We start from the raw sequence: 288,358 nt of genomic DNA, 5'->3' as shown, positions 1-288,358 counted from the left end.
CACACACACACACACACACACACCTGCCTCATTCTCCTATCTTTAACAATCCTCGAAGCAACTGTATGTACATGAGGCTCACTCCTCGGCTGCCGCTGAGGGAGCAGTCATGACAAATGTTCTCTGCCTCCAGTTTATAGTCAACACTGAGGGATTAATACCAAAATAAAGATAATTATGGAAATAAATGTTTTAAGCAAATACCACGTGAGGAGTGGGCTCCTTTCTGGGGGAGAAGTGGGAGAGGAGGAGAAGGAGGAGAGCGGGTGGGACATCCTGAGGAAAGGAAGAGCGGGCAGCTGGAACCTGGAGTGAGGCAGGGCCAGGAAGAGGTTGCCAGCAGGCGTGTGTGGGGACAGATGTCTGTCAGCTACAAGGCACCTCCCAACCTGTCAACATCTATGCTGAGAATGTACACTTAAGTGACCACATGCGTTTGAGTCCCCACAACGGACAAGCACAGAGCTGAGAGCCCAGAGGCAGAGCCTGTGGCTTTAGTCTCAGCCTGGTCACTGTGTGTAAGGTAGGGTAAGTTCCTCGGCTTCGGTGCAAGGTGGGAGGCTGGTGAGGACACCCACCTCGTGGGATTGATCTGAGAAGTCAATGGATTAGCCAGTGCTGAGGGCTTACAATTGCAATGGTTTGTTGCCATGCTAAGGTCAAATTCACTCCCTCTACTCTGAGGGTGGGGGGTAGGGGAGCAGGAGTGTCCCCTCCTCTCCAGATTCTCTTTCCCAGAAGAAAACAGCCTTCTCCTAGCCTGGAGGGTGTGTCCTCTCAGAGCCCCTTACATGAATCTCAGAAAGCTCCCACCTTCTGCAGCGTGGCCTGTCCTCCTGCCCGGACACAGGGAATGGATCATTTCAATTCAAGAAATGGCTCCCTGTGTCCTTTCAATTCTTACACTGTTCTTTCTTGCAACCAGACGGTTTATCAGGAAGGGTATCAGCAGATACTCTGTGCTTTACTGCCGTTAGATGGCACTGGCATTGAATTGAAAAAGCCTTAAAAATAGCCATCAATCATTTGATGTACGGAGGCAGTGATCTATATTGATATGGCTCCGGCTACTATCTGAAATGGTTGTCTTTCATTTTACCTTTTATATGAGGGTTATTACAGTGCACACCACTTACAACAGACATGGTTATTATAGACAATTGGTTATAGTGGACAAAAACTGATTTCCCAAACCAAACATATTAAATCCAATACATTTTTCATAGGTTATAACCGACAGAAACCTTGGTTTCAGCTGACATTTTCCAGGGCTTTTAATGACATTACTATAGGACGCCAACAAGGGAAGGAGGGATGGCAGGTGTCAAAATGAGGCCAAGGAACACCAAAGGTTTCATTTCCCACAAAGTAATTATCCAAGGGTAGGAAACTACTTTGGAGTTAATCCCCAGAGTGCCCTTGGCTCAGGTGACAAGTCAGCTGGTCTCAGTTTCTCTGCCCACCCCCCACTCAGCCAAGGCCTCATTTGGGATAGCACTGGAAGGCTGGGGACATGGGAAGACAGCCTAGCCTAGTCTTTCTTAGTGCAAATCAGCCAGGGCACAAAACTTGTGGTCTCTCACCCACGCAGGTCATGGAACCTCTGAATGCTTCTCTGTTTTTGATACACTTAAACAAACAGCCCTCTTTTAGTCATGCTAAAGAGCTATTCACCAGAGGCAGGAATATGAACTAAACAATCTTTGGGATCCATGCCTTGATTTCTGTTTCTTTCACAGGAAATAGGTAGAAGCCGCCGTCTGTTTGCTTAATGTCCCCGTCCATTCCACTCCACCCAGACATCCCTCTTCTCCTACAGAGCTGGCTCAGTGTCTCCTAGCTACTTTGCATTGTGCAATGTGTCTATTTGCCTTTTGCTGGTATTCCAAGGCCACTGTCCCCTTCTCTACCCACCAGAACCACCTTTGGGTAGACACAGGAGAGAGCTGGGCCCAGAAGCCATTCATAGTTAAATAAAAGTGACAGAACCCTTTGGCCACTCAGGGCATGGACATCTCAAAGCTGTGAACTTTGGAGACAATCAAATATGCTCCCTTCCCCTCGACCCCTTCAACCACATCATCTCGACAGGGTTTCTCACTTGATCAAGCCTTCTTTACTGAACAGCTGCAGGCTTCTGAAGTAGCTAAGAGGAAATATCTAGAAGGTTCTAGAACAGAGTTGACCCACATAACAGGCACCCTTCTCTCCCCTCCAGTAGCATGCCTTTTGTTTACCAGGCACCGCCATAGGTTACCCCTTGCCTGTTTGTCTATCTGCCCATAGCCTAGTCACCAGGAGTTCCTTGAAGTGAGGAGAGCCTACTTCATCTCAGAGTCGCTGGTGCCAAGGTTACAGTAGGTGCCTGCTTAAGTCTTGTTGAATGAATCAAGCTTTGTTTTTCTTCCCCCACGTAGGCTCCTTCCTTCCAGGGTACAAAGGGTGGTGGGATACCTTAGTTCCTTTTCCCGTGGCTGTGATAAAAATCTGGCTCACAGTTCAAGAGTACAGTCCACCGTAGCAGGTAGTCAGTGCAACAGTCCTTGAAGTAGTGGATACATCTGATCCATAGTCAAGAAACGGAGAGTAACGAGTGAATGGAACGGAGCCCCTCCCTTTCTCCACTCGCCCAGCCCATGGTCGCAGTTGGGAAGGGCAGGGTTATTCCCCAGCCCTTCCACCCACTGTTCATCAATAAGGAGCAAAGCTTTTGCCTCTCTGCTCCAAACCCCTGCTAGCTCTGCTCTGTGCTCCTTCTCCAGCCTCCCACGGACAACACTGGTCATCCTGTTCCTGGGAAGACTCACCAGCTAGAGAGCGTGAGCTCTGCTTTTCCCAGTCTCTGATGACCCACGCCCTTCTGGTCAGAAAGCAAGGACAAGTGGGACAAGTGGGGCTGGAGAGGTGGTTCAGTAGTTAACATCACAGGCTGCTCTTCCAGAAGACCCCAGTTTGATTCCCAGCACCCACATGGAGATTCATACCCATCTGTAACTCCTATTCCAGGGACTTCAGCTCCCTCTTCTGCCCTCCCTGGGCATTGCATACATGTGGTGCACAAACATACATGCAGACAAGATACACAAAAACACACAGAGAGAGAGAGAGAGAGAGAGAGAGAGAGAGAGAGAGAGAGAGAGAGAGAGAGAGAGAGAGAGAGAGAGAGAGAGTTGAAAAATAAGGGCAGAGTCTCTGGAAAGCAAGAGCAGACACCAGGGCATGCATTCTCACTGCCTTGTGCCCTAGAGATGTCCTGTTCTTCCTCGAACCAATGGGATCCAGTGATCGATACATGGGAAGCTTCTTCAGAAACTTCGGGTTTCTTTCTCAAGTTTTGAGGACATTGCGCATCCTCACAATCAATTGATTCTGAGACCATGTGACTTAATGAAAAATCAAGATGAGGAGACAGAAAAGTGACCGGGGTGTGACAGTCCCTTATCCCCTGGACTAAACACATCCTCTTAGGCTCACTGCCTAGAATCCTCCACCACAATGCTGTGAGCAGCACTGCTTTGCACTGCTTTGAGAGGCCCAGAGACTCTCAGCACACTCACTTCTTGCCCCTCTGCACCCACAGGTTTCCCAAGGGGATTTGCCTGAAATTCACTCCCGTCTTCTGTCACTGTGCCCTTCCTGTTTATGTGGTTGTGACCAAAATACCTGGAAGACAGCTTAAGTTTGGAGGGATTTATGGTCCAGGGATATTTGAGGGGTTTCAGTCCATCATGGTCAGGAAGGCAACTGGGTGTGCAACAAACACACTTGGAACATATGCACACACATGTCAATACGTCTCAGCGTTCTTCATCTCAGTTGGGTAACTGCAGTTTACCACAGTCTAGTGTGCATTTTATAAGGAGCCAGATGAGAACTCAAAGCCTCCCAGAACCAGCATGTAAGAAACGCTTAGAGGAAATGCTATTGCCCTAATTTCATTGATACACACTGTATGTATCCACTGTGTCCCGTGGACACGTCAAGTTCTGTGTCCATTAAAGCTTCACTTTAAGAATGAAGGTTCCTGAGAGACAGTGATGACTCACAATCCCAGCTCTGTCCCCTGACCAGATGGACACATGGGACAGGTTGCATATCTCTCTGTAAGATGGGAACAATGTGGTGGCAGTGTCCTTTCCGTAGAGTTATTATGGCGGCTAAGAGACTCTGCTCACATAAAGCTCTCAGAAACATGACTTGCTCACACCTCCTCAATGCTACATTTGTCAGTCCTCTTGTCTGAGGGGACTTCATTGTCCCTCACTCGCTGGATCCTGTTGAAAATGCAGTAGGTGTTTGTAAAGTACTTAACAGAGTCCTCTACAAAAAGTAAGAACCCCCATACTGGAAATGCTGCACCCTGTCCCCGATGCCCTTACCCAACTCTGCTTGGCCATCCTTCCCGAACCTAGGCCCTGGTATGGCCCCATTTCCCCATTTCATGAAGCCCTTTCCCAAGGATCCCAGCTGAAAGCAAGCTTTCTCTCTCTGTTGGCTTTGCAAAGGCCTTGTCTGATCAGTGACTCACACATGGAACGTGTTATCCTCAGTTATTGCAACATCATACTTTGGGCACATGCCATCTCTCCATGAACTAGGAACTCCTAGAGAGTAAGGCCTTGCCATCCTGTGACACCCCTGCCCTTGTACCATGAGCCCTTCAAATGTTTTGGTTTATTTTGTGTGTGTATGTGTGAGAGGTGTGTGTGTGTGTGTGTGTGTGTGTGTGTGTGTGTATGTTTGCTTGTCTCTATGTGTACTCAATATATGCAGGTACCCAAGAGGTGAGAGGAGCCACTAGATATGCTGTAACTAGAGTTATAGATGGTTGTGAGTGCTAGGAACCAATCCTGGGTGTCCTGTGAAAGCAAGTTCTCTCCACTGCTAAGCCTAAGCGCTGTCCAGCCTGACCCAGCCTGACCTCCATCATGACCTCCAGCCTGACCTCCTAGCATGACCTCTGAGCCATGCTCCAGCCTTATCTGTGAGCTTTGTAAACCAAGGAGGAGAAGCTTTGAAGAAACTTGAATTGGATCATTGGTGAAAAGATAACTTCCTATGGGAAAACTTGTTTGATTCATATCCTTCTTTTGGTCCAGTGTTTTATAAAGTACCTTCCAGAGTGTGGACTTTTGAAACAGTTCAGAAAGTGAAAGTGCTGGCCACCAAGGTGGACAACCTGAGGCCAACTCACATGGTAGAGAGAAGCGATCCTGCAAGTTATCCTCTGACTTCCACACACTTGCTATGGTGTATGTGTGTGTGTGTGTGTGTGTGTGTGTGTGTGTGTGTGTGTGTGTGTGTTTGAGTGTGTGCACAAATTAATTAATTAATGTAATTTCAACTTAAAAGTTTATCTCGGCCTGATGGTAAGTGACTTTAATTCCAGCACTAAGGAGCTGGAGGCAGACAGGTCTCTGATTCTGAGGCTAGCTGGGTCTACCCAGGGCTACATAGTGAGACTGTTTTAAAAAAAAAGAACGAGGGGAGCTAACACCTCCTCAGCATGTCACTCTGCTTTGTGAGGAAGCTGACCGCTTTCTCCTTTCATTTCAGCTTGCTTTGGTTGAGGGCATGGTACAGGGAGAGAGGGGCAGCACCTGGTGTAGGGACTGACCAGAGAACCAGTTAAAGCCCTGGTTTAAACCTTCTGTCTCTGAAGTCTGGCCTTAAGTCTTCCTTGGCCATGCCATGAACAGCAGGACACCAAAAGCTCAACTGAGCATCCAGGTTTGTGGGTAAGAATCATGGCTTGGCATGAGGGGGTAACTGGATTTCAGGGTCCCAGCTGTGTCTCTGACCTTCTGCAGTCACCATGGAGAATTGAGAAGTCCTATTTCATCAGATGCACCCTTCAAACTTGGCCCACCTTGAGCAGTTTCCAGGACAAAATTAGTTTGTCTTCCTGGGACCCTAACTTTCCAGATGGGTTCTTCCAAGAGAGAAGCCAGAGCGATGAGATTCTGACCTAGGATTTCTCTCGATTTCTCTCTCGAACATTTACAAAAATCAATCTTTCAGCAAACTCCTCTAGTTCATTTTCAAAGTGTTGGGTGTTTGTGTTTGGTATTGCTGTCTTTGTATGAAAATCTTGCATACAGTAGCCCCTCCCATGAATACAAATGCTTGATAAATGAACAACCAATTGTTCTAAATATATCTAAATAAATAAATCGACTAAATAGAGCAAGCAGAAATCATCTCAAAATACCGGGGCCATTCTACATTCATTTAGCTATTAGTTTCTGCACCGCATCATCAGAGTGTTCTCATGTCCCTGGCCAGACAGAAAAGAGATGGATGACTCTGCTCTTCTCCAGTCTCCACCACTCGCTGCTGGGCTCAAGACCCAAAGGGTTACCCAATATATGCAAGAACTACTTCCAAAATTCACCCTGAACGGCCACCTCTGAATGCTCTGTTCTGTCGGGGTACAGGAATCCCTGGCAGAGGGCGCTCTGGAGAGCTGAGGCTGAGGCTGCTCTTGCTTGGCTTCTGAACTTGGTGTCGCAGAGAACAGCAGAGTTCATTCCTCCATGCACCAAGGCAAGTTTTGGATGCTTTTCCTCTGAAACCAGTCTTCAGCTGTTTAACCTTCTGCCCCAGCTCTGGTCCAGAAATTCCAGCCCTGAAGTTCAGCACATGAATCCCCTGGGGCCTCAGCATAGAACCCCCAGCATGCTGGAATGGCAGAAGAATAATTACTTAGTTGAAGAGATCAGCTTCCCATTAAGAATTTTGCCAACTGAAGGGCATATGACTGATTCCTTCGTACACTTGTATGTACCGACTTATTAATCCATTATTTAAGTGTTCCATAATTTAAAAACTTCCTTGCTTTGTACATAGTAAGAGTTTCCAGTTAAAGACAGTCATTGTCATCCTAACACCCACCATGTTCCTAATTAGCTCTGTAATTAAATTGCCAAAGAGAACTGAAAAAAAAAAAAACTCTTCATTGGATAAAGTAAAATGTCCTTAATTATGATGTCGTATCTTTGATGAGGAGAAATAGAAACACACACATACATGCACATGAAATTAAATAGAAATGTACCCATCTATAAATGTCATCCTTTCCACACCACAGCTTCAAATTCAAGCTATACACCCATGTTGTGGTTCTTTTTTTTTTTTTTCTTTTGAGAGGGTGGGAGGGAGAGAAAAAGGACAAAGAACAAACTTTATTAGTTCAAGTCTGCTTTATGAAAATAATGATATTGATCAATTTTTTAGAGTTTGATTCAACAGGAATTACTCAAGCCACTGCCAGCTGAGAGCAGTATAATAGTTGAAAGGAAATACATAAGATGCAGTGCTGGCCCCTGTGCCTTAGTGGTCCTGAGGACTGGACTCTGCAAAGCTGTTGTAGCTTTCCTTGTTCCTGATGTATATAACACAAAAGAGAGAGCAGAACAGCTGGGGAGATGATGGCTCAGCAGGTAAGAGAACTGGCTGCTCTTCCAGAGGACCTGGGTTCAGTTCCCAGCACCCACATGGCATCTCCCAACCATGGGTAACTCCAGATCCAGGGATTCAGTATCCTCTGCTGGCCTCTCTGGGCATGCAGATGGTGCATAGACATAATGTGAGCAAAACATTCATACACATAAAATAAATAAATCTTAAAAGAGAAGAAGAGGGAAATGGGGAAAGAGAAAGAGGGAGAGACAGAAAGACAGGGAGGGAGGGAGGGAGGAAGGAGGAAGGAGGGAGGGAGGGAGGGAGGGAGGGAGGGAGGGAGGGAGGGAGGGAGGGAGGGAGGGAGGGAAGGCGGGCGAGCTGTGAACAGGAAGAAAAGAGGTTCTTTTTTCTGTATTTACATTTTATAAAATTTACCCTTTTCCCCCTGAGGGTGCAGAATCACGAGTGTGCTAATTAAGTTCACAACTGCACACACAAATCCAGGAAATACCAAAAGGAAAAAAAAAAAACGCAACAACTTCCTTCAGCAAAGCCCCTTGCTGGGATTGCCCGTGGCATATAACGAAGGCACACGCTGTCCTGATGTTCAAGCCTTCCAAAAACCAAAGGAGCCACGCAAATTTAGGCTTAATTATTAGGATCTTAACTCCTTTTTTTTCCCTAAGTCTCTCTGCCTTCCTCAACCCAATGGCCCTTCCACACGTCTGTGTGTGTCTGCATCCCATGTGTTTGCTTTAATGTCTTGGGGCTGGATTTTATGTTGTATACTTCCATTAGGGAGAAAGGAATTTAGCACAAGCATTCCAGAGGAAATTCTAGTAGGGTGATGAGATTTAGTGTGGAAATCTGTATCTCAAAGAGGACATGAGCTTGGGGGAGTTCTTAGTGAGCAACCATTTTCCATAGGCAAGGGCTGCTACTGTAAGCATAATAAAAGCCACATTTGTAAATGTCTTCTGTGTGCACATGCACGTGTGCATGCATGTGTGTGTGTGTGTGTGTGCATGTGTGTGTGTGTTCAGACAGGTACAAGGATGGTACAGAGACACCAGAGGACAACCTCAGGTGTTACTATTCAGGCACCAGTTAGCTTTTTCGAGACAGAGTCTCTCATTGCTTGCAGCCTACCAGGTATCCACCTACCTATGCTTCCCTGGCACTAAGGTTACACCTGTATATCACAAAGCCCAACCTTCTTTATGTGGGTTCTAGGGGGTTGAACTTAGGTCCTGGTACTTGCTCGGCAAGCATTTTACCAATAAGTCATCTATCTCCCCGGTGCTGTAGGTTTCAATGTATCCCAGGAACTGAATCTTGAATCCTAGTAGGCATGCGCTGCTTGAAAGTTTGCGAAGAACAGACCACAGAGTGCCAGTAGCCTGCCTTAGTACTCCTTCTTTTCCCTCCTGGGCACGACTGAGCACTGTTCTGATCACAATTAAAACGCCCAAAGAGGATACAGATGCACAAAACATTTGTAACTCATAGCTGAAACCCACAGCCAGTTTCTTCGGCCAGCGCTGTCTTCCTCTGAGTTCTTGAAACAGAAGGAGAATTGTGACTTCTACTCCATCAATCCTGGGCCCCAAAACAGTGGCAGAAAATGCTGGGCTGTCCGGCCAAGCTCGGAGAAAGCAAAGTCAAAGCCGGCAAACCTAACCATTCGGACGTGGAAACTTCACATCCATCAGGCGATGCAGTCTGCTCTCCCGTCTCTGGAAAGTTTTCTTCTCCTCACAGAAGAAAGGCGTCACCTCTCCCAGAGCTCAGGATCCTGGGTTTGGCTGAAATCTGTTCTCCTGCACTGCACATCTCTCTACACAAGGCCCACCACACACAAGCTGCCACACGGCCTATGTTTCAAGAGACACTGGGTATGAATCCGTTTTTATCTTAGCAAGGACTCAGATCCGTTTGTCATTAATCCCCTCCCTTCTCGTCTCATCCTTCATCAGTCAAACGACATTTCAAGTACCACTGGATGTGGTTTAAAGGACAGAGCCTTCCTACCCTACCTGTGTTTCAGAGGAGAAATGACTCAGGGGCCTGAGGGACTTTCTGTTCAATGAGGGGTTTGTGTTCAGACTTCCACATGTGAGCAATTGACCAAGGGAACCTGTTAAAGAACTAGTCCAGTGGCCTCTAAGTGGAGCCTGGGGCAGTGATTCTCAGCTGCAATACTCTGACAGAACCCTGGGCCCCACTCCACCCAACTCGGTCACTTTGGGACCCAAAAGCCCATAGTTTCATAAGTTTATCAGGCAAGCCTGTGTCGGGTGTCTCTAAACTACACCTGAGCCATGAGTGTGTATCCACAACACCAAGATCATTTGCAGCGCAGGCTTGGGGAGAGCCTGGCTTCAGGATATTGGAATGTGAGGAGGTCAGGGCCAAAGGGCTGGACAAAGATGCTGGAGCCAGATGGGTCAAAGGTTTCGTGTCCATTCTTTTCCTTCTGAGTCCAAGGAATAACTGAGGCCCCCTTGTTTCCCTGCATCCAAATGCATCTGTCAGTAAGATAAAGAACGGCTTGTTCACTTCTTGCTGCATATTTCTCCCTGGGTCCCTTAAAAGCAGGCCTGTGCCCACCCCCCACCAGTCAGCAGTGTGTGTGTGTGTGTGTGTGTGTGTGTGTGTGTGTGTGTGTCTGCTCTCTCTCTCTCTCTCTCTCTCTCTCTCTCTCTCTCCCTCCCTCCCTCCCTCTCTCCCTCCCTCCCTCTCTCCCTCCCTCCCTCCCTCCCTCTCTCCTTCCTTCCTTCCTTCCTTCCTTCCCTCCCTTCTTTCTTCCCACCTACCAAGGTCTCACTTAGTAGTAGCATTCTCTGGCCTCAACTCACAGAGATCCCTCTGCCTCTGCTTTCCAAAGGCTAGGATTTTTTTCTGTTTTTTGCTCAATTGTCACAATCCAGTCTACCCAGTATGGTTTTCTTGTGTTTCCAGGCAATATCATAACTAGACTGGACTTCAAGGATCAAACCAAGCCACCTGGCATAGAACCTGCAGCAGTTCTTACTTCTGTCACTAGAAATCTTAATCCTTAATTTCACTTAATGGCTTAAGACGTCACCCATGGGCTCACTCTTTCTGCCCCTATTCAACTCCTACACAAGAGTAGAATTCACATAACCCTGCTTTAATTTTTAACATGTAAATAATTAATTCTCCATTTTAAGAACTCGCTAAAATGCTTCATTTCTTAATCAGCCCATTGGACTGGAAACAAAGGTGTCTGCTATTCAAGTTTTCGTTTGAGTCCTGTTACTGTGTTAAAAGTTCCCCCACATGATCTGGCCCTCACTTGCTACCTCTGCAGCTGCCAATTAGGTTCCGAAGCCTCTATTTCAAAAAAAAAAAAAAAAAGTTTCTCATTTTCTTTAAAAAAAGAAAAAAAATGTAATTAAATGTCTGCTCATCACAGGGCTTCTTGTGTTCAGGCCCAGGGTGTTAAACATTTTTAGGTTGACTTGGGTCAGCTTTGAAATTTCTCAGACAGTGAAACTCGAGAAGGGCCTGCATGTTCTAGTGTGCTCCTCGCTGCAGCCTGTTAAATATGGAGTGGATATTTAACATGGAGTTTTTGTGCTTCTCCGCTGACTTCAAGTGCACCAAATAGTTTACAAGACTATTAATTAAACGAGAGCGCTGCACGGATGCACATGCTTTTCAAAACCATTTGCATTGGCCCAATATTGCCCTTTAATTTTTCAGTCGCATTAAAGTAACACGCCGAACCGCAAAGGGTAGCTGGCTGCTTGCCGGCAGAGATGCTAACGCTGATGAACCCGGAATGCTGAATTCTTTTCAAAAGAAGGGGAAAGAGCAGGAGAAGAAAAGAATTTGCCGGAAAGGAACTGACTCCGTCCTGTTCATGCTCCGTATTAGTGCCACTTCTGGATCGAGGTTTTAATTTAACAGGATTTCACTGTGGGGGAAGGAGGGTCAGCCCCCATCTGTCTGGGGCCAGAGTGTGCTCCACCTGGTGGTGCGATTGATTTCTGAATGAACTGGGCTTTCTTTCAGTACAATAGAGCAATTGTTTGGTTGCTTTTAAGCACTCGCATTCTTGGAATCTGATGGGTAAATAAATAAATAAATAAATCGCACCGCAGCGTTGCAGCTCTCCGGGCTGCTAATTGCGTCTGACCCATTAAGCTCTGTAGCCCCGGCTCCAACTCTGACACGGCTGACTTGGAGTTTGAAACGTAAATGGAAGGGCTGCCTTTGCAGGTCATCACACCCCGCACAGCATCCTTTGCTGGAGCACTTTCCAAGACCTGGAAGGGAGGGGAAACAGATACAGGCAATTATTCCAGGGCTGCACAGCTGTCGGCATTTGGGGCTGCCAGACACTGTCACTGTCCCATCTCTATCCAAGTCCACCCAGGGAGGGAAGATGGGGTCTGACTGTCCCAGAGAACAGTGTGAGAGGTGTCACTCAACCTTATGTTCATTGCTCCCCTGGGGAGAGACCCAGAGGAGAGCTTCCCCTCCCGCACCTACCTTTAAAAGCAGGTCTCTAGCTCCATCCTCGCTACCCATAAAGCCTCTTTACAAAGAGAGCAAGGCGTATAAAGATTCTCTTTCTTTACAAAGGAAAGTTCGTCCCTCCACACCTAGGAAGCTCATCCAAAAGCAATAGTCTGCACTGCTCCTCTGCCAGGGGCTTATGGAGGTTACGACTATTCACCCTTAGCTCTGCATCCTCATGGCATGGTCTCTTGCCGAGGGCTTCTGCTCTGGGTATATTTAACGGTAACTTTGAAAACAACCGGGATGGTTTTTGTAAGGGATAGGAACAGGCCTGAGAGGAAGGAAGGGCAGACACTGGAGAACACTACTGTGGGAGGAGGGACTTGCCCGTCAAAGAGGCTTGGTGGGGAGGGTTGGGGAGAAGCTCAGAAGTAGATTGTAGCTGGGAGAGGAATTGAGGCCCAAGCCTCAGCTCTTGAAGCCAGAGAAGGTAGCTCAGAAAGGCAGGGGTGGAAACTCTCAGAGAGGAAGGCTGCATGCAGGGACCCCCTGTGTCAGAACTGTCCCACAGCCTACAGGTGCACCCAAGGCAGAAGTCAAATCCCAGAACTGTCACTGCTTCCTAGATCTGTGAGCTTGCCTAAGCTATATAACTCCTCTGCCTCAGTTTACAAAACCCTTGGATACAGCAGGCATAGTCAGTAACACAAAAATATCCTTGTTGGGGGAGGGGGGGAGGGATTCCTCACTGACGCGTGGCGTGACAAATCCCAAGGTTTATGATCATTAGACTCAAGACCAAGATTTGTTTCATTTGCTGACAGCATTTGAGCCTTCATAATCACCTGAGCTGCATGAGAGCACAGGGGCTTCCCAGAAAAGACAAAGTTAAGCATGAGTCCACAGCATCATAGTGAGGATCTGGCTTTGGCTAGGATGCCCTCCAGACTTTATACAGCTGACCGCTACTCCAGTATAAGACTCTAACTATAAGACAGCCAAGGCCTTGATGCTTTGTATGCCTCAGGGCCCCACTGGTTTTCTACAGGTCCAGCCTTGTCAAGCTGTCTTTTGCACACATTTGAGGTCCCTACAACACTCTGTGCCAAGGAGACAACACTTTGCTGTACACCAAGGTCAGGCTACAACGGGCTCTCTGCCATCTCTGTGCTTCTGATCTTACTGTTTGCACATGCAATGAACAATCCTATGTGTCAGCTTGACTGAGGGATGGCAATGGAAAGCCACTAGTTCTTCGAGGCCCTGTGAAGCTATTTCTGAGAAAGATCCGTATTTGATTGATAGACTAAGACCACCCTTGCCAAGCTGGTATGCACAATCCAATCCACTGAGTAGATTAGACAGGAGACAGAGGAAGAGTAAGCTCATTCTTTCTGATTGAACTGGCATATCTACCTTCTGCTGCCCAGAGGCATCGACCCCTGGACCACAAACCTTCTTCACACTCTGACTGGAACTAATACCTCCAGCTCCCTTGGTTCTGAGGTCTTCATGTATAGAACGAAAATATCTCCCAGGCTTCTGCTTCTCTGCCTTACCGACACTAGCTTCTGAATGTCCATAATCACATGAGCCAGTATCTCTTTTATACATCCACATTTGTATCTACGGATTTAGTGTCTCTGGAGAACAATGACTAGTACAGCTGGATTTGGCTCGGCTTTATTTTCTTATGGAAGATGATGCCTTTGTGAGGAAATCATTTTAATCCCATGCATATTTTTTAAACGTGACTTCGATGGTGTAGCAGAATCATTCCAACCAGGTTCTCAGCTCAGAGATAGAGAAACCCACTGAGTTAGAGTCTGGGTCTACACTGCACCTGGATGCCTATATTTGCCAGTAAATAGAAGCACATGGAGTTATTAATTAGCATTTATGAGTTAATTAGCATTCATAAGTTATGTCAACACAAGATGATGAACTAAGCTAGGTTGTTTGGGAAGGGGAGATGAAGGAGAAAAATTCTCCCTCTGCTTGGATTCATATAAATGTTGCTTCCCTGGAATGGACCCCCCACCCAGGAGTCAGAAGAAATGAACACAAAGATCCAGGGAAAGGCAGTTGATTTCCTGAATCTGAGGGTGGCCTTTCCAGGATTTCTGGTTCCTATTACTAATCTGCTTCATATTGAATGGATTTGAGACTCTGTTTAAAGAAAACATACAGTAGCAATATAGCCATCCAAGGTGGCCATGTGTGATTTCCCCTTCATGAAATCCTGAAGTCGAAAGGAAATTCGGAAATCATCGCGTCATCTCCACCCATCCCAACCCCCATGCTCCCACTACAGAAATGCTCATCCTAAAGTGACAATGGAACAGACCTGGCCCTGCATTTCCACCTCTTCTCTATGACTCAAAAAGTTGATAAGACCAGCATTTCAGACGAAGAGCCCAGAAGTCCATCTGCGTCCACCATGATTTCTCTTAGGTAATCATTGTGTCTACCAAGAAAGGGTGTGAAATGTCTTTGGGGAGCCAGAGGCCACTCACATCCTCTTTCAGTCAGTCTTTCAACCCAGTTCAAGAACCTCCATCGGCTGACATCTCTGCTTTGACCTCTTTTGAGCAGGACCATCCCACGAACCTCTATGGGAACCACTGGGCTTTAATGGAAGTTGTACTGCACTTAAAGAATCCATCTTATTAGAGATTAAAGGGGACTTTGGGGAGAGGGAAGGCGAAGGAGCAGCGGCTGGATGGATGAGAGGGAGGCTTGGTTAGAAAGCGGGGGATCCCAAGAGATTGAACAGTTCCCAGTTGGTCCATTTATGTGGAAATCTGACCGTTTTCACCCAGATCCATATAACATCTGAACTAAATTTCACAGTGGTTTTAACAGATTAAAGCAAACACCTTTTAAAGCTTTTCCCACATTCAGTCCGCCCCAGGTGTTCCACTCACCAAGGCTACTTACAGAGGATGGTTCCAAATGTTTGCTTCCAGTACTCCTCCCCTTTCTGACTGTCTCACATGGTCATTGCTCTTTAAAAAAAAAAAAAAAAAAGAAGTTTCTCTCACTTCTAAAGCACAGCCTCCACCTCTCAATTATGATGCACAGTTTCAAAGTCATCTCTCAAGAGCAGAGCATCTCTCAAGTCCCTTTATACAGTGTGCAGGTTGGCATCTTGGACTATGTTAAAGCAATATCCATGGGGGCCAAATGGGACCTAGGGGGAAACCAAGAGCTAAGCCATGATCCAACTGCCATCAGAAAGATTCGCTGAGAACACATTTCTGTAACAAGCATGTTTCCCATCCTATTGACCCATTATAAACTATGATAACTCACAATTGTGCATCTTCTATGGGTTGTTAATGCAGAAAACTGTTAGGAAGGCAAGAGTGGCTTCTAGCTCACATTTCAGTTCATCCACACCATATGTTGAATTGTCCTTAAAATTTAGTTTAAACCTGACCAGCAGTCAACCATTCTTCTTATCTGCAAGGCATGGTGACCTTAGGATTCAATGCTTTCTTTAATCTTTATATTGTGTGTGTGTGTGTGTGCTCTGAAGACATGGCAGTCTTATGGGGGTTATCTGCCTTCAGAATTACCCACAAGCTTAACTAATACAGTGAACTGATCCCCGCCAATGAGGCCTTCCCATGCATCGGCAATGTGCAGGGCCTTCTGGGTTAGTGTATCAAAGTGCTGGTGTTCTGGAGCTCTGGGTATACAAGACATTGTCAATTTCCTCTACCAAGCCTTTAGGTATTACTATCATAAATAATTTGGGAGAAATGATTAATTTCCAACCATATATAAAATGCCAAGTAGGCATTATCGGCCATCTATCGGAACCTACGGACAGGGGGTAGTAGTAACCTCAAGCATGTGTATTTAGCCACCAGCTCTGCTTGGTACCTGCCACATCTGAAGGTTTACGCTGGTATGAATGCATCATCTGCCTGGATACAGCAAGCTTCCCGTGTGGTTTGGTAAGCAGCATCTGTTGTAAGAGGATGCTCAACGTTCATACAACTACAAAAGAGGAGATTCAACTGCAATCAGGAAAGTAGAGAACACAAGACAAGCTCATCCCCACCAATGGCTCTGTGCCATCCATAGCACAAAACCTGTGACCCTTCCCCGGGGTTTGACCTATGCTACAGCAACATCTGCCTGTGGGATTCATCATCCAAACCTTTGCTCTCCTTGGAATACCCTTCACCCAGCTCTTCTGTCTCCCACCTACAGGTAAGCTCAGCCACTGCCTTTCCCACCCACAGCCATCTTTTATGAGTTCTCTAGCACCACGTGCACTGCTGTGTTTAATAGTAGTCCGGGTAGGTTTTTGTTAGGTTGGGTTTGTTTGTTTCACCCTCAAATTATGACTCTCCTAAAAGCAAGGGAAAGCATCCTATTTCTCTTAATCATTTTCTGATTTCCCATACTACAGACAAAAGCCCACCACATAGTAGCTCCTTAAGAAATGTGCAGCACCTTACCTGGGCAGCAAGATAGAGCTGGTTGTGGAGGTTGCAGGTGAGCCAACCCCACAGGCATGAGAGCAAAGAGCTGGTGGGTGAACCAGCTCAGATACCTCTCAGGCCCGGATCCAGGGCTTTGAGTTGGCCCACCCCAACATCTACCCCTTCAAGGAACAGCTGGAGTGTACAAAGGGGCTATAGATCCAAAACTACAGGATCTCCATGACACAAACAACAGGAAATCCAAGAGAAGTCCCAGTGAGGTTCCAGCATTGATAGAGTAGCAGAAGCCAGAGGCCTCCGACCAAGCCAACAAGTCATTGCAATGGATACGCTGTGGGCAAAGCGGTGCACTGTGGGACACACAGTGACACACTACAGCTTCTTCCACAAGGAGGTTTTTTTTTCCTCTGCTGGAGTGGAGGTTGCAATGGTGGAGGGTAGGTATGAGGGGATGGAGAGATGAGTGGGATTGGGCTGCATGATGTGAAACTCACAAAGAACCAATCAAAAGCTGAAGAAGGGAGAGGAAGAGGAGGAGGACGACGACGAACTGTGCGATGGGTAATAATCCTCAAACAACACACAGAGTCTGTGGGGAGATGCTAAATACCACCCAACAGCCTAACCTGCTAGAACTGAAGTGGAAATGCTAATGTGGTGCCAAATAGCCAGATAGCCTGGAAAACAAAGAGGATGTGAGCCACTGAGAGTACCAATCTCGGTTTGCCTGACTCAAACCCTGCAGGTTTAGCCCCTAACTGCAACTGGGGAAGAGGTCTGTCTTCAGGCAAGAGCAGCAGGGGACTTTCAGACTTAGTGAGGCCTATCACCCAACATATCTCAGGATTAGATATCTCAGAGTCTGGCTTGGCAATGCCAGCACCCTCACCTAGGTAGAGTGTTCAAATTCCTCTGGAACCCTGTCCATCTTAGGAGGAATTTATGTCTCTACTGCTAACTTTTCTGCCTCCTACTTATAAAGGATCCAGCTTGCTTTATATTTAATCAGTCAGGCCTTAAGGTTTTCATACTAATTGCTAAATTAATTACCTCCTTCTCCAAAGCACTTATGCCCCTCCCCCCTAGTAATAGGCACCCAGTACTATCGTTCTGACTGTTTCTCAGCACACCATTCCAGCTCCATGGTTGATCCGCTTCAGTTTCGAGAGCCTCCAGAGATGGGGTCCGCATTACTCATGGCCAGCACGGACACTGGCTCCGGAATCTGACTGCACATCCCCTTGCTCGGACTACTCCTGTACCAGCTCCTTATGGTGGCTTTCCTGAGAAGCAGCAGAGTGTGAATCAGATATTTGTGTACAAGAGCGTTATTAGTGTTTTCTCTCAGGGACTGCTATTTGTAGAAAGGAAAACAAGAAGGAAACCGGGCGGGAGGGGCTGCCATAGAGGTTGAGCTCTGGTGGAATCAGAGTAAACACCCCAGCGAACCTCACCAAGACCTCTGGAGCTGGTTTGAATTTAGAACTTGCCCCAGACCGGGGTCAGGGGACCAATATTTGTATCCCAGCAACACCAGTGTTTGAGACAGTCTTTCCCAGCAATGGAGGTATGGTATCAAGCAAAGAGGCCTCCTTCAGCAGAGGACAGCAGTGATGACTGACAGATGATGCTGCCCATCAGCAGCACGGACAACAGCTGGAGGAACAAGCCCTTCATTCCCAAAGTGGGATTAGAAAGGTACAAAGCAGGATACTGCCGAAGCCAGCACTGGCTTTTGGTTGCTTGCTGAACAACCTTGGGTGAATCAGACATGTTCGCAGGGCCTGAGCTTCCTTATCTGTAAAATGGAAATGGAGAGGGGAAAAAAAAAAAAAAAAAAAAAAAAAGGCCTACCTCATAGGGTTGTCATGGAGATTAAATGGAATAATAATGCAATGCACCTTAATACAGAGCATTGTACATAATAAGCACTGTAGCCTCTTTTAGCTATAAGAAGCTTAGGGCTTATATGGGAAGCTAAGACTAAATTATAGAGTACAATGAAAGAGTTGCTAAATTGTGGGCATTAGGAGCTTAGATGCAGTGAAAACCAAGGAAGCAAAGAACGGTTTCAACGAGGAAGTGATCAATCACACGGGGAGTTGGGAAAGGTGTAGTCCAAGAGGGGATGATCAATAACACGAGGAGTTTGGAAAGGTGGAGGAACATAACAGTCTTCAACGTGAGAGATAAGTCAGAGCAAAGGCCCCAGGAGCAAACACGGCGTTTCAGGACCGCGAGCCGTCAGCCTGATGCGCACAGGGCTTCTGATTCCGAACCGGAAGCTTGGAGATCTGTCCAGAAGCCGCTCGAGAGACCACTGCCGACTTCAGCTGAGTTAAGCCCTGAGGAAATTTGAGGGGTTTCCCGAGAAATGGGAGCTTGATGGAAAAGGGGGAAGAGGAGGGTGGTGAGGGGTGAGAGAAGAAGGAGAAGGAAAGGACAGAGTGGAGGGAGGTGAGCTGGGGGAGGTGAGCGAGCAGAGGGAGAAGGCTGAGAACCAACCTGAGAATAAACGCAGATCTGGAAAGGCTGGCATTGAGTGCGGTTTGCGCCTATAATCCCAACACCAGGCAGGCAGGAGCAAAGGGATCTACTGACGATTCTAAACCAGCTTGCTCTAAATATCAAATTTCAGGCTAAACAGGATAACACAGTGAGACCTTTTCTCAAAACGATGAAATAAACCAACAAACAAAAATTGAGCCAATGAAATGGCTTGGTGAGTGAGGGTGCTTGCAGCCAACGGCAAGCAGCTTGAGTTCAATTCCCCAGAACCCACATGGTAGAAAGCAAGGACCACCTCCAGCAAACTGTCCTCTCACCTCCACATGAGAGCTACGACACACACACACACACACACACACACACACACACACACACACACACACACGAACACGCACACTCATGCACGCACCCACACGTTTTGAAATGTAAACTATTTTAAAGCCAGTCCAGAAGGCACAGAAACATAGAAAAAGCAGAACATTAAGAAGAGACGGGCTGGTGAGATGGCTCAGTGGATAAGAGCACCCGACTGCTCTTCCAAAGGTCCGGAGTTCAAATCCCAGCAACCACATGGTGGCTCACAACCATCCTTAACGAGATCTGACTCCCTCTTCTGGAATGTCTGAAGACAGCTACAGTGTACTTACATATAATCAATAAATAAATCAAAAAAAAAAAAAGAGGCAATATTTGAGGCTCTCCTTCAAAGAGTTAAGTGTTCAGGTGAGACTGGGAGGGGGAGGCACTGTGATCAGGAGGTAAAGTGAATAAATAAATTAATTAATGAAAAGGAAATAAAAAGGACTTAAGAGTGTTCAGCTGGATTACCTCTTGGGGGAGCAACCCTCAAGTACTTACTAAGAAGCCAGTGTGCTTCCTTTATTATAAATAGTCCCAAATTAATGTTCCTTCCCAAAATGCCTACTTCTCCAACAGGTGTGATAGTCTACCATCTGCCCAACAAAAGAATCTAAATGTCACTAACTTCACCGAAAAAAAAAAAAAAGAGAAGCAGTGTAATTGCCTGCTTGGGACCCTTGTTAATTATGGTGATACCTAGTATTTTGTACTTATGTAATGCACGGGGCACAAACTGAGTTAGACATCTTACAGTCCATGTCCCACAACAGCTCCGGTAGACAGAAGGCGCGGCACACTCTTTTTCCAACAGGAACACTCACGTAACAAATATTTACTGGTACTTACATGCTGGGCATTGTAATGATGCTAAATTTGGCTACATGAAGTTTGATTCATCCTTTTGGGAAGCCAACTCTCTCAGCTTGACTGAAAACCCCTTCCCCATCCCTCAGGAGCAGGAACCATGACCTTTCCTCCCCAAAGGCCTAGGGCATCTGCAAGAAAAGGAGCTATCTTGTAAATGTATGTAGACTTTGAAAAAGAAGTCAACCCGGCAAATCAGCTCTCCGTCCATACTACTGTTACTACAGATGTTACCTCTGAGCAGTCGCTGGCTAAGGGCCGAGCTTCCTGGGGAAACCCCTAATCTAACTTCATGTCTGCTCTCTTGGATGATAAAACAGTCACTCAACATCCCAGCCCTGTGAGTTATGCAATTTCCCCAGTGCTTTGTATTTATTGGAAACACGGTCAAGGCTCAGGCTGGGCCCCACACTAAGACGGTGCTTTCTCCTTAAAGACTTTTGGCTACCTGGAAGATTTTTCTATTAAGCAGGAATAATAATAGTAATAATATTAATAGTAGTAGTAGTAGTAGAACTCAGGATCTAGAAACCACTCCAAGTCAATATCCTCCTGCTAGCCGGGGATGGGTATGGGGAAAGTTCTGTTTGGCAAGTCCGACGTCCTGACTGCTCTAATATCAAATAGCCGGACGAAAGGGAAATAAACTGGCTGTAGTTTCTCTGGCTCAGGCCTCAGGGTTCATGTGTGTGGGTGAGGCCACAGGCCATCGAGTATGCACATGCATGGCCATTTAACCCTCTGAGACAGACCCAAACCATCAGGCTCCATGGCTAAGTCCCAGGGAGCTGGAAGGAAGGCTGTCACAGTCTATGCCCTAACCCTGCACCTTCTCCACCCCGCTCCCCGACCCACACGCACCCAGTGTAGACACCGTTACACAGCTAAGTTGCTAGCATGTGAAGGTCTCCTTTGCTGTCAGAACTAAGGCAAGTCCCAGGACTTGAAGGACACACACACACACAAACAAACAACAACAACAACAAAACAAAAACAGGGGAACGCAGGCCTGAACCTGTTCCTTATAAAGGACAATTCTTTTTAACAAATGTCAAAAAATCAGGCCCTGGATACCACTTGGCAAGCCAGAGAACGCACTGAGCAAGTCGCTGGCCATTTCGGTTGCAGCAGTGATCATTTCTCTCTCCCTTTTGGTCCCTAGTGTGGTTCCATGGGTGACTATGTGCACACACCTGCTCTCGGAAGAGCTTCAGTCGAGTGACGTTTAAACAGGGAATCGGATGGCAGTTGAAAAGAGGACTTGGCTTCTCTCTTTGAAACATATAACTCCTACTCCTTGACTGAATGTCACAAGGAAAAAAAAAAAAAGAAAACATCTTAGAGGGCTTTTTTTTTCCCCCTTTTCTCACAGGAGGGCGGCAAAGGCTGTCCGCCACTGCCACAGCCGTACATGAAAGTTAATATTTCCAAGGCCCTGCATGGGACACCTTTCCCAGAATTCATGTTCTCCATGGGAAACCGAAATAGCACACGAGAGTTACCCTAAGTAGATTTAAATAATTAAATTCAAAAATTCTCAAACCACTTGCTGTTTCAAATTTATTTCTTTAATAACGACTCAGACTCAGCAACAGGCTGGATTAAGATTTCATTTATTTGAAATTTAAGGGATATCCAGCTCTGGGTGTTGTTTTTAAGTATTTAAGGGGAAATTTGTGCTTGGTGAAAATGAAGAGACGGCACCATTATAAATTCATTTCCTCTATTAGAAGCCCGGCCGGCCGTGCCTGCACGCTGCAGCTGTTCCGGGAGGCTGTCTCACAGGCTGGAGGGTGAGCTGCAAGCAGAAGACCCTTTGTTTCCCGCTAGGAAAGATTTGGCTAGCCCCACACCCTCCCCAAGCACTACTTCCTCAGTGGCGCCAGGCAGTTGGGCAGGATCATCTGGGGTGGTTTTCATGTGGCAGAGCAAGACATCCTCTGGGATTCCAGGGCAACTTGTAAGGATCCGTTTTCACGCTGACCTCAAACCATGCCTTGTCCCAGACCCCAGAGGCAGAGGCCACTGTGGCCTGAGCAGAGTTCACTGACCTCTGGAACCAGCCTTCCAGAGCATGCGCGAAAGCAGAACCGGACTGAGAGAGCAGGTGTTCAGTCCATCGCAGGTAACCGCTCCACGGTTCTTCCTATCCACACTAACAGTTTTTACAAACAAGTGAGTTTCTTATACATTCATCGCCACCCCGAGGCATTCATATTCTTTTTAAGTACAGAAACCTTAATTAGATTTTGACCACAGACCCGGGTTTGACTTTCCCTGACAGGGTTTCCATTAGTGTAATCTGTGGGGGAATTCAGTGTTTTAACATCTGTGTGCCTGAGGCCTATCTCACATTTACTGCAGAACTCTGAAAAGCCTCCCTTGTACGGATCCCCATTTCCTCCACTCCCAATTTCACAGAAGTCATTTCAGCACCAAACAGTAATTAGCAAAGGGATGGGCCTCAGCTGACACGAATGCAATTTATTGTTTTCCACGAGGCCTCGAACCAAGCAAACAAAGAACACAGTGTAGCTGTCTGGCATTTTATTAACTTGTATTGTGTGGTGCGCTCACTGAAGGGAGAACTTCGGGAGAAACCCAGCACTTTGTGTGTGGCAACATGCAGACTTGGGGGGAATGTTAATTCCACTTCAATTAGGCAAGTTTTGTGGTACCTCAGCCTGCAATATAGGACAGCCACTTTTATAATGATCTTCCACATTAACTTTATCATCACCAGACTTTTGCATAAATGCAACCTTTCATCTTTAAAATGCCAACACTTTTTCAATTTTGGCAACCGTACAGCGCTGCTAATTATTTGCTCATTATGTGTGGTTAACTGATGAATCATTAATAAATGAATGAATGGCTAATATATTTTTATGGTAATTGGGGATATAACTGATTGCAGACTTCCTTAGCTTCTCAAAATGGCACTGAATGAGCAGTGCAGCCTAATTGTATACAGATGAGAGCTATGCCCTGACCCAGCATTGCCCACAATTGTGGTTTGTCCCTGGCAAATTCTCATCAGCCCAGGGTGACAGTTTGCACCAGATCAGCCCTAGCAGAGGGGAGTCCGTGGCGGTATGACCATGCCTCCTCCATTGTATTTCTGTCACCTGGTCCACCGATGGACCTCATGGCCATTTGCTACCAACTCAAAGGCTGGACTGTGTTTGCTTGGGCATTGGCAAGGACGCAGCCACCAGTGGGTGCAGTGGGTACCCCTAATCAGCAACACATAAAAACTGACATTCACCCCATCCAACTGCTACTTGTCTTACTTGGCACGCAGCGCAGTCACAGCCAGTGGTCGCCAAGCCTGGCATCTCTGTGGTCCTAGAGTTTCAGAATAGCCTTGCACAAAGAAGGTCCAAGGACTAAAACCAGCCAAAGCTCCTGGACTCAGTGTGACTCAACCATTCCACGACTGGTCTGCAGGCTCAGAGACGAACCACTGGATTACCAAAATTATACCCACCGCGCTGTAAATCAGTCAACACCTACAGTTTCAAACAAGGCCTCTGCATTTGTTGACAACTCTGGAGAAAATGAAAGATGATAGAATGCTAGCCAAATAAGGCTTGTTTAGCCTCCTGCAAACAGACGGAAGATCAAGTTAAAAATGCAGAGGAGATCACCAGTTCTTAATTATAATTATTTAACCAGGTGGGTAGTTTCTCCTAATGAACATTTCCATGAAAACAGAATAACTAATGACAGTCTTAAAGAAGCCTTTGTCTTTCCATGTACTAATGATCACATTTATAAATATGCAGCAAGGCCCCCGTGTACACTGCTAATGATAAGTAATTAAGGACAGGCGTGGGAAGCCAGGGAAAGGGGTCACGGTAATGCAGGAGAGGAAATTAAAAATGCAATAAAAATAAGTTGCCTAGAAAAGATTAAATAAACTTGTGGCTTCTCCTCCTTCCAGAAAGAAAGAACTATGATTTCCTCATTCGCCAGAACACAGAGTCGGGCCAGTCAAGGGCTTACTGTGTCCCTTCACAGCCTTGGCCTCCCTGTTAGATTCTGTTTTCAGATACCATGCCCCGCCCCCACCTCCACACCAGCCCTACAAAGACGGAGTTCTCAGTAAAGATGGCTGGTTATATGACTGAAACGCCCATGATGGATCATCTCTAAACCAAGTGACTGTCATCAGAGAACCTTTGACATCATCCCCATTCCGAGGAACCCTGCCACCCAAGCACTTGGAGCCACTTGAAAGACACCAAACTTGTCTCTCAGGCGCCATTCAAACTCCCTTCAACATATCATCCCCAAATAGAACAGAAATCTGAGGCACTAAGGGGAAAAAGAAAAAAGAAAAACGGACTTCTCAAAAACAAATTATAAAGTTGTGTTTGGGGACCGAATAGGAACCCCAGTGTTCCCCGTAAGCATTAAAGGCACACCAAATGAGTGAGTGGCCTTCTTGGTGGAAAAAAAAAAAAGGCTTATATTTGGATCTCCAAAGCTCTTAAATAAGGGCAATTTTGATTCTCCTTTAAAGTGTCTCCGTAAAGCTCCCGAGCCACTGAGATTTTTTTTCCTTACAAACATTTTAGACTCCTTGATCTCAAGTCTCGGGAGACCTCACATTCCCTCACATTCCCTAACTGTTCGGTGTGGTTAATCCCTCGGTGGGAGACGTCCTCTTCTGAGGCTGCGTCCTGTCCCGGGTTAACAAGAAGGCAACCTCCATCTGAAGTCAACAGCGGCTCACAAACATCTTAACTTTGGAGGGGGGTGCGGGGGGGGGGGTGTTCTCTTTAATCCCTCTCTATGTCTTTCTGTGTCTCTCTGTCTCTCTGTGCCTCACTCCTTCACCCTCTGTATCTCTTTCCCTCCCTCCCCATCTCCCTTCCCCTCTGTATCTCCCCCCCCCCCTTTAAACAAGTTCTTAGAAAAGTTCTAAGACAAAACACTCAAGGCTTGGCTGTTTCTGCCTTAAGTCTCCGTATGAATGCAAATGAATTGTTCGCTGATTCATAAAATCTTCAATAAGGCCCATACTTCTTTTGTTATCAGGACGTGGACATCTGCACATAGCCGACTGCACTCTGGTAAAGGCCATTTGGTACCTGACTCTCCCGGCAACCAGGAAGGCCAACATGGCCTGGCTCACAGGCACCGCCTCCCCGGGGCAGAGCCTCGCTCCCCTCCCTCCGGACCGCACAGCCCGTCGAAGGGCCACTCTGTGAGCTTATCCTGACCCCCAGTGGCCGGCTCTGACATCCATCCCGCCCGCGCCGGGTTCCCTTTGGGCCAGCACCGCCCTAAGGCTCCTTAGATCCCAGCTTTAATTGACAATTAGAGCAAACTTCAGTTCTCACAGGCATCAGCGAGTGAAATTTCGCAACTTGCAAGTTTCACAATTCAATTCCCTTGAAGCAAAACCGACAGTTTCCCTGAGGTTTCACGCCACACCTCACCATTTGTTGTTTAACTTCCCCCTCAAGTTTCTCTCACCACCCCCCACCCCCCACCCCTCCACACACACTTTTATTTTCGAGTCAGCCGTGGAAACAGTTTAATTATGTTTCTAAGGTCCAGCATTCCCCCCCCCCCCCCCCCGGCTTGTCCGGATGCTGAGTCAGCAATTCATAGCCCCGGGGGGAGGGTGTTTAATAACTGCTGTAGTAGATCTTCCAGGGACCACCCCATCCCTAGGGAGCCATTAATGGCTTCCGCCCACCCTCTTGCTTAAATCCAGGCCACCCATAGGATGCAGCCAGCAAACCCTCCTGACCCAGGTATGGAAGGCCCGGTTCAGCAACCGAATACCGGATGACTTTGGCTTCCAGATACTGCCACACTCTAGTTTTAATATAAGTATGTCCCAAATGCTGGCTGGGATGCATTTGAACCAAAAAGGTATTTGTGGTTTATCTGAAATTCACATTTTTGGGCCCTCCGTTTTATTGGGTAACCGTACTAGCGGACAAAGGAGGGGCTGGCTTTTACCAGTTTTATAGTTCAGACTCATGGATAGATCAGAGGGCCTGGCTCCTTCGAGGATTAGTGAAAACTTTTGGTTTTTAAGTAGTAAAGAAACACAACGTTGATTACTGGACGCCCTAGAAGGGCTTAGTCTGTCTCCTCTGTCCATGCCTGCAGTGGTGGCCACCCTCCTCATCCCCCCCAGCAGTGGCTCCTACCACCTCATCCTCTCCCGCACAGCCAACTAACTCTCCAGGCTTCAGCTGGCTCCCCACCTACCACAGAAGTTAAAGCAAAAGTTAAAACCAAGATAACTACTTTTGGGGGCTGTGGATTGATTGCAGCAGTATCTTCAAGAGGTTCAAGAGGCAGCCTGTGTGCACTGACATGTTAAAGGTGTTTGAAAAGCAAGTTTTAAATTACAGTTATTTTCTTTAAAAAAAAAAAAGAAGAAGAAAAAAAGATGTCTACAGCCTTGAGAACAGTGTACAGATCTGTAAGCCACCTCTGCAAGTTTGTCAAATGTTAAATGGAAAATATTTGGCGGGATTTAAAATTAGCCTTGCACACATTACTTACAGATGTTTCCAACCAAGACATGAGACCGAACCACACCAAGTCATAAACCCCACAATGGTGTATTTTTTTATACCCCAAGTTAATTTTTATTATATAAGTAGCCATTTGAAGAAGGTATTGCAGACTGCTTAAATTAAATACAGGAGTCTGGAATCAGCAGCGTCCTCTTACGGTCTACAGCTCAGCAAATCACAGCACAGGGCTTTCCACATCTCCTTAACTACAATAAGGACAGTGAGTTTTGTAACCATGTGAGTGGCAAGCTGTGGCTTAAGGTAAGAACTCACTCCGGGCAGTGGTGGCACACGCCTTTAATCCTAGCACTTGGGAGGCAGAGGCAGGTGGATTTCTGAGTTTGAGGCCAACCTGGTCTACAAAGTGAGTTCCAGGACAGCCAGGGCTACACAGAGAAAACCTGTCTCGAAAAAAGAAAAGGAAAAAAAAAAAAAAAAAGAAGAAGAAGAAGAACTCACGGGGTGACCCCTGTGCTGAAATTAAGAGCTAATCTCAAATGGGCAGGGTCATCTGGACAAGGCTGATGGTGACACTTCTTCCTTATTGTTTCAGTTGGCACTGAAGCATATGTTTTTCCAGGGGGGAGCAGGGAGGGGACAACTGAAAAATGTCTTTGATAATTTCACTGACAGCAAATAACCCACACACTGTTATTTAATGAGTTCAGGCAGGATTAGCTGACAATAGGAAATAGAGTAAAGTGTTTTGATTAGAGCAGGATTTTTTTTCCTAAAGGGGGAAAGAATCCCTCAGGGCAATGCAGAAGCCACCTACCTACCCTGTGACTCTGCAGGTGAAAGGACAGGAGGTACTACAGAGCCCAGGGCTGGCCAAGACGCTGCCTTTGGGCTGCAAAGGGTGATAGGAACACACCACACTCAGATGTCTGGTTCGTCTTTTGCCAGCAAGAAAAAGAAATACTTCTACAACTGCTCATCATGTGGCCTTCGGTTGAGATGAATTACCAATTTACAACCTCTTGTGTTTGGAAGGAGCGAGCTGTGCTCTTTTGAGGCAAGAATCGGGAACCTAAGATCATTCAGGCTTTCTTGTTTATAAGGACAGACGGAGGCCAAAAATCCATTTCCCCCTCTGCCCTGAGCCCTTTCAATAGGGAGTTGGTTTGTCACCATCTGCACTAAATAGACATGGAATGGTGTGTGTGGGAGCACGTGCACACACACACATACACACACACACACACACACACACACACACACAGCGCGTGGGGAGTGGGGAGTGAGAGGGTCGTAAATGGTTGCAAATTGCTCTCCTGCTGAGATAACAGCCTTGCACAGTGAGCCTCAGTAGTCACACTTTGAGAATGGGCATTTGGCTTCTGCTCCCAGGGCTTGGAGGGCAAGGGTATGCTTCCAAACTGCCACAGAGAAAGAGACCAGCTTTGTTTTCTTACTCATCTTGCCTCAAAGCCCCAAGCCTGGGAACTGGAAGAAGCAGATCAGCCCAGGGAGTTAGGTGACAACAGGACCAACTGTGAAGCCCTGAGCTGGGGATCTTAAGCCCCAAGGTGCAGCAGAAGTCAGGGGCACCAAGGACAGAAGAACCAGACAGTGGAGAAGTTGTTGGACAACTGCGCCATAAGACTTGGGAATAAGTGGTCACAGGAAAGAGTTTGTCAGAAGACAAAGACACACATACAGGGACACACATACAGGGACTAGGAAGTTATCGGGCCTTGTGTGTGTGTGTGTGTGTGTGTGTGTGTGTGTGGGTGGGTGGGTGGGTGGGAGCGCGCGCGCACGCGCGCTCCCACACACACCGTTCCATGTCTATTTAGTGCAGTGGAGAGGGTAACATAGAAAAAATGAATCTAGCATAGCAATTGACAAGGATTCAGAGGTAACCGAGTCTATCTGGACTCAGAGGTCTCTTCCCAGAGGAAAAAACAACTATATTCTCAGAATGATGTCATATGGGATTGTGGGATCTTCAAAGAGACCATTCAAGGAAACAGGAAGAAGAGCAACCACAGTAAGTGGGGTGTCCAGGACATCAAAAGTACAGTTAGGACATTTTGAGGCTCATAGACATTTTCATCAGAAAACAGCCTGTCCCAAAACAGGGTCCCCTCAAGGGAGAAGAACAAAGACTCTGGAAAGCCAGAGGGAATGAGACGCAGAGACTGGGACAGGAAGGGTGGCCTGATGGATCCCGACAAATAGGAGCTCAGGCTTGGGAAACAGAGGCCAGCAAGGGTCCTGAAAAGGAATTATGCTTACACAGCACCCATGGGAGAAAAAGACCTTCAGCAATGCCAAAGGCAGAAGGAGGGTATCTGGATGTTTAAATAGAGGTGGAGGTCTAGGTGATTAAATAGGTGACCACTCTCGTAGGGTAGGAGAGAGAATCTCTCATTCACACCCTGGGAAACTGCCCACGAACAGTTTAGCTCTTTAAAACAGGAAGCTGTGTGAGAATCCTTATCACCCAGTTTTACCCGTCAGTTGTGCATAGACCCACCAAGCCATAGACTCTGGGTACTCATGTGGAATCTAGATACAGACAATGGCTAGATATTGCTGGATAACAGTCACCGACTAAACTGCACACCGCTTCAGAGTGTTGTTCAAAAGCCTTTGCCATATGCCCTTCATCACCAGGTTGTGAAGGAGACACACACAGCTAAGTAAAGACGCCCATGTCTTAGCCCCAAGCCTTCAGACTGCAAGCCAAGTATTTTTATTACAAAAAAAAAAAAAAAACCACCTTGTATAAGTTAGTCAGGCAGCATTCCAGGGTGCTGTGGCAGCTGAGGAAATACCCACACTACACTCATAAGGGCATGTATTGATGATACAAGGTACCCACTTGATAATATTCTTGTCTCTAAAGTACCTGGGATGGGCATCTGCCTATCTTTTTCCCTGGTGGTTGCAGCCAACCTGACTTCCTAAGAGGGTGTCTCGAATCCTCTGGACAGCTGCTCATGAGCGTGCTTAAAATTACAGCTCAATTTTCTTTTGGCAAAATCCAAGCTGGGTATCAAGGCACAGACCTTTAATCCCAGCAGAGGCAGGTGATCTCTCTGTTTGAGACCAGCCTGCTCTACATGGTGAGTTCCAGAGCAGTCAGGGCTATATAGAAAGAGTCTGTATCAAACAAAACAAAATATGACAAACAAATAAAACAACAAAAAAATCCCTTTAAGACCAAGGTGTCATTAGAGTCTTAAAAGAGTTCCTCAACCAGGGGAGCACCTAGCCCAAAGAAATAAGTAACAGATATCTCCCCCCTCCCCTCTCCCCTCTCCCCTCCCTTCCTGTCCCCTTTCTCCTTCCCTTCCCTTCCCTCCATATCTGCCCCTTTCTCTTTCTCTCTTTCCTATTTCTTTTACTTTTCAATATCTGTCCCTCGTGGTACTCAGGATATCCTTACTGTTAAAAGGAAACAGGAGACCTTCTCTCTGAATTCCTGGCCCCCAGGTCTAGCATATAAGCAGGACCATTAAATATGAGGAGGCTTCTTGTTGAAGAAATAAGGACTTCAGATGAAAGTTAAAGGTCGGTTCATGGAGACGGAGATAGTGGGTCCGTGGAAAAATGCATACTTATCATGGGTGAGGCCCTGGGTTCAATCTGCGGTGTAAAATAATAATAACAATAAAGCGAAAGGCCAAGACGTTCATAAGAATTCTGCCTGGGGCTAGAGAGATGGCTCGGTGGTTAAGAGCGCTGACTGCATCTGCAGAGGACCGAGGTTCAGTTCTCAGCACAGCACCCATGTGGCATTTTCCTAGACACCTGTGACTCTAGTTCCATGAGATCTGACATGGTCTTCTGGCCTCCACAGCACTCCAGACAAGTACACAGTAAACGTATGTGCGTGCAGGCAAAACAGTCAAATGCATAAAAATGTTTGAAATGTTTTAGAGGGATTCTGATTAAGAAGGTTTGGAGGTTTCTCTTCTAACCTGGTTTCCTATACATAACAATAGAGACTTTTCATCTGTTTATCCAAAGGGACCAAGCATAGCACAGAAGTCCAACATATTCTTGTGTAGAAAAATAACATGAACAGCAGATAAGGAAAGGGTTCACTCCTAAGGAAACACGTCTGTCTTCTTGCCTCTTCTGCTTCCCACCCCCCAAAAGGCTTCCTCTATTTCTTACAACCCTGCTTCATTTCAGCCAATTCTGACGCCAGAAGTCCCCGTCCAGGCTCACACTACCCCACCCCGAGCAGAGAACACGCCCTTCCGGTTGGCCATGTTGCTCTCTGCTCTTCCTTTGAGGCCCCCTTGCTGGCTCTGGGAAGCCTTCATGATACTCTGTTCTCAAACCTGCAGCTTGCCAAAGTCCTGAACATATGCTCTGGTTAAATATTGGGAAATTCAGCAATCATTTACAAGTCAAGATTGACAAGTCTTAGATAGAGATTGGAAGGGAATCACAGAGCTTGGCGGTTTTTAAATATTTCTCCAACTAGTGACAGCATTGTAAGCTCTGGCTTGTTCGTCTGCAGAGTGTTCAGGAGGTTTATTCCAAAGTTCTAGAAGTTCCTGGTGTGGCTAAGGTCAGACTGACATCCAGCAGAAGAGCCCCTCCCTTTATAAGGCTACACTCTTCTTTCCATTATGTGATGACCAAGAATACAAGCCAAGACAAGTTGCTGGCTTCCTTTCCTTACTTTAAATGTGTAGCAGTCTGAAGATAAGGAACAAAATCATGCTTCTCCAGGCCTTTTATTCTGGTGTGTGTGTGTGTGTGTGTGTGTGTGTGTGTGTGTGTGTGTGTGTGAAAGAGAGAGAGAGAGAGAGAGAGATCATTTGACTGCATGCATGAATATGCACCACATTCATGCCCAGTGTCTAAGATAAAGGCTGTTAAGATTCCCCAGAGCTAGACTTACCTGTTTTGCCACCATCTGGCTGCTGGGAACCAAACCCAGATTCTATGTAGAGCAACAAGTGCTCCTAACCACTGAGCTGTCTCTCCAGCAACTGCCTCAAGGCCCTTTAATGTAGAGTGGGTACTATAGTACCAAACTGTCTCGCCATCTCTGTATGCGCACACCTTTTAAGCACTGAAGGTACCGAGTAACTGCTCCTGAGTGAATGCGTGAGTAAGTGAATGAATGAGGTCTTCTGAGTTTGCGTGTGGTGGTTTGGGTGAGGATGGCCCCATAGGCTCATAGATTTGAATGTTTGGTTCCCAGTTGGTGGAGTGTTTAGGAAAGATTAGAAAGTGTGTCCTTGTTGGAGGAGGTGTGTCGCTTAGGTGGGTTCTGATGCTGCCATCTCCAGTCTCACTCTCTTTCCACCTCCATGCCAGTCTGCCTGCCACCATGCTCCCTGTCGTGATGGAAATGGACTCACCCTCTGATACTGTAAGCAAGCCTCCAGTGAAATGTTTTCTTCTATAAGTTGCCTTGGTTGCGATGTCTCTTCACAGCAAGGGAACAGTAACTGAGACATGCGTCTTCACACCGGATGTGCTCACTAATTGATTAAAATGGAATGCCCAAACACCCAACAAGGTTAACACTCCCAGATGTGCTTGCTCATAGTCTTGGGTCCGCTATTAAACAGCGGGGTCACTCAGGAACTATATCACTTTATGCTCTCACGTTCTCATCTGTGAGCTGGGATAAAATAGCATCTACCTGCCCCATAGGTCAGTTTCCTCTGTGTTTAACCAGAATTAAACAAAACAATTCATAGGGAGAACTGACGACTAATTCCTAGAGAAAAAATGCCTAATCAACACCATCGACTGCCATGCCACACTTCCATTTAATGTGGCCTCCATTACATATTCTTGTTTAACTTCTTGCCTTTCCAGGTGACTGGTAATCCTATGAGGCTGAGAACTGGGTCTTCTCCATCTTATCTCCAGAGCGATGGTCCATTAGATGGTGGGTGGTCAAGAAACATTCAGATGCATATATCCGGCTGTGAAGACAAAGTATCAGGTGACCAGTGCCTTGGATTGTGCAGAGGGGACAGGGATTGCCCACTCATTCTGTGAACAAAAGAATGGTCACAACCTTTGACCCCTTTGCTCATCACTTGGGCTTGTAATACAATGTCTTATAAGAGCAAATGGCATGTAAGCCGGGTGAAGTGGCACAAACTTTAAACCCAGCAATTGGAGGGCAGGGGCAGGCAGATCTCTGGGGGTTGAAGCTCAGCTTGAGTTCCAGGACAGCCAGAGCTACATAGTGAGACCCTGTATTGAAAACACAAAAACAATATCAAAAGGAGGAAGGAAGGAAGGAAGGAAGGAAGGAAGGAAGGAAGGAAGGAAGGAAGGAAGGAAGGAAGGAAGGAAGGAAGGGACAAATGTCCTAGAAACCCATTTATAAAATGATTATAGCACTGATCCCAACCTAGCTGTTCAGTTTTGAGTTCTGTTCCACCACACACCAGAGCACCATCTTGTGCTACTTAACTCCAGAGCCTCTGTTTCCATCTGTGAAGTAGAATAATTGTAGCATCTACCTTAGAAGGGTCTAGTCAAGAAGTCCTTGGTAAGCCGGGTGTGGTGGCGCACGCCTTTAATCCCAGCACTTGGGAGGCAGAGGCAGGTGGATTTCTGAGTTCGAGGCCAGCCTGGTCTACAAAGTGAGCTCCAGGACAGCCAGGGCTATACAGAGAAACCCTGTCTCGAAAAACCAAAAAAAAAAAAAAAAAAAAAAAAAAAGAAGTCCTTGGTGTTAGCCAATGAGATAGCTCAGTGAGTAAAGATGCTTGCCGCTTAGCACTTAGCCCAGTGACCTTTACTGGATCCCAGAACCGACACTATATAAGGAGAGGATCGACTTCTGGCCTACACACATACTGTGGCATGCAAGTGCTCCCCCAACAACACAGAGAGAGACAGAGAGAGAGTCAGAGAGAGAGAAAGAGAGAGAGACAAAGTTGGGAAGGGTATGTAGGATGAACCCAGGAGTTAGAAGGAGTGGGGAGTGAAATTTATAAAAATACACTGTATGCCAGTATAAAATTCTCAAAGCATAAATAAAATTAATAAAAAACAAACCCCTGTGCATGTGTGACACATGCTTTCAATCCCAGCACTCAGGAGGCAGAAGCAGGAGATCTCTGTGAGAACTAGGCTAGCCTGGGCTACGTAGAAGACCCTGTTTGAGAGAGAGAGAGACTGAGAGTCCTGCCATCACAATTACTTGTAAGAACACAAAAGGCAAGACTGAAACAACAGGTGACACAGTGGTCATAGGAAAACATTTGTCACTAATACAGAGAAGCAATTGGTGGCTCAAAGGCAGTGATCCAAATGACTACAATGTAGTTTCTCAATGTCTCCTTGTCTCCCTGTGACAACCATTCTCTATCTCACGGTCAGGTCATGGCCTGGATACCAGCATTTCATCCCTGGACCAGGATGCAGCCAGGCCCTGCGGCTGTCAAAGAATTCAGCACACCAGACCTCTTCCAAGCTTCTACCCACAGTGCCTACACAGATACATCAGGAAGCAGGAGAAACAACCCCACTGTTGAGTAGCGAAGGCAGCTCCCTGTAGCTATGGGCTTCTTCCTTCAGGAAAAAGGTGGCTGCAGTCTCATAGCCATGGAACTGAAGCAAAGAGGGGGCTGAGCTCTGTATCTCCTGTTCTAGACTCTACTTCACCACAATGGCTTTTCCAGCCACAACCCAAAGCAGTATGATGGCTTGTTAGCAGTTAGCCACAGGTTGATTTAAAAAGTGTTCATTAGCCTCTTCACTGCTATCTACCCACCTCAAGATTACATGTCACTACCTTACCATTCTGTTTCAAGGGGCCAAGATCAAAATCTCCCCCTGAATGGCACTTAGCTTACCCGTTATAAGGGTGCTCCAAGGTTTGCTATGAGGGCTCTTTAACCTAGTATTTGCTTAAGCTCCCTGTCCTATTGGTTAAATGCATCCATCTCTAGATTGCAAACTCTATTCTACATACAGGAAAACAAACAAACAAACAAGAAAACCCGACAAGCCCACCATGGCTCTGCTGCAGCCAGTGTCTGTCATACATCAAGATCCATTGAGGTTTAACAAGTTTCCATGCACACCAATCAAAATGGGTCCCTGAGGAAAAAATAGGTCAAATTTGCTTATAGTGCAAGGCTCTTCATTCAGCCAAGTTGTCAAATTGTGACTGAGGCATGAATACAAGTGCCTAAGTACCAACGAAAGTCAGAGAACTTGATATCAGGAAGGGACCAGAAAGGATGCAGACTTTGACAGGCCAGTTCATTGTTCCTAGAGAAAGCAGAACACCTCAGCTCTAACCTGCTCATTGTCTGACCCACATAGGTATATCCTATCCATGTTACAGTACAATTGTTTAAAGGTTTTAAAAATGCATGTGAGTGTGGGTGCATGCATGCAGAGGCCAGAAGAGAATATCAGATCCCCCGGAGGTGGCGTTCTAGGCCGTTGTACAGATGGTGCTGGGGACTCACCATGGGTCCTCCGCAAAAGGAGCAAGTGCTCATAGCCACTGGGCCATCTCTCCAGCCCCACAAAATACAATTTAAAAATTTGCTTTTCGAAAGCAATGGCATCCCTCTTTCAATGATGAAGTAACAATATAAAAACTAAATTCAAGATGTCTCATGGCCTCCCTACCCTGGAGAGAGATGCAAGGAGAGGGTGCCGGAATGGGCTAGGCTTGTGGCGTAGTTCCCGTGGAACACAAGATAGGCACAAACCTCTTGAAGCGGTCGGAGTCCAAGGTAAACTGCTTCACAAACACTCCGCCAATAATAAAATGTTTTGAAAAGCACTTAAGCTTAATGGGTTGAGGTGTTAACTCAGTGGAAGCGCCTGTTACTATGGAGAAGGACTTTTCAACAACACAAGGATGCCACAGGCCAGAAAAGAAAACGCCATTAGGAAGAGTCACACCGCTCAGAGCAAGCACACAACAAAGCCTGGTCAGGCCCAAAAGAATATTAAAGGGAGCAGAGAAGGACTGCCAGTAAGAACCAAGATGGTCTTCGCATTCAAAGATGCCTTGTGAGTTTCATGGGGCTTCCTGATTCCCAGTCCTCTGGGCAAACCCTCCAGCTTGCATGCCTAGTTATCAGATCAGGCCAGGTCCAGACCTCCTAGAGTGTATGGACCTGTGTGCGTGTTCCTCTGCTGACTTGTGGGTCTTCACAGCATGCTCTGCCGACTGACTCACTGACACATGGCAGGCTATAGAGGTGTCCTCAGGACCGGGAAACAACCTGTGAAAAAGGGCAACTTGGTTTTCCCTCAGGAAACAACCTGTGAAAAAGGGTGACTTGGTTTTCCCTCGTCTAAGTGGTGGTCTCCAGTGGTGTCATTCTGTCATTTCCTATGAGATGAAGTCTTTGAAAGGATTCCTGTCTCCCAACCGCCATCAACACTGCCATACTCTGAATGCCCATGTTCTACCATTTGTCGGTCTTCCTTGGGGCAGTGCACCTGGGAGCAAACTGGTTCATGCTAACACCATTAACACACACAAAGGTTTTCTATGATGTGAAACACTGGGAGGGGCCAAGATGTCATCCAGGTAAATGTCTTTGGCCCATGTTTTTCAGTCCTCTGAACCACTGCTTGTTGACTCAGCAATAATTTAATACTTTGAAATCCATCCTTCATCAGGAGCATCGTGGCTCCTGCCCCAAGACTTGTAATGATTCTTAAAACAGATTTCATGTTCTGTGTTTTGTTTTGTTTGGTTTGGTTTGGTTTTTAATGAAAGAACTAAACAGATCTTTGTCTGCCCAGGTGGAGATGAAGGTTCTAGGGTTTGATTTTTCGAATTACACGCATATGTATAGGACATTGGCTTAGTTTCTTTTTCTGTTGCTGTGATAAAATACCCTGACAAATGCAAAGGAAAGATGGCCTTGTTTTGTTTCATAGCCCATGCCCCGGTCCACTGCACCCAGTCCACAGCAGCAAGGGGATTGTTTTCATTGCACCCACAGACAAGGGGTAGAGATACACAATGCTAGCACTCAGCAGCTCACTTACTCCATTTTGTACAGGCTAAGATCCCTGGCCTAGGGAATGGTGCCACCCACAGTGGGCAAGTCTTCCCATCTCAATTAAAGCGATGAAGGATGCTCAGAGACCTGTCTCTCAGGTAATTTTAGATTATGTCAAATTGACAATAACATGACATCATAGTTTATTTCTCTCCCTACAGTCAGGAGTGCCTTGCTGATAAAACTCTAATTCATTAAAGGGAGATGAGAGGAGCTGGAGAGACAGCTCAGTCTATAAGTGCTTGCTACAAAACATCATCATTTGAATCTGATCCCTGGACCCATGTGAAAATCCATGAAGGTGGTGTCTAAGTTAGGGTTTCCATTGCTGTGAAGAGACACCAGAACCAAAGCAACTCTTATAAAGGACATTTAACTGGAGCTGGCTTCCAGGTTCAGAGGTTCAGTCCATTATCTTCATGGCAGGAAGCATGGCAGCATCCAGGGAGGCATCGTGCTGGAGAAGGAGCTGAGAGTTCTACATATTGTTCAAAAGGCACACAGGAGAAGACTGTCTCATGGGTAGCTAGGAGGAGTGTCTCATAGCCCACCCTCACAGTGACATACTTCCTCCAACAAGGCCACACCTCCTAATAGTGTCACTCCCCGGGCCAAGTCTATTCAAGCCACCACAGCAGGCATTTGTAACATCTGTAGTAGGAAAACTGAGACAAGAGGATATTGCAGTCTTACTGACCAGTCAGTTTAGCCTAATAAGTAAGCTCCAGGTACTAATAAGAGATTCTGTCTCAAAACACAGGTGATGCCAAAACACATTGCCTTTAACCCCAGCACCTGGAGGCAGAGCAGGTAGATTTCAGTTTTACATAATGAGTTCCAGACCAGTGAGGGCTACATTGTGAGATCCTGTCTCAAAGAAACAAAAACAAACAGACAAACAAACAAACAAACGTGATGTAGGTTGTTAGGTGTCAACCTCTGACCTCACACAGAGAAAGCCAGCAAGATAGACAGAATGTAAAAAAGTAAATAATGTCTGCCACTAACCCTTGACCCTAATGGAACTTCTGATTTAACTTCGTTCCTGGCCCCTACTCTGTGCTCCACGAGAAAGCAGAATACATCTGACCCCTTTACTAGTATGTCTCCAGCATCCACACAGGTACCTGTGTTAAATGAAAGGAGTCATGGCAGGATGATATCAAATGCCTTAGGTTGAGTTCCGAGTCTTCTGCTTACAGGAAGAATTTGGGGGGAAGACCTGGCGTCTCTGAGCTATTTACCCACCTTAAAGTGCAGCACCAACAATGTAAATAACCAACTCTACAGGTTACATGACAGAATAGGTGTCCGTATTCATGAGAAAGTATTGCATAGATAGAGGAGGGTGTGTTCCTCCATCCTACCTCAGTATTATTATTATTATTATATATTTTCTTTATTTACATTTCAAATGTTATCACCTTTCCTGGTTTCCCCTCCCAAAACCTCTTATCCTCTCCCCACTCCCCCTGCTCACCAACCCACCCACTCCCACTTCCTGGCCCAGGCATTCCCCTATACTGGGGCATAGAACCTTCACAGGACCAAGGGCCTCTCCTCCTATTGGTGACTGACTAGGCCATCCTCTGCTACATATACAGCTAGAACCATGAGTCCCACCATGTGTTTTCTTTGGTTGGTGGTTCAGTCCCAGAGAGCTCTGGGGGTGCTGCTTAGTTCATATTGTTGTCTACCTCATTCTTAAACCTCTAACTGACCCTCTTCCTAGCTTTTGAGTAAGAACCCCTGTTTTCACTTGGCTCTGTCCCCAGTAACCAGCTGTGGATGCTATGCTGATTAAGGTCAGGCCATGGTCCTATGGGGTTCCTTAGCATCACCCTACCATTGTGTACACCAGACTGGCCTCAAACTCACTGTGTAGCAGCTGAGTATAGAAGGTGGAAATTTCTAGGTTGAACCCCTAGCCCTTCTCACCTAACACAGGCTGATTCCCTCCCCTTTCTCCTCCCTTCCTGGTCATCCTTACCTTCTTCCAGGCCATCTTGAAGCAAGAGAAGCTCCTCAAGATACCTAATTCTCTATGCTCCTGGTTCCCCATATTCTTTCCTCTACTATCCTTTCCCGTCCCCACTTTTGTTGGGCATCAACACCAGCTTCACTTTCTTCCATGGCCCTTATCACTCTCCTTACCCAGTCTCACCCTTACCCGGACTCCCCCTCAGACCCACGCCCTGTGAGCACTTGGGAACTGCCCAAGGAGAATTGCCCAAGTCAAGATGTTTAAACCTACTGTGTGGCTCACTTGCTTCTGGTTTTGATTCACGGGGTTGCTTATTACTAACACTGCTGAAACCACAGGGAAACAGCGAACAACAAACAACAAAAACCCCAGACTTGTTTCCTTGGGAGAATAAACTTGGTTTCCCCTTCAACAGATTCGTGAAGCGTTAGCAATGTAATCCCAGGGCCGGGGTCTTCCCTTTATCGTTCCTGATGGAGACCAATATCTCAGTCAGAGATGTGTGACCACAGTCACAGCATCTAAATACAAGCCGTTTGATCATCCAGACCAGACTCTTCATCTTGCAACCAGACCCCACCGTCGGCCCTTGCTCTACCCCCTGCCCCATACAGCCTACTGAAACTTGGAATCTCGTTTCCAGGCTATTGATTCGCCCCCTTGTCCATTTCTCCTTGAAGACACAAGGTCACCCTTGCTCCTGGATTTCTTTTCCACAGGGTCTCTAGCTTACAATGCTATTCCATCAATTGCCTAGTAGTTTGATGTCCACGTCACCAGATGGGCCACATTCCTGATGTTTTCTATGGTGGCCTCTCACACCCATCTCCATCCCAAAATGTCAATTCAAAAATTGGCAAGAATGATAGCAGCCACAGTGGTGGGGAGGTGGAGAAAGATCCCTGGGATCCCTGGCCTAGCCTACTTGCAAATCCCAAGCCTGCAAGAGACCTTGTCTCAAAAAAGAGACCAAAACCCAAATGTATATCCTAAAGAAAGATACCTAAGTGCACATGTGCACATGCGCGTGCAAACACACCACACACACACACCACACACACACTCACACTCACATCCATACTACTTATGAGCCATCACTGATAGTACAATTTACTTCTTAGCTACAGTTCAGTAAATTGTGGAGAAGCCAGCGATGAAGAAATGGCCCTGGCTGATATGCCTTATTGACAGAGCAGCCACACAAACTGTGCTCAGTAGCTCTCCAAATCGCTGGTTTGTTTTAGGAGGTAGAGTAAGCTCTGCCACCCCACTTGTAAACAGCCCTCTCCTTACTCCACCCCCATTCACGGATTACTTAATAAGCTAGTAGGTTTCTCTTCCGGGCAGAGCGAAATCAGCAAATCAGAAGCCTTCCAAATAAACTGGAAGTGGGTGGTTTTATTGTCTGCATTCCCAGTCACCTTGCCAACAGCCCTCAGGATTCAGAAATGTCATTACAAATTCTGTTCAAGAAATGCAGGACCCCTAAACGTGGCCGAGGTCACCCCACACTGCCTCCATCCTTGAAGCGCACTCTGAACTTGGGGAAATGTGGCCAGGGGAGAGATCCTATTTTGTCTGATCCTGCACAGCCTGTTCAACTTTTGCATAGCAATTCGGCAAACACAGTTTTAAGCATTCAATTCTACTTCTACGGCTCCTTAAAATTCCCTGCAATATAATTGTGCTGATGGGAAATGCAGAAAGATAATTGCTTTTAGAGGAAAGTTTCTCCTTTGTTCCATGTTCATCTGGCTTCCAGAAATGGAACGAGAGCCCTTGAACGGCAGAAATACGCATCCATGTGTCTCTAGTTATCATTTATTTACAAAGATAGACCTTGACAAATGTAATTTGTTCAATAAAATTAAAAGGACGCACGATAATTCACTTAGACAAAGAGACTTGAAAGGAGACGTCATCGGCGGCCTCGCCGTCCGTCATCCCGAGTGATCAGCTGACTTTGAAGAAGTGGCAGGTGCTTGCCTTTTGGAATGCAGCATTGAAACAGTATTTAGAAGAGGGAAAGAAAGAAAGAGAGCTAGGAATTGGAGCAATTCTTTATTCAGGCAATAATTATACAAATTAGATCTATGAAAGCCAGAAGATGACTGTGCCTTGAACCCTGTCTGTATGCATAGAACAATGGGGAAATTAATAATTAAATCTATTACATATGCTCATAATTCAATACAAAAGATACCTCAGTAGTTCAAACACTCCTGTATTTTCATTTGAATAAGGCTTTCACACATTCTCCTCATTATATATGTATTATATTTTAAATTTAACAGCTTATTTTGTTGCCTTTATGTTTGAATTAATAAGGGCACACTTTAATGTACTAATGGGGAATTGCATTAGCTGGCTTCGCAGACATAACTTTGAAAAATCTCCGGTTTCCCAAGGGTGAAATCAATTTGGCCCGTAACGTGTTGTCTCACAGACACATCTGGAATCTTGGAAGAACAGCTCCCCTCTGTGCGCTTCTGATTTGGGCCTCAGTATTTGAAAGAAGATCCCCAGAGTAGAAACCTTTGCTGAATTAAACAGACCCACCAAGATCATCTGTGGCATTTGGCAGCCTTTTAGGGAGCTAACAGGATTCGCATGCTTGGCCCCTGTTATTTTTCCAGGAAGCAAAAATAATTTCCCTAGGAAAAAGTAAGGTTTGTTTTTTTAATCCAATAATTCACATTCAGACCCCACCGCAATTGCCTGTACTTCTGTCTCTCTTCATGGGATATTTCTTACTCTTCTCACCAGTGGAGCACGAAGAAGATGCGGAAGTCAGAAGGGACAGAGACAGACAGACAGACAGACAGACGGACAGACGGACCGCCTATGGTGGGTAATGGTGGTGGGAGAGTCCCCATAACTACAGAAATGACGATGAACCCCTGCCAAAATTACTGGTCCAGAACAGGAGGAATTGAGGTTGTACTGAAATCCTAGGGAGCAAAATAGCTCATAAAGTGGGCCCCAATTTCCTAGATAACAGAGTGAGTGGCTCTATTTGGAAGACTAGATCTCGAAGGTTACAATCAACCCTCCATCTAACCCCCCCCCCAACACACACACACATACACACACCTCAGGACCCAGAAAAGAGACAAAGAAGTCAACAGCTACACAAGCGAAAGGGTGGGAACCAAATTCCCGCTTCAGTCTTGGTGCGAAGGGGCTGCCAACATACCCAGGGTGGGCCGGGGCGCACGTGGGCCTGCTTGCCTCTTCTACCACCGCAGTACGACAAGGAGGTTTGTGCCTGCGGAGGAGAGCCAAATCCAATGACGCTAATTGCATTGCAGATTTCTAGCGTCATTAGCAATTCTTAAAATTGCGTTTACGCAGCTCAAGTTCCCTACTCCCAGCCTGATCGACGGAGGGGGCAGGTCTCTGAAGGGGCTCTGGGTTACTGAGAAATTCAATTGGACACGTTGGTTTCAGGTGTGCAGGTGGAGGCTGGCCGGCGGGGATTCACAGCCCGGGAAAAATGCTTGTTTGTCTTATTTTAAATGCTGATTGCCGGGAGAATAAACAAAACCCGCAGCTAAATGGGCCTTAAAGGAACGTTGGGAATTTTTGGAAGGAAAAAAAGCCTCACTGAGTAACAGTTGGAACTGGCCCTGTGGGTCTGTGGTGACAAGCACCATCCAAGCACCTCGAGCCATGAGGCAACTTGCATTGGAAATAGTTGGTGCAGGAACAACCACCCTCCTTTTGTTTGTTTGTATTTAAGACAAATGAAGAAAATCCAGATGAATTGGTGTTTTTGCTTTGTTTGTTTGTTTCCTTAAAGAGAACATATTCGCTCATTAGGAAGGCTAGACAACCAGCCCTGGAAACAGGAGCCTGAAGTCGATGTCTCTCTGGAGCTATGACAAGGACACTTGTCCCCGAGCTCCCCAACCCACATTGCACAATACAAAAGGGACATCCTGGGTGCACAGCAGAGGGCAGAATCAACTTGTGCCAAAGATGCCATCTCTTGACAGTGGGGCAGTGCTCTGTGCACTTGGGACGTCCACTGTGAAGTCATGGAGAAGCCAACAGCACCATCCCTTTCTGGCATGTCCTCTGCCCTGAATCTAGCCCCAGAAAAGGGGTCTCACTTCTGCATATTTCTTCTAGCAATTCAGTCCAGGTAATTAAGTTGCTAAGCACACACACACACATACACACACAACATGCATATACTTATAAATATGTATTTTATCTGAAGCGCTATGTATAAACACTTATGTCGAAGGAGTCTATAGCTTCTAATTGGGCCACCGTCTCAAAATAATCAAGCTGGTTTTAATAACACTGCTTAAGGCTGGCTAGCAAGCAAAGAGGCATCCTCAAGGAATGTATTACTAATCCGTGGCTTTCACACTTTCGGTCTCATTCATAGCATTAATAAACGTCCGAAGGACCAGAGGATAGGGAACCCAAATGAGCTGTGAGAACCATCTCTGTCCACCTGAGACAGGCAGCTCTTGGAGCTACAGAGTGCTCACAGTTCCAAGTTGAAGAAGGGTTTGCCCGTCTCGGAAAGGATCCCGATGGAAATTCAATCAAGTCCACCGGCTTCATCCATGGACCAGCGAGGCTCCCTGTAGCATTTGAAGGTTTGCCCATTTTGGCAGCTCTGAAGATCAAACCCTGCACCTGCTAGGCTGACAGTGTAGCACTGAGCTCCATTCCAGTCCTGCTATTTCAAGTCTTGAATCAAAAGCAGGCATTCCCTAATAGCACACGGATAATGCTGCAGAAGAAACCGGAAATTTAGATAGACTCTTTCTTCTTGTTTCAGCAGTAGAGGCTTTTATAGGTAAAGGGATATGTGGGTTTGAGCCGAAGGATGGTTGACCAGGTCTCCCACCGTTGCACTGATTTCCACACAAGGCAATGGTAGGAATGTGTCGCCACAGGCAGAGCCGCCCTAGTGGTATTACAGTGCAATTGCATCTGGTATCTCATCATTTCAGAAGGCAAGGATCTGGAGAAAATGCCATTGCGGGAATAAGGAAGCCAGTGTGCTCACATGTTTTATCTCCTATGCATGGCCACATCCTCTCTGATAGCCCTGGGATGCCCTCTCTTCCACCCTGGGGGCGAATAGAAAACATGGTATATAAAATATGCCTTTCAATTTTTCTGCAGTTTGGTAAAAGTCTGGGCCAAGGTCTTAGACTTGGTAGCCACTGGTACTGTTTACTGAGTCCTTTTGATTTGCCACTAGGGTATTTTAGTATAGATCAAACTTCCTGTGGGTTAGGTAGTGGCAGGGGACAGAGGCTGGAGACATTAAGCATGTGATTGGCCAGAAGGGTGAAGCAGAGGCCAGAAGATGGCTACATGGCATCCCTGGTCTTGTAACCCTTCCTTCCTTTTCTCTTTCTCTTCTGCCAACTCGACCCTTCGGTTTCTGCCTATCACGCCTTTGATCTCGCAGTCAAAGTACATGTTGGAATTCTGTCCCTGGGTCTGTGGTCCCAGCCAACAGCAACGCCCAGCCCTGCTCTAGCACCAATGACATAATATCCAGAAGAATTTCTAGGGAAGAAAAAAAAACTGTTCTGAAGTCGAGTTGCTACCATTTCGACATCCTGACAAGTGCGCCCTTGTTGTGTGCTTTCAGCTTAAAGGAGGCAGGAATGGACCAACCGCCCCAGAATTCATGTCATGTTCTCAAGAGTACAAAGGACAAGGCAGCATGGGGTGGGCTGGGAGACATCTCCACTCCAGTGTGTCCTCCATCAGCTCTCTGCAGGGAGGTATTCTGAAGGACCTATAGGCTCAATATGATTAGGGTTTCAAAGGTGGAGGATAGAGGACCGACGGTGAAGAGCAGGAGCTCTGTAGTAGAGGGCAGGGATCGATCGAGTCTGTGGGCCCAGGAGTCTAAGTAGCTGCCTGAATGGGGCAAAGGATGTGGTGATGCAGACAGGAAGACCACCCGGAGAAACCACCTTGTGATTTGAGATGTAACAGGGAATCCACGGTTCCCAGGAAAGAGAACCGAAGTGAACAGAAAGTTGAGAAAGCCCGACTCCAAGCGGTGTACTGGGCATCAGGGAGGGGTGGGACACACAGTGTCTGAAGCTAGTGGCAACGGGGCTGCTGTTACCCCCAACTACAGCATAGTCCCAGGCAGGCAGTGCGCAGGAGCCGTGGGGTTTTGAAAGCCTCTTGCTCAACACGCAAACCCTCTAGCTGATGCCAATCAAAGCAAATGAGTAATTAATAATGGGGCAGGGAGCAACTCCGGGGAGAGGAGGGGTAACGGAGGACAAAAGAGCTTAGCCCATTGGTGTTTCAAATGCTGGGTCGTAGCCACAGGGCGAATTCCCCCTCGCCCCGCAGTGCAACACATGAAGGTCCTAGGACAGGATGGAGGGAGGAATCTGGTAGAGGCAGCTGGTGGAAAGCCAAAGGATTTCCCAGGGCCACGCGCGTCCTAGCCAGTGGACAACGTGTCTCAAATGTTCCTGTGGCGCCACCTAGTGTCCAAGGCTCAGAGGATGCCCAGGCAAAGGCTTCAAACTCAGGCCAGATCTGGGACCTCAGAATCAGAACCTCAATCTTTAATGTCATGAGGCAGGTTGGGGTAGGAATGGGGTGTCTCCTGGCTGTGGACAGACCAGTGACACTCCCCAGCTGGGCAAACGCCCGTGTAAAACCTCTTCTGCTGCCACTAAATCTAAGTAGCACATTTGCCAGAAGGTATAGGAAAAATGACACTCCCTTTCTGAGACCATGAGGTGATGTCTGGTTTTTCCTCAATACAATGGCAAGCCGGTTATTAATTCATCCAGACAAAAAATATAGATGCTGTCATCGTATAAACACGAGTCCCTGAGCAGAATGGGGCCTCAGGCCATCTGGAGGTGCAGCATATGAAGTGTGCTCAACTTAGGGACAAAGGACAAGCTCACTTTGTTGGATGGAAAATGGGAGATGAGAGAAGACCCTGAAGTGGAAAGAATGAAACCTGGGAGCCAGGATGTGTGCTTCCAGAGTTCTGGCGTTTGCCCTGCTCGGTTATCTGTGTGACCTTGACCAAGGGAAACAGTGTTCCTCTCTCCCAACAATGCTGCGAGGTTCAGATTCTGGGTTTCCCTGAACAGACGAGGAAATAGCGGCTCCAGGAGTTTATCCAAGGTCAGGCCCAGGTCGGTGGCCACACCAAACTTCCAACCCACATCTGCCCAAAGTTCACAAACATGTTCCTCTGACAAGTGCCAGGCCCTCTGGGCTGTGATTCTCTCTCTATACCAGGAAGGGGTCCACTCCAGAAATAGCAAACTGTGATTATAGGGTTTCATCGGTCCCTTAAAACTCAGTTTTAGTGCACACAAGCCCCACAGTGATAACAAAAGGGCCTTTTAAAAGGATTTATCCACCTATAAAAGCTACTGAGTTTTATTTCCCAATATGGGCAAAGAACACCAAAACAAATGTGTTAGGACATCAAATCCCTTTTAAAATTTAGGGCAGGGAAAAAGGAGACTTGGAATACATTAGGGGGTAGCGATAGTGTGGTGTCCCCAGCAGTGGGACTGGGTCCTCAGCAGGGTCCAGCTGCAGGCATTGCTTATCGGGAGCCAGTGGCCTCCCAGGCTAATTGCATTCTGACGATTGTTTAGCCTCGATAAACACAGCAGTTTATCTGGCTACCGGTCCAGATCTGGACAGAAGCAGATGGAGCATACTTGCAACAACCTCAGAGATAAAACTTTCCTATCTCAGGCAGTTGATCTCTTCCTTCAAGGGTCATATTGTCCAGCAACGGCCACCTCTCAAAGAAGGAAGTGGGGGCAAGCCAAGTGTGCACAGTGGCAAGCCAAGTGGGCCTTGCTTGTCTATAACTATTCTCCCTGCTGACCTTACAGTTAACCTGCCCAAGACATCAGACGAGTCAGTAAATAAATGGAGGAAATGCGAAACGGGACCCCGAAGCCAAGATCCTCTAACACAGCTCGCTTTAAAATGAATCCTTCCTCAACTTGCTTTGGTAAAGGAAGGGAAAGTGAAAGCTTACCAACCAAGACAGGAAATGAACTATAGCTCAGAAGCTCCCAGGCACTGCTAGGCCTCAAACTCACCATGTGACCAAACTCAGCACCACAGTGGACTGAGCTAAATAATGTCTAAGACCTTCTGGACCTATTGCCTAGCCCTCAATTAAATGAGTCGGGCCCTTCCATGTCTCACATGTAAGGTAGCAACCAAAAGTTACAGTCTACCTACTCCAAAACCCTGGCTTGACACCATCCCACTATTTTGAAACCCTCCAGGAGAACTTGGGATGCCCAGTAGCTCGGCTACAGAAAGAACCTTCAAAGCACAAGAGAGAACAGATTCTCCGATCAGACTCTTCTACCTCAAGAAGTTCCAACTAGGAATTGCTGCCCTAATTTTCATTTTGGGGATGAGGAGAAGGAAAGGGGGGGGGGGGAGTTTCCTGGACAGAGTCCTCCAGGGTTGAGGTCATCCTTTTATTGGGGGTGGGTAGGAGCTCATCGCTCCTCTAAGCTCCAAGCTGGTTCTGGGCTGACAGTAGGTATTAATTAGGTCTGGCAAACTGAGTGGGTGCCGGTGCTGACAGATTTACACAGTGTGTGTAATCAGTTACGAAACTAGATACCAGCCAAGGCTAGCCCCCCAACCAACTCCACCCTTTAGGGGGGCTCTACTGCCTCCAATTTCCCACTCTACCCAGCCTCTGGTAACACTGTTGCCCGGTTCTGAGCCCCACCCCTGCCGCAGCTCTGATCCTCACCCCTACACCCCAGCCTGTTTTCTGTCTTCCTTTTGGGCTGTGATTCACGGCAGATACTAGAAAGGAAACGGCCCTCTTCATCCTTTCTACCACCGCTCTTATCTTTACAGGGTTCTTACAACTCATTTATGTGATGTCACACACGGACACGCTGTCGCCAATCTGCCACAAGCACCGCCTTCAGTATAGGAAAGCTCCAGACAAATGCCAGTCTCCATGAGGACTTCCGTGGGCACAACTAGGGACCATCTAATGGTAATGGGGGGTGGGGGAGGGGGGATATTTGCTTCCTGGGGCAGGTGGAAAGTTCTTTACCCTCCTGTCTGCTGATGTCATGGAAGTCAGCTTCCTGCTAGGCACAGCCCCAAGAGAAGCCAGCTCAGAAATGCAGAGTCCTGAAGGGGCTGTCCACAGCCAAAGCGTTAAATGGCCATCCTTCACTCCCCCCCCCCCCCAAAAAAAATTGAAAATGGAGTTATATGTAGCCCAGACTGGCCTCAAATTCACTATATATACAATGCTGATTTCCAACTTCTGATTTTTCTGCCTCTGGCTCCCAGGTACTAGGATTAGGTCATGAGCCACCATACCCAGTTTTAAAGTTCATTTTTGAGTGCCATAAAAGACACGTAGCAGAACTAGTCCTGTATTCCTGCTGAACGTAGAGGCCAGAGGATGGGAGGAGGGGAGAAGTTAGCACTGGAGCAAGGGCTGTTCACATCTCAGACAATTCACACCACCCTCTTCCTGCCTGCCCGCCTTCCCTCTCTCCTTCTTCCTTCCTTCCTTCCTTCCTTCCTTCCTTCCTTCCTTCCTTCCTTCCTTCCCTCACTCCCTCTTCCCTCCCTTTACCTTCCCTTCCCTTCCCTTCCCTTCCCTTCCCTTCCCTTCCCCTTCCCTTCCCCTTCCCTTCCCTTCCCTTCCCCTTCCCTTCCCTTCCCCTTCCCCTTCCCTTCCCTTCCCCTTCCCCTTCCCTTCCCCTTCCCTTCCCCTTCCCTTCCCCTTCCCTTCCCCTTCCCTTCCCCTTCCCCTCCCCTTCCCCTCCCCTTCCCCTCCCCTCCCCTCCCCTCCCCTCCTTCCCCTCCCCTCCTTCCCCTTCTCCTTCCCCTTCTCCTTCCCCTTCTCCTTCCCCTTCTCCTTCCCCTTCTCCTTCCCCTTCTCCTTCCCCTTCTCCTTCCCCTTCTCCTTCCCCTTCTCCTTCCCCTTCTCCTTCCCCTTCTTCCCCTTCCCCTTCTTCCCCTTCCCCTTCTTCCCCTTCCCCTTCTTCCCCTTCCCCTTCTTCCCCTTCCCCTTCTTCCCCTTCCCCTTCTTCCCCTTCCCCTTCTTCCCCTTCCCCTTCTTCCCCTTCCCCTTCTTCCCCTTCCCCTTCTTCCCCTTCCCCTTCTTCCCCTTCCCCTTCTTCCCCTTCCCCTTCTTCCCCTTCCCCTTCTTCCCCTTCCCCTTCTTCCCCTTCCCCTTCTTCCCCTTCCCCTTCTTCCCCTTCCCCTTCTTCCCCTTCCCCTTCTTCCCCTTCCCCTTCTTCCCCTTCCCCTTCTTCCCCTTCCCCTTCTTCCCCTTCCCCTTTCCCCTTCCCCTTCCCCTTTTCCCCTTCCCCTTTTCCCCTTCCCCTTCCCCTTTCCCCTTCCCCTTTCCCCTTCCCCTTTCCCCTTCCCCTTTCCCCTTCCCCCTTTCCCCTTCCCCCTTTTCCCCTTCCCCTTCCCCTTCCCCTTCTTCCCCTTCTTCCCCTTCTTCCCCTTCCCCTTCCCCTTCCCCTTCCCCTTCCCCTTCCCCTTCCCCTTCCCCTTCCCCTTCCCCTTCCCCTTCCCCTTCCCCTTCCCCTTCCCCTTCCCCTTCCCCTTCCCCTTCCCCTTCCCCTTCCCCTTCCCCTTCCCCTTCCCCTTCCCCTTCCCCTTCCCCTTCCCCTTCCCCTTCCCCTTCCCCTTCCCCTTCCCCTTCCCCTTCCCCTTCCCCTTCCCCTTCCCCTTCCCCTTCCCCTTCCCCTTCCCCTTCCCCTTCCCCTTCCCCTTCCCCTTCCCCTTCCCCTTCCCCTTCCCCTTCCCCTTCCCCTTCCCCTTCCTTCTTTTCTCTTTGTTTTTTAGACAGGGTCTCACTATGCAGCCCTAGATGGCCTGGAACTTCATCTCTAGACTAGGCTGTCCTTGAAATCAGAGATCCTTCTGCCTCCACCTCCTAAATGCTAGGATTAAAGGCCTTTGTGCTCAGCCAGCCTTTCTTCTCTTTGGTCAGACACCCTCTCCTCTTGTGCTACCCGTGTGCCCTCAATGGCCTCTCACTCCCGACATCCCATCCCCCACCCATTTATTTCTCAAGACTTGTTGAGTCAGTCAGCTTTCTGTTAGTGTAACACATGCCTGGGATAATCAACTTATAAAGAGAAACCTGCTTTGACTCATAGTTTGGGAGTTTTTGGGTCTATGTTTGCTTGTCCCTCTTTGGGCTTAGGATAGCACATCATAGTAGGTGGCCTAATAGGATCACTGTGGCTGTGATGAAATGCCAGGACCAAAAGCAACTTGGAGAGGAAAAGGGTTGTTTTGCTGACCCAGTGAGTGTCACAATCTATTGAGGGAAGCCATGGCAGGAGTTCCAGCTGGTCAGGACCTTGGAGGCAGGAGCTGAAGCTGAGGCCATGGAGGGGTGCTGCTTAATCAGGTTTGCTCAGCCTGCTTTCTTATAGAACTGAAGACCACCAGCCCGGGGATAGCACCACCCACAACAGGCTGGGCCCGCCCCCACCAATCACTAATTAAGAAAATGCCCTACAGCTGGATCTTATGGAGGCATTTTTCTCCCAGGTGACTCTAGCTTATGTCAGGGTGACATAAAACAAGCCACCACAGTGGGAGTGTGTGACAGATACTATGGCTAGCAAGAAAAGAGAGAGGAAGAGACTGGGTTCCCATGAACACCCCATTAAAGGATTCCCACTAGACCTGGTCTCTTAAAGTTCCTGCCACCTCCCAATAACTCCAAGCAGGAACCAAGCCTTTAGCACCTGGGCCTTGAAGGATACTCAAGGAACCAACCATAGACCTCGTCTCCATGGCTTCCTCAAGAAAGTCTGTTTTCCTGCTGCCCATCCCAAGGGTGTGGGTACCATGGAGATAGGTCTAAGACAGTACTTGCTACCAGTGTGGTAATACTAGACTTAATGGCTTCCCTTAGTTACAGACAGCACTTTGGTTGTGTCTGTCTGTATGTATGTCTGTCTGTCTCCCCTTTCTCTCTGTGAGTGTGTGTGTGTGTGTGTGTGTGTGTGTGTGTGTGATAAGTAAGTGTTGGTCAGAGGACAACTTTTAGAAATGGGTTCTCTCCTTCCATGAGATACATGGATTGGCCTCACTTCAGCAGGTTTGACCAGTGAGTGCCTTTACACATTGAACCACCTCATCAGCCTTCAAGAGCTTTTCAGTGGCCAGCATCTCTTGTTTGAAGTTCAGGCTGCCAAATCCCTCAACCCCCTCAGTGTTCAAACAAACAAAAAGACTCCCTTATTGGGAGAATGTGGAACCATCTCCCTACACATCCCTGTATGTTCTGTTGCTCCCCCCCCTACCCCCCAAGGAAGGCCTGAAGGGTCCTTTCTTCAAGAAGGGAATGGCGAAGGGTGTGGAAGCTGTATCCCCACATCTGTCCATGCACTTGCCTCCTAGCAACCGATGAAGCCATATTGGAGGGCCCTGTGGAATCAATCACTTGACTGGAGAGCTGTACCTGAACCCACTTGGCCTGCAGCTCACCTTCCAATTCACCAAGGTGATTCTCTTTCCTCCTGCTTACTCTCCCCTGCCCATTCACAGCTTCACTCAAAAAGCTCAAGTGTCTCTACAAGGCTAACACTACGTGGAACCCACGCACCAACCCCAACCCGAGTGTCTCCATAGACCAAAGTCACACAGTCCAGGAAGAGAGCAGCTGTGGCTAAGAAGGTCCTGTTTCTTCCAGGCCTCTTTCCAGCTCCATTCTGGCCGGGCATGTGGGCTCATTTACATGGCTGGTTTGGAGCCTCTTGGCGGATGAAAGTGCTGGAGTAGCTTCTATGTGTTGCTCATCATTAAACCTCCCTTCAGGCTTTCTCGCCGCCTTTGGTTTGTGTCTCAATCTGGAGCAAATTTAAGCAAAGGTTTGGGCCTCTGCATTTCCTTGGTTTAATTAATAATTCATAATAAAAATTTAATCAAGGCGTAAGCTTTTGTGAAAGGTTATAAAACACTCTTATTTGCCCTGGAGATCAGAATGACCACTTTTAAAATCTGTAAAATGATGGGGTTTCTTCCCCCCCCCCCAAATGAGGAAATTTTACTCTCAACTGTAAATCTCAGCTGTTTGCCATATGTAACCACAGAGAATCTGTTTATTGACTTAGTATATTAGAAGTAGTTAGGCAGGAAGAAAAATAAACCCAGACTCCAGATGGGAGAAAGTGTATGGAAGGAGTGAAGAGCCGGAGTCAGAGTTGCAGAAAACAAGAACCTCAGAGAATAGCAAGAAGCAGCAGATGAGAAGCCCAGATCTCAAAGAAGAGGTAGGCGATAGGAACCAGGGAGGTAGGAGACCCAGAAAGTGCGGAGGGGGGGGGGGGGGTAATCAGTCCCAATCTTTGCAGAGGGAAGAATGTGGCAGTAAGTGGAGATCAGACTTCGGGAGGGTTGCGTAGTTGGGTGGAGTCCTGGGTGAAGTCTGTAAACACAGATGCGTTCACACCTCCCTGGAACACCAGAAAGACCTTCTTGCTATGGCAGAGAGATGTCTAGACCAGGGCTCACCCAAACACCCACTATGAACAACGCCAAAGCACTAGGAAAGCTACCCAAAATAGACTCTAGCCTCCACTTGAAATGCCTGTGAAGCCCGGCCTGGTGTGGCACATGCCTGCAAACCTAGCGTTAAGGAAACTGAGGCAGGAGGATCGTGAAGTCAAGGCCAGCCTGAGTTACAAAGGATGATCCTGTCTCAAAAACACCAAAGCAATCAAAATTAAATGTCATTCAAAGTTCTTTATGTGCAGCCAGATTTCAGGGCCACTGGTCCTGACCACGTTTTGGGACCCCTCAGCACTAATTCTTTGGGCTTTCCTCCCCCCCTCCCATTAGGTGAAAAGAGACTCACAGAGCTGATGTAGAAGAACTGGGCACCACCCACATTCTCAGTGGATAAGGTAGACTAATCAGTTGATCTCCGTCTTAATCTCTGTTGTATCAGGTCATTAAGTGTGTGGTTACTTTACCCCACCCACTTCATCTGTCAGTTCTGAGAAAAAGGAGTCAGCAGTGCAAGGAAGAAGGGAACGAGGGGGGGGGGGATTAGCAGCCTGCGCACCACTAGTGACATCAAACATCAGTTTTCAGGTCTTCTGACCACAAATGACAAACACAACCCTTACAGCCCCCAGACCTGTCCTCCGTGACTGAGGACTAAATGAAACACTGGAGGAGTTAGACAGCGGAGGGTGGAGGAGAAGGAGAAGCCCAGAAAGCTCTCCTGCACATCCAGCTACCACGGGTTCATGGTTCTGAAGATGAACCAGGCCAGCACAGGTCAAAGGCATGGACTCCTCAGGGCCCAAAGCCACCACCAAATTCCCATGTGGAAGAATGGCTCCAAGAAAAGTAACTCCGATTCTGGCTTGCTAGCATTCTGTTTAAATTTAGAACTGTTCGGGCTCTGTCTGGCTCCAGCCGCTTCCCCCAACTATGACTCTGTCCTCAACCCTGGTGCGTCCCCACACATTCTGTGTTTCCCACACCCAGATGAAGAGCCATTGTGAGAACAGGTGTTGGGTGTGTGTTATCCCCAAAGGACCCACGAGTAACTTAATAGACATGTCCCTTTTAGAGACTTAATAGTTTACATCATAAAAGTTTATGGCTTTCCACACCAGGAAGACTGTGGTGGTTGGAAGGAGAATGGCCCCAAAGGTTCAAATAGAAAGCTTGTTCTCTAGTTGGTGAGTCGTTTTGGGAAGGATTAGGGGGTGTGGCCTTGTTGGAAGAAGTGTGTCATTAGGGCTGGGCTGTGTGGTTTCAAAAGCCCTCTCTACGCCAGTTGCCCTCCACCCATATCTCTCTGCCTGTCTCTCTTTGCGTGTCTCTCTCAGTATCTCGGTGAATCTTTCTGTGTGTCTCTCTGCCTTCAACTAGTGGGTCAGGACATAAGTTCTTAGCTACTGCTTCAGCACCATGCCTGCAGCTGTGTTCCCCACCACGATGACCCTGGACTCACCCTCTGAAACTCTAAACAAGCCCTCGGTTAAATGCTTTCTTCTATACATTGCTTTGGTCATGGTGTCTCTTCACAGCAACAGTAGTCCTAACTAAGACCGCAACCTCATTGGGGAGAGTGGCATCTAGAAGACAAGACTAGCTAGCAGTGATGGTACCTACTGCCTGAGCCAACCACGGTGAATCCGATGGTCATGATGACTCCAACAGGGGTAAACATGCCAGTAGCTTTGAGAACCACAGTCCCAAGCACTGGGTCCAATCCCGTAAGGATTGTAAACCCTCCTTCATTATGAAGAAGTAAAAACAAAATTCGAGGCTTTTGGGCCCAGGCTTGGGAGTGTAGCCTTTGTGGCTTAGTGCTCCAGGTGCTGGTCATAAAACAGATAGCGACATTCCTCCACCTACCCGCTTCCTGGGTTCAATTCAAAGAATGGCACCCTGACCATTACTGGAACCTACAATGCAAATGTGCTATCTTTAGGGGCTCTTAGATTGTTAGGGGTTCTTAGAAACTGTCTTGAGAGATAACCTGACACTTGTGACTTTATACTTCCTTGTGACTCTTAACTGGTATTTTTGGTATTTTCCAACAACGCCCTCCCCACCTCCTTGAGTTGTGGTTTCTTCCTTTAAATACCCCCTTACTCAGCTACTCGGGGCGCCATGGTCCTCTACCCCTGCGTGGTGTATGACCAGGGGCCCTAGAGCGCTCTTGAATAAAAATCCTCTTGCAGTTGTAGCAAGATCGTTTCTTGTGGGTGATTTTGGGGTGTCGCCTCTCCAGAGTCAGAACGTGGGGAAGTCCTCATGTTGTGGGTCTTTCAATTACAAGGGTTTGGAGATGCCGTACAGAAAGGACTGTGTGAGAAGTCACTGGTAGTTACAAGTTACAAAGAAACTGCCAGGCTTTGCACAGACTACAGAACTCGGAGCAAGACAGCAACAATATCTGCCCCCATGTTTGTTTTGGCTAAGGCGCAGGTCTGGTTTTGTTTTCTAGCTGAGGTTTCAAAATAAAAATGCTGGGGAGGGAAACACCTGACTCATGAGAGAACTCGGTAGCCATAAGGTTAAAAACATGGCAGGGCCATAAAATAAGCCAGTCAGCAAATTCTGTGTGTTGGCACCTACACGAGGCTCTAGAACAGTCAGATTCAGAGACAAAGTACAATGACGGCAATGGAGGCCCGGGCTAGAGTAAAAAATTTCAATCCTTATAAGCCTGTATAAACAACACAATCCAGATATTTTATTTATAAGCCATAAGCCTAGACTGGGCACATCTAGGGCTATGCTAACTTACTCCCCAGCTATACACCCCACCTTGTTCCTTGCTGCTTCTCCTAGCCAAGCGGTTCTCGTCCATGGCAGCTTTCTCTTCCTCCATCTTTCTCCTCTCATCTCTCTCTCTATCTACAACCCCCTCTTCCAAATTTCCAGTTCCACTTTCTCCTTCCACTGCCCAGTCACCGGCTCTAGCCTTACACTGACTAGTTAAGTTGGGGAGAAGGTTCACATGGCATCGGTTGAGTATGTGAGGGTACACTACGCACTGAGAAGAAACTACTGGAGGCCTTAAAGGACAAAAAAGGAGAAAAAGGCAGAGAGGGCTGAGGACACGACAGTGCCTGGCTTTAGAATTGGCCTTCTTACTCCCACCAGGGCATGGAGCTAGAGTAGGTGAATCTTCAGACTTCAAAGCTTCCAATGCCCTCTGGGTGGGCCTGGAATCAGGCCAGGAATTTGGCTAGGCTTGAAAATGTGGGGATCTCCCCCATTTCTTCTGCAGAGGGATGGTATTCTGTGGACCTGAGTTTGGAGTAGGTCAACTGCCCCAAGTTAGCAGAGAGCAGGAGAGGAAGAGTGGGAGGGAGGGAAGGAGGGAGGGAGGGGAGAGAGAGAGAGAGAGAGAGAGAGAGAAAATATCACATCTTGAGGGACCAGTATTACTTATTAAAATACAAGCAGCATCAGACTAACCCACTACCCACTCAGGAGCTCAGGGGAAGGCACTGGATTCCCAGTTTAAGAAGAGAACCTTGGGGGCTGGTGAGATGGCTCAGTGGGTAAGAGCACCCGACTGCTCTTCCGAAGGTCCAGAGTTCAACTCCCAACAACCACATGGTGGCTCACAACCATCCGTAACGAGATCTGGCGCCCTCTTCTGGAGTGTCTGAAGACAGCTACAGTGTACTTACATATAATAAATAAATAACTCTTAAAAAAAAAAAAAAAAAAAAAAAGAAGAGAACCTTGGGCTGGAGAGAGATGGCTCAGAGGTTAAGAGCACTGGCTGTTCTTCCAGAGGTTCCAGAGGTTCCAAGTTCGAGTCCCAGAACCCACATGCTGGCTCATAACCATTGATAATGAGATCTGGTGCCCTCTTCCAGCCTGCATACATACATGCAGGCAGGCAGAATACTGTGTACATAATAAAAAAAAATTAAAACTTAAAAAAGTCATTCTGAATGAGAAGAGAACCATGGAGGTAGGTGGGTAATGGTCAACAACAGTAACATTGTATTTAATGCAACTGAACTCTACGCAGGATGTCTAAGATTGCATACACCTGGGGAACCACCGTAAGATGACAAGTTAGGACCTTGGGAGCCACCATAAAATGAGAAGTTTCTCCTCAGAGCCCAAGGAGATTTGAATTATCAAATGACAGCTCAGCTCCTGCTGAGAGTCACCTGCTCCTTGGCCTTAGCACATGCCTATAGCCTTGTACCGGCATGTGCACAGAGTACAGCTGGGACAAAGGACGTAACACACTGGTCCCTTATGGATGCTGACAAGGCCATTATCTCACGAGGTTTCGAAAAGTAGCTTACCTATCTCCTGGTTTGGTTCAACTCAGGGTGTCTTGTGTCAGGTCACCCATGTGCAGGCCCTACATGAGTGTTGCTAGTGTCCTCACGGGCCACAGTGAGCGCTAACAAGGATATCATGCCAGTATCCTGGCTCTCCCCCAAAGGCTCAAATAACTAGATACATACTGAGAAGCCGACCTGAGAACGTGCTGTTCCAAACACAATTGAGGACCCCTGAGGTCTCATCCACAGAGCAGAGATGGGGCCTCCTAGCCTTGTGTCACATTCATTGCCCTGGGTGGTCCAATGCCTGCTTCAAGTCTCTGACTCCTCTGGGTTACTGGAGGGCAGAATAATCAAAACCGAACAGCTGATACTGACAGATACAGAATTTATCTGTGGCTAGCAAGATGGCTCATTGTGTGATGGTATTTGCCACCAAGCTTGATGTCTCTGGTTCAATTCCTGGGACCAGCATGGTGGAGAGACCCACTTCCTGAAATTTGACCTCTGACCTCCATAGGCATGCCATGGAGCATACACACACACACACACACAGACACACACACACACACACGATGAATAAATAAAAAGCATTTTTAAATTTAATGCAAATAAAAAGTATTAAATATAGAAGCAGATCTTTAAGCCCTGGCTGTGATGCACCAGGAACCATTCCTTCCCCATGAATGTGTCAATGTTTCCTCTGCTGAGGACATGTTTCCCTGATACCTTTCAGGGTCTAAAAAGCAATAGACATGTGAAATTAACATCCGAGATGAACCTACGCATCAAGAAGTCAATGTCAAATCAGTTCATTCTTTGTCCCAATTACATCCAAGGTTGACTTGTGCTTGCCCTAACCCCAACTAAGTACTTTCCCCTCCAGGGTGCATGCCCAAAATGCAGTGTGTCTGTCCCCAGTCCAGTTCTGTTTTCAGAGCTCCAGGCACCTTCTGAACGTAAGCAGTCTAACTACCCACTTCCACTGGGGGGGGGGGGGCACTGAGTCACTCCTCCCATGCTACCCAATCCTTCCAGCACCGGGCAGGACGGCTTTAAATGGTTGTGGTTTAGTAATTTGGGGGCTCATTTGCAAGGCAAATGCAAACTACCTAAAATTAGGGCTCAGTGGTGTAGAGCACTCACTGAAGGCTGCTTTTGTTTTGTTTGAAAACCACAGTCTTGCTTGACAAGATGTTATCACCAATCTTGCAGGAGAATCGGAGAATTGGATCTCTTTGTTCACTGTAGAAAATCTATTCCATTCTTCTGAGTGACAGGATCCTATGGGAAGAGACAATGGAGGCAGGTCACTGGCCAGTTGCAGCGGAGAACAGGGCTGAGAGGGAAAGGGTTAGACAAGAAAGCTACTCCCTGGGAGCTGGTGTCAACAATGGTGCAGCTCCCAGCAGGGATGCCTTGGGCTCCAATTCCTCTTAGAGAAGTATGCAGTAGTGTTTGGTCAACTTCAAACACGGCTTCTTTAGATCTTTATTTCAGATTCAACCTGAGTCTATTCCAACTGGGGGGGGGGGCATAGACGGGAGGGCCAGTAGGGTGGTTCAACTTTTATTCTTGGCAAAACAGATCTTGCTGAGCCTCAGAGGTGGGGGGAAGCAGCTTAGACAGATGTAAACAGACTCTAAGGCCCTTTGGACATCAAATAACACTAGCAAAGCAACGTTTAGATGAGTTAAGTGTAAATCAATCAGAAACATATGGACTCCATTTCCCTGAAAATACACCGAGGTTTACAAATTGCAGGCACAGGGGGTGGGGTGGGGTGGGGGTTGGCAAGACACAAGACTCATTTTGCCAAACCTAAAGTGTTTGGAGAAGACTTAAAGAAAGCAGACTGACCCAGAGTGCCTTCAAGTCTGCCATCCCTGACGCTGGTCACATCCCACAGGACCACAAATATTTAAGGGCACGGGTTTTAAGAGATTTGTATGTTGGATAAACTTAACTGCTCGGAACATGCAGTGATTCCTTACCAGATAAATGTTCACAGAAAGGTGAAACTGTCAAGTACCATGCTGCAAAAAGTGAGGGCATCTACCTGAGTCGGACTGAGCAGGCCGAGGCACCTGGGCTTGAACAGAGTGGGACACACTGGGACACGCTGAGGTTCCATGCCTGCAGTTGTGGTTCACTGGGGAGAAGAAAGAGGCCGGCCATGAGTACGTGGAGAGAGGGGGGGAGGGGAGAGAGGGGACAGAGTGGGAGCAAGAAGGGAAGAGGAGAGGAGAGAGGAGGGGGCTACTGAGTCAGGCATACCTGGCTGTTGCCAGGTAACTGTGGGCGGAGCTTAGACAAAATGCTAACTGATGTGGCTTGTGGTTTAGGCTATGCTCTAAAGCAAAGAGTTTCCTTACCTCATTCTATCCCAAGGGGGTTGGGGGAACAACCTAGACGGGATCGTCAGGAGTCGGCTGGTGTTTGAGAGAGAAAGGGTAGAGACGTGCAGATTTGAAAGGAAGGAGCAAAGACACTGGACCGGGCAAGTAGAACGGCTTACACCTGTGAATGACTGACAACAGGCAAAGGGTGGGTCCAGAGACACCGCAGGCAACCAACCCTCTGTCCATATGCAAAGAGGATAGCATAGCCCCTGGTGTTCCCGCCTGCAAGCACCCCCTGCTCCCTTCTGGGCTTGGCATCTGGTTGTCAGAGCCTAAGAGGCCTTTTGTACCACACAAAGTGTGAGGGGGCAGGCAACTGCGGGCAGCTGGAGTGAGACAGGAGCTTAGTAGTTCCTGTGACAGGGCACTGTTTGCTTTCTAAGCAAAGACATGCAAATAAAGACAATGAAAAATGCAAGGGATGTAAACTTGTCTAAGAAGGAAGCAGAGGTTTTCTTTGTTCTAGAGATTTCCTTCAGTGACTCCCCTGTCAAGCAGATGTGTGTTAAGTGTCTCATCCAGGTCCTGAATTTGGTGAAGCTAGCTAGCTGTCCATATGCAAAGAGGATAGCAAAGACCCTGGTGTTCCCCACCGAAAGTCTTCTTTATTTAATTCTTGTACGGGACACTTCAAATGGCTCCATTTTATAATAAACAGGTGGCAGAAAAGGTATGAACTTGACATTATGAGGCAAAAAAAAATCATATAGTTGAGCGTTTTAGGTTTTATATTTAATGTAGTTTAAGTCATCATTATAAACATGCATTAATTTTTTAGTTTGAACAAAGAAATACATCATTTGCTTTGGAAATTTTTAATCACATGATTGCAGAACAGCATCTCAGTCTTTGCTTTCCCAGCCAACAGTACAAACAGAGCATTTAAAGTTTTTTTTTCTTTCAACTAATTAATTTTGTATGTGTAGTATGCTAGTGTGTATGTGTTCGTATGTGAGTGCACAGGTTATGTGTGTGTGTGCACATGTGTGTGCATGTGCAAGTGGAGACCAAAAGTCAGCTTCAAGTGTCTGCCTGGGTCATTCTCTATCTTATTTTTTAAATGTGTCTATTTTTAAATGTGTATAAATACTTTGCCTATGTGTGTGTATATGCACCATGTGGATGCCAGAAGCTCACGGAGCTCAGAAGACATCAGATCCTCTAGGAGGAGAGTTAGGGATGGTCCTGAGCCACCAAGAGAACCCTGGGAACAGGACCTTGATCCTCTGCCAAGACAAGTGTCCTTGACCTCTCCACCTCGCCAGCCCTTACATCTGAGTTTTTGAGTTTCTCTCACTGAACCTGGAACCACAGGAATCCACCTGCCTCTGCCTCCCTAGACCTGGGGTTACAGCCAAAGGCCCCCTGCCCAGGTTTTACACAGGCCTCGGAGAGTTAAATACAGCTCCGCAGGTTTCCGTGGCAAGCTCTTTACTGACTAAATCCTCTCTCCAGCCCCGAAGGAGCATCTCATTGAATATTCAAGAGCTCTATGAATTTCCTTGACAGTGTCTCTTGTTTGATTCATCCATTTGTCTCAGGATCACTATCTATTTTAATTTCTTGTTTTTCCCATTGCCACCTGCCCTCCTCCTGCCGTGTCGCTACACTTACCAGTTGGCTGTGGTCGGAGCAATTCTACGACTTCGGTTGTCCATGCCATCGGGTTTCTGGAAGGTCTGAAATGGGACTTTGAAGTCATCCTGCCCGATGCTTACTGTATCCCCAAACTCACCGAACAGGAGATTGGTCTAGTGGGCTTCCTGAGGTGACTGAGGGGGGATGACCAGTGATTATAGATCCTGAGGTGACTGAGGGGGGATATCCAGTGATTATAGATCCTGAGGTGACTGACGGGGGATGACAAGTGATTATAGACCCTTGTAAGTATTTCCGTGAAATTGTGACTTTTGTTACAAAACTTTGAAACTATAAGGGTATGAATAATTAGTATTTGGGTAATCTCCATCATTTCATTCATTAAGATGGGGAAAGAATCAGAAGAGGAAGTTCTCTATTTTTACTAGACTCCCCCTTGTCGTCGTCCGCTCAGAGCTGCTCCTTTGGAGTTGTCCTGGGTAAGATGTAACAGTTTGAATATGGGGTGTTCCCTGTGATCCTGTGTAGAATGCTTGGGGCCAGAACAATGACACTATTCTGGAAAGCCCTAGGAACTTTAGAAGGTAGGTCTAACTGGCAGACAGAAGCATATCACTCTGTGTCCTCAGAGGCCGTCTCCTGTCCCCAGTGCGTCTGTGTTTGACTGCTTCCTCTCCACATTCCACCACGGCTGTAATGTTCTGCTTCATCGTGGACTCGGAATCAGAGCAACCAAGGACGATGGACTGAAATCTCTAAAACCATGAGCCAAAATAAATCCTTCCCATCCACTCTGACTTTCTTGGGTATTTGGAGACACGGCCTAGAGGATGAAGAATCTGCTGCTGGTATTGCCTTTCTGCCCTGTTCCTGATTCTCTGGCTATAAAAGTAGTATGACCCTTCAAAGATGGAGCCCTGAGGTTGACCTGCTCCGTGTTCCCAGATGCTCCTGACTAAGTCTGATCTCTTCCTAAGAACTCACATCTCCCACATGTTGAGCAGTTCAGACTAACTCTGCTAGTATGTTCTCTCTCTTCTCCTCCTCCTTTTTCTTTCTCTTCCTTCCTTCCTTCCTTCCTTCCTTCCTTCCTTCCTTCCTTCCTTCCTTCCTTCCTTTCTTCCTTCCTTCCTTCCTTCCTCCCCGCCCCCCATCTCTCTCTAGACCTGGCTGTCCTGGAACTCACTTTGTAGACCAGGCTAGCCACAAACTCAAAGAGATCTGCTTGCTTCTGCCTCATGGGTGCTGGGATTAAAGGTGTATACCATGTCCTGCTATTTGGGGTAGCAGGTGGGAGAAAGCTTGGTTTCTCACACACACACACTTTCTTTCTTTTGTTGTTTTGTTTTGTTTTTGTTTTTTGTTTGTTTTTTTGTTTTTGTTTTGCTTTAATACAGTTTCTCTGTGTAGCCTTGGCTACCACAGAACTTGCTCTGTAGACCCGAGTGCTGGGATTAAAGGCGTGCGCCACCACGCCCGGCACGAGGCCACAGTTCTTGTGAGAGATTCTGTTCATTTGTTTGGATGCCAGCATAGCCAAAACTACGGAGGAAGATGATGTAACAGCATAAACAGTGTCTCTGACCAGTCAGCAAGATAGGGTACCATCACATCATCACGCCTGACTGAGTGTGCCTGGAGCCCCTGCTACTCAGGCTGAGGCAGGAGAATCACTTGAACACAGGGGTTCAAGGCCAGCCCAGGCAACACAGCAGTGAGATTATCTGAGAGGAAAAGAGGGGTGGGAAAGGGAGGGAAGGAGAGAGGAAGTAACAAAGGGAGGAAGGAAGAGGGAAGGAAGGGAGGCAGGCAGGGGTGGGAAGGGCAGACTTTATTTGTTCTGCTCATACTGCCCATTCACACTGAATGTGGCCTATCATGGCCTATCAGCCATCAGCTGCGACTTCCAGGTAGAGAAAATGTTTGCTCAATTTGGATTATTTCATTTCTAACCACAGGAGCTAGTACATCAAATTAGAACAGTGATTCAAAATGAGAAGAAAAAAAGAAAGGAAGAAAGAAAAGAGAGAAGAGAAAAGCCAACTGTCTTTGCTTGTTTTCTGTTTCAGGGAAGTAGTTTATTGGCTCACAGTTCCATGTTGTAACCTGTCACTGAGGGACGTAGGGGCAAGAAATCAAGGTGGACCCTGGAGGAGGAGCACTGCGCACGGCACCACACTGCACCGCACCAGCTTGCTCCCATGTCGCTCAGCCTGCTTTCTTATTTCCCCAGGACTCCCCAGCCCAGGGTGGAACCACACACAAACTGGGCCCTTTTACATCATTCAAGAAAATGCCCTACAGACTTTCCGCAGGCCAATCTGATGGATGCAAGTCTTAAAGGATCCCCCTCCCACAAATCAGGGCTATAAAATAGACCCAAGGCTTTAAGAATTCTATTTATAGCCGGGCGTGGTTAAAGGCGCACGCCTTTAATCCCAGCACTCAGGAGGCAGAGGCAGGCAGATTTCTGAGTTCGAGGCCAGCCTGGTCTACAAAGTGAGTTCCAGGACAGCTAGGGCTATACAGAGAAACCCTGTCTCGAAAAACAAAAACAAAAAAACAAACAACAAAAAAAGATTTCTGTTTATACGGAATTATAGAAAGCAGCCACCCCCATCACACACCCTGGAGAACAGCGGGTCACAAAGTACAAAGCAGAGACTTTGACTTATCTTTGTCTGCAGTTTAAAAAGACAGTTTACCCCAAAAGCAGTGTCTGGGTCTCCGCCAGGCACTCGCCCTTCTTTATCTTCTGACTACAAACCCTTGAACCCTCAGATGTCCACCCACAGGGATTTTTGGGGGTGCCACTTCTTAGACCAATAAAAATCTGTCTCTTCTTTTTAGTTAATTAGTTTACTATTAATTATTAATGAATAAATAATTTATTTACTTTATATCCTAATGGCAGCTTCCCCTCTCTCCTCTCCCCCCCAGTCCCCCTCTCTCACTTCCCCTTCCCCTCACCCTCCAGCCCTTCCTTTCTCCTCAGAAAAGGGGAGACCCCCCATGGATATCAGCCCGCCTTGGCCCATCAAGTTGCAGTAGGACTAGGTACCTCTTCCTGGACAGGGCAGCCCAGTTAGGGGAACGGGACCAAGGGCAGGCAACAGAGTCAGAGGCAGCCCTGCTCCTGCTTTGGGAGTCCCACATGAAGATGGAGGTGCACACTTGTTACACTAGTGCAGACGGCCTAGGTCCTTCTCATGCAGGCTCTCTGTTGGCAGTTCAGTCTCTGTGAGCCAAGATGGACCCAGGTTAGTTAAAAATCTGCCTCTTCTTGCTGTCTGAGGTTGAACAGGGTCTATTTCCCCCTCCCCCAAGCCCCTTGACTGACTTGTTAGGACTCTAGGTTGTATTGAAAAGGTCAGCTCAGGAACTTTGGGAAGGTCATGGAACACGTGCCCCTCTGGAAGGGTGAGGCTAATTAACATTCCTCAGACCACAGGACGGGGACCAACCTGTGGAAGGGGACACATTCCTCAGGACTGACCATTGCCCACCTTCAGACAAGGGAAGTCCTTGCCACCTCATTCCCTAAAGATCAATCAGTTTAAAGGGTGCACTGTTCTGCCAATCATATTGTGCCTAGTTGCTGATGCTCTATTCTGTCCCTGGAAACCATATAAAAACTCGCTGAACGGGTGCTGGTGGTCATAGCCTCTCCTTCGGGTCTGGGACGACCCCAGTGCACTGGAGCAATAAATTCCTCTTACTTTTTGCATCGATCCAGCTCCACGTGGTTCACTCAGGGGGTCCCCAGTAAGCTGAGTCTTACAGTATCAGGTTAACCAACACACCAATTTATGTCTCCGTCCGTCCTCCAACTAAAGCAAGTTTCAAGCAGTGGCAAAAGGTAGAGGATGTGTTAACCTTTCCTGCTTTCCACACCGGGACCCACATTCCTATCCCCCCCTTTCCCTCACTCACCAAAGCCCATCTGGGGTGAATGCAGCAGGAGAGAGGGAAGAGGGTGGAAATGAGATTTAAGTCAGCACATTCTGCCATTGCCTCTTGGTCACCACCGAGGCAGAGTCTATAATTTACTATCTAAACCCAGACAGTCTTGAGAACTTGACTAGGCTTCATAAACACATCAGAACAAAACAGACAGCAATAAATCCAGGGCAACGGACATATCTAGTCGTTGCCCCAATTAACCATAACTTGTCCAGGACCCACTTCCTCTGCAACCTGGCTGCTCATACCCCTCCCTCCTCCACACTCAGAGTTATACAGCCACCACCTGACTCAGGTTCCCAGACACACAGACTCATTCTGGGCCACCCACCCACACAGTTCTATAAGAGCATCCACTGTCCTGTACGTTAGGTCTGAAGGAAAGCCCAAAGCACCCCAAAAAGACACTATGTTGAAGATGACAAACTTAGCTCCCCCATGTTTGTGAACGCTGACAGAAAAAGCACAGGGATTACTGCTGGATACTTTCAGCATCCCCGAGGGAGTGTGAAACTTCTCTCCTGGGGAGACCCGCTTCCTTATCCCTTTCCTCTGGAGGAGGGGCATCTGGCTCCCTATTGAAGTAAACCTATGGTGGATACCAAAGCCAATGCGAACTTCCAAGCTTCTCAGATCCCTACCAGGCTGCCCCAGAACCCTGGAGCTACTGGCTTTTCCTCTATAACCCAAAAGATTTTTCCCTTACTCCCTCCCACTCTTCCCCCTGCTCTTGGGAGAGGTATGTCTGACCCTTCCCAGTCTGCCTCTCCTCTTTGCCAGGAGAGGTAGTCATGGCTGCTTTGGACATCCCTGAAGCCTCTGGTATTCCTTCATTCTCATTCTCTATAATAAAAGCCGTCTCCCACCCATGCTAATCCCGTGGATCAGTCAGTTCCAAGTCATCTCCCTGTCCCCTTGCTTACATGACACAGAAGGGAACGGGTGCAGCAGAGCAGGTTGTTTTCAGACTTACCTGATTCAGAATCTACCTGATTCTGGCTCCCCAGGGCTGGGATAAAGGCAAGGTACCACCATACCCTGCCAGTTCCTGCTTGTAACCTACTGAGCCACCCCTCCAGTCTGCCTCGCCCTCTTTTTCTGAAGCTTCTTGACTGAGGTTGCATTCTTTGCCTGGAAACCTTGCCTTACATCCTAATCGGCCAGTCATGGGGCAAGCGGCCAGAATTTAATTTCGATCACATTAAGACTCCAGTTGAAAGTAGGGCCACAGGGTCCGTCTTACTGGTGTTTGTTAACAACACAACTAGAAACCATGGGAGCTGCTCCTCCTTTTCCGTGATGTAGCAAATAGGCAAGGAACTCACCAAAGAGCCTCGATTGGTCCTTAGGGCAACACCAGGAGGCAGACACTATTCTACCCATATTTTAAAGATGCAACCCAAGTTTGGAGTAGTCAGTCAGTAAGATGCCCATGAAAACTGTAGGGGTAAATTAATTATACCCCTCCACAGTGTATGCTTAGAACCAGTCAAGGGCCAAACATCTGCTAGTCCTGAAAGCTAGGTTGGAAAGTAAAATGAACAAACCCATGGTTCTGCCTTTGTCCTCTGAGTCAACTGGACCCAATTACATCTCTACCAGCTAGAGGCCCACTAACAGAGAAGACAGGGCTCAAACGTACTGGCTACATGGGGTAGCTAGCATACAGGAGGGAAGCCAGGTGCAGGGGTATGTCTTAAATCAGGACAGCATTCCACTGTCTCTCACTGGACTCCCGCTCCTGGCCAGCCAGCTTACAGCATATACCAGGGGCAGAGAGACTTGGGTTCTGAACCAGTTGGTCAGTGAGAACTGGAAGGGGCTGAGGGGTGAGGAAGGTCCAACACTGCAGGGAGGATCGTGGGGTAGCTCAGAGGCGCCGTTGACTCTAAGGAGCTTCCCTGCAATCAGAACGTTACCTGGAAGAGGAGTCATCTAGTCAGGAGAACCCGGGCTTTTCCCTGCTTTTGTGGCTCAGAAGAAGGTTTGAGGGCCAGTCCACACTCTTCTTACTCTCTGATTCTTGCCTGGGCATTAAGAATGGGGGTTTAGGTTCACAGGGCCTGAAGCATTTCTGAAATTGTGTCCAGGTTCAGAGGTACATTTTTGAGGTAAGATCTCACTCTTCTTCCTTTGAAACAGGGTTTCTTGATGTAGCCCAGGCTGTCTTGGAACTTACTATATAGATTAAGCTGGCTTTGAACCTACAGAGATCCCCCTGCATCTGCCTCCAAGTTCTGGGACTAAAAGTGTGTGCCACCACACCCAGGCTTCTTAAACTCTTAAAATAGTGCCAACCACTTGGGAGCAAATCAACACTTGGAAGATCTAGATCCAAAACCTGACACAGCCAAAGCCCGATCCACATGATATCACCTGGAAACATTTGTTTCATTCCATCTTTTAAAAATGTGTATGTGCATGCAAGAGCATGTGGAGAGCTGAGGACAGCCTTGGGTGTCCTGAGAAATTCCATCCGCCTCCTCTGAGACGGGATCTCTCATTGGCCTGGCGCTCAACAGGCTGTTGTTGAACACAGGCTGTTCAATGAGCCCCAGGGATCCTCTCTGGCTTCCACAGTGATTCATTTTGGGGTATCCTGGGGCTCAAATTCAGGTTTTCTTGTTTGCAGGACCTCTTCAAGACTCCTGTGGTGATACTGTGTGAGTCAGGCCCATCTGGATAATCTAAGATACAATCACCATATTTTAGGGTCAGATGCTCAGTAAGTTTAATCCCATCCACTGTCTTCATCCACCCTCAGCAATATCAGAGTATTTGCAGATCTTAGAGATTAGCTATTGAGTGTACATTTTGGGGATGCGGTTATTCTGACCAGCACATTCCCTGCAACATAGCCAGGCAAGTGCTGTTTCACACACACACACACACACACACACACACACACACACACACACGCACACGCGCGCATATACATCCTCAGTGCGCTCCTAGACCCAAAAGTGGGCCAAGGGGCTTACTCATTTCTTTTGCCTTCTGTAGCTGTTGGAATTTTGTCTCTCTTCTCTATATAAGGCTTTATACAGACATCAGAGATCCCCTACCTACTGATTTTAATCTTCCATTAACTTGGAAATCACTTTATTTAGCCTCATTTTGGAGCATAATATAGTGCGTTTGGAAGCAACCTTGAACCAGGTATTTGTTTCTGCAGGCAACAGCTGACAGCATAGCTCCCCTAGCCTGTCCACCACTCATCCCTATAGCTGTGCTCAGGCCACCACCACCCCCCACCTCCAGTCCCCATCCCCGCTCCTCCTCTCCCTCCCCCCCTCCCTCATCCCCCGCTCCACGCCTCCTGGCTCAGCAGCAGCTGTAGCTTTCAGAGAGGCTTCCTAGCACAGGAAGTGTTAACTGCACAACTGAGATGATGAGAATAATTATTTTGTATTTTTAAAATCCCACAGTTATCGATCTTTATTATAGAAAACATATGTGCTCCTTCTGTAATAGACTGCTCCTGACTGGGTATATGTAAATCAAAATCTTTGTAAATTGAGTCATATTTTAAGTGCACCAGGGGAGCTGGCTATTTAAAGGGATCCTGCTGTGAATCTTTTTGTCAAGCCTAGAGGCTGCTTGTGAGGCTAATTTTCACCCTTAATTTGCCTGTTTGGTAGGTTCAGATTTTCATCCCCAAATTCACGAGTCAAGGCAAAGCACACCTGGATGCTGGATTTCAAGGGTAGCTTTCTCGGGGGAGCTTAAAAAGCTGTCAGGTGTATTGTCTCATTTATCTCCCCTAAAGCATTGGGGCAGTCACTACTGTCCTCAAAGGAGGTGTAACTGTCTCCCAACCCACCTCACAGGAGGGTCCCTGAGAGAAGGAGGGAGCTCAAGGGAGAGCTATTTATTTTCCAATTAGCAATCGGTCCTGTCCCAGGAGCTCTCTTCAAAGCCTAGACTGTTCTTTTTTGTTTGCTTTTAAATTACTGTCCAGATAGAGAAACTGAGGAACCAAGGCATTCAGTGCTTCCACGCATCACGTGACTGGGGAGTGGGCACCTACACACAGAGATGAGGTTCAATGAGGAACTTATCAATATGGCCCACACTGGCCCACTGCTGAGCTGGCCATCAGTGAGAAAGACAGGCAGACATGATCCAGCAGGTGCGTGGAACCCGCAGCCACAGGTCACCTCAGATGAGATCCAACACACAACCATAAACTTACTAAAAACATTGTTGGTAGGCTGATATCTGAGTTGGAGGCCAGACTGGCATATGTAGCAAGTTCCAGGACAGCCAGAGCTATATAGAGATACCCTATGTCAAACAACAGAACAATTAAAAAACAAAACAAACAAAAGTACATTGTGTGTGTGTGTCCTGCTTTGTGTGTGGTTGGACTGGTGGTTCTGTTCGCTTGTTTTGAGACAGGGTCTCACTATATCACTATGTAGCCAAGGCTAGCCTGGAAGGCAGATCGACCTGCCTCTGCTTCCCGTGTGCTGAGGTTAAAGGTGTGCGCCACCACGCCGGGATGCTTGAGTGGTTCTTGAGCTTGAACCTTGTAGGCGATGACATCATGTCACAGTATCAGAAGGTTTGACACCCTTGACAAGGGAAGCATGAGGAGACACCAATGTCATTAACTTCTTCAGCTCATCTTATATGTGACATCATTCAGTCCTTACATCACGACAAGTAGAGTTTGGTCCTGACTTTTTGTAGGAGAAGCAAACAAATGAGTGCTTTCCCAAAAGCGACATGGCCGGTGAGGGGCAGAACAGGGTGATGAGCCAAGTTTGCCTCTTTCAATACTTGTGACATGTAAGAATTTGTAACATGTAACATCGTGTGTGTGTGTTCAAATACATTTTCTTTCTTTTTTTTTCCTCTTTTGGTTTTTTTCGAGGCAGGGTTTCTCTGTGTAGCCCTGGCTGTCCTGGAACTCACTTTGTGGACCAGGCTGGCCTCAAACTCAGAAATCCGCCTGCCTCTGCCTCCTGAGTGCTGGGATTAAAGGAGTGTGCCACTATGCCTGGCTGTCAAATACATTTTCAATGATGAATTGTTTTCAAGCTTGGTTTTCCGATTAGGGATGCTCAGCCTATGTGTAAATGGCACTCTCTCCCAACAGAAAGAAAACAAAGCTTTGTGGCGCTGTCCAAGCATGGCTCCAGCATCTCCTTCTCCCCCTGGACCAGCATGGCCAGGCACAGAAGAAAGGGAGGTTGGTTTATATCACCCCTGATGTCTTCACTGATGTAAATGAAGCATGGAGTCCAAATGTCACTCTTGCCTTTTAGAATGCCACTGTCCTTCAAGGCATCTGCCATTCTAGTCTATCCCGAGCCACATGACAAAAAGCTGGGCTAGCACTTGCTAGACCTCTATGTGAGCAGGCTGGTGACATGTGTGCCCATCAAACTGCCTTCTAACTATGTGTTTGTGATGATAGATCAGCACTACTGTCAGCTTTGGTCAGAGGAATTGTGTGTGTGTGTGTGTGTGTGTGTGTGTGTGTGTGTGTGTGTGATGGTGACTATTACTTTAGAGACCTATAACCTGTCAACTTGTTGAGAACTGACTGATGAGGGCACAGCCCTCTACAGAATGCACAAGTGGACATGGAAGTAGAAGCCAAGTCTAGTTGGGAAGAGGTATAGTATCAGTCACAGTCAGAGGGAGACAAGAGAGGGTAATGGGGTGTGAACAGACTGTAAATGTGTGTGAAAATGTCATGAAAAAGCAAATTATATAAAACTAATACAAGGAGCAGAGATGGCTTAGAAACTGTTCGTTGTGCAGGCACAAGGACCTGGGCTCAAATTCCCAGAAGCCATGTTTAAAAACCCCAAAACACTGTGTCTGGTAACATGCTTGCCTGTAAGCCCCACACCGTTAGACGGTGGAAACAGTGGATCACCCGGTTAGCTCCAGGTCCAGTGAGAGGCTCTGCCTTGAGAGAATGAGGCAGATAGTGACAGAGTGGGACACAGGCATCCTCCTCTTGCCCCTGTGCATATATCCTCAGACACACATGTTGAACTCAGCTTCCCAGATGCAGCCATTAGCTCATCCAGATGCAGCACCGAAGATGCTCAGCTGCAACGTCACACAAAGAAGATGCTAGAAGCTGCGAGGCAGCATGAAGCAATAAGAAAAGCTCTGGTCTCCTTTTACCCACCCCACACACCACCCAGGTTTATACATTTTTAAAGATCCAGTCTTAAAAGCAAGTAGGCCAAGCCGTTGAAAAGACTAGACTTGGAACGAGGTGTCTATTTTCCTTCAGTTTCTAATTTTGGGGCCTGCAACATCATTCCTGCATTTGTTAAAGACCTTGGGGCTCCTGGAAGAAGAGAAATTTAAGTATAAAAGCCACTATAATAGTACTGCTATTAGCAGAAGTAGAGTTTGGCAGGAAGCCTTGGCCACCCAGACTCCAGAGGCCTAAGTGACTAAATGGGAGGCTCTGTGTGACTCAGAGGGACCCAATCTGTCAGCCAGAAAGAAGCTGGGAAACTGCCCTAAACTCATAAAGATTTCTGGGGCAGCATCCTTCCTACCCACTGTCCACTGAGCCACCCTTCCCTGTTCTAGGATGCTTGGACTCCCCAAAGGCAAATGTGTCTGATTCCTATACACTGTTATAGTCTTCTCTTCCTGCCTTCCTTGTAGAGCTTAGGTGGTGAGAGTCTCTCAGGACTTCTCTTTTGAAAGACTTGTGGGCATATGATGAGAGACCGAATCTGAGCGGTAAGCCTCAGAGGAGAGTGGAGAGGTCCCAAGGAGATTCCTGGGGCCACAAGCACTCTGATGGGTACCCACATTGAAGCTGGGCCCAGTCTACTTCATACAGTTCCCAGGTTCTCAGCATCTCTAAGCTCTAAGAGTAGCCTGGACATCCTCCTACCGTCATGACTGCTGTGCAAAAGGTAAGTTCTGAATGTAGAGACCATAATAAAACTGAATGGAGAATTCATAAACTGATCCTGGGAATGAAGGGCTTGGACCTGCCCCCTTCACCCTGAGGTAGCCAAGGGCACAGAGCCATTTTCCAGCCCCGAATCTCAGTATCAGATGGCAACAAGAATAATGCTATCATATACTCACTGGAGAATGATGCGTGATGTTAGGAAGAGACAAGAAGGGCGATAAGGAAACACAAAGGGCCCCCATATTCTCCTCCAGGTTTCTTTCTGTTGAAGGACACCTCTGAGGTACAGCCCCAGCTGGAAGCCATACAAGTGCCACAGCACCAGGCCCCACATCTGTTACCAAGCCCTACCAAAGACACATGGGAAGACTTTCAAAGCCAACTGTCCCCTCTGCTACTCACAGCTCCCACAGCCTGCATGGCTCTACCTCTTTCTAGCCATATGTCTGAGAAAGTGTCCGGCCTTGCAAGACCCTGGTTTTCCTCACCTGCCAAATGCAGCAGATGGCTCTATCTTTCTCAGAAGATAGAGACTGAAGCTAAAGGCATAGCGCTTACATGTGAGAAGCGGTACATGGTCAAATAGCTTTTCTCTCCTTTTCTTTCTAAGTTTTATTTATTTTATATATGAGTACACTGTTGTTTTCACATACCCCAGAAGAGGGCATCAGATCTCATTACAGATGGTTGTCAGTCACCATGTGGTTGCTGGGAATTGAACTCAGGACCTCTGGAAGAGCAGTCAATGTTCTTAACCACTGAGCCATCTCTCTAGCCCAGCTTTTCTCTTTCAAGAACGTGCATGCTTGGGAGACATGCTGGCCAAGGTGGCCTGCCTCTCTGTGATCTCTCCTGAGAACAGGTGGAAGGGAGCCTGTTGGTGGGATGGGGACGCTTTGAGTTACCTGGTCCATCCTTGAGGTATGGACTAAAATTCAGGTTGTAGGCTTTCATTTAAAATAAAAATAAAACAAAACAAACACAAAAAACCAAGGCAGGTGAGACTTGTGATAACCAAGTGAGTAAATTCCGTGTAAGCCACTCAGCTGTTCACTCCACTGTGATCATTGGCTGTAAATCACTACCGGTGAGACAGCACCGAGCAGCTCAGAGCTCTAAGGAGATGGCCAAGGCCAGGCTGTACATTCCTTAGCCACACAATTCATCAGAGTCAAACATCAGGTACAACAAGGAACATCAGACTGAAACCCATCCACCACAAGGAAGACACAGATGCAGCGTTCTTTCAATGGATGGTTGGTTTGGGGCCTCAGCTATCTATCTGACCTTTCACAGACATTCCAGAAACTGTTTGGGGGAGTCTAACTCCTAAGAAAAAGAACTTATACATCCAGAAGAACAGAGACATCTTCTTCTAATTCCTTGCTTTCTTCTTCCCCAACTAGTGTTTTAGAAAGCAAGTACCAAGAATGAGATGGAAAATGGACTGTAGCCTATACTGCAGTCCCATGTAGGTACCAGAGAATACCGAGGCCAGGCAGATCGGGGTTCAAGTCACAGTCGCGTTGCTATGAGTAGTCTTAGTTATCTATCCAGCTAGGTTAAACTTGCTGGACTTCAAGTTTTCACACTGAATTGCCGCTTTCAACCAGTAGTTCTTGGGCTTCACCCCGGATCAGAACCACCTGGCTGGCTGGGACTTATGTCTGGGAATGAGTTCCCAAGGGATGCCGATGTGGCCAGGAACAAAGTCCTTGCCCTCTTAAAGGGATGACTAGAACAAACAGGACAGAAATCATCTTCTGTCTGCCAGCAGTTGTCCAATGAGGAGAGTGGCGGTCTCCTCTCATGGGAATAGATTGCAAAGTACCCTGTGAGGTCATAAAGTTCTAGGCCAGCAATACTGGAGTAAAGAGGAGTATAATAAATGTTAAGAGGCAATGGAGCGGAGTCTGTACTGCAGCGCTCAGCACATAGTAGGGTTATTTTAAAAAACAAAAACAGAAAAGCCCACCAATAATGAAAAATAGCCATTTGCTTTAGGTTGGAGACACCAGCCTTTGTCACACATTACAACAAGAAATGGAAATTAAGTTATAACATATGAAGCTCATATTGCAATCGTGGGTGGCAGGGACCTCCTTCTTGGCTTCCCATCTAATTCATTATTCAAATCCTTTTACCACGGTCTGCTCCACCGCTCAATGTGGAACCAGCTGTGGATCTTGATAAGAGGAGAAAGCTGGGCTGTTTCCACTTTGCTCCTGGCAGTCCTCAGGCCTCCAACAGAACTTTCTTACAAAATGAATAGTGCTGGCTCCCAGAGAGACCAATCTAATCTCATCTTGTCCACTCAGAAGATCCATATCAAACGCTACAGACTGTCTGACTGCAGGACTGCAACAGAGGGCATCTAACTCCATCTGGATCTGCATCCATCTCAGTGCCCGTGCATGGAGCCATCAGGGCGGTGGAAGCAGAATATAACTGGCTGGCATTTAAACTGCTCCTGTCTATGGTGTTCTTTGAAGAGCCCCACCAGGAAATACAACAGAAACAGAATGAGCATCAGAGTTTAATATCCGCAGCCTCCTCTAAACAGGCCCTGGATGGATCCAAAAACCCAAGTATTACTGTTTATAGGTTCCATAATCTGATCAGATTACCACAGTATGTCTAGAGACCTAATTTACTAATCCTCTGGAGAATTTTAAATTAATTTAAAAGGAGGAGAAATAAGTCTCTGGTTACACTTGTTGGAATAACATGTGACTTATTCCCTCTCTGCCAGTTTCTGAAGGTTTGGCCTACTTCAAACGAAATTACAGGAGAGGCTGGTTATCCAGAAAGAAAAATATGTAGCCCTCCCTCCGCCCCTGTGAGTATTAAGAGGAGGACCCAAGCTCCATTACCAGCATCTCCATGGCAACCTAAAACTATCTGTAAGCTTCAGCTTGGGGAAATCACACACACACACACACACACACACACACACACACACACACACACTCTTTCTCTCTCTCTCTCACGCACGCACGCACACACACACACACACACACACACACACGCACATACATTCACAAAGGAAAATTAAAAAAAAAAAAGAAATCTTATTATTTTTAAATATAAAGACAAAGTATCAGGGCTGGAGAGCTGGCGTAGCTTGGTCTTGCAGAGGACGCTGGTTCTGTTCTCAGCACACACATGGTGGCTTACAATCGTCCATGATACCAGGTCCAGGGACCCTGATGTCATTTTCTGACCTTTGTCGGCACCAGGCATGCACACAGTGCATATACATACATTCAGGCAAAATATTCATACATATAAAATAAAACAAGTCTTATTTAGTCCTGCTATTCTGAAATTAAATGAAATTAAAGGTGCATACTACTACACCAGACAAAATTAGTAAAATCTATTTCTTGGTTATGATTTTCTTAAAGACAGGGTTTCACTATGTAGTCCTGGAACTTACTCTACAGACCAGAATGGCTTCAGACCCAGAGAAAGTCTAAAGTTAGTAAGTCTTTAAAAAACTAACAAAATGCTGAACTTGTGGCGATCTCTGTGGTGGCACTGCTGCTGGTCTCGCGATGTGAGGGCCATGGGCTGCCCTGAAGACAGAGAGCTGCAAGTGCTAACCAGACCCACACACCCCATCCTCTTATCCCAACAGCCTGCTCCATTTTATTCCTTCCTCTTGCTAACTGAATGCCTAAGTATACCTTATAGATCTCTAATTTGAAATGTCAACACCGATTACTAATAAACACAAGGCAACCGAAGACAAAAACGCATACAAACTCGTCAAAAATTAAGCTAGCAAAGCTCTGTAGATGGGTGATGACGCTGGGCTTTCTGGTGACAGTATCTGAGCTCTCAGGTGACACCAAACACCAAGTCACCTTAGCATCAAAGCAGCAGAGGAAAACGTTCCTCGAGGACACGCAACCATGGAGCCACAGTTCCTCTTCCTGCAGTATTGACTGGATAGCTTTTCTTCCAGGTATCAGACAGGAACACTTACGCGGCACAGCGTTGTAAGAATGCTGAGGAAAGGGGGTGATTGTCTCTCCAAGGGATGTGACAAAGTCGTTTCAAGTTGGACTGTGTAGCATAAATGACAGTGGTGGGTAGAGAGGGCAGGGAGAGGGGAGGAGAGGGGGAAGGGGACAGAGGGCAGGGAAGGGGTGGGCATGATTAGCTAAAGCCGCCATTCACCATGTGTGTGTCTCTAAGTTACACTGGACCCTGACTTAGAGCTGCTCCCATGACCTCACTCTGGACAGGCTGTAACAGCATGTCTACACGGCTCGAGAGCTCACCTTTAACAGGTCATAACAATCAGGGTCCATTCCATAAATAGCACTGCAAAGGTCACCAAGCCACATGGCATTAAAGTATAGGATGAATGTGACCAAATGGCCACCCAGCCCCTCGAATGTCTTTCCTCTCAGAAGACTGCCTGCAGAGCAGTCTGTCCATACTCCCCCACCCACGCCCCCTGCATATAGCAACTCTGTCCCAGGTACAACGATGCGAAGACTTGACAGCAATGGCACTAGTATGTCACGAAGCAGAAGCATTCGAGCTCCTAAAACACAAGTTTCGTAGAAGTCTTAGGTTCCAGATACTCCCGTAATAGAGGCTCCTGGGACCACAGCTATGTTTGAAAATGATGGCTGGCAAAGCTGGCAAGATGACTTACACAGATGGTCTCTGAGCAGAATTTTAACATAAATTAAAACACTAGCTATGCATTAGGGAACTGGGCTTTAGATACGTTCTCTAGTACTTTTAGAGTTTTCAAAAATTTCATTTTATTCAAAAAAGAGAATTGTCATCTATAAACTATTTCATATCCATCTATGCAAATACAACGTCAAATTACTCTGGTAAGGCCCCTGACGGAGCAGGCGATTGTAGGGGTTTCCAACAGGACACATAATGAGGAAGATCAGTAGAGTCCAAATTATAGGTGCTGTCTGGATTTTCAGAACAGAAGGAAAAAGCAAGTGTTTAAAAGGCTGGCAACTTGGAGCTTTGTAGGTTTTGGCTATTTAAATCCAATGCTCAGGAGGCCAGAAGCAGCGGATGTTAGGGACTGTGTGACTATCAGGGGACACAGGAGCAGCATCTATGCGGTGCTTCAAGGTTTGCTACCAGACATATTTAAGTGACACTCTAGAAATTAAAGCCAGAGGAGATCAAAATATACCCTCCCCACTACGTTTTAAAACATAAAGGTTTATCAATAGTGGCCATTTCTCAGCAATAAGAAGACGGCTGGTACAAGCGGAACACAAAAAAGCTACCTCTTCTTCTGTAGGAAATAAACAGAGATACATACACACATTGACATTATCTTTAAAATTCAAAGTGGTTATTTTCCTTTACTATCATATAAAAACCATTTTTCTAAGGTCAAATTACTGAAAAAGCACAAAGGTCAAAAAAAGAAAAGCATTTGCCACATGTAAAAAATACACATTGTCTCAGTGGTTCTATTCATATGTTTACACAGTTATATGTTCTAAAGACCCAGGCTCCCAGGACTCTTAGAGAAGCAAGCCGACCCTTTTCTTAGTCTCCAGAAAGGAAACTTGGAATCCATTCACTCCAAAAGCGATAAAAGAAATGTCCTGAATCTGTACAGGTGAGCAAGGAAAACGGGTCATCTGACAGCAAGGTAAGACAGAAGGAAGCGGGGGAGAGACTGAGTCAGAAAGCAGTCCTTGGGGTCATGATCTGGGAGATATGGGAGGTAGAGGAACTCTTTGGAGAACGTGGTCCGGACACAGACACGGCCTCTCCATGACAATCCCTCACAGGGTGAGCGAGGGCTTGTGGCTCTTGGTTCATATCTAATATGTCTTCTGTTCTGTAAATAAAGGTTTTACTAAGCTCTAACCACAGCCCTTTGCCTCTCCTGTCTGTGACAGCTCCTTTCCAACAGTAAGAGCTGCAGAGAGACCATACGTATTACTCGGGTCTTTTATGAGGACAGTTTAGGGAAAGTCCCAGTTAGTGTTCTAAGTGCTACCCTAACTACCTAAGAGTTTAGTGCGAACTCTCAAGAATAACCTCAGATTTACTCAACAGCCAGATGCCTGCCTGGACAAGAAAACAACTTGTTTTTAGCAGGACCTAGAAACTTTCACTGGAAAGGAGGGAGGGGGAGGGAAATGCTGCTATGTTCCCCTAATACTTTCATCCTGGTGGGACCTGTGATTCAGTCATTCCTTTAATCTTCCTAAGTGCTTCTGATCTGAGTGTCCTTCACTCCTCCTATTACACGAGAAATACTTTAAAGTCTTCTGTTGAAAATGCTTTGTTTGATGAGGTCCTGTTTAGAAACATTTAAAGATACAAATAATTACTCCTTTAGAAAAGTGTCTGAGAGGAATCCGAATTCTGGCTGTAAAGAGGGAGTAGGTGAAGAATTAATAGAGAAATTAAATTCTACAAAATACACGTTAACAAGCACAAGTGTAAAATAGCCACCATTTTCGGATGACAAAGTTAGATACAAACAAGAACATCCTTCAAGCTTATAGAAGGCTTTCCTGCTCCTCAGCTAGTGACAGTCTGAGTCTCTCGCGTGCATAAGCAGTTCACACTTCAATAGTTGCTGAAGCACAGAAGATAAAACACTGAGAAGATATTTATCAAACACAAATTTATATCAAGAGGAAGGTTTTTTTTTTCTCATAAAGCTTAAAAGTGGATTTTCCCTTTTTGTTGTTAAAAGAATGGAGACTGTGAAACTATCAGCTAGAGATACTTCTGTGAAAACACCTCACATTTGAACACCACGCCACACTTTTAAAGTGCTCTTCACCATGCCATCTTCCTTAGTCCTCACAACATCCCTGTGAGGCAGGGAGAGAAGGTCTTAGTGTCCTGATCTCAAGATGAGGAAGCTGAGGCAGAGAGGTCAGGTGACTTCCTAACATCACACAGCAGGAAGGTACAGAGCTGGAACCAGAGATCAAACCCTCAGACTCTATGACCTTTTGTATGATCACTTCTGCCTCAGGGATGAGCACTGTTCTCTATCAAACCTGAAAGGCTACGTTAGCTCATTTTAGTGACATCCTAACAGTAACGTTAAACGAGAAATACCAGACTAGGATAGGAGGTCTGACGACTTTACTCGACATAATAAAACGGGTGCAACTCCACTGTTGTCTACTTACTTGTAACTTTTTGGTCCAAATACATAAAATATGCAATTATTTACAGCATTTTCCTTTTGTAAATGCAATGCTTTAAAACACATTATAAAGCACCGTAGTAAAAATAGTCTACAGGTAAAAGTACAGAGTAGGCAAATCCTACCCACATCACAGCTCACTGATGGAGTTGCCATGTGCGATCACCAATATGCCAGTGTTCAGGGGTACAGATACGCCATGAAGGAACAAGTATTAAACTCACTTTTTTGATATTGATATGTGGAAATCCTTAAGAAAGCCTCAGATAATGTCCACATTCTTAGAAATATCATCCCAATATTGGATACTGGGGTGACAGGAGTCAGGAATACTGCTTTAACTTTTTACCTTCTTACAGTATTATTCATGGTTTAAGTTGATTTCTTTAACACTAATGATCATCAAATAAAATAAAATAAAATAAAGTCTACATAAATATGGGCAAACCCAACTGTAGCAGAAATGTTCTGAGAAAACATGATCAAACATTCTAATAAACTTTGTGAGACATGATTCATACAAATAAATCAGATACTGCCAAACATATTTTAGCACTATCCAGCAGAGGTGGCGGCACAAACTCCAGAAGGGTAAGTGGCAAACGGACTCCTCTTCATTCAAGGAGAGGCAACGAAATGCTTTGCAAAGCACGAGCGTCAGAACCTCTTCTGAAATGGTACTCAGCCGTCTGACTAAACGTCCATGTGTGCATTTTAGGCAATGTAAGCCCCGCCCCTGCACCAGGACAAGATTATAACTAGCATGAAAACGAAAACGAAACAACAAAAAAGTAAAAATGCCTGAAAGTTGAAAACTCCACAGGACTCCGCCAGCCCGCCAGCATCTCACTCCTTGACATTCATGTCTGTCCCCAGCTCAGCGTGGCTCACAGCTCGCACACGCATCAGCAGGAGGCTGAGAAAGGTGGTGACACAGTCAAGCTCCGGGGCAGGAGTGCTCTGGCCACACCTGTGCTCAGTTCGACTTAGGGTAAATCTTTTCATAGAAAAAGTTCTGGGCCAGGATGTAGAGGTCTCCGTCTTTCTCTCGGACAGCGTGAGCTCGGATGAACTGGAACTGCTCCAGAGCAAACTCATAGAACTCGTTCTCCATCTTCCAAATGTCAGACTGCTGCAGCTTTGCGATAGTCTGCTTGGTGGGCAGCTTCTTCTCTGTGGTTTTCCTAAGGTGAGATTTCTTTCCTACTTACGATGGAAAAACAGGAAACATAAATAATTCTTACAGAACACACACAGACATGCCTCTTTACTTGAAGAAGTGGTTTCTGTTAATAAGACAATCTGAAGAGCAAGTAACACATTGCCCTATAACATTAATAACATAATCCAGCAAAATCCAGAAAGCTAACCTCATCCGAGGTAGCTCCATTACAAGGTGAATCCTTAAGAGACTCAACAAAATGCCCAAGTAGTAAATGCAAGACTCCACTCAGTAAGTGGAATCTCTCACCCTCTCCACTCTAAGAATCATTTATTTACTTTTTAACAACCACCACTGCCAGTGTGTGTGTGTGTGTGTGTGTGTGTGTGTCCCTGGAGTCAGTCCTTTTCTCCTATCACATATCTGGGCTCCTGCACCAAGTGCCCTCACACTGTTGAGCCAGCTTGCTGGCGCTTGCTTATTTAAAAAAAAAAAAAATTCCGATAAAGCCTATATCTAGTTTCCCACCACCTATATTTGCTACAATAGTGGAGAATCAATGGTAGATGCAAACTCTAGGGGAGTTTGAGGGATGGTACCTTGTCACACAAAACCATCAATATCGATGGACTCACAATGGTCTGGACATGCCCTTAGACAAGTGACTGCAGATATACAGCCCATGATAGCTGTTCTTGTGTTTAGCCCTCCCACCCCACCCCTATTCTAGAACCGTAGTCTACTTTATCACAGAGCAAGTCAGTGAGGGCCGTGGAAACCAACCTCCCATGCACATACCTGTACGGTAGAGGTCAGTAGCGCCCCGGAAGAATCGGGGCAAAGCTGCCTCGAGCAGCATGATGAAGTCCTCGAGCTCCTCGGTGACTCCCACCAGGAAGTACTCATTAATGAGGTTAGACTTAGCCTGGTCCATGGCCCATCTGCTCCCTACATTCCTGAGACCACAGAAAAGGAATAAAACTCGGTCATGAAATCTGCTAAGTGTTGTGGAGGAAATAGGGAGGCAGGTGCGCAGGCGAGCACAGTAGCAGCAGCACGCCCTTAGAGGGGCACCTCTGGGAAGGTGACCTGGATTCTAACTCTCCCCACTTCCACACAGACAGACGCTCCTGAAGGGTTCTGGCAATGAACCGACTTTAAGGACGGTTTGTTTGGATCGTACGTCCTTTATCTGACTTAGTGTGCACTATGTATTTTAAAACTACTCTAAAACTTTGCTCATTCTGAGAGCCCCTTTAGTAAAGTAGAAGCAATTTGTGTTTATTGTTTATCTTAATTTGTAAACTCCACGTCTTTTCTTTCCATAAGCTTTAGTGTTTCCTGAAATTCTGAGAAACAGAAAGTAGGTAAGAAGAGGCTCTGCTTACAATCTTTTTGTTTACAGTGTCAGCTAATGTTGTTAACGGGTTTCACCCTAAATAGACTGTACTTCTGGGATCTAATTAGCACCAACATTCTTTACGCTTAACTCTGGCTCTGCATTTTAAGTGCCAATGTGATCCCAAGGCTGTGGCTTCACTCTTTGTTTTCTCAACTATTAAAACAAAGTCAGAACCACAAGCCAAAAACCTGGGTGTGGTGGTACATTCCTGTTATCCTGGCACTGGGGAAGTGGAGGCAGGAGGGTTCCAAGTTCAAGGGCAGCCTGGGCTACAAGAGATTCTACCTCAAAAGAACATTCAAGGGAGGGAGGGAGAAGGGCTTGGCTGATTTCTAAGGTCTCCCCAAGATGTGTATGAACTATAGTAAGTATTCTCTCTATTTAAAACTCAATTAGGTAATACTTTTTATTATTCAAAAGCAGGGCCTGGCAAACTTTTTCTACAAAAGGCAGAGAGTAAATGTTTTAGGCTTTGTAGGCTATATGGTTTAAACCATATTGTTTAACTCTGCTAGCTTAGCAGATGGTAAATGCACCAGCATTAGTGGCTGTGCTCTATAAAGCTTTATTTACAAAAAGCAAGTTCTCTGCCATATCTGGGCCATTGAACTAGTTGCCTTTTCAGAGAAAGTGGCTAAATCCCGAAAGACTCTCCCAGTGTCTCCAATTCTCTTTCTATGACGATGCTTTGGAGCAGTCTACAGGCAGGACCTTAAACTTTCTGTCAATCTACATTGCTCAGATAATTTAGAAATCTCTTGAATTTCCTATTATAGTTTAAGAAATATACTAATTCAGAATGGATTTTGTTTCTGTATTCTCTATCAAAATGATTGAAAATAAACCAAGCATGGCTAAGTTCAGGAAACCAGAGAGCGGGCACACAGCCCGGTGATACATTCCTTGCCTCGCTTGTACAAGACTCCAGATCTCATCTTTAGAGCCCCCAAAATAAACGGTTGACTAGAATAAATAAATGTGTACAATTATTTAAAGAACTTGGACACAGAACATTCTGGGGATATAAGGTTTTTTTTAAAGTAAAATCTTTTCTGTACTTCGTGTTTACTAGCTGACTATATTACAACCACACGTTATAAGAGTATTGTTGGATACTTAAAAACTCAAAATAAGTTTAACAATAAAATCAGATGAATACTTCTTGGCTTTGTTTGATCTACTTGAAGCAGTAAACTTAGGACAAAATAAGGTTTCTGAAATGACCTCTGACCTCTAAGATCCTCTGCTGGAATTCAGCAAAACAGAACCCCAAAGCAAAAATAACAACTGCAGTTGATAAGCCACACCATGAGAGCGTTTGATAATGAACCTTTAAAACCATTTAGAGAAAACAAATCTAGATATTTACATGTCATGTGTGGTTCGGACTCTCATAATTCTCTATGCAGTCCTGGCTACCCCAGCCCTGCTCATGGGATGTGGGTTATGGAGGTAAAGAAGAAGAAGCCCGCCTTAGTTTCGTTTATTTTCCTACCAGCATTCTGAGCTGTGGCCACAGAAGAACGGGATCTGAAGCCAGAGCTTCTCTGGAGCACAGTCTGAGCCGCCCTCAGCCACACATTCATCGAAGGTCTGTAGCAAAGGGAAGAGCATGGGCAAGTCAAAAAAAACCAAAAAAACAAAAAGGAGGACTTACTCTCTGAATGTACGTGTGCTTGTAAGTATAGGATGCCATGGTGTGCAGGAAGGTCAGAACAACCCTGGGCATCCGCCCTTACCTTATGTCTTGTTTGAAACAGGGTCTTTTATTTGCTGCTGAGGGCATTGGGCTACCTGGCCCACAAGATTAAGGAATTCTCTTGTCCTCACAGTACCCGTCTCACCAAAAACCATTGCGAGTTTAGATGGTCACCATCGCACCCAGCTTTACACGTCGGAGGGAGCTGAACCCAGGTCTCCACATGGCAAGGCAAGTGCTCTACTCAGTGACTCATCTCTCCAGCTCTCAAATAGGTAACACAGTAAGTTAGGAAGGAACGAGTGCAAGTATGTGGGATGGGGGAGATGGCTCAGTGGTTAAGAGCACTTGTTCCTGCAGAGGAGCGAGCTAAGTTCCCAGTACAAACACATGGTTCCCAACCATCCACACATCTGACCTCTAGTGAGAAACACCAGTGAGGGCCCGCTCCCTGCCCTGCCCTTCAGCAGCACTGGTGTGCTTTCAGCACGCCAGTCCTGCTTACCTTTGACAAGGAGCATCTGCCCTTACCATATTAGTCTGTCCTATGGCTTCTTCAACGTATTATGGTACCCCAAATCTCTGTAACTCTGCTAAAATGCTCTTCCTTGGTAGACTGATTCTTCTAACAGAGGTTACATGAGGCCAGCCTTCTGGTGGAAAGGCGCTTTTCCTCTTTTGAGTTGTATATGCTGCCTTGCTAACAGCCAGCTCTGAGGAAGGGTACACACTTGTCTGCATGTGTCACCTTTATGTCCACAGGAAGCTTCATGGACCTGTGACATCATGTGTCCTGCTCCTCAACTATGGCCAGAGCCTGAAAAGATCATGCCATGTGCACACTGCATGCCGGAGCACACTGTACGGTGCCACACGACTGTAGGCAGAACTAGCACATGGAAGTACTGCTGCAAAAACCTCCTTTCGAATGACAGTACTAGAGGAAGTGTGGTGAGCTGGAGACAAGGCCACTCTTTTCACGACACATATGAGATCGCTCTCACCGTTTCCCTGGATTCGCATTATGTATGCGCAATCTGTCTAAGTGGAAAACGGTGCCCTTGGCCACTGCATTACTTAGGCCTTTCCTAGCCAGTCTGTGTGAGGGAGAGTTGTTGTTGTTGTTTTTTTTTTTTAAATACAGGATCTCATGACTTAGACCAGACTGTCCCTGAATTCAGCGACCTGCCTGCTCCTGCCTCCCCCGTGTTGGGTAAAATGTGTTTAAATTAGGTTGGTGTCTGGCTGTGCTTATGGGAGGTTATCTCAGATGCATAACTGAGGTAAGAAGACCTGCTTGAGTGTGCCGCAGGGAGGGGGCAGGTACATAAGAGGGCTTGGAGGGAGGAAAGGAAAGGGGGAAAATAAATTACTTATTGGAACTAGAATGTGAGCTGAACACAGCATGAATGCGTTGGTTAACTAACCGTCCTCTACAGCTGACTACAGACGCCACCCTACAACCCAAACTCCCGGGAAACGATGGCTCTGACCTGGAACTGGGAGCCAGCCCTTTCCTCTTAGGTTGCTTTTGTCAGCGTATTTTGTCACAGTAAGAGGACAAGAACCTAAGACAGTTCTGGTTTAGATCTCCTGCTGGAAGCCAACCCCCAAAGTGGTTTTTACCACAAGGCAAGTTAGCTTAAAAGAAAAAAAAAAAATCAAGCAAGCATATGTTTCGTCTCCACTTATCTCTATTGTGCCCCAATTTTCACAAAGAGTGTAGCTCAAGGAACTAAGTGTGACAGGTTAGGAAGTTTCTGATCCCATGACTGTTCCCTGTACCTCAGTACACAGACTCTGCTTCTTCATGACTGTACCAGGCTAGAGTACAAGGCAGGAGAGGAGTAACTTACTAACTAGCCTCACCATCCCCACACCCATCCCATGGGTGCCACACGGTTGTGTGTGTGACATCCAAGCACATTAAAAAGGTTGTGGCATGTTAAGGAGACTGCAATACTAAAAGCTTCCACACAATTAGTATGTAGACAGTGCAGACTATCTGCAGACAACTCTGGAGATTTCATGCATACTATTTTAATTAAACTGAATAATCATACTGGATGGCTATTTTAACTCAATTCTTTAATTAGCAAACTCCTAGTTCCTGTGTTCTTCAAGTATTTTAGTCCTCCAGGCAAAGAAAATTTAGAACATCTTCAAGTCTGTTTTTAGGCCGTGTTTTAAATCTGCTACCTGACTGGGGCAGACTAAAGTTACCTCCAAACCAAACCTTCTGTGGGCCTGAACTGTTAGCCTCTCTTGCATGGGATTCAGTGTGGCCATAGGGTCACAGGCCTGCTAGTGGACTGATGGCAAACATGGACAACTTCTGGGCCACCTGCTTTGGCAAAAACCACTTGCTTTCCCTTCCTTTTTCCCAGTGGACCACAGAGCAGATGTAATCATGCCCTGAATTCAACCAAGCATGAAGGTGTCCAGAGGAACAGTAGACAGCAATCTATGAGGACACTGGGCACTTGACGGACAGCGTGCCACAGAGCTTCCTCAAGAGTCTAGATCTTAACAGGAGTGCTAAGTACGTGCACACAGCCCCAGCACGTGGGAGCTGGAGGCCAGAAGTTCAAGACCATCCTTGAGGCTACAACGGCTGAGTTTGGTGCTAGTCCTAGCTATGAGAGACCCCACTGAATCACAAACACAAAACGACAAGCAAAACAATAACTTTTTTAAAAAAGAAAGTTAGCCAGGTGTAGTGGTACATGACTTTAACCCCAACACTAAGGAGGTGGAGGCAGTGGGGCAGAGAGGTGGAGGCAGGTGGATCTCTGTGAGTTTAAGGCTAGCCTAATATACAGTGAGTTCCAGGACAGCAGGGCTACCCCCAAGGCTTCTATGTGAGCATCTTATCTGAATTGTTTGCTTTATAGCATATGATGTAATTCACTCATCAAATGTGGAAATATGGTTAGGTTGTGCTCTCTGTGTTAGCTAGCTTTATGTCAACTTGACAAAAGCTAGAATCCTTTAGGTAGAGATCTTTTCCATCTCAATTGAGAAGATGCCCTTGGGTGGCCTGTGGGCAAGTCTGTGGTGCATTTTCTTGATTGATGATTGAAGTGGGAGGGTCCAATTTGCTGTGGGTAGTGCTACCCTTTAAGAAAGTAGGCTGAAGGGCTGGAGAGATGGCTCAGCAGTTAAGAACATTGACTGTTCTTCCCGAGATCCTGAGTTCAATTCCCGACAATCACATGATGGCTCACAACCATCTGTAATGGGATCTGATGCCCTCTTCTGGTGTGTCTGAAGACAGCTACAGCTACACATACATTCAATCAATCAATCAATCAATCAATCAATGAATGGGGGGCGGGCAGGAAACAAAGCAGGCTGAGTACCTCATGAGGAACAAGCCACTAAGCAGTACTTCATTGTCTCTTGCTCCAGTTCCTGCCTTCAGTTCCTGCCCAGCCTAGATCGTGCCCTGGCTTCTTTGGTTAATGTACTACAAGATCTAAGATGAAATTTCTTCCCCACGTTGCTTTTGGTCAGTGTTTTATCACAGAGACAGATGCAAGTACAGAGAAATCTAACAGGACTTTAAAGGAAATGCTCACAGAATATAAGGAGGATATGGTCTCCCAATGATAGTTTAATAATGCTTCATTGACTTTAATTCTTTTGGTTGCCAATGAAACAAGTAACAATTGCTAAAATACATTGGCTTATCAAAAAAAAATTGTTGAACTAAATCAGTCTGTTTATATGTGGAGGGAAGGAAATGTGTTATGCTGGGAAGAGGCTTTGTCTCTGTTTCCATAGGAAAAGAAAAGTTGTGGATTCCTTCCAAATTAATAAAAATAAAATAAAATAAAAACAAAACAAAACCCCAAACATCAGATTTACCAGTGGGGGAGACTCCCTGAAGACCTTGGCTGCAAACAGAAAAGAAAGAAACCATGAAGACCAACAAAGCAGGTAACTTGTATTGCTGATCCCTCTACATGGGAACAGCACTGAGAACGTCTGAGACATGACAATGTCTCAGACAGACTGAAACTATGGATATGTAGGCAATACATCTTGTTGGCTACAGAACTGTCAGGACATATCACACCATCTTTTCAAATGGCATAGACAGAAATTGATATTACAGCTTAGTTTTACAATCCAAACTAACTTATAAAGAAAACAGATGCCTTACCCAGAGCATCATCAGAGAGCAGAGAATCATCTTGAACAGAATTGTGTACATTGTACATTCCATACATATGTTATTGCAGAAATGTATGTACTACCTGTGAGAGTTCGTGTGTTTATAGGCACCAATCAAGTCAATGCTGCTCTGATAATATTTACCCTCAGAGATGCTGAGACATTGAGACATATTTATTCCAGCATCCTGCTTGAGCTGACCTCAGACTGCCTTAATGCTGTTTTCTTAAAATTCTGCATCCAGGACAATTTCGAAACGACTAGCAAAATCGTCCACCATCATAGACTGGCCCAGTCAGGACTTTAAACCCTGAATTTTCTCAGCATGCAAAGACTGGACAGCAAATGCTATAGCTAGCTTGAAGACTGACCAATATCATTTGGAGAGAGGGGACGAAAGGAAAGTGATGCCCTAAATCAGCAGGAAGCAATTTTTAGAGAGTGATGCCCCATTCTTAAAAGGCAGGCTGATGGCTTCTGATTGTTCAATGGGTTGTTGTCATTAAAGGCAGGCTGGTTACAAGTTGTTAATGGTCTTGACTCAGGGATTTCTCGCTTTCTCTTTCCTCTATCCTTCTTTCTTATGCTAAAGGGAAAGGGGGGAGAAGAGTTGAAAAGAAAAAAAGGGAGGCTATAGGAGTAACAAAGGGTTGATTATTGAATCTACTCATACAATACAGTGCTACCTCAAGCCAAAAATCTTACATTGGTATAGATCTTTGTAAACTCACACAAAGCTAAGGTTATATTTGGTTATAACACACTATGCATCAACTTATTTTAAGGTATTGTAATTCTCTGTACTTCTTAAAAAATGCAATGTTAAGTTGTAGTCCTTTTGAAAACTGCTATTGCAAACTGTTTAGGATATTAGGAAATGCAAGCTAATCATTAATCAAACTTACGGTCATGTTATATACTAGTCTAGTTTCTATTACAGAAATGTATTTCCAAGGTTGGACAGATAGTAAATAGCTAGACACAAGCAATATTTGCCTATTCAGGTATATGACAGACAGACAGACAGACAGACAGACAGACAGACAGATGGGCTTCAAAAACCCCAGAGATCTACACAATATGACATTTAAAGATTTTTTATTAATAAAAGGCCTTTTTTGACAACTAGACATGTCAGCTCCTGGAAGCACCCCACTCTACTTCAAAGAAGATGAGCATTGAAGAACCTCCAGATGGAGTTAGCTGCAAAATGGCCAACTAACCACTGGGCAAGGCCAACTGCTGACGGGTAGAGCAACTTTCTAAGTAGTCATTTTTCCTTTATCCTACTAGCTCCCAGATAAATAAGACTAATAAATAATAATAAAAAGAAACTACTAGATTTATTTAATAAAGATTCCAAGCACAATTAACTGAGCAATGTTATTAATCTGTTTTAATTCTCTAAATTAATCTGGCTACCTCCCAGCCAAAAATCCCTGAGATACTTGTATTTTAGTATTGATCTGGCTCTCTCTGCTCCAAATATGTTCTCATGGTGTCTTCCAGACCCTCTCCACATGGTGAATCCTCTTTTTTCTCTCTCCCCTTTTCTGATCCCCTCACTGGAATCAGAAGTCCGGCCCTGTTGTCTCCCCTGCTCAGTAACTGGCTGATCAGCTTTCAACTGACAAGTCAGAGAATAAATAAGTAGCACTGTTTCCACAACACTAGGGCAGGAGATTCTGAGAATAAGCATTACAAGGTCATGTCCAGATGCAGCCAGATAGGGGGTTGGGGGCAGAAAAACCAGCATTTGAATAATACAAGGATAGTCTTTACAGAGTGCATAGTAACATTACGCCAACAGCCGACAGTGTGCTGTGCAAACTGGACAGACAAGGCGCAGGGAAGTTGACTGCTGAGCCTTGCTACAACAGGGTAGGCAGTCCTTCATATTTCCTGCTTCACAGAAAGTCTGTCAGACATTCTGGGCCAGAAGGCTGAAGATGATGCTCCAACACACAGAGAAATGTGGGGGACCGTTCAGGAACTTCGTCATTCCTAGAGTTTTGGAAACTGCTTGCTTGTGTTTCCTGCATACTCAAGTAGTATTTATTCCTTCTCAGTTCTCTGATGGAAGTGAAGACTAGCTGGTTATAGTTTTACCATTAAGTTTACGTTGTTTGGGATTTAAGAAAATCTTTTTAAACCTAGGAAGATGTTTTAGGTTGATAATGCAAGCTTTGATAGAAATTGAAGGTACAGAACTCTGAACTCAAAAAGATAGGACAGAGAGTAGACTGCTTTGTCCAAGGTGTCCAAAGGTACATGGACTGGACATCATGAATGTAATCTGACCTGTTAGTTTTCATAATTGTTATTATTATATATGGTCTATTATTGTTAAGAGTAAGAGACTTTTATTGGACTAAAAGGGAAATGTGGAGAGAATCTTTTGTGTACTGTATGGAAGTACCACACATCAATTAGAAAGCTGTTGGCCTACTATCTTAGGCAGGAAAAAGGATGTGGGAATTCTGGCAGGGAGAGAGGATTCTGGGATAGAATCAGCTGTGGGAAGAAATTCACCCCAACAATGGAGATGGTCACATGAACCTGAGGAGATGAACTAGCCATGTGACAGGACCTATCCTAGAATAGAATAAACAGGTTAGGTTATGAGCTAGTTGGGGAACACTCCCAAGCTTATGGCCTAGGCAGTTATTCATTGACAGTAAGTATCAGTGTTAATACTTCAGGAATTGGGTGTAGTTGGAAAAGCCTGAGGCTACAGTAGCCTGAGGGCAATGCTGTGTAGAAATTATAAATGGCGAGAATTAGCAGTGCCAGATGTTTGGAAGCCACGCGAAGTTGCTAAAAACAGCTGAGACAATGGGACTCCAGCTTGAGTGTTTGACGAAGCTTTCTTTCTTTTTTTTTTTTTTTTGGTTTTTCGAGACAGGGTTTCTCTGTATAGCCCTGGCTGTCCTGGAACTCACTTTGTAGACCAGGCTGGCCTCGAACTCAGAAATCCGCCTGCCTCTGCCTCCCGAGTGCTGGGATTAAAGGCATGCGCCACCACGCCCGGCTGACGAAGCTTTCTTAAAAGGAGCCAATTGTGTCACTTGAAAGGAGACAGGCAAGACTGTATCAGTGCGTGGCCCTCACCTTGAGCTGTGCTGGTCTCTGGTGGCTTTGGCTATTCTCAGATGACATTGGCCATGCTTGGAGACATGCTGAGGTCTTATCTGAGATGTAGAAGATGCTACTAAGGAGAGGCCATACTCCTTAAAGCAGCCTACAATCTATAGGGCATTGAGCATCCCTGTCAGTAACAGATTTGCTGCTAATAACAGATTCTACACAGGCATTATCTGCAACAGCTTCCAGTGCTGGTGAACTGCAGGCTCATGGTGACAAGTACAAGTTTCCAAAATGCAGCTTCTCCCAGCTCTTGCTGATAGTGGTCTGCAGTGGGACTAACATGAACTTCTGACACTGTAATCAAATGCATTAACCCTTGGGAGCCCTGTGTATTACTGTATGGACAATGAAGGATGTTTGAAAACTGAGACCAATTCCAAGTACAACGTCAGACTGTAGCTTCATACTCTACACTCTGACCTTCCAGTTATCAAATTCACTGTAGTATTAAAAAGTAGCCTTAATTTTTGGGAAAGGCTATTAAAACTCTCTTTTCCAATTGCATACATGCATAAAGCTGGATTTTCTTTCTTTATGTACTTAACCAAAAGAAGTGCAAGTGAATGGCACTCTCTTCGCTTCTGTAGGGAGGAGGTTTCTTCACACCAGATGTTATGTGTTACCATGGGACAGGTGTCCTAAAATGACCCTTTAAGGAAGCCCTCTGGCTAGTGAGGTGGCTTGGCAGGTAAACGTGCTTGCCCCAAGCCTGAGGACTGAAGTCCGACTCCTGAAACCCACATGGTGAGAGGCCAAGTCCAACAAGCTGTCCTCTGTCATGTGCTCTGTGGCACACACACCCTTCTCAAAAATAATATAAAATAAATGGGGAAAATAAAACAAGCTAAAATTATCTATGAGTTTACTCGTACTGATAAACACTAACAGTTGGCTACATAAACAAAAGTTCTCTGGGGTCCTAATTTTCTTTAATATTTGTGTGTGCATGCATGAGTGTGCTTACACATGCATGCGTTCTCCCCCACCCACAGCATGCATACTGCACACACATGCACACGCTTGCCGAGGGCAATCCCCTGGGGCTGACATTACACACAGTTGTGAGCTATGAAGCATAAGTTCTGCAAACCAAACCAGGGCCCTCACAGGGCAGGAGGTGTTCTTAAGCACTGAGCCATCTCTCCAGTCCTGGGCCCTTTATTTTCAGGCAACAGAGCTAACACTTGACTTAGGAAACGCTGTACACGAGTTGTCACACTACGCCAATTCTGCAGCACTTTAATACGCACACACCCTGGCCGCTTGGGGATTCACCAGTAAACTAGGCTCTGTGACAAACTTTAGGGTTTAAGCGTCACAAACCTCACCACATTTATAATATATAATATATACACAGAGTCTGAATGCCATAAAGCAAATGCTTTAAAGTGGAGATCTGAACGGAAGTGAGTAACTCAGCTCAGGAGCCGCCACGGCAGAGGTAAGGTCAAAGTTCAATCTTAACTGTAAACAACGGGGATTTTACGGAGAAAAAGTATGAAGCAATAATAATAAGTTCCAAGGACATCTTCATTTCGAGTGGCTGAAACACTGGCTGAGCACATGGGATAAGTGAGCTACAGACAGGTGGGTGTAAGATCTTATTAGATTGGTCTCTTAAGCCTTAGGTAATTAAATACATTTACATTTAGTGTGTGTGTGTGTGTGTGTGTGCACATGCACCGCAGCAAGAGGCCAGTCCAGTCCTTCCACCGTATGGGCACCATAAAATGGACTCAGGTCATCAAGCACCTTCAGTGGCTAACCCACCTCTCTGCCCTTCCCCGGAAAACGTTTGAGCAAAGGAAGCTATAAAGGTGTCCCACTGAAAGAGAGCAAAACCACGGTGGTTCTGAGAGCTGGGCTCTGGTGAAACCCCAGGTCTGTACCTGAGATACTTGCTGTGCTTGTCACTTTCACACTGCCTGAAGCTGCCTTAGCAAAACAATTTCATAAACTCATGATTACAAGGAAATGGAGACGGCCATCTTAAGACTAAGAACCAAAGTATATGGAAACAGGTTCACCGATAATGGCCTCCTAGAAAATTGTTGGCAGGTGTAACGGTCAGTATTGATTATCAACTTTTATCACCTTGTAGACAAAGTTTTGGCTTTGTGACGGCATCTCCAGGGATTTATAACTGAACATGTGTAGCAGCACCTCACAGTGCGTGTGTGTGTGTGTGTGTGTGTGTGTGTGTGTGTGTGTGCATGCTCGGACACACGTGCCCTGGACTGAACAGAGGGGAGGAAGCAAGCAGAGCAGAGCTCTGCACTCATGGAGGCGCCTCCTCCCTCTCGTGTCTCTTCCACCACACATCTCCCCGCCCCATGCACTGTTTCAGACTGGGAACTGAAACAATCTCTCCACTCCGCAAGCTGCTTCTGTCACGGTGCTGAGAACAGTAACTTACACAGCAGGACTGTAAGAAGACAAACATGCAGTCACAGAATGCCGTTTCTGTACAGTCCTGAGCTCCTTCCAAAATGTCCACAGTAAAGGAAGAGTACACGTAGGAGCAGCAGCAAGCGCGTTACCTTTTTGTCTCCTTGTTTCCGTCTCCTTAGTCCTGGTCTGTAATCATCTCCAAACCTCAGGAAGTAATAGTAGGAAACTAGCCTCTCAATAGGGTCCCTGATGACATTGATATAAATCGGTTTCTTCTTCACACCGAATCTGAAAGAGCAGAATGCCAGGGATGAGGTTAGGACTCTCATTAGTTAAGGCACTCCCTGAAATTATATGCAAAAATCTAAAGTACTCGTGGTATACAGAAATAATAAAATAAATGAACTAAAATAAAATTGACTATGTGAAGACTGGGAAATATTTCATATTCAGGATGCAACAAAGCAAATAAAAATAATTCAAGAAACAATAGAGAATGTCTACCTATGCCCTCAAAGAGTAAGGAGGCGTCCTGTCCTGAGGGACTCGGCCTAGCAGACACGCTGGAGGTGAGTGCCGCCCTGGCAGCCCTGTCCAGCCACACTGTGCCTCAGCGGCATATTTATGCTGCTGTTTATTGAGGAGTTTAAGCAGCCACACAGCCTATGTTGAGACCAGATCCCAGGGAGCCTATCACTAGTTTCTCATTCATGAGCCCTGTGTGGCACTCAGACACGGACACATGTCCCACCCATCACTGTGCATCCCGTGAACAATTCAAACGCCATGCAGCATTTAGAAACCATGAGTGGGGTCACATTCGACGTGCCTGACTTGCCTCGGCGACCTCGGAGACCTCCTACCATGTAATCAGTAGGAACTGGCAGGTGTCCCGTGCCTGAAGCTGCATGTACTGTACCAGGTTCTTAAGAAAGCTGCCTTCTATCTGTCGATACTATCCCGCAAGCCCTGTGTGGCACTCAGACCATAGCAAACGTTCATTAGCTGAAATAGCACTATCAACACTACACTGAGAATCTTCTGAGAACCAACCAGCCTGAGACACACATCTTCGGACTCAATGCCAGGCAACTCTTTACCTGCAAAATGGGGAGGAGGATGACTTGCCCGATGCACAACAGCAGTGCAGAGAAGTGGAACAACCCCTGTCAAATCCCAAGGAAATGGACCTGACCTCTGCAGTGCCCGACAGAAGACAGCAATGAGCTGGGTGGCTGTCCTGTGTCCAGGGTCTCCCCTGTCTATTCACCTGGTAATTCAACTGTTTTCCTAAAACACCATCTGTTAGTCATCTGCTCTTCAGAAACCTGAAGTAAACCTTGTTGATAGCTGAAATCAAACCTAAATGTCGGGGATTTGGGATACAGCTTGACTAGCATGTCCAGGGCTCTAGACTGCATCCCTAGCACCATGAAAATAACAATGGTGCCAACCCCACCCCAACTCCTCAGTCATCGTACATTGGTTGGTCTTACATCTTAGATGCCACCTTATTGTTTTCTTGAACTCTACTCTAGGCAAGCTGCCCGTCCACCACATCACATAAGCCACTCTGCTCACCCGTATCTACGGTGCTGCTCTTAGCTGGCTTTTCCTCCTATTTCCTCACCCCTTGCTTTTCTGGAGCTAACATTTTCCTGGCGGCAGAGACAGTGCGTATCAGTGTGCTCTGATGGCTAAATACTAACGGCAGCATGTCAGGGAAACAAGAGGAGGGTACCAGGGCCGGGGCCAGAGGACGCACACAGCTCAGAGCCACTTTCCACCAAACCATCACTGATGTTACATACAAGGAACACATGCAGATATGTGGTGAGGAAAAGCATTCTGAGAAGAGGGAACCCCAAGAATGAAGGTCTTGAGGATTCTAGTGCCGGCTGCTTGGAGAAAAAAGAATTGGCGGAAGCATCAGGGAGAGTAAAAGGTGACATGGCGATGAGAGGTTGGAAGGCCTTGGGGAGTACAGGCTTGTGGGCCTTGCAGACCGCTGTAAGCATTCATTTTTGTGAGTCACGTGTGAGGTCACCGGAGGATTCCAGTAGAGAAGTCCGATGATTCATCTCTTCAGAGGTGGGTGGCTACTGTTTCAGAATGAAGAGGGTTGTGACACACTCTTGTGACCCTGATGACTGCTGTGTAACAGTGCTATTAGCCTTTGTCAGACACCTGTGGTACCTGTGAGCTATTAGGCTCAGGGAAAATCAACTCTGAGCTTATCTTGCTAACGCTTGCCCCAACTGCACGATGTCTTGTGGGTGTCCAGAGAGCAGCAACCATTAAAGAGGAAACGAATGTTGTAGACTGTGTAGCAAGTACTGTGACCTAAGGAGTAGGAGAGGCTACAGAATGGCTGTGGCTGTTGTGCATCTGTCTGGGACTTTATCACAAGTGTGGCCATGGCCAAGCACACAGGGGCTAGGAATTAATTAGCTGGGGGTGGACAGACTGTGGGATCTAACCACTCACACTGTTTTGTGAGAGAACACTCAGCAATACACAGGAACCATTTCGGCTTAGAGACAGTCACGTAAGAGAAGCTGCAAGGAGGGAGAACACAGGGCACGGTGGCATCCTTAGACGGGCACTCCTCTATGTCCCATTAGCTGTGAGCCAGACCTCACTCCAGAATGCTTGCACTCTTCCTTGTCTCCCTAGGCTTGGACACATGGACCAGGGGGTGTGGTAGCAAACAGGACATAGCATATTACAAACCTCTCCCTACCCAAAGTACAGCTGTCTGAGAACATTCTGGGTGTTATGTATGAAGCAAAACTTTCATGAGATGATCAGGGAACTCATTCTGAAAATAGGAAGGGACCATTACTTGTAACTGCGGAAGGGTTATATAGGCATAAAGGACTGGAGGCAAGAGTTGGAACAGAAAATGGGCACAGTAAAAATGGCACCTGGGACACACAGCACAGCCTAGTAAGAGACAAAGCTAACAGGGTTTACTGGCTTAACCGCTGCTGACTAGACAGCTTATATGGGGAGAAAAGCAAGTTCCATGGCTGGAGACTCTTCCGTCAATCCTGGCCAGGGAAGAAGGGTAGAAGGTATTTCTGTTCAAGGAGAGTAAACTACTGACTGGCAAGAATGATCCCCCTGGAAAGAGGAGTCTACTTGGTTGGTGTGAGGTGACAATTTTCTAACACATTTACACTTACATCTACCTGCCAGCCCAGCGGGCTCTCTAGAAGACACTTCAGAAATCTATGCATGTCGGCTATGTGCTGCACAAAAATGGCAACACTAGGATCATTTCCTTACCACCACACGTGCATAGCTGGAGGAAATAACCAAGAACAGCTTTAAAAGCCAGGGCACACGCAGGGCATCTGCAAGGAGCCTAACCTACTGGCTGGAGTCTCAAAGAGAGGCAATGAGGCTGGAAGGAGACAGCCTTTGGGAAAAAGTGCATTTCGAGACTTCTGCAGTGTAATACATTTAGTGCCAATCTTTAAAAAACATTATTGTTGTTGTTGTGCCGTGCGTGCCTGTGCATGTGTGAGGTCAGAGACTAACTTACAGAAAAAGCTTCTCTCCTGACACGTGGGTCATGGGGACAGGCGCCTTTATCCCGAGCCTTCTTGCTAGCCATTAATTTGGCTTAAGTCTGGCTAGGAACAGTCTTATGTCATATCTTGTGCTGTGCATATTTATGTGGGACGCTTGGCCATAAATGGCTCACACTAGTGGCAGACTGCCTTTGCTTAGTTTCAAAAAATGAGTGACCTGTTGGCATCTGCTCGTCTCACTGATAATGATGCTGTGGTATCAAGGACAACTGATCTGTTAGGGCGACTCCTATTCAGTAAATGCTACTGATACATGGACAACATACATCTATAGAGGACCGTTATAAATACTGTCTATTTTAGTAAGGCATAATCTCCACTCCAGAAAGAAAGGGGTTTGGATGAACCTATCCTTAGTCAAGAACTACAACTATTCAATTTGATATTAATCCTGGCATCTTGAAAATGCCCACCCTATATAATTTTAAAGTGGAATGTTAAAGTCAATGGCATTAATTTGTCATAGCTCAACTCTCTGAAGATTGCTCATCACTAGGAAGAAAACAAACAAGGACTGAGCACTTAGAGGGGAGATGCTTCAGAAAACCACAAGGTTAAAACAAAGGGCGCAAGATAGAACCCCAATCAAAGCTCTAGGTAAAAAGACATTTCTCTTCTTCTATCCTAATACTGTAGAGAAACTACAAAGGCAGGACTTGATCGAGACGTCTGTACTAGAGTGTACTCCTTAGAAGTCAGTCCAAACACAAAGGGTCTTTCACTTGTTTTTCCACATTCTTTTCCTGAGTCTCCAGAAAACTCAACTATGTTTCAATTTTTATTATCTGTCTAATATATTGAAAAATTAAACATCTTTCCCCCCACGAATTTACCATTTTTTCTAAAACAGCAAGTAACTTAGGGAATCCCACCGTGCCAAGGACGATTCCCACCACGGACGCTTCCTGCCAAGGACGCAGGAGCCTGTTCTTCCTTCTCTGTCCTTTTTTGAGACCTTGTTTATTTCATGTGTAAGGTGTTTTGCCTGAATGAATGTCTGTGTACCATGTCTGGCTGTGAGGCACAACGCGATGCTGGGAGCCTGACCCACATCCTCTGGAAGAGCAGCCAGTGCTCTTAACCACCCACATATAGTATTTTGTGTGTGGTAGTAACAGGGACTGAGTAAACCCAGGGCTTCTACCCTAACTAGGTGACTATTCTACTACAGAGCCACAGCTCAAGAGACATGTTTTTACTCTAAAAATCATTTAGCTGTGTTGTGCATTTGCTGTGCGTGTGAACACAGGAGTACACGTGTCATGGTCTACAGTGGTCAGAGGACGACCTTTCCTGTCATCCTTCCTTTCCCACTCCTTTGAGACAGGGTTTTACTGCTGCTGCCAGCAGGCTCACTGGCTGGTGAGCCGCCTCTGTCCCCCACATCTCTCCATGAGTGCTGGGACCACATGTAGATGCCTGAGCTACATACCTGTTTTCCACATGGGTTTGAGGGATTCAAACCTGGGTCCTCACACTTGTGATCCAAGCAATTTTACCCATGGAGCTGTCTTCCTAAACCCTCACTTTAAAATGTGAGATAGGATCTCGCTAAGTTGTCTGGGCTGGCTTCAAACATGTAATCCTCCTGTACCAATCTCCTTGGTAACTAAAATGACAGGTATATGCCACCATACTCAGTTCAATAATAGGTTTTGAAGAATAAGGTACTCTAAAATTGGCAAATGATGTTTCTCTCTTCCTTCCTCAATCATGGAGTTTATGACTATCAAGCTAAGGAATGGTCACATCTACAATATTTCTTGACTATATACATTAGAACACATCAAACAACTTCCTCTAATTGATTCCATTTAGCTATTTATTTAAAATTGTCATTCTATTAAAATTTTTACAATATATTATTATTTCCAGTAACATGAGCCACTATGAAAATATTCAAACCCAGTGTGGCTGTCAGTGTTTAATAAGATTATTCTTTAAAACGCTTTATCCGTTTCAAGTTCAAGTACCTCGGTGAACACCAGAGCTTTGTTCTACATACAAGACTGTGCCCAAAGCCAAGGCACTCAATATATAATTTTAATAATGAAAACCTACAATATTAGAATCCAGGCCACGTAGAGAGAAAAAAGCCCCAGATCACTAGTTGAAAGGTAAGACACACTGAGTGAAGGCTCGAGCAGCCCTCAGGGAACACTGCATGTGAATGAAGTCTAGGAAACTGTTCAGGGCCTCTGGAGAGAGAATTTTTAGTTTATTTTAAAGCTGCCTATAAAATGCTTTCAATATTGCACTATGAATTATTTATAGAAAACTGTATCTTTAACTTGAAAGTTACAATGTTACCGAAAGATCTTAGGGATTATGAGGGAAATCAAGATATATTACTTTATGTGTGTATTATTCAGGCAATTCTTTAATTATATGATTTCCAGAGAAGCTAGGATGTCCCCACTGTCTGGCCCTACGGCACGCTGTTCTGTCCTTTTCCCTTTCCAACCTCAAAAGTGAAACTGAGACAGAGCGAGCTTCACTTACAGCTGACACCGCTGCTAAGGTAGAATTGGGCTGTGCATGCCTACTGTGGACAGTCACTTTCTGTCGTCTCTGAAGTTAACAGAGGATTATCAGCAGGGCATTTGGATGTGGGCTTTTATTGTAACAGCGCCATGTGTTCCATGGAGAATGTTCAAACGGGTCTTATGTTTAGACTATTCCTTTTAACCAATTTTCTGATTACTCTTTAAAGATGCAAGGGCCCCCAAGGGGGCCACAGAATGCTTAAACACTGTGTACTCTGCAGTCTTTTGAACTTTTCTTTAAGAGCATTAAGACAAAATTACTGTGACTTATACAATCATATTCAAACATAAAAGAAAATTCTTAGTTTTTAAAACGTCTCCCCTTATATCTCATCATTTCAAAGCTGAAACACAGTGGTTTGAGGAAAAGCATATTAGGGTACCAGAAACTGAGGGGGGTTTCTTTGTTCTCCGTCAGTGACCTGGTGAGCCCATTTGACTGACCACACACTCGTGGAGTAATCAGCCGGCCTCCAGTACAGGTGAGAAACTGCCACAAGTCCCTAACATAACAGAATGTGAACTGTCGTAATTAGCTCGAGACGTGTCCTTTTATGAACACTAGAGGGCAGTAAAGCACTGGAAGGAATATTTAAATCATCAGTGTACAGGTGGCCTGTCAGTGTGTCTAACACTGCTCACAGGCAGAGGACAAACACAGCACTCGTCAGTACATCATTTTGGATGCTACTTACTTTGCAAAATCCAAGTAAGAAATGTGTCCGTGATAGAAGCCTGGCTTCATCTCGTTCCAGGTGGTTATATTCTTCACAAAGCGCACCTAAAAGAGGAGGACATTCTCATTACCTCACTGCAATGGAAAGAAAGCAGACTCTGTCATCAACAAACGACCTCCCACTCAGGAACGGGACCCAGTCCCCGCATTCATGGGGCTGGAAGGCCAGTTTGACGTAAGAGCAGTCAGTGCAGTCTGAATGCACTATTTTACCACGGCCATGAACGGTGCAGTGTACACAGTCTACACAGGGTGGGAGGTGGATGCAGGGGGTGTACTTCACCCCCACCAGGGCAAATCATCACTGCCAACTTCACTGCATTACAATCAATAAGAGATAAGCGGCTGGCACAGCTGCAAGGGACTTCGTGATGGGCTTGTCTGCAGTGGGACGAGCTGCACGAGGTGCAGATGGAAGGAGGGATGCACAGATGGGAGGAGGCCCGGGGAAAAGGTAGTATTTGCCCCTCTACCATTGCACCTTGACAAAGAGTTCATTTATCCTGTAGCTGTCTGCATCGCTGCAGCAGCTGCTGTTGCTCCATTAGAACCTGGGTTCTTTGGGCTTCAAAGTTGAACTGACGATAAGTTCTTCAGGAACCCTCCAGACCTTCAGAGCCAGACTGGGGCTCCTGAGGCCCTGAGCCTTGTGCACTAGGCAGTTTCAGGGTTCTCTGTGGCTCGAGTGTGAAGGCAGCCCTTGTTGGACTACCCAGACAGCACTGTGCGAGACATTCTAACACTCGCTCTCTTTTATAAGGTTATTTATATCGACGTGTGTGCATGTATCTGCATGCTTCTATACATATATGTACAGAAGCTGTAAGATATGAAACTAGAGATATGGGTGATATGAGCTGCCCACAGGGGGTGCTGGGAGCCAAACTCAGGTTATTTGAAGAACAAGTATTCTTAACCACTGATCCCTGATTCACTCCAAACCACTCCCCTTAACTATAATGCATATACATAATATAAATGTAAAATGTGTGTGTCTTCTTTCTTCCTACTCTGCTCCTCTAGAGGACCCTGCTGTCTTCCTTAGCCTTTCTATTGCTGTGAGAAAACACCATGACCAGAAGCAAACACAGGAGAGAGGGTTATTTCACTGACAGTCCAGCCTCAAGAAAAGTCACTGAGAGAACGAACAAGGGAGGCACTGATGCAGAGGCCTGAAGAATTCTGCTTCCTGGCTTGTTCCTCATGACATGTTGTTTGTTTTCTTAAACAGTCTGGACCACCTGCTCAAGGTGGGCCTTCCCTGCAGGCCAATCCTATGGAGGTGTTTTCTTGATTAAGATTTCTTCCCAGATGAGCCAATCTTATGTCAAGTTGACATACAAATAGCCAGCACACAGAAAAAATACATCCCCAATCAAAAATACACACTGAAAAAGCAAGCAACATTCCAATCTAAAGAATTCTTTCTCTGTGTGTATGAATACATGTATTGTACAAGCAGAGATTCATACCCCTGGCTAGCCTCACGCCCAGCACATCTAGGGTGATGTCACATTCTTCAGAGTTCCACCATACCAGCTCGTTCTATATATTACATATTTTCTCTGACACAGCATTCGAAAAGCAATGACTTACAGGACATTCTTCTTTATACCTCAGCAAATCAAAATATGACTAACAAAATGATTAAAGATGATCTTAAGATTTTTAAAGGTGAATATATAAGCTTGTTCAAATAAAAACATATAAACTAGTCAAATATCTAAAATTCTCTTTCAATTTTAATGTGTGGGTTTGTGCAATATAAGTGTGGCTGCAGGTATCAACAGGGTCCGCCCTCGTAGAGCTGGGATGAGACTGTTGCGAGCTGCCTGGTGTGGGTCAGGGAACTGAGCTGAGGTCCTATGAGAGAGCAGTGGGCCTCCTTGGCTGCTGCGGCAACGCTCCAGCTCCCAAGTGCTTATCCTAACTTACTGGAATTGGAAGTATACAAAAAGCTAACATGAGACATTCTGTAAGTGTCCATTAATTATTTTTTTTAAAAATCAATAAAGAATTTTAAAAAAGAAAACAAGTAGTTAATTTAAACTGTTTGTGTGCTAGCAGCTATACAATTTCTCTGAGGAGACCAAGTCTGTACAATAAACAACAACTGGTCAGGACTCTGTTCTGGAGACTAGACAGACACAGAGGGATGGCAGGGCCCACTCCTCTACACTGCAGGGAACCAAGCTGCAGCTTCAGTCCCGGGAGTCAGAGCCTACACTTACAGTGAGGTATCAGTCTTTCATCGACATTTAGATCTGAATTACACAGACGTACTCTACAGCACTGACCTCAGGCTACCGGCATTACAGCTGCTTCCTACAGAAGGCCTGGTGTGGGTTAGGGACAGGACAGATGCAGTCACGCATTAGTGTGTCTGCTGGGGAAATACAGTCCTGGGACAGTTTAGGTTTAAGGGGCTACATTATTGGCTGATACACTGATGTAAATGGTAGTGACACTATGAGCCAAATACATGCAAGTGTGTGTATGAGGTTCTTGTGTTCTTTCCTATTCATTCTTTCAATTAAGTACTAGGCAGAATAAAAATACAAAATAGCGAATGAAGAATAAACTGCACAATGACATGAAATGTACTTGTTATTGTTAATTATGTTGGGTCCTATGAAAACCAACTACAGTATTTCTAACCAAAAATAAAGAGTGGCTGGAGAGATGGTCCAGTGGTTGGAGCACAGGTTGCTCTTTCAGAGGAACCTGGTTGGGTCATCAGCACCTACATGTCAGCTCACAACCACCTGTACTTCCAGTTCCAGGGCATCTGATGCCCTCTCTGGCCTCTGCGGTCACCAGCCATGCATATGCCACATAGACATATATATGCAGGCAGCACATCCATACACACATGGGGTGTGGGTGGCAAAGAGGTGATCATCTTCAGAGCTGGAGGCATATTCAGAAACTCAGCTTTGTTTTCCAAAGCCGAGATTTCCTGTGGACGGGATGGTTCAGGAGGGAAATGAAAAAGGTGCTCGATTAAATTCTAAGGAAACGCTGCGGCAGACTGCAAATGTCAGACAGGACAGAGCATACAGACAGGGAGTGGATGGGAGAGAATCACAGAACTGGGAGTCAGGCGAACACTGCAGGCATCCTCTCTTTCCCCCGAACGTTCCTGAGGATGGTCCACATGGACCTGAAGCATCCTGAGGGTGACTGGCACATCCCACCTGTGTCCTTTAACAGGAGGGGAAGCCCAGGAGTCTGGGTTAGATTGCTGTAGGCCTTTCAAACTTCAAAGTGCAAAAAACAAACCACCTAGAATTCCTGTTGAGACAGATACCTACACAGCAGGTCTGAAGCAGTTAGTACCTGGAATTCTGAATTTCTAATAAGCCTTCAGGAAGTGGTATTACTCATTCCTGGACCAAATAAAGACCACTGTTTCAGAAGATGTGGGCTCAGGAGACAGCTCCTAACCTTATTAACACTAGGCTTCTTCTGTGGCACTTACAACAAAGGTCTGAGGGCTACAGAAACTCTTGGGCGCCTTTACCCTGGAATCCAGCAGGGTTTGCAATAGTCATCATCTGAGTACTACAGTACATAAAACAAAGAGGAGGGCTGAAGCAGTGACCCTGGCTTCTGCCACTTAGGAACTCCCACCGCTCCAGTGATGCCTGAAGCACACTAGATGCAAGCATTTCAAAAACGGTTCACAAATTAAAGTTACTTCCAGCTGGACAGAGGAAGAGTTTCTTAGAGATGAAGAAAAGGCAGACTATTATGCTATAAGCAATCTCGAGCTTACTAGCAGAATCAGAATTTTAGAGATGGAAGAGATCAAGGAAATCCTATAGCCTTTACTTTTATAAAGACACTGAAAACCATTAATCATTTGCCCATGCAACTAGCTAATTATACGGGTGTTTGTGTGTGTGTGTGTGTGGTTAAAGGGGGGACATTGGACCCACAGTCTTGCAGACACTAGGCAACTGTCCCATCAACTCAGCAACTCTATCCCCAGCCTCTCCACTTACCACAGAACAACTTCAACAGAAAAACAAACAAGAAGGACTTGAAGAAAAAAAAAAAAAAAACAAACAGACATCATTTCTCAAGGACTAAGACGGACTTAGTGACAGACTTCTTCCTAGCATATGCAAAGCCCTGGGTTTAATCCCTGGTACTATGAAATCAAAAGAACACCAATGGAACTTGGTTATAGAAAATGTCAGATTTTGCTCACTTCTATGGTAATTCCTCAGCAATCAAAGATTCGCCACTGGACTGGGAGTATAAATCAGGGAAGAGTGTGTCTTAGTTTGGGTTTGATTGCTGTGAATAGACACCATGACCAAAGCAACTCTTATATAGGCAAACATTTCATTAGGGCTGGCTTACAGTTTCAGAGATTTAATCCATTATCATCATAGTGGGAAGCACAGCGGCATACCTGCAGACATGAGAGGAGCTGAAGCAGATGTGGAGAAGGAGCTGAGGTTCTACATCTTGAAAAGAAAGGCAGCAGAAGGAGACTATGTGCCATACTGAGCATAGCTGGAGCATAGGAGACCTCAAAGCCCACCCCCAGTGACACACTTCCTCCACACTTCCTCCAACAAGACCACACATACTCCAACAAGGCCATACCTCCTAATGGTGCCACTCCCTATGGGCCAAGCATTCAAACATGAGAATCTATGGAGGCCATACCTATTCAAACTACCACAGATCACTAGCTAACCATGCGAGACACCTAGGTTTGACCCCTAGCATTCAAGTAGGTAATTTCCCCCCTCGACAGTCTCAAAGCACTGTCGCCATATTCTTGATTCCTTATGAGCTTACCCATCCCTTCCATCACAACATGGCTTCCAATCCCCTACGATCACCATGCCTCAGCCCCACAGACGGACACTTCAGCGCTCATCGGGGCTTGTTTCACTGTTTTCAGTCATTGAGCAGTGAAACCAAGAGACCAAGTCCAGGTATCTGTGTAGGACTCTAAGCTTTACCTAAACTTGACATTACAGTTCAGGCAATATCTGGTGGATTATTACTGCTTTTAAATTCCGCAGACTGTTACTGTTGAGCTCTTCCAGATACACAGGATCTCTTTTTCTATACAACGTGTTCTGGTCAGCTTTCTATTCCTTAACAGATAACTCAGTCACTTTCCAAGGGGGAAGTTTATTCCGCCTTCTAACTTGGAAGCTTTAGTTTATAATCAATCAGCCCTGTTGTTTTAGGCCTGAAGTGACCACAGCTCGCCCAGAGGGAACAACAGCTGTTCCTGTCACCAGAAGCAAAGAGAAAGAAAATCTGCAATAAAGAAAAGGGGCTGTGGCTTAGCTTCTCTACAGTGCAGAGGAAGTGTGAGTAAACGAAGTCTCAGCAGGGCTAAGCAGGGCTTCACTTTCTCCTCTGGAAAGAGTGCACCTGGAGCACGCAGGAGTGCCGTTTATGGCCAGACCTCTCATACACCCTTCCTCAAAGCCGGTTTCCATGGAGATGCTGTAAGTAAGCCTTTTCAGAATGGTGGTTCTGAAGGCTTCCCTTTTAAAATATCGATTGAGCCACTTTCCCTCTCAACCACGGTTAATGCTCAGCTTCTCTCTTAACTGTCTCCCTGTCTTCAGCCCACTTCCATCCGCTAACCCGTCCAGTCAGTTCCTGCATCTGTCATTTGCGGCCTGTCACTCCTGCTCTGCATGCTTTGTTTTCTTCTGGTGTTCTACTACAGGGATGCGGCCCACAGGAACCAGTGCACTTTACAGACTCTGCCTTACATGCCAGGTGAAGGGCAATAAAACCCAACAGCATCAAATGATTTTGAGGAGGCTGAAAGCACTGGACACTGGCAAAGACAGAAGAGAGAATTCAGAGTTTGGACGCTCTGATTGAAGCATGCTATCAAGAAGGACGGTTCAGAAGGAGTAGTTAGATACAGTACATGAAAATAACACTTTTATGGCTAGCCTGGAGCAGATGCTAAACTATGACTTCTGTCAGGTTTTATAACTCAAGCAGAGCTGGGCTAGCAAGTAATCACCACACACCTCTAGGGAAAACATAAGCCGCGGAGGAGGTGGGGGGACATGATTTATTTGCTTGCTGAATCAGACCTGAACCGACACTAAAGGAAAAAGCCAAGACAGCACCATTGCAAGAATGTTGGCCTCCACTCTCAGTAAGTTCAACTCTACATTCTGCTATCCGAGGTCACAAAGGACCTCATTTCCAGTATCTGAAGGAGTAGGAGCAGTCCTGAATGCCCTGGCCTACTTCCAACTCTGTAATTACTATCTATTGAGATGAAGACTATTATTAGTTTGAGTAATTACTATACACCAACTCCTACTGATAAATTTACTTTAAATAAATATTTCTTGTATAGCCACAGGCATATTTTTTGAGTCTAAAGCAGGGTGAAGATTTTCTATACTAAGGGGAAACGTAATGTGCGATAGAAAGGTAAGGAGTTGGCCTCTAGCACACAGCACTGGGACTGAGGTTCAGATCTGAGCTGCTTTGGGGGATGAGTTCTAAATCACTCAAGAGGGAGAGATAAAGTCTCACCAGCCAGAGGGTTTACTCTGCTTATAGCTGTAGCCATGGTACTGGGGACAGCTAAGGACCACTACCAAAATCTAGGGTGGCTGATTTGCTTTCACACTCACCAAGTAACAAAAATGTATCAAGTATCTTCCATGCCTTGGTCACTATTCAAGGCACGTGGCATGAGGCATACAGTGGACAAACAAGATGTCTGCCCTTAAGGGGCTTACACTACAATAGAGGAAAACAGGGAGAAGCCAAACTAATATGCAAGGTAACTGAATAAACTAACCAGTACTAGGAGTGATGTGGTCCCAATACCTTGGAAGTGGTATTTAACTTAACACAGGATAGCTAGGCCAGGTCCAAGAGCCTGTTACTGAACAAGAAACACCAAACACATAGCATGAAAACAACTGAAGAAGAAATGCACTCTACAAAATGGTCAGAACAGATGTGTAGGAAGGAGAACGGCTTGGCAGGGTCGATGAGCTCAAAGGCCGTTTCATCTACTGGGTGAGAGCTCGATGCAATAGTTAACAGCTTCCTTAGAACCGCTGTACTGGCCTGGATAAGAAACGTGAATACTGTAGGGAAAGCAAGAACATGAATTTAAAGGTAAGTGAAACTTTCCGGGAAGATCTTAACATGCAGGGTCTTTCCATGAACACCAAGTGCAAGTAGCTTCCTAAGGATGTACATCAAGCTCCATTTCAGTCCAGCACAGTAAGAGGCTGAATTTGAACCCATATTTAGCTTATATAGTATAGGTTGCAAAGGTTTAGCTAGCTTGTTGCTCTGAGATGTATCTGTAGCACATCACAGACTATAAGCTCTAATAAAAATGAATACAAGACAGCTTGAGAGTAAGTTAAAGAAACACACACACACATACACACACACACAGAGAATAGATTTATATTACTATGTGGCCCTATGGGGCTAGATACTTGGAATGTTTAAACCAAGACTGGTCACATATAATCAACTTAAAAATATGAGAACAGCACAGATTTAAGAAAGACCACATACCTACTAGGAACAGCCACAAAATGTTCTCTAAAGTAAAAATGGTTTTTAACTTCTTTAAAAAAAATCTATTTTATTTATGTGTGAATGTTTTGTCTGCATGTTTCTGTGTATCACATGTATGCCTGGTGCTCAGAGATGCAAGAAGAGGGACTGGGATCCCTTGAAACTAGAGTTACAGATGGGTGTGAGGCACCATGTGGGTGCTGGGAATCAAACTCGGGACCTCTGGAAGAACAGCCAGTGCTCTCAACCACTGAGCCACCTCTCTAACCCTTGACAATTCTTTTTATATCATTTAAATTAAGGGTCACCTCAAAAACCTAAGTAGCAAAAGTCACTTCATTGTAACTACTTGATTTCTTGTATTCTATTAATCTCCTTCAAAAACCCTTCTTCTTCCTCCGTCCCAGCTGCTTCATTCCAGAGAGGAGGCTGGGCAGACATCCCCGCATACACTGCGCCCATCCTGGGCAGTAAGGGCAGTCAGTAAACAGCCTTCCCACTACCCAAGTAGAAAGAGTACAGTGCCAGCACCCGCAAACCCTTACCTAGACTCTGACTGTTAGGACGGTGCAACTGCTGGGACATGGCTTCTCTCTCTACGTTCAGACATACTCACTGTTCTCGAGTATCTGAGGATGGCACACATCCACACTTGATTCTGAAATGCCACACCGTGTACAGTTTATGAACAAGGACAGTTACAGATCACACCGCATCTTTGCTGTCTGTACCTCTCAGTCTCCTGAAGTCTGACTTTTCAACCTAGCACTATGTCCTTTGGTTGTCACGCCACTGAAACTTTAGAAAAGACAAGGAGAGTTGTTTTGCAGGAAGTTCTACGATATGAATGTGTGCTTTCTTTGGGTTTCGTCACATAAAACATTTCAGTGAGATTATCATACACTGATGTTTTAATAATCCTCAATTTCTGACTCTCTGTCTTAGACTCCCAAGCAAATACTAGAAAGCTCCTTGAAAGGCATGTGCTAACCTTTTACTTTATTGACATCTCTCCCTCCCGAGGAATGGGGCACAAGTTTTGTATATATTCCCCTTGTGCAGTAAGGTGAATGAGACACTGCAAGTCTCATTTGAAAGCTGCCAACGCTGCCAGGATGGCTGCGAGGCACTGCTCTCATCTCGCTGGACAAGCTTTGTATCAGACTGGAACGTGGGGAGCGTTGCTGCTGAACTCTAAGTAGGCAAGTATGTAAGTAGTTTAGCACGGAATCCAGGAAGTGTAGTGCTGACAGGCCGCTGAATAGGAAGCTGACACATGAGGGCCCAAACAGACCAGGGTCTCCTATTGCAGCCCCGGCTTTCTTCATGAGAGGACTGGGCTGTAAACGGAGGCTCTGGACAGCAGCTCACTTAACAAAGCCAGGCATCAACCTGAAGCTATTTGCTCAGAGAATAGGGAAACCTTCCTAAGTTCCTATGACTCGGCTGAAAATTATACATCAGCACAGCAAAAACATGCCATCAAAGCAAAAGTGTAGTACAGAAGGTGGAGATATTGGAAAACTTTTCAGTTTACATTCAGACGAAGCTTCCTGGGTTGAATTAAAGACCCTCTACACACGTCGTGCTAAGGACGGGGAGCTGGACATGGCTTGTTTTCAGAAAGTGGCTTCTGTCCATGAGATCTGTATCAGAGGACACCTGTGTAAGCCATGCCTGATCAGGACCAGGTTCTGAACTGCCAGCTGACATTTGCAGTATGCCATCTAGTGCTTGAGACTACTTTCCTAGAGTGTTCCAGACAAGAAGGTCTCGCTCGGTGCTGTTCACTGTACAAAGCAACTGCTTTAGGGCTGCGAGTCTGCTTCTCGGCTGGGTTCTTCCAGTCTATAAATGCCAAGCCGCTGAAGGGAAAACAAGCTGAGTCCGCCCCATTTACATGTAACTGGAAATGCATCCACACGGTGCTGATAAATGTCATGTGTGCTGAGCGTCTCCACACTTACATTTCATGAAGGAAAAAACCACGGATGCCATTGCCAGATACCTTGTGGCTGCCAGAAAACTCTGGAAGGTTGGATACAAAAAAGTAAAAATTGAACAAACAAGTTAGCATTTAAAAAAAAAAAAGTACTGCTGAGGAAACCTGAAGTTATTCTTGAGGGTCAGGCCACGTTCCTTTGAAATCAAGGATTGACTGCAATGCACCAACACAGACCTACTACACCGTGGGCAAAGGTGACATTCAGTGTGCCGCCCCTTGAGATATACAGTGAATGGTTTTCTTCTTCTCTCTTTAAAGACTAACAGTTTTAAAAAGCTTGTGTTTCTTCTCATTTACAGAAGAATTACCTGGTCTGGCTAACAGACACATATTTTTGGTTCTATCCAAACATAATAAACGATCCCATAGATCCCAGGTAGTCAAAAGCAGATGGGTGGTAATCATCATTAGCCTTCAAAAGCAGCTCTCTGGCAAGAACATGCCAGCTTCATTCCCCGTGCAGTGTAAGTGCTGTCGACGAGCTAAGAGTTTATAACAGAGCAGCTTCCACCGCTTCCAAACAGCTCAAGACCTCGCTGCAGCAGGTCGGAGGGATACCTTCAGTGGGGCTTCGCCAATATGGCGTCTGCAGTTAACTCAGATTCCAGTGTCTTTTTAGGATGGTCATACCCATTGCCTTTAATATGTACAACGTGAACTTTACCACTGTAGTCACCATTCCAGGTTTTGGAAGAAATGGATAAACTAGATTTCACTTGACAGTATCCCCTATATTAAACTCCCGTTCGTTCATCTAGGACCCCTGACTATTAAAAGGTGAGGTTTTGCTGAAGCCACAGCCACCATCTGTTCTCCAGCAGGTTGATTTATGACTAGTATTGACACGAGTTACTGAAGATGGCACTCAGGAGGGTACAGAACGGGTACAGGTACTGAGCCAATACTTCCTTATCATAAAGTGAGACAATAAACAACTGCTGCAGTGGGAATCTTGTCAAGTGTTTTAAAAAACAAAAACAATGCTAAGCCGGGCATGATGTGGATGTCTGTGAGTTTGAGGCTAGCCTGGTCTACGTGGCAAGCTCCAGATAACCAGTTACTACCTAGAGAGACCTTGTCTCAACAAACAAACAAACAATAACAAAAAAGAGATTCCGAACTGAAGAATATCAAAACTGTCTAATACTTCTAGCTATCTATCAATTTACTTATTTCACAAATTTTTGACTACAGACTAGATGCAAGAAAATGTGTCAAGTGTAGGAAAGCTATAAATTCATATATATATATATATATATATATATATATATATATATATATATAAAGTTAGTTTTGCCCCCTACCTTCTCCCCGCCCCCAACACTTCATCCCTTGCAATACCAAATTTGAGGAGCTATCAGAAAGTATTTGTGTATTTCCTACATGGTAATTACCTGATCTTGCAATGACATAACTGGGTTATTTTTGGTAGTGTTGATGTGAAGAACATGGTATCTATTCTTTGCACACAAGTCGTAGGCTATATTGGTGAACGAGGTGCTTGCAGTTTTGGGCACTCTGTTATAAATGATGACTATGTCTTCCTCTTCATCCAGAGTCGTATCCTGCCGAGGGCCATCCATTGTATGGCGCTGTTCAATCTCTCGGACTTCGTGTCTTGCAATTGCCCTTTCTGCAAGAAAAGGAAAGCTGAAAGTTCTTTACCTTTTTAAAAATTTCATTTTTACAAACTTTACTATATATATATATATATATATATATATATATAAAACCCTTACAAATAAAAAACAAAACCCCACACCAAAATTAACCACCACACCCTAAGTCTATACATCCCAGCGAATGTCTATACACTTTGTATAGCCATTCTGAATGTGTTCTTGATAGTATTACGAAATTATGAACAGATAACTTCTGAATATCATAAGGTGAGAGAAAAATAAAATAAAATGAAAACAAAGAGCAGAAGAACAAGGCAGGCCGAGTTTGAGAAGACAATCTATAAGCTATAAATCTGATTTCTATAATCCTCAGCTCAGAACACTTTTCCTTCCCAAGGCCTGAGGGAGAATGGCTGTTAAAGGATTGCTTTTAAAGGATTCAGAACTTCCTCTGCAGGACAGAGAGATGCAAAATACGAACAAAAGAACAACTAGTTCAAAGTGCACTCCACAGTTCCAAAGTCACCATCTGTCCTAACAGAATTCTCATTGCCTCAAGTAATCCTCAAACACACAGCAGACTGTGTGCTGTGTGACTGGACTGGGAAATGTCCCCAGTGGGCTCCTGCCTTAGAACAGCCAGTGGCACTATTCTGAGAAGTTACAGGTTTAGGAGGTAGAACCTGGTTGAAGGTGGTAGACCTGGCTGAGTGGGTTTTTAGGGTTTCTACGGGCAGGCTTCACTTTATATTTCCTGAGGTAAGATGCTAATGTGAACAGGCTCTTATTCCAGCTGCTAAGGTCTTTTGTCTAGGTGGACTGTATCCTTCACACAGTAAGTCAAAACAAATCCTTTCTTAAATTGCTTCTTGTCAGGTGCTTGGTCACAGCAACAGGAAAAGTTTTTAAAAATGCAGAAATTTCACAAATAAAATATACTTAGAAAAGAAGTGATCTTATAGAAACCTCTTTAAAAATCTATTTAGGATTTACTTACTCCTTAGTTGATAAAATGTGCCAATACCCAGGCATGCTGGTGCATGCCTTTGATTTCGACTCAGACCTAGTCACCATGTATAAAGAAAGTGTCCTTCCCACTGTTTTCTTCTAGACCTCTCAGGCACCAGGACACATGTGGTACAGACATACATGCAGGCAAAATGTCCACACATGTAAGATAAACAATAAAAATTTAAACAAACCAAAAGAACCAAATGGAAGTTTTAGAGTTAACGTATAGTAATTGAAGTAAAAACCTTGTGAACGGGTTCAACAGCAGAAGGAGAAGCAGCAGCAGCTAGAGCAAGGAACAAGGGATGCCTGGAGCACCTGGGCTGTGATCTAACAGTGATGCCACAGTCTAAGAAAGGAGAAAGGGGGCAGCTAAAACAGAACTCAATAAACCACGGCTAAAACCAACATCTGGCAGGAGACAGACATTTAGAGTCAAGAAACCCCATAAGATAAAGCCCAAAGATATCCATCTAGTATAATTAACAAAAAATTTTGAAAGCAGCTTGAGGAGATGAACTCATATCCACAAAAGAATTGGAGAACCATCAACCACACGGTTCCTGTCGGGAACCACAATGTGGCCGTGCGCACACAGGAATGGGAAATGTGGCTGAAAACCCTGTGTCTGGAGAATACGGTTTTCAAGAATGAAGAGGAAGATAATTCTTGTAGATATGAAAGAAAAAAAAACACATTTAAAATGTTCACTGATAGAACTAGCTTAAAAGGCTGGCTCTAAAAGTCCTCTAACCCGGGCGGGCATCAGTGAAGAGGCTCCAGCAGAGGCACTGCTGCCACGCCTGAAGACCCGGTACAATGTCCAGGACACACACACGAGAACTAACTCCCGTAGGCTGTCTTCTGAAGCACGCATGTCCCCATGTCTACATACAATGGTTGGTTGGTTGAATGAATGAATGAATGCAGCACACAGGTGGTGGTCTGAGCCCTGACACATATTCTGCAGAGGACTGCCTGGTCTGGCCTCAGTGAGAGAAGATGCATCTAACCCTGGAGAGATTTGAGACCCCAGTAGGGGTTGGGGAGGCCTGGTGGGGTGGGAGGGTGAGGTGGAGACATCCTCTTGGAGATGGGGAGAAGGAATGGGATGAAGAACTGTCGGAGGGCAGACCCGGAGCGGGATAGCGACTGGAATGTAAAAAAAAGATTAAAGATAATTAAATAAATATGGATAGCACAATGAACTTTCCCCCTTTTGAGTTTTTGAAAGTGTATTTAAACAACTAAAGCAAAATTATAATATGGAATTTGGTTCAAAATTCATGCACAACAAATACTTAACAGGATGTTCTAAACAGAGACTACAAAGACCTAAGTGGAACAGTGGCTCCCACACTTCCTGTGACTTCGTAAATTCTAATTCTATCAGTGAAGGAAACATGATGTTTGTATAACGGAAGATATACTGGGAAGCAGCTATGCAAGGACACTAAACTCTAAATACTCTAGGATAAAATCATAAAAAAAAAGACATCAGAATGCAGAAGACAGAGACACATAACAAAGCCCACTGGAACGAAACCTAGAACAGAAAACAAAGTGTCAAAAAGAATTTTAAAAATACATTTAAAGTGGATAAAAGCGAAACAAAGTATCAATATTTGAGATATAGATAGAGCAGGAGCAGAGATCTAAAGCGCACACACACACACACACACACACACACACACGAGACTCACATTTAATAAAGATGACATGCAAATAATGATACACTTAAAGAGATGCTTGAAACAGTCACTGGAAAACGCAGATCAGAAGGACAGTGAAGCACCAACTTGTGTTCACTCGGACAGCTATTATTAAACAGTGTTCGTGGGAAAGTCGAGGCACCAGGGCCCTCTCATTATGGGAGGACAGGACTGGAAGTGCATTTACAATGGAAAACATTTTCACATTCCTAAAAATTGTAAGTACAAAGCATGACTTAGCAATTCCAGATAGATGCTTCAAGGAACTGAAGATGGCATTTAAGCAAATACGTACGTACAATAGCACTTTTCTCTACAGTCAAAAGACGAAAACATTCCAGAAATTCATCAACAGGTAAACACTCATGTATGTATATAGAACATACTATTCCTCCTTAAAGAGAGTAAAGCATGCATTGCAAAATCAGTGAAAAGGGGAAGACATTGAAAGTCATCGAACCAGAACGCAGACTGGTGGCTGCCACAGGAGGAGGAGGACCAGGGAGCACCTCTTTAGCTGTATGTCACCCCTTCAGGGGCATGAACATACTCTGGAAGTCAACAGAGGTAGTGCATGCAACACTGAACACACTAGATGCGGGCGGACTGCTCACTCTAACATAGCTAATTTATGTGAATTTCACTTTAAAACATATCAAAAATAACATACTACAGATCTTAAAGCATTAGTTCATTTTAATAATATAAAAAACTACTAAAAATTTATAAAATGTGTCTATTCATTTGTTTTGAGACAGGACTGCCATTGTAGCTCAGGTTGACCCTGAGTTTGCGATCTGCCTACTTGCCAGTGTGCATGCATCTCTGTCCTGTACCCATCTCACGTTTTATTCTTGAATGAACTTCAAAAGCCCATTGTTATCTCCATTTAGTCAGGAACTGAATGTCACAGATGTACCCACTGGCTGACTACCTGTGTGAGGACACAATTCCAGGTCAATCTGACCCCTGAGTCTGTGTTCCACTTTATACTGGTTGAAATTTAGTATTTTTTCTCATTGTAGTTAGAAGAAGGGGGCACGACTTTACAGCCAACTACTATGGGATATAGTTCAGAGGTCCACTCTTTAAAACCCACTTTCAGAAAGTGTTTTCTTTTGGGATTTGCCAAGCATTTTGTGGCTATTACAGTGAGACAGATGGACAGTACTCAGCTGTTTTCTAGGGACTAAAAAGCAAGGAATGCTGTATTATTTTTGGAACTTCTTGCTAGTGTATCATTAATTCAAAAAATTTGATGTTAAAAAAATCAAAGCCAAAGCAACATAATTCTTAAATTCCTACCACTTTAATAATCCATTAACTGCATAACTTTCTAATCACCACTCAGGAGCATTTAGGGAACGAGTCAGTGGTTTCTCTAGTGTGCGGTGCATTACTGCATGGACAGGAGAAGGGGCAGACACTGTACGTAGGGAGAGTCTTCCTGACCCTTCCTTGCCTCTTTACCAGTCAGTAACTGTGCCTCAGACATATTTTGTAAATGTAAAATACTGTAAAATTCAAGTGCTGACTTCAAGCACTGATCTTTCCTCATTCCAATGACCTGGATAAAGTCCAGTTCAGCTATTCTGTTTCTTTTTCATGAGCTTTAGCAAGCTCTCGTTTCTCAAATTATTTTTCCAATTTTAGGGATGTCTTAAGTGTTCCCACTTCAGTTACCATCTTGTACATAGCTGAATGAATGTGACTGTAACAAATGCTAGGAGAACAAAATACCATCAAATCCAAGAATGGGGAATGGGTGGTCTGAGAAACCCACTTTGTCAATTGAGCCTTCAAGGGTGGGAATTGTGGCAACGACAGAGGGGGAAGGCATAAAGCAAGGGTGGAGTTAATAAATAATCCTCGTTACTATTAATGCTCACAGGACTATAGGACAGCAGTAGTGGGAAGCAGCTGAGATGCATACTGCACTTAGACCATGGGCCAGGAACAATTCCACAGGTTAAGTGAACCCAAATTAGTTTAATTTTTAATAGAATTTTGTATGTGGTAATACTGTATAAAGCTGGACTCAATAGTAAGTTCAAAGTTGTTAGAAATCAGATCTTCACTGGACACTGAGGCCTACATCCCCATTAAAATGTGGCAATTGCTTTCTTAAATCACAAGAAGGGGCAGTTCTTATGAGGTCCGTTTTCAATGGCACAGGGATATGTGACACTTCAGACACACACTAACTGGCGTACATGTGGAATATGTGTGAACCAGATCGTCATGCTGCACACGAGAGAAGCCGTCAGGAAGTCTACAGTGGATGAACACATCGTGAGCTATCTGAAGTGACTGAAGTATGGGGAGCCTCCATCTCTGTAGTAGTATCCTAGGTAGACGGACTTGGCAGAAGGTCTTTAGTAAAGGCAAGCTTTCCAGGAGGCCAGGGTGGGGTCAGGCTGCTAGTTCCTGTTGGCACAGACACTGAGGACCAAAGGATAAAGCCAAAAGGAGCTTGAGCGGAGCTGAAATAGGGACTCTCTGGAAGTAAATAAACACTGAATTTCACAAAGCAAAGCAAGACAGAACCAGAAGTAAAAGTGGGCCCGTGACAGCTAACCAGGAGGGAGTGGGTGCAGAAATCACTGCACCGTCTTGGGACAATTCAGCTTGAGAAGCCGTCATGTCCACCCTCTTGTTCCCAATGTCCATGCTTACATCTATGTTAAATCCTTTTCTTAAACTCCAAATTTGCCTCATAAGATCTATCTGTGTATAGAAGACTGCTCTCATGATTACTTATGTTAAATCCTTTTCTTAAACTCCAAATTTGCCTCATAAGATCTATTTGTGTGTAGAAGACTGCTCTCATTGATTACTTTAGCAATTCCAGGAACTGGGCAGTCACGACACTCTGTGCCGCTTTAAGTGATGAGGACACTGTGACCATTTATAACAAGTCATTTTGTGCCAGGTTATTAACTAATTATTGCTTCAGATATTGGAGACAGACCTATCCTTGGGAAGTTTGATGAGGTTTTTATAATAAAAGTGTGAATGAGCCTCTCTGTAGGCCTAGAGCCAGGGAGGCTGAGGCAGGGAGCACCTCTGGAGCTCAGGGAGTTTGCCGTCAGCCTGGGGAACATCACACACTGTCCATGAGAAAGTCTACAGCACATGATGGAAGCTGCAAACACAGGAAGACTGCAAAAGGACAGGACTGAGAAGAGCAAGCAAAGGACACAGGGGTGGGTCAGGTTGGAGCAGGTTTGCAGTAACAGTGTAAGCATAAGGAACAGCCTGAGCAAAGCCCTGGAAGTGGCTGTCAGAAAGCCCAGGCATTGGGGAGCAGGCAAGAGGGAAGTGAGGTGTGAGGTGATAGCTGGGTCATTGTCATAACAGTGCTGGAAACAGCAAACCAGGAATATGTTTTGTTTCTCACTTTGTTGTTGTTGTTGTTTTTAAACAAGGTCTCACATTTGTAGCTTAGGTTGGCTGGAAACTCACTATGTAGCTCAGGCTGACCTTGAACTCAAAAGAACTCTCCTGATAGCACGCTGTGAGATGAAATGCATAGGTAGAATACAGTTACAGAATCTTCACAGGGGCACGCAAAGCAGTTTCAAAGCAGTGTCGATCACTGGTTCTGAAAGGAGTCCGAGAACAGGGCCGTTTCTCCAGAAAGCACAGCACCAGCGCTGGCAATGCGGGGCTGTGGCACTGACAGTTTTTCTCTTGGGGCAGCAGCAAGGATAATAATGCCTGATTAGAGATGGAAGCTTGTGGACAAACAGGTGACTAAGCAGATGCTTCGGTGCACAGGGAATTCTGCTCTTTCATTACTGAAAGCACACATGAGATTTGAGGACAGGGAAGATTCCACTAGAAAGGCGCTTTAATGGAGAAGGAGGCCCTATGCAAACATCTGTGCTCAAGACAAAAAAAAACAGCCTCTTAATGTCACATCAGACCCCACACACATTCTCTGGGTGAGCAGGGGGAAATGGGATTAAGGGGTTTAGATGAAGAAATGTCTGGATGGTAATATGTGAATGTCTGCAGCTAAACATCTCAGGATACATCTGACCTAAAGACAGACCACGAGAAGTCCCAACACAGCTCATGTCAAAGTTGTGAATGAGTTCCTGAAGGTGGGGTCGGAATGGAATGCTTCAAGGAGGGTTCTGAGAGCAACAGTTTCGGGGCCGAAGACCTCCACCTCCCTCACTACAACTGCTCATATCTGGATGCGAGTTTTACAATGCTGCCCACCATTAACACCTATATTTATTCTAGGATGGCAGAGAAGCACCTATGTAACATGGCTGTTCTATGTCTCAGGGATGCTGCTTGCACACTGCACATAGCCAACCTGAAGCTCCCGTGGTGAACCACCCCACTTGCAAGTAAAAATGAGGATAAATTACGCTGGGAAGAAACTTAGAAAGTTGTTACGACGCAAACACCAGTGGAAAGACACAACAGTGGGGATTCAATTAAATGTAAGCTTTGTAATCCAGCTAAAATATTAATTTTGATATTATATTGGCAAAAGGATTCAAAGATTTTTTTTTATATTTTTAGTATAAGTACAAATTCCCACTAAGTATATGTACTTTGATTGTTGCGATAAATACCACTGAAGATGAAAGCCTTTTCAAAGCTCAAGGAGGGAATGCCAGGACTGTCTCCAAAGTTGAATTCTTTTCACAGAGCAGCAGCTGCACCTGGGACTCCATTCTCTAGTAAATAACAAGAATAAGGAGTAACTGGGACTCAATTCCAGCTGGGCTTGGGCTCATTATCGAAAACTTAATGCTGCAGCTGTTTGGAAATTAGTGAGCATGTTGAAAGCTCTATATTTCACCAGAGTTTGAAACGCACCACACTCCAGGGCAGAGGTTCTCCATGTGAGCCTCCATCATGGTCACCTGAAGTGACTGTGGCAGACGCACGCCTCTCCAACTCAATAGCTACTCATGTATGGCCTAAGAAATGGCGTATCACACTCTCGGGAGCTGACTTGGTTTGATGGTCCAAGAATACCCAAGAATCAACGTTTCCAGGCAGTTACCTGTCAAAGAGTACACTCTCATTTCTTCCTTTCCTATAACTAGGAGATATTCCTATTAACTTCAAGCTAAATTTAAAACCGAGGCTACTCATGACATCGACTGCCTTCTAATACAAAGCTCTACTTTTGGAAGCTATCTTATTTTCAATTTATTTGTTTTTATTTCTATATATTTTATATTTAGGAGTATGTGTCTGCATACGTTTATGTGCACATGTGTGCAGGTGCCTGCAGAGGACAGAGGTTAGCAGACTAAAACTGGAATTACAGGGCTGTGGGATGCCCGGGGTAGGTGCGTAGGCCTGAACTCAGCTCTCTGCATGAGCAGTAGGTGCTCTTATCTGCTGAGTCGTCTCTCCAGTCTCTCATTTTATCTTTACTGTACTCCCAGTTTCTTAATTGTGGGTGGGTGGTCTAAGATAACCTAGAAATATGTCTAAGTATAACATAGTAACCTTAAATTAAATTTTAGAGATAGAATTATTTAATGAAATTACTCATACTTTCAAGTCTCATTTTACGAATACTAAACATGATAGTTTTATATTACGAGTAAAGGGCACAGGCTGGTGAGCTGTCTCAATGGGTAAGGGTGTTTGACACTTAAGCCTGAGCTTGGTCCCTGGAACCCATGCAGAGTTGAAGCAGAGAGAACCAGAACCAGGTTCTCCACGCTGACCTCTGACCTCTACAGCATGCACACTCACCACATAGACAGTTAAGTAAAAGATCAAACATGCTAATGAAAAGACATGACGGTAAAGGACTCATTTATATAATGCTATGAGAAAATCACGTTAAGGGAAAGAAACAAGTGAATTAAATACACTGGAAAGCAATCCACAAGTATGAGAGATTTCCCCATCATTTCATATATAAATTATCTTTGCGACAGTGTTTCCTCAGTGTTTACAGGTGGCCCCAGCTTCCCTAGCGCGGAAATGCTAAAGTATTTTTACAAGTGTATGCAATGAAGTCTCTCCCTTGTCTGGCCCCATCTGCCCATTTTGCAACCTCTACAATATATAACCATCATTATTCTTTTAAGATTTATTTATTTTGTGTATGTGAGTCCACTGTCACTGTCTTCAGTCACACAGAAGCAGGCATGGGATCCTGTTACAGATGGTTGTGAATCACCATGACAACCACTGTTATTAATTACCTACTGAGATTATTTCATACATATGTAAGCAAAGGAAGTAACTGCATAGCTTTCTAAAACATAATGTTAAGATAACACATTGCTCAGCTCCCTTATAAAGTTATTTATTGATTCTTCATATTAATTAAAGGGAGAAGCTTAATACGCATACCAGTACTGTATCAGTTTCTCAACATTTTAAACCTTGATTTCATTTCAAAATATGATTCTGGTTTCTAAGAGACTTGTACCACACTACAGTGATAGTTTAGAAACGAGAGTTCCTTGGATAGTCACATAGGTTGGCATGTTTGTAACTGAAGAATCGTACTCAACTTTAAATATTTAAAATTAGATTTAGATTTATTGCCTTTAATATATGAATGTCTTGCCTGCACGTGTACCACATGTATGCTTACGGGTGGTGTGAGGCACCATGTGGGTGCTAAGAACTAAGCCTGGTTCTCTGCAGGAACAGAAAGTGTTCTTAACCCCTATGCCACCCGGCCCCGCCTCAGACTTACAACTACAACCTTATAGTGAAAACGATTAATATAGCGTGTGCAACAGGGTTATCAATCTACTGTTAATTTATTTTCCTCACTATGAAATCTGAGAAAACCATTTGTAATAACCATCTTGATGGCTCTAGATCACAGAAATAGAAAAGGAAAATTAAAATATAATAATAAAAGGAAAATAAAACTCCTCACGCATACACTGCGCCCATGGGAAGGACTTCTGCGTGCTTCTCTTCCTTAGACGCTTGCAGGGCACTTGCTGGTACCATGAAAGCTGGTCCTCAGAGAGGATGCTACACAGAATCTTAGAACGGTTGCCAGGTGAGAGCCTGTGCACTCCACAGGAAAACTCGCTGCCTACAAAGACTGCCCAGTGCTTTGTGCTTGTGAGTATCCACAGGATTCTTAAACTTCATCTGCTCAGTTTCTTCCCTTGAGAAACAGTTGCAAACAAAATGGTATGAAGCCTGAGATATCCCACAAACAAGTAAAGATACAGGTAAAATATGGCCAAGTGTGAGCTGCTGACTGCATAGCTTGTGAGAGATAAGATAGGGATCCACTTTATAATCCTATTTATATCCTGAATATATCTGTAATGACTCTTAAGTACACAAAAAGCTCAGTCCCTAGTATTAATTAAACATTTGAACAATGTCATCATCGCCATTATTCTCCATTCTAGAGCCCCATCCTGACTATAAAATGAAGTTATAGTAAACAAAACAGATTAGGGAGGAAGACTAGCAATGAGTCAGATCAAAGGAAGAAAACTATTTTCACAAAGGACAGTAACCACAGATGGTCACGTGAAACCTCTGTGGGCACTGCTGTTTAATGACACGGGCCTTTCACACGTACTCCTCAGGTTGTTTCTGTGTTGTTGTGATGTGCCACTGGGTCCATCTTCACCAGACCAATAAGAGTGTGTCAAAAGTGGCTAAGAAAAGAGCATTGCACAGTCCTGTCACGGGGACACAGAAGCACAAGAATTTCGAGTTTGAGTCCACCCTGGTCTACAGAGTGAGTTCAAGGACAGCCAGGACTACACAGAGAAACCCTGTCTCAAAAAACAAAAACAACAGCAACAAAAAAAGTAGGTGAACTGTAAGGAGAATCATGGCTAAGAAAAATCCAAAGTACTTTGGACATTAACCTGAGAGCGAGGATCACAGACAATCTAGAATAACCTAAAATCACTTCCTGTGAGATAATTTCATATAATAACCCATATATGCTATATACTGATAAAATAAGGTCCCAAATGTATAATCATAGAAAGCTGAGCCAAATTAATTTTAACATAGAAAATTTAGAACGAACTTTCAGTTATAAGATCATTTTAATATTTAGGCCCAATTTTACTTGGAACAAATCAACGTACTCGCAGTTAAAAAACAGACGCCACATCACATAATTCCAAGACATACTGGTATCTTCAAATACAGAAGGGCTTACAAACCTAAAGTTTTATAACACAGTATCTATTTTAAATGTTACTCCACGACAGTGGACACATTGGTAGGAGTCTGATATTCTCATTCACTTGCAGGATGTTTGCAGGTTAATACAATTAAAACAATTTCCTGATTTGCTTCTTTTGTGCTTTTGGTCACTATTAAGTAAATAGGGTTTCCTGAACCCAAGCATGTCAATACCAGTTAGCTGCTATGATAAGGAGATAGGGTTCTATATTACAAAGGGCAGGTAACATGCACAGTGTTGCGATTTACACACAAGCGTGGTGGACTGGGATCTGTGAGACTCTCTCAGGTTACTCAATGGAGCCCAACTCAAAGTTTAAGAGTTATCTGTTCCTCTGGCGGGTCCTCAGAAAACTGGATATAGTACAACCAGAGGATCCAGCAATACCTCTCCTGGGCATATATCCAGAAGATGTTCCAACCGGTAAGAAGGACACATGCTCCACAATGTTCATAGCAGCCCTATTTATAATAGCCAGAAGCTGGAAAGAACCCAGATGCCCCTCAACAGAGGAATGGATACAGAAAATGTGGTACATTTACACAATGGAGTACTACTCAGCTATTAAAAAGAATGAATTTATGAAATTCCTAGCCAAATGGTTGGACCTGGAGGGCATCATCCTGAGTGAGGTAACACAATCACAAAGGAACTCACACAATATGTACTCACTGATAAGTGGATATTAGCCCAAAAACTTAGGATACCCAAGATATAAGATACAATTTGCTAAACGCATGAAACTCAAGAAGAATGAAGACCAAAGTGTGGACACTGTGCCCCTCCTTAGAATTGGGAACAAAACACCCATGGAAGGAGTTACACAGACAAAGTTTGGAGCTGTGACGAAAGGATGGACCATCTAGAGACTGCCATATCCAGGGATCCACCCCATAATCAGCTTCCAAACGCTGACACCATTGTATACACTATCAAGATTTTGCTGAAAGGACCCAGATATAGCTGTCTCTTGTGAGACTATGCCGGGGCCTAGCAAACACAGAAGTGGATGCTCACAGTCAGCTATTGGATGGATCACAGGGCTCCCAATGGAGAAGCTAGAGAAAGTACCCAAGGAGTTAAAGGGATCTGCAGCCCTGTAGGTGGAACAGCATTATGAACTAACCAGTACCCCGGAGCTCTTGACTCTAGCTGCATATGTATCAAAAGATGGCCTAGTCGGCCATCACTGGAGAGGCCCATTGGCCTTGCAAACTTTATATGCCCCAGTACAGGGGAACGCCAGGGCCAAAAAAATGGGAATGGGTGGGTAGGGAAGTGGGGGAGAGGGTATGGGGGACTTTTGGGATAGTATTGGAAATGTAATTGAGGAAAATACGTAATAAAAAAATATTAAAAAAAAAAAAGAATTATCTGTTCTTGGGACTTCCTATCTAACATTTTGGGACAAGATGACTACAGGTAACTGAAGTCCAGAAAAGCAAAACCTCAGCTAAAAGAGATTACTTATAGCAGATTAACATCACATGGAAAGATAGGGCCTTTTCCAATTTGCAAAGCTTCTGAAAACATAAAAGCCAAACAACTTGTATGCTTCTCTCCCTTGACTCAATAGTCACCATCAGTTAGCCAGTGCATCCTGGTCACAAAAAGGACCCCGTGGTTCTGCAATTCTTTCTGCAAACCCTTAACATGAGTCAAAACACAGCTGGAACAAACTGACCCTAGTACTTGTAACTGCTGGGTTACTCTGCTTCTTGTGCACCTACAAGGAAAACTGTACTAATTTACTTTCATTTTTTACTAAAATAGTTCTCTTTTGGGCATAAAACAAAAAGTAGTGGGTAGTCTAACTCAATTCTACTTATAAGATCATTATACTTAAACCTTGTTGTCTTAATCACTTTTCTATTGCTATGAAGAAACATCGTAACCAAGGAAACATATAAAGAAATACCACTGATTTGGGGCTTGCTTAAGAGTTTCAGAAGGTTAGTCTATCATCATCATGGTGGAAAGAACAGTGTTGAAGTAGTAGCTGAGGACTTACATCTGATCCACAAGCCCAAAGCAGAGAAGATCTCACTGAGAAGGGTGCAGGCTTTCGAAACCTCAAAGCCCATGCCCAGTGACATACCTCCGCCAACAAGGATATACCTTCTAGTCCTTCCCAAACAGTTCTACCGACTGGAAACCAAGCGTTCAAATATATGAGCCATCCTCATGCAAACCAGCACACTTGTCTCTCCCCAACTTCATAAGTCTGTGGATATGTCCTCACTACTGCCTGGGGCTGAGCCCCAGCTTCTTCATCTGAGTAAGCCTCTACTCACCATTCCTAATATCATCCCCTTAACCTGTCCCCTCCCAAACAGGCACTTCCTGATGCTCAGTATTCTATTTTAGTAAGGAATCTCTGATGTCCAAGAAGCATTTAGAGAAATGTTCAACATCCTTAGTTATCAGGGAAATGAAAGTCAAAATGACTCTATTTAGCTCTGTACCTCATTTTTAATTGGGCTACTTGGTTTGCTGATGTCTAATTTCTTGAGCTCTTTATAAATTTTGGACATCAGCCCTCTGTCAGATGTAGGGCTGGTGAAGATCTTTTCCCACTCTCTAGGCTGTATGGTGTGCTGTCGTATTGATGGTGTTCTTTGCCTTACAGAAGCTTTTCAATTTCATGAGGTCCCATTTAGCAGTTGTTGATCTTAGGGCCTGCACTGTTGGTGTTCTGTTCAGGAAGTTGTCTCTTATGCCAATGAATTCAAGGCTATTTTCCCTTCTATCAGATTTAGTGTACCCAGTTTTATGATGAGGTCTCTGATCCATTTGGACTTGAATTGTATGCAGGGTGATAGATAGGGATCTATTTGCATTCTTCTACATGCAGACATCCAGTTAGACCAGTGCCATTTCTTTTTTTCCACTGTATAGTTTTGGCTTCTTGGAAAAAAAAAAATCAAGTGCCTATAGGTGTATTTATTTCTGAGTCTTCGATTCAATTCCATCGATCAACCTGTCTGTCTTTATGGCCAATACAATGCCAATACTAACTATCACAAAAATAAAAGTACACACTGTTCCTAATTACAGCTGTAGCCTACTGGCCCGTAAGAACACAGCCTCTTTTTGTTTTTACTTTTAAAAATATCACCTTCTACATCACAGATGCAGCTCACTCTCTACAGGTCCATTCTGTTCTAACTTCAACAAAGTAAGTCCCACTTGCAACATTACTCAAATAATAAACTTACGGCAGCAAAAGTGAGTCATATTTCAAGATTGATTCGTTAAATTGAAAGTCTTATTTCCAGAAAGCTACTCTCTCAAATATGAGAATACCTGTTTTCTCTAACCACAGAAATTGTGTTGGTGACTGGAGTGGCTATTCCTAGTTGTCAACTTGACTATATCTGGAATGAACTATAATCCAGAATTGGAAGGCTCACCAGTGATCCTAATCTGGAGTCTTGGAGATAGAAGTTTCTGATCTGGATCTTGGTATGGAGATCTTGAGGCATAGTGGCTATGAATTCCAGATTAAGACAGGGAGACCTATGAGTTCAAGGTCATCTGGGAATAAAGGCGTGGTGGCGCACATCTTTAATCTGGGCTATACCTTCTGCTGGAGACAGAAGGACATTGGAAGGTGTAGACACAAGAGTGATGCCCTGTGGAAAGCACACTCTAATATCCCAACATAACACTCCATGGAGCATGACTGCCCCACCCCTGCATTCCTACAGTTTCAAGCCAACGAGATTGACACGACTAGAGTCATTTCTGATAATGGGAACTCCTTTTATTTGGTACATGTGAACCTTCTCTCACAAGAAAATCTGTCAAAAATTACAGTCACAGGCCAAAATAACATCTCCAACCCTACCTCCTCCAGAAAGAATGAAAGGCAATGTCTATGCTAATAAAACTGCAAGGTTATTCCCAGTGACTTTAACAATACTCTCTTCTCTGCCTACCCCACTCCCACTACAGGTTCCCAAGCGAGCAGCAAGATGATTGGTTTCTACTAAAGTCAGGCAGGTTTTCACTTTGACAGCACAAACACTGAAGAACAGATGCTGTCATCAAGCTGTGTGTTCAGTTATTCTCCTCTGAAATTAAGTGAAGCACTTGTTTAAAAATGTTTTCTCATTAGAACATACAATGATCATTTTAAATTCTATCTGCTATAATAGGATATTTCTATGACATTGCAATCTGGACTATGCCATAAACACCATTGTACTCGAACAGATGGAAATCATAAAGTGATATTTAGCTACAGATTTTCTGTCACACAGTTTTGCAAACTGAAAAGGAAAAATCAACATTTGCAACCAACTAGAAACACAATCCTATCTGGTAAGCTAAAGCGATGGTAATGTGACTCAGAATATAAATGCCTTCATTGTAATGCTTTGCAGCTTTCTGCAGGAAGAGGAAAATACTAAAGTGGAGCTTCCCAAGGTAAGCCACGGGGTGATGGAGCAGGCCTGGAGAACGGGCGATGCGAGGCATCTTAGTGCGGAAGTAGAGGCAGCCTGCTGTCTGGACAGGAGAAATCTGGGTGCAGAGGAAGCTAATGGTGAGCGCTGGTAACTCCCGGGCACCTCAGGGAACTGGGAGAGGCAGAAGCAGCACCCTCTGATCGGGAAGGACGGTCTCCCTCCGCCTGCAGTGGCGCACGCTCACGTCCTCTACCCCACAGTGAAGAAATGATGTTTTAAAGGTCCACTTCTACTTTCCTAAAGTGGGCAATGAGAGCTTAGTCAGATGGGGGCAGATGATAAACTGATGAGTGGCAAACTCAGCTAGGACTAGGAAAAACTAACCTTGAATTCATCTTAAAGACAAGTATGGAAAAACTTTAGCTAAAATGATTTCTTGGATCTTTGTTTCCCTAACTTTACAATGAAGGAAATCACTGTTAAGGCACCTTTGTTGGCCTTTAATATCACAAAAGTTAAAGATTTTGCCTGCAGTCTGTTTTTCTATGTTCTGAAACGTATTTTAAGGCAGGTGAGAGAGCATGGTACCCTTCTTGTTTCCCAACTGTGGGCACATCTTTGGGCGTCTGTGCGGTACTTCCAGAGAGAATAACACGGCTAAGACCTGGTCTGCATGTTCTGCATCTCTGTAAGCAGAGCCACCCCGTGTCATGGGCTAGGTCCTGAGATGGATGAGGTGGGGAGGGAACTGAGCTCAGTGCCTCTCTCTGCCTCCTGACCCCACTAACTGCAGCACCAACCTCATCTGCAGGCCACTCCTACTGCCACACTTTCCCTACCAGGACAGCCTGGGACAGCACAGGGAGCCAGAAGGAGCCCACTTTCTCCTAAGCTGCTCTTGGAAGTTATTCCCAACACTGTCTTACATCAGTTACTGTACAGATTCGTCACCAGCACCTTAAACATACATGTCAGCTCTTCTGGAATCCTGAGTGCCCTGGCACCTCCCTTCTGCTCCCATGCCTGCCCAGCATGCTAAGCCAATACTCACATCAGTTGTTTTATGAGTATAACAGAAAACCTACAGCACAATAAATGTAAGCAGAGGTGAGGGCTTCCGCGCTTCCTGGAAATTTTGTTCTTGGTGCCTTGTGCTCTTAGTTTTATAGCTTTAGCCTAAAGATCAAACTTCCTCTCATGCCGATGATCAATTCTTCATCTCCAAGTTAACCTCCCTTAAATGCTAGACTCTGAAGACATCTTAAATATACTTAAATATACGAAATTATACAAAATGACCAAATTCCTAGGAAAATGTTGTATATATCGATCCCCCTCAAGAGAGAATACTGGGAAAAAACAATCTCTACCAGCTGGGGCTGGAGAGATGGCTCAGTGGGTAAGAGCACTGACTGTTCTTCCAGAGGTCCTGAGTTCAATTCTCAGCAACCACATGGTGGCTCACTACCATCTGTAATGGGATACAATGCCCTCTTCTGGTGTGTCTGAAGACAGCTACAGTGTACTCATATACATGAAATAACTAAATAAGTAAATAAATCTTTAAAAAAAAAATCTATACCAGCCACAGCAGCTAATTCTTCTCTAAAGAGGTGATCCAGATTTAATACATGGATTCATGTCATCTATCTTTGAAAGAGTCAAACCATCTAAGGAGGGGTGTGTGTATTTTATGAGGAATAATGCCATATTCCAACATCAGTAACTAGACTCATATAGTACAATGAAAGACTTATTATAAATACTGATAAAATTCAATGAATGCAAACATACAAGTGCTTAGTGAAATTAGCAAATTAAATTCAATGTTAACAATAACAATAAGCCAAAATGAAGTAAATATCTTGGAATGATATTTACCCTAGGAATAATTTTCGCATTGGAAAGTTGGTATAATTTACTACATTAACAGGTTAAGAGAAAACAGAGCCTCAAATAACAGTTCGATGCATACTATAAATTTAGTCTGTATGAAACCAAATTTAGTAATGTTGTTTTCAGTTCTGTTCCTCATCCAGGTTTGAAAGAATCAGATACATAAATGTGGCGTGAGGACTTGAGGACATCTTCTCACAGCTGCAGCGTAGCTTCGTCCCTGGGGGTCCTCACCGCACAGACCCTGGCTCGCACTGCACAGTCTGCAGAGTCTCTCTGCCTCCAGCTCTGTTACCTCAAATACTCAGAGCCTTTTCGCACGCCTTCTCTTTCCAAAGAGCTGATTTCTAAAACATATTTCAATAGGTACAATAAAAAGGAAAAAAAAGTGAACCAGGAAAAAGAAAGTAAATGTCTATCCTAAAAGTCAACATATTTGCTATTAAACTCGAGGCTTGCAAGTGCCCAAGGCAGAAGAAAAACAAATCAATTTCCAGACACCTAAGTATCGATCTTTATAACCCAGATTGAGAAAATAGACCCTCAACATCTAAAAGGATTTTCCCAAAGAAAGCTCAGAGATTTTTTGTATGTGCAATTATATATAAAAATAAACAATGTCTTCAACGGGTTTACAGTAAATATAGTGCTTGCAATGACTGTAACTCTGAATAAGATGCACTGCTCATTTCCTTCAAATGTCCTAAAAATATTCCCACTGAGACATAGTGAAGAAATGCTCTGTTGAGTAATATAGATGTCATATAGATGTTCTGGAATGGTCATTTCACAAAATGGACAGTGACAGTGACAGAAAAGTCTGCTCTGAGTGAGGTGAAATACTGGTGGGAAGTGACCCAATAATTGAAGAAGCTGTGTGACACTGAACAGCATGGGGGTGGGAAAGCTATGAGGCACTGGGCAGCATGGAAGAGGGTAGAAGCTGTGAGAAACTAAGCAGCATGGGAAGGGGGAGAAGCTGTGAGACACTGAGAAGCATGGGAGTGGGGAGAAGCTGTGAGACACTGAGCAGCATGGGAGGGAGGAGAAGCTGTGAGACACTGAGAAGCATGGGAGGGGGGAGAAGCTGTGAGACACTGAGAAGCATGGGAGGGGGGAGAAGCTGTGAGACACTGAGAAGCATGGGAGGGGGGAGAAGCTGTGAGACACTGAGCAGTATGGGAGGGGGGAGAAGCTGTGAGACACTGAGAAGCATGGAAGAGGGGCAAGAAGCTGTGAGACTGAGCAGCATCACTGGCAGCTTCAAGCTCAGAGCACTGCAAGGTATACTGTGGTAGGAGGAATCAATTAGTTATGACTGAATGACTGAACACAACGAAGGAACACTCTGGTAATCATGTTACTATGCAGATTTAAAAATGATTGAGTCAGATTTCAGGCTGACCCTCCTCAGCTCCTCAGACAAATCCCTTCTAGGTATGCTTTCCTCTCCAATATCACACATAAGAAACTTAGACCATCAATTTGTAAGCACGCATCTTAGACCTAGATCTGTCATCCTGACAAACTACCTCTGGTTCTGAACAGCAGTCCTACTACAGAGAATTCTGTCTACTCACTTGGAGAGGGCGCTCAGCATGCTGCTAAGATTTAAACTGCGCTGATCCTGTTAGCTAAGACAGATGGCTGTCTTACGATGGAGCAGGATGCCAGGCCTTGACTCTATTCCCCATGAGCAAATGGAAGGATGGAAGGGAGAAGAGACAGACACACTCATACGGCCAAGCCTTTCAAGGAGTAGTAAGAATTCTGGGGCCACATTTTTGATAAAAAAGTAAATGCTTGCTAAACAGAAATCTGATTTCATATGAAGGAGGCCCAGGCTCTCTTTTGTATGTTCAGAAGGATTTTATGTTTATTAATAGGAATATTTGTCCCCCAGGGGTCATGTATGTGAACACTTAGTCCCACTTAGTGATGCTGCTTGGGAAGGTGTGTCTCTGAGGGTTCACAGCCTGGGTTGAGGTCCTGTCTGCTCTCTGTAACTGGACCTTTGGCTACTTTGTGGGTTCTTCTTTCTCCACCTTTCTCTGCACCTCTTCTTCCACCCTTTCAAGCCCCTAACACAAAGTGGAAAAGAAAAAAGGAGGGGTGTGTGTGAGAGGATAACCTTAGACAACTTTGTGCTGATTCGGGGTGTTAAGTTCTTTATGGCAAGTTTGATCTTTGCCATCAGGGTATCTAACTTCTTCTCATCTCTTCTTTGTGCACAACTGCTTAACAAGCCGGCCAACCTCTGTTGGGGGCTCCTGTATTTAGATATCCTCTGAAAAGCCCCCAGAATTCTAAATATCACATACACATAAAACTATCTGCAGCTGGCAAAATCGTGCCCCTGGTAGAGCAAAAGGCAAATCAGAGTCAGCTGCAGCTGACAATCTGAAGCAGCCCCATATCCCACACCTGAAATTAAACCAAAATATTTTTATATTTCTGTGTTTTTAAAGAAGCCAAAATTCTCACTACAGCTCTTCCTTCTTCCTGTGCGTGGATGCTGTGTAATTAGCTTCCTGCCACCTTCCTGGCTATGATGCACTCTTCCTGGGGAATCACAAGCCAAACAAACCTTTTCTTCTTTAAGTTGCTTTTGCTTGTGGTATTTTATCACAGTAACAGAAAAGTAACTACCAGGAGAAATGTCACTATTGCTACATCCTAAACATGGCTTTGCAAACAGTAATTTGATTTTTAGTTTCACTTGGCTACTATTAAGACTACCCGAAACTTTTTCTCAAAAGCCTGAATGAACATCCTTAAAGGTGGGCATCATCTCACTGGTGCTTCACTGATGAGGCAGTGCACCATGGAGATGTTTAGGACTTTGTTCAGCACGGCACAGCAGAGAAATAAGCGTTCTGGTTCTTTGTCTTTATCCAGTACCATGGCTTCAATAGCAGTCAGTTTTCTAGGAAAGGTGATAGATTGGTTAAGTGCAACTTTAGCAGTGAAACAGACTTTACATTATAAAGCGGTAGAAGATGTTGCAAGCCTTTCTTGTGCCACCTGGGAATCTTTCTGCAGGTCTGGTCTTCTCAGCTGGCTTGGATGTGCTGCTGGGTGTTTTGTAGGGGCTGGAGCAGAGCCAGTCAGGGCAACATGGAACTCCATTCATCTTGGCAATTCAGAGGTGACATCATTCTCTGCTTTCTTTCATTATGAAGGTTTACAAAATGAAAATTAGAGCAAATGACTGACATGTGCTACTTTCCTAAGGCTTCCTCCTCGATGTCTTCAGAGCTCTGCTGGACACTCTATGGTTGTATCTCCTGTTTTGCTGCCCCTATGCCTTCCCACAGTTCTGTTCTGCAGTCTGTAAGGACTGTATAAGCTTCTCATTCCTGCTTTTATTGTTAGCAATTCTTAGCCTAATCAATATTGTTTTGTCATATATAAGGTTGCTGTCACAGTGACAACTTTTTTCATACTTGATCTGAATTTTGCAAGTGCTTCACTGAGAAGCAGTGAATATTAGTCCTTCCCCATAAGAGTGGCGCACGCCTTTAATCCCAGCACTCGGGAGGCAGAGGAAGGCGGATTTCTGAGTTCGAGGCCAGCCTGGTCTACAAAGTGAGTTCCAGGCCAGCCAGAGCTACACAGAGAAACCCTGTCTCAAAAAACCAAGAGTGGCTAAGACTCTTCTTCTTCTGAGCACATATGGAGAGAAACAGCTGTGTTGTTTTCTATGTCCTATGTAAAAATCAACCAAACTCCCACCACACCCCCACTAGCACCACAAGATAAAGCTTAAATGCCTCTCTCAGCAAATGAATCTCTGCTGTTGTTTAAGACAGGGTTTCTCTGTGTAGCCCTGGTGTCCTGGAACTTGCTCTGTAGACCAGGGTGGCCTCAAACTCAGAGATCCTCCTGACTCTGCCTCCAACTGATTCTTTTTGGGATCTTACACGGATACTATTCTCACTTACTTGTTCTTGTTCCTTTGCCCTTGTAGGTTTCTCCCATCTCTTGTAGACACACGCATGAACTCTCACTCCCTCTCTCTGAACACCCTGACTCCTCTCTTTTATGGCATCCTTTCCCTATGAATGTGAGTAACAGCTGTGCCCCACTTAGATGGTAAAAGAAGTCATCTTACATGCAGTATTTCTATACCACAGTTGGTCCTTATGACAACACAAGTGCTTAGTTATCATTGTAACTCACGTGTCTAGTCTTGAGCCCAGCACATAGTAGGCACTTTATTAACCTTCACTGTTCAGGATTAACACTGCAGTGTCAGAGTGGACTCCATGGGAGTAGAACAGTAAATCCTGGTCCCTCCCCGACCCTTCCACCACCAGAAAGACTACTTTGAACATCAATAGATGCAGCAAGTGAAAATAAGATGCTGTAGTATCCTAGTTGAGTAAAAAGCCAAGGATTGTTGTAATGAAATAAAACTTCACTCTACACCACTATAGAAAACAGTATGGAGATTCTTTGAGAATATGGCACATAACATTCCCATATGACTTAGCAATGCCATATCTGGGCATTCAACGTAAAGACCATCACTAGCTTCAGAAGATACCCACTCTCAAGTTCACTACTGCAGCACTAATGATAGCCAAAACACAGAAGCCTTTAAAATCTCCACTAATGGGCCAATTGATAAAGAAAATGTGATATACTCATACAGCGTAATACTAAGTTATTTGTCGTCTGAGACAACATGAGTAGATTTGGAGACCATTACCCTACATAAAGCACACAGAGAAAGACAACTGCAGCATGACGCCAATGACATTATGAATCTAAACAGGCATCTCAGCTCTCAGAAGCAGGGGGTAGAAATGTGGGTGGCAGAGGCAGGTGCAAGGAGGAAATGGGGAGTTACTGCAGTCCGTGAGGAGAACGGCTCAGTCATGCAAGGGGAGAAACTTCTAGATCTCAGCAGCATACAACTCTGACTTAACGATCTCGCGCTTAGAGAGTAACGCGGACAGAGCTAGTGTGATCCTGTGCTGGAGATACACGCGGATTAAGCTTGGAAAAGGCAAAGACACTGTAAAAGAGGTGTCAGTGCGGGTGGTGCAGCGTACAACGACTGATTTATTACGTGAGATGGCACATACAAACATGTATTATAAACTATAAAGCCACAATTTACTTCTGAAGAACTACAATGAGGGCCAGCGAGCTCGTGCAACAGGGACAGGCGTGCTACACAAGCCTGGTGACCTGAGTCTATTCCTACAACCTAAAATGGAAGGAGATTGAGTGCCAAACACCTGTCCTCTGAACTCCACATGCGTGCCAGGGCACATGTGTGCACATGTGCACACACCCACAAAAATAGGGCAAAGATTATGATTTATAATTCTATGATAGACTGTAATATTCATATTCTACTGATTTCAAATGTAAACTTTAAACTCTATTATTTTGACCCTGATAATCTCAACCTTTCTAGAATCACATAAAATTTTCATACAATTCTCTCTTCCTGGGTAATAAGTACGGTAAAGTTCACCAGTCTAGTGTTACGTTCTAGTAAAACTGGCGCTTTATTTATCTAGCATTTATTCTCATATAGAATATGAATATACATTCTATACCACGCTTCCCACAAAAGCCAGTTAAAAGAAAACGGAGTACAAAGAGGCTAATAGAAGAGTCTATCACTCCGTCATTCTTCAGTGTCTCATATCACTCTGTCATTTTTAAATTCTAGAGCCTAAAACCTCCAAAGTCACTAGATGACAAATATTTACTGTGATATACTTGTAATTCTAGGCAGCATAATTGAAAACACAGTTGCAAAAAGCCATTTGCACAATTCTGGACTTGCTTCTGTTGTCTGACAAGTATCCACAATGACTGTTTTATGTAGGATATACACTGTTTCTGGCCTTTGCTTTCGTAGTATATTTTTCGCTTACTGTAGTATATTTTTATGATCTTCCTTCCTATACAAGTTGCTCTTTGCACATTTACTATAATACATTGAATAAATTAATTTCCGCAAGCAGTTTGGATTAATTGACAGTGTTCTGCAGTGAGGCAGAACAGGTAGGTTGGAATGGAGGAATTCTACTGCGGGCGAAAACTGACTGCATCAGGCACCACCCTGTGTCAACAACCCTGCAACAGAACCCAGCGCTATTATTTAATCAGAACATTTGAAATGTGTTTACATCATTTTAACTGAAATACCAACAAAAATCCCAATTATATTTTAAAATGTGATTTTCAAAGGTGACTCTGATGTTCCTGGCTTTGTTTTCAACACACTGCAATTATTTGAGATATTTTTCCTTCTGAAGAAACTGCCTGAAAGACAAAACGCATGAGCAGGATTCTCTCCTGTCACAGTGACTCCGGACACCACAGTTACATTCATCTGTGCACACATGAGAAGTGCTTTTCCCCTTTGCAGTGGGGAGACAACTGCACTGAAAACTTGCATGTGGTATTACTGTCTCAGACCTCAGTGGCCAACCTCTTAGTGAGGTAGCTTTGAGCAGCTCATGCTGAGGTGGAGCCTGGATTACTATATAAAGCACACAAACCTCCGGTGTAATCCTCACAGTGTGTGTTTACTACCTGACACTCTGACGACAGCCAAGTTCTCACAGGTAGGAACAATCTAGGAATCAAAACACCACAAACAGCAAAGACTGCTCAATGAATGAACAATTTTATACAAAGCACTTTTGAAAGAATCTACCATCCAAAGACAGACCACACAAAATCAAAAAATAATTGTTCAAATTACAAATAAACTCAGGATATCCAAACTAGATAAAGGAACATGATCAAAAAAAAAAAAAGGAAAAGAAAAGAAACAACAACAACAAAAAGCGGGGTAGAGAGCTTTTCTAGTGCTGGAGCTAAATCCACACTCCACAATAGAGCAGTCCCCTAATATACTGAGATGCCGCATAAAGTGTGCTTTCAAACAACGTAGTACAGTGATGCTCTGTGACTTCCAAGGAACAGTGGCTTGGATTCTCATCAGTTAGTCACTAGACCTGTGTGGCTGACACAGGCACTCCCTGAAATTAGAGTATCATCTTCTTACAGACAGTAAGAACAAATGCTTCGGTAACAAATACAGCCCACCTTAACCAAGAAGATGCACACAGCACCGTGACCTCAGTTCACAGTAGCTCAATGCTGTTCCTACAACAATATGTAATGACCACACAGTGCAGAGCAGCCTTTAAAGAATAGCACAAAAACAAAACAAGGCCCAATTCTCAGGAGAAAAACAATGTATACTCTCTATTATTTTATCGAAGTGAAAACATTTATGTCTGCTTTTATTTTTATGTTTTTCTGCACTTTAAGTGAATAAAACATCTTATTTTAGAAGCTTTGGCGCTTGGTATAGTGGTCCATGCTTGTGATCTCAACTCTTGAGAAGCTGAGGCAGGATGACTGGTGCAACGTTTAAGGACAGGCTGTTTGCGTAGTGAGAACATGTCTAGGGCAGGGATGTACATCACTGCCTCATAATATTTCAGATTCATAGCCAAATGAGCCCCACACCAGAACATGCTGGCTAGTTTATACCAACTTGATACAAGCTAGAGTCTCTGAATGAGAGAGAACACCCTGTTTGAGGTGTTCTGTCAGGTGCCTGCCCTGACTCCCTTCACCGACTGACTGTTACCAAAACTGTTTAGCTGAAATAAACCCTTCCAGTGCCCCCAACCACCCCTACACATACACACACTGCTTTTGCTCATGGTGTTTTATCTCAGCAACAGATACCCTGTGACACAGAGGCCTAGTTTTGGTCTCCTTATTACATACTGATTGTGAGATATAAACAATGTGCTATTTGAAATTTCTCTACTGATTCCTTAATCATCAGAAAGTCACTGCATACAAAAAAAGAAAGAAATATATCTTCTATATTTCTATCAACTTATTTTTGTAGTAACTACAACAGTATACCAGCATAGATATGAGTGGTGTCACTAACTATAATGGTCCTATTTCCTGTTCTAAAGAAACAATTACCAAGAAAACTGAGTGATATAAACAAACAAACAAACCCAACCTATTTCTCTGGCACAGACAGGTAAGGCAGGGCAGTGGGCAGCGGCCTTTGGGAGATGGACAGGCCTTTTACCACGGGATGGGCTCTATGAGCTTCCGAGCATCTGCCCTGCTGGGTCTACACTGCATTTCCCAATAGTATGCAAAAGTGCAGTGTGTTAGTTTCAAACAGAAAATCACACAGTTCTACCACCATAGTTTTTCTCTCCACATGTTCTCACGCTGTGGGGGCAGAAAAGACCATAGCAGATCCACGGAGTACTATACCCAGAATACGAAAATAAGTAAACCTCTGACATTTGAGTTATCCACTATTACTACAGCGACTGAGATAAAAGATTGGTATTACAAATAAAACAGACATCAAGAAAAGCTCTCTGTGTGTATATATCCAGGTTATTGAAAATAAAGTGTCTTTCTGTGTTGCCATGAGCAGATAAGTTACATGTGTCTAGTGGAATACTAAGGCCACTTAATTTCATTTTTTAGATGTCCCATGTCTGACAATGCAGCTAATTTGAGATCACTTATTTTTGCTCTTAACTACTTCCTAAGGAGCACACCTGCTGCACTGCTTGAAGGGATGCGGATGGGTACCCACAATGCACAGTGAGGATGGGTGGGTACCCACGATGCACACTGTGAACAGCAGTGGTACTTAGAGAGGTAGAAAATTCTTACCCAGGCTTAAGGTTTTTACATATTAGATGAAAAGGGTTAGCTGAATAGGACTTGCCAAGCCTTCTGCATCTACACAGAAGACTGTAAAGCCCTCATGCTCACTCAGAGATTAAGTCCTATCCATACTGCTTCCTACTCAGCTCACCTGCCTGCCACACAACTGTGACAACTAAGGACACCTGGGATGGACCCCGAGCCCTGCTCTACCACTCACTTCCCGCTCTCCTCACTCTTTAAGAGCTTGTAAGGCCTGAGTTCTAAGCTGTACTAAAGGTTCCGTGCCTGCTGATATGCAAACTTAAGACCTGACGGGAGCCTCTGGATAATGACCGTGGACAGATGAACTGCACAAGCTTTTACGTGTCACTTTGCCGATCAATTGTATTTCAGAATATTACAACATATACACGTTTTGTTAAAACATAGCACGAACAATAAGCTTTCATTCCTGGTGAAATGCTATATACAGTGTAATTATGAAATTTCCAATATGAGCTATTAACTAATAGGATATATATTTTGACATGTCATACATTATTTTGTTCTAAAATCATGAGCTGTGAAAAGAATATTAATAAGGCAGAATTCTGCATACAAGTTGTTGGAATAGTCTTATATGCTTTTGTCAATACACATATTTAGGGAAGAATTCAGGCAAGCTGGACTTGGCTTCTGTGATATCTGATACAGAAAACATTCTATTTAAATCACTGTCAGGAAGACTATAGCCAGAACAGTATCTGAAATTCCTGATGTAAGTAATGTTCTATTAATATTTGGTTTCTCTTCTACATAATTCAGAAATCTCAATACATTTCTAGCTGCCATGTTACAATCAAAAGTTGCAAACTTTTCCTTTAATTTTTAAATAATTTAATTAGATAGAAATGAGTTACACCATTCCATTCCATTGAAGGCTAAGATGGCTGCTGAGAATGTTACGAGTTTTTAAGATAGATATAAGAACCAGATAGAAAGCAGTAAACAGAATCCAATGCATGGTTTAACTAGGGTGATATGAGCATTGAGAGAGAGCAATGTATAAACTATGTCACACTAAAGCATGTGGCTTAAATACTCGAAAGCTGTGATTATTGAATAGACTTAGTAAGAAAAACCTAACTGTAAGGCTATGTCACACACACACACACACACACAGACACACACACCCCCCCACCCCAAACCAAACAACCCTAATATGAACTTAACTGTGTGTGGGGAGGGAAAGATGCAGGTATTTGCATCTCATTTAAACTACCCTGTTACAGTGGCAGGACATGGTATCATGTCCTGATGATGTCCAAAGCTTTCACAGTGCTTGATTTGATGTGCCTCTCCAATACCCACAGGCAAAATCTAACCATGGTGGGATGGTGGCAGGGCCCACAAATTAAATGTCTAGTGGCTATTTTTATACACAGTCAGGAATCGAAGTCCCATAGAATGTAAAGGCAGAAGCCAGATACAATGGCACATACCTGTACTCAGCATTTAGGTAGCCAAGGCACAGGACAGCAAGGAGAGCCAGTTACAAGCTAGCCAAGGGCACAAAGTCAGGCACGGTCTTGGGGTGGGGGACTAAAGGTGGATACAAAATATATACATAGAAACATACACAAATACATGCAGTTCTTAGGATCTTATCTGGCCAAGTGTTAGGATGTGTACATCAAAACGGTATTCTAGAATATAACTTATTTTTTTAGTATCTAGAAGTCATCTAACATATCAATGAGTCCAAATTTCTATGTGACTTTTAATATATTTCTTTGTAATCATAGGTCGAGTAGAAAGAGATTGCAAGATTATTCAACTGTGTCTTCCACAGAGCTTGACCAACAAGCTATTGTTGTTGTCAAAAAGCAAGTTCAACCCTTTTCCCCACAAATAACATCACCACTTTTTTTTTTTTTTAAGAACCAGTTCCAGGGACGGGAGAGACAGCTCACAGGGTAAAAGGCCCAGTTGTTCTTGTAGAAAATCCAAGTTCCATTCCCAGAACCCACATGACAGCTCACAACTGTCTGTAACTCCAGTTCCAGGGGCTCCAACACCTTCTGACCCCATGGGTACCAGGAACACAGGTGGTTTACAGGCATGCATGCATACCCATAAAAACAATGATAATACTTTAAAAAAAAAACCAGTCAAAATGCCGTCTCTTTTATAAGACTGCTGTTTTACTCAACCCATACTGAAGACAAAAGTTATTAGCAATAATAGGAAAAAGAAGAGTTATAAATACAATATTAACCATGACCTGTCTTTAACTCAGAAGTGAACAAAAGTATCTGCTAAGAAAAGAATAATAAGCATAGCAAACACTAGAAGATCAATTTTGATCACAGATTTTTAATACTGAGAATTAACTAGAGACTCAAACTATAGTTGGAATAATTATACCTTACTTTAAGCCGTGATCTTAATTAAGCTTTAATAGTTTCATATATAATAAATCATACAAAATTTGATTCATTTCAGTAAGAATTTTCACTTGAGTACGGATCAGGTAGCTGAGTGATTCTGGGATAGGAGCTAAAATGTCTGACTATTTTGCTATTAGTCATCTCTGTGTAGGATTACTTTTTTTTTTTTGGAGGGGGGGTGCTTTTTTCAGAGACAGGGTTTCTCTGTATAACCATGGCTGTCCTGGAACTCACTCTGTAGACCAGGCTGGCCTCGAACTCAGAAATCCACCTGCCTCTGCCTCCCAAGTGCTGGGATTAAACAAGTGCGCCACCGTGCCTGGCTCAGGATTACTTCTTGATCCCTCTAATGAATACAATCTCCGATAAAAGACCCACCAGCAGCCAATCTTCATGCTCCGCCTATATATGCAAACCAGGCCCCCTACACTACCAAAGGCTCTGTGCGCTCTTTATGTGGATACCTTTGCTTCACAGATTTGGCTTGTGCTGTGGACAGTGAGCCAGGTCAGCAACTTGTCCGGCTCACAGGACACCCAAGTGTCTGCTTCTGAATTAGGCAGAAAAATGTTAAAAAGCTAAGTAGTCACTCTAATGCTAAAGTTAAGTGGTTTGTTTGTCTGTTTGTTTTGTTAAATGCACTGTTCTTTCTAGGCATCAGTAGTGTGTTTTAACAAAATGGAAAACACAAAATTACAAAACAACCACAAAAACAAAACAAAACAAAGCTCAAACCAATAAAAATTTTTCTGGACCTCACTGGAATACTACATAGTCTATTACTTGCCAGTTTTGTTTGAAGAACTTTATTAAAATGTTCATACACAACTGTGTCTTCCTAGCAGAATTTAACAGGAGTAACACTTTGTGCCTAACACTAAATAGTATTAACTCCTATTTTTTTCATACTAAAGTCTTAAGGTTCTAAAACTGCATGTTTCTTTTTATTTAAGTGTGTACTGGAATTCTTTTGTCAACACTGAAAAAGCAGATAGACACAAGGTTAGGGTACTCATCACTGCTCTCCAAAATCACGAGTAAAAATGGAGCCCTTGCTGTAATTACACTCATTCCAGAGCATCCTACATAGGCTGCTTCACAACGTGCAAACACACTAAGACTGTGTAGTGGTGGGTGGAGGGCAGGAGCCAGCGTGCAAGGCTCCCCACAACCCCATCAGACCATCTCAGTTGACCTCAGAGACTTGAGTGGATGGCCACTGTTAGCCATGTGCATCTGACTCACACAACCCCAGTAAGAAGGCAGGAGGAGCAGCAGGGCAGGAACGCCATCACTCAGGCTTCTGTACAGCAGCTGCTCCTGGGGTGCAGACTCCCATCACTGTGTCTATGCATCTTCCTCAACTCCTCCTTACCCATAGTTTTCTCCAATTTACTAACGGATGCTAGAAAAATAAACTCTTCCCATCTCTACTGAGCCCACCACTGCTGCAGCAGCGTTGTTTTGTAATATCAGTATTTTATCAACAGTGCCAATCACTCACATCTACTTAATCTCTTGATTTGATATCACTCAACTTTTGTCTTCCTTTTTCCAATCACTACACCCCTGTGTAGCTTTGTTTACTGTGATACTATTCATAACAGCCAAGAATCAGCCTATATGCCTGTCAAAAGATGATGTGGACTGAAAAACATAAGCATGGTACGTATACACAACAAACAATGAAATAATGTAAGTTTCTGAAAAGGACATTGCTAGACACAGAAAAGTAAAAAACTGTATATTTTATCTCGTGTGTGGGAGTAAAGGACATGGAGTATACACACAGTATTGCATAGGTATGTATGGAATATCACTGCCTCACATTAATTTGTATGTATGTATGTAACAAATATGAATGACTATAGTTTTTACAAGGCATCAGGATTAACCTATTTCAACGTTCAAAAAAATTACAGAAGTAGGTTGTCCACAGGACTAGGTCTTCTAGAATTCCTCGAGCTATCATGACATAACACAAGAACAACTTAAGTAAGATAATAAACCAAGTGTGTGGCTAGTTTTATGTCAACGCAACACAAGTTAGAGTCATTTGGGAAAGAGGAAACTTCAATGGAGAAAATACCCCCACCACATGGGGTGTTTTCTTAAGTGGTGATTGATGTGGGAGGGCCTAGTTCACTGTGACAGGTGCCATCCTGGGATGGTGGCTCTGAGTGCTATACAAGCCAATACGCAGCATCCTTCCTTGGCCTGTACTTCAGCCCCTGCTTTCATTTCCCTCAGTAATGGAGTGTGTGACCTGACAGATGTAAGTGGAAATAAAGTCTTTCTTCCCCAAATTGCTTTTGGCCATGGTGTTTTATTACAGTGAAAGAAACCTTAACTAAGACACTGACATACACAGAAGGCAATTCCTCCTCTCAGCAGGCAAAAAGAATTCATAGTTTAAAAAAAAAAAATCCTTCTGAATTCGAGATTTATAGCGATTTGACATAGCAATATTAGTACAAAGAACAAAGCTTACTGGAGAGACATGACCAGTATCCTGAAAGATGCCAACTGCCATCCTGTGGAAAGTCAGATTCGATCAGACTGAAAGTTTGGCCCACAGTTCAAAACCAGGCCCACAATAGGCAGGGAGAGCTACAGTGGCCAGCTGATCATCCTCAGGTGTCATAAACTGAGACAGCCTGCTCTTCAGTAACAGTACCACCTCTAAGTGTTTAGAGGACGGCTGTTAGCCCTTAAAAGCACTATGAAATAGGCATCTGTGCTCGTGTGAAGGTACACGAGTCTGAAACAGGCATCTGTGCTCGTGTGACGGCACACGCTAAGCCTCAATCTGACTCTCAATATTCTCTCAAACGCCTGAGCTTGGAAGCACCCTCACTGTTTACCACTGACAAAATGGTGGTGCTGCCCGAAAGGATTATTTCCAATCCTATTGAATTAGTAGTATACACTGGCATCTAATTTTATTTCTTCATTCTCCAGGTGATGACACGATATTAGGTAAGTATTGATTTTGTAAAAGCTTACAAATTATATTGGAGGCCAGGGAGATGGCTGAAGGTAAAGCCTGGTGCCTGGAGTTCTATGCCTGAAACCCACCCAGCAAATAGGGAACCTGGACTCTTGGGTAGCTGCACACATGTGTGATGGCATGCATCCATCCAAATAAACACTCGAAAGTCAGAAGGCTTCTGAGTGAGTCATCCCATGGCAACCACCGCCTAAGCAAACAATGACAGACACCAAAAAACAATTCAGGAATTCTGCTCCGTAACATCAACACTCTCTTTAACCACGCCCTAGGAAGTCTACTGCTAAGAAACACAAAAGATTAGCTGCTGCTGAATAAAACAACTACAAATTCAACAAGGGTAACAGCAGTGAGCAAAATTCAAAAGTCTAAAAAGCAAGGTATCAGACTGGCAATTTCTGCTCCACAGCAAGCTGCACTCCTACGTGTGCTAGATAAAATGAATCAGTGATAATTTGCACATTTAAGTTCAGAAATCTCTAGAGAGCAGCTGAGGAGTCAGAGCCGTTGTTGCTCTGGCGGAGGGCTGTAATGTCTTCCCAGCACACAGGACGGGCATCTCACAGCCTCCTGGAAGGCCAGCTCCAGGGGAGTTCGAGGCTCTCCTCTGGTCTTTCTGAATAACCATACACGTGTACACATGCAAACATAAAATTAAAACAAACGTTTTAAAAACAAAAAATGCTATTTCAAAGAGAAGAAAATCGCAATGACTTTTGTTTATGAACTGTGTGAGATCAGAATGTTATCATTATTACTGCTGTGCTCAGAACTAAACCCAAGGTCTTATGGATATGCAGTTATTCCAACCCACATCACAGCCTCTCAATTTTTTTTTAAATTTGTAATCTGTCTATAAAATCTCATTTTCTGTGAATTCTAATAAGCTTTTATCACTGTCAAGGGTATATAAAATTGTTTTATCCTAAATCTTATCACAACTAATAGAAAACAGATAAAATGCATCTCAAACAGCTTTTGACTTAAAGATGGCGTTTCTAGGAAATCAAGTCTAACCAGTCAACAGTGGCTCCTTAGAAACTCGGAGGCAGTGTCACCAAGCTTCTATGTTCCAGGTCCTTCTTTTATCTGACCCACCCTTCCTAGGGAGCCATTCCAGGCTGGGCTAGAACAATGCCTGGGTCACACACTCCTTACTCACAACAGCAGACAAAGCCCGAACACCGCTTCTGCTTTAAAAGACTGGTAAGTATGTGTGCCATACATCTGTACATGCTAAACGCTAAGTTCCATCACCACAATGTTGATTACTGATCAGTCCACATGCCATGCTGAACAGTGATTCTGAAAGTACCTCGGATGACCCTTCTCCCAATCAGGGTCAAATAAGAATGTTGAGGGCTCAGGGCTGGAGATGGTTCAGAAGTTTAGAGCTCTTGCCAAAAGTGGACCCAAGTCCCAGCACCCACACGGCGGCTCACAGTTGCCTTAACCCCAGCTGTGGGGACTGGGATGGCCTCTGAGCTCCTCAGGCTCCTGCACACATGCAATGCGCACATACTCACCCAGGCACATACATATTAAAACATCATTTTAAAAAGAGAGTTTTAGGGCTGTTAGTGGCCAAACAAGTATACTAAACAAGGCCACGTAGTAGAAAAATATGATATTCGTTTTCTAAAAAGGAGAAGAGGAAGAATAAGAATTTTGTGTAGAAGCACTTGAGAGAGATTTGGTGAGTTGCACAGGTTTCAACATCTCAGAATCTAAACAGTAGTTATACGTAGATCATCATGTACAAGAGACTTAGAAGAAACTGTCCCACACGCACACTAACAGGAACTGGATGGGCAGTAGTCTCCTTCCCCGGCGTCTTTTATGGCACATCATATTGAAGGTTGGTTTTCTCAGCTCAAGTCCTTGAGCTGCAGAAGGCATTTCCTCCTCATCATCTTGAGCATCTCAAAGGTACACGGAGATCAGTTTCCTTACAGAGACCCCGTATCAGTACAAGGACAAGGTAAACCACCTCTCAAACGCTCTTCTCCTCAGAGGATTGACTCTTAATGATACTAATAAAGTGTAGCCTAGAGATGAATGAGCATTTTGCAGACAGATCTCCAAGGACTGTGTGCACGTGGTAAAGCCCAAAGTGCTTGCAGGTCGTGCTTCTCGGAGGCTCACCAATTACATCAGCATGAAGACGTGAAGACATTTAAGTAGTTTTGATTTCACTTTCCACAAATAACTTTACCTTTCCAGAGCAGTACAGCAGGACTATCAAGGTTCCGTCTATTTGAATAAATGCTAAGTTTTGCTAGGACCTGCAGAACAAAGGGGAAGTCCTGGAAACGAGTGTTGCAGAGAGTGATGATAAGTCAGTAGTCAGGTCCTGAGTGACTGGCAGTTTGAATACCTTTAAAATGACAGGACCATGGCTACTTTTCAACAGAAGCTGTTAGCAAATGTGTTAAAACTGCTGTGTAGCAATACTACAGTACAACAGGGTGGTATTTTCTCCATGGTAAAACCGAGTCCATTTCTACTGTGCTACAGGGCTGAGAACATCCCCACTGTGTATAGAGCTGCAGCACACGGAGCTCTGGAAGATGAAATGTTTCGCCATGCCTTTTAAAGAAAGATGTAGAAAATGCACCAAGTCAAACTTGGCAAACTCCCTTAGCTTTAAGGACGCAATTCTACACGTCCCCATTAATCTAGTGTAGCAAACTACTGCGTACACTGTACTTTTGGGGTTGTTTTTTGGAACATGAACTCTTGTTATATAAAAGCTACTCCACCTACTCTGATGCCAAGTGCCATTTAGTCCCAGCCCTGACTCTCACCCCAAGCTAGATTCCAACACAATCTGGACGCTTAGAGTCTTTACTACTGTGTGTGGGGGTGGGGGATAGCGGGGTCTCCATCCCCATGTAGGAGTCAGGGGACACATGGAGGATGCAGTAGGAAGCTCTCTCCCTTCACCGTGTGGGACCCAGGAATTGAACTTAAGTCTTCAAGCTTGGCATCAGCAAGCATCCTTACCCTGTCCCAGTGTGGACACGTTTGATCTTCACGTTTCTAAACTAAAGCTCAAAAGCTAGAAGGTGTGCTCTGCGTACAACACAGCAGGACACAGCAAAAAGACATGTAGCTGCTGCACACGGTTCTAGCACTTGAAAATGGCCTTAAACGTGTATAAATTAATGCATGTCATGAAATCATGGCCTAGAGAGGCAGACACAGTAGCTTATGACTGTAACTTAAATGGATTAGACTGGTAGTTATTATAGGTTGGGCCAGCCTGGGCCATACAGTGAGTTCCAGGCCAGCTTGAGCTACATTGCAAGACTGCCTCAAAAGACCAAGATAATAATGATAAAAACCTAGTTTACATTTAATATTATACCATTAAACATAATTCCCTTTCTTATGTACTTAAAGATGGAGAGGTTTCTACTTTATAGCAACTGTTCCATTGCTAGATTTTTTCATTCAGCTTTTGTTTCTTAATGAGCTAAACTTTATTAAAGGCTAATTATTACTTATGCCGGTTAAATTAACTGTAAAACACAGAAACATTAAAACTAATGTTTTAGTCAGACTATTAAATGGTGTGCTTGTTGGCATCACTATTTTCAACTTAGTGATTTAATATTTTACTTTTTTTGAGACAGAGTTTCTCTGTGTAGCCCTGGCTGTCCTGGAACTCACTCTATAGACCAGACTGGCCTCGAACTCAGAAATCCGCCAGCCTCTGCTTCCCAAGCGCTGGGATTAAAGGCGTGTGCCACCACTGCCCGGCAATATTTTACATTTATAAGATGCATTCCAATTACAGATGCGGCTCTCAGGAACCATCACTAGAAACAGAAACGGTGGGAGGAGAGCCGCCCTGGAAACATGAACCTGGCCATGTCATACAGAAGACGGAGGAGGTTATACAGGAGAGAAGGCGAGATGGCGGCAGAGAGGGAAAGGCTTTAGAAGACTCTTGGGGAATGGGACTTTATTAGGCCCAGCAGAGATGGAGTAATGATTACCAAGAGGGAGCTGGAGACGCCATAGTTGGAGAGACAACGTTATACATGACAAAATGTAAAGGCCCAAATAGAGACACAAAGTCTCCACATGGTTCCCATGAGTTTGCAGAAGTACACATGTGAGATCTGATGATATAAAAGCACATTAGATAAGCCAAAGCCAAGGGTGCAAATGCTGACGTGGCACAACCGTCAGGAGGAAAATGGGCAATGGAGAGTGCTCACACGAGCCCGAGAGAGTCCCTGGAAACTTGAACAAGATTCCACTTGTGACCACTGCCACACACTCCTTAGAGCAGGAGGCCCGTTACCTTTAAGGGGTGGAGGAATATACGCACTAGGGAACAGGGGGCCAGAGTTCAGATCAATGCTTCTCCAATTTTAATGTGTCCACGAGTCACTTGAGCTTATTGAAACACTGTATGGATAGTCTCCGGTGGGACTCAACGGGTCTGTATCTCTAATATCTCTCAAGATGACAAGCCAGAGAAGGCCAATCCAAAGTTGTACCTGAATTTTTAAACGCTGACTTGGATATTAAACTGAGTTTTGGTTAAAAAAAAAAGTAACAAAATACTAGTTTTTGTGAATTTTAACAAACAATTCAACAGATATGTTATAAACACAGGGAAAGTTAAAATCTGGCTTAAAGGGCATTAGTTTTTTCAAACATGTAGAATATTTGTGTGTGAGTGTGTGTGTGTGTGTGTGTTTGAGAGAGGGGGGAGGCAGGGAGGGAGGAAGGGAGGAGAGGAAGGAAGGTGAGGAAGAGAGAGGGAGAGGAAAGAGGGAGAGGGGGGGGGGAAAGAGGGAGAAGGAGAGGTATTTAAGAGGGCACACATGTGCCCTGGCATCTGTGCACATCCAACTAGTTTTTGGGTGTCTCTTTCTCTCCTCTCATCAAAGGTTCCAGGAAAGGAACTCAGGTTGTCGAGTTTGTGCAGCAAGCATTTTTATCCACTGAGCCATCTTGCAGGTCCCAATGGGCATTCGTTTAAAAACTAATTCAGTAGCTACACTGGATGTGTGAATGGAAACAGAAACATAAAAATAAACTGAATAACATACATCCCATTTAAAAAGATCCAGAGTTAATAATTCTCACAAAAAGCGACAACTTGTGCTTTCTTGATAAAATTACTGTGCACAGGCAAGAAAAATAGACACAGCATCCAACACAAGAGCAATTCGTCAGCTTTGCTTTGTTGGCTGCCCAGCCATTCTCTTGTGCAGTGCACTTACCGACTTAGACAAGCGTACTGAGACAGTACTTTAGAAGTGACTCTTGGCTTGGAAGGAAATTCAGTGACCTGTGTGAAGCATGCTCCAGGGCTGCGGCGTGTTCCCGTGGATACCAAATGTATCTAGGCAGGCATTAAGTGCAGGGGTCGATCCTGAAGACACTTTAGTACTTACATCACATTTCCCTAACCACTTAAAAGACTGATCCATATAAAAGCATAGATACTAGAAACCTTTAGCAAGATAAAAACACAGCTATGACTTAAAGAGCTATATGTAGACAAATACAAGGCTGTCTCCCACTTGTGAGAGATGTTAGCCTCCTGTATAAAAAAGCCCAAGTACTTAAGTCAGCAAGAACCATGTTCATTCTGGTAAGAGATGCAAGACGTATTCACTTGCATAAGCTCCAACACTTAGAACATTATTTCTGTTTCGGTAGCATCCTAACTCTTCCATGTATTTGTGAACAACACTACTCCCTGGCCTATACTGTATTTCTCTGAAGATTCTCTTTTAGCTTTAGCCCATAGGAACAAAATGTCTGTGTCTGTGTGTGTGTGTGTGATTATATCTGGAGATGTGTGTCTTGTGTCCTGAGATACACGCTGCAGTGTACCATGTGTTTCCTGCTAGATGTATATGCTATACGTCCACAGAAGCCAGAAGAGGGCATCAGCTCCCCTGAAACTGAAGGTATGAATAGGTGGTGAGCTGCCACTTAGGTGCTGGAAGCTGAACTCGGGTCCTCTGCAAGAGAAAAGTGTTCTTAACCTTGAGGCCACCTCTCAGCCCTGCTCACCGGTGGGCTTTGCACTTGGACTCTGTGCCTGGAGTTTTATCATGCTTGGGGAAGAATTTATATGTAGACATGTGTAAACTATTCCAAGCCCTGCAGCACAAAGCTTTGAGGCCTAACCTTCTGGACTTCTGAGATACATAAAACTACTTGTACTTAGGTTACGCCCAGCACTAAGAGTTCTAAAAATCTCTCAAAGAGAAAGTCAAAATGAATAGATAGCAAAATCACTTTAGAAGCTTCCCTTTCTCAAGATGCCAGGTCCCTCGTGTGTAGCTTATCCCAGTGGCTCTCCAAGCCTTTCACAGATCCACTCTATTAATAAGGGCTAGCCTTAATTACGCATAGGCAGGAATATTCATTTGCTATGCCCTCAGTACAGGCCAAGCCAGAAGGCTCTTTCAGTTTTAGTTATTATGGCTTCCATTTATATTTGTGTTACTAAACCTGTTACTTTTGATGACTACGACTCCCTTTGCAGATACTTCTGTGTGTCACGATTCCTCCATGTGTCTGTCTTGAATCCAGGTCTAATAACCAGCACCTGATGTCTGTGGAGTTGCTTTCACTACTTATTTTCCAAGTTCTTGATCACTTGTCTACGTCATTATATGCCTTGTTATTCTTATTAGACTATTTGGTTAAAAATAAACACTGTAGTCCAGGAGAGTGTGACTTATTTGTAGAGGCTTATATCTGTTTTAGGGGATACTTCAGACAGGATGATCTCTGGCCAAGATGGGTGTACTGGCTGGTTTTGTGTATCAACTTGACACAGGCTGGAGTTATCACAGAGAAAGGAGCTTCAGTTGAGGAAATGCTTCCACGAGATCCAGCTGCAAGGCATTTTCTTAATTAGTGATCAAGGTGGGGGGTCCCCTTGTGGTGGTGCCATCTCTGGGCTGGTAGTCTTGGTTCTATAAGAGAGCAGGCTGAGCAAGCCAGGGGAAGCAAGCTAGTAAAGAACATCCCTCCACGGCCTCTCTGCATCAGCTTCTGCTTCCTGACCTGCTTGAGTTCCAGTCCTGACTTCCTTTGGTGATGAACAGCAGTATGGAAGTGTAAGCTGAATAAACCCTTTCCTCTCCAACTTGCTTCTTGGTCATGATGTTTGTGCAGGAATAGAAACCCTGACTAAGACAGTGGGCTACACAGACCTGTGAAGCAGTTACATGTGAAAGGCAGTCTGTGGCCACACTTCTGTCATTTCTCCTAAACTTCTCCTTCCAGTTTGTCTTCCTGTGCTGCTCAGCATTACAGCCATCCCTCTTAGAAGCTCTCCTAGCATCTGGAGGTGCTCTGCAAGCTGCCCAGGAGGAAAGCAACTACCAGCCTAGCCAACTGTAAAGCCCATGGACCACAACAATGGGCAGCCCTCCCCAAAAGGTACAGCAAAGGCTCTTTTACCTCGGGGGTAAGCAACAGCTATCTAATCAGACTTAAGGCAGGCTCAACAGGAGAGGATTCTGGTCTAGTACTGTGAACCAAGGCTGCTAAAGTCATGGACTTTAGAGGAGGATCTACAAGTCCACTTTCCTAACTGCATTCTAAACACCTAGCTGGATAGCCAGAGATGAGTACAGCCCTTGCCCTTGTCACAGCAGCCTCTCTGCAGCAGATGGGAGATGGTTAAGGAGATTCTCAACAGGTCAGAATGCCGAGAACAAGGGACCATGGGGTGCCCAACCCCAGTTGGTACATCTGCAACCCAACTTCTACACATAAGGCTCAGAGAATAATGCAGAGGAGGGGGCAGAAAGGCTGTAAGAGCCAGAGACCCTGGTCTGCTGTTAGGTATCTATTTATCTTCAATAAATGACAGGGAAGCTACATGAGTTCTCAAAATAATATGGTCACTTTTAATAAGACCCTGCATAGTGACAACACCAGCTGATGTGATGAGAAAACCTCACAGGGTCCCACCTCTAGATAAAGAGCTACAGGATCAGTGGAGACAGAGGATGGGGTAGGGGAGGGAGGGAAGGAAACTAGGAGCGGGGGTGGCCCTCCTAAGTTATACAATCTCAACCAGTCACCTTTAAACACATACACATATAATCAACATTTAGACTCAGCAGATTTTACACACACACACACACACACACACCAATAACAATTAAAGAAGGGGAGGGAGGCACGGGCGGTGATGGGGAGGAGGACAGGTGGAAATGATGTACATGCAGCACACGCAGAAGAATCTTGAGAAGCACGGGCAGCTCCTCCTTTTAGTCTCTTTCAGGTCTCTTGTGTAAACACTGGCTATCTTTCAGGTTTGCTTTTAAAACACTAAAACAATATTTTCTTCTGTATGTTTCACTCGTTTCTAGGGGGAAAAGCTGACATAATTCTTCTTCACATTTCAAGGATCCACCATGGTGTCTCCTCATGGCCTTGGTGCTCACCTTTGCAGACCCTCCCTGTGCACAGAATCTGAAACAGCTCCCAGCCAGGCTGCACCACCTCTGCTCCCTCATTGCATCGCTACTGTGGGAGCCTGACCTGGGTCCTCGGTTACTATCCTGGATAAGCTGTAAGCCCCGATGAAGCAGGAGGCATGTCTGTATTTGTGGCTGTCATCTTCCTCTAGGATTTATCCAGCATGGTGATTGACATATTTAATTATTCCAATATAATGTTTAAAAATACACAAAACCCGTAAGATTATAAATCTGATATTGCCATAAGTACTTGTCTCCCCAAAACCTTTCATCTAATTTTCTCTCCTTAAACCTGTAGTTTCTAGCAGCTCAATCCCAAGGGGCTAAATCTAATTCCTGTCCTTGAGTCTTCTCGCTGTCTACATAATAGAAAAATTAAAATGTCAGTCTTTCTGCGCTGCATCCAGGAAAGCCATGGGGCGGCTGGAGATGAGGCCCCTAAGTTCAACCACTTCATAACTTCAGCCTCCCTAGTGCTGGGGAGCGAGGGGGCAGGATGCCTCCACCTCACCACTGTACCCTCTCACACGCCCCTTAGGACCAATGCACACCCCCTGGGCCATCCACAGCCTCAGACCAAACCATCTGCTTCTCCACCCTACTACTTCCTCCTTCGGTTCCTAAGGAGCCTCCTAGGTCCAGACTCCAGTATGGTAAATGGATGTTCCCTTGAACTGTTTATTTGTTGAAGCCATGAGAAATTCTCCTTGAGAGTACAAGCCTAGCAACAGGGTTGTTACTTCCCAGTCTGTCCTCTACTGTGGCCTGTATATCCCAGAGAGGGAATAGAGTGTCAAGAGACCTGACTTACATTAGGAGTTTGCCTGGCATCAAAGAACTCATGGGAGTGTCTGCTCTTCTTGGGGGTCTCTCACTACCTCCACCTGAGCCCTGACTTCAGGAAAAACAGAGTCAAAAACAGGCTGCCCATCACCGCATAGCACAACACACACACCACCATCTCTCAGACATACAGCCAAGTCTGACACCAAGCTTCCTCTAGAGTTGGATTCAGCAGCAAGACAGGGAGTGGCCAGGGTGAGGGACACGCTCCCCATGAGAGCTGTGCAGCTTTGTGCAGCCTGACCTGGGTCCTCGGTTACTACCCTGGATAAGCGAAGGAATTTATTGTCCACCTCGAATTCCTCTCTCTCCCTCTGAGCCTCTCTCTCCCCAGAAGGCTAGGAATCCCAGGTGGGCACCTGACATGAGGGATCTTTAGGCAAACATGACTTGACTCAGCATTAGCTCAGTCAGGGATAAACAATTTCCCTGTCTGGACTGGCCAGCTGTCGCTGGTGCTTTCCTTTGCTGGGCTCCTGAGTGTTAAAAATAAGCTGCAGTGAAATCTCAAACCAATGGGGCAGTGCCATTCATTCACTGATGCTTAGAATCCACCAAGTGACATACCAGCCACTATGTTAGGTTGGAGAGAGGCAAGAAAAAGACACTGTGACAATTCCTCTTTCAGTCCAAGGGCCTAGGGTTCATGAACAGTGATGCAGACTGCCCTGGTGTCCCTACTTAACGCTCCTGGAGCTTAACAACAGCTGTCACAGCCACCCTGGATACTCTCTGTCAGTAAGCACAGAGCCTGTACCTTGGCTTCTAGGCGGACACTATGCCATGTCTACCTGGAAACTTCAGGGGTAGCTGGCTTCCAGTCAGCATCTTTGAGAACTAAGTAATATCGGTTTGAGATCAATGTTGAGAAGATAGAGTCTGCAGTCTGCTGCCAAATGGCATCTCTGGGTTCTCAAAGTTACTCTTCTTGCTCAGTGTTTGTTTACCTTCTTTGTAGTACCCACACCCCACTAGTGGGTAACGGGAAGAAAACCAGCTTTTCCTTTTATTTTCAGTAAAGCAGCTTCTTTCCCTGGCAGGTGTACATCAAGGAGCTGGAAGACTCCCAGGCTGACCAAATGCCCAGCTCGCACCGAGACCCAGCTCTGGCGTTAGGTTACAGGAAGCCACTGTAAAAGCTGGTGCCACACAGCCATAGTCTTACTACCCTATGCCCCAAACAAGAAACCTGCTAGCTATTACAAATGAACCTTAAGAGGAGATCTACCAGAGACTTAAGAATGTATTCTCTGTCAAATATGCAGCATTATTCAAACTGCTCTGGGCTGGGCTGTTAACTCGGTGACAGAGTGTAAAAAACAGAATTGTTACAAGAATGTAGTTTGTTTTAGTCCCAGGTGTGGGACATGGGCTGCTTCAGATTGTCCACAGCAGCTGACTATGATTTATTTGCCGTGTGTTCTGGCAGGGACATGATTTTGCCAATCGCAGATAGTTTCTGCAAATGTATGACCCATGGAATTCCAGGGACTCTTGAAAGGGTAGAGAAAGAAATGCTGGCACCCAAGATGGGGCGGCCCTGCTGCACCTGCTGTCACTGCTGTTGTCACTAGTAGCTGGCTGGAGAGAGCCTGATGAAGACCAAAACTGCCCCAAGGAACTGACACCCCTACTCAGCAGGAAGTCGTCTTAACAATATTGACGCCCACTTTCCCCTCCAGCCTTTTCTCTCTCCTCCCTAGTTTTGTGGGACTGGAAGGGATAAAGTGGTAAAAATACGAACGGACAAAGCAGTCAAAAGTCCAGCTATCCCTGGGTTATCTTTAGCACTACAGTAAACAAATAGATAAGAACTAAATAAAAACTCTTTTGTACTGTTTGGTCAATTACAAGGGGGCCAGAAAAGACAACAAAGGTGTGTCCTGTCCTGCTCAAACAATGTGCTGGCTTGTTTTGGTTCGTAATGTCTGTGGTGGTTTTGAATGAAAAGGAGGCCTAGTGCCCAGCTGGTGCACGGTTTAGGAAGGATTAGGAGGTTTGAGGTGCATGGCTCTCAGCTAGTGAGCTGATGTGGAGGACTGTACATGTGCAGTGTGTTCTGGGCTTTGCGGTGTGTGTGTGTGTGTGTGTGTGTGTGTGTGTGTGTGTGTGTGTGTGTCTGCCTGCCTGCCTGCCTGCTGGCTGTAGATTAGGATGTCAATTAAGCTCTCAGCTCCTGCTCCAGCACCCTGACTGGCTTCTTCCCACCATGAGGATAGTAGACTAACCTCTGAAGCTGTAACCGAGCCCCCATTTACGAGTTCTCTTTTTTAAGAGTTGCCTTGGTCATGCAGTCTATTCACTGCAGTAGAGCAGTGACCACTCAGAGTCAAACCTCACCCTTAGCTCCTCTTCCACCCACTGTGGCAGAGCTGGACTCTGGGTAGTCCCCAGAGAGCAGTGTTTAACTCTGGCTAGTGACACCTGGGGGTGGCCTTTCCTCCCTCAATAAATGGCTACAAAACTGGTCAGTGGTCAACTATAAGAACTGATGCCTTCTGTCCGTGCTACACAGCCCTCCCCTCCATGGTGTCTGACTGACCTGGGGGCCCCTTCCTATGGGTACTCCAAGTACCATCCCAAGGATGTAGCTCTTGCATATCCCAGAACACACTGCATATATACAGTCCTCCACTGCAGTTCACTAGCCAAGAGCCATGCACCACATACATACGCTAAGGGAAGAACATTAAAACCCCAAATAGAGGGGAAAAAAAAAACACATTATCTGTGAAACATTATCATTCATTTCAACAATCATCCGTTTACCAAACTGCATCACGAGCAAATGCAATCATATTGAATAGATTATATGATTGTAAAATGATTCAATTAAGTTTTCCCTCTTGGTATAATTTGGCAAATGTGAATTTATGTAAATGTGTAATGATGCTTCAAAGATACAAATTCTCACAGAAATGGAAGGGACTTTTAAAACATCTTTTTTAGAACACCACATTTATTCAGTGTTAAGTGTCAATATAGTATTTTTTTTAGTACTGTTAGATTCAGTGACATTAGACTGGAGAGATGGCTAACCAGTTAAAAGTCCTTGTTGCTCTCCCAGAGGACCTCATTTTTCTCAGCACCTACACAGTGGCTCACAAACATCCTTTATTCCAGTTCCACAGAATCCAATGCCCTCTTCTGAACTCTGTTGGTACCAGGTACACACATGTACATACAGACAAGTAGGCAAAACTCCCATACAAATAAAATATCTCTTAAAAAATTAAAATTCTTTTAAAGACCCAGTGGCATTATCTATATAGAATCTAAATGGGTGATATAAAGTAAGCATTTATTTTAGTGATAAAACTATCTAGTATCTGTATGTTGTATCTGTATCCAAGAGGGTAGATTGTAATCAAAATTAAAATGACCTAAAACTAAACATAATAAAAACATGATAATGTATGTCCTGGCAGACAAATGAGTAAGAGTCCCCTAAAAAGCACTACTGTATTTCTTCAGAGGAAATACTGTTGACTATTAGCACTGGACAAGAACGTCATGGAGAGGAAGTCTCTTGCCTCCCAGTCATCTACCTGGGTTTTAGGTCTCTAAGGATGTCTACATTCTAGTCTGCTTTGTATTGCTGGGATAAAACATCTCAACCAAATCAACTGGCAGAGGAAAGGGTTTATTTTAGCTGACAGCTGCTACCCATCCTGAGGGAGTCAGGGCAGGCACTGATTCAGAGACCATGGAGGAGCATGGCTCACTGGCTTGCTCCTCGTGACTTGCTTGGCCTCCCTATAGCACCCTTGTTCAGAGGTGGCACCACCCACAGTGGACCGGACCCTCCCACATCATCGCTATCAAGACACTGTCCCATGAACTCGCCTACAGAACGATCTTCTCGAGGTGTTTTCCCAACCAAAGTCTCCTCTTCCCAGACCACTGTGGCTTGTGCCAACTTGACAACAAACAAACAAACAAACAAACAAACAATCCAGCACCAGACATGTTGGAGCTTGCCTTTAGTCTCAGCAATCAGGAAATGGAGAAAGGCAGATCTCTTCAAGTTCTGGGCCACACTGACCTACACTGTGAGACACTCTCTCAAAGAACCAAACCCTTACGCAACTACCACCAAATACAAAGAAGCTAACCAGTGCAGCCTGCATATGATAACAGGACCTCTCATCAAAGAGGTTAGACGAGTTTTGAAATGAAAGCCAGCTGAAACCATGACAACCGGTATGTAGGACACATAACCTGAAGGAATCCGAGAAACAGCACTGAGGCTCCTGACTCTCTCTGTAACAGGGTCCATAAGAGCACCTCACAGATATTCTACCCATGTGACAGATGAGATGACCTTCTCTGCCTTTTTTCAAGGGCATTTAGCTTGGGGCGGGGGGAGGCCTAGATAATGTTTCTGGTAAAGTGTGTACATTTTACATTAAATGTTAGTTACAGGCACTTTTTTTTGGTCATTTCTGTAAGTGATTAAAGCTGTCAAAGCTTGGCGAAGGTGGGCAAGCTACCTGCCTGAGAGCTGTCGAACCCAGTCACCACTGCTTAAGACCAGGCACAGGGGAAGTGCAAGCACACACATGTGTGTGTGTCATTAGACTTGGCTTTGGCCACACTGTGTGTGACACTGCCGCTGTCACTCTTTAGAGCCACTCAAGGTGGTGGCAATCACAATCCTGCTCCTTCTGCTAGCGCTCAAGGAGTTGTTGATGGAGCAGTCACTTCTTTGGTGATCCCATGAGCAGCTGTCTGCCAGCAGCTGTCTTTGCTACTTTCAGAGTCTCACAGCTGCTCAGCCACTGGGCTAGCTAAAGGCGCCCCAGGGAAGACTACACTAGATGGAAAACCTCCCTTTTAAGAGATCACTTCAGCCATAGATGTTGCAGAAGACCTAGCCCTCAACTGCCCTGGATGTACCTGCCCTCCTTGCATACATCACCACTCTATTGGGGAGGACTTCCCATGACCATAGACAGGCAAGATACTGAGAGAGTTAAGACAAAGTCTGTAGTGAGCCAGCAGAAGCCTGTACATGGCTGTCCAGACCAGGAGCCCTCTGCTCACACCCATCAGGTCAGTCTAGGAGACCACCCTCTGTGCACTTGGCACTGCCTCCCTTTATTCTACAGCTCAGGTTCCAATTAAACTTCTGTATCAGGTTGATTTTACTGTCTATGTGTCATTTATTTTAGGCAGAGTGATTTGAACCAGAGAATAACTAGGCTGCAGGCTGCAAGCAGACCAAGCATCCAGAGGGCAGCTGAAAAGTTCCTGAGGCCCAGGAGCAGCCTGCGAAGGTAATGAAAGGCTCTGGCTGCTGGAAGACCGAGACAACCATGGGCCACCAGCTGCCAATGAGCCACCTACCACAAGTGGCTGAGGCTGAGCTAACAGTGCCTTAGGAACTACTTTACCTACTTGTGATTTCTGCCTACATCAAGTAAATGACCCTCAGCTAAAGGGTGACACCTACACAGAGGACAGGAGTAGCCTTATCTCCACAGGCATGAATGTCAAGAGGAATGTAAACCAAGGGGACAAGGTAAATGACTATTTATGACACTCTGTACCTATTCTAGAGCAGCCTTCTATCCCCTTCTACCTAGTCAATCCTAGAACAGACACAGTTTCAGCTACAAAAAAGTCCCTGGGTCGCATTTTCTCTCCTGTATGCTTTTCTCTCATTAACTGTCTTTCAATCAATCTACATTACCACTAACGCAGCTTTTATTTGACACACATTTACAGAGAGATTCAATGTGTTTGTGGTGAGCTGGAAAGCTGATGCAAGCAGTCAAGGGTCTTGGTGCTTTTTTAGAGAACCCAGGCCCATTTTCCCAGCTCATGCATAATTCGTTTTTAACTCCAGTTCCAGAGGATCCAATACCCTCCTCTGACCTCCATAAGTACAAGGTATATATATGGTACACATGCATACACAAAATGTGTTGGTGATATGAAAATGCAAACTACAGCTATCTCTAACAAATTTGTATCCCAGAGAATTGTATCAATCTATTACCTGAATTGGAAGGACTAAGCAGAAATGTCAGGACAGGGTAAAGGAAACAAATCAGGAGTGGTAAAGGATACTCTACCATGTCTTTTTTTTAAAGACATATTTATTTATTTTATGTACATGAGTACACTGTATCTATCTTCAGACACACCAGAAGAGGGCATTGGATTCCATTACAGATGATTGTGAGTCACCAATTGGTTGGGAATTGAACTCAGGATCTCTGGAAGAGCAGTCAGTGCTCTTAACCACTGAGCCATCTCTCCAGCCCCACTCTACAGTTTTTAAAGGCTCTTTTTTTTCTTTTGTGCTGAGAAACAGGAAGAACTCTTTAGGTAAGGAAATCAGGACTCACACTAAAGACCAAAACCATTACAAAGTCATAGAACCTAGAACTCACTGAGATGTTCTAGCACTGGCCTTCTGAGATGCTGTTGGTAATTGCGCTGCAATTCTCTTAGAGAAAGTAAGGTAGGAAGTCTTAGCAGCAGTTACAAAGATGTCTGCTATCAACTCCGCATCATCCTTAACCACTTTTCAAATCTCAGCCATCAGAAGACTCAGAAGAATCGTTTTCTAAAAACCTCAGTTGTGGGTGTTGGAACGAGATGTCCAGCACAGACGGGGTGGGGGCGTTTGAACATTTGGTCCACAGTGATGGCAACGCTTGCGGAAGGCGGTGGGTGCAGTGATATACTTGCTAAGGAAGTATGTCACTGGTGGCTGGCTTTGGATTAAAAGCATCATGCTGCCTCCAGTTTCCTCCCTTTGTTTTGTGATTGATATTTAAGTGTGGGTTCTCATACTCTTCCCTCTACTGTAGATTCCAACACTCCAGAACTGTAAGCCTAAATAAACTCTTCTATGATCGCTTTTGTCAGGGTGTTTTATCACAGCAATAGAAAAGTAACTAATATAGAGTTACCAAGTGTCTTAAAGATCCTTGCTGTAAAGAGACACCATGACCATGGCAACTCTTACAAAGGAAAACATTTATAATTGGGACTGGCTTCCAGTTCAGAGGGTTAGTCCATTATCCTCACTCGGGAAATATAGTGGTCTATAGGCAGACATGTTGCTAAAGCAATAACTGAGAGTTCTATGTCTGGATAGCAGGCAGGAAGAGACAATGAGCCACAAAACCTGGCTTGAGCTTCTGAAACTTCAAAGCATCCCGAATGCCACCCTCCAGCAATGCTGTTCCTCCAACAAGGCCACTCCCTGTGAGTCTATGGGGGACATTTTCATTCAAACCACCATACCAAGTCTCAGTTATGAAAAGATTCAGAAAAGCCTTTTATAAAATGTTAATCTCCCTATGGCACGCGTTAACTCTTCTGGCTGGTGAGATGGATCAGCAGGCGAAGTCACTTGCCCTCAAGCCTAATAATCTATGTTTGATTCCCAGGACTCACATGGGACAAGGGAACTGCTCTCTGACCTCCATATGTAAACTACGTACAGAAACACATACACACACACACACACACACACACACGAGAGAGAGAGAGAGAGAGAGAGAGAGAGAGAGAGAGAGAGAGAGAGAGAGAGAGAGAATGCAAATGCAATGAAATAATGAAAATCGGATCTTCTCTTAGACTCTGACTTCCAGTGCAAGTGATGGAAACTGGCAACCTTTATTTGGGGCAGTATGAGAAGTGACTCTCTTCCTGGCAATCTGGATAATTAAAAAGGACTCAGTGGTCTCAGAATCAAAAGGGTGCACATGGAAGTGGCAAAAGTGGCAAGGCTGTGTGCGCTCATCTGAGTGACCACACACTCAGAAGCTGAGCCAATGAGTTACCTGTTGCAACAGCTGCAAGGATGGATCCCCAAGAATAATCTTTTAGGTCTCAGCAGAGAAGCAGCAGGGGTAGCACTGATATATCCCAGGGGAAAGGACGAGCAAGGTCTCCATAGGGAAGAGACCAACACTCACAGGCACACCAGCGCTGAGCCTGAGCAACGCGTGCTCTGTGCAAAGGAGCAAAGCTCTGCTTGAAAACGTGTCTGGAGAGGTTGGAGGAAGACTCGTGTTCACTGGGCTTGAAGCACATAAAGCAGAAGTATTACTTCTGAAATTCTTACTGCGTGAGACTCACCGCGACACCTTCTAAGACAGCTGCTTGGTGAAGCCAGACCGAAGTACAAACTTTTATTGGAAGCAGATAAAAGGAACTTGTCTTAGGCACTGCCTTGGACTTCAGACTCCATCTTACCCAAGCTGACCAACTCCCTCTCTAATCAACAATGGTTCCCCAAAACATAATGCCTTCTCCTATCCACAGAAAGAAAAAAATTAATTTGATTGATTGGGCACAAACATTTAGGTTCAATGTCAGCAGACAATGATCAAATACTTGGAAAAGCCCCCAATTCTCCATTTCTGGTCGGTAAAAATTCTAACTGTAACCTGGCCCAGGGGCTTGCAGGTTTTATGCTTATAAACCCTGCTTCAACCCCTACTAGGCTCCAGAGTCCCCGTCTGGTGGCTGGGATCGATCAGTGACCCTGCTTATGTGGTGGGAATAAAGAAAGACTTTGCTGCTTCACAAGGCCACTAGAGCTTTCTCCCCTTAGCCACACAATGAACACGGATGGTGTGACACCTCTTAACAAGGTGTTCAGCGCCAACCACATTCGCAGAGGCTGCAATACTGACCTCAGTCTTACCTGGCTTTGGAAGCAGTGGTGAGGGAGAGAGAACAGAGGTGCTCTTTCCTTTTCTGAACACAGCTCTCGGCAGTAAATGCTTCATCATTTGGTCAAGTGGCACTTCAGGGAGGCTTGGAACAAACCTGTTTCTGATCATTAATTCCATGGCTTACACAGATAGCATAGCTTCCAGGGCAAGCCGATTTTTAAGAAATAAAGAAGATAAGGCAAAGTGCTCCCTCAACTCTATACTATATAATTGGTGAAAGAAACTGAGATAGAATAAGACAAGCATTTCCTGCAACTAAATCAATCGATGCCAACCTTCCATCGGCAGTGCTTACAGGGTGTGAGGTTGAGATTTTTCCCAATATTATTCATTCTTGACCCCTGAAACAGCATGCAGATATTCGGCAGAGAACACAACTAAGAGTTTCTATTTTTAAAAGTCTACAATTTGGCCAAGCAGTCCTCAAATGAACAACGGTCTACTTAATTTGTCTATAAAATGAGTTGATATGGTTTATCATTATTCCAGAGTAAGCAAACACATTTTAAAGGATATCTGCATCTAATAGTGTACTTAAAAAAAAAATCTCTTGACATGTATGTTTAACTGCTCTATTTTTCGGCAATCGCTACTAAGAAACATTCCTATTCTCCACTGATGAAGAGAAATTGTAGGCTGTCTGTGTAACACATGCAGAGACTGAGATGGGACCCCACTCTGTTCAGCAGACAGACTTACCTGCAGAGGGTACATACACTCTGTTACTGCAGAAGTAAAACTTAAAGACCCTCTAGCATGAATATCATACAATATTCTGGGGAGCTATTTATATTAATAATCAATTATCTGGAGAGTAAAGTGATAGTGGGAATTATGCTTAGAATCTTAATAGATTTATAGACCTGGGCCACCCTAACATTTTCAGTTCTTGAAACACAAAGCACTTCCGGATGCTGTGCTCAGTCCTTCAGATTTTCACAGAACACAGAGGAGGTCCTGACACTGCTCTAAGCAACTGAAACGGCATGAAGGAATGAAAAGAATCCCCCTAGCAGATTGAGAGTTAATAACATTCCAAGTGAGAGACCTGCTTACTATGTTAAAAGACTAACAGTGGGAAGCACAATAAAGCCAGGGAATCCAATGTACTCTGATGGTACTAGTACTACAACTTAAATCCGGATAGTCAAGATTTCATCTCGATAGTGTCATCTGACTGATGTGCTGAAGGTAAGCAGCACACACCTTCCAGGTCCTGAGAGAGGGTACCAGATACAAGGTCAAGCGCTGCTTGCAAGAGCGTGACTCCTTTGCTAGAATCAGCTAGAGGACACGTCCCTATACTAAAGTTCATGTCCATTTTTAAAAATATTTTTCCTTCGAAGTCTTTCTCTTCTGCAGTTCCCTTGGAGTCCAGGAATGACAAGACTGATCTGTAACTGTCTTGAGGACAAGGGACTACTCCTGAGCAAGACCAGGCTAGCTTCCAGATGAGGACGATCAATCACCTGTGATGGACTGCACGTCAGAACAGAAGCAATCATCTCAGGGAAACATCCACTCCACAGTGGCCCAGCAATGCCACCTTCTCCAGCAGCCTTGCAGAACCAAAGCTGACCCGACATGAGCGTCAGACCCCTGGCCTGACCTCGATCACCTATGCAAACCACAAGCCTCCCTTGTTTCTGGTTTGGTTTTGTTTTGTTTTTTTAAATATTCTCAAACTTTCTCTCAGCCCCTTGGAAATAGACCTGGCACTACCAAAACCCTGATTAAGAACTTTAATCTCATCTGCTATTAATTTCTTTCAGGAGATAAAACATATCCGTAAATCCAAGGCTCACAGTTTGGGCACCTTTGGGGGTATTTTATTGTATCCCATGGATAAGGATCAAAACACTGGACTGTAGCAGGGGACACAACAATGTGTCACTGAGACACCAACCAGAAGGACTAACGGGCCTGAAATTAAGAAATTAAACAGAGCACAGCAAACAAGGTCCAGCAAACACCATTGGTTCTGTGCATTACAGAGCATTTACTGTACTGCTCTCTTAAGCAGCCATGCCAATATCTGCTTCTATGCTAGCACTCAGGAGGCTGGAGAAGGAAGGGGGGCTATACTTACAAACCCACTTTAATAAAACGATTTTCTAAAGTCAAAGAGTACTCACCAAACATACCAGAGAACGTATCCTTTATTTGGAGAAATTAGGTCTGCTGTTAAAAATAACAAATAAGCAAACAAAAACAAAACCCAAAGATCTTGGAAATGCACTTTTAAATTCTCTGAAAAGAATGAAACCAAACTCATTACTACATTACAAACAGTAAGGATAGGGGCTGGAGAGATGGCTCAGAGGTTAGAAGCACTGGATGTTCTTCCAAAGGTTCTGAGTTCAATTCCCAGCAACCGCATGGTGGCTTACAACCATCTATAATGTGGTCTGATGCCCTCTTCTGGTGTGTTTAAAAAAACAGCTACAGTGTAGTCATATAATAAATAAATATATCACACACACACAGTAAGGATCATCTCCCATGCCAGATGGAACTCCTAAACTTAGTGCCTGTCATAAAGCAAAAAGATTCTTGCTACTTTCTTTAAAACAAACGGACGAATGAACAAACAGTAAAACAGAAGCAGGTGCCAGCTCTTCCCTTCCTTGTGGTTGTCACAGACCCAAACTGTACCTGGTGTGTACTGAGGTAGACAGAAGTCAGGAGGTCTTATGTGTTGGAAGAAGATACCAAGGGCTAAGGCTTTGAAATCTTGAAACTTTAGCTCGATCCTGCCTTTCAATGACTGCTTCAAGAAGCACCTGCACAGCCCCAAGCTCCAATGTCTTTAGCTTGTAATTAATGAACACCAGTATTAAGTTGTAAAAAGGATGACAGGAGGCCAATATTTAGGACACTAGGGAGTTCTTGGCACCCTTTAATCTCTTGTAAATTCTTACAAGATACTTAAAATAGCTGTGTTCAATCAGATAAACTACTCCAAGTAAGAAATGGCACAGTATAACTATTTCTTCTAAGCATGCAGCTCATGGGAAGCTACTTAAATCCTCTAAGAAATAGGATCAGGCTGAATAAGCCTCCCCCGCCCCCCATCTCTCTCCTCTTATTGAATGATTACACATGGAAACCCCCAGATCCCCGCCCCCCTGCTGCACTGGGGGTGCTCTGGAGAAGTGTCTTCCTGGAGAATGCTGAGTGGGAAGATGAACACACACTGTAAAGCCATACTGTAAAGCAGGCACCTAGGTCAACATGCAGCTGTTAATTTTAAATAAAGCATTCATCCCCAGGCCTTCCTGGCATCGTCTGACATTCTTCTCGTAATAACTGCCTAATGTCACGTATCTGAGGTAGCTGGACCGATGAGGTGACTTCTGAGGCTGATTTTTGTTGTTGTTTTTGTTTTTCAAGACAGGGTTTCTCTGTGTAGTCCTAGTCCTGGCTGTCCTGGAACTCACTCTGTAGACCAGGCTGGCCTTGTACTCAGAAATCCACCTGCCTCTGCCTCCCGAGGGCTGGGATTAAAGGCGTGCGCCACCACGCCCGGCCTGAGGCTGATTCTTGTCTGTAATCTATCCACTTTACGAGGTTAGAAATGCTGCTGTTGGAACAATGGTAAACAAAATACAGCATGAACCCACAATCCAGCAGTGCTCAGCATTAAAACAATAAACTTCTACCAGGCATAGTGTCTTACACCTGTAATGCCAACACCTTGGAGGATAAGGCTGAGGTCCAGGTCATCCTGGGCTACCAAGTGCGATGCTGTCTCAAAATCATCCCCCACCCCCCGCCCAAAGTGTCAGAATTCTGATACACACTAGAACATGAATGAACCCTGCAAACGGTGTGCCAGTGTTAAGGTCAGGTGTTGCACGGTTGGTTTCTCCCCACAGAGTACCTGCAAACCTTAGGTCCACAGAGACACAGAATATAAGTATGTACCAAGAGTGGGAGCGGGAGCGGTCGGCCAATGGGTAGAGAGTTCTTGAGTGGCACAATGACACTTCCTGAGGAGACAAGTGGTAAAGGTTGCCAGGTCAAAGGACTCGATGTCACCAGTTAACAGTAGGTAATACACTCAACACAGCTCTCAAAACATAAAGTACAAATGAACAATACACATGAGAAAAATGTCCTAGCTAGCAGTGAAATGCAAAGTAGAACTATGTTGAGATTCCATCTTACTCTAGTCAGAATGGCCAATCACAGGGAAAAAAGAGAGAGAGAGAGGGGGGGGAGGGGGAGAGAGGGAGAGAGGGAGAGAGAGAGAGAGGGAGAGAGGGAGAGAGGGAGAGAGAGAAATAACAGCTCTGGAAACCATGTGGAACCAGGGGAATGAATCCTCATATACTCCTAGTAGAAAGAGAACTTAATCCAGCCATACGGAAATCAGTATGGATTTACAAAAGCAAGCAAGCAAACAAACAAAATCTAAAATTAGATCTATCATATGACTCAGCTGTAGCACCTTGGGTATTTCCCCAATGGACTTTAAGTCAGTATGTCACAGAAAGACTTACACATCAGTCAGTGTTTATTGCTGACAGTCACAATAGCTAAGTTATAGAACCAGCCTAGGAATAGATATAAAGTTAACAAAGAAATGGATAAAGAAAATATGATGTACACACATATACACACAGAAATTTTATTCAGCCATAGAGAACAATAAAAAATGTTGTTTGCAAGAGAATGGATAGAAATAGAGATTGACATAATAAGAATATCATCAGTCAGTCTCAGAAAGACAGATATTGCATGTTTTCTCTCATGTACGAATCTTAGACATAATAAAAGATACAGAAAATTATGTACATACATCTGACATAAATGTAGATGCCAAACTAGGAGAACAAAGGGGACTGGACGGAGGGGGGGGGGGGATAAAGGGAAAGAGAGAACTGTATGAGAGGAGTCCATTACATACTCACATGACAATGTTCCATGTAACACACTACCACATGCATGCAGTAAGTGCATGCCACTCTGCATCACTAGGATGAAATACCCAGTGGCTTCGCTACCTAGACGGGAAGTGATTTATAAACACTGAAAGCTATTACTGTGTTACTATGCAAACACATTAGTGAGATAAGTATCAGCACAGAGCTGTAGCCAGTGAATTCTTTAAGAAGGGAAGGGAAATAATTCACTATCTGTTCAGAGACCCCAAGAGTATGAATTACACCACAAGTAATGTAGGATGAAGGACTGGGAGTCAAGGACTAAAAGGTGTATTTTCTTTTCTTCACTAAAACCAATATCTGCCTTAAAAGCTAATTGAAAATAGTCAATTTTGCTATGAATCTTTTGCCACAATTTTAAAAAGGTACATACAGCTAAAAATTTTAAGTACAAACCCCTAAGAATTAGTATTTTCTAATGAAAACATTTCATCTTTTAGTGAAGTAAGATAAACTCATATATTTCATAACAGCTATTCACTATTACTATCAGTTTAAACAATTTATATTAATATGCATTTCTAACTATATAGTTGCTATTTAACTATAATAAAATATTCTTCAACATTTAAATACCCGGTAACGTGAAATTCCACAGCCACAAATTTTACTCAACATTTAACTACAATATATCTGATAATTTAGACACTAGTCTATTTAAATGCAGCAAATGTGACTCCTGGCCACAGATGCTAGGATGCTGATAGAAGAAGAACAGTTCTCATCAACGCCATGTCAAAGCCAGAGTTCAGAGCTAACAATCGGAGGATAGTGCCTGTTATTCATCTTCTGTAGTAAACGTGTCCAGCAGAGGCACATTGAAGGTTCTTTCCTCTTCTCTTTAACTGATGCAGTTTTTTGTTCACTAACTATAACAACAGAATCTGGACACATGAATGATAATCAATTAGGACAGATGACAGTCCTCTCCTCCATCGCTCCCATGTGCTGGAAGGTTTGTACTCTTCTGTGTTTGAGCTGTGTCTGGGACTGCTGGGAACTGTCTCCCGAGAACCAGTTTCTCCCATCTGTTTGCTCCTCTCTCGGTCCTTCCCACGACCCACTCCCCCAGTGTGTCATTCTGGAGTGATTTCTGCTTTCCCTCTATGAATGGAGCCTGTAGTTTCTTCCCACTAATGACTGCTGCTTTGTGGTATTTGCTGTCCAGTGTGTGGCTTCTTTAATTGAATACAGGATCTTGCAGTTCCACTTTCCCAGGCGTTGAAGGATTATCCCATTTTTATGGTTGACTAACATGCCACTGTGTTACATGCTATGTTAAAACTCCACTCACCGGGTGATGGACACTCTGGTTGACTCCACACCTTGGCTATTGTGAACACTCCTGCAGATGTCACAACTTCATTTCCTTTGACTGAATGCTTGCTCAGGTGATGGTGCTGCTGGGTCAGATGTGAGTTAGGACAGACACACTGCAGTGTGTTCTACCTTGAAACACTGATATTCAGTGAGATATCTTAGTGACATTGAACATAAGAATTGATAAACTCTTAAAATTCTCAAAAACTCTAATAATTTTGGTTTGCTATGATCTTTTTATTGGCTTTTGTGTGTTAGGGCCGGATGCATTAAGCGCGTTCTCTCAGCTCTGTTCTATTTCGTGCGTTCTCCACTCTGTACTTCGGCCTCACTGGAGGCCGAGAACTGTTGCTGAGGTGTTCAGGTGGAGCTCAGTGGAACAGCACTTGACTAGAAAAATAACAAGCCATAAAAACTTTACCAAATTGTTGGTAGATTAGAGAGATGCTGCTTACTAAGCGCTATAGTATTGTCTTGGAGAGGGACTGGGGTAAAAGACTCATCTCAACTGCAGGGCTGCTGAAACCTCAAGTCCGGATTACTAAGGACAAAGCTTCTCTTCCCATGCTCCCATGCTCAGGGATTCAGAGTGAGTCTCAGTAAATGTCACCACAATGTCTGTGCCATTCTAGGCTATGACATTGTAAATCTGTACTGTCTTAGCTCTGCCAAGTCAGTATGATCTGAAAATACCGAAAAGTAACCACAGATGTGCCAAGCCTTACAATACACACAAATACTGCACACAGCACACATTAATAGCTAACGGCACACAAAGTCAGGGTGTGTGGTAAACAGAAATAGTAATTTTTCAAGAGAGGTCTCCCAAGTAAAAGCATAAAAAAGTCAACTGATTACCATTCTCAGTACTAAGACAAGTCTCCTGTACTTGTGCACTGCGTAATGACAAAATCAAATACGGGAAGAGCCGGCTTTAGCGTGGGGTACTAAGCTTATCATGACTCCACCTTAGTCATGAGTCTGAGAAGAGCTGGCTCCATAGTTAGGAGCTGATGCTCCTGCAGAAGACTCCAGTCTGGTTTCTAAGTCAGGTGGCATACAACCTGTAAATCCAGCTCAGGGATCCAACCCTCTCCAGCCTCCACGGCACAAACGCTTGTGTGTGCATGCACAATACCCACATGAGCAAAATCAGTAAACACACACCGAAAAAGGTTTAAAGTAAATATGAATTAAATGTTTTCAAAATCACTTAGACCTAGCAGGCTGGCTCATCCCTATAATTCCAGCAATGAAGGCCAAGACAGAGATATACTGCAACATGTGAGACCAGCCCGGGCTACACAAATGGAACCTGCCGCCAACAGAAGTAGAAAAACTGAGGAGGGATAGCAACCAGATTATTACCATATGGTTTCCAAGAGGATGGGGGGGGGGTGTGGGTGTGGGGGTCAAAAGAACAGCAGAGAGACACTAAGCATGTTACTTAAAACAAAACAAAACACAATTTTATAAAAACAGGACCAATTCATCTGTAGGCACATACTGTCCAGGTAATGGAGTGAGCCTAATAAGGTTCTTCTCCCAGCATGTAATTTGGATATGCTACTCATCTGGTTTAGTAAAAGTACTGCTCACTTAGCTCATACTTTTCTTCTTTAAATTGTTCCTGCTTTATCATGTCTGCTTTTAATCAGGAAGAATTGATGCTATCCACAACTAGCTGAAGCCAGTGGTCTCAGAAAACTCTACTCCAGCTTGCGCGCGCGCGCGCACACACACACACACACACACACACACTGAAATATAAGGGGCTGGAAAAGTAACTCCCAGTTAAAAGCAATTGTTGCTCTTGCTTAAGACCTAGGTTCAGTCCCCTCCCCTACCCATAATGGTTAACAACTATGTCTAAGTTCAGTAGGTGATCCAATACCCTCTTCAGACCTCCACGGGCATCAGACATGTATGTGGCACATATGCACACATACAGGCAAAACTCAAAAGCCTAAAACAAAAAGCATTATTTGGAAAAGGTATAGAATAAGCAATTCCTTAGCAAGAAATTCCCTCAGGTTCAGGTTAAAGCACATATTTATAATTTATTTGGCACAGCTGAAGATTATCTTGAGGTCATAAACAAAGTTTTATTAAAAAGGGGCTAGTGTGTATCAAAAGCTCTGCCCTTGGCTTTAAAGAATCTACCTGACCAGCTTACCCATGATTCGGATGTATTATTATTGCTGTTATTATTATTAATGCCATTATCATTATTACTATTACGATTCTCTCTGAGAGCCCCTACTACATAGGCCAGAATGCCCTGAACTCAGTCTCCACATCACTGGCATGCGGCGGCATCGGGCCCCTCCAAGCTTCAGAATGTCTATCTAACACCGTCCTGCCACTGCTGTATTTTCTGCCTTTAGCCTTTGATCTTTCCAAAGCCAGACACAGCAACCAAGTTTATAATCATAGGAAAAAAATATATTCCTTTTTTATGTGGTCAATTAGTATTCTGAGAACTATAAATTATAGCATACTTCTCTGTCTAACATCAAGATAGGAAAACCCTTTTTAAAAACAAACCTGAAATTTGAAAACACTGCTCTCAATTCCACAGTGTGACTCTCAAATCACATGGGAAGTAAGATGATTTTAAAACGGTGCACAAGTGAAAGTCACTTCTCCCCTAAAGTCCTGAGAAACAAGAGGATTAACTAAGCGGAGAGTTACATAAATATGCAAGTAAGCCAACGGGACAGAGCTTAACTCTAATCTCTAGCTACTCGACTCCAAGATTCACATTTTGGGAACATAAATGGAAGAAAACAAGGTTCAAGGACAAGCATGCTGGCTTTAAAATCTACCCAGGTTGAGGTATAATGTATACATGATAAAAAGTGTACAAAAAGAGTTTGACAGAATATCTAAATTAGTAAAATAGGCAGTTTTTTAGTGGTTTGTTTTGTTTTTGTATGCATGTGTCTCTTTGCAAGTGTGTGGGCACATGCAGTATGTGTGGACGCGTGTGGAGGACAGCTCACTCTCCCTCATACATGGAGACATGGTCTCTCCTGGAACCAGGAGCCCACCATCATTAGGACTAGCTCGTTCTGGCTGGTAATGTTCTGGGGACTGGGTCCCAGTGTGCTGGGATTCAGGCAGGCTGCCACTGTCCTGGATGTTACATGGGCTCTGGGGACTGGAACTCTGGTCTTCAATGCTTTACTCACTGAGTGAGCCCTTTCTCCAGACTTAGAATATGGTATCTCCTTAATCTCAGAAAGGTCCTTTTAAATTAGCATCCCACGCAGGCCCCACTCAGATCCAGGCAACCAACACTGTGACGTCATCACAGACCAGAGTTTTCCTAATTTTGTGAAGGGTGACTGTATGTCTAACTTCATGGTAATTTGGGGCTCAGTGAAGTCAAGCAATGTGCACAACTTCAAAGACCTGAAGGATGCCGGGTTAGGATTTCCAGTCAGGCCTTCTGCATGCTACTGTTGGGTTAAACCAAAGCAGCCCCGCACAGAAGGGCAAGTGCGCTGTTCTCCCTCAGAAGCTGAGTCTGGGTCTTGCTCATTTCACATCTGTGTAGTGACATGAACTCAGGGAATGGAGCCTCCTTTTCTAAGGAATATGAACTCAAGAAACAGAGCCTCCACTCTAAGCTGCCGCAGCGGAATATTCTGTCACAGTCACAAAAACATTAATAGACATTCCAGTGTAGGTAATTCAGTGTAGGATTATCATTCTAGTCTCAATTTTTATAAAGCCACCCTTTCAGATTCTCCAATGTGAACACTAAGTGCCGTCTTGCTGAGTCTGGTCTATTCACTTAACATCTCTCTCTCTGGTTCTGTTCACATTGCTGTAATGACCATTTCATTCTCACTGCTCAACAGTACTCTATTGCGAGTGTACCACAACTTCATCAACCATGGCCACATGCTGTTCCCATCCCCCAGAGGTAGACAAGACAGTGCTTCTGTGGACACAGACGTGCAGGTGTCTACTTCACAAAAGCAATGAAGAATACTTACCGCTTCATGCCCAGGTCAGCATCAGGAGATTCAGGCAGTCTAACCAGTAGAGTGGCCTCTCACTGGTTTGAATTTCGTGTTCTCTAACGACCACTCCTGCCAGCATCTGGGTGACCTCTTAGGTGAACTGCTTGCCAGCATCTGGGTGACCTCTTAGGTGAACTGCTTCTTTGGGTGGTTTGCTTGTTTTTTGGGGGGCTGTTTGTTTTCTTATCACTGAGGCTTTGTTTGTTCTGGAGATAAGGTTTCCCCACACCATTTAGCTGTATTTGAACCCCTGACTTCTTTCTGAGTGCTTGTGTAAGCTGTATGTGCCACCATGCTTGCTTCTTACTGTGGATTCTTAGTGGTTCTTTCTATACTGTAGATAAAAGCGTTTTACAGATGTATTCATTTTTCCAAGATTTTCTGACACGCTGGCCTTTTTGCGCCTACATGGGTCCTCGCCTGGGAATAAGTAAATCTGACCCAGCAGAAAGTGTCTGGAAGACTCTCTCCCTCATCTACATTTTGGAATGAGGTAATAACTAACACTGGTTCTTCTTTAGACAGTGGATAGTCATCTTTGAATATTTTCTGACTCTCAAACACAACAATTCTGCAATAATGAACACATGTAAACCAACCCCAAAACAAAACTCTGAATGATTTAATTTTTGTTATTTTGTCAGGCCAGAGAAAAACTTTCTGCTATGAATAGTTCACTCCTCTACTGTAAGATTGGAATTGCAAAGAAAAACCATACATTCAAATCCTCCATCTTTACAGCCACACATCTAGTTAGGTCTAGGCATTGACACATGACCTAAGATGAATCCACTGTAAACCCCAGTCCTGATCTCAATCACACAGCCTCGTGGTTCAGTCTTCTTCATCTCTGCCAACAATTCTCCATCTGTCTTAGTCAGGGTTTCTATTCCTGTACAAACATCATGGCCAAGAAGCAAGTTGGGGAGGAAAGGGTTTATTCAGCTTACACTTCCACATTGCTGTTCATCACCAAGGAAGTCAGGACTGAAACTCAAGCAGGTCAGGAAGCAGGAGCTGATGCAGAGGCCATGGAGGGATGTTACTTACTGGCTTGCTTCCCCTGGCTCGCTCAGCCTGCTCTCTTATAGAACCCGAGACTACCAGCACAGAGATGGCACCACCCACAAGGGGCCTCCCCCTCTTGCTCACTAATTGAGAAAATGCCTTCCAGTTGGATCTCATAGAGGCATTTCCTCAACTGAAGCTCCTTCCTCCATGATAACTCCAGCTGTGTCAAGTTGACACAAAACTAGCCAGTACACATTCCCTTCCACTTTCTCCAGAAAGTTGACCACATCTTATCAATACTTACTTTTTAACTTCTTAAATTTGTTTCATGCCTAAAGATAATTAGTATGTGCCCCGAGTTCTAAAAACTTTCCATTCCATATTTCTGGGCCTTGTATCTCAGTGGCCACTGTTCCCACACCTTGTTACCATTGAGCTGGTTTCAAAAGAGTAGGTAGGTGTTCAACTCCATTTCCTGCCCACGTCCACAAGAACTGGAATAGTGACTAATATACGACTGACCATTAGTCAATACATCTGATGGAACAGACCTGAAAACCTCGTTAATAACGTCCTGGTGAGAAGCTCTCACTGGCCCTGCCTCCCACATGTGTCCATGCGGAGGATCAATCAGCTGAGCCAGCATTAGGTGAAGCTATTTATGGGAGCTTTGCTGAGGGAAAAAAAAATTAATGGTGCTAACTAGCATCTATTTGTGTGTAAATATTAAAATGTTTAATATACATATTATTCTAGTGCATAAAGGAGCTTTTATGAATATTGCAAAGGCTTCCAAATTTGTATATTTGTGCCATGTCTTAATTTACTTGTGTAATTTTCTTTTTTTCCAAAAATAACAGGCTAATGCCATCCATAGTAGACCAAAAAAATAATCAGGCTTAAAATGATTTGTTTGTATAGATGGGTTCATTTAGCATTTTGATTCACAACCAACATGTATTTCTTTCCAGCTCTTCTCATTATCATTAAATTGCTGACATGGGAAACTGTTTTAATCATGTTTATTTGCATTAAGACATTAATTGTAAAATGTGTACTGATAGAATAACCTAAACAAGATTTAATCATTCTGTTAGAAAATGTTGAAACTGTCTTTTTACCTATGATTTAAAGCAATTTTAATTAAAAGAACTGTCAGCAAATAAATTTAATCTGATTAACTATTAAATTAAAAAGCCAATTAAGTAGAGAATAATTTATCAAGCTGTTTTTTATAAATTTTAAGTTAACTACTCTGTTTCAAATAATAATTCTAAATTTCAAAAATATTAATGTAAAGGTATACTTGTAATACCCGACTTAACATATATTACTACAAAAGTCTAGCCCTTAGAAACCACTAGGTTATTCCAACATTTAAATGAGAAGGATTCTGTGGCCCGCCCTGAGAAGAGCTGTGCCGCATTCCATATACATACAGCTCAGGAGAGTGGAGAAGACAGAGGCACAGAATAGCTTTCCTTGGGAAGAAAACAGGATGCTTTCTTTGGAAAGGCATTTTGTTCCCTAAAAAACTACCTAGGTGAGGATGCAAAAACCTAGCAATGACTTATAAAACTAAGAAGTAAAAACTTAAATGGGTTTTAAGAAGGGACTTTTAGGAGGTAATCTATGGGAAAACTGTCTCAGTGTACCACTGTATACTCAGGATGTTCCACAGCACCACTGTATACTCAGGGTGTTCAATGGCACCACTGCATACTCAGGATGTTCTATAGCACCACTGTATACTCAGGATGTTCAATGGCACCACTGCATACTCAGGATGTTCTATGACACCACTGTATATTCAGGACTTCAGAAAGCAAATTGCCATCAAAGGCCGTTCACCTTATATTGCTTAGTTATACAACATAAGGGTAAATTACTAAAGTTACTTACTACCTTTGTGTTCTATCTGTTAGGTTAGACAAACCTGTTGGGTTGTAAATATCAACATAAAAATACATAAAGTTTGTAACTGTGTTGGAAGGCTAAGAGTTTTTAGCTAGTAGATAGGAAAGAGTTTATTTTCTTCATTACATTCCATAAGGACATTGCCTTGGCATTTCTCAGACAATCTTTCATTCCTGGAGAAGGCCACAAACTAACAAGACAACCCAAAGGCAGACAGCTGTAAAGTCCTTCATGCCAGCTCTAACTTTTGAAACACACTTGAATAACTAGTACCATGCCTAGTGATGGAAGAGACACGAGCATTTATGGAAGCAGGTCTTTATCTCAGTGTCATTTATCATACTGAGATGCTAGGTGTAATGTGTGAGGACAGAGTGCTGGCTAAAAGTAACCACCCGCTCGGATGCTTGCACCACCACCATTCCATGTGCCGCATCAGTGACTTCTGGATGCGTAATAGCTTGTAAGCACTAGGACTGCAAGATAAGTTTATAAGGAAGAAATTTTATTTCCTTAATTTTAGAAATTAAATGATAAAGAACCTTATTGTAAGCCTGTGGGAACGGGAGAACTGTGATCTGACTCCTATGCATGGTAGGTAGTATGCACTCTCTATGTATAGTAATATGTATAGCATAACCTGTGCTATACTGCTAGGCTCCCGTGCCCTCTGGACCAGGTGCTAGCTGACTGTGCACCGAGAGGAACAATGAACAGGTATCATCTGCAGAAGTAGGAGGCTGGGTCAGGAGATGAAAGACACACAGCCAAGTGCACAGTTAAATTAGTTAATCTGCTTTGGCTCCTAGCCGGACTCACACACTGCGCCCACCCAAGAGCTCTGGATTCACAAATGAAACACGCACACGCACACTCTCACTCACCAGCCAATTTTTATATGCCTTGAGTAGCTCAATGGCTGGACACTTCTAACTTCTCTGTAGCTAGCACACACACCCCTCCAGTATTCCTGGCATAACATCTTCTAAATCTATATTTTATCTTTGCCACCCTGTTATCTTCTGGGCACCCACCCTGCTCCAAATAGGGTCACTTTCCCTTTCCACCTCCATTGATGGATGATTTTTCTCCTGCAGCTCTGAAATCTGACCACTCTCCCTTCAAGTCATGACGATTCTCCTCTTCCTCCCATCTCCCAGTCCCCGCACAATCTCAAAGTCCTGCTCCATCTCCCTGCCCAGCCATTGGCTGTACAGCAATTCTTTATTACCAATTGAAGCCAGCTGGGGGCAGGGACCCTCAGGTCTGGAAGCTTAGCTTTTGGGAGCCAAAGTAAGACAAAACATTAGAACAGATTCCCAACAGCCCAGTCCCAGGTTCCCAAGCCCTGCGGCCTCAAACCACACAATCTGCATATGAAACAAGCAGGTGAAATGGCTCATGCCCAAAGACAGCCAGATGGGCACAGGGCAAGCAAGACCCCCTCAGTGGGATGTTATTTACAAATAAATTTTTAAGTAAAATGCCTGGCAACCCTGACAAGATACTTCAGAGTAGTTTAGGAATCAAAGAATACTAGACTCAGATTCAATGTGAAACCAAATGTTATCCTCCATGGGGCTTGGCTCAGTGGAAGAACATCTGAACAGCACATACAAGACCGGGGTTCAGTAGCCAGAGCCATAAGGGACAAAAAGGAAAGGAAAATGTCAGGAACCCCAGTTACTCCAATGCCCACCTTGGCCTCACCCAGCCTTGTCTGCATCAGATGCAGCTAACCACTGTTCACTCTGCCTCTGGAGTAGGACAGGCTAAACAGGCAGGCCGGGGATGGGAGGTGGGGAAGAGAGGTCTGTATTAACAACATTAAGGAAATAATCTCAGAGGGAGGAAGAATAGCAGGGAAAAGATGGCTTAAGATGAGAGAGAAGCAGGAGTTGTTTCCTAAGGAAAATGTATATATCTAAACACCACATATTTGGAACAAGTTTAAATGCAATTAGTACCAAAGTTTAAGAGAAAAAAATTATTACATTCCTTCAGTTTAAAACATTAACTTATAAACTGTTCAACTGGATAATACCTTTATATCCTTCATGCAAATAAAAGGGAATGAAATGAGTTCAACGGGGTTGCAATTAAATTTCCAAAAACCATGACCCTTGATGCTTGTGGTGCTGAGAGGAAACCCAGGGCGCCCTCTATACATGTCCAGCAGGTTTCTACACCAAGACGCATCATCAGCCCTGACCACATGACTGCCAACACAGAAGTTTTACATTACACACACAAGATGTGAATTTATCTATTTTAAAGCATACAGCAGATCAAAGGCATTTAAACAGTCTACAGACATAGACGAGTTTAGAAGAACCATATGCTTCAAAGGTTGGAGAATTAAAGTTAGTGAACCAAAGGTAAAGAGAAACAAAGAATCCAAAGCCATATAAACACCATTATCTCTGAGCCAGAACTTCAAAACAGAAACACAGGCTAGCTCGCTCGCTCTTGCACACACACAGAGTCTGTTTTTCTGTCTGTTATGTTTGTGCATGTTTTCATTAGGGTTTCTTTTTTAAAAAACACTGACTTCTCTCTTGAGTCACCAAGAGGACTTTTTAAAGGGCAATGAAGCCTAACATGACTGTTTTGTTAGGGTCTGTCTCCTTGGTCATCCAGAGTTCCATCCAGGAACTCCTGCTTCACTCTGCAAGAGCATCTCTCAAGGAGTGTCTACCAACCTATCTCATCCCCTTCCAAGGCTGAAGGTACAGCACAAGACCTGGATCCCGAGAATACCATATCCTCGAAGGACAGACTCTCCAACATGGAGGCAAATACCCCTAAGGACAAGAGAACAGAAGCGAGCGCCTTGTAGGAACCAACTGATCTTCCCATGCTGACAGTCAGTTGTAAAGAACTCTTTGGGCCATCCTGCAGAACCAGAACTAATAATCAACCAGCCCACAGCCCAGCCACAACTGCTTGAGTATGCAAGTGGGTCCCCCAAACTCCTCTCTATAGGAATGCAAAGCTCATGTTGGTACCCAGTGATTCTACTAGGGGCCCTGGGCCCTTCATCTGTTCCTCCTAACCTGTTAAATCTCAGGCCTCTACCTTTCAGCATCGCTCATCCTTTCAGCGGGTGAATCTGGAGGGTGGCTGGGCTGCTGGACCTGGGGCCTGTGCTCCCAAACTCCAGTTTGCTGGAGAACAGCCCCAGAAGCTGTTAGCATCAGTGGGCCTTTGTTTTGTTTTTGTTCTGTTTGTCTTTGCATTTCAAAAAACAAAACATAGTGGGTTAAGATTCCATAAAATTAGTGTCAACGTCCCATAGTCCTGGCTGCTATAAATATTGCTGAGAGTCCCCAAGAGTGTCACTAGAGTAGAATTATCAAACACAGGCAGGAGCAGGCCTTTTTTTCTGCCAAATTCATTTTTTCTTTTTTGTTTTTCTTTTTTTCTGATGAAGGTAAAGTCCTACATTCCTTGTCTATTTCTTTACCTGTGACAATTTAAAGTGTGAGGACTGCAGCTAAGCAGTACATCGCCAGGTGTCTAAGGACTACCTCCTTATCTTACGATCAGATTTTAATAACTGGCTGGAGACTTTTAACACCAAGTGTTGTTTGTTACTCTACCAATAACCATCCGCCTTCCCCCATACTTAATTAAATAAGAATCTCTAAAAATGGAAAACCATGTACTGCAAATTTAAAAGGAAAATTCTCCTAAGTGATTATCACAATCAAGTCAGTTTTGGGAAACCACGGGTCTATCCAAGACAATGACGGAATTCTAAGGATTAAAGATTAAACTTTACTTAAGGTCAGTCAACCTAATATGAAGCCAGAAGAGGGCAGCAGGTAGCTATTCTGCAAAGCTAAATATGCAAATATATAAATAACTATAAGGTACTAAGTAGAGAGTGTTCTCCGGGAAAGGCCCACAGAGACTCAGATGTTCTCAGAGAAATTGCCAGGCTCCAGTGAGAAGTAATGAGCGACTTGTAAGAAGCAAGCAGAGCTGGGCCAGCAAGCGAGTCAGCCAGGAAATGTCAGGACGTGCCTGGCAGGAGTGAGAGTGGTGAGAGTCCAAGAGCAGAGCCTCTACCTGTCAGGAGGTAACTACAAAAGAAGACAAGAGCTGGAGCAATTCCTGAAGCTCAACCCTCAGGAGCAACCCAGCTGCAGCGGGAAGTGTTGGAATCACAGAGTGAAATAACATTAGGGAACAGATTTTACAACAGAACAACACAAAGAAGCAATGTCTGATGTAAAAGAAAGATCCTCATTTTTAAATCAAAACTTCATGATGTTAGCAATGGAAAGGAACCTTAATAGTCTGGAGGGTGCTGGGTTGTGTGCGAGCGGCTGCTATAGCACAGGCACTTGCGGCAGGCACTGATCTGCAGCACAGCATGGGCTGGGGGCAAAAGCTGCTCCCCAAGCGCTGGCCACTGGGAATCCGGTGAGCGGTCTGACACACAGGTGAGTGTTACTCCTATTTGTAAATCTGCTTGTTCACTACCTTTCTATTCTTCCCGACTCCCTTAGTCATTATTCACCTCATTGCACTGAAATGAGGCTGAGATTTTAGAGAATCAATTAAAATATGGGACTGAAGAGATGGTTCTGGGGTTGAGAGAATTTGCTGCTCTTACAGAAGATCCAAGACAGGTTCCCAGAATCCTCACCATGCACCTTACAACTGTCAACTGTCTGTAATTCTAGCTCCATGGGACCTAACACCTCTGGTCTCTAAGGGTACGTGCACACACGGACACAGTTACATACATACATACATACACGTAATTAAAAATAAAAGAATACATCATTAAAATATGACCCAGAGTTTTCTAATCTTTGCTTTTAGATCACTTAGAAGTTTGCAACTGTGAGACAAAGATGTAATAGTGAAGAGTCAACCAGCACAGGAATAGCTGTGCAAACCTACCCTGACTTCCACGCACAGCTAACACAGCTAAAGCACACACTGTTCTACCATCCTTTGTATAATTCAGACGGTATTTCTACATCCTCCATTGTTACTGCTCCTCACCATCCAACAAAACCAAACTGCACTCTAGCTGGAGCTGTACATTTAGACTGCTGCATCCTCTTAAACTTATTCATTTAAAGTGAGTGTATGTGTGTGAGAGAGAGACTGTGTGCATGTGTGCGTGTGTATGTAAAGAATACTTATAGAAGATACTCTAAAATACACTTAGCCTTAAAGCTTGCTGAGCACATTATGTATTACTCCTTCCTCTCAACCTTTGGGAGACAGGGTTTACAAGCTGGTTTAGAATTTTCCATCCTTGCAGCTCAGCCTTCCTTGCGCTAGCTACCAACCATGTGCAGTAACACCAGGCTATGCTTTTTGGTAAAAAGAAAGAAAAGGGTTGAGATGGGAAGAAACTTTATATAACCCCTTTCCAACATAAAAAAGACCCCTTTCCATTGCACCAGGTTTTCCAGAGCTGAGCCCCAGAAGAGACTCACGACTTCAGAAGTCAGTTAGCCATCATCCGATATCTTCGATATCTAGCTGGCCACCACATCCTGGTCAGCCCAACTGCTAACCACTCATCATGTGAATCTGACACTTGGTATAGCACCATGGCTGGCTGTGTGCTCTGCGGGGTGCTGATCCTGGGCGAGCCTGGCCCTTCATGCAGGGTAAGCACTCACTGAGACTCCAGGGCACCACCACCTACAGCATCCCATGTGCAACTTCAAATGGCAGAACTGGGAATGATTTCAGTGTCTGATCTTACATTCCAGATAATCTAGGCCAAAGACTCAAGGATAGGAAAGGGTGTCCATTTGATAGAATCCAATATATTGTCAAATTCTGTAATTAGAAGGACCTCTGTAGGTAACTAGCAAAAAAAGAAGAAAAAAAAAGTTACCCAAAGTCTCAAGTGAGAAATACCTCTCCAAAACAAACTATTTTATGATAAAATACAGTAGCAGAGTATAATAGTTATGTTTTTCTGGTATAAGAGTCTTTTTCATAGGAGCCTATAAAACAAAATAAACAATCAATAGTTCTTTCTTACCACATAAGGTTGCTCTCCAACTTACAATGACTGAGTTACTATTTCTAAATATTACAGTGCTGCATCCAGAAAAAGTGCACTTTAAAATCTGTGATACATGGTGCAGATGACAAGCAATCCCCAGCAGGCTGACTCACAGGGGTAAACAACTGACATTCTACAGCTTGCTCTTGTGGTCCCTAGCAGGCCAATACTAGGTAGAGCTTTTTCTTACTTACAAAGGGTTTTTTCAGGATACAACTACATCAAAAGACAAGCGGCAATTACACAGCGTTTTCTAAGGAGCACCAGATCAAAGTAGCAAGCAACAAACGATCTGAAGAGGAAAGCGGGCCTCTTTCAGCTTCCTTCTGTGTACATTTGTATTGTTCAAACCAGGTTTGTCTGTCTGTCTTTCCTTTTTTCTTTTGAATTTTAAAAATTCCTCTTGGAATTTCTTTCTTACACATTAGATCCCTGCTGCAGTCGCCCTCTCTCCTCTCCACAGGTCTCCTCCTCCTCCTCCTCCTCCTTTTCCTCCTCCTCCCTCCCTCCCAGAGATAACACCCAGACATGGCACATCAAGTAGCAGTAAGAGAATGAACATGCCCTCATACTAAGACTGGACGAGGCAACCCAGGAAGAGAAAAGGGGACCCCAAAGCAGGCAGAGTCAGACACACCCTCACTCCCACTGTTAGGAGTCTCACAAGAACACCAAGCTACTCAACCGTAACGAATAACCAGAGGACCTAAGTCAGCCCCTTACAGGCTCCCTGGTAGGTAGCCCAGTTTCTGGGATGCCCTAGGATCCATGGTTATTTGATTCCGTGAACCATTTTCTTTTGGTGTCTTTGACCCCTCGGCTCTAACCTCTTCCTCACCCTCTTCTGAAAGACTCCCCTCCCTCCACCTAATGCCAAACCAGATTTTCAATACAGATATTTGTCTACGGCCAAAGTAGCCACATGGAAATATTTGTTTTAAACTTTGCAGCTCAAAATACGGAGACCTTAGTATGTTATAAAGAATTTTTAAGGACTTGATTCCTTTCCAGCCACTGAGTCAGACAAATTATTCCTTATGAAAACCTGAGTTAACCTAGGTTCCCTAGTGGCCCCTTTCCTCTGAAGGTGGGACAATCCTGCCAAGAATGGCGTACTCACCCCTGCAATCCCAGCTCTGACACTGGGGAAGGAGGGTTGCGGCAAGTTTCAAGTCAGTTTAGGCTTAAATTATAAAGTTACACTCTTGTCTATTCTCCTCCCACACACACACAAATAAAAGAAAACAAAAACAAAAATCCAACTAGGACAGAGGGAACAGGGCAGCTCCATGAGCATGTAGTTCATATACCCAAAGGCCAGACGCAGAGCTGTGGGCGAAGGATTCAGTACAGACATAGGCTAGCACCTCAAGCACTGGAACTGGACGGAGGGTGGGAACCTGGGTGCAATTCAAGGCACCATAAACAAAGCAGAAATCTCTGTGAGTGCAAACTTTCCAACAAGGAGTCAGCATTACCGCTTGTTTATTTCTCAAACAATGGATCTACCCTAGTAACTTGAGGCCTTTACCTGATCAGTTCTTATCGAAAAATACACTCAGGAGTCAGAGAGATGGACTGGATAAAGTCACTTGATGCTAAAATTGACAAATCAGAGACTGATCCCCACCCTGAGCTGGATCTGTGACCCACATGGTGTGAGAGAACCAGCCCACCAAACCATCTGACTACACACGCAAGCCCATACAGTATTTTAAACAAAAAAATGCATTCAAAGAAACGTGTCCATGTGTTCATGAATCATTAGCTATAACAGGACAGCTACATAAACATGTATGAAAATGGAACTAGGCTTCTTTTTTCCCTTTTATTTATTTACTGGATATTTTATTTATTTTATTTTATTTATTTTATTTTTATTTATTTATTTACATTTCAAATGTTATTCCCTTTCCCAGTTTCCCCTCCCCCTGCTTCCATGAGAGTGTTCCCCCACCCATGCATTCCTGCCTCCCCACCCTCGAATTCCCCTACACTGGGGCATGGAGCCTTCACAGGACCAAGGGCCTCTCCTCCCAGTGATGTCTGACATGGCCATCCTCTGCTACATATGCAGCTGGAGCCATGGGTCGCTGCCTGGCAACTAGGATTCTTTACAGATACACATCACTGAGCCCCCTATAAACTCTGCCTCTCCGTCCCCTGCTGCCCCACTAGAACTGCACCACTTCAAATGTCTTAAGGCAACATCTATGAAGCCACCTATGTCACTCAAGGCTCCACCAACAAGTCAGCACTAAGAAAATGTGGGTCCCTGTAAGAAAATGGCTAGCCAGGTTTACTTTTAGCTTCACACAGACAGAGATTCAGAACTGAATCCAAGCTGTACACTTAAAATATGTACATTTTCCTTAAGGCAAATTATAATTCAACTTAAAAATAAAAATATTCAACTTGTAAATGACTTAGCCATTCTAATCTTAACTCCAGTGCTTTATCATCTAACACATAGCTCAACCTGATCAGATTCTTTTTCTTGCTGAGATACTGAAGAAAAAAAATCAAACCAAACCGAAAAAAACAAAAACAAACAAACAAAAAAACCCAGAAAGGCTCTGCAATATACATAAGAAAAAGTAACAACCTGGAATTTTGCTTTAGTGGATCCTAAAAATTAGTTATCATCATTGACTTCCTAAACAAAGGAAGTCCTTGTGGGCCTCTTTCTGCTTGTTTGTTCTCAGTTAGCTTTTTGAGAAATGTTTACTTGCCCTGGGGACCAGGCTGGTCTCGAACTCAGAGATCTGCCTGCCTCTGCCTCCCAGAGCTAGGCATAAATGTGTGTGCATTGACGAGGCTTCTTAAACTCGTTTGCTTGGGAGACTTTTACACAACCTGGGTTTAAGTATAAAACAGTAATCAAATCAAGCATCTACAGATGATAAATTATTAAAAAATTAAAAGGAATTGTTTGATAAATATATAATCTTTCAACTTATTATACATGAAAACAAACTTGCATTCTAATGAAATGGATGAGTTTGTTTAGTTTTGCAACAAGAATGAAAACTTGGGTGTAGTGGCTATTCCTGGTTGTCAACTTGACTATATTTGGAATGAAGTACAATCCAGAGTTGGAAGGCTCACCAGTGACCCTTATCTGGAGGCTTGGAGATAGAAGTTTCTGATCTGGATCTTGGTATGGAGATCTTGAGCCATAGTGGCTATGGATTCCAGAAGATTAAATCTCCGAGTTCAAGGTCATCTGGGATTAAAGGTGTGGTGGAACACACCTTTCATCTGGGATACACCTTCTGCTGGAGACAATATAAGGACATTGGAAGAAGGGAGTCTCGCTCTTGCTCCCTTGCCTGCTTGCCGTGTGGGACTGAGTAACTGCTAGATCCTTGAACTTCCATTCACAGCTACGACTGAACCATTGTTGGGAATTTGACTGCAGACTGTAAGTCATCAATAAATTCCTTTACTATATAACTATCCATAAGTTCTGTACTCTAGAGAACCTTAAATAATACACTTGGGTTACACTGCAAGATGTGCAGCATCTTCAGGGCGGTGGCAGTGGTTCTTCCTTCCTTCCTTCCTTCTTTTCTTTTTTTAAGACTTATTTTCATGATACATGCCTGCATGTGTGCTTGCAGGCTAAAAGAGGGTATGTATGGTCTTGAGCCACTATGGAGTTGCTGCAACCAGTGCTCTTAAGCTCTGAGTCCCCTATAGCCCTTCCATGTTCTTCAAGTTGATCAATATGTTGATGTAAGTCTCTATGCTGAGAACATCATTTCACATAAATATGTAGTAAAAATAGCAGAAGTATGTTTAAGATAATTTTAGAAATTGCTGGACTACTTTAGAAGTCTTATTCCCAAGCCAAAATTTATTTAATGATTTTATTTTAAAAAATAAAAGCCAACAATACAAACAGCAATTTAACACTGTAACATTCTATTAAAACACAATTCATCTAATGATGTACTAATTTGATACTTAAATAATGACAATAGAAAACACTAACTTTCCATTTTCTGTAATCAAACCTTTAGTTTCTGTAAGAGCAAAAAATCTCATGTCCAGAAACTACACCGAGTTTTGTAATATGTAGCAGCCTTGAATCTGAGCCCCGTGTTTGAGGCACGTTCGTTGACACCATATGGTGCAATGGCTTGGGCACAGAAGAGCTAAGTGCATGCGCTGATGTGCTGTGTGCTCAGATCCAAGGCTGGAGCGGAGTCACGTGACCCGCACAGGTGTGCTGTCAGAAACATCCGACTCTTTACTCACTCCACTGTGAATCAACTCCTGGCTACTGTGTGTTCAGAAACAATCTCCTGCTGCCACAGTTCCCATGTCACAGTCAGTTAGAGCGCCTGCTGTGTAGAACTGTAACTACACTTAAGGAGCTATGTATAGAACACTGCAGTTCCTCCCAGTTTCACTCTCTGTGTTCAGTTAGCTAAGTTAGCCACTGCTGAGAAACCTTACATAGAAAAATCTTCAAGTCACTCATTAGTTTTAAACTGTAGCTGTTCAAAGTGACACCTCACCTTATAGCTTTATCTAATGCAAAGTATATGTCACCTTGTTAACTAGTGGTGTCCACACTGTGCGTGGTGCCTGCCTACTAAGTGACTCAGCAGTGTCCACACTATGTGTGCTGCCTGCCCACTAAGTGACTCAGCAGTGTCCACACTGCTCACTATGACTCTGTAGCTGCCTTGGTCACCAGATCCACATGGTGTCACACTGGTGCTTATGCCTTGGTAATCCTACTTTATCAAACCTGATAGTCACACTGAAGATTCAGAATTGTCAATGAAAACATTAAAATGGCTTTCTTTCAATAATTCAGGTAGAGTTCTCATTTAATGAAAGGGAAAGATGAACTAAGATTGGTAAATCTACAGGAATGACAAACCCACAAACTTGTGAAGAAGAAAGGAGAGATGTGTGCTGGTTTTCAAGTCTTCACCACAAACTGCAAACGTGATGGCTCAGTGCACAGTGACTGCTTGAGGGAAGATATTACCAGCATTACTGCAAGGCTTGGAACATACCTCTCAGATGAGGAGTTATTCATATGCTTATCGATAACTGAATTATGCCTTATTAAACCTGGTGAGCATATTAACAATATATTAATAACAGGCAAGGAGACAACTATTTTCAAAGAAATGTTTCATCTTAAAATCCCAACTCAAGAGCCTTAACAGAACTCTAAATCAATCTAGGTGTGCACAGAGAGTTACAAAGCAGAAACAATCCCTTACTGACAGGTTGCAGGACCAACCTTTGGCAGCACTGGAAGCCCTGTGGCTGGGGTAAGGGCTGTCAGAGAGTGTGCACATGTCCTCACACGCCTTCCAGCCTGTACAAAAGAACAAGTGTGAGCAGTCCACTACTGAAGTCTGACAGATAATCCGGAAACACAGACTAATGAGATGGCGTCACTCAGGTTCCCAGTCTATGCCTGTCTTCCCACTACCCAGCAGACCCAATTCACAGCATCATCAGATGCTCAACTCAACACAACCTGCTCCTTTGAAACTGCACAGATCCTTTCCTACAGCAGAGATAGAGGGATGCATCTCCAGGAACTTCTGCTGGGAACACAAGAGGCTACTTCTTCCCCTCCAACTTTTGTTTTGAAACTTTTCACACCTAAAATAAAAGTTAGGGGCAAAGAGGCACAATGAAATAGATCGTTCATGTAGAACATCTGGATCATCCAGTCTCAAAAGGAACAATAGTGCCGCCAATTGCTAATGCTCGGCCACTTTTGTGCCTCTCCTTACACTCAGAATTCTTTTTGTTTGAACTATCTGGAAATGACTTTCCAGTGTCTTGACACTGCATTAATATCAATAAGCACCATTTAAACATGTGAGCTTACATAATCACTACAATGTTCACATTGTAACAACTGTTTATATTCTTTTGTTAACAGAACACTGTTCACCAGACCCAGGTCTGCAAATAGACAGTTTCATTTAACTGATATTTCCTTTTTGTTTGCTTTATAATAACTAAAATACTTCTACAGAAAAGTTTCATGGTCAACTCTGTCTCATATTTTATGTTAGACGTTCAACCTATTATATCGCTGATGAAATTATCTTCCAACACTAAAATAAAGTACATCTAGTGTGTATTGAGTCAGAGTATAAGAGCATGCGGCCTTTCCTACCCAGATATGGAGACAGCACATAGTACCTGGAACTTGACAGCTGATACTTGCTGGAATTAAAATAACACAAGGGTAAGTGTTCTGGCTAAATCCCAGGTCCTGGATAAAAATTCAGTCAGCAGAATACTCCACCAGAACGAAACGAATTAGTCAGGAATGGGGCACAGATCTGTAATTTGAATGCTATGAAGCAGAGAACCTCCACAAGTTTGAGACTAGCCTAGTCTACACAGCAATTTCCAGGGGAAAGAGAAAAAATTAACTTCCGTGTTATCTGGACGTGTAATGTACAAACAGGAAATTTCTGGAACGAACAAAAAAGTACACCAGTGGAGCTGGAGAGACAGCTAAATGGTTAAGAACCCTGGATACTCTTGCCAAAGATCCTGGTTCAAGTCCTAGCAATCACATGGCAGCTCACAACCATCTGTAATGGAGTCTGATGCCCTCTTCTGGTGTGTCTGAAGACAGTTACAGTGTACTCATATATATAAAATAAATAAAATCTGTTTTTAAATAATGGGGTGTCTAGTGCCCTCTTCTGACCTCTCTCTGTAGGGCTCACAACCATCAGTAACTCTCGTCTGGGGTGTCTAGTGCCCTCTTCTGACCTCTCTCTGTAGGCACCAGGCACACCATGGTACAAAACACTCATACACAGAAAATAAATCTAAAAATAAAAATAACACAGAAGTGACTTTGGGTCAAGGGTTACTAGAGACTGAACCACAGAGCAAGGGCTCTGCCCCTGAGCTGTATCCCCAGCCTTCGTCTGGCTAATTTAAGTAAGGCGGTGTCTCATACAGGCTGTGCAGGCTGGTCTGGAACTTGCAATCCACCTGCCCGAGACCCCCACCCCCACCCCCCAGCTCAGATTATTGGCCTGCTCCACTAGGCCCAGCTCTTGACATCTTGTTTAAAAACTTTTTAAAATATGCCACTTGTGGGGATAAGGCAGGAAGACGGTGTGCGCTGGAGGCCCGCTGGAGCTAAAGAATGAGTTCCAAGTCAGCCTGAGGAAGAAAGAGGCCCTGGCTTTAAAAAAGTTTTTAAAAAGGTTTTCTTCGTATTATTTCATATAGACTAAAAGGAAAAAAAGATGACTTGGTTTATTTGTCATAATAAGATGCTTCCTGGAAAACAAACACATACTGGTCCCACATTTCTCCATGCCCTGAAAGCCAGGTACTGATGCTCTGTGTTCAAGTCTGCCTTGTCAGGGTAGTCAGACAGCAACAACACCGGAAATTACATGCCGCTGCAGAGCCAGAATGCAAGCTCCCTACACTCAAGTTATTCCTGAGTAATATGTATTATAGTGGTACAATGTGTTATAGGGGTACAGCGCTATCATGTGTTACAGGGGTAGTGTTGCTGTCACCCCATGGCTGGAGCTCAGGAAACTGGCACAACAGTGTTGACCTGTGTCTCCTTACCACAACTCATGAAAACGCTAGTAAGCTAATACAAAACTACCTCAGATCCTCGACAGTTCTTGAAAGGGGGAATTATCTCTAAAAAAAAAACCCAAGAATATAAAACCTATGGTTTCGGGCTGGAGAGATGGCTCAGAGGTTATTGCTGCTCTTCCAGAGGTCCTGAGTTCAATTCCCAGCAACCACATGATGGCTCACAACCATCTGTAATGGAGTCTGATGCCCTCTTCTGGTGTGTCTGAAGACAGCTACAGTGTACTCACATATATAAAATAAATAAAATCTGTTTTTAAATAAAAAGCTATGGTTTCATAAGCTTACCTTTTGGTAATAGATCCTAAGGATGCACACTGTAAGCTCTGCAGTGAGCACTGGGGAGCACCGATGATGCTATCTATGACCAGGCAGTCAGGTAGCACACTCTCCACACACCTGTCTCTAAGGTGCAGAAACAGTTTGCACATTGTTGTAAGTGCAGGGCTGTGCTTACTAACTAAACACTCTTGCTTTGATGGCCTCTCTGACTAAGTGGTTTTCAGGGAAGGGTTGGCATGTGCATGCTGCAAAAGAAAAATCTCCAGAGACTTGGTCTATCTCAGCCAACTATGACCAGAGCTTTAGGCAACCCAGCTTCATAACCAGTAAGCGACTTGTGTGCTATTAATTTTAAAAACACTGGAATTAATAGCTTGGTGACAGAGCATTCCAGGCTAGTCCTAACAGTTTAACTGAGAAACTGCAGTTATTGTCTTGTTCATCTAATTCAGGGCTGCATTTGATCGCACCTGACCTTAGCTTATTTGTACAAGACTTCACTAGACAATTACTAGAAGTCAATCAAAGCTCTTGTAAAAGCACATTCTTACTAATGTGTGAACTGTGTGGTTCCACACAAAGCACTGAACATCTGATACACAGACCTTAAAACAACAAACAAACACTGGTTCTAGACACTGATCCTGGGTTGTATTACTTACAATGAACCTACCACTGACTAAAACCACCATCCCTTAACACTGTTTTCAAGATCTTCATAGCGGGGGTGGGGGGGATGGGGGGGCGAGGGCGGTACACAGCACTTGCTCAGCATAAACAGAGCCTCAGACAGCAAAGTAAGTGGAACCTTCTTTTTCAGGCTTTTGATTCGTGCTACCATAATGACGGATTTACGGCTGAGGTTCTTCTGAAACCTAACATACTAATAATCATGTTCTCTGCTAATAAAACAATCCAATATTATAACAAGGACAAATCTAAGATTGTTTAAAGTTCGTCTGTAAAGTCCCGAGGTCAGGATACCAATACTGATTAGACAGAGCTATCTAGGATGGCAGCCAATTTTTAAAGAGATATGGGTTCCTTTAAGTCCCAAAATCGAGTCTTCTGAGACTATCCACCATACAAAACTGTTACTTGTAAAAATCAAATGAGACTTTTCCATAAAAGGCCTAATGAGGCTGGACATGCAGTAAGCATAGCTGTCTTACTACCTAACCTGGACTAGATTTCACAATCCTGCCTTCCTCTCTCTTTCCAACGGCACTCAATACATTAGCATGGCGACAGTCTGCACTCCTACTACATCCCAGCACATCTTGGACCCCGAACACACTGTGCACCCCATTTTCATACCTTTGTCATGCCATTCTCTCTACCTCAATTTCCCCTATCAAATCCCTACCCATTCTCAAAATCCATACTCAAATTCCATTTGCCTTCAAAAGCACTTCAGACACCAGCTCTTCTGAGATTCCTGCTGCTTGCCAGCGGTACTCCAAAGGGAAGCGCACTACACAGCCTCACAAGGACATTTTAAGGAGCTATAAAAACAGTAAGAACTGGCTTTGGAGAAAATAGAATGCAGCAGCTTGAATACCAGAAATACACCAAAGAAATAATCTTTAGCTAGAAGCTAAACTTAAAATGAAGGAAGGGCAAAGACAACAATGTCTAGTAAACATAGGCATTGCTTCATGATTATCAGAGTTAATGAAGAAAAGGACACAGATCTGGCTCCAAGCCTACGTGGGCTACAGTACACCCTACTCAAAAAGACAGTATCATCCTTCATGGTTTATGATGGATACAGACTCAGGACCTGGGATCGTCCTCGACTGCTGACACTGTTGGAGGGTCACCACAGCCTCAGCCTTCTAGCAATCATCTTTATTGCCATGAAGAAAAGTTAGCTCTTGTGCTCGCGCTCTCTCTCTCTCTCTCTCTCATGCTCTCGCTCTGTGTGTGTGTCTGTGTGAGTGTGTGAGTGCGTGTGTGTGAGAGTGTGTGTGTGTGTGTGTGTGTGAGCGTGGGAGGTTTAGGCAGGAGGATAATTAACTGGAGGACAGCCTAGTCTACACAGCAAATTCTGGAGCTAGAACCCTGGCCCACCCTGCTTGCTACACACATAAGTATGGACTCCCCAAGGAAAGGTATGGAAACATTAGGAAATCTCTGACTGAAGGAGAACTCCGACAGGGTGCTTATTTAGAAGCAGAAAGAATAAAGTAACAGTCTTCTTGCTGTTTTTAAATAAACTACAACACTAGCTTTACCTTATGAACAAGAGCTTATCTACGCTTAGGGGATGGGGGAGAGAGGTTATTAGTCACTGCCTCGCTTAGCACTGGGGCCTCTCATTCTCCACCCAGCACGTGGGTCCATCCTCTTTTTCTTTTTCTTAATATTTATTTATTTATTTATATGAGTACCCTGTAGTTGTCCTCAGACACACCAGAAGAGGGCATCGGATCCCATTACAGATGGTTGTGAGCCACCTTATGGTTGCTGGGAATTGAACTTGGGGCCTCTGGAAGAGCAGTCAGGGCTCTGAACCACTGAGCCATGCCACAAATAGTTAAACAGTATTCAAGAAAAGTGGAATCTCTCTCAAAGTTGATTTTTCTCTCAAAAAAATTCATTACTTCTCAAATTACTTTTATGGAAAGATTCTAAAACTGCTTCTGCCATCTTTACATCCTTCAGTATTACCTCAGCCCCTTGTTTACCTGCACCAAACACAACAGGATAAAGAACCAAGATAATCTAATCAATAACCTCATCTAAATAAATTCCATTCATTAACTAAAATGTAAAGGACTGCCATTTGAAGGGACAGAACGTTTATCACAGATGAAGGAGTCAGCTAGGTAAGTGAGGCTGGCAGTGCTAATCCTGCCCACCACTGAAATCCGTCCATCCAGTGGTCCCTTGTCAACAAGCCACAGCCACATTACAACACACGCTAGCAGACTGTGACAAAGCATAATAATCCATCTTCCGTGTCCCCTTAGTCTAGGATTGCAAACATTTACAATTTTTAACAGAAGAGTCTTCTTTTTTTTTCTCCCAAGACAGGGTTTCTCTGTGTATCCCTGGCTGACCTGGAACTCACTCTGTAGACCAGGCTGGCCTCAAACTCAGAAATCTGCCTGACTCTGCCTCCCAAGTGCTGGGATTAAAGGCGTGCGCCACCACTGCCCGGCCCCAGAAATAACCAGCACCCAACATTAAAATATAGAAGGAAAAATATCCAGATGCAAAACTGTTTACCAAGTATTTAAACTTCTGAATAAGGCCGTAAGTTTCTGCTTATAAAATTTTCTCTCAACTTCTCACTAATTTTGACTCATTACTAAAGAGTTTTTTGGCGGGGGAGGGGGACAGAGGTCTTCTGAAAGATAAATACAGTGGCTACCTGCGCAAGGAGAAGAAGGAATGGGGTCAATACTGACTATCTGGGCACACTTTCTATGTGGAGAAACACTTTAATAAAGCCATGGCACAGTACACAGGCTTACTGGGACCGCACAATTGAGAAGAAAATTGTGTAAGTCACCTTGTCCACCTCTTGACCCCAAACAACTCCCTGCCAAATGGAACTCCATGACTAACAAAAAAATTGAGTCAAAGGAGAAGAAATACTTTGGGCATATTATATATTTCACAAAAAGACAGACCTGGGTAGTTTTATACAAGGAATGTTATAGAGAACATATCACCACACTAGAAAAAGATAAGCAGGATTTCAGAAGTCAGGCAAACACCAAAAATGACCAAGGATATCTATCTCCCTTGATCACAAATTATAAAGTGATTATTCTAAAATTGTCCATGATGTCTTTTTACAGTCTATAGTATATCGCAGGAGTCAGGGCCATATACCTTTATTTAGGTCATTTGGAAATAGCTGTACTACTTCACGGTGAGTTCTAAAATCATTATTTTCCCAAATTATATGAGAATGTGGACTTTACTCATCTCTATATAAATATGATCAAATAAGATAACCATCAGATTCATCCCATCTGGCTTCAATTATTCTGAGTAGAATATTAAGTGTCATGTTAAATCTAACAGGACTTTCATCTATAGCCCAATGAATTTAAAAATAACATGAAGTCACCTAAATAGCAATTATTAGAATGAGTCTATTTTAATAACACATGCAATGCAACCTCAAAATTTTGTTTGTGAGAATGTGAGAGAAGAGGTATGGCAAATAATATGGTAGAGATTTTAAAATCCATATAAAAATGCCGCTAGCAGGAAACAAGGCAGCTGGGATTTTATTCATTTTCTAAAAATATCTCTCGAGCTAAGAAAGTAGTATTTCTTTACCTATCTTGTTATTTCTCCTTATATCTGGAAGAAAATGATAGCTCAGTAGCAAATTTAGGTTAATCGTTGCATTTCCCTATTGTCTAGTCTTTGAGTCAACTGTGGTAAAAATGTTCAATTATTTTTAGTTTGCACTATTTATTATTGTGTTGTAGGTGCTCACACACACACACGTGCATGTCAGTGCATGCCACAGTGGTCTCTCCTCCCACCTTTATGTGGGGTCCAGGGTTAGAACTGTGGTCATGAGGCTTGTATAATAAGCTCCGTAACCTTTGGCTGGCAAAGCTCCCAAGACTGTAACTCTAACTCAGCGCCCTAGCTTATGTGGGTAATTTTCAAAATCAACTTCCAGAGAGTGGAATAGTCCGTGCATCATGGCGGCCCACCTATAACATAGCTCCCAGACCAAAAAACCTTGAGAGAAAACTACAAACCCCTCCAATACTTGAAAAGATATATAAGCGTGATTTCTCATTTCACATTGGGAAGACAAGTCCACTTATAACACTTTACTCATCGGTATTTTTAAAAGTCCAAGTGATGACAATGAAAATGATTCATCCCTATCAATAAGCTAAGACAAGCCTCCAGTGAGTTTCCAGTGAACCTCCTGCACATTTTATGTGACAGGAAATTTAAACCATTTGCATAAATACTTCACATGCCTGGACCTCAGACATGCACTGAGAGTCAGAAGGAAAAGCTGAAATGGAAACTAGGACCCCACCTCCTTTCAAGAGCCCTCTCTTACCAATGAGTTTTAAAATTGGCGATCAGACAGTGATCTCTCTGCCTTTGTAGTATGACATTTTTCTGGGCTTCCTAACAACTCAGTAATGCGTCCAACACCTCTGCAGGGTGAAGGCTAATCAATTATTCACACTTTATCTCAAATCCGTTCATTTTCAAAGAGACCGTGTGAAAATTTTACTTGTAAGAAGTTACTACCGTGTGCACAAAGGAGTTAGTATCTGAACGCCTGCCAACATTCACTGGCTTATTTATGTTTTTCACTAATCCTACTCATCGAAGCCCCCCAAAAGAAAAGTTATAGCAATGTGAACATTTATCCCACTGTTTTTATAACAGGGCAATCACAAAAGCAGCACAGGGAGTTCTGCCTTCCAAAAGAAAGCAAAGTAATAATGCTGCCAAAGAGAGAGGGATAAATAATTAATTGGGAAGAAAATAAAGGGAGACATGAAGAATTATTCACAGCAACTTAATTTAATTGAAAGTGATTGGCATTTTAAGTACTAGAAAAAGACTCCATCATTTGAGAAAAAAAAAAAAGGTGAAACTGCTTTAATGGAACCCACAAAGTTCTTAGTCCTCACAGAAGAGCCACTGCACGCTTTCATTCAAAGCTTCACAAGGTGACTTCTGTAAGAAAATAAGCTCACATTCCCAACCTCTCTACTCAGAACCCTACCAGAGGATGCAGGTACCTCTACACAGCCATCTCCAACCACAGAGCAGAAACTGGACAGCTTACACACGCTCCTCTCCCAGTGAGCTGTGTCGGCTGTCACCCCATATGTAACGACTTCCCCTCTCCCGCCCCTTAGAGGAAACACCATGAATTCTTATCCTTCTGCAGAGGACTGCAGAGTGCCAATAGCCCATTAGCAGATGAGTGCAAGGTCTGCAAACTAAACAGGTTAACAGGGATGCCAGGGAATGACTGTTGTGCATCTACCTGTACCCACTGCATGTGTTGTGCATCTACCTGTACCCACTGCATGTGTTGTGCATCTACCTGTACCCACTACGTGTGTTGTGCATCTACCTGTACCTACTGGCATGCAAGGATAAATGTGACTCACTACACATTTTGTCAGTGACAAATGTAGACTACATTTGATAGGGTTGATTTTGAGGCTAAGCTCTGAGAGCAGAAACGTGTGTGGGTTTTAGGTTTTCTCTGATGTTACTGACATAAGGGTAGGACTAGGACAGGTAAAGCACAGCCTGGTATTACAGCCTTGTCATACAAGCCACGCGGGAAGCTGAGGCAGGAGGATTCAAAGTTCAACAAGAGAAGAAAGAAAGGAGGTGAGAGGGAGGGGGAAGACAGAAGAAAGGATGAGAAGGCTGAGAGGGCAGGTTTAGCACTGTAACAGCTCCAAGTTTAAGCATACACTCTGGCACATCTACTAAAACAATGAAGTTTTAGTCTGCAAGCAGTATATAGCCTGACTTACTCAGCTCCAGCATGCCGTTTCCATGGAACAGGTGGCTGCCCCAGACACAAATCCATCTAACTAGCATGAAAGAATGGGTAAATACAAAATTAATAAAATGTGGGTGTGGGCTGGAGGGGAGGTCCAGGTTGCTGTGGGACCTGGGGATGGGGAAGAGAGGAAGCCCTGGGGAAGTGAGATGGGAAGGTCACTGGCCAGCCAGTCTAGCCTAATTGGCAAGTTCCAAGGTATCAAAGACCTAACCTTAACCAACAAGTGAAGGCAGACAGTGCCCAAGAGACAACAAGATGATGGTTGTCTGTGCACATGCACACCTATGCATGTGTATGTGTGTGTGCAGGCTGTGTTGGATGCAAACACACAACTGCAGTGTGAATTAGTTCTGTGCCATGTAACCTTGTGCAACTAAATTAATGAAGTTAATCCCATTTATGCCCCTGTAAACAGAGACCATCCTGACCCCTCAGAAGATGATACAAACTAATGAAATGATTTATAATGCAAAGATGTATAAAACATAGTAAAAGAACTCACATAACTATATTATCTGTATTAACTAATACAGATATTAAAGAAATCAGCAAATACACACGGTAGCTAATTTTCCTGTTAAAGCCCAAAACCAATTATGTTCAAAATGATGCAATTTAGCACTGTAGCCAAAGAAATATGGCATGATCAAGAAAAATAAAACGGTATTAGCAAATACAATTATATTAATATAACTCGATGAAAATGACATGACCTCTGGAGCTTAGCCTCAAAATCAACCTTACCAAATGTATTATTTTTTTGTCACTGACAAAATGTGTAGTCAGTCACATCTGACTCATGTGGCACAACAGTCATTCCCTCCGCATCCAACAGCTGTTGTTAACCTGTCTGTTAACAAAGCACCTTGCTGAAGATGACCAACATTCCTTGGGGACACAGGGAAGAGGGAGGGACAACAGAGAGGACTGACACATGGGAATGTGATAAAGGCCACACAGTAATAATGGCTACTTCTCTGTTCTGTTGTTTGAGGAGCACATCATATGTCCCTCCCCTCAGAACTGTGTTCACAAGTCTTTATGGAGTCTCTAGGCTGCACACTCTTCTGTCTCCTTGCTTGAGGAGCTGGCCTTGGAAAGAGCTCTGCACGCCTGACAGGGCAAGTGCTTTAGCTTCTCTCCTGCTGACATCCTATCTCTATTATGACCCTCACTAATATGGGAAGAGGACAGGCAGGTGACATGATTTATTAAATCAGAAATCATAATTTCACAAACCACAGATGAGTATGTATCATGATCACCCTACCCTAAAATCAAGGTTCTGTGACTTTTTGGCGTCACTTTATTCAGAAAGAATAACGTGGGACCTGTCCCCACCACCTCACGAGCTGACCCACCGTCTAGCAGCACTCTCTTCCCACTAAATCTTAGTAGAGAGTCCAGCAAGGAGAAGCGGGTCACTAAGATGGGTCCTCTGAAAGCTGTGCCTGGCCCCATTCCTTCCTTTTCCTCTGCTTCATGCCCACTCTGTGGTGAAGAGCCTCCTAATCCACACGCTCTCCTCTCCACAGAATAAATAGCCAAGCACTGAGGAGAGAAATCTGAGACCATGAGCTAAAATAACTCTTCCCTTTCCAGTGCCATTGGCAGTAGCTATGCATAGGACACACACAAGGCAAGGTTTGGCTGCTAGCGCTCCGACGGTGAGTGTGCACACCTTATTAGCTGCTGAAAACCGATGCTAGATGCAGTGGCCACCGCTTCAGAAAGCTCTCCAAGTCATGGAGAGTTCCAGGCCAGTCAGGACTAGTGAGAACCTTTCTCAAATAAATAAATAAATAAATGAAAATTGTGCTCAGTATGCTATGGATGACTTGAGAAACAGTTAAAAGCCAACAACAGCCTCCCTAAAATATCTTTTATGCTTCAGCAATTTCCCTCTTTAGCCTTTAGTATTAATCTAACAGTGCATATTTTAAATATTTGAAAACTATGCCAACTTAAACCATATTTTTCTTAACAATCATGGCTATATAAACTATGAACTATGTAGAGAGATTTTTTTCCTAAAATTAAAAACTATCAAGAAGCAACTTTTCAGTGATCTACTGTTTTACTATTAGTCGGAAGGCAAGTGTGCTCTAAGAGAGTGTTTACATATCGCATTTTTCTAAGTAATCACACGGTCTTTTAAACTGTCAAAGGGTACTCAGTAGTTGTTACAGACATTATTCTGTATGCATGGAAGCTCCACTGGCAGTGGCTAATCCATAGTCCTCTGCATTCTAGCAAGAAGAGTGACATCACTAGTCACTAGTGCTACAGTTCCCACACTCACTCCTGATGGTCAGATAGCTGATCTTTCCATACTCAACACCATTTAACTCCGTGGCTCTCAGCCTGTCAGACTGCAAACCCTTTGGATCGAATAATCCTTTCACACAATCGCATATCAGATATTTAATTATGATTCATAACAGTAGCAAAATTACAGTTATGAAGTAGCAATGAGATAATTTTATGGTTGGGAGAGGATCAGCACAACATAAAGAGCTATATTAATGGGTCGCAGCATCAGGAAGGTTGAGACCCACTAATAGGTAAAAGGAGCTCTCTAAGTGTGCTGTGTGCCTAACATTGGATGACTGCACCTGCCCTCCCTTAGTGCTTCCTAACGACCTCTCCCTTCACAGAATGGTCTCTATGGAAACAAAAGTAGTATCTGCTCCACCAACCGCCTGGTGACTTTTTAGGAAGCATTCCTGAGCACGCTGGGACACTCTGGTCTTCTCACGCACTAAGTCCGAAGACTTCTCAGCTCTGCCTCGCGCACATCTGCCAAGTCCAACACTACCAAAACCACCTAGCTGAATAGAACATGGAACACACAACTCAACTTTTGGCCTTTGAGAGATTTTTTAATTCATTTAAGAACATAAAATCATACATGCTTGGTTATGCAGGAAGGTGAAAGCTTTCAAAGTAATCCAACATAGGGGAACAGGGAAGAACGGCTTCCTGTTCTTCACAAAGAAAGTTCTTCCTGTTTACACAAAGAAAGTAAGCCTACCCCCCCCCCAATAACATGCATACATTTAAGAAAATTATAAGGTCTCTTTGTTCTGGAGAAAAGATAATTGCCTAAAACCAGACTAATGATGCTTACATTTTCAGAACAGAAATAAATATTAAGACACAGTTTCAGCATACAGGTCTAGATTGCACATGGGGACAGGGAGGAGGGCCTGGAGAGATGGCGCAAGGGTTAAAAGCACTTGCTGCTCTCGAAACAACAACCACAACTCTGGTTCCTCTGCACTAACGCCCTCTTCTGACCTCTTTGGGCACCAGGCATGAATGTGACACACTCAGGCCAAATGCACACAGAGACACACAGACACATACACACAAAAAGGGAGGGGGCAGAAGAAGAGCAGAGGAAGGATAGGTGAAATGTAAAAGATTCATGTTGTTTTTAAATCCTGTCATCCTCAATTCTACAGTCTAAAGTCACTAAGAAAGCACCGTCACCACCACTGGGCTTAAGTCGGTTTACCCCAGTACCAACAAAAAGTCTTAAAATATGGCTAAAATTCAAGTATATGGAAAAAACAAGGATCTCTTCCACTGAGTTTTTACCATTAACTAGGGAAATTATACAAAGTATTAACCATAAAACATCACATACAAACCAAATAACATTCTACACACAAAACTATGTCCTGCAATCATCTATTAAATCTTCATTAAGGGGGTGACCTGTACCTCAGAATCATGCTATATTGACTTAAAGAGTAGCAACAAAATTCAAGAGGGGGTCACACAGCTCACCTCTCACAGTTTAGCGTTCTAACCTTCCCAAGTATTCTTTCTTGCTTTCCCCTTTTTCATGGAGCAATGGGTCATACTGTCTCTGCTCCCCAGCTAGTCACAAACTCTTAGAACCTATCTTCCTACCCCACCCGTCCTACAGCTGAAGCTAAAGCATGCCCAATTACAGCCAGCCAATCTCCCAAATTTTCTGACTTAAGACTGGCGAATAACTGTTGACCTGATGTGATAGTTTATTACAGTGCTTATGTTCTTCCTTGAGTTGAGTGTTGGACACATGACTGTATTTTGATTGCATTCACCTCCTACCTCATCCCAATTTTGTCACACACACACACACACACACACACCCTATGGATTCCAAGCTGTATTGTCCATATACTCCTAGATGGAAGACCATTCACAAGTGAATGGTGGGACAACCAGGGCCACACCCTTAAAGAAACTGCTGCCTTCCACAAAAGCCGCCAACTATCAACAGTTCTTCAGCTAGAGGTAGAGACTTACAGGCCCCTCGACTGAGTTGTTAACTTCTAAAACTGTAAGAGTAAAGAATTTTGTTTTGTTTTTTTTCTATAATTATGCTCATAATTTTGGCAATAAATATAATGGTACAACCTATGATATTCTGTATTTGTGAGAAAACAGGAAAAGTTGAACTTTCTAAACTTTAGACTTAAGGCACAGAGCATCCCTGCACATTTGTCTCTCTGTCAGACTGTGACAGTGAGTACCAGGAAACTGAGAGCCTGCTAATAGGACTCACTCAGGGAGCCCTTCTAAAGCGGGGTTTGGCTGGGCTTCTCCCTCCTTCTACTAACACAGCAATCATTAGGGAATCAGCTGGGCTTCTCCCTTCTTCCACTAATGCAGCTATCATTAGTGCTTAGGAACCAAACACTGTACACACATACACAACACTTCCCTCAGCTCAGCTCAATCTGTAATCTACAAAGCTCCATCCGGGAACTGCCAGGCTGGTGTGGATTAGGAGGAAGCAGTGATGGGAGTTGGGTACTAGCCTTTAAGGTATCCTATAACATGTGTGAAGTGGACTCCTATGTATCATTCGGAACAGGAGAGGATAGGACTCGCCCGGATCAGTGCTTCTGCCTTAGAGAAGAACAGCTAAGATTCTAGCTTAGAGCTCTGTGATCGGGACACTTGCATTGAGTTACACAGCCTGGGACTGAGGCACCAGACAGCCTACACTAGTAAGAAAGGTAAACTTTAAATTACTCTGAACCTCGGAGACAACAATAAGGAGAAAGTAGGGATGTTATTATGACTACATCTTTATATTTATTTATCTACTTAAAAGGAAAGAGAGCATGTTCCCCTTCAAGTATTTAGAGATTAGAGGACAGCTGAGGTCCTTAGACTCATAGCAATGTCCATATACATTGGGCCAGCTCACTAATATAACTATTAATAATAACACAAGTATATTGTTTAATATTTTCAAACATCTTCACATTCACTGCCTGATATTTGTAGCAACTTCAAAAAGTAATGCTTATGTATATTAAAATAAAAATATAATATATGATGACAGTGGACAACTTATTACTGTATAAAGATAAATCTTCAAAGGTCACAGTAAGGAAAACTGAAAACCACTTTTAAAAAAATGAGGTAGCGGTCAAAGAATGAAGAGTCATGACAAAGAAAAGGGGACCAAAGGGGAGTTAGGACAGTCATGAGGAAGAACAGACAATAAATAGTCTCGGGATTAATTAATCACACAGTTCCAGCCGTAGACAAAGAAAACGGGCATTTAGTGCCATCTAACCTATCAGTCACCACAGACAGGCTGATTACTAAATCTGACCGACACTCCACAACCAACTGCCAGCGTCCATCAGTAGCAAAGGTCACACACTCCTCTCATTTCCCACACTAGGAAACCTATCCCAGGAGCTGAACTATCAGCACACAGGGCTGTTTGCTTCTTCTATTTGTTTCAACCTTCAAAACATGAGCATAAGAATTTATGTCCTTGAGTGCAATGGTGAGTGGTTTTTATTCGAGCCAATTTTATAAAATGAAGAAGCTATTAAAACACACCTAAGATCATGTCAAGCCAGTCTTCCTAATTAGCTCTTCTATGGAAGAAACGATTAGCCTAACTTGGTGTTCTGCCAAGGATATACAATACACCAACAACATCCCACATTTTATGAAAGACCTGAGTATGTCCCATTAAAAAGCATTAAAACTGTGCTGCAGTTGAAAATGCTGGAAATTGGAGGCAGCTTCTTAGCATCCGAATGCAGGGTATCCACAAGTGTGGATCATCGGATCAAGAATCTTAGTGTCAAAGCTGACTGCAGAACCAGTGTCTTCTCAGGTAAAGCAGCAAGTGAAGAGCAAGGCTGAGGAAAGACTTTCCCCATGGTCTTTCCCCTTGTGGGGGCGGGGCCCTGCAGGTCTGAACTCACTGTCCTCCCCTCTCAGCTTCCTGGAGCATGGGCCCTGGGCACGCTGTCACGTCAGGCTCTAGGATTTATAGTTCAAGCTAATCATTCAATTTTACTCCAAGCTCCAAATCTCATGCCAATATCTCTCATCACTGAATATTTAAGAACTCAATATTTAAGAATATTTAGGAACTAAGTGTTTTTGCATTGTACCTTAGAACCCAAAGGAACAACAGAGAGCCTTAGGATGAGTGTAGAATTTAAGCTTTTTCAGATACTGAATAAAACTCATAAGTCAGCAGGATTTTTGATATGTGTACACTATATAGCTAGTTCTTTAAAAAAAGTTAAGGTCATTATGAAAGTACAAGGGATAGTACATCATGCACTCTTTGGAAAACACGATGCAAAGTCGTGTTTATCCCAGAGCTCCTGATAACAAAGCCAAAACCTATTCATCCGTTTAGCACAAAAAATACTAGACTGACTGACCCATTTCACACAGTGTTTTCCTCCAAAGCACTGAAAATACACACCAGAGTATAACACGCCTAAGTCATTCATTATCCCGACTCAAACAATGTACGCTCAGAGATTACTGTGCCAAGTTGGTTTGAAGCAGCACATGCAGGCCCCAGCCACAGGGTTGTAACAAGCCCTAACATGTTTGCCAACACAAGAGTCCCCCTTCCCAGCAGACACTTCCAGGGTCTCTAAAGTCCTCTTGGTGCTTACCATATTTTTAGCTATGTTGCTAACTTAGGGAAAAATAGGACAATACTAACGGACCCATTCCAAACTGTACTGGGATAGACAGGAAAGTAGACTTAACTTCCCCTATAAATGCAATTTTTTTTAAAGATTTATTTATTTATTTAATTCATGTATGTGAGTACACTGTCGCTGTCTTCAGACACACCAGAAGAGGGCATCGGATCCCATTAGAGATTGTTGTGAGCTACCATGTGGTTGCTGGGATTTGAACTCAGGACCTCTGGAAGAGCAAGCAGCCAGTGCTCTTAACTGCTGAGCCATCTCTCCAGCCCTATAAATGGAATGTTAAAACTGCCAAACCAATATACAACTTCAAACTCCACCTTCCAACAGAGAGACCCAACAATACCAGTTTAAAAAGCACCATCCCTGACACTATCATAATCACATGTTTGATACACTCTATCTTGGTCTAGAATTATGCCACAAGTGGAGCATCTGAGAACTATAATGATGTTTTCCTTAAGATAGCCCATGTGTGTTTTCTGTATGTCCAGCATATCAGCTACAATGGTCATTATACAGCACACACATTAACGCACATTGGCTGTAGCTGGCACCACCATCTTCTATGATTTCCTACTCTACTACTGAGTCTGGAATTACCATTACTAAAGGAAGGCAGAAACGCCATCTCTGAAGAAAACTAGTCACCTACCCATACCCTGCAATAAGCCACTCTCACAGGAAAAGCAGAAACCCTCCCCGACCCAAGTGCTTCACAGGCTAGTCTGAAAATCTCCATCCCGGATTCATCTGTGTCTAAGGAGTCCATTTAGCTGGTTCCTGAGATCAGAATAAAACTGATAGCACTTACATGAACTAACTCATGTTCCGTTCATACAAGAAGTGAAGTTGGGCTATGAGTAAGGCTCACCTCTGCCTTTGAGCTTGAAATTCACAAAGAGACTCAGCACACGGCTTAAAGGACCAAAGCAGGGCTCACTCTTCTTGAATGTATTACTTTGGCTTTGGTTGTAATTATAACAATGACTACCCTACTTTACTAGTTTATCCTGAGAGAACCTGGGAATACACCAAGATGTACCCAGCTCTCACCTCTCACCAAGACAGAAAAACAGGTTCTCTTACTTTAAAACAGTGTTTCAAACATAATAGACAATTTTCAGACACTAGATATTAAACAGAAAATCAGTGTAGGCTGGTGATTTCTCAGAGAAGGGAAATGAGGTGGATCCTCTGTGAAGCCTGAAAAGAGTTTTCAGACCGTAGGACATGAGGGAGAATTCAACTCCGAGTTTAATTAAGGAGTCCGAACTAGCCCACTGGGCTGCATCAGCAGGCAGGAGCAGCAGCCTCGGCTTACAAGAAGCCTACAGACAAAACAAAGGGAGAAGAGAGGCTGCTTTCCTTTGATCTTTGAGGGGGGTGGGATCTCTCAGTCTGTCTAAAGAAGCTCTAGGAGGGCTCCTCTCACCAAACGTTTGAGGACTCAACTTACCACATCGGCAGCATCTCCCTTACTGGGCTGGGTCACAAGGAGAGTCTGACTTCTGACTTACAGGTCATCATCTCCTGCCCAGGTTTCTTTCTATCTTTCCAGATTCCAGGGGTCCCACTCATTTCCTCTACAGGTACACCGGGAAAGCCATCTAGGTAAAAGCATGCAGTGCTTTGTGGCAAATCACTCCCGCTGAGTGACTTTTCAGCTAAAGAAGAAGCGGGAGGGGGTGGGAAGGGAGAAGGGGGGAGGGGTTGGCTGGAGGTGGAGTGCAGGGAAACCGTGGCAGTGAGTCTGCTGGCGAGAGTGCTAAGGAGGACCCAGTTCAGAATGAGCAGAAGGCCAGGCAATGTAAGGCTGAGAAGTAACTAACGAAGCATTCAAGACCCGGGTGAAGGTCTTAACCAATGCTCCTGTAGGCTACACGGGAAACTCTTGCAATGCACAGAACATTACAGAGAATTCTGAGGAGGTAACAAAGATACTGCCTTTGCTCAGGGCAGAGTCAGCTGTAAATTAAAGGCTACAGTAATCCCCTCTACACAACCAAATTAAACAAATAAACAAAAAATCAATTGTTTCTAGGTAACTTGAACATGCCCCCAAATGCAGCTTAGGAGTATTTACAAAAATATGAAAATATGCAATATATAACAGAATACAATTCACAATGCCAGGCTCCCAGTTAAAAATCCTTGCGATAGTTTGGATAGAGGTAAGAAAGTCTTGTTCATAAGAAACAGAAATGCCAGTCCATAAAAAGAACCTCAGAAATGACAGGGAAGACAGATTTAATAAACAAGGATACAGAAGAATGATAACAATGTTTCATTTGTTAAAGAAAAGACAGGAAAGTGAGCACATCTTAAGGATGTAGACAGAAAACAATTTATTAAACATCCAAACTGAACTTCTAGGATTGGTAGGGAGAAGGGTGTATTGACTGGGATTAAAGGCAGATTCTACAGTACAGAAGACAATACCAAAGCAATTTAAAAGAACAAATATTAAAACGCCCGGGGAAATGCGCAGACATCACTGAGCTCTGGACAAGCCCTCGCAACCTAACACACATATGAGTTTCTGAAGGAGAAGGAAAAGAACACAGAAAACCCATCTGAAGAATAACAGCCCTAATATGCAAGCATAATATCAACTATAAATCCATATGTCCAAAAAAGTCCAATAAACCCCAAGGGTCTTAGTCAACTTTGCATCCTTGTGAAAACATCTGAGAAAAACAAACTAGAAGAGACAATTTTTTTGGCTCAGGCTTTAGAGGTTGAAGCCTATGGCTGGCTGACTCCACTCTTCTGGGCCTGGACTGAAGCACATTAAAGTGCAGGCACGGGAAAGCAAGGCTGGGCACCTCACAATAGCCATGGAACAGAGATATAGAGGGGAGAGCCAGAACAAGGTCAACCTCTCAAGGCTCACACTAACTCCCCACCCCACAGTGCATATGCCCCAAGAAGCCTGGTGTCCTGGTTCCCAGCACCTCCAATGCGTCCATCAAACTGAAACCACCAGTGGACTAACCACTCTACTTGTCTGGTAGAGAACTCATGATCTAATCACTCCCCAGAAGCCACACCTCTAACTAAACTCAGCACTGGGTACCAAGTCCTCAACACATGGCTAGGGGAGAATATTTCATACCTGAACCACAGGAAGCAACAGCAAGGGCCATGATAATCAAATCACTTAAAATCGAGTGAGAAACCACACAAGCCACCAACAAGAGAAAGCAATGTATTACATACAGTGGAACAAAAACACAAATCATAGCCGAGACCGTGGAACCAAATCTTCAAAGCTCTGACAAAACATATTAATGTTGACCTCTGTACTCAGCAAAAATGTTTTCAACCATTAAGGCAGTGAATGCTTTTATAGACATACAAAAATGGAAAGAATTCAGACCAGATTCTTTGGTATAAGTAATGATATAGAAATCTCATAGGATGAAAGAAAAATGAAAATCTGCATGAACACAGAGGAATCAGAGACACCAGGGACAGTAAACACACATGTGAAACTTAAAACGCCTGAGAATGTTTGCATCTTCATAAAAGATAATCAGTTACATAAAGCAAAAATAATGTACTGCAGATATATTAACAATTTTAACAAACTTTATGGTACATATTATACCATAATTCATAAAGAAACCACATTCACACGCACAAAGCAGTGCTAGTGTCTCATTCAATGAGGAAAAAAATGGGGGAAGGGAGACCAGCTTTCAGCCTAAAAGCAGAAAAAGTAAAAGAACAGATGGAACAAAGAAAACAAAGGCAATTCATGGATTTAAAGGCAACAACATCAAGAATTACATCAAAAGCAAATGCTTTAAACATTCCACTTACAGAGGAGATTGTAAAATTAGATTCAAAATTCAACTATATGCTGCCTACAACCAATCTTTAAGTGTCTAAGATGTATCAAGGGAAAAGTGCTTACTGAGAAAGCATGAAGACCTGAGTTTGAATCCCAGTACCCAGATTAAAGGAGAGTGTAGCCACAGACATCTCAAGTGCCCAGAACTGGAAAGGAAGACAGGCAGAGCCCCAGGGCGTACTGGTTAGACAGTGTAGCAAAACATAAACCTACAAGTTCAGTGAGGCACCCTGTGATGTGTCATCTTGGTTGTCAGCTTGACCACATCTGGAGTCAACTAACCCACGCAGCTGGGCACCACCATGAGGGGGTGTCTTGATTGGATCATTTGTGGTAGAAGACCCACCCTAAATCTGGGCCACACTTTCTGGTAGCAGCCCACAAAAAAGACGTGATGAAGGAAGCTTCTAGAAGAAGCTTCTAGAAGGAAGCTTCTAGAGCATGACTGCTTGCCTCGCTCTGTCGGCAAGCTCATCTACCTTGCCGCTGAGGTATTCCTTTGCTGGTGTCAGAATCTACTTCATTAGAATTCCAAGATATACTGGACAACCATTGGATTCTTGTCCCTTCCATCGGGAGACAGCCATTGTTGCACTGGGGAGATCACAGCCTGTAAGCCACTCTAATATATCCCTTTTTAATACATGTGTATATGTATTATACATATCCATGTATCTGTATATATGCATGTATGTATGTGTATGTATATGTGTGTATACACACACACACACACACACACATTCTCTCAGTTCTGCTCCTCTAGAGAACCTTGACTACTACAAATCCTATCTCCAAAACTAAGGTGGAGGCACGGGGAAATGGCTCAAGCAAGCAGACCAGAGTTCAGATCACCAGAGCCCATGGAAATCCTGGGTAGACACCGTGGTCCACCTGGAATTCCAGCCTCCAAAGTGAAAAGATGGGGTGTTTTTACTGCTAGGTGGTAAAACCAGATGAATCTGTAAGCCCCAGGACTAAGAGAACCTGACTCAAAAGAAGCAATAGCCTATAGAAGGGCAGATCTTAATAGTAACCCTGGACGCCCACATGAACACACACACAACCTAAACATGCTCCTCTACACAAACATGCATGCACATGCATATGTGAATACACACAGGCTCGACACTACATACTCAAACATATGAAAAACTGTTGAGAAGCAAATGATACAGACGTCCCATGGCAGACGTCCCTCTGGCTTCCAATGACAAGACGGGGAAACACACCATACAGACATCCATCAAAAGAAAAGCATCTACATTAACATCACACAAAGCACGCGCCTGACTTGGACCAATTTGTGTTGTTACAACAAAACCCCCGAGATTGGATAATCTCTAAAGGGAATCTTACTTCCACAAACTCGTGAAGCCTGGGAAGCTCAAAATCCAGGAGCCAGCCTGGTGCCAGCCTGGTGAGGGGTAGCAGGAGCACACTACCCCCAATGCTGTTGCTTGGGAATGGCTTCTCCACCATGTACACTTGTCCCAGAGCAAAGGCTATTAACAAGGATGGAGTTACTCAGACTGAAAGAGGCTGGCTACAAAGACACAATCCTTAGACATTTACACTCCTCATCGCAGTACCTCAAAATAGATTAAGCAAAAATGAACTGAAAGAAGAGACAGCTATCCACAACCACCAAAAAGAATTCAAAATAGGACAGGGCAAATTAAGCAGCAAGAAAAACACAAGCCAAGGAGGCCTGAATAGCACACAGGCACGGAGAGCACACACCACTTGTAACAGAATAAACTTCCTCACACTCACTTGGACACCGAGAAAGTTTATCATTTTCTTTGAAATTGTTCTCATCTAATGCATTCTGAGTCAGAGTTTCTCTGGGTCACCCATGCTGGCCTTAAGCACATCTTAAGCAAGCCTACTGTGTCAGCATCCCGAGCAAAAGGGATTACAGATACACACTAACATATCTGGGGCTTATAGTACATTTTAAATTGTGCAACTCTACATTCTTTGTTCAAAGCATTGTTAAACTGCTAACTCAAGCCACCAAACCGCATGCCATACTTCACACTTATTTTCTGTTATGACCTACTTGGGTTATTAACAAATTTGTAAGTATACAATACACTGCCATTCACTATAGTCATAGGATCAAGAATCAGCAGGAGACAAGCCTGCCTCTAGGTATCAGATGAGGGGTCATGTAGATTAAATCAACCTCCACCAGGAGGGGCCGCCTGGATTATGCTAGTGTCTGAGCTGCCTGTGAGTGACTATGTAGATTAGGGCCATAGCTGTGAGGAATACTATTCCTTGAGGAACCCTGGACAGGGTGAGGAGAGGGCAACCTGAGCAACAGCATTCCTGGCTGTCTCCTGGCTGTGGGTGTGATCAGCTGCCTCCACGTCATGAGGAACGGTGCCTCGGACTGTGAGCCAGCACTGAATGTTTCCCTTGTGCTGCTTCTATCACAGCGACAGGAAAAGTAACTGACAGAGCTACCACGGGGTGAACAGAATTCTGAACTTAGTCTTCCAACTTACGCAATCACTTCTGTTCTCTAACTATATCCCCAACCCTTACCTCTCACACTCCAGTCCTGGGAACCTCCAATCCACCCTCTGCTCTCCTGGAGTTCAGCTTTCTCAGATTCCACACATTGTTGGGATCATGCAGTGCTTGCTTGCCGTGCTTGGCTTATCCAACCTAACCTCATTTCTTCCTGTGTGCAGTAGCAAACGCCACGCTTGCTTTCTTTTCGTGGCTAAGTAGCACTCAATTGTGCATGTGTGACAATGTGTTTTTATCTATCCATCCATGGACCCTAAGGTTGACTGCTTATGTCTGCTGCTGTAAATGACTCTACAATAGCCAGGATGATGCAGAAACCTTTTTGACACACTGACTTCATTTTCTAGGAACCTAGAAGCAATGGTGGACTGGATTGTGAGGCAGTTCCTGGTTTCATTCTTTGATGAGCCCATTTTCTTTTTCTCTTTTTTTTTCCTTTTTTTTTTTGGTTTTTCGAGACAGGGTTTCTCTATGTAGCCCTGGCTGTCCTGGAACTCACTCTGTAGACCAGGCTAGCCTCGAACTCAGAAATCTGCCTGCCTCTGCCTCCCAAGTGCTTGGATTAAAGGCGTGTGCCACCACACGCGGCTGAGCCCGTTTTCTATACTGGTATATTAATTTGCATTTCCATCACCAACATAAAGGTTTTCCTTTCTCCATGGTTTCCCAACACTTGTTGTTTTCCACCTTTCCATTAGCAGTCTTTCTAAGGGATGTGGGTAGCATCTCATTTCATATTTCCCTGGCAATTAATAATACTGAGTACTCTTGCATATGTTAAGAATTGGTAATTTTCTTTTGAGAAATATCTTTTCAGATCACTTAAATCTGATTTTTTCTTACTACTGAGCTGAGTTCCTTAAACATCTTAGACATTAACCCTTATCAGATATATGTTTTGCGAATATCTTCTCCTGTTCTGCATGACAAGATTTAACTCAGATTTCAGGCTGGGGATGGACTCAGTTGGTAGACTGCCTTGATCACAGGAAGCCCTAGGTCTGATTATTTGATTCCTGGTACTGTATAAATCTGGGCTTGGGGGACATTCTGCAATCCCTGGTGGAAGCAGGAGAATCCCAAGTTCAAGGCTATTCTTATATTTGGCTATATGATGAGTTTGATGCTGGGCTGGGCTACACGAGACCCTGCCTTTAAAAGGTAAAGATTTGTCTCATTTATTTATGTTACACTGAGCTGGGGAAGGCAAGTGTAAAGGCAGAGATGAGTGAAAACAGAGCAGTGATCCAAAGAAGAGATGGCAGCATCTTTAAATAGGGCGGAAATGGTAAAGTGACAGATATCAGGCTCAGTCTACAAATACTTTAAAGTGAAGCTAATGTGACATTTCTGATACATTAGATGCAGAGAAAAAGCAAAGGTCCCAGGAAACCTTAGAATCTTAAGGGATGGGGCTTTCGTCAAAATGAGAAGGAAAGAAACTGAGTTTGGGTGACACAGGGATAGAAAGATCATATGATCAGTTCTAGAGATAATGAATTTGAAAAGTCTGTTAACCCCCTTCCATTAAAATGTCAATGAAGCTGAATTATGTAAGTCTAATGCCTAGAAAATAGGCCTGAGCTAAGAACACTACTGTATTTATAAATTGTCAACATATAAAGCACCAGCTGAGAGAGAATCAGAAAACTCTCAAAACTGAGTATTTAGGAAGAAAGGGGGCCCAGAGACAGAAGTGGAGGCCCCCACAACTAACAGTGTGCGCTTGGGCCCCAATAAACAATGCCTATGAAGAAGTGAAGAGTTGTATCCAATTCTGTTGACATGCTAAGATGAAGACACAAACGGTAACAGCATTCAGGAAACGCCACGGTGACTACTGTTCCTAAAGAGAGTTCTACAGAGTTCTGGGAAGGGGAGCAGGGTTGTGGAACAAGGGTTAGCTGGGTGGTTTCTAATCTTGGGCTTGGAGAGAAATATGTTCACAAAGAATCCAGAAGAATTATGACAGTACAACAGAAAACTTCTAGAACTGTGTCTTGAGACACAGAGGGTAGGATCAGATGCACACGTGACCCAACTGGAGCACTGACTTGTAGTTAACAGGCAGAAAAGAGGGCGTTGACTGCGGGCGCTTGTGGGTGGAGAGAAAACAGTGAATAATGAAGTTATTGTGAACCCTATCAAATTCTTCTGAACATCCGCTCTTGTGAAGTGCTTCCCAGAGAACAGTGTTTGGATATTTGTTATCAACCTGATTTTACTACATGTTAAACAGAACTATTAGAAAGCTTACTGGGACGAGAAACAGACCACCTGGGATTACCTTGCAATCAGCTACTTCAAGTGGTGTCTCTACATCTCCGGACATCTTAAGCAAGATTCGGTAAGTGACTCGTCAAACTAGCATTTTTTTAATTTCCTGTTTCCCTGCTAACCCAATGACCAAGACCTCTCACCTGTAGCTGCTGCCTACAGGTGGCATCTGCGTAGTTTCAAGCATTTCTCAAAAACTACCAAATCCCCAAACAGCAGTCTCAGCGGTGACCCTGGAATTAGTTCTTCCGTAGAGTTTTGAGAAAACAATTTACTTAACAATTTTCACAATGGCAACAACTGTGTAACTTACATGGAACTCTGTTTAAGGGATCACACCCTAACACCTCCATAAGCCCACAGTGGCTTCATAAATGTGTCACTGACATATACTATTTAAAATGTTTACGCCCTATAGGAAGAAGGCCGCAACTCTATGACTCTGTAGGAAAAGCAGCTTTTGTGACCCTGTTCCATCAGTCAACACCAGCAATGGCCGCACTCCTGAGAGTCCTAGCTATACTTCACAAACAGCAACTTCTAATAGCTACAGTTCTGAGTCACAGCTACATTAATTTCCGCTTCTATTCCTTCACATTTGTTAGAAAATTAGTTACACGATCTACAACCACACCATCTTGAACACAGCCATCTAGCCAGACAATCAGGAATGCATTTTTTTTTTCAGAATAACGTTTTCAAGCGTAACTTCCCAGAGAAAGTTCTTCATAACTATGGTGCTTATCTTGCACATGTCAACAGTGAGCCAAAGGCTGTCAACACGACTATTAAAACTATGCTTGCTTTATTTACCACGCAATATCTACAGGCCGAAACACAAACTCCGAACCCCAAGTGTTTCTCTGGCTTTGGAATGTTTACAGAGGTAACTTAAGAGCTAGAACCCAAGTCTCCACCTAAATTCCTTACGGGTTCCTATGCACCCTGAGTAATCGCTTGGAGCTGAGCCTAGGCTTTCAGTGTGCTTGCATTCAGAAGGTGACCCATGGTGTGCAAGTGTTTATCACAGCAGCGTTATCAGCACCCAAGAGTCTGACCTGGAAGCTCATGGTTTTCAAAAGTTCTGTCTTGGGTTACTTAAACCATTAAATATTGGTGATTTATTTTTAAACCAGTATAGGGAATCACATCATCCCTTATAAATCTGATGAGACCTATATATAGTTTTAGAAAATTCACACATCTTGATGTATGTTTATGTATGTATATGTGTATATATGTATGCGTGAGCACACGCACGCACACACACACACACATGTTCCTGAAGTCTAAAGAACTTCAGGTTAATAAAAAGACTGGACTATGAAACCAACTGAGCTAAGAGAACACAAAACTTTAGCATAGGAATAACAGGATTTACATGAGAAAAGACAGATTATTTATGAATACATTTGCCGTAAATGATTATCAGAAAACATAGTAAATCTCTGTGCATAAACAAATGGTTTAAAGGGCAAATATAAAATAAAAACTATAAAGTATCCTACTCAAGTACAGAGACTATACTACCTTGGTTCAGCAAAGTCTTAAATGAAAGCTACTTGCCTACATTGTTAAGATTTGTGGAAAATTTAACCTTTCTGTATAAACTATACTACAGCTGAGAGACAAAGGCAGACTTAGAAAAGAGCAGATATAAAGAACAAATGATTTATTTACATTAACATTTAAAAACCCAAATAACTAAAAAGTCGTAAATTATCCAAATGAACAAGAACAAGTAGAAAGCAATAAACAACATAAAAAGCTTAACTACAAACTAAGGAACTACTAGTTGAGTTAACAGTATTGTTTCGCAGCCTCAGTGTCAGAAATGTAAACCTGAACACTTGCAGCGCTTGTGTGCCTGGCAACAAGCAGTGCCTTAACCTCTGGGGTAAGCACTGGTAAGGAACATGTTTCCTCTGACCCAAACATGCCCCCTATTCAAACATCACATAAAGATACTTGCAACACTGTTTATAATATCAAGAAAATAGATAACAAGACTTAAAAGTGGGGAAGTTGTGGAGACAAATTGACTATCACTGACATAATAATTTAAGATACATGCATAATTTGGAATACTATATGGCTATTAGAATAAGTCAGAAATGTCAGATATGACATGGAAAAAGATTTATAATATTAAATTAAAAAAAAGTTATAAGATAATATATAACAATAAGCTGCAGGAATATTTCCTTTAAGAAAAAAATAAACTATAAAGTAGAAAACTAATATTGGGAGCTTTAGGAATTCCTATTTAGATAATTTCCCAAGAGGCCAGTAACGATGCCTTATTTTTGAATATACCTATTGCTATATTGGAGATAGATCTCCCCATCTATATTGTTGACTTTAACCAGGTTGCATTACAGTCATTAACAGACATTACAACCCTTTGGAATCTCCTACAGTCAAAAAAATAAACTATAAAAACTATTTTTAAGGGTAAAATGTTCAATAGCCTTCCAATGCCAAAATAAAAATGCTTTTTAATGCTGCATCTTACAATTACACCAAACAACCAAAGGTTTTCTTCTTCAATAGCAGGAACAAGCTATTTCAGCCCATTTCGCTGAGTAATATAATTATGTTCATTACATGGATATAAGCAAAGGGCAAGGCATTATAGCAATTCCTTTGTGTCAGAAATTGAGTTTTCTCAGAACAATATTCATTCTCAGCAATATATGCATCGATAACACAATTTATAAATGCTATTCAAAGAGCTCAACTACAGTAGAATGGCAGTACAAAGTCTCAAGCCCCTTGTGTAATTACAGGAGTCGTCAATTAGGAAGCAAACATACCTGCCTTCCAATTCTGACTCCACCAGTTACTTACTGGTGATACAGCCCTGGCCTAATTATAGAATTTAAGGATTATTCTGTATTTGAAAAATAGTTATCTCTGGAGTTCTTGGAAGATTAGATAAGAATATCACAGACAACAGTTATCTAGTCACGGCCTGAGTCTTTTGTCTCTTCCTGGGGAGTCCGGATAACGGCCAGTGTCTCAGTACTGACTTTTAAGCAATACTGGTTTTATAAGGGGGTGGGAGTGGGAAGGAGGCAAGGTGGAGGGCATTTACAGTTTCTCTCAAGGATGAAGAAGGAAGAACACTTGAGGCCAGGAGTTCTGGCCCAGCCTGGGCAACACAACATAACACCTGTGTCTTTTAAAAATAAAAATATTTACAAAAAAAAAAAAAATCTAATCAGAAGAATAATGAGCTGACATAAAGTTATATTATCTATCATGCCGGCATCTCTGGGTTACTTTGAAAGCTATTTTTTTTCACTTTTTTTTTCTTTAAGACAGGATAGTGCTATGTATGCAGCAGCACATGCTGGTCTTGAACTCACCATCCTGGGGTGTCAGCTTTTAAAGTACTGGAACTACAGGCCTGGCCCACCGTGGTCAGCCCTGGCCTATCTCTCAGAGTTATTTATTCTGGCGCATAATTGCTGTTTCCCTCATAGATACTCATTCGGACGCACTTATTCCTGCCAGGACTTTTTTTTTCCTTTTATGAAAACCATGAGGATACGCATAGTTCTACCTGTGGTGTTCTCAGGTAACTTAACTGCTACAGCTATTCTGGTGGCAGACACAGCTTCCAGACGCTGGAGAGGAGACTGTCAGGTCAGGAAGACAATAAGTACATTCAATCAGGTTGAGCCTCTACAGCTAGAGAATTCCAAATGCCAACTGAAGAAATAGTAAATACAAGTGCTCATTTTAACAACTTTTAATTTATTGTAAGCTGAGTCACTTTTTTCCTGTAAAGCTGGAGCATGAATGAGGCCAGACTCTGACTGTAAATGTTGTACAGATGAGCCACGTGAAAGGCAAAGGGAGATACTGTTCAACCTTCAATATTTAAACTGAATAACTTTTACCATATAAAACCTTTTTAAATCCAGTACATACATTCAATCGTTCTTCAAATTTCACTCTAGAGAGGAGGACTGGAAGTACCTTTGGCTTCTCTTTCACACGGAGCTGGACATCAATTAAACGATTCTTGCTTTTATAACACTATTCTTTAAAATGCGTTCAAGGCTTCCTTAAAATCTACCCAAAACTTGGAAATATCTACTATATATAAAATTTAAATTCTTTTCTGGAACTTCTTTTCTTGAAAATTAATCCGCACCCCCAAGGTGCATCTAGCAAGGTCAAAGTGTATGCTGTTTCCCATATTCAAATTACATTCTCTGAGCTGATTTTCAAGTGCCCCGTACATTTTTAAATCAAAACGCGTCAATCATTAAGTCCCTGTCTCCAGAGCACTTCCAAACACCAAAGTTCTCCACTATCCGGAAGCACCGACTATCCGCGCTTTCGACTGCTGTTGCACAAGTTCGCACTCCAATTTTGTGTTTCAAGCACCCTTTCCCATTCCGGCACTGAGAGAGACGCTTTGAGAGACCCATATGGCGTTCGCTCTCCCCACTCTTCCTTTCACAAGGTAAACCCTGCAATTCTAAACCCTCAACGCTCCCCTCTTGTACATGCAATCAGCCTAAACGTACGACCCTACTCTGAAGCCCAAATCAACCAGTTTAGCGTCACTCATAAAGAACTTCAGTCCCCCAGATGTCTCCTTTCGGTGCCATCATCTGCTCCGCTGTCCCACACGGCCAGCCTACCAAAGCTGTCAATTCTAAGGTCCCTTACTGCCCTAGGCTCAGGCATGCCTGCCACTCACTACCGTGAGCCGCTTTCACTCCCCATCATTCCCGGAGTCTCCTTCCATTTCTACCCATCTCCCCGCGATGAATCTCCCCACGACCACCATCCCAAAGGATCCTGTGCCCAGGAGCCCCTAATTCAAATTCCAGTCCCCATCTCTGCACATGACTAGAGCTTTGCAGAACGATTTGGAAGAGATGAGAGAGAGAGTGTTCGTGTCCTCCAGCAGCACCAGCTCCAGGCAGACCTGGGTCCCCTCTCTCCGTGAAGGGCCGACGGGGCAGCCCTCTGGCCAGAGACCTCGCGCGTGCAGCTCATCAGCCCAGCTTCCCTCCCCGGTGGCGGGAGCTCGACGTGCCCGGGTCCCAGCTCTCGAGGTTCTCCGAGGCCCCCTGAGGAAGCCCACTTGCTAGAGCCGGCAATGCACACCCGCCAGCCCGGCCCCGGCGCACCGCTCGGTTGCCTCACCTAGCTTCGCCCGGGACTCCTCCAGCTTCTGGATCTGGTTCTCCAAGAAGAGCATCGCCACCGCGAAGGCCACCACCGCCAGCAGCTGCAACTTGGGCGGCATCATAATCCTGAGGAGCCCCATGAAACCCGCCGCTCGCGATCAAGACATACCGCGGGGGGCGGGGAGCGGGGCCCCGAGGGCGACCGAAGCGCCGGGAGGAGACCCCGACCCGGGAGCTGCGCGGACTGCCGCGCCGCAGCGACCCCCTCCTCCTCTCCGGTCTCCCGCCCGCGGGAGCCAGCGCCGGCCGCCTGGTGCACGCTTCTCCCCGGCCCACTCGACGGCCCGGGCGCCCTCCTGCCGCTGCCGCTGCCGCCTGACTTCGGGACCCCACGGCCGCACGCCCTCTTCCCTCGCTTCCTCCCTTCCCTCCCTCGGTCGCTCGCGGCCGCGCGCTCCTCCGGTGGCGCTGCGGCTGCGGCTGCGCCGCCCTCGGCCCGCCCCCTCCCCTCCCCCTCGGCCACCACGCGCACGCCTTGACGCACGCTGCCGGGCAACCAGAGGCTCCACCCCCATCCTCCGGTACAGTGGCGTTCATTGGTCGGAAGAGAGGCCGCTCCTCGCCCTTTAGGTTCGATTTACGGTTGGGTTCCTTGTCACGGGACTCAAACAAGGCGTTGTCTGATTGGGTAAGCTTGGAGGAGGCGGGGCTACTGATGGACGAGCTGGGGCTTCGTGGATAGCCGATGGAATGTCGTGAATAAGAAGCCCCTCTGTGGGGAGTTTAGGAAAATGCCTAATTTGAATCTCTAAAAGAACCTGAGGACTGTTTAACCATCGATCACTTACAGGCCCCCATGGTCGCCTAACTAACCCTCGTCTTTGTGGGATAATAGGCTCGTAGCAGTGGCCTTTCGCAGCGGGTTTCTCGTCAGGCAGTGCAGTAGACGTCCCCGGCACAGGGGTCCTCAGACACCTGAAGATTGACGGCAGAGCGCAGGGATGGCGGCAGGGCAGGGTGGGTGGCTGCGGCCCGCTCTGGGGCTGCGCTTGCTGCTGGCGACTGCGTTTCAAGCGGTGAGTGTGGACCGCCTCTGGGGCTGCCTCAAGGCCGGTCGGAGAGCGCGGATGTGGAAGGGCAAACCCGGGGCCACGCGTGGGAGCCGCCCGTGGAGCGGGCTGCCTTAGCGGCCGCTTCCATCCGGAAGGAAACGTGGCAGAATTCCAGCCGGAGCTCTGCAGACGATGGTTTCCTCGCTTCAGGCAGCTAGGATCGGTTTTTCAGAGCACAGAGGGTACATAGTCAGTAATGCTTAGAAAGGAGGGACGTTTCTTTGAGTGAGACACAAGTGAATGAAACTACCGCTGCTTACAAACTCCCAAACCTTAAAGGGTTTTTGGTCCAGACAAGCGTTTTTCTTCATTAACAAGACAACACGGGTTCTGAATCTCTGAAAGGAGTTAACCTAGTTTTGACTTACTTAGCTACTCATGAAGCAACTGTAATTTTTGGTAAATTCCTCTATGGGAGTTTTCCACCCATATTTACATGTCTTGTACTTCGGATACTTAAGTGATTTGTCCAAGATTTTGGAAAGTTAAAATTATAGCGTAGGTCTCTAAATACTCTGTTCTTCATAGATCTTATAGTTCGCAAACGTTGTCTCTGCTTTTCTTACTTTGTCCAAAGAGTGGATTCTTAGCGTCTTACATTGCAATACAGTGTTGTTTTGAAACATCTGGTACTTCAGAAAACACTTAAGGAACATCCCTTAAACGTTTATACTGGAAACATAAGTAAATTGTTGGCTTTTCCCTCCCATTGTAGTCGTTTGAATGTGTTACCACTACCGAAAGTAACAAAGGAGTAATATTTTCAAACTATCTTCAAAATCTCAGTAGGCAATGGCTTTGTAAATACCTGCCCCCACCCCCTTGCCAATCAATGTTTTTAGACAATTTAACCATCCTTTATGTTAGTGAAGCAGTTCCCTAGCTGATGCACTGTTTGAGCTAGTTGGTTTAATTAACTAAAAACCCAAAGCTACTGTAGTTCCTAGTCAGTGCCATTAACTGGGATCGCTCAGTTCTGCTGCTAACCTCAGCTCCCAGTAACTAGACTGACTTATTTTTCACAGCAGTCTCAGGACAATACTCCAAAAGAGCAGAAGCCTCTTAAGACCTTGCCATGGAAATCACAGATTCCCTCCTGGGAGACAAGGCTAAAAACAGAAAGCCAGATCCTCCCACTGTGTAAATAGTTCCAAACTCCATCACATTAGACTTGTCAGAGTCAGTCCCCAGACCACGCCACAGGTGAACAATTCTTCCCAACTCCACAGCCGAATGGGAAGAGTGACAGAATTGCATTGCAAAGAAATGTCTGTACATGCTAGGACTAGAATAGGAAGAACTTACGGCTACGAGTATGCCATGGTGGTTGTCCGCCCAGTCTAACTTCAAACTCAGATGTCCTGTTGACTCCTTCCTCCTTCCTTACTTTATGTACTGCGTAGCCTTTCTTATTCTTACTTCCTAAATATAGCTGAAACCCATTTCAATACTATGAGACCTTTCTTCTTGAAAATAACAGCCCACTGGCTTTTCTTTGAATTGCCTCTTTCTGCACTGAGACTCTTAAGTAAAAATTGCCTTTATCAACTTCCTTATTGCCCAAGCTAGAAACGAGTTCTCTGCAGTTCTGGATTGGGTTGAGTTTGGTTATCCAGGCCAGCATTTTGACTTGCCTATGATCCGTTAACTGGCTTCCACAGCTCATTTCTTTCTCATTCTGCCCTTACCATCTAGAGCAACATCTCTGCAATCTAAAGCTGTTGTGCTTAAACACTCCCGCTTGCTTTTAAGGTAGAGTTTGTCTTTAAAGTTGTCTACCAGGCTTATTTCCCCGTGTTTGCTTACTCTACTGAGAGAACAAACAGGCTGGGATTTGCAGTGAATTTCACGTACTTTGTTCTTTCAGAAGCTGTCTCCCCTACACCCATAAAAATGATTGTCATCTAGTTACCATCTGAACCTCCTTCCATCATGTGGTTCTAAGGATCAAACTCAGGTCCTCGGGCTTGGCGCCAAGCATCTTTACCCCCTGAGACATCTTGCCACTCCTCAGCCTTCAGTTTTCAGCTAAGAATTTATCTCCTCCAGGAAATCAGTCTCTCTGCTGGGGAACTAAAGCCATTCAGCGTCGGTGGTGGTCAGTACCTGATCTCTCAGGTACCTTTCAGTTGTCTATTGTTTCTTGAAACTTCATTTCCCCAGTGTGCTGACTGGATCTCACCTTAGAGAAGTGCCTGCTTCTGATTACCTTTTGTCTGTACTGACGTACACGGAGGGGAAGACAGTACCTCGTCATGTAAGTGCAATGTTTCCTGAGTGAACTAGGGCATCTACAAGCAAAGGTTGGATATCCTGGACAGATGGAGACTACTTGTAAGTCATTATTGACCCTCAAGTCCAGTTAACTTCTACGGGTCAGTTACAAGTGGTCCCAACTGGAAGCATCATTGACAGTTGATGGTACTGACGGAAGTGTTGATATTCAGATATTAGGTTCAACCTTAGTTGACACTCAGAAAACTTTGCTGGTAATTATTTGATTCTTGATTCTAAGTTCTAGAGTGAAACCTTTTTAGGGTAAGTGTCAACTTCATTCTGTTCTTTGTGAATGAGGACCACAAATAAATACATACTATCTTAGAAAAATAAAATACAGATAAGACCATAGGTCATTAGTCCGAACTATAGTATTTCATTTACGTATTCTCCAAAACATCTTCTATAATCTATCTATTTCTCTCTCTCTCTCTCTATTTCTCTCGCTCTCTCTCCATGACACTGTGCTGTTTAGTTTTAAATTTTAAAAAGAACATTGGGTAAATGTTTTCAGATGTTAACTTTTAATAACTATCATCTAAGTCAGATTGATTTACTCTGATTCTTAGTTTTCCAAGTTCCCTGTGATTACCCAGAATACAGTGCTTAACTTCATCTACTTCCCAGACTGAGAAAGTGAGAGCCAGGGGTGCTGGTGCCTCTTGTAATCTGAGCTGCTGTTTGTAATCACAGCATTCAGGGGGCTGAAATGGGAGGATCAGACATTTGAGGCTAACCTGGGCTACATGTCGCAAGTTACAATCCAGCCCAGGCTGTATAACAAGACTGTCGCAAAAGATGGACCAAAAAGCAGAACTTACGAAGTCTTAACTTCTCCCTTTCATATTCTCTCATGCTAGTTATAACCCCATGTTTCACTTATCCTGTGGTCTCAACCAGATCACAGTCCTGCAGCCTCCGTTTCTCCTGCCAATCAGGGTGCAGCCAAAGGGAACATAGGCACCATTTCCGTCGGTTTCCTCTCTGTCTTTGTTTGTTCACTTGTAGCCTGTGAAGTATAAACAGCCTCCCAGTTCCTCCCATCATTGTTAAAGATCCTGCAGCTTGTGTGAAGTGGTGATGAACCATGGTCAGTTCCCAAAATAAAGTGATGCCTGGTGAAGACCGTAGGTGGTCACCTCAAATGCCATGACTCCCTGTGGTGGTGCTTGCTGTTCGTAATGACTAGTGTTTATAAGAAACGAAACCCTTGGCAATGGAAAGGGGTGTGTAGAATTATTGGAAATACAAAAAACGTTAGGGAAATTCTTGGATTTTGCAATTGGGGAATAGACCACGTAAACTGGGCACTTGTCAGGGGTGAAAGTCACACAGTGCAGCTTTGGAACCGCAGGAAGGAATAAAGCCACTTCATGACGCCTTGAAGTGGAGACTTGGCTCATACTTCAGTTGAGAGTTGTTTCAGTGTCTGCACCTCTAAGTACCTCTAATTTCAAGTTAGTGGAAGTGCATACTTAACAGCATTTCCGTGAGATGACAGCTGGGATAATAGCAAATGACTTAACCTGGAAATAAATTCTGAGCATGTGTAGAGAGTAGAACAGTACTTTATAGTGTGACCTGAAGAAGCTCTTTAACGAAGGTCCTCAGAACTTGTCTGCAGGCCTTGTTCAGCTTGACTCTCTTCTCCATGTATCTTGTGAGCAGTGGATGGCACAGTTACAGTTGTTTGTATTTTTCTTATTAGTGACCTAACCGTGATGCATCATTGAATTCCAGAGGTTAGTCTGTTTGCTGTTGATTTAACAGTGACTGAAACCAGCTGATTTGTGTTGCCCAGTTCTGGAGGGTGCACAGTACAAGGCTGGACAACCACAGCTAGTAAGCACCCCGACTGTAATCCTAGTAGAGAAACAGAGAAAACTGCACATAGGTACTTCCCCACACAAGAACTACATGAATCAACTCGTAAGGGCCCCATGCCGATAACTAGACCCTGCCTTACTGCAGTGCACTGAGGACCTGGGCATCTGCCACCTGGGTTTGCTGAGGACATGCACAGTCAGACCTTTGCAGGAATTGTAAAGGCAGGCTAAGATTGAACTCTCATTGTTAATTTGTGTGTACTGTGTGTCTCTGTGTCTGTCTGTCTGTGATCGGAAAGATCGGAAGTTGATCATCAGGTATCCTACTCTAATAGTGCTCTGAATCAGGGTCTTTTACTGAGCCCAGAAATCAGTGTTTGGCTAGATTACATCACCAGCAGGCACCAGGGATCCATCTATTCCTCTGATTCTAGACTCACGTCCTCACATTTATGTGGCAGGCATTGTACCAGCCACAAAAAAAAGTCCCAGGATTTTGTTTGTTTGTTTGTTTTTCAAGACAGGGTTTCTCTGTGTACCCTGGCTGTCCTGGAACTCACTCTGTAGACCAGGCTGGCCTTGAACTCAGAAATCCACCTGCCTCTGCCTCCAAAGTGCTGGGATTAAAGGCAGGCACCACCACCGCCCGGCAGGATTAGAAACCTTAATGCTATTTCTTCTTGTGTAATCTTTGACACATTTCTTACTATCCTGTCTGTTTCCTCCTAAGCATAGTTATTTGTAAGCGATAGTTATTTGGAATGATAATGTAAAGTGCTTAGCAGAATACCTGGTGGTTTCTGCTGTAAGAACTTCAGTAGTGGCAGTGCTTCTGGCATTCAATGTGTTGGGATTCATTCTCTCTAACCCCATCTATTTGTCTCCAATTTTGAAATCTGTTCAGAATTACCTCCTCACCATTTAACCTAGACTCTAGTGAGGTCCTGGGATCCATCTGGCTTTGTACTCTCCATCCAGTGCTAGAGTTACAGGTATACCTTCCAGATGGTGGCTTTTTTTAGATGGATGCTGACAATCCAAATTCAGGTCTCAGCTTGTTCAGCAAGCACTTTTCCCTCTGAGCTATCTCCCCAGGCCCTGTTTTTGAAAGTTCTTAAGCAGTTGTAGTTTTCAAAGTGAGTTTGCTCTTAACATATTTTAGTTACTGGCTGCAGAACAAATTTCCCTGAATCTAGTGGTGTAAACAGTTTATTTTGCTTTCAGATTTAGTGGGCTATCAGTTTCTAGACTAGCACAGCAGATAATCATCTGTCCCATGATCCCTTCAGACCTCAGCTGAAAGGCTGGAGTCTGAAATCTGAAGGTTTTTTGCTCACGTGTTTGGCAGCTCATGATGATGTCAGCTGGGGGCCTCAGTTGCTCTCTGCATGGTTCTGTCCATGCTGTACCTCTAACTTGGGCTTTTTTGCAGCATGGTGAGCAAGTTCCAAAGTTGATGCTCTGTGTTGGAGGTGCAGCAGGAAGATACCCCTAACACACACACACACACATACACGCACTCCATGTTGGAAGACTGCCAGTCACATTGAAATAAGATGTGGGGTAATATGTACATTATTAATGCAGTTTTCCCCAATCTGCCATATTGCTGTCCCTAATTTCAATCTACTCTGTGTAATAATAGGTCTTATAGGTCACTTTACTGATGGGAAGTTGCAAGTGTCTTATAGCTAAACTATAAGAAAACTCACCAATAAGCTCATAGGCCCCTCCCACTTAGTTGGCATAGTTGATTGGACTTGAAGATAAAAGTCCATTCTCTACTACAGAGATGTTGGTAAAATATGTATGAGATACCAGATCAAAGCATTGACTGATAAAGACCATTGAGGTGGTCAGGATTCTGTGGAAATGTACTAATAATGTCAATGGTTTTAATCTTACATAATTCCTTTCAGGCCATTTTTTGAAGCTTATAGACCCTTCCTTGTTCTAGAAGACCAACCAGATACAGTCAGTCTGACATTTCCCCTATTAGAGACAGTTTTTTACCAGTCTGGTTTGGTTTTAACAAACAAGAGCTACATAGGTGCTAGAAATAAAAACACCTAATGCCTGTTACCAGAGTTATGTGTTGGTCACAAGTAAGAAAATCTTACATAGTGCAGTTGTTTGTTTTGAGACAGGGTTTCTCTGTGTAGCCCAGGCTGGCCTGGAACCCACTCTGTAGATCAGGCTGACCTTGAACTCAGAAATCTGCCTGCCTCTGCCTCCCAAGTGCTGGGATTAAAGGTGTGCGCCACCACTGAGTGGTTCTGTTTTACAGCTGGGCATAGGTTTTCTCAGTTACGGAACATACAGCATCTAAAGGTAAGTTCTCAGTTTTACAGACAGGGCTTCCTAGAAGATTGGCACTGTTAGGTTCTTGAAAAGAAGCAGAATTAACAGGGTAAAAATGGAAAGGGTTTTAGACACAGGGAAAAATATGAACAGTGGTGTGAGGACCACCCTTGGGGAGCACAGGGACTCATAGCTAGACAGAGGGAAAGCTGGGGAGTGAGGACAGGTGGAGCTGATGAGTAGGGTGAGCTACAGATACAGGAAAAGGCTTACAAGCTGGGAGGCCAGAGAGATGGCTCAGCAGTTAAGAGCTATGCTGCTCTTGCAGACGACGCCAGTTCAGTTTCCAGCACCCAGGTCTCACAGAGAACAATCAGCAGTGACTCCAGCTGTGGAGATCTAAAGCCTCCACAGACACCTGCACGTGTGCACACATCCTCGTACAGTACACATAATTAAAGTAGTTAAAATGTCTTAAAGATTATCAGAGACTTGAGAGCTCTTCAGGGAACAGAATTGTGAAACTACTAAATACCTGTGTCAGGTTAAGAGCCTGGAGGGCTTTGGCCTGGCAAGCCAGTTGACCAGGAAAGTAGTGCCATTTTCCTAAGAGTGCGTTTGGAGGGCTAGACATACAGAAACAAAGGTAGATTTCATCTTAGGAGACTGATTGTGTAGCATCTAATGAAAATCAAGAGAGCTGCTAGCTTTGCAAGCCAGAACTCAGGAAAAGGGAGAGTTCAAGAAAATGGTATTTGAAGGCCTGGATAAAATTGCAATCTCTCAAAAAGCAAGGAACAACACTTAAATGCACAGACCAGGCCTGTAAACCGTGGCACTTTGAAGACTGTCGGGGCTACAGGCTGAGCTCAGGACCAGTCCAGGCAGTGTAATGGGGGCCTGCCTGAGAAAGTAAAGAGGGACCTGGAGAGGTGGCTCAGTGGTCGGCTTACTTACTGTTCTGTTCTGTCACAGTGATAAAATAGCATAAACCAAGCAATTTAACAGAAGAGAGAGATTTTGAATTATGGTTCTAGGGTGTCCATAATGACAGGGACAGCATGGTAGCAGGCAGCCAGAGCAAGAAGTGGAGAGATCAAGCTTGGAAGTCTGGCCAGGCTGTGACCTCCTGGAGCCTGCCTACAGTCACGTACTTCTTTCAGCAAGGCTGTACCACCTCATCCCCCAGACATTTCCACCAACTAGGCAAATTTCAAATACCCAAGCCTTACAGGGGCAATTTCTCATTCAGACCACAAAGTGGTTAAGGTGGTGAGATACTCACACACAGGCACAGATGCATACACATAAAGTTAATCTTCCAACAGTGTAGTTGAATGTCATATTTTTGTTGTGCTAGGGATTGAACTTGGGCCTTCTTGAATTTCTGAAGCAGTCTGTTTTACCTAGACTATTGTTCCCTTTGTGTACCAGTGTAGATATTAAAGCTTGCGAAGGCTACTTCACCATCACACATCTGGTAAATGGTGGAGCTGATACCTAAAACCAAAGTTTGGTTTCTGGGGTCTCCTTTGACTCCCTGGTCCCATCCCTTTTCCGACCCTCCTGCATGGGTGTGTTTGCAGATAAGTTAATGCTTTCCATCAATCTACAGAAATAGGTACTAAGTTCTTAAAATAGAATTTCTTCCTTATAAGAAAATTCCTTTTTAGTAAGCTACTGGGTGCTAATAAGAGATGTGTAATACATGTATCATTAAAATTATATTTTGTACTTTTATTGTTGATCCACATTTTCACTGAAGTAAAAGCTGTCGGGTCCAGTATTGTGACACATGCCTGTAAGCCCAACCCTGAACTGGACAGGAGAATCAGGGTGAGGTCGTCTCCAGCACAGAGCTAGTTCAGGGCCAGCCTGGACCTGATAAGACTGTCTCAAAAGGCAAAGCATCAACAATAAAGCAAATAGATAAGTTCAAAAGTACCTAAGAATTTGTCTCTTTTAGGAAGACTTGTGTAAACCTGGCCGTTTCATTCCTAGTTGTCATTTCAGGTGTCTGCTCTGGGGGCAGAGTTCTCGTCAGAGGCGTGCAGGGAGTTGGGTTTCTCCAGCAACTTGCTCTGCAGCTCTTGCGATCTTCTTGGACAGTTTAATCTGCTTCCGCTGGATCCTGTTTGCAGAGGGTGCTGTCAGGAAGAAGCACAATTTGAAACCAAAAAGGTACTGTTTTTTTCTGTATATTTCTTCTCCATGTCTTAGTTGAGATAGGTAAAATACAAACTGCTTAATCAATTAGACCAGTAGTCTCTGACTTTACGAGTCTCAGTAAAATCCAGGTCACTTGCTTGCCTGGCTGCTAGATGAATCAAAAGAAAGTATGTTTACATACCAGGATTCATTCCACTGTGGCTGTCCAGCAAGGGGAGGGCAAGTCAGGACCACACCACAGAATCACCATTGCCCTAGGCTTCCTGGCATCTGGCCAAATAACGGCAACTAATTACTCTTTGGTGTATTTGTAGTAATAAGCCAGTTGTTCAAAGATACATAATATTGTGATAGCATGGTACATAATATTGGGCATAAATGTGATTAACAGAGCTGTCGATTTATAGATCCTTAACTGGAAATTCCTGTTACCTATAACCTTTACCTTTCCTATCTGGGAAGTAAGTCAAGGGAAAGTAGTTGTGCCAATAAAATCTGCTTTTTAAACCTACTGTTGAAATGAGTGCTGGGAGGACGAGTGGGCTGTCTGGAGGCAGGGTCTCACTGTAGAACTTGCCATGACCATGGACCAGGATGCACTTACCTCACACCCCTCTTGCCTCCGCCTCCTTGGTGCTGAGGTTACAGGTGTGTACCACTTGGCCTGAACTTACCCCTTTGTTTTTCAGTAACACTCTTAGATTTCTCTTCTACACTGTAAAGTGCCCGAGGCGAGTACTTGTATTCTGCAGTAAAAGGAGGGGCTGAGGTGCAGCTCAGTAACAGAGCACTCACCTAGTACATACAGGCTTCAGTGAGCAGCCCTCCCCACCAGCAGCAAGATGGATGCTACTGATAGACCTAGCGGGCTTTCACCATCTCACAGACCTTTGCTAAGCTCCCTTTTCTTCCTCCGTCACTTGTCTGCGCTGAGTTGTTTGATGTGTTGCTATTTGTAAAACTTTCAAATAGTAATGCTTTTCTGTGACTAGATAAAGTTTATTTCTAACTAACACCAAGTACATATTTACAAGTTTTAGAAGAAAAATAAAGTGGCACATTTTTAAGTCTACTACTTGGGGTAGCTAGCTTTCACGCTTGATCTCACAGTGCAGTGCCCTGAGTTCCCAGTGACCCAGATGAGCTTACAGAGCCCACCATCCTTTTTACTTTCTTGGTTGGCATAAGCCCACAGTGCATTTGTGTTTAGAGTCTCATGAGGTAGGCCTTGTGTATGTAAAAATCTAAGCAACAAGTTTTAAAAACTTGATTTGATTGGACATGGTTTAAGGCCAGATTTAGCTGGTTTGCTCTGACTCCCTTCTGCCTTTATGGTGAGATATTCACAAAGGACAGATTGCTGAAGGAATCGGATGAGTCATCTCTTCATCATCCACTGTGCATCCAGAAAAGATTATTCACAAATGCTCCAGACTTAGAAAGATGGATAAGAAGGGGTGATTGCAAGTGACAGTATTTCTCCCCCAAGCCCCCTTTGTGATTGTGGGTAAATTGAGAGATCCTGCCCTTTTTTTGATATAAAATAATTCTAAAATACAAAACAGCGCATATGTCAGTGCTTAAGAACAAAAAAGTAAAGTACTAAAAGAAAAATAGCTTGAGTTTTAGTGGTGTTTTGTGCAATTAGTGTTTAGTAAGCAATACAAAGGACTTTAGCTTTGCATAGAGAATCTTAAGGTGGAAGGAAAGGTACTGAAAATACGTTTTCCACTGAGTTAAGTTCTCCCCATTGGTGTTTTATTTCAATTTCCTTGGCCAATAGTCTTGCCCGCCAGGTAAGAAAGGAGTGAAGAATAAGTGGGGCCTATTTGTTTGTTTTAGTCATGTCCTCCCCAGTTAAAGTAAGAGTGTGAGTGGTATGTGGGGTGTCATCCAGAAATCATGGGAGTTCTTCTGGGTTCCTATCACTGGGCTAGTTTAAGGAAAGGCTTAACTAAATTCATGTTTGTCTGTACCGCATGTACACAGGCTGAGGAGGCCAAAATGCAAATCAGATCCCCTGGAACAGAGATTAGGTCAGTTGTTAGCCACCATGTGCTGCTGAAAATGGGACCTTGACCCCTCTAGAAGAGCAACAGTGCCATCGCTCCAGCCCCACTTTCTCCAAGGCATTGACTGGTGTGGTGACATAATGAAAGAAGCCGTTGGCTGCCAAGGTGGCCATGGGGAACAGTGTGTCGAAAGCAACAGATGGAGTTGTCTCGGGTAAAGACCCGAGGTAGAGCTGGATAGCATGGAACACACTTGGGTTGTAGTGCTCAGGCTGAGGCAACAGGATTGCTTTGGGTTTGAGGCCAACCAGGGATGATATAAATGAGACATTTTTCAGAGACTGGAGCGAGCAGGATATGATACTAAATAAGTCCCAAGTTTTTGTTCCCCGTTTTTTTACAGTCAACCACTTTTTCTAGAGCTGTCCTTTAAAGGAATTTAGCTCAACTCCCTCCCTTGTCTACTCTGTCACCACCCCCACATCAGGTTAGTGGTCTGTGTTATCCTGTCCCGTCCTGTCCTGTCCTGTCCTGTCCTGTCCCTGTCCGGTTGTATCCCCCATGCCCTTCCTAGTGTGTTCTGCATATTCGTAGACTTACTGTACGGCTTGTTTTGCCCTTTGGTCTGCCAGTAAATTGAGCTCCTTGCACTCTAGGTTATGGTGTATTTCTAAACCCCTAGCCTTCAGAACAGTTGCACGGGTCTCTGTACTCCAGTGAGGCCTTTTTCACTAAGAACAAATTGGATACGGTGCTTTTTTTTTTTTTTTTCAATTATTTTAAAAATAATTGAAAGTAGCACAGGCCTTAGATTTCAGCACTTGGGAGTCTAATACAGGAGGACTGAGTTTGAAGCCAGCCTAAAATATATAGTGATACCCTGCCTTTGAAGATACTAGAAGTTAAAAATACAATAGAGCCTTACCTTACAATTGCTTGATAGTTTTAAAAATAGGTTTATTTACATGCTCCGAAAAATAGTAAAGGCTTTCAAAGAAACAGGGACTTACTTCTGTGGTAGTCGGTTGCCCAGAGCAAACCTTTGGTACATTAGCCACAACTACAAATTTCTCATTTCTCTAATTTATTTTTAAGGCTATATCAGAACTAGTTGTGTTAATTATTTAGCACCGTTTGCTGACCATCAGTCTCATTGATAGTGCTTTGATTTGTTGGGGGGGTCTGTGACTCAGGCTGTCCTTAAGTTCATAGTCCACCACCTTAGTTAGACACCTGAGCCATAGGATTGCAGGCAGGCACCACCACTCCAGCCAAGGTTATTTTGAAAGTGAACATGAGCATCAGATTAAAAATAATCCGGTATATTAAATGATTTGATTAAAAATAATTGTAAAGCCGGGCGTGGTGGCGCACGCCTTTAATCCCAGCACTCGGGAGGCAGAGGCAGGCGGATTTCTGAGTTCGAGGCCAGCCTGGTCTACAAAGTGAGTGCCAGGACAGCCAGGGCTACACAGAGAAACCCTGTCTGGAAAAACAAAAAAAACAAACAAAAAAAAAAATTGTAAAAAAATTTTTGGACTATCCTGAGGATAAATGCAAATCAAGTATTTTATTGTTATTATCATTATCATTATTATTATTATTGTGTACTCTAGGATTTATAAAATTTATTTGTTTCTAAGATTTATAAAAATCAGTTGTTTTTAAATCGGTTTTCATCTCTCTACTGCTGGGCTGCCATCTTCATTCTCAGCTCAGCGCTTTAGCAGCCACTCAGCTTCCCAGGCGGGCGCTGCTGCGGAACCTGTGCAGCCCTCGGTGGCCTGCCCTGAGGTTTGCTGAAGTTTTAAAGCATGGTTTCTTTAAATAATTTTGGTTCCCCAGTTTTAGCACCTTACTCCTTTCAGCTTACTCTTGCATTCCATCTTTTGTTACTCCAGAAGCCATACTTAGCAATTCAGAGACCCTTCTAGAAAATAGGGTATGCTTAGCTAAATTACTCACAAACAATGCACAGATTGTTTTAAACTCATCTGCTGTGTGTTCTGTCTTGATTGATCTTAAAGGGAGCTTAGTTGTCAAGACCCTCGTCTAGCACCTGGTTGCTGCGGTCGGTCGGTCGGTCGGCCCTCAGCTGAACCTGATCACGCTGCTTCCCTCTTTCCCTCTGTGGGCTGATTCCTGCTTCAGGACTGAATGGGTTGGATTTGATCTGCAGACATTTGCCAGATACATAGTGCTAAAACACTAGCAGCATGTTCTAAAAGGGACATGTTTGGTGTTTAAGCAAGCAAGGAAACAGAAAATGTGGAGGACTCAGGAAATACCACAGCAATGATTGCTGTTGGCAGAGTACAGGAAATAGATAGCTATAACATAAAGTGTTAGATGGGCTAATGATAAAAATTTGCAACGGGGTGTTCTCATGTTCTCCTTCCAACTCCTCTATCAGTTGTTTCAGGAAGGAATAGATTATGATAACAAAATAGTGTTTGCAGCCGCTTGGTGTGCTGGGTGTGCTGGGGGTGGGGAGGGGCTTGTCTACAACCACCAGAGCCAGCAGAGTCACAGTCCACAGGCAGGAAGGCAGCGCTTGGATCCCTTGAGATCTTGTATGAAAGATTGTGAGGTGCTGCTAGGAAACTTCCTTAAGCTGATGCACTGGGGGTCAGTATTGCTATTTGATTTTTCCTTTTGAAGGTTTGTCCTTGTGTGTGTGTGTCTGTATGGGTGTATGCAAATGTGTCCAAGTGTCTAGAGAGGTCAGAAGAGGGAGTCAGATCCCCTAAAGCTGAAGGTACACATTGGTAGCTGTCCAGCATGATAGGTCCTCTGGTTCTTAACCTCCAACCTTCTTCTCTAGCCCTGTGCTTTTCTGTCTGTCTGTCTACCTGCCTTTCTTCCTTTATTTCTTTTTTTATTTGGTTGGTTTGGGTTTGGATTTTTCAAAACAGGGTTTTTCTGAGTAGCCTTGTCTCTCTTGGAATTCATCAGCAGGCTGGCCTTGAACTCAGTTTAGAAATCTGCCTGCCTCTGCCTCCCAAGTACTGGGATTGAAGAGGTGCACCACCACCACCACCACCACCACCACCACCACCACCCAGCCTGATTTTAAAACAAGCAACAACAAAAACCTGGACTGCATAGCCAAACTCACTAGGCAAGCACCACTAATAACCTACAGCCTCAGCACAAAGCTTAATCTTTAGAGGACAAACATATTTTGAAAATTGAAATTGAGTTCAGTTTAAAATAAAACACTGTTTTCAAATACTTTCAAATGGCAAAATAGGTGAGAACTATTTTTTTTTTAAACTACAAGTGGCATTTTGCACAAAAAAAATAAAAATAAATTTAGGTTTATAATCACAATGCAAAAACAATTAGTTTACAATAAAAGAAGTTAAACTAATCACAAATTTAGGTATATGATCACAATACAAAAATAACTAGTTAACAATAAAAGAAATCAAACTAACTACAGTGTCTAATTTTTCTTGCTATTTTTTTTAATATACTTGGTAACAGATTTTAGCAGTCTAAGAATAATTTGAATCCCTTTTTTCTTTAAGGGGAGGGACATTTTTGTTTTGTCTTTTGTCCTTTTGTGGTTGTCTTTTTTATGTTCTTTTTCTCGTTTCTTTTTGCTTTCCCCTCTCCTTTTGTCTCCTTTCCCTTTCCTGTGCTGGGGACCATCCCAGGTCTTTGCATAAACACACATTCAACTGTTGATCTAAATCTCCAGCCTCAACAGCGACTCAGTAGAGCATTTGTTTAATGAGTGACGTGTTATTTAATTACTCACTCATTTGAAAGAAGACTTTATTGGGTTAAGGTGAGGTAGAGTCCTTCTGTGTGAGCTTGGGAGAAAGATCCCGTTGTGGTTCGCAACTCTAGTAAAACCTCATAGCCAGCTCCTGAGCCTACCTGTCTCCTGTCTGGAACTTAGCTCCACCACTCAAATGTCTGATAAAGGGCTTTATTTTCACTTTAATATCTGTGTAGACTATAGAAAAGCAATTTAAAATGTTTATCTGCTGTTATTTTTATGTACTTTAATATTGTACATAGTAAATATGTCTATGAATGTAGTTGAATGTCCTCTTCTGTCTGCTTCACTGTGCTTTTGTGATTGGACTAACTTCAGCTCACCAGGTGTGCACATATTCTACCTTGAGAGTTACTGCATCCTAAGCAGACCAGAGATAAGACGGAGTAATGCTACCATATACCTGTTATCCCCTCCCCTGTATGATAGGGCTTTGAGAGAATTGAAGGTTCCTCCCTCCTCTTTCCCTCCTCCCTCCCACCTTTCTCACTTTCTCTGTACTGACTGTGACTTTGAGCTAGCACATTATTATCCCAGGTTCTTCAGTTTTGTCATGATTATTTTTATATATTCTCCCCCTGAGAATGTATATCTAATGTGTTTTCTCTACACTGTTGGTTTAATCCTCAGAAAAAGCCTGTAATGCACTCTGTATAACAAACAAACAAAACAAATTAGATCACAGGCTGCCCAAAAGTTGTAGGGCATTTAGGTGCCAGAGCCAGACTCATCCCAGTTTGACTGGCAAGTCTAAAGTTTTAAACCGTAACACTGTTTAATGTCATCTAGAAAATACTGATATTAAATCTTGCCACACAGAGCTTCTGTAAAAAAAATTGAATGATTTAAACATGAAAGGCCAAATGCCCTTCTTAAGGTCCCTGTTGAACCTTCAGTTAAGAAGACTAGTTAATATAATGGCAATTTCTGTTCCCTAATCTCCATCTTCCTCTTTACCACAGTGTGACTCCTGTTCCTTTTGATGGTTTTTCAAAACTATATTACCTGTTCTTAATTTAGCTAAGGTCCAAACAAAAGGTTTTAAATAAATTTTTTATTAATTTGGGAAAAAGTACATCAAAATAACTCTTAGGTTTATAAGAAGATATTCTGGGCAATTTCACCATGCTGCAGAAGTCCATTTGAACAGCATTGTCTAAGTGGCAAGTTTAAGTGCTGACCTGTCAGAGACACAATGCCGCAACAGTGGAGAAAACAGAAGGCTGAAGAGGAAGCTAAACTAACTGTATGACATTGTAGTCTCTAAAGAAATTTCATGCTGCTTAAAATAGCTTCACTTTTCTACCATCCAGAGCCTCCACAGAAACTGCCTTCTTCAAAGGAAACACAACATAAGTATCTTTAGCAGATGATTCTCAGTGCTACATAAAAGCATTCTTCTGAAAGGAATTTTAAAGTGGGAGCAATGGTGGCAATAGTTCAGATTCCCTGTAACCAAAGTACGGTGGAACTGACTAGTGGTGGCAACACTAATCAGTTCAGGTCCCGTGTAACCACTACTAACTGGTACTGACTAATGGCACACACAGGCACTTCATAACAAGGGCCACTTATATCGGATAACTTATTACTATTTAAGAGCACTCTTCCAGAAGAGTGGCAACCACAGGTGGCACAGAGGCAGGGAGTCAGAAAGCAGGTAGAAGCCATGATAGTACTCAGCTAGTGTCCTCCTCATGCAGTCCAACACCCCAACTGTGGAATAATCTCACCCACATTGAAGTTGTCTCTTCCTGCCTCAGTTAACCACCCATGTAAGTCACCCATCACAGACGTATTCTTCCATGGACTCTAGGTTCTGTCAAGTTAATATAATCACCATTAGCCATTATGTACTCTTGTAGATTTACAGGGAAATTCTGTTCATGTTTCTATAACTAAATTCTGTTCATGTTTCCCCTCCCTCTGTATGATAGGGTTTTGAGAGAATTGAAGAGATGAGATTCCTGCTCATCAAAGTATTGAAGGAGCCTAGGCCTCTTCCCCATAGCTTTCATAGTTAAAATGCAGTGAGGGAACATGATCTGTTAGTCTTATTGAGCTTTTTAGTGTAGTATTGATTCTATCATTTAGAACAGTTCTTCCTCTAGAGCCTAACTTAAGGTAAATGTTAGCCTCTCAATCCCAGTACAGGGCCTGAAGACACAGAAAGAAACAGTGTTTGCTCAGGGTCGGACAGTGCTTTAAACTTCGTGAGCTTCCTTAAACGGGAAGAATTCAGCAGACAGTTAAGATGCACATAGTTAATTTACAGGTATAGAAGGCTGTTTGCCCACTTTGCTAAGTGGTTTGCTAAAATCGCAGCCCGGCTGCTCTCCCTTGATCCTGTGTCAACAGATGTGGGGTACATATTTTCAGTGTGTTTTGTGGCATAAATGTACAACCTTAACAAGTTTCTATTACATTCAAGAATAGTGCCTTTATTATTTGTCCATGTATGACTAGCTTATTGTTCAGAATTGTAAAAGGGGGGAGGGGAATGTTGGAATGAGCAATGAAGTAAAATGTAAAACAGTACGTGTGGTGGAAACATTGTTTTCTAGTGGCAGTAACTATGGCAATGAACACAACTATAAGAAACCTTGAAATAAACTAATTATTTAAGCTGTACTGGACTAAGTCTTAAATTTCATACAACAAGGATTTGAAGCTATGAAGTCAAACCTTTGTGTTCTCTGACAGAAAACTGCCAAGTGACAGGGACAGGCCTGAGGTGACACAGGGACCACCCATCAGCTCGGCATTAAATCCACTGAGCACAGCGATGGTGTCGTGCCTTCTCTTTTGCTGGCTTTCTCTTGGGCCAGATGCTTCTCTCCAGTGAATCAAGCGTTATGTTCTAGAATTTCTGCAGTGGAAATTCCAAGACATTCCTTAGGCCTCAGCTTGAAATCAACCGCTTCAGCAAACTGCTCATCTTGATTCAGAGCCAGTGTTTGGTTTGCTGCATGTGTGGGTTTCACCCAAACTTCCGACTTTGGAAAATCTATGCTCCCTCCCCATTTTTTATTAGCTTGTTTTCCCAACTGACAGGATCTTGTACATACTTCTAGGGAGCCTCCCTTTCTCCCTAACATTCTGATCTTCTGACACTGAGCCCCCCCCACACACATACCCGTTAGTTACACAGGGACATTCTACCACTAGCTGGGCACTTGCCATCTAGCCTCGCCTCCCCGAGCTTCACTCTTTGCGGTTCACATGATGTTTTTCTTTGTGCTCGCCTTCAGTTTTTCTCTCAGGGTTTATTCCTCGTGCCACGGGTATTAGAGCTTCTTTTGAAAGCTGAGTAGTAGTCTGCTACTTGACACCTCATTTCCATCATGCCTTCATCTGAGATGTCTGTGGACACTTGAGTCACCTCTATCATAGACTGCTATGATCAGCGTACAATTAACCCTTGTGTCTCTTCTCCCCTCTTTGATTAAATACCTGAAAGTCATGGTGACAATGCTTGTAAGTTTTGGACACCACTGTTAGGTTTCCTTACATAGCAGCTGTGCACACTGCTCCAGTTCTCCACTATCTCAGCCACTGCTGATTTCCTGCTTCTTGGCAGTAGCCGTGCCCACAAGACAGTGCTGTCTCCTTGCTGCTGATGCTCCTTTTCCTGCCTGCCTGCTCACCGCCTCATTAGTAATACAGCCCATATTCCTAACCAGCACTAAGCCAATTGTGTTTAAAATGCATTTTATAAACTTAGATCCAATTAATCTTGAATGTTTTATTGATTGAAAGAACCAGAGAGATCATCCAGATTCTTCATTTAAAATCCATTGGTGGTTTGAGAATTCATAAACCGCTTACACAAAGCCCCTCAGTGTCTCAAGGGCCTGGGATAACCCAAAATATAAGGACTTTTACTATGACCTAGAATCATGGAAATGCTAATTACCTTTTGCTGTGTCTACATGATTTGTTAAAAAAAAAAAAAAAAACTTAAGTAGGTACTAATTTAGAGCTCTAACAATAAAATCTATTTGATTCTTGAATGACCATAAAAAAATAAATCTACAAACTAAGAAGAAGTAAAATGGATGTGATATAGTCTTAAGTTTGCTATCTTTCTCTTAGGACCCCTATATTTCCAAGATGATGCCTATGAAGAGAATAATTGGGGTGCTGGAGAGATGCTCAGTGGTTAAAAGCACTCACTGCTGTGATAGAGGGCCCAGGTTCAATTCCCAGCACCCACACAGTGGCTCACAACCATCCCTAAGTTCAGTTCTGGGGAATCTGAAGTCCTCTTCTGACCTGAGAGCACTAAGTACTGATGCGGTTTGTATACATACGCATCCGCTGGTTTAAGAGTCGCCATAGTTGTGATAAAACATAACCAAAAGCAGCCTAGGGAGGGATTATTGGCTTCTCCTTGGTCTGGAACTGTACCATCTTACTGCACTTTGGCCTTTTTTTTTTTTTTGTTTTTGGTAATGAGTTCTATACAGCTGCTCTACTCCAAGGTTTGCACTGTGTGCTTCTTCACAGTCCTGCCTGAGGTGAAACCCAGAAAAACACAAGCTTGACAATGGTTGTCTTCCCTGAGCCTTATCTTCCAGCTCCATGACGACTTTCCAATCTGTAACCTTCCATGTTTCCATTTTACAGCTGTATGCAGGAGCCATCCTTGAAGTCTGTGGATGAAAATTGGGGAGGTTCCCTCAAGTCCAAGGTATGTAGCAATCATTTAAAGTCATCATTTATAAGAATAATTTTACTAAATATTCCCAGGAATATGGATTTTCAGGACACACTCTGTAACAGTATATGAATGTTTTCCAATTCTTTTTTTCAGGAGGTAGTCTTAATAGGAATTGATACACACACTTTGTTATAAACAAATACAACATATGAAAGTTAGATGTAAAATAAAGAGCATGAAATCATTCTTCTACTCCTGTCGGGTATAAATTTTAGGAATGCTTTTCTTTTAGCAGATAGAAGTAGAATTCCTTTAGCACATCCTAATAGACTTTTTTACTGTAAGTTACAGAACGTTGGCCTAAGGCCTATGTAGCTTGACAAGAAGAGAATTAATTAACACAGAATTTAGAGTCATGCAATGTGTGTCATCAGAGGGAATTTTAGTGATAAATATGTTTAAAAGGTAATTCTCAAAGTCTGTTCTTGCAGTTAGCCATCAAACCATGATGGAGCCTCACATCTCCAGGAAGCCTTCACTAAGGGTTTCCCATTATCCTTGCACGCTTGCCTTGAGAATCAGCTTTATGAATGTGCAGGGGATGGTGGGACTTGAATTGACTCTCACCACTTGAAAAGCAGAACCAGGAAGGTCACTGTGAGTTTAAGGCCAGCCTGGTCTACAAAAGTGAGTTCTAGGACAGCCAAAACTACCTAGTGAGACCCTGTCTCATACACACAACAAACACACACACACACACACAGGAACAAAAGAAAATCAGGCTTATGAAATGAAATCCTTTTCAAACAACTCCTTTGGTTCTGGGCGGTGCTTTGCTAGGCCTCACAGTAGCCTTTTTAGTGGCTGGGTGGTTCCTGTGTGAGGTGGTAGAGTTGAGTCACAGGTAGCATCCCTCCCTTTGAGGTTGAAATACATATCTGTTCTTTTTGTACACCTAATCTGTTTTGATTTTTGACACAAATTCAAAGTCTTCAGCACCTGTCTCAGCCTCCTGAGTACAGAGCTTACAGTGTGCATGCCTGGTGTGTAAATTCGTGTAGCATCTCTCAGTTGCCCTTCATTACTATAAGATTTATTATGAAACTGCCTTAAAAGTACAAAGTAGGCTCACTGATCTCAGGGGGAAAGTGGTGGCCACTAGTGTTTTCCTGGTGTCCTAAAAGATTAAGATATTAGATGTCTTCTTCCAGAATCCAAAAAATAAAAATCTGCTTAAAAGGTTCCTGTTGTCCCGTCCTTTTCCTGCTTCACTTGCTTCTTGTGCATCTAACAGCTCTAGCACACAACACATGATTGTGATGTGCAGTGATCAACCCAGAGGATACAGCAAATAACAAGGTCACATTCAAATGCCAACCTTTATAAAAACTCACTGTCAGAATTTCGCCTGTAACTTGCAAAGCATCATAAGACTTCCCTCACTCCTGACTGACCAGGCACTTTTTTATGTTTTATATATCTTATATTGGTGAATTATGTACATTACTGCATTCAGAGCAGAGAGCATTGGACTTGATAAACTGTCATTTTTATTCCTGGCTGACTACAGGCTAACATCTGTTGCCTTTTTTAGCAGACTTTTTTGTCTGTGCCAAGGTTGGGGCTCGGGCCCTGCACGTGCTGTGGCCACACTCTGTGGCTGAGCTGTGTCCTGCACCCCTCAGCACACAGCACACAGTCAGTGTATCTGGTCAGTTTTCTTCCCATCCCAGCAGCTTTGACTGTTACTAAATGGCAGACTTTAGTAATGAATTATTTGACATGAGAAAAGTCCTTTGGAAACTTTAAATTATTTGTTATTTTTCTCTTGGTGGGGAGCTGTCAAGGTGGAGGGCAAGTACAGAGCTCAGGGAAATGGGTAGGATTGGGTGCATGATGGGAATATGAAGAATCAAAATGAAAGGTTACATTTAAAAATATATATTTATGCTAAAAAAAAAAAAAGGACATTTTATCTTCAAGTTGATCTTTAAATTTTGAGTTTCTGGGCTGGAAGAGATGGCTCAGCGGTTAAAAGCACCGACTGCTCTTCCAGAGGTCCCGAGTTCAATTCCCAGCAACCACATGGTGGCTCACAACCATCTGTAATGGGGTTCGTCTTCTGGTGTGTCTGAAGAGAGCAATGCATATGTGTAAAATAAATAAATAAATAGGTCTTTAAAATTTTTTTTTGAGTTCTTTTAGTTCCATTTTTTTTACACATATCTTTGTTACTTCAACATAGTAAAATTTTTCTCTGAACTCAAAAGTGCATATTACATATTATAACAGCATTTGGGCTGAGGTGCAGTTTAGTAGTAGAGTGGCAACCTAGAGTGCCAGCCTGGGGTCGTGCTGGGTTTGACCCCAGCTTCAGACAAGGTGGGGGGGACAGAGAGAATGAGAATATTAACATTATTTGTCTTGGTGCTGGGAACTAAATCCCAACCCTGCAACATGGGTTTGTTTGCTCTTTTTACATTTTCCTTGCACACAGCACTGCGTAGCATTTTCATACTAATGTAGAACATAGAGCACACCCAGCCCCGCCCTCTGCCCTCTGCCCCTCCCAGTGCTCCCTTGGTTCCCCTCGACAGATTTCCTTCTACTTCCTCGAACTCAGAAATCCGCCTGCGCCTGCCTCCCGAGTGCTGGGATTAAAGGCGTGCACCACCACGTCCAGCCAGTTCCTTCTACTTCTGTGTCCTGTCTGGACTCAGTTATGTGTTATCTACAAAATCTAGGAACAGTGTAAGCAAGCGGACAGAGTCTGTCTCCCTGGGGCCGGCCAGCTAATCAATCCAGTTAATGTGATTGGTTTTTATGGTCACCTTCATCTTCATTTCTTGGCGATCTAAGAAAGTCATAGCTTTCTTGTTCTTAAAGAGCTTATGCTGTCATATAGTCTGTGCGATACAGCATATATATAAATTCTCAGATGATTGTTGAAAGCTTCATTTACTGCCTGTGACGCATGACTGGCCTGTTAAAATGCTCTCCTCTTTCAGAATTACGCTTCTGGATATGTGCAGCACAAGAGAAGACTTGGTTGGAATGGTCATTAGTGATTCGTCATGGCATTCCCTTTAAGCCTGTTCACTCAGTCCAGCCATTAAAAGACATTTGAATGAATGGAATTATTAGATGTACTCATAGCTCTGCTGGGTGTATAGGGCAGATTTTAAATAGTCCATTTGCCACGGTGGTTTCTTACACAGTTGAAAAGTGGCTTGAATAGCTGGGAGTGTTTTGCAGACTTTCCAATAAGATTAAGCAGTCCAGAGTAAGATACAGTGTTTATTGGCCATATCACATCTTATTTTCTATCTACTTGGCTTTTCTCTTTATCTGTAAGATCTCTCTTAATTTTTTTTTTCATTTTTACTCTTGACTTTTGTTAATGGCAGTGCTTTGTTGCCCTGAAATTCTTTTTTTTTTATATAAACCTATCTAAAACATTTCCTTTAGGACCATGCAAAAAAGAATTTTATATTTCATATTCATTAAGTTCTTTGTATTATAAACTTTGATAGTGTTCCAAGCCCCTCCTTTTTAGTACTTAGCCAGAGTCTTGGGAATTTGTTTACTGTCCTTTTTTTTCTACACTAGATTAGAAATTTTATAAGGTGGGAATTATATGTTTCTGCATCTTTGCCTTTGCTGTGTGCCACATAGAAAGTATCCAATAAATATCTTTGCAAATTTACATAGTTATTTCATCTGTAATATGTTTAAATATACGACAATATAGGTCCCGTTTCTTTCTAAGTACTTGACAGTTGCCTCTGAATAGCGCACACAGGCACGTCCCTCCTTCCAGCGCACATGTCTGTCCTTCCAGCGCACGTGTCCCTCCAGTGCACGTGTCCCTCCAGTGTGCACGTGTCCCTCCAGTGCACGTGTCCTCCAAGTGCACGTGTCCTCCAGTGCACGTGTCCTCCAGTGCACGTGTCCCTCCAGTGCACATGTCCCTCCAGTGTACGTTTCCCTCCAGCGCACGTGTCCTCCAGTGCACGTGTCCTTCCAGCGCACACATCCCATCACTCCGCTCTTCTCTGCTTGGTACCTTCCTCACATACAGCTATTCTGTTGGGATTTCTGCTTTAGCGTAACAGTTGTAGGATGCGGGGCATGCATTGGTAAACTGATCTCTCGTGTTCCTTTGGAACTGCTTGAGCTCTTCACAGGGAGCTTTGCTGTCATTCTGTCAAGCCCACAAAACTGCCATTGAGATTTGGGCTGCTGGTTAATTTGAAACAGTGTCTTAAAAGTTTAGATAGGGATGCCTCTACATCTATTATCTCTGTTTAAATTCCCTTGGTTTTCAAGTAAGCTTGTTTGCTTTATTTCATAGCAAGCTTGGATTTAGACATGACCCATTTGTATATTTTTCTCTTTGAAGCTTTTGTCAGAAGCGATAAACCCAAACTCTTCAGAGGTCTACAGATCAAGGTAAGAGGCAATGCTGGGGTCCTCACGAAAAAGCTGAGTCACATGTTTCCCTAGCCTGGGAGCCCGTGCTCCCACACTAAGTTTCTCACTACACCGCGGTGGGTTGTACGGCAGAGTGAGTGTACATTGTCGGAAATTGAAAGCACCATTTTGTGCTACTTTAGAAATGCTGTTTTGTGGCACATTTTCATTTTTCATATAAGCTTGCTTTAGCCAAAATAGGGAAGTAGCTAGATGGCTTTAAGCTTACAACTTCTTGCTGTTGGCAGTAAATTGATCATTAATCTTTACCCACAGTTTTTGTCATGTGATATTTACAATTAAGTCTGCTTTTAAAGGCAGCCAGACAATGAATACAAACCTGAGCCTCAGCAAACAGATTGCCTTCACATGGGACTGGCCACAAGTTGTAGCTGAGCCCCAGCACACGTCCCATCTCTCACCTCAGAAGCCATGCCTGGTGACTGAGGGAAGAAGCCATTCTATTCTTAACGTTGCTGCATTTGGTTTTTGGGTTTTTTTTCTGGAGGGGGCAGTTAGGTGGGTTCTGTTTCTGTTTTGTCAAATGCTTTTTGTGTGTCTGTTGTGGTTCTTCTCGTCTTCCCTGTTTATTGTAAGGGGGTGTACAAATTAATTCCAAGTGTTACTTATACCAGCCGTGCATGTGCTAAGCAGTCAGCAATCCTACTTCCTCACACTTTACTGGTTTGAGCCCACTAATAATTTTGTTAAGAAATTCAGTAACTGAATTATAGTCTAGCTAACTTAGTTGGAGGGTTGGACAAAGACTAACTTAAAATAAATATGTAAAACTTTAGAAGTAGTTTATAGTAGCCTAATCAGAAATGTTTAGGCATTATTCTCAATATTGTTAGTATTGACTCTTGAGTCAAAACCCCATGAATAACTGGGAATAAGCAAAGTGCTTAGCACCTGCAAGGCTCTAGTACCACAAAAAGTAAGATGATGATAATACCAGAACTCACCTCATGCCTAGAGCTACAGCTTTAAAAACTGAAGCATGTGGGGACTAGAGAGTGGCTCCACAGTTCGGAGCACTCTCTCTGCTGTCGCGGAGGACCCAGGCTCAGTTCATAACACCTGCATCGCCACTCTCACCCACCTGTAATTGCAGCTCCAGGGAATTCAATGTCCTCCTCTGCCCTCCAGAAGCACTGCACAGACATGGCATGCGCTCACCCATACACTACCCAAATAAGTAAGGCCGGGTAGTGATGGCGCATGTCTTTAATCCTAGCGCTTGGGAGGCAGAGGCAGGTGGATTTCTGAGTTTGAGGCCAGCCTGGTCTACAGAGTTCCAGGATAGCCAGGGCTATACAGGGAAACCCTGTCTGGAAACCCCCCACCCCACCCCACCCCAAAAAACAAAATAATTCAGTAACTATTTAGAAACAAAAGCATAGTAGCTGGAAGGGGCTCTAGGAACTTATTCATCATTACTGCGTTTTAGTTGTGTTACATAATTTGGAAACAGATTTGATCTCACTAAGTGTGTTCAGTTTATTGTAATACATTGTTCTATATTGTCTGTCACTGCCGTTAAGTTTACGGGAACTGAGAGAGCCATATCCAACAATGGGCCTTAAGTCAGCTAAAATCTTCCCTGTACCAGCACATGCTCTTCTCTCTGAAGTAACATGGCGTTTTCTTCATTGTTATCCTTTATGAAATCACATTTGAGTCTTTGCTGAAAAAGACTGTTGACTGTAATATGTGTAAAAACTTAAATTATTAGCACAATTAATCCAGTATTTTGATCTTGGGTAAGAGTGAAAATCCTCATTCTAAGCAGACAGTGATGTTGCTATCTCTGGTCTTTGTAGTATGTTCGAGGCTCAGACCCTGTACTAAAGCTTTTGGACGACAACGGGAACATTGCTGAAGAACTAAGCATCCTCAAGTGGAACACAGACAGTGTGGAAGAGTTCCTGAGCGAGAAGTTGGAACGCATATAAACATGCTTACTAGCTTTTATACTAATCAAGTGAATTATCACAGCACCTAGACAATAACTTAGCTTTGCATGCTTACATTGGTCGTCCTTTTTATGTACATCAGTAATCTTCTGACAAGAAGCTGAAGTAGCACCACAGTCCATAATATACAAGGATCTGGCAAGCTTAAGGAACCCAGCTCTTAGAAATTTCTCTTCTTCTACACTTGTTGATATCACCAGTGAAATGCTTTGTAAAGAGGCATCTGGGTAATTATGCAAATAATAGTTTGTGATAATTGGTCCAGTTCTACAAACAACAGAATTTTAAATAGAGGAAGCGGATAAAGGAGACGCCTCCCTTTCTGTGTGCTCTTTGAAAGTAATTGACAGAATACTACAGACAGGATGCCCTGCGCCTCAGCAGCACCCACCCCAGAGCCTCTTGGCGTGCCCAGCTTTCTTTTCAGTACAAGTATTTGTAGTTTGTAATGAATGTGCCACATACAGGTTTGTAGCTTGTTATTATGGAACAGACTGGAGATCTGCAGTACCAATGTAATACTTATAAAGGTTTGCATTAATGAGGATTACACAGAAAACCTTTGTTAAGGACTTGTGTAGATCTGATAATTGGCAAATTTTTATTTTAAAAGTATTCTTAAAGAAGAGTTCCATTTAAGAATGTTCACTAATAGGACCAAAATATAAATAAAAACTTTCAAATATGTTTGATTTTAAATTAGTCTGCTTTGTCCTTTCATGTTTCTTGATATGTTCTTCATTTTCATACAAGCTCTTTTTTAAGCCAAAATATAAAAATGGCTATACTATTTGGAACTTAATAGCTTCTGTTATAAGCAGAGATTGGTTGTTAATTATCAGCTGTCCTTTGTCCTGTGACATCTAAAATCAAGTCTTTAAGAAGTCAGTAAGACAGTGCATATAAACCTGCATGGTTACGCTCCTGAGAACAGGGTAAGAAATTCTGGCAGAAGACGCTCCTTTTGATCAGTGTGGTAATGCCGAGGGCGGCGCTTTGACAGCTCCAGTCCTGGTGAATGTGCCCTCTCCTCAGTGGTTATTGCTATTTTAGAACAAGAGGGAGATTAAGCCGGTTGTGGACAGAGACTTTGCCACCACAGACAGAAGAATAGAGGTATTGAAGAATGAAACTTCAAAAAAGAACGTCTGGCATTGACATAGAAAATAAATTGGACTGGTTTCCGGGCAGGAAGAGCCAGTTAAATGAATATCTGACTGGGCAGGGGCCGAGGGGGGTTGAATTGCTAAAAAGAGGCCTGAGAAGTCTGTTGTCTTCAAGTGTAGAAAGATCACAGAAGCCGAACCCACAGTATCTGAGCTTCAAGCCTCTCAGGAGCTGTGGCTGATGGGTATCTGCTTAGTCCTACATGTTAATTACAAGTTTCAAGTTCGCCAGTTCGAAGTGGGTTTTGCCAGTTGAAATCAAAGAATGGCTTTTTTAAGAAAGAAACTACTGATTACCAAGGAGTATGTATTCTAAAAAGCACTGTTTTATACCCATTTCCTGGTGTGTGGTTGAGCTTATACAAGTTCACAGGCATTTGTGACTCTCCTCCCCTGTTAAAATTTTGTTACTAACTTTAACTGTTTTGTTATCTCCCCAAATTAGGCAGATTTTTTAATAAGGACCTGTGAGCAAAAACTGCCTTATCCTGTTGAGAAGATTGGAGCTGGAAGGCGATTCTAAACTCAAAAGCAGTGTGTTCTGAGTAGACAGGTGTGCATAGGCTGATAGATGTGAGGCCTGAGGCGCTACTCACTGACTGACACTGCAGAACACGGGAGTCAGCTGTGCTTCTAGGCAGTTTCACTGAAATGGAACTCCCTCAATAAAGTGCACCCATTACAGTGCACAATCCTCTGACCTCGTAACATGTTCAGAACTGCACAACCATGGGTGGATTGTCTATATTTCAACACTCCAGAAGGAAATCCTGTCCCATTACCAGTCATTCGCCATGCCTGTTCCACCATCCACACACCACTCCGGTGTCCCATCAGGGTTCATCTGTGCAAGAACAGTCTTGTGACTTTATAACCAGATAGAATCTGTATGTGCTCCACCATATACTGTTAGGTTCTGAGCGTGACGGATTTTATTTTCCTTACGTAAGTATGAGAGTAGAAATTTGTTTGTCTCTGTTACTGTTTGAGGCTATAACCCGGGACTTTGTGTATGCTAGGCAAGTCCCCTAACATCAAAATGTGACTCCAGCCTCCTGGCCTGATGTTTGACTTGTTGAGAAAGTGTCAACATTCCTAGTGTGGCTTGTTTCCATTTTGCATTCCCAGCTGGAAGGGCAGCAATACGTGCAGGTCCTGAGGCTGGGGAGGTGGGGAGGTCTGTTTCAAGTCAGGGTTTCTCAGTGTAGCCCTGGCTGTTCAGAATCTCACTCCAGACCAGGCTGGCCTTGAACTCAGAGATCCGCCTGCCTCACCTTCCAAGTTTGAGACCTGCCTAGCTTCCAGGCCTTTCTTGAAGGAAATACTCCTTGTTGTATGGTCATAGCACCGGGACCCATGGTTGAGTTAAGACCTTCCTTCCCGCTCTGTGGTAAAGATGTAAAGATGGCTTTCTTTACATCTTGAGTTCCCCTTTTCTGCGCTCTATTCTTTTCCTTTGCCCCAGCTTCAGAGACTGCACGGATTGCTTTCACTCTCTGCTCAGAGGCAACCTTTAAACAGCCCAAATCAAAGCACACAATTATGGTTAATAAAGTTAATAGAAGAAAAGGACTAAGGAGACAGATATGGCTAGGGATCTTTGAGAAGGGCAAACTGAAGCCTAAAAGAGTAAACCAAAGCTGTCAAGAAAAAGTAAATGGAAAATACCCTCTGGTCAGCACAAACAAGCCACCCCTCTGACCTGGGAGAAAGAGAGTGAGTGTGTGTGTGTGTGTGTGTGTGTGTGTGTGTGTGTGTGTGCACGCGTGCGTGCGTAAATGTATGCTGGTACAGACAGAGGTCACCTTTCCCCACCCCACCTTTTGTCCTTAACCTTTTGTTTATAGAGGCAGAGCCTCACTTGCTGTGAACTGACTGGCCTGTACAGCCCCTCACTGGGCTTGCAACCACACCACCACCACATCCAGGATTTTTGGGTTGTTTGGGTTTTTATTTTTTTGTTTCTGTTTTTGTTTGTTTGGCTGGGTTTGGTTTTTGGGTTTTTTTTTTTTCTGGTGGTTTGGTTTGGTTTGGTTTGGTTTGGTTTTTTAAGGTTACTTGGCATCCAGCTCAGGCCCCTGTGCTTGCCAGTGCTTTAACTGAGCAGTCTCCTCAGCCCAAGTCTGGCCTTTCCCATACCCTATAGATGGTTACCATGTCTGACAGCCCAGGAAGAAAAGTGATGGGAAATGACCTTGGAGAGGAGGCAAAGGTGACAGTGCGTGCCATGATAACAATTTAGCTGTATTCTAGTTCTTAAAACAAGAAGCCTTAAGTAAGGGAATGACAAAGCAAGTTCAATGTAAGGGTCATGGACAGGCAGCAGGTATCATCACTGACGCTCATTCATTGATCACTGATGCTCAGTCATTGATCAGAGATGCCTGGAAGGTAATCTCTTCAGTTAAGACCCTCAAATGTCCTGTGCATCCTTTTTCCAATTTGCTTTTTAAAACTACTCATTTTCCTTTGCAGGAAAACAAACCTAAGCATCAATGTTAAATTGAGTTTCCAGGGTTCATTTGTATAAGCTCAACCCTTGGAATACTTACTAGCTTGTGAAACAGAGGGAATTTCGCCTGTTCCCCCTCTTCCTTGGGCCCTCTGCTCTTTTGATAGGGTCTACCTTTGTTCTTCAGGCAGATTTTGAATTTCTGGGGTCAACTGATCTTTCTGCAACTGCCTCCTGAGTCACTCCAGACATTAGACATCTCACCAACATGAATCTCAAATCTAGATCTTCATAGAAGATCTGTAGCCCAGGCTGACCTAGAACTTGGAATCTCTCCTCAGCCCCTTGGGTGCTGGTTACAAGTGTGCACCAGTCGTCGCATCTACCACCCAGCCGGTGTTTCGACCCAGGATCCCAGGTCGTGTCTGATCTAAATCATGAACCCCTTTCTTTGCCATTCCACATCTGAGATCTCTTCTGGCCGCACTGCATTCTGGTCCCTTTCTTTCTTCCTGGCTTGAGCATCTCCAGGATGGCTACAGCCCAGACTGAAGGGCTTTTCCTGCCTTTCCCTGCCCAATGTGAGCTTATAAACAGTGACTTGAATCCCTAGCCAAACCCCCTACAGCCAAGTTTCTGTTGCAGCAGCATCTTAGTTAGGGTTTCCATGGCTGTGTCTGTCACTATGGATTGTAATGCTACATTCTGTACCCAAAGGCTAATAAATGAATTCTCACATTTACAAGATTTTGTTGTGCAAACCTTGTTCCTTGATCTAAAATTATTGGTTAAGTAAAGTTGGCTATAGCCAATTACTGGAGGGATTTGAAGGTAGGTGGGTTTTGAGTTACCTGGCTGGGAATAGAGAAGCCAGAGGAGTGAGGAGAGACCAAAAGGAGGAGGAAGAATGAGAGGAGAGGAGGAAGCCGCCATGAGGGGAGACAGACCGTGAGCACGTAGCCAGGAGAAACAGCAAGTTATCTGGGGTACAGTGCTGGGGAGGCAGCCAGGCCAGCAGTTAGAAGAGTGGATTAGGGGTTACCCCCTCCCTAGTAATTGTCAAAGCCAAATGAAATAACAGTAGTCTGAGCCTCATTTATTTTTAAGCTAGTCAAGGATAAACTCAAATTGGTTGTACTTCAAGGCAACTCTTATAAAAGAAAACATTTAATTGGGGCTGGTTTATAGTCTCAGGGGTTCAGTTCATTTTCATCATGGTGGGAAGTATGGCAATATTCAGACAGACATCTCACTAGAAGAGTTCTACATCTTGATCTGAAGGCAGCCAGGAGGAGGGTCTCTTGCACACTGGGCAAAGCTTGGGCACAGGAGCCCTCCAAGGCCACCTACACAGTGACACCCTCACTCCAACAAGGCCACACCTATTTCAGCAAGGCCACACCTCCTAATAGTGTTATTCACTGTGGGCCAACCATTCAAACCCATGAGTCTATGGGGGTCAAACCTATTCAAACCACTACAAGCAGTAACTCCAAAACCTACTCAAAATGATTGTCATGCTCACCCATCTGTCCTGTGAGTAGTGCTCTGTGAGAGCAGATCACCCTGTTTTATTAGGCCCCTCTTCAGAGAAAGAACCTTAATTTAACCCAGATAGCTATCAGTCTTTCCGTTAGGCAGCTTGAGTTTCCTCCCAGGTTGTCGAGTGGGCTCCCAAAATAAACACGTTATTTTGTAGGCCACTGCCCTTCTTTAATGCATGGGGGCAGAAATTCCACATCTCCCCCATAGGGTTATAAAACCCAGCTTCAAGGGAAAGAGCAGGGACTTATTGACGAAGCATGATTATTAGCATTCTGAAAGTCCCTGAGATGCTCCACTTCTAGGAGGAAAGAGACTTTGGCTCACGGTTTCCTGTGTTGTGAACCACAATGTTTGGCCTGTGGCTTTAGAGTCTGACACAGCAGTTCATCATGGCAGGAAACACCCAGCAAAGTGCTGCTCATCTCGTGGTTGCTGGGAGGGAAAGAAAAAAGGAAGCCTGGTATCCCAACATTCCTTTCCAGGCGTGCAGCCAATGGCCTAACTTATTACCACCAGGCCTCACCTAAAGGCTCCACCACCTCCCGAGAGCATCACAAGTCACAAAACAGCCTTCAGCACTGGGACTTTGAACATTCAAGATCCAAATGGTACAGTGGGTGCCAAATTTTGCAGGTATGTTTTAAAGATTTTTACTTAATTATGAATATATGTGGACAGGAATGTGGCACATCAGAGTCAGAAGAGGACGTTGGATCCCCTGGAACTGGAGTTATAGGGGGTCGTGAGCTGTCAGGTGGGTGCTAAGAACCTAACTTGGGTCCACTGCAAGATCAGTGAGACCTCTCAACCACTGAGCCACCTGTCCAGCTGTAGGATAGTTTCCTTTTTATGTGTTTGTGTATGGCTCTATGTTCACCCTATGCGTGTAGAAGCTCGTGCAGACCAAATGAGAGTGTCAGATCTTCCAAGTGGAGTTACGGGTAGTCATGAACTGCTCAGTATAGGTGCTGGAAACATCTGTCTCTCTGGGCCCATCAAGAACACTTTAAAACATAAACACTGCTCATCTCCCGGCCAGCACTACATTGCGGGTGGACAGCGTGATTGTTTGGTTTGGTTTTGCTCTCAGGATTTTTCTCCCATGGGGAACTTGAGAAACTCCAAGTCACTAACATGCAAGCCCAGATCAGTCCACTTGTTAGGCACTCTGATGACGCAAGAAGGAACAGAAATCACCTTTCAGAGATCTAATGTAAGCAAAGCAACCTAGTCAGCTATGAACTGCTAAGGAAACTCTAAAGAGAGCAAACTGCTAAAGAGAATCTCTGAAGCTCAGTACAAGGCCCTCAGGCTTATAGCAGGGCAAGTGTTGTGGGACACTCACTAACCCTTGCACAAGTCAGTAACTGTGCTTGTCTGGTCACTTTATCTATAATTCCTGTAAATGAACATTTTCAGGATACAATCTACATGTAACAATTTAACATCTCTTCTAATGCATCAACTTGGCTAGGCTATAGTGTCTACTTTCTTCAAACATTAGAAGCAGCTACTGAGGTCCCTTCTGGATGTGATTAGCATTTATAAAATGACCTCTGTAATGTAGGGAGTGACCTTAAGAATGGTTGATAGCCTTAGAACAAAGGTGAAGGCTTCTTTCTCTACATAGACAGAATTCTGTGTTGTCTGCAGCATTCCTGGGTTTCTAGACTACTAGTCTCCTCTGTAAATACCTGACTTAAGACAGCAATATTGTTCTGCTAGGCTACCCTGCTTGCAGTAGACTTCAGACTTCCCGACCCCTCCAGCTGCATGAGTCAGTTCCTTAAAATAGAAAAGAAGTCCGTAGAATTTACATAATATGTCCCATTGTTTCTGGTTCTCCGGAGGATACTGACTCACGCCTGCCGCGTTGTGCTGATGGATTAGCCTTCAAGTACAAGGGTTTACAGAGAAAAGCACAGCGCACATCTAAACTATTACTGTAGGTTCCGTGTGCAGTCTGTGTTCCAAGATTGGCCATCTGTGACTTCAGCTCTTCCTCAAAGCCACCTACCCAAGGTATCTTACCACGTTTGTGTTTTCCTCATTAGGAATAACACATGGGGTTGTGTTTATGTTTGGCTGTACATAGAATGTTCTGACAGCTAATTAGACAATCACTGAACACTTTACAAGGGAAGACAACAGATTATTTTTTAAAAGGAAGTCATCTTTTGTTTGAAAACAGTAATGTCAGTTGGCTCAGAAGTTTCTGTAAGTTGCACAGTGGTTGTAAAATATGTCTTCTGGTTGTTTTGCAAACAGACATGGAAAAGTTACTGGGTAATAAATGAGTCCTGAATGAAATACCTTTTCTTTTTTTTTTTTTTTTTTGAATTAAAGTAATTTTTTCGACAGTTATTGTGTTAGAACAGAAGGAAGTGATAGATGTAACGTGTCTTCAGTGTAGCTAGGTATTTTATTCTGCCTGACATTACAGAGTTAGTAAACTAGGGGGAAAAAAAAAACCCAAACCCATGATCTAACACCTCGGTTCTTATGTAGACACATTTGAGAATGCTGGGAGATTTGTTCTCAGTAACTTTCACTAGATCACTATTAATATAAACCAAGCAAGTGGCACCTCCAGGCCTCCATTATGATGTGGCTGTGGCTAGAATCAGCCAGGAGGAGAGATGAGGATGTCAGCCATGAAGAATTGTTATATTCATTTTCGCACTGGTGTGTCTGCTACTGCCATATTCTCAGTTGTGTTTGAGAGGGTCTCACTACATAGTGCTAGCTGGTCTGGAACTCAGACAGATTCTGCCTCTTCCTCCCAAGTGCTGGGATTAAAGACATGCACCACCACAACCAGGCCTATGCTTGAATTTGTTGCTTCCTGCCCTGCCATTTCTGGAATAGACTAGAAATTTGCTGGAGGTTCACATTTGTTACCAACCATCCACACAGGGCACCCCTCTGCCATCCAGTCTAGTATCTACTACATGGTGATTTTTCAAAAGGACATTAGTGCTTTGTCGCCCTATACCCTCCGAGAAAACCCTTAAAAGCTTCTCTAAGATGGAGCTGAAAGATTTCTCTGGGCTTTTCTGTTATCCTGAGTGATGCTCTGTTGCTGTTAGTCGGTGGCACATTACCATCACCACACACACTTTAAACAAAGAAACTAGACAGCAGTTACATTTTCTTTTACTTTGAGAGGGTTTTACTTTGAGGGTTTCACTGTATAGCCCTGGCTGTTCTGGAACTCACTCTGTAAACCAGACTGGCCTTGAACTCACAATAACCCACCTACACCTGCCTCCCGAGGGCTGGGATTAAAGGTGTGAGCACGCCAGGCTGAGCTTCCTTGTTACATTCTTAAGAGACTCTCTGACTGGAGAGATGGCTCAGTGGTGAAGAGCCCTGCCGTTCAGTCCTCAGCAACCACGTGGTGGCTCACAACCATCTGTAATGGGATCTGATGCCCTCTTCTGGTACCTGAAGAGAGCAACAGTGTACTCACATACATGAAATAAATAAATCTTTAAAAGAAAAAAAAGGAGAGAGACTCTTTATGGAAGGATATATCATCTTTGCAAGCCAAGGCATATTTAAATTATGGCATAGTTCACAAAAGTTTAGTTAAACAACAACTTTTTAAGAGCTAGTTAATTAATATTATTAATAATTAATAAAGTAATAAAGCAATGTTTAGCTTTACCCCTAGAGATCCATGATTCTCAGAATTTAGAGTATATTAGACTTCCCACTGGAAGTTGCTACAAAGTACAGAGCATGAGACTAAACTTCCCTCACCCCCTTAGCCCCACTTCTGCACATACACATTAACCCAATGTGTATGAGTGTTTTGCCAGCATGTGTATCTAGCCATGCACAATTGGGCCACTGTGACTGTGGAGGCCAGAAGAGGGCGCTAGATCCCTGGGGATTAGAGCCACCATGTGGGTCCTGTGAATCAAACCTGGGCCCTCTGAAAAGGAAGCCTGTGTTCTTAACAGCTGAGCCTTCTCTCAAGCCCCTGTAACTAGACTGTTAACAATCACTACAAAGTAACACATTGCAGGACTGCCCTGTGCAGGATCCTGAGCAAATGTTCAGCATTTTCACACCATCATATATGCGTGTTTTAAGTAACTTTGGCTGTGAGGATAGCCAGCTTGTCAGGTACTGAGCAAAGCACGAGAATCTTCAATAGGTGCTGCTCCAGATTAATAACAAGAAATACTCGGGTGGGTTTTTTTTTTTAACAGCCTGAGAGCAGTGACGGAATTAGAGCACGGCATTAGTAAGTAAAATATTAATATAATAATGTAATTAGTACATGTGTATAAAATGAATTGGAAGTTCACAGTTACAATAGCCATGGAAGCTGGTACAAGAAGTCGAATGTCTCTAATAGTGCCACATATGCAGAATATGGGCCATCTAAGGAAAATAGCTGCTCTCTCTGTAGCTCATGCCTATCTATACCTGAGCATAGATAGACTATTACCAAACAGCTAGTTTCTCAAGAGAATAAGACATTGGAATTTTAAATGTGAAACTGCCTCATTTTTCACATAGTGGCAACCAATTTCCTTTTCTTCTCCAGACTCGATAGAAGCCAATGTGATTTTAGGGCCACAGATGAGTTTGACCCAAAGCACCAGCCCCCCCCCCCCAACCCCCGGCCACAGACATGGTCTCACTATGTAGCTCTGGCTGTCCTGGAACTTACTACGTAGACCAGGCTGCCCTTGGACTCACAGAGATCCACCTGCCTCTGCCTCCCGAAGGCTGGGACTAAAGGTGTGCGCCACTACAACTGGCCCCCAAATCTCAGGATGGAGAGGAAATAGGACCAGGGGTGCAAGGAAGACGTGCCCGAGCCACAGATGCTGAAACCATTCCGGACTAGCCAGTGAAGAGGAAATAGAAAACAATCACTCTGATCTTGGGCTCAGGAGGAGGGGTGGGGGCCAAAGACATGGCTGTCGTTAAGGGCACTGACTGCTTTCACATTGGACCCAGCTTCAGTCCCCAGAAGCCACAGTGGAGACTCACAACCGGTTTTACTTCCAATTCCACAGAATCTGGGACACCTCTGGCCTCCATTGGCAGCAGGCACATAGGAGGTGCACACTCATACAGAGCATGCAGGCACTCACACAGGTCCGTTACATAAGTAACTGAGATGGGAGAGATGCTCAGGTGGAATGGGCTGTGTATGTTTGAAGCTCAGAAGGGGCTCTGAAAAGGAAAGGGTTAGAATCCTTACCAAACAGCTAGAACAATACAACTCACCATCCATACATCTAATGGTCCAAACACAACCACGCACACTTGGCACACTAGAGAGGGTGTGTAAGTAGAGTTGTGGATCCATCCGAAGTAGGTGAGAGGGGAAATGCCTGTCGTCGTCATTCTGTCTCAGTTCCCACACTAATGAATGTGCACCTTCTCCTGCCATGCCTGGTTCTAAGGCATTTTCAAGGATAAACTTTAGTATACAGTGTGCCATGCTGACTGATTTCCTTATTGTGTCTGTATTACTTTGGATTGCTCATAGGTTACTTCTTATCTCTCTCTTTCCCTCTCCCTCTCCCCTGCCCCACCCCCTCTCTCACACACACACAGTTACTATAGAGACTCCATCCATTTGATCTCACTGTATGAAACCATAAGGAGTGAGGGCATCCTAAGGAGGATTGTAGTGATGGGGGAAGTATTACAGCACTGGATCCATCCTGTCTGAGAGGGACAGCAAGGAGTGAGAGGCCAGTGAGGAAGAAAGGAAGCAAGAATATTCCTATATTCTCTTCCTAGAGGCCCAAGGGAGGAGCACAGAAAGGCAGGGGTTAATCCCTTACTTTATAAACCAGAAAGTCCCAAGTGTAATCCTAACACTTAGGTGGTAGAGACAGAAGATGGGCCAAGAGTTCAAGGCTAAACGGCCTTGGCTAAAAAACAAGTTAGAGCCTACCCTGGGCTATCTAAGAATTTACCTAAACCGTGTGTGTGTGTGTGTGTGTGTGTGTGTGTGTGTGAGAGAGAGAGAGAGAGAGAGAGAGAGAGAGAGAGAGAGAGAGAGAGAGAGAGAACTGAGAATTGAGTGAAAAATGTCCCCTCCTTACCATTTAGCTATCTCCCTACCCCCACATTGATTATAGAAGGCTCTGTCTATTTGATCTCTGAGAGAAAATCATAGGAAGGATGTATATGAACACTTCGTCCCCATCTGTTTGAGGAGAGTACAAAACCTTTAGGAAGTACAGCCTTGATGGAGGTCATACATCACTAGAATGGACTTTAGGATTCTAGTTCTCTCTGTCCCTCTCTGTCTGTCTCTCTGTCTCTCTCTCTGTCTCTCTCAGTCTCTCTCTCTCTCTTTCTCCCCTCCCCCCTCCTGATCTTTCCTCTTCCTGTGTGTGGATGAAGGGTGATCAGTCAACTTCCTGCCCCTGCTGCCATGCCTCTCTCTGTTATTGCGGACTCGAGCCTCCTGGGACTGTAAGCTAAAATAAACTTTCTTTCTTCCTTAAGTTGCTTTGTGTTATTTTACCACAGCAACAGAAAAATAACTAATACAAGGTGACCTTGGTAAGAACACCTTTGGACTGCCTCCATTATTAGCTTTTCTATGGCTGTCAGAACGAAGTACCACTGACTGGTTGTCTTACAAAATTTCCTATTTTCACAGCAGGAAACCAGCCATCAGAGATCTAAGTTTGTTGGTTCAGTTTCTTCTGAGACCTCTTCTCTTACTTGGAGGTGAGCTCGAGTCTGTACACTCTGTGTGTTCACAAGTCCAGTGTGGTAGTGGGTAGTGTGACTATTACCATGTGCTGTTTGAGCTCACTGAGCAACTAGTTCTGGAAGAAGCGTTCCCCCCCCCCCTACACACACACACACACACACACACACACACACACAAACACATACTTCAGATCCAAGAATATTTACTGGTCTCAAAGTGTCCTCTAAGGCTCTTCATCTGGGAATGGGCAATCCCCACAATTCTGTGAGGGAAAATAACAGTAAAACAAGAGAAAAGGCACTGTGTCCTTGAGAACAACTAGAAGGTAAGCTACTTCCAGTACGCTGAACTCTCCTTCCTCTGTAACAATGCCCACAGTGTCGGAGAAACCAGAAGCTCTGCCGTAGGAAATTCATTCACCAGGAGACCCTCCATCTCAGTTGACCACCTCAACTTCACAGTCAGTTTCTGCAAGATTGCAAAGCTCTTCCTATTGGGCCGCTGTGCTGGATGCTGAGGCCCTCGGTGATGCCCTTAGCCTTTCCACTCGTCTCTGTCAGATGTTCTCAACTTCTGTTTTGACAATACTTTGCTCTCTGGCTGCTTTTTCTGTCAGTTGCTGTTTGTTCTTTCTCTTTTGCTTGCTATGTGCTTGATAAGCTGATAGTGTGCTACCGTAGATTACTTTCTGGACCATATAGTCTCCCCTTTGGGCATAAAAAGATATCCAAATTATACCTTTTTATAACACACTGATCGTATTGATTATGGTTCACCATAATGACTGGATTTTAATTTAATTCTCTCACTCAAGTCTCCAAATGCAGTCATATGCTGGTTACTAGGGTTTAGGACTAATGCATATTACGATTCAACCCACAACAGTGCCACACAGTAGGATCCAAGAGGGTGACAGAGAAGTGAGCTGAAAAGAAATTGGGTGGAGGGAAGAAGGGACCGTTTTTTTGAGAAATGAGAACAATTCTAGGAAAGAGTAGATTGGATGTAAAGCCAAAGGAGGTGTGGCTTATCCAGAAGGAAGACTGAGGGTACTTACAAATGAGGAGGAGGAGGAGGAGGAAGAAGAAGAAGAGAAGGAAGAGGATGAGCAAGAGGAGGAGGGGGAGGAGGCAGAGATGGCCAGTGAGGCAGAAGTAAGTATGAGCGAGGGCTCATGGGTAAGAGCCATAGAGAAGCATGGCTGCAAACACAGGAGCGCTAGTCTGGAGGAGACGAAGGGAGATTGGCAAGAGCAGAGCCACACAGAGGGAGGATGGGGTGGTTTGAATAAGAATGGCCCCATAGGCTCTTATGATTGACTGTTTGTTGGTGGGAATGTTTGAAAAGGATAAGAAGGTATAGCCTTGTTAAAGGAGGTGTGTCACTGGGCTGGGCTCTGAGGTTTCAAAAGCTCAAAGCTCAGTACATAAGCTCCCAGCTGCTGCTCCATCCCCATACCTGCGCGTCTGCTGCCAGGCTCCCTGCCACGAAGGTCATGAATCCACCCTCTGAAACTCTAAGCTCCCAGTAAATGTCTATCACAGTGCTTCTCAGCCTTCCTGATGCTGGTGCCCCCCTTCCAACCATAAAGTTATTGCCTTGCTACTTTGTAACTGTAATTTTGCTACTGTTATGAATCCTAATTAAGTATCTGATATGCAGGATATCTGTTACCCCGGGGGTCGTGACCCACAGGTTGAGAACCGCCACTCTCTGGGTTGCCTTGGTTAGGTGTTTTGTCATAGCAATCCAAGATGAGTTAAAACAGAGGGTAGTTGGTGGCTGACGCAGTGACATCCTTCATCAGGATTGAAAAGCAGGCAGAGGCTAAGCTCTGCATGCATAAAGATCTGGCACAGTCGTGATACAGGAGGAGATAAGGAAGGAGCTGGAGATAGTTGGTCTTGCTATTTGAGGCTTTGGGCTTCCCTGATTTATGTGACTTTAGCTAAATTGACTTATTATTTTGTCATGTCACTGTCCTCTGTGACACCAAGGTTAGCAACAGTCACTTTGTACTGACCCCATGTTGCATGACCCACAGGACTATGACTACATTGTCAGCTGCATAGAGAAGCAGATGATTCCTGAATGGCCCACACCTGCGACTTTGTTCAGCAAACTGCTTCTAAGGTTTTTCTGGGCTTTTTATCCTTGTCTGTCTTCAAGGCCTCAGTGACCCGTGGGGACCTGACAGCAGTGCTCTACTCACCATTCCAGACCTGAGTGTTACGTTAACTCCTTGAGTCTTAACTCCTACAGCGCATCCCGAACAATGGTGATTTTTCCTCAAAGTGCATAAACCATGCACATACCAGTACACTTCCAAATTAAAATAGCACTAAACAGACATGTTTCTGGCCAGGGATGACCTAAAAACTGGTTGGCAGGAAATTGAGACCGGTCTTTGCTTCTTATTGTGTAGAAGTGACGAGTCAGGGTTTCATGAAATCAATCAATCATGTCGATGCATAGAGGCTTCTAGAACACCCAGGAATTAACATGATTTCAGCTCTGTCTCTGACATTCCCCAGGGCCTTGGTTAACATCCTTCCATCAGCCCCAGAGCCAGGATTACAACTTAGCTACAGTTCATTACTGAAAGTTTATTTTTTTTCTGGCAATGTTTAAGTCTGGATGCTTGCTATTTGTCAGTGGGAGGGTGGGATGGCTTCCCAGTCTGCATCACAATTATGCAGTGAAAACTGCGTTGTTGGTCCTGTTTTCCACTCTTTACTGCCTGGCCCAACTGTACTCTGGTTTCTGTTGCGGCTTTGCTGTAGAACCTCCCTTCTTCTGTGGGTGATTGCTAACCCTTCATTTTCACTCAGTGTAAACTTGTGGCACCACTGCCGCCCCTGTGCTGAAGCATCTTGTTTACATAGGCTCCATTTTCCCCGTCCCCTGATGACCTTACTGTCCACTCTGTTAGCACTTTGTCCAGGCTCCATCCCACAGTTACCTGGCAACAGCTAGGTGTGCCTGACTCACTATAAAAGGGGCTGCTCGCCCCCTCCACTCTCTCATGCCTCCTTGCTCTCCCTCTGACCTCTCATCCCTTCCTCTCCTCCCTCTCCCCTCTTCTCATTTCCCTCCTCCCTCTCTCTCCACGTGCTCATGGCCAGCCTCTATTCCTCTGCTCTCTCTCTGCCTTTCTCTGTCTCTACTACCCTCTCAACTCCCCTCTCCATGCCCTGAATAGACTCTATTCTATACTAGTCAGTTGTGTGGCTGGTACCTTACAGGGAAGGGGTACCTCAGCATGGGCCCGTGGAGGCACCCCCTTCCCCCACAACTGACTACACATCCACCAGACATATCGCTTCACTCCTTATCTTTTTTATAAAACACAACACACTCCTTCTGTGCCCACCCACTGATACTGCAGTTGCCACAAAGGTTAACTCACTGTTCAAAGTCCTATCTGTCCAAATGCCAGAAATCAAAGGGCCGCAGTGTCAGGTCAGCCAGGTAGAACTAACAGAATGTGATGATGGGACTTTGGCAAAGAGAAAAGACCCTCCTTGTGTGAAGAAACCATTATTTGAAAGACTTTAAGCCTTGTCCTGATCGTTTAATCCTTTCATGGACTGGGCTTCACTTACAAGGCGTGTGGTATACACTCAGTCCCATCATAACAAAATGATCGATGTTCCTGACTGAGCTCAGAGGTCTTAGTTAGGAAAGTTAGTTAGACACGATTTGCTTTCAGTCTAGAAAGAGTGTTTCCCTGGAGCCTCTCGTCTGCTTATTAACATCATACAAGCTTCCTTGTACAAAGTGACATCGCTTTTACCATCAAACTTTTCCAGGGAGTGCTTTTCGTTTTATATCATTTGTGTCCCCTCCACACCTTCCAGAGGTCTCTGCTACGTGCCATCTACCCTGAGTTTACTATGGCCTTTATTGGTCTGTGACTTGAAGGGACTGTCAGAGCTCACATGACAGGAAAACTCACTTTCTTCACAGAGACCCTAGGATGCTTTTGGGTGGGAGTGATTTGGCTTTAGGCTCCATTTTTGTTTGTTTGAGACGGCATCTCATCAAATGCCCTATTCTGGGCTTGAACTTGTAATCCTCCTGTCTCAGCATCCTGAGTGTTGATCATTAGGAGTGTGCGTTCTTTTTTTTTTTTTTTAAAGATTTATTTGTTTTATTTATTTATATGTTTTATGTATATGAGTACACTGTCGATGTCTTCAGACACACCAGAAGAGGGCATTGGATTCCATTACAGATGGTTGTGAGCCACTATGTGGTTGCTGGGGGTTGAACTTGGGACCTCTGGAAGAGCAGTCAGTGCTCTTAACCCCTGAGCCATCTCTCCAGCCCGGGAGCATGTGTTCTTGATAAAGTCCCTGAGCAGCATTCCATAGCAGTCTCAGGTCTGCTAAAGCCGACAACAGAGGAGTGATAGGGGACAGAGATTAGCAAGACCTCACCCTGTGCTTTGTTTTTATGTGTTGTTAGTAGGGCCAGTTCGGTTTGGTTCAAGAACAGCTCACTCTTAGGTCAGTGTCAGCAGGTGAAGGTGCTTGCACCAAACCTGACAGCCTGGGTAGCATCCCCGGGACTCTTAGAAGGAGAAAATTAAGTTACCGTCTGCCCTCACATCCTATGGCACCTGTAGTCTCCACCTCCCATGATAAATAAATAAAATGTCATCTAGAACAAGACCTACTGATTTTCTTCTAACAGGGACATGGACCTGGGTTGAATAAGTGAGGTCACAGGTTGTTAGGGCATCAGGCAGACACACAAGGGCTGACAACCAAAGCCTGAAGTTTACCTTTCCCTGACACACTCCCATACTCACTGGCCACCACTTCTCAGTTTCCATCTCTGATCCCTCCCACGGACCACATTTGAATGTGCTGTGCATCCCACACCAGGCTGTGCCATCATAAATTGCACCATCTCCATCTTCTTCCAGCTCACCGGCCTGCCTTTCCATCTAACTAACCTCTCACAATGGCTGCAAATATGTCTTCCTTCTTATTTGGTGTCGCCTGCATCGCCTGTTAAACTGCTGGTGTCACAAAGGCTGAACACTGCTCTTGCTACTGCTGTGTCTGTGGGACCCGGTGCAGTGTCTGGCACAAAGGAGCTTTATAAACACTCATCTAACGCAATGACTTATTCATCCTCAGGACCAGATCATTGTCCCTGTAATCCTTTCCAGTTGAAGTTTCCTTACTCTTCACCCTCCAGGGGCCTGCTCGATGCCTCTCACCCACATCAGCCCCCGTCTTGTAATGAAGACAGAATTCCAGATCGGTGCTGTGTAACTTAGCACGCCATTACACCCCACACCAGTGATGTTCTTTCCATCTTCTGGTAAAGATGCTGGTGGCTGTCCTCTGCCACTCCTAGGGCATCTGCTTGCTCTGTAAACATGTCGCTCCTTAGAAGCAGGTATTTAAATCTGATATCTGCAACTTGCCATCAGGAGCTCTGCTGAGCGCTAAGGATGAGGACTGCAGTGTTCGGCTTTCAAATAAATCAGCCTAATTCCAGGAAAGTCTGAGTAGCTGCAGGAAATTAGAGAGCTAGAACAAGCAGCCTTGATCCAAAGAACACAAAATCTTCCATACAGCAAAGTCATTTCTTAAGAAGGGTGATAAATCCCACCAACGGGAACATTTGGGCCCCATCTCTTCCACAGATCCCGTCCTTCCCCTGTCAGAACACCCCCACCCCAGCCCCTCATTTTATAATCACTAAAGATTCTGTCCAGTGACGGCTTCTGGGATCCTTTCATCTGCGGTGATTTACTATAGTCCCTTGTTGGACGGCCTGCTCAAGACTTTGCAGGTGCACCCCACCCCACCCCCGCTCTGCTTCTCTGGGGAGATTTAGTGGCAGTTATGTTTCAACTTCCTTGGCAGGAGCATGCGGCCTCAAACATGAACCACTGCAGAATAGGCTTAGAGCAAGAATGGCTGCCCCGAAAGTTTCCACTTGGTGATAGGAGTGATAAATTAGTTTCTTTACCATTAGGTAATCTGTGACATGCCAGATTAATTAAGGTCATATTTTATCAAATTGAAGCTTGTATCAGAGCCCTTTCCAATGTTGTGATATAAATCTCAAACTGGCCTAATCCGGAAAGGAAGTGAGCAGCAGCCCTAACTGAAGAGTCCAGTGGTCTCTGGCTTTCCATACAGCCTCAGAGAAGAGAGAACATTAGCCCATTGCCTGACTTTTTTATAAGATTAATTTTTATTTTTACTTATGAACATGTGTGTCTCCCACATGTATGTGGGTACCTGCAGAGGCCAGAAGGGGTGCAGTATTCCTTGGATATGGGATTATCAACTTCCTGATGTGGGTTCTGGGAACTGAACGCAGGCCTTATGGAAAAGCATTCGGTACTCTTCCGCCCTGAGCCATCTCTCCGGGCCCCATCATGTGCTTCTGTAAATAGTTTTAGTGGCACGAAGCCACGTATCTTCTTTACACAGTGTCTAGGGCCGCTCTCAAGCCATAATGCGTTGGGTCCTCGCAGGAATGATCTGATATATTTATGATCCTGCCTTTTCCAGTAAAAGCTTGCCAGCCCCTGGCTCCAGGGCTCGGATGATGTCATCGGGATTCTCAAGCCATCCATTGACTACATGCAGTCTTTCTCCCGGGTGACCTTGCTCTCAGCTTCTTTCGGTTCTGATATCTCTTCCTGCAAATAGCCTCAGTTGAAAGATCATCTCGTTTCTGGTAACTCTTTGAAAAGCCCTTGAAGTGACTCGCATTGGCTATTTGGATGAGATGCTCATCCTTCGATTGATGATCAACAGGGAGGAGGAATTATCCCACACGGCTTGCTCTGAGTTATCCGTCTAGCCCTGGTGGGGTTGAGGCCAGCCACATCCAGGACACATGGACAGAGAATGATGGAGTGACCCTCCCAAAGGCAAAACCAACAACAACAGCAACTAGCATCTCCGGGATGAAACCTCTCCCCCAACTCAAGGCTGGACACAGTCTAATCTTGGACAGTTCTCAGGGTGTGTTAATGAGACTTGCGTGTGTGTGATCTCGGACCCCAAAGCAGTCCTAGTAACGACAATGACCTGTTATTGATGAGTTTTGATGCCAGACTACAATAAGCACTTAGTTAGACATCATCTTATTTATTCTCCAGACAACTATAAACTAGGTGTTTTTAACTTCTACTTTACAAATGAGAGGCTTAATAAAGACCTGCTCGGAGGAAGCGGGGTGCCAAACAGCAAGCAATGGTGCAGCTTTATTGCAGTTATTGTTATTAGAACGGCAGCAGAAGTCGTTTGTATCCAACCAACCTGAAATCAAGCCCTGGCTCTGTTCTCAACCCTAGGATTCACAGCTAGACAGTAAATTACAAAAAGAAGGATCATATTTGTCCTTAACCCTGGTCTTGTCAGCATGTCCCCAGTAGGCACACAGTAAACACCCTCACAAACTTATATTAATGACTTACAGTCTCTAAGCCTGAAAATTTAAATGTGAAATATGCAAAATACATACACATAACCCTGGAAGGGATTTCACAATAGAGCACACACCGAACACTTGGGTTGGTGCTGGGTGTTATTTGCTGGCCCTTAATAAATGTCCAATAAGTAGCAACAATTGCAGCGATTTTCCGAATACTTAACCACATCCCATAATGCACATATTGGCTCATCAGATTCTCAAGCCCCTGCCTCCACACTACAAGTGATCTGAGTCTGTATTCTTCTTTTGTCATGAGTACTGAGGGTGTGTCCCGCCCTCTCACCAGTGAATCCAACTCTTTCTATTAACTCCCAGGACTCTGGGGCATTTCATTCAAGTTCTGCGAAATGATGGCTTCTCCTTTTCTCTCCTGCATTATTGGAAGAAATAAAAGCATCTTTCTTCAAAAACACAATGAAGACTTTTCTCTCAGCCTCCTTCTCTTTCCCCCATTATTTCCAGAGATCGAGGTTGGGCTGTAGGAGGTTCTGTTGCCTGGCAGGAGCCTGTAATTCACAGAGAGCCAACAGCTGGAGCCAGCCGGGCCCTGGCCTCACCAGCCCTCCCTCCCTGCTCCAGTAAGCTCTTCTTTCCCAGAATTGCCTGCTGCCATCTGCTGGCCATATGGTGTCACTGCACTGATATCTCCTAAGTGTCTGAAGGAGCCTCCTTTCGGCTTCCCAGTATCTTCAGGATCCTCTGGGAGACAGTGCTTTTAGGGGGCATCTGATAGACAGACAGTGCTAGCAGGGAGGACAACAGAGAGTGTCGAGGTAAGGTGCTTGGGCCAATATGGCTGGGAAGAAGAAACTCACAGCTCAAACGAGGGAAACTCAAACCATGAATCCTCCTTCCATCTGACAAACACGCTTTCTTGCCCAGAGCCACCTGTTTGTTATCCCCCACCCATCTCCCACCCAACAGCACCCTGTCATTCTCTCAGCCACACCAGTAGCTCCCATAAGCTGTATTGACACAGCCATCATACTACTTAATTGTTTTTTCAAATAGTTTCCTGTGGAAAAGTTATAAAAACAGTTACAAAGAATTCCCCTACATCCTTCTTCGAGCCAAGTCCACTTAAGATTTTCCGGTGGAATTGGCAGCTTTTTATAAGCAGAGGATTCAAGTCAAGGTCACACATTTTTCTGCTTCCCATGAGTCTCAACGTCTTCCTCATTTGGAACATTCCTGACTTCTGCTTCTATTTTAGACTTCGGGATAGATGCTGCCATTGTAAGCAGTTCCAGCCAGTGCTGTCGAGTGCCTTCAGTCTGTCTGATGCTGGCTAGTCAGTTTATGCATTATCAGCTAACACGTTAACAGGTTAACAAGTCATTTCACGCCACTGACTTTGGTGACCCACGCTGTTTCCTGTGGTATGGCTTTGGATCACTTTGATAGGATTGTCTGTGTGTACGTCTGTGAATGGCACCTGTCTACCTGGCACCCTAGGGGGTCAGAAGAAATTGTCAGTCCCCTGGACCTGGAGCTACAGATGGTTGTGAGCCACTGTGTGGGTGCCTGGAATTGAACCCTGGGTCATCTGGAAGAACAGCCGGTGCTCTTGACCACTGAGTCATTTCCTGGCCCTATCAGCTTGGTTTTTATAATACAGTGCAGGACTCCTACCTGCCAGGGGAATGGTAGCTCAAACGGTGGTCTCTCCAACTTCAACTAACAATTAAGACCATACCGTACAGACATGCCCATAGGTCAGTCCAATACAGAGCAATCCTCCAGGTCCTTGGGTGAGAGTTACCTCTCAGCTGACTCTAGGGTGTGTCAGAGCTAATTACTTAAAGCTAATGATTAAAACTAACTAGGATGTTAGTCTTGCTGTAGCTCGTGGCCCTGCTGGACCACTGCCTCTTCTGCTTGGCCTCACCTGATACCTTTTTCAGACAGTTAGGGGAGGGGGTAAAAGGGAGAAAATGAAAACACTTACTGTGTTTTAAGAATAGAAAAGGGATGCTGGGCGTGGTGGCACACGCCTTTAATCCCAGCACTTGGGAGGCAGAGGCAGGCAGGCAGATTTCTGAGTTCAAGGCCAGCCTGGTCTACAGAGTGAGTTCCAGGACAGCCAGGGCTACACAGAGAAACCCTGCCTCGAAAAACCAAAAAAAAAAAAAAAAAAAAGAAAAAAGAAAAAGAAAAAAAAAAAGAAAAAGGTGTCCATTCTTGCCACTATTGAAGAATGATATGACATACAATTAATACTATGGATTGCTGGAGGTGCGCTCTCCACAGACATGTCCACCTCGAGAAGACAATGACCGTGGCTCATCGTGGATTGTAGCTCCAGGGCCTAATGCAATGGCTGCTGCACTACTACTTCTTGTCTTCCCAACCACAGCATCCGGTCCGCAGAGCCTGGCTTTTCTGTGGGTTCTCGGAGCTGAACTGAGACCCTCACACCAATGAGCTATTGCTCCAGCCCAGAAGTTATTTATCATTTATAGTTCTACATGTGCATCAGGGAGTTTGTTTATGTACTTGGTGATGTAGAGACTGGAAAGTAAGACTGGTCTTCCAACGGATTCTGGGTCTGATGTGGGCTCTCTGCTCTATAGACAGCACTTTCTAGGTATCGCCTCATAAAACGGAGGCCCTCCCAGTTCTCTCGTAAAGGCACTAATTCTCTTCATGAGAGCAAAGGCCTTTGATTTTTTTTCTTATTATTTTATGTATGTGTATGTGTGCCTGAGTATATGTATTAATACCACATGCTTATAACAACCCATGGAAGCCAGAGAAGTCATAGGATACACTGGAACCAGAGTTACAGGTGGTTGTGAACCACCCCGGGGGGGGGGGGTTGTTCAGAACCAAGCCAGGGCCCTCCGCAAAGAGCTCCTAACCATTAGACTATCTGGCCCACCCAACAGAACAACCATTCAGACCCTAGCAATCACACCGGCAGAACAACGAAGTATCTCTGGGCTTTGCGACGAGAGAGAGCTGCCGCTGTATCTGGCAGCCTGCTTCCAGGCCGGCCTCATCGCTCCTGCGCTAACATGTTTTTTTTCTTTTTTCTAATAGGTATAATTATTTGGCCCCAATTGCTAGCAGCAAATGTCAACACTCGTCTACTGCCTCCCCCCACTCCCAAACCCCCTCATACCATCGAGTCCTAATGCATGTGTGCTTTCTTCAAATGAAAGGCATGCTTTTCAGGACCTGATGGAAAGGAACAGCTGGACCCTTTCAGAGGAGCCATTAGGAAGTGACGGAGCGCTCGGGTAGTGCAGCTGCTGCGAGGATGAAAGTGTTTGCTCAGCACAAAGGGCTCCAAGCACAAACCTCCACCAGCCTTTCCCCGCCCTTCGAAACCCTGTCTGCAGAGTCACAGCCGTTCTAAGGGAAAGAGTCAAGGTGGCGCTTTTTGTTCTCCCTACTGGAGTCCGGCACCTGGCTGGCCAAGCCTTCATAAGTAGCAGAGGCCAGAGCCTCTCTGCTTCTCACTAGATCCTGTGAAGAGGCCCACAGTGATTGCTACAGGACCCAGCTTTCTTAACTAGGGACCTCCAGCTTCAGCCACGGCTATCCCTGTAGCTCCATGACAGGAAAGAGGTGTGGAATCTCAGAAGAGCTGTTTCTGACTACTAGAAAAGGCACTGAACCGACTTCCTCTTTTGTATCCACCTCATCCGCAGCTGGCTTTTCTTTCCAACCCTTTGGAAATAATCTAGAACCATTTTAATGAAAATATCATTGCCCAGGAACCACCACTCAAGATTTAGATTCAAGTTTAGGTGGTCAGTGGTCCATTCAAAGGTGTTCTGGTGATCCCTCTGTGCAGCCAGAGCCCACCAGTCCATCCTCTGTGCAGCCAGAGCCCACCATCCCTACTCTCTATGCGTGCAGAGCCCAACATACTCTGGTTTCATCCAGGGTCACACCAGAAGCACCTATGGTTCCTCTAAGATCTTATTGCCTGCGTACTAGACAGAGAAGAAACATCGTCACCACCTGGAGTGTTGCCCAGGGGCTTTTAAAAAACAAAACAAAACAAAACACTCTTCAGTTGATTTTAAATGGGTCACCAAAAGCCTGCTATGGTGGTGCTCTCTGGTAATTCCAGAGCTCGGAAAACTGCAGCAAAAAGATCAGGAGTTTGAGGACTGATCTTAGCTACATAGTAAGACCTTGTGTCAACCACCAAAAAGAATGAACAAATGGATAGATGAATGGATGGATGGATGGATGACTTGGTAGCCCCCCCCCGCCCCCCCGCCCGGAGCCATGAACTATCACATTTTTACAGCATCTTCCAGGTGGTGCCTTTTAAACTTCTTATAGCGCCTTTTTTTTTTTTTTTTTTTGGTTTTCGAGACAGGGTTTCTCTGTGTAGCCCTGGCTGTCCTGGAACTCACTTTGTAGACCAGGCTGGCCTCAAACTCAGAAATCCGCCTGCCTCTGCTGGGATTAAAGGCATGTGCCACCACACCCAGCTCTGACTTTTCTTCTTTTTAATCATTCATGATTTACTGACCGAGACTTTTATAAAATACAATTAGTGTCACCAGGAAAACGTGATAACAAAGCAGACCTACAAAATACAAATGTAGATATTTTCATTATTAGATTCAAAGACACAAGATTGACATGAAAAGGTCTGCTCCTTAGTCTCTATGTGCTGTGTAACATAGAGCGAAACATTCCATCCTACAGGGAAACCCCTTACGCAGAAAGGTAAACAACTCAATAGAGCTTCAGGAAGTCCCTGAAACTGACTAGATTCACCAGGCCCCTCCCTGCCAGAGTTAATTAAGCTTTAAAAGCTAAGAGTCCTTCTCAGAGAAGCTAAGCTGCAAAGATTTAGTCCAAACCAGCTGCCTGGAAGAAGCAGAAACCAGCTGAGATTATCTGGAAAGGACACACTTCAACCTATTGAGCTGCCTGCAGACTGTACAGTGTGCTCCAGGTTTTCCCAGTTTTGAGCTGTCACCCATGCTGGGGTGGGTTTGGTGATGCAGCTATTTTTTTATTCATTTGTGCTCCTGTAAGTAACCCCAATGAAATGATTCATTAACCAAGTAGGACTTTGGTAGTATCTACACTTTGGTCTGTTGGGGCTGTCATGGGACTTTCTATTTAGGTGAATAGATGTGTGGTGTGTTTCCCCAGGGGAGGATTTTTTTTTCCAATATATAAATCCTATATTTTCCTCAAAGAGCCCAAATTGTACTTGTGATCAGGATCTTGTTTCTGGAGCCAGGAAACTGAGGTCTTACTCGTCAGCCTGCTGCATGGTCCCCTTCTCAGACATAGAGATGCCATCCTAAAACTTTCTGATATCCTTGTTTTTAACTGTTGTAGCTTGCTGAATAAGAGCTCCTGAATCTGAAACAAGTTCAATATCATTTCCTTCAAGGATTAATTCATCCTTATGAGCTTGAGAGACAGAACAAGCAACACTTGTCCTCGTCCAAACCCTGACGATGTATTTCTCACCCAGGAAATTTTGGATTTCACCCAAGGACCCATTCTCCTGGATAACGACATTGATGGAGAAGTGAGCATACACAGACCTCATCTTGTAACAGAAGCCTAGTGTAACAGCCTTGATCATGTTCTGAACGTGACTGCAGATGGTCCTGACAGTGGCCAGGTCCTTTCTGTTACCACACCATTTGTCAACTCGGAGCCTTTCCTTTTTCTTTCCAGAAGACTCAGCTTTACATGGATGTGATTGAAGTCCCTCCTCAGAGATCCCCTGAGGCCCTTCATAATGGCTGTGTGCCCTTTCAGAGTGATGTCGACATTTTCTGGAATGTCGACAGTCTGATTTCGGAGAATGGTCTTCATTCTCACAGTAGATGGGGCAAAGAGAGAACGTCCTTCCCAGGGAAGGTTTTGTAACATAACACTGGCTGTGCTGTCAGTTTGTGAACGTATGTTGGTCTGTGGCCTCTTCTTAGAGTAACACTGTTCTGAGAAACACTTGTATAAGAAATATAAATATATGTGTGTGCTTCCGGTGTGATTGTGTGCAGTGTCAAATAGAATCAATAAATACAGTGGGATGAAGCCCAAGGTAGGTAAAGGCTTCCAGGCTATTAAGGGCTATGATAGGCTCTGAAGCAACAAAAACTGCTTCGCTCCATTTAACTCTCTACTTTCTAATCTTGTAAGGTGGAGATGTCTTCCTCCCTTAGAGTCCTATTGACCCTTCTATAAAGGGAAATCTTACCAATTTATTCTCAGTCTCATGAAGCACTCGCCAACCAGAAAGACACATCTCTGCAGAGTGTCCCCTTGTTCTGTCCTTAGTACCCAGCACCGTATCTGGCACAGATAAGAACAAAAATGAATGAATGAATGAGTGAATGAAACAATTACAATATGCCATTTCACACTGGAAACACACCAGCCTTAAACACAGAGCTCTTGGGAGACATTTTAATATCCGGCAGAGTCTGTCTCTCCCTCAGGCTTTCATTCCAAACTCCCTCTGCAACCTGATCACCAAGGTGTCTCACTTTCTCTTCCCAGAATTGTGAGTCTGTACTCAGTTCCTTCAGCCTGTTACATCAGCTGGACCATCAGCCTGCTTTGTAGTTTGGAGGTTTACTGGTTTTATGCTAACTGGACGAAAGCTAGAGTCCTCAGAGATGAAGGAGCCTCAATTGAGAAAATGCTTCCGTAAGATCCAGCTGTAAGGCATTTTCTTATTAGTGTCATGGGGCAGGGTCCAGCCCGATGTAGGTGGTACAGCCCCTGGGCAGGTGGTCCTGGGTTCTGTAAGAAAGTGGGCTGAGCAAGTCAGTAAGCAGCACCCCTTCATGGCTTCTGCATCAGCTCCTGCCTCCAGGATCCTACCCTGATTGAGTTCCTGTCTGATTTCCTTTGATAATGAACAGCAATGTGGAAGTGTAAGCTGAATGATGCTCTCCAAGTTTGACTGTGGTATTTTATTGCAGCAATAGAAACCCTAACAAAGGCAAGGGGTTCATTTCTTCTTTTAAGCTTTAAAAGGCTTTTGGAACAAGGTGAACCTCCCAGAACAGCCTCCTGGGTGCCTTCACAGGAGAACACCATTGTGTGCGGGTGGCTCGTGCTCACTAGAATCTGCTTCCCCAATTCTTAGAACCCTTCATATCACAAGGATCGCCTGGCGTGGGTAGGTCTCTGTTTCCCATCAATAGGCTCCCCTGTTAGCTCTCAAACCTGGGACAAATGGCTGCCGTTCCTACTTAACCCATCAAGGCAGACCTGTCCACCAGGTTCCCCCAGCATCCCCCAGTTCCTACCTGTTACAGGATATGGCTGGCACACCCCACCCGCTACCCTAAACTACTCAAGCTCAGGGGCTGGTCTGCCCTTTCCCCAGTGGCCCTTCCCTGTATAATCAGCCATTCTGATTACCTAGCCCCTTTGACTTTACCCTTTACCCTTCTGGCCTCTCCCTCTTCCTTCTTCTCCTCCCCTTCCTTTCTCCTCTCCCATCTCCCTCTCCTTCTTCCCCTCTCCCCTCTCTCTTCTATTCCCCTCTCCCCTCTATTCCTCTCTGACCCCTCCCCTCTCTCCTCTCCTCCCTTCTCTCTTCCCTCTGTTCCCCAGTCCCCTCTCCCCTGGTGGCTAGGCACAGGGTCATGTCTTCTCTGGCCTCTCCCAAATGTGTCTGCTTCTGGCCATGCTCTTCCTTTTATCTATAATAAACCTTCTCCTCCACTGTACCTAGGAGCAGTCTGTCCTTTCTTTTTCTTTTCTTGTTTCATTCATTCCCTTTTTTTCCTGAAAGGAGTTTGGGTGCTATCACCAAGCGACTGACCTTCCTCATACAACTTCCATCCAGGGAAGAGGCAAAGCTTTGGAAACCTTTGCGGTTACATTTTGCTGGGCTCGTTCCTCTGCCCCTCTCCTTCTTCGCAGCCCTGTGTGGTACACTGGCTCCCTTGCAGCATGAATTCTGGCTAACTTCAGCTAGCAGCACAGCAGCAGGAAATATGTGGTCAGGAGGAGAGAGGAGCTGAAACGTATTCCAACACCCAGTCTGCTATCTGCACAGCCTGCCTAGCTGCCTACCACCCTGTCTGTGTTTATCTTTGAGAACAGGACGCCGGGAGAGCAGACGTTGCTCTTCACGATCTCAAGGTGAAACCACCTGCATCCAAAATGGCCACTCAAATGATTTCTAGAAGACCACAGTCTTCATCATTCTCTAATTTCATGCTAAGTGACATGCCACCAGCCACCATCGCAGGAAACCCCAGACCATGAAAGTGTTCTGGGAAACCCCTGCTTATTTCAGGAAGGGTATAAATATCCCTCCCCTTCACTGGCCTGCCCTTCCCCCATTCCTTTTTACTTCCTTCTGTCCTGAGAAGTTGACTTGTGAGCTACTTCTTTCTTCAGCCACTGATAAATCTGTGTTATTGCTACCCAGGCTCAGTTTTGTGCCTTGGCTTTGTGACACAAAGGGGAAAATGAGTCTTTTGAGAGGGTTTCTCTCTTAAGAGAAGACCCTCAGAATTGTTGTCTTGCTTCGTCTCGCCATGCTGGCATGTGGGGTATTGCCTGACTTCCTCTGCTAGCCCCGTTCCTGTGGTCTGGCTTCTCTTCCCGGACTCCAGCCACTACTGAGTTTGGGTGACATCACTCCCTGCCCTTGACCTTCACAGGCAGGAGTGGTGGTTGACAGTGGCTTGCAGTCACAAGTCTGTTGATGGCTCCCTTAGCTCTGTCGGCACGCTATGGTTTGAAGCATGGATGTTTCCCCAAAGCCCATATCCTGAAGGTTTGATAGTCTGTGATGCTGAGAGAGAGCTTTGAAGAGGGCAGTGCTTAGTTGGAGGAAGCTGGGTTATGGGGTGTGTCCTTAAGTATAGCATGGGAACCCTAACTACTTCCTGTCCTCCTCTGGTTCCTGGTTGCCAAAAGGTGCGTAGCTTTGCACTCACGGTCATTCTTGGTCATGGTGACCTGCTTTTCCTCAGGCTCCATGGCGGAAGCCTCTGGCCTTGTGAGTCAAAATAGCCTTTCCTCATCATGAGCTGAGGTCTCACAGAGACAGGAGCTTAATTCCCTACCCCTCAGTAAGCGATCTCCTGATCAAGCCCTTTCAAATTCATTCTAGGAACAGAGCGCATCACCTGTCTTGCTGGGATCCTACCTCGTACCCAGTCTTTTCACATGGCAAAAGTTGAGCAATAGCTCCTGGATGATCTCAGGGTTCCTTCTACTCTATGTCACTACCTCCCTCAAGAATCCAAATATTGGACACTCATCATCATCATCACCATCATCATCATCATCACCACCATCATCACCACCATCACTATCACCTATCGTTTGATGCTTTCATACAGGCACACATCAAGGAATGCTGGCTTGTGCTCTATCAATTTGATCTCTGTTAACCCTTACAGCAAGCTTGTGAGGGAACCCTGCTATTCAGGGTTTTTTATTATCCTGGTTTTCAAAACAATAACAACAACAAAAAAAATCAGAGGTAGAAATGTAGCTGAGCCATTAAGAGCACTTGCTGATGACACAAGCTTAGTTTCCAGAACCCATAATGAACTCCTCACAATGCCCTACCACTCCATCTCCAGGGGCTCTAAAGCCCTCTTCTGGCCCCTGAGGGTACCCCCACACAAGAGGCATACACATACAGAGGCACACACGCCGCACTCTTAAGTTTTAAAAATTGAAATCTTTAAAAGTAACGAAAGACTTGCCAGGCATGGTGGCACACACCTATGATCCCGGCAGTCAGGAGGGAGAGGCAGGAGGACCGTAAGTTCTCAAGGCTAGCCTAGACTATACAGTGAGACCACAGAGCAAAACAAATGAATAAACACACACACACACACACACACACACACACACACACTCACTCACTCACCTTAGAATCTGGCAGAAGAAATTTAGCAAGTAACTGCCTCACTATTTGTCTCCCGAGAACTTTTGAAAAATATGACTGTTACTCAAAAGGTTTTACATTTAAAAAAAAAAATACAGGCTTCTATTAGGTAGCCTAGAAGGGCCTTGGATTCACCGTGTGATCCAGGATGGATGTGAGCATCCGATCCTCCTGCCTCAGTCCACTGAGTTCTGAGATTACAGATCTGAGATTACAGATCTGTGCTGCTAGGCACAGTGTTTAGGGGTCAGGTTGGATCCCTGTCACTGAAGAGAATGGATCCATCTCAGTGAGGGCAAAGCCAGAATAAACACAGCCTAGCACAATAACAGTGAGAAAGGACTCATCTCCAGTAACGAGAGTATGAGAGTGATTCCCAAGGTAGCGTCTTTCCAGAACAAAAGAAGCCTTGGGGCTTCACTCTGGGAGCCTGTGTGTATTTGTGAGGGAAAGTTCCTTATGGGTCGGACTACTACCTGAGCATGCCCAGTTAAGGACTCCTGCTGGCTGTTCAGGGCAGAGTTAAAATATACATCTATTTACACTGGCATCTCTGGGTGATAGAAATGAGATCGCAGGCCTTCGGACACAGAAAGACCAGATTTCTCTCTCTTGTTACTCTCTGTTTGTTCCTAGTTAGCCCCAAAGTGATGAATTCTTTTATTAGTTCTCCAATAAATGTCAGAAACAAGCGCTCTATTTCTTCTGAGCTCCCTTGTGATTTTTTTTTTTTTTTTTTTTTTTACAAATTAAATATTTTGCTCTTTTTCATTAAAAAGAATTGTGGACAGTCTTAAAAGAGAAAAAGTATTTCCGGAATAAAAATGACCTTTAACCCCACTGCCCACGTATAAGTGTCAGTTGCATTCTGATGTGCGATGTAGTTGTCACTAGATTCAGAGAATGTGATACGGACAGATCTAGTCTACAGGGCCCAAGGGAACATAAACACAGTCATCTAAACACCCTCTAGAACGCCACGAGACCTTCAGGGCCCTCTCTGATATAGGGTTCTTAAGGAAGTTTTAAGCATTCTGAACCATGATGCAAAAGGCACTAAAAACTAGGCCATATTTTAATAGCGTCGTAGAATATAGATAGATCATAATTTGCAGAACATTCCCCTAAAACTGCCCAGGGCCTGACTTCAGAGATGACCAGGAGGGAAAAGGAAAAGCTGACAACGGAGTGAATCTCAAACACTCCCCCATGAACTGCCCCAGCCTTGAGCTTGAACTTGGGACAGGTGGATGCCAACCTGCCAGCTCTCTGATTGGCCTTCATGTCCTCGTTGGCCCTGTACTGCCTCCATTTCTGTTTCCTCAAACACTTGACTAAATTCACCTTCACGATGAATAAGCATTTGATCAAAAGAAACAATGACTCCTAATGAACGCCTGTGGCGCGTTGCTCCTCCGCTCTGAGTTCAGAACTGTGGTTGAACCCTCGATGGTTTCCTGTGAAACATGAGTGTTTGAAGGTGGTTTCTTCTGTTTTTGTTTTTCTGTTCTGTATGAGATGAAATATATTTTTCTGGAATGAATTTCTTGGCGTCATTGGTATTTGTTCAGGGTAAGCTTAGCTACAAACTGAGAAGATAGATACTGGCCCGGTTTGCTCTCCGTGCTTAGGATTATACCATGGCCAACAGCAATCCGAGGGAGAAGGGCTTTATTTCAGCGTACAGGTTACAGTTCGTCATCGAGGGATGCTAGGACAGGAATCCAAAGTGGGAACCTGGAGGCAGGAACTGAACCAGGGACCACAGAAGAGTGATGCTTACTAGCTTCCTCTGGCTTGCTCAGCCCAGGCCCACCCACCCAGGATTGAGACATCCCTCCCCCACACCCACAGTGGGTCCAGCTCTCCTACATTAAGTTGCAATCAAGAAACAAGCATGTCTGCATGCACCAGACATGCCCTGATCTGATGTAGGCCACCCCGTAACTACAATTCCCTCTTCCCAGGCTGGTCTAGGTTTGTGACAAATTGGAAAACAAAAAAAACAAACAACAATAAAAACAGTACAGACACTGGGTTAGACCATTTTCTAGGCTGACTTTATCACCTGCCCTACCACCCAGTATGCATTGCTTGTTAGTCTGTTTCAGTGGAGCTCTGAGATTCAAAAGCAGGAACCTCAGAGGGAGTGGTCTTGGAAAACAGTGATTATGTACAGGGAGAAGCCCTTGGTGCTTGTGGGGGTAGTACACACTACATGGATAGAAAGAAGAGAGCAGAGAAGGAGGAGGAGGAAGAGGAGGAGGAGGAGGAGGAGGAAGAAGAAGAAGAAGAAGAAGAAGAAGAAGAAGAAGAAGAAGAAGAAGAAGAAGAAGAAGAAGAAGAAGAAGAAGAAGAAGAAGAAAGAAGAAGAAGAAAGAAGAAATACGAAGCCATTGTCCTGGCTAAACAGCTTTGTCTCGTGCTAACCACTTAGCCATAAGGCTCTCACTACAAGGCTTCCCAAACACCTAGTCCTGAGGTTTAAAATGTTCCCCAGACCCATTCCAGTGAAGAACATATTATTTGCACAAGTCTAGTTTCTAGATCTTTCCTTTTCTGAAGTGATGGTTTCCCTTTTGTCATTCTAGATTTAGCAGTTCCTCCTGCTCATAACTGCATAGATATTGTAAAGCTTTAATTTTTTTTCCAATACTGGCTTCCCTTTAATTGTTCACATCAGAGATACTATTTCTTTAATATTAATAAAACAATTCTGAATCATCAGAAGAAAAAAAAAGCCTCAGCTGGGTATGGTGGCCCACACCTTTAATTCCAGTGCTCAGGAGGTAGAGGAGACAGAGCTCTCTGAGTTCAAGGCCAGCCTGATCTACAGAGAGAGTTCCAGGACAGCCAAGGCTACACAGAGAAACCCTGTATCAAAACAAACAAACAAACAAACAAACAAAACAGAAAAGCCTCTTTAAAATGATTAACTTCCTGCCTGTTCCTTGAGTAAGTGCATTTTCTATTGGTCATCAATGTCACAAAGCTCTTTGCACAAGGCTTACTATTCAGAAAAGTCCTGTTGTAGTTTTGTATGGGACAAATGCTTTCTTCAGGATCTGATCTTCAGCATGTGGTCGGCAAGCTTTTTGTGTCTGTTAAATTCTCTTTGGTCATTGGCTTTTGTTACCTGCCACTCTGATGGGGCTGGTCACTGCCTCTTGTGCTGTGGTAGCATGCAGGGCTTGGGAGCCATGGCTTTGGAGCAGATTGTCTCAAGTCTGTGTGTCACGGTGGTCTCTATCCAGTTCAGTTGAGTGACCTTGAGCAAGACAACACTCCTGAGCCTCTGGATCCTCTTCCACTAAAGGGAACAATGACATCTACCTGAGGGACAGACATTAACTGAAAGCCACAGGTGTGACCCATGGGAACTGCTTTTTAAATTGTACCTTTATACATGTCTACATACATCTACACACATGCACACATGTCTACACACATCGACACACATGCACACATGTCTACACACATCTACACACATGCACACACTTTGCTTATATGACTTGAGAGGCATTTCTATTACTGGATCAACTGAGACAGTGAAGATTGGAGATGTGACTTGCCAAGATGTGTCATCGTCATCTGTGGGTCAGACTAGAGCAGGCTGGTGTTAATAGGCGTAATTAATATAAGAGCTTGTCAAGTCGAGTTGATAAGGAAATGAGTTACCAGATGTTATTAAACGGTGTTGTAGACCGTGCACTTACGGAGGAGTCACCATGAATGGGATTAGTCCCCTTGTGAGAAGAGACATTATGCTTCCAGATAATACTGGTACTTTCATACCAACACTTGAGAAGCTGAAGCTGAGTTCAAGGTCAGCCATTTCTCAAAAAGTAATAATAATGATGGTAATAATAAGACATGACAGTTTCTGTCACCTACCTCATGTGTGAAGCTATAAGAAGTCCTGTGTACAAACCAGCGGTGGGGCTTGACAGTGTTTATGACAGTCCTGCAGCCTTTCAAACCCTGACAGGTGAATGTTTGCTGGTTAGGCCACTCGTCTAGGCTCCATCACTTCAGCCTAACATTTGTCCAACACTGTGAACAGTGTTCCTCAGCATCTATTCACACTCAGCTAATGACAAACCGGGTCTCAGCCAGCCATGGTAAATGAGAAGCTAACTGTTTCTCCTCCCTTGAGCAAGCAGGAGAGAGGAGCCCTGAGCTGAAACCTGCTAGGAAAACCCGTTGGCATTTCTGAATGAAATTGAAATTTTCAATTTCAAATGAAGTTGAAATTCTGGGAGAACACGTAAACTTTCTCCATCTGGGATAGACACATCTCACAGACATGGAAGTGGAAGGCCCCAGCTATGACTAGTTCACAGAGTGCTCAGGAGTCTTAGCACCCTTGAGGAGAGCGACTTTATGAGAAGAAAAGAAAAGAAAGGAGAGGTAGCCCGGTGGACCTGATGCTAAAGGCGCTAGGGCAGAAGTGGAGACTCAGCACCCTGGAACAGTGACTGAAGGTGCTTGGTGAAGCTGATAAGTAAAGTTGTGCTAATAGGAAAACTCAGAAACCGGAAACCTACCCAACTTTCCACTCCAACTTGGGTGCTAGAACTTTCTGAAGAACATGTTTCCTGAAGAAACTATTCAGGTTGTGAATTCAAAAGCCGAATTGTCACCAAAGCCCAGTTCCCATTGAAAGGCCAAGGTGCAGAGCACTGTCTGCCTGGAGCATGGGGCTTAGACAGGGAGCATTATGGAAGCCTATTCTGGGGGACAGGGGTCTGAGGAGCACTAATATTTAACCTTCCTGGGGTCTTCTGAGCAGCAAGGCAGAAAAGGCCTATGAAACTCTGTGTGTTGGTTACTTATGCATCACAGAGACCAAAACACCTGCCAGAAACAATGAAAAATTAGTTTGGAAGATTTAGTTTGACTCAGGGTTTCAGAGGGATTTCATCTGGCAGCGGGCAGAGTTTGTGGTGGAGAAAATTTACCTGGTGATACAAGAAAGCATGGTTTTGTCAGGGACCCATGGCCAGGCTATAATCTTCAAAGATCAGTCCTTAGTTCTGTATTTCTGTTAGCCAGATGGCACCTCCACAATCACCCAAAGTAGCACTGGCAGGTAGGGTACGGGTGTTCAGCTCATGAGCCTGCAGGAGACATGTCAGTTTCCAACAGTAATGCTGTAGTTACTCAGAACCATTAAGGATCAACAGGACAGCAGGACAGCAGGACAGCAGGACAGCAGTGCTCCAAACTGAATGGATTCTCAAGGAGAAGAGGGAATGCTGGTCCAGCAAACTTGTACCAGGAGTTGGAAGTTCCCACCAAGGTTGAGATTGAAATTTAGGTGTTGATATTCTAAAAGGCTGAGTTGCCCGATGAAATGTCTTGTTTAGGAGTGAATTGGGTTGCTCATTTGACACCCTTGGGAAAAGGGAAGCTCAGTTGAACAATTGGCTCCATCACATTGGCCGTGGCCATGCCTGTAGATGTTTTCTTGACTGCTAACTGATGCAGGTGGACCCGGCTTACTGTGGGCAGGCGAGTCTGGACTGTATAAGAAAGGTAGTTGACAGCGAGGATGGGAGCAAGCCACGGAGCAACAGTCTTGCTTTAGTTCCTGCCTCCTGGTTTTACTAAGTTCCTGCCTTGGCTTCTCTTAACAATGAACTATAAACTGTGGGCCAAATAAACCTTCCCCTCCCCTCAGTTCTTTTGGCCAGTGTCTTATTCCAACAGAAAGACAAGGAGGTGAGATCTCCCTAAGCAAAGTCAATTTCCAAAGTCTCTTCCTGCGGTTCTCTGACCCTCTTGTCAACAACGCCCATTTAGGCTTCGACATCTCACATGACTTTAAAGGCTCGTTCCATGTGAGCCAGCAGGGAACCTAACACTTTGATTCTACATAGACTCACACCACATACACACACTACCATAGCAACTGACTCAGTGGTTATTCGGCAAATTATTTTAGGGGGAGTCACAGGAATTTGCTAAGGATATTAAAACAGAAATGTGCTCTCTATCCTGCTAGAAATCACACAGGAAGAAACATCTGGATTTCTCTTGGCAGATACTTTGGGTCTGCTTTTACAGAGGCCATCTTTAGGAGAAAAACAGAGATGGGAAAAGGGAAAGAAATGGGGACTCTGATGGTATTGTCCAGTCATGACTTAAGTCTTACCGGAAAGCTTTGGACCTTTCAGCATAAGCATTAATCACATTCTGGGTTGGGGAGATGGCTCACTGGGAAAGAATGCATACAGTGCAAGCGTGAGGACCCAAGTTCAAATCCCAGGCACCCATGTAAATCAAGCTGGGCCTGGCTGTGTGCACCTATAACATCAGTGCTAGACAGAAGGTGGAGACGGGAGGGTCAGTGGGGCTTGCTGGCCACTGGTCTGTTCCTGGTTCAGTGAGGGGCCCTGCCTCAAAGGAACATGGTGGAGAGTGAGAGAACGAGACACTCAGTGTCATCCTCTGGCCTTTGGTTATCAGAAACAAAGATGATTGGGATCTCCTAAGAGAAAGATTTAGAAAAATAAGGATATAGAGACATGTCAGAATGAGGCTAAAACCAAGAACCAGATGCCTCTCGAAAGCCTCAGAAATCCTTTGGTTGCTCTTTGGCTACTATTTCTTTTGCTCTCTGTCGCCCCCAAGCCACCCCCAAGGGAATATGACTACCCTATAGCTCCCTAGCTTCTTCATTGAGTGAGTGAGAGGCTAGATGGCTATCTTCAACTCTTTATGCCAGACTTCCCAGTGAAGGGAGGCAAATTAGCTTTCTTGAGGGGTGAGCTCCTTGGCTTGTCCTTGCTCAGCATGACATGGTCATAGAAAAAATGTGGGTCTGGCCGGATGTAGGGGCCCCACTGAAAGGAGCAAATGAGCCTTGGTTCCCCCAAACAGTGAATCTCATGTGCTGATCAGAGAACCCCAAAGGAGATGTAACTTTGTATTTTAAAGCAAAAAAAAATCTCGCCTAGCTAGATGTGAGAGGACTCACCCTAGGATATCATTGAAATTTTGAAGAGTAACAAGAGTGAACAGGTGGACAGGAAGGGAGTAGTCTTGGAACAGAGACATAGAGTGTGGCATTTTTGGAGATGTTAGGGAAGCCAGCGAGGAGACAAGCCTGATCAAATGAGCAGACAGTACGTTCTCAGAAGCTTGTAAGCCACGTCGTGTTTGTGCTGCATGCTGGGATTTTAGGGAAATTATTAAAACTGTGTGTGTGTGTGTGTGTGTGTGTGTGTGTGTGCGTGTATGTATCCACATGAATATGTTGCATGTGAAAGCCAGACAGAAACCTTGGTCATTGTTTCTAAGATGCCTATCTTCTCCTTCCCTCCCTCCTTCCCTCCCTCCCTCCCTCTTTCTTTCCTACTTTACACAGGGTTTCTCTCAGCAGCCTGGAACTGGCAGTTAGTCTAGACTGGGTGACCAGTGAGTGGGCCTGGGAATCTGTCTGTCTCCACCTCTTCAGCACTGTGCAAAGCTGACTTTTTACAGATGTATATGGGTTCTGGGCTCAATCTCAGGTGCTTGCAAAGCAAGCATTTAACTGAGCCATCTCCCCAGCTCCATACACTAAAGATTTTTAAAGAGAAATGAGGGTTAGGATGGAGTGTTGTGTTAGAAGTTTTATTCTATTAATAACATAGAGAATTTCTGGGGCTGGAAAATCGATCATTAGGGTCTCTTAAGTGGAGTAATGGTGACCAGAACTGAGGTGAGAAATGAGGGGGAAAATGTGTAGGACTCTCTCCAGTCTTCGCACAGAGCATGATTTATTTAGGATGCTTTGTTGAATGATAGCACAGAAGCCAGATGCACTAGTATGTAGCCCAGTACTGACTGGTGTGTTTCTGGCTGCTTTGGTGATCAGTGGTGTCAGTAGAGGGGAAAGGTTGGGAAACTCCAGCTGCAGATCAGTGCCTCGGGTGCTGACGGCATTTTCTTCCATGGCTGCCTGCAGCTGTTTGCATCTCTTGATGTGTCAGGGAACATTCACTAGGTAGCACAAAAAGAAGAGAAGAGCACATCAAAGAAGTAGGATTAAGAAGAGGAGGAAGAAGAGGAGGAGGAAGAGGAGCATGAGGAGGAAGAAAAGGAGGAGGAGGAAAAGGAGGAGGGAGGGGGAGGAAGAGGAAGAGGGAGGGGGAGGAAGAGGAAGAGGGAGGGGGAGGGGGAGGAGGAGAAGGAGGAAGAGGAGGAAGAATGATGGAAGTATAGCTCTCCACCCTAGTTGGCCCTGAGCTGAAAAAGAAATCTAAGGAGTTATTGTTTAGTCTCTATGAGACTCAGATGAGAGATGAAGGCCCGCTGACATCTGCTCATAGGAGCAGGCATTGGGTGGGAGCGGAGCTGGAAGGAAGGTCATGGCAACTGCTATGAGTGCCTGTAGCTGGTAGTGTTTCATGGGCCTGTTGGTGATTTTCCCCTTTTAGAAATACCAGGAAGCAGAAGCAAGAGAATTAAGGGGAAAAGCTTAATCCCCCCCGCCCCGTGTGTGTGTGTGTGTGTGTGTGTGTGTGTGTGTGTGTGTTCATTAGCAGGAGGTGTTGGATAAAAATTCGTGCCCTTGTACTTTGGACACTTGCAAACAGCACTGGCATTCTAGTTACAGGGAGAACGGATGGATTTTAAAGTAATCTTGTGTCAAGAGAACAAAGGAAAATTCACAGTGCAAACATTTTCTGTCCCATGTTTGTGCTCATTTTCTGGGTCCACAAGACATCATATAACGATACCCGTGTGGCCCCAGGATGTCCCCAGATGCCTCAGAGCACCACAAGAGTGCTGGGTCACTGCTGACATTCCCTAGGCTCACAGCAGTGTTCTGTAAAAACCAGAGCATTTAGAATTTCTTCTTAACAAACCTGGTAGATTGTGTGGTCTTGTAGTAACTTAGGAAAACTTGTAACTTTGCAAAAGACAAATTATAATTGCTTAATTGTAAGAAAGTTCAGATATGAGAAGACCCTGATGTTGAAATATTTGACCATAAATTTCCACTCATGTTGCAGATGGCCCTTTACCATCCTCTGCTGGTTTCTGGTGGCAAATGTACCCTTCAGGAACCTCCCAAAGCCAGCAGATAGATGCTTCCTTTAGAAAGCTGACTTTATTGTACTTTGTGTGCCCTGCATTTGTGACTACTTTAGAAGAAATAGCCTTTGGGGAGAAGACTGGAATATAGATATTTCCTGCAGGGAAAGATTTTCTCTGTCCTATGTGGAAGTTGGTGCACACATGTTACATTCTGCTGCCTCAAGGATGACATTATTTCCTAAGAAATGGGAACATTTTTTTTTTTTTGTTTGATGTTTAAATAGATCTTCAGCACCTTGCCTTCGGTAATCTCCAGGCTTGGCAGTTGCCTGTGGCCTGCTGGTTTAGAAGGTACTCTAGCCCTGGGAAGAGCTAGCATTAACCTGGCAGGAAGTGCTGGGAGATTTGAACCACCCAGGAGCAGTCCTTAAAGAGGGACTGCACAATTGGTAGTGTGTCAGGTCCAAAAGAAACTCAGGACAAATGGCTGGCTGGGGTGTCCATTAGCATACCAAAGCCAGTGTGGCCTCCAGGCTCTCTCTGCACAAGTCCCTGTTAGAGTCCCTGCTGGCTCTTCACCCCCCAGACCTACCCTAACCTTTTCCAGCTCTTGGCCTTCCCTACCTCCAGCTTCTCATTCCTAGATAACTCTGCACTTGTGACCATGTGCCATCTTGGTCCTCTTTTCTCCCTCTTTTTTTATTTTTGGCCATTGGTATCCTCTCTTCCTCTCCCTCCTCTTCCCCCCACCTCCCCTCTCTCTCCTTTCTCTGCACTCTCTTCTCTTCCTCTCCAACCCTTCCCCTCTGTCTCTCCTCTCCTGTTCAGTCTACTGCGTTCTCTCCCTGCTCTGGACTTTCCAGATGCTTCTTGTTGGCAATCAGGCAACCTCCATGGCCAGCCCCACATGGTGATGATAGGAACATCAGACAAGCCAGCAACAATAAGATGTATCATCATTTGCTGCTCAGAAGTGGTATATTCCCATTGTTGTTGTCTCTTTCGTATATCCCCCTTTATGCATGTGCTGTGGTCCCTATAAAGAGCCACCTTTTCCCTCCCCCACCCTTTTTTCTTCCATTTCTCTCCCCAGAGGCAGCCTCTGCATCCCCTCACCCCTCCCTTTTTATAAACCTCCCATGTGAGACCCGTGTGTGTGTGTGTGTGTGTGTGTGTGTGTGTGTGTGTGTGTGATTTTGTTGGAATCAGCCGCCTAGTTTCATCACCTCTGGCTGTACTCTCCCTCGTATCTACAATAAAGACCAAAGCTTTGGAGTGGTCACATCCTTACTTTTATGCGGTAGTTGAGTATTCCAGTTTCCCGTATGTTTAACAGTTGCCGTTTAGCTGTGGTTCTGAACTCTGCTGCTGCCTACAGTGACAAGAGGCTTTTTGCTAGCTGCCTTCCGTTCCTTTGTCACTTTCTCATATCTTTTCTAGGAGTCTCTGAACTGCCAAAATACAATAGCACTCTCCAATCCGTGTCTTAGGATTTACGTCCAGGGAAACCAAACTAATATTGGTCCATTTTTCTCAAGATGGGGAATCATCTGCTATTTCCAGCTTGGTTAAATGCAGGGAGAGTGTCAAAGCACAATGTCTAAACAACTAAGAAGATAATTCTTAAATAAGCAGGTGGTACATGCCAAGGTCTTATTCAAATCATTTATGAGAGAATTGGTAGGTGACTCAATGTACACAGTTGGTGGGGGAAAGATAATCTCTAAGGCGATAGCATCGTTGCTATGGTTTAGATCTGAATGTACCCCAAAGGTACACAGAAGGCTTGCCTTCTGCTCCGGTGCCACTGGGAAGTAATGGCTGGAGTGAAGGCTGTACTAGGTACTTTTCTTATTGCTCTGGGCTTTCTCAAACTCCTTTTGAGCAGTGCCTTATGGGAATAGTTTATTTGGCTCACAGTTTGAGGGGATACAGCCCGGCTGGTGGGGAAGGCTCAGTGGTAAGACTCTGAGGCAGCTGACCACAGTCGTTCACAGTCAGGAAGCAGAGAGGGAAGAACGCTGGCCTCCAACTCTGTTCTTTGTTGTCCAGTCCGGGATGGCAGCCGATAGGACGGCCCAGCTCAAATTGAGGGTAAAATGTCTCTACTTGGTTAAACCTTTGTGCAGACAGCCCCACAGACGCCTCTAGAAATGTTTCTTATAGTTGAGTCCAGATTCAGTGACATTGACTAGATTAACCGTCACAGAGGTCTTTGTCACTGGGCTTGTGCCCTAAAATGTTATTGTGGGGTCCTTGCTTCCTAGACACAATAGAAAATGGATATGTGTCCCCTTTACGGTCCCCATGCAAAGGACCAACCAGGGGCAGAAACCTTCCAAACTTCACTCTTTTAAAAGCTGATCATCTCAGGTTGTTTGTTACGGTAACAGAAAACTGACGAACACAATTGTTAATTTTCGTAATTGATAAGTTATGTTATCACAGGAACAAATACCATCACATAAACTAAAATTTTATAGACTCAGAAAAGATCTGGGTCTCTGAGTAGAATAATGTTAAACCCTAAAGAACCCTGGAGAGAGCTTCAGGAAGAAGAGGAAAAGAAAAAGAGCAGACTGTAGATCGGTGCTGTCTGAAAACTGTTCATTTGTGTTTCACCTTAGAGAAATTTGAGCGGACCTCTTTTAAGACTCTAGTATCTTTCTCTCCCTCTCATCAAAGTGATCAATGGTGTTAAGAGATTAAAAAAGAACATTTCCTTCCTTCCTCTTGTACTGTGTTAATGAGTGTGAAGGGCTGTCTCCGCATTAACTAACAAGGCCTAGCTGCCGCTGCCTGGTCTTGTCAAGTGCATACTTTGAAAAGTCTGGAATGGTTAAGAGAGGGTCACCCTGCTCTCTAACACAGCCATTCAGAGCGAGATGACATTGCATATCACGGGGAATGAAGACAGGTGGTTTAAGAGATGTTCTCAAAGCACGAGTTCAACTAGCCCTCTCTCTCTCTCACTGATCTCTTGGAAGGCCAGCAAGCCCAGAAACAGGCAGTGGAAGGGAGCATTGTCTCGTTGTAAATGGAATGACCTGATTTTTATCTCTAGTTGGATTCCAGGAGGAAGCATGATGTCATTTCAGCCACTGGCTAGAAACCTTCTTGCTTAATGAGCACTTTGAGATTGCTGGCAACCAAGGGAGCTCTTGTTTACTGTGCTTAGAAGCCAGGGTCAAAGATTCTCCCAGCTTTTAGGAAGACAGGCACAGGCTTGCTAAATAGCCCACGTCTCTAAGTATAGTTTAAGATAATGACAGACAGACAATGCAGCTAGCTTCTTTACAGCCTGGAGGGTCAACAGGACAGAGATTAGAGGCAGAGACAACACCAGACATTAGTACCCTGTTTAAGCCATCCTTTTTCTGACCCCAAGTGAGGACTGGGTGTCAGCCAGGTTTCCTGTGGCAGCTGTGTGTTACCCTTCCAGCCAGTGGCTCTCAGACTTCTGCCCACCCCTCCGGCATTCCTCAGCTGTTGGAACAGTTGCTCTTGGGTCTGGATGGGCTCCACCTACTAGCAGCTGTTGAGCTGTATTCTGAGGGTGGAAACAGATGTCTAGAATACTGGTCACTGGCTGCAGAGGTCAATAGCAGGAACATAGCACAGGGGGCTGATGTCTGTCTGGGGTGCATAGTAAGTCAGATTTCAGGCAGAAGATGGAGTGTTAAGGAAAACAAAAAGACTTCCATTCTACTTTTGAAATGGTGTTATACCCCTGATAATTTTTAAAAATCATCTTTGTATTTGGCATTCAGTGAGCTAAATATGGTTAAAGAGTACAGTTTGACAAGTTCTGATGGCTCTACATGCTTGTGAAGAATTTGTCACCAGAATGCTGTGTGACATACATTCTTGAGTCGGGGGACATGGTTAAATGGGGGAGTCATTCATGTGCCTATAGACATCTTTGGATTTTCTTGTTTTTTTATGGGAATCTGAAACTGTGCTAAATATAAAACCTGATTTGCTTGTTTGTTTGTTTGTTTTAAGGTCTAATAAAAATATGGTACTAACTCAGTCAGGATTACAGCTCCCCAAAGCTTCCTTTTCATGTTTTGTAATCCCAGTGTAAAAGGAATGGCCAGTGCTGAACACACAGCTCTCTCCATCCCAGGCGACACTGTTAATTCAAAGCACTGCTCTCATCTCAAAGGGAAGAAGAGAGACCTTGTTCTTGAGCCAAACGTGAATTCCATGGCCTGGGAACACAGAGTCAGGTTGCTAAGAAAGATAGGTTCCACTGTGCAAGCAGATAGGTGATATTTTATTAGTTACAAAACACACTGTGAGGGCAGTTACAAGGTATTTTATTAGTTTATGAAATATAGAAAGTCATTAATCAAGGAACTTACCAAATATGTTACTGGTGATCCCAGGCAGGCAGATTGCAGAGAAACGGAACACTCTGTTGTAGGTTTTATATGCTGTCTGAGGATATTTGTAGCATATGGATCCATGGAAGCTAGTGTCTGATAAGAATAATTTTTTTTTGTTTGTAAAGATTTATTTTAAGATGTATTTGTTTATTTTTTATGTATATGAGTATTCATCTACATATATATTTGCATTATGTAATTATGTGTAGCACCTGCATGCCTGGCGCTCATGGAGGCCACAAGAGTGGCCTGGAACTGGAATTACAGATGGTTGTGAGCCTTATGCGTGTGGCAGGAAGTAAACCAGGTGCCTCAGCAGTCACTGAGAACAGGGTTTCTGCGTACAGCCTGGAACTCGCTATAGACTAGGCTATACGTGGTCTTAATCGCTGAGACACCTGAATGCCTCTCAACTCTTATACCTGATAGCCAAAGGCCTGAACATGGAAGGCCGTTAATGCCAGTAAGGGCAAGTAGAACCGCTGTGGGTAACCTGGTTTTGGATCTGCAAACAATCCTTCTAATTACATTTTTGTCTTGTGCATGTGCCTTTCGTGGGAACACGCACCACCACGCGTGGGTGGAGGTCAGAAGACCATGTGCAAGACTTGGTTCTCTTTTTGCACCACGTGGATCTGCTGAGCCCACTGTAGCCTTGGTGGGGACAGAATGACATAGTTCCTGACCCTAGGACAGGGCTCCTCAGTGTGAGCCACCGTGAATTTCCATGGCTACTGTGGTCAGAAGGCTTGCCTGTGTAATAATGTACATACTTTCTGGAACCAATACTAGCGTGGAGGACTCCTTCTGAGGAACATCTTCCCTGTTAATGTTAGTGACTCCATGATAATTAGAAACAGAGTCCAGGAATTGAGGGCGTGGCTATGTCTCAGCAAAATGGTAAACGCTGGGACCTTCAGGACAGCCCTTAAGGCTGTGGGAAAGAGCTCTAAATACATGAGTTAGAAAATATATAATTTCTTAACTATGCAAAAAATTAAGGATGCACTATGAATTATATGAGGGGCTTCATGAATCTAACAGAACAAAAGCAGCTGTGCTGTGAGCTAACTTGTCAGAAAATTACTAAGGAAGGAATAAAAAGATTTAGGGAGTGGTGATCACAGGAGATCACACCCAGCTGAGTTTTTTTGTTTAAGCCTACAAAAGTAGATGGATTCCCCAGGAAGTTTATCTTATAATTCTTCATGTCTACATCTTATCTTTGTGCAGGCAGAGTCCAAATATTTTGCTCCATGGTACCAGGAAGGCTCATTTCTAGGATCTGATAAAGATGTGGCTGATTAGGCAGCACAGTAGCCTTCTGGAATAAGAAATACTTGTTCAAGCGATTAAGGGAAAGGTCCCCAAACCTTATCAGTATCATTAGCCATCATGATCCAGGTCTAATTATTTCTCTATTGCTTTTTTCTGGATCTACCAGAAACATGAATAGGAGTATTTTACCTAAAATGATCAAGACCACAGTATGACCTAGGCAAAGGATGAGGAAAGTGAACACCCTAACCAAGAAGAAATTCTGTGTGTGAATGCTTCTTGCCAGCCAGACTGCATGTTTTCTCCTTATGTCTACTGTCTTTGTACTCTATGATATATTTCATTTCATAGGTATGTGGAATTTGGTATTTAGCATATTTTGAATCACTTATTGTTTTATATTACATTTTCTTTTGGCCAGTTTGTTCCATAGTTATGACCTCATGTGGAGGGACTGGCTCTAATATTTAAAAGGATTGGTTTTTAATATCTAAGCTATTTTAACTCTTTTCTTACCATTCATTTCATTTGGCCTATTGTTTTGGTATTACATCAGGTTTTAGTTTAAAGAAACAAAGTCACATCATGAAAGAAAAGTATTAATAAGGTGCCTGTCTTAGTTAGGGCTTCTACCCCTGCACTGCACAAACATAATGACCAAGAAGCAAGTTGGGGAGGAAAGGGTTTATTCAGATTACACTTCCACACTGCTGTTCATCACCAAAGGAAGTCAGGACTGGAACTCAAGCAGGTCAGGAAGCAGGAGCTGACTCATAGCCCATGGAGGGATGTTACTGGCTTGCTTCCCCTGGCTTGCTCAGCTTGCTTTCTTATAGACCCCGGGACCACCAGCCCAGGGTTGGCACCACCCACAAGGGGCCCTCCCATCCTTGATCACTAATTAAGAAAATGCCTTACAGCTGAATCGCATGGAGGCATTTCCTCAAGGGAGGCTCCTTTCTCTGTGATAATGACAGCCTGTGTCAAGTTGACACACAAAACCAGCCAGTACAGTACCATTTAAAATCTTTTCCTAACAAAACTGGCTTTTCCTCCTAATATGCCATTCATGGCTGGTACAGTAACAAAATGTCAGACTTATGAGAAATTGTGATTCCATAGATGGGGAGGTCAGAGGACAGACGCCCTTTTGTGGGTCGATCCTCACGCTCCATCTTGTGAGAAAGAGGGTCTCTTTGTTGTTTGAGTGGTACATTACACAGGCCAGGCCAACCACTCCTCAAGTTTTGGGGAACTCTCCTGCCTCCACTTCCTATCTTAGAACAAGAACTAGGGCTACAAACAAGCATTTCTGCTGCTGGCTTTTACACGGGTTTCAGGGATCCAAGCTCAGGTCTTTACAGTTACACGGGAATCAATCACAGTTTGAACCACCTCCTCAGCCCCTCCATTCCAGAGGCCTGTGTGTGTGTGTGTGTGTGTGTATACAAAACAAATTTTAAAAAATTTTTTCATAATTATATAGGGGAAAACATCACTTTAGAAGTCTTAGCTACTTTATAATATTCCCTATTTATTTCTCATTGGCAAAATTCAGTGTTTAGTATTTTTTAAAAATTCAAGGTAACTTTACTTTGGGATACCTTGAAGACCTATTTAGTCAGTAAACATGAGCTTTTGAGGCATAGTCTTTTAGGTTGCAAATTCCATCTTGTTAAAATAACACTATTTTTACACGTCCTATTTTTGAATAAGAAGCCTTTCAAATTAAGATATGCCTTAAACATTATTTTTAGCAAATGTAGTCTGTGTTAAAATTCCTAATCTCTATATATACCATCCGAGAGGTCTCTTTTAGCTCTAACACTTGGCCCATTACTCAAAATTTTAAATTACATTTTCTAGTTAATTTATTTTGTGGTGTGTGTGTGGGGGTGGGGGCGCATGCACGTGTCATGGAACATGTCTGTGGGTCTGAGGACAACTGTGGGAGTTGGTTCTCTTCTTATGCCATATGGGTCTCAGGGATCAAACTCAGGCTGTTCGACTTGGTGGCAGGTGTCTTTATCCACTGGGACATCTCACTGGTCCCATTTTTACCAATTTTGATTAAAAAACAAAACAAAACAAAAAAACAGATAACAAAATAAAACAAAGGAACAACAAATACAAACAAACAAAGAACCCCACCATGAATGTCCTTGTCATTGGAGACGGTTTTTATATAACTTAAAGAACCCAACCCCCTTTTTGGGGCATCCCTTATAAAAATCAACAAAGTCAAAGTTACTTTGAGCTGGGCAGAGCTTTGAAGATTCTGTGGTGCTTCCAGAGTCTTTGAGGCCTCCTGCCAGTGTGTACATTTCAACAATTATATTATCAGCAGCAATACAGTGATGTAACTGGTTAGATGTAGTTGGTATTCTTGACTTTTCAACCAGAGAAAGAAGATGTACTGGTTTTTTTTTTTGTTGTTTTGTTTTGTTTTTTGGTTCCAGGAGTTTGCATCTGAAATGAAAAGTCCCCCTTCCCTCACCAAAAGGAGAATTTCGAGGCCGGAGAGATGACTCAGAGGTGAAGAGTATACAATGTCCTTGTACAGGCGCTGAGTTCCATTCCCAGCAGCACATAGGGAAGCCTGTACCTCCAGTTGCAGAGGATCCAAACATCCTCTCCTGACCTCCATAGACACTGTACTTACGTGCACAAATCCACATGTGCGCACATGTCCACACACACACTAATTAAAACTAAATATTGAGTCTTTTTAAAAGGAAGATTTAAAATAGTTTTAATGGTTTGTAGTCTGGGATGTTCCTTTATCTACAGGTTGTTTTGTTGTTATTGCTTGCTTGTTTTTTTTTATTTTTATTTTTTCATGAGATTCATGAAAACCTTGAATCTTTTGAGGCATAAAGACCTGGTGTAAAGAAAGCAGGGGGCAGAAGGCAGTCACAGAACAGCGTGGTTGAGGAGAGGATGCCCTGTTGGCGGGGCATCTTCATTTCAGACTCAGTGAAAGCAGGGCCAGCGTAGGTTTTTATCAAATTGAAAACGATACCAAGGTAAATCACTAACATTTTAGACGAATTCCATAAGACCAAGATATAAAAACATTTAAGAAATATAAATGAGTGAGCGTTATGAACATCAGAGGATTTTGAGTGTAGTGACTTGAGCACTCAGTTGCTCATGTAGGTGACAACGAGGAACCTCCCAGCTTTCCTGACATCCCCATGAATACGTCTTCTGAAGAAGGTGGCACTAGTCTGAGATGAGAAACACAAATCCAAGAGCATGTCTTATGATGTTTTGTAGCAAAGGAGGTGGTTGGAAATGTTTATCTTACAGGATCCTTTTGATATGTTGTCAGTCAAACTTGATGAAATCACCCAGTAGCTTGTT

At 44.3% G+C, this 288,358-nt stretch overlaps 2 protein-coding genes and 1 pseudogene across 4 annotated transcripts; 1 reads left to right on the top strand and 2 right to left on the bottom strand.

The window, feature by feature from the left end:
* Nucleotides 1–75,805: 75,805 nt before the first annotated feature.
* On the bottom strand, nt 75,806–214,947 carry Hs2st1 (heparan sulfate 2-O-sulfotransferase 1). Of its 2 annotated transcripts, none has more exons than XM_021158680.3 (7): nt 214,495–214,947; nt 110,299–110,537; nt 99,296–99,381; nt 92,605–92,743; nt 82,535–82,632; nt 80,436–80,593; nt 75,806–79,681 (listed from the first exon to the last, which is right to left on the bottom strand). In XM_021158680.3, the coding sequence occupies exons 1-7, from the start codon at nt 214,616–214,618 to the stop codon at nt 79,452–79,454; spliced, it is 1,074 nt and encodes a 357-aa protein (XP_021014339.1). In that variant the 5' UTR covers nt 214,619–214,947; the 3' UTR covers nt 75,806–79,451. The 2 variants fall into 2 exon arrangements, with proteins under 2 accessions (XP_021014339.1, XP_021014340.1); XM_021158681.2 differs by having other exon boundaries at nt 75,809–79,678; nt 214,495–214,945.
* Nucleotides 214,948–215,229: 282 nt separating this feature from the next.
* Selenof (selenoprotein F) lies at nt 215,230–241,776 on the top strand. Of its 2 annotated transcripts, XM_021158065.3 has the most exons (5): nt 215,271–215,554; nt 224,008–224,175; nt 234,595–234,658; nt 239,031–239,080; nt 240,925–241,776. In XM_021158065.3, exons 1-5 carry the CDS (start codon nt 215,480–215,482, stop codon nt 241,054–241,056), a joined length of 489 nt encoding a protein of 162 aa, XP_021013724.1. In that variant the 5' UTR covers nt 215,271–215,479; the 3' UTR covers nt 241,057–241,776. The 2 variants fall into 2 exon arrangements, with proteins under 2 accessions (XP_021013725.1, XP_021013724.1); XM_021158066.3 differs by lacking the exon at nt 239,031–239,080 and having other exon boundaries at nt 215,230–215,554.
* Nucleotides 241,777–265,655: 23,879 nt separating this feature from the next.
* Nucleotides 265,656–266,254, bottom strand: LOC110291785 (large ribosomal subunit protein uL6 pseudogene; annotated as a pseudogene).
* Between the last annotated feature and the right edge of the window lie 22,104 nt (nt 266,255–288,358).

This window comes from Mus caroli, unplaced genomic scaffold (assembly GCF_978045245.1).
Source record: "Mus caroli unplaced genomic scaffold, Mus_caroli_1 scaffold_3, whole genome shotgun sequence".
In the NCBI taxonomy this organism is placed as follows: Eukaryota; Metazoa; Chordata; class Mammalia; order Rodentia; family Muridae; genus Mus; species Mus caroli.
Note: the sequence above shows the minus strand (reverse complement) of the source record. Positions and strands in the feature narration are given on the sequence as shown.

Coding starts and splice junctions, on each gene's coding strand:
- Hs2st1 (XM_021158680.3), bottom strand. CDS start 214,618: ATGGGGCTCCTCAGGATTATGATGCCGCCCAAGTTGCAGCTGCTGGCG. Junction 92,744..99,295: donor TCTTACTTGGATTTTGCAAA/GTAAGTAGCATC, acceptor CTGCTCTTTCAG/ATTCGGTGTGAAGAAGAAAC. Junction 82,633..92,604: donor GGAAACAAGGAGACAAAAAG/GTAACGCGCTTG, acceptor CCTTTGCTACAG/ACCTTCGATGAATGTGTGGC.